The sequence below is a fragment of the Myodes glareolus genome, chromosome 18 (assembly GCF_982192425.1).
Source record: "Myodes glareolus chromosome 18, mMyoGla1.1, whole genome shotgun sequence".
NCBI lineage: Eukaryota > Metazoa > Chordata > Mammalia > Rodentia > Cricetidae > Myodes > Myodes glareolus.
This window is the reverse complement of record NC_142043.1, coordinates 7,588,435-7,836,493: the sequence shown is the minus strand read 5'-3', so window position 1 is coordinate 7,836,493 and position 248,059 is coordinate 7,588,435. Positions and strand designations below refer to the sequence as shown.

Sequence of the window (248,059 nt, the reverse complement as noted above, 5' to 3'; positions counted from 1 at the left end):
TGGCAGGTGGGTGGTGGAAGCCAACACCCAGCGTTTTCGCTCCTAAGTCCGGAGCTGGAAGGCAATCCCCAGAGTGGGACGGAAGATGATCACAGCCATCGCAGGGTTGTTCCCGTGAAAGTTCTGTCTGTCTTTCTTTAGAGCTGGAAACATACCGATCACGGGCTGACCAGAGGCAAGCAGTCTTGGGCCCACAGTGTTAGGGAACAAAGAACTGAGCAAGGACAGCCCAGTGCTGGACCCAGGAGGCACAGTTGAGAATTCTATTCTCAAGCTGGTGAGAGGAGGTAGGTTGCTCATTCTCTCTCTTGTTGTACACATTCCAGGGACTCTCAGGCCTAAACACAGTCTCTTCAGCAGGCCTGAATGAAGAGGGTCAGCTTCGCCGTGCAGCCACTGTCTTGCTTTGAGTTTTGTCAGGCTTTAAGAGGACTGTCCATGACTGATGACCCCTTGAGCTGTGTGCTGTTAGGTGACCAGTGTTGTGCAGACATTACAGAATGTACATCCACAAACAGAGGTGACTCTCATGTCACTGAGAGGTCACTGTTGCATGACCTGCCATTGACTAAAACATTGCTACACAATTGCATGACATTATTATATTCCAGATTCGGCATGAGCGAGGGGTCTGTGAGCCTGAGGGGTAGCACAGTGTTCATCCCAGGAAATGGTCACCTGCACTGAGGACAGAGGGTGAGAAGCCCTGAGCTCCAGGAGGAACCCTAGCTTATCATTGGCCCTTAGAGCCTTAGCTGAGGGTGGGGCTTTGGAGCTGGGAAGAGGCTCAGGAGCAGCACAGTGAGATGCAGGGCGGGGTCAGCAAGATGCTCTCTGTCAACCAGAAAAGCAGCCTAGCCCTAGCGTGGTGACAAGCGTGGCAGTGTCTGCGGACCTTTTCCAGAGCAGCATGGGATGGGAGCAGAGGAAAGGCCACCCTGTCATCAGCACCATGCTGTGTGCCTGCTGTTGCCAGAGAGCCACCTGCCTGGAGATCCCAGCTAAGACTGCCCCCTGCCCTGACTTACTGTCACCACTGTGAGCCTCTGATGTGGGCTAGGCCATGGCTTCTGCTTGGCTGCACTGTTATTCCTTTCAGCACTGGGTGCTGGAAAGCATTTTGTGATCTGCGGGGCAAGAACGCCCAGTTGCCCTTGCTGCCAGGCTGGTCCACATCTCCTCAGTTTTCAAACTGAGGAAACTTCAGCAAGGGTGAAGGAGGGGCAGCGGCTAGGAGAACCTTTGTGCTGAGCTCTCACGCTGTCTCCTAGGTACCTGATGTGCTCAAGCTGCTTGGGTGATTTTTGCTGTATGTAAAAGTTTACCCTTGTATCTAAATCTGAAGAGGCATGACTACCACTCGTGAGGCTGTAAGGAGATTAATGCGATCATATTAATAACACTGTGGGTGCGCTGTCACTACTCACTGCCATTCCTTGTCTTTCAGGACACGCAGTGGCGCTGACTCCACCCAACTCACTCCATTGTGTGGGCAGAGACCCTGTTCTTTCTTAGCACGGTGGTGTTTGCATAGACTCCATAAACATTTGCTATGTGAGGCTGTACCCAGAGCTGGAGCCCATTAAAGAATGCTGGGGAGGCTGGAGGGCTGGCTCAGGGGTTAAGAGCACGCACCCACTGCTCTCGCTGGAGACTGACTGGGGTTTCACTCCCAGCACCCACATGCTGGTTCACAACCATCCCTAACTCCAGGTCCAGGGGTTCCAATGTCCTTTTGTGACCTCAGGGGGCACGAGGCACACATGTGTTGCACAAACAGGAAGAGAAAACAAAACATAAAACGAAAGGGAATAAATCTAATTAATTTTTTTAAAAGAGACTCTTTCAGTCTTGAGAGTCTGTGAAAGTGTTCCTGACAAGACTAGGTCAGCAGGACAGATCCTAGAAAACAGTAAATGCTGGGCCTTGCGGGATAGTTTCCCGTCGAGGGGCTTTCTACACGCAGGAGCACTCTCTGCAGGCGGTAGTGGAGCCCTGAGGTAAGGACAGCCCCTAGGGCCCCAGTTCTAGCGGAAGGGTGGAGGGAGGGAAGAAGTGAATCTCAGGGAAATTCCATCTCTATGTCACAGTGGGAGACATTACAATAAATGCTGCTGCATGTCTGCGGTACTCTGTTTGGCTTTTCCATGATACCTATAAATTCTTACGTATGTATCTCTAACAGAGGAATCCCTTCACATAGCTAGTGCTGTCACACACAGAACAAAGTCACAGTGATTCTTAATATTGTCTAACACGCTCACATCCTGTGCGTCTCTGCAGCCCCAAGTCACGTCAGATTGAAGTCCCGTGTCTGTGTGTGTGTGTGTGTGTGTGTGTGTGTGTGTGTGTGTGTGTGTGTGCCGCGCATGCGTGCAGGTCCCTTCCCCAACTGCTGTCTGCCTTATTGCTCTGAACCAGGACTTCTCGCTAAGCCTAGAGCTCAGCATCTCAGTCAGATCCTCTGCCTCTGCTTCCCAGCACCAGGATTCCAGGCACGCAGCCACTCCACCCAGCTTTTCACATGGGTATTGAGGATCTGAACCCGGATCCTCAGGCCTGTACAACAGGAAGTTCATGTCTGGCTGGAGACACGCTGTTCTTGTAGCGGGCCCGAGTTCGATTCCTGCTAGATGGCTCACAACCGCCTGGAACTCCAGCTCTGGGAAGATGCAGAAGATTCTGCACACCATCCTCACGCAGACACGCATGCACACACTCACAATTAAAAATAGCAACATAAAGAAAGCAGACGTCTTTAAGTTTCTGCTAATAGGTGACATCCTGCCCCGCATACTCACACGCTTACGTCCTGCCAGATTCCCTTGTTGAAGATACTGTCTTTCTTGTGCAGATTCTGACATTTCAAACCCAATTTACTGTATCCACAAGGTGCTATTAACATGGCCCCTTACCCTCTGTGTTTCATGTAAACTGGCCATTAAATTAAATCTAGACCTTAGCATCAGAGCTGATTGTTTTTATTTTGCAAGAGTACATCACTATAAAGTGCACACACTTCCTTTTGTAGCACATGAGACATGGGCTGTCTCACTGTTAATGTCAGTCAGGAAGGAACAGTGGCCTAAATGTCTGTCCACCCGATCCACCTAGTATCAAGGTCTCCTAACATTTCACCTGATTATCTTGGCAGCCATTAATTACTAAGGATTAATGACCTGTTTATTGTACTTCCCGAACGCATTACCCCTGATTATCGGATAAAGAACTTTGCCCTCATGAACAATTACTTCAACTGAATCTGCAAAGGGCACAGGATTGGTGTTTCCTTGCCCTTATAAATTAACCAGTTTACCAATTAATATATCTTGAATTTATGCTTTAGCAACCATAAGGATGAACAATGAGATTTTTTTTGAACCTATGGCTTATTTTTCATGCTTTACAGTCGTGTGTGTGTGTGTGTGTGTGTGTGTGTGTGTGTGTGTGTTTCATCTTGTCTCAACTTGCCCCTGCCCTGTCAGTGGCTGTAAGTATCTAAGTCAAGGGTTGTTGAGGTCTGGAGCTCATAAGGGACACGGACAGTGCTCTAACCGACAGATAAGAGGCAAAAAATTTGTCACATAAAGAAAGTATTTTGATGATAGGCTGGTCAGCCCTGTTTCTGCTATGATGGTTCTACCAGAACCCGCTGACTTGGTAACTGGAAGTCTTGGTGACCTTGACAAATGGATAGTGGGAGTGAATACTGAGAGTAGGCTTAGAAACACTTGAGACATTACGGTCAATGTGGGTGACAGTTCCAAGAAATTTTACTGTAAATTGAAGTTCCTTACTCTTAGGGTATTGGAGCATATAACTCCCTTTAGGTTGAACTGGGTTTGTTCTATAAAATCCTGCTCTCTAATGAGGTTGCCCATAAGTGGGAATTGGTGATTTTTCTTGCAGGGTTTAGACATTTTTGCCTTGCAGTGTTAATGCGTGACTGTAACATTTGTTACGGGGAAGATCTTTTCTGATCATTTTCATTCAAGGGTTTCTACGGACCACAAATACATGGACGTCCCTGTGTTCTTTCTGTAAACATCCAATACATGGATGTCCCCGTGTCCTTTCTGTAAGCCTTGATACATGATGTCCCTGTGTTCCTTCTGTAAGCCTTGATACATGGACGGCCCTGTGTTCCTTCTGTAAGCCTTGATACATGGACGGCCCTGTGTTCCTTCTGTAAGCCTTGATACATGGATGTTCCTGTGTTCCTTCTGTAAGTCTTGATACATGGACATCATCTCTGTCCTTAAGGACATTTCTCTGACATTGTGTCACTAAACAGGTTTTAGGTTTCTTACATTTAGCTTTGTCCCTACTTTATCTTAGCTTTATCTCTACTCTTCAGAGTTGTGAGTAACATGGATATTTAATGATTATGAATTTTCTTTCTGAATATTTTAAGGTAATTTATTTTCTTGTTTTTGAAGGTATTTAGCTTTTAATTATGTGCGTGTATCTGTGCACATGAGTATGTGTGCCCATGGAGGCCAGAAGAGGGTACACGACCCCCTGGGGCTAGAGTTAGGTGGCTGTTGGCTACTCCACAGGCATGCAAGGGACTGAGCCAGCTCTCCTGCTAGAGCAGGACACCCCATGTTCTTTACCCCTGCCCCAATCTCTCCAGGCCTGCTCTGGTTTATGAAGTTTAAGGGACGTTTCAATGCTCACCTCGATAGGTGAGATACGGCAGCAGGAAACTCTAGAACCTTTCTGAACTTGATACCTAGTGGGCAACATCTCTAAATACAGAAGCACAGCCTTGGCTCTGTTAGTTACAGAGTGAGCGGTGTTTCTTTCAGCGGCCAGCAGACCCCATCTCTGGAGGAGCTCTTCTCTATTCCCTTCCCAGTACACAGTCCCACGGCTGACAGCCATGGGGCTCACCCCTAGTACCCCGCTGAGGGGGCAGCACCACCATTAGTAAGACCTGGGTGCAGAGCTCAGCTCTGGCTCTCACACCCAAGGCAGTTCTCCTTCCTGTGACCTGCACGCACCCTCGGTACCTTCTGTTTCTCAGTGACTCCTCCCTGGACACTTCAGTCACGTTAACTGGTCATCTGAGTCCTGAAAACAGATGCACACGGAGGGTCTAGAGAACGGCGAATAGCAAGGCCACTGTTTGTATCTGTAAGGAAATGCGCTGCTGATCTGATTCTAGCAGACTGGCAACTTCAGCGGCACCCTCGCTCCCCAGTCACAATCCCACCAATTTTCTACTAAATCCTCTCGGATCCCTGTCCAGCCTCTCCTGTTAAAGGCAGCAAGCGCCAGCCTTTTAGCTCCTTTGGCCACACCTACACGGGCCCTCTGCACATCACCATTACGGCAGCCCAGGGGCTCTTTCTTAAATGCAAATATGTTGTCATTTTTCTGCTTAAAACTGACCAGTGTGCCTCTGTCCCTGGCCAAAGTTATTAGCAGGATAAACAGGACCAGAATCCTTGCCACTATTTACAAAGTCCTTCTTAAGGTCTCCCCGGCACCCACCACCACAGAGCATGCTGAATGTCAGCACACAGGTCTCACGAAGGCCTCTACCTGCTGGAGGGCACGTGAAGGGTTTTGGCACAGGCAGTACTATGGAAGTAAGCACCCGCCAGATTCCCAGAGCCAGACTTTCCATGCTGAGCCTGGTTCTCCTTGTCTGGCCACAGAAACAAGTGCTATCAACAGGAACCTGTGACAAATATTGCTCTACTTCCTTCTCTGGCAACGTCCACCTCAACAACCCCAGCCAAAGGTCCAGTGAGTTCTGCCCTGAGATGTGACATCCGCATGCTTTCCTGTTCCAGGTACAGGAAACCCACGTTCTCTGGGGAAGCTGTGCAGTCAGCAGGTCGCCAAGGGGACAGAGAGCTAATCACAGGGGCCCACCCTGCTCTCCTCACGCAGCAGGGCCTCCGTGACCTTCCCACGGGGCTATGGAAGGAGGCCTTGTCACCCCAGCTGAGTCTGTAAGCTCCCGTTCACCCACGGGCATGCCATCCTTGCCCCTTCTCCTTCTTGCAGTCTGTTTTACCCCACATCCTAACTCTTGGGTGCCGTGAGCCCCACATGACGGAGTCTGGATCATGCTGCTGCCCTAACATGCTGGATACGAAATACCCACTGTGCTGTAAGAGTTTTGGGTCTGAAATCAGCATGGTCTTGTCGAGAAGCACTGCCAGCACTGAGAACTGCTCCTAGAAAGCATTTCCAGCATGAATCATCTGTGATTTATTTGATAAGACAACAGATGAATCCCACTTTATGAGACGTGCGTTCGAATTCAGGCTGCTAATGGTTTCTGGAGCTGCTCCACTGATGGTCAGCTACTCCAGTGAAGCTGTTCCACTGATGGTCAGCTACTTCAGTGAAACTGCTCCACTGATGGTCAGCTACTCCAGTGAAGCTGCTCCACTGATGGTCAGCTACTTCAGTGAAACATGTATGGTTTAGAGATGCAAAGGTCTGACAAGGAGCCAACAGGTATTTACCTTTGTCATTAACAATCACTACCATACAAATTAGGACATTATAAATACTGCTGTCGCATTTCTGTTAGCTAAAATGGGATGCACTAGACTTCAGTAAGGACCAGCCTCTCCATCACAGTGGCTTAGCTTAGCCAAGCCAAGGGTATCAACACCTCCCTTTCATGTTCCATCTTTAACCACTACACCAAGGGGGCTGGAACTGAAGAACTCGGGTCCCAAGCATATTTAAAGGTAAGGCCTGAAGTGGTTTACATCCCGTCTGTTTGTGGTTACACACTACCTGAGAGGCAGAAAGTCCTGAGGCCTACAGATGCCAGGTCAGATTAGTAGACTAGCAAGCGCTGTCACCACTTGCGAGCATCATGATCCATTTCTGCCCACAGACCAAACTCTTCACACGCACAGTATTAATGCTTACAAAACCAGGTAAAGTAAACTCCTTCAGCTCCCCTTTCATACTTCAAAGTGACAGAATTAACCCAAGCACTCAGGTGCAGACTACATGCAGACAACATTCCAACCAGCTCTGTCTAGATGAAATCCCACCCACATGCCCAGTATAGAGTGGTACCCCAATTCCTTCACATAGGTGTCCTCAAGCTTCCAAAATTCCAGCCTTGGTCTGTGGGTCCTGTGCTTCGGGAGCAACATGAGTGCTTTTCATTACCTGTATCTGATAAAAATTCATCTACTTTCTGTGATGGTTTGAATGAAGATGGCCCCCATGGGCTCATATTGGAGGTGTGGCCTTATTGGAGTAGGTGTGGCCTTGGAGGAAGGGTGTCACTGGGGTGGGCTTTGAGGTTTCAGAATGGTGCTCTTTCTTCCTGATGCCTGTGGATCCAGAGGTAGAACTCTCAGCTCCTTCTCCAGCACCATGTCTGCCTGCATGTTGCCACACGTCTCTCCATGACGATAATGGACTAAACCTCCGAAACTGTAAACAAGCCTCAATAAAATGTTTTCCTTCATAAGAGTTGCTGTGGTCATGGTGTCTCTTCACAGCAATAAGACAGTGACTAAAACATTTCCCCTTACTGACTTGTCAGTGACGCTATACTCCACTCTCCAACCCTACTGAACCTCTGAAAAGGTCAAGATTGAGTCTCAAACACACTTCCTAGGCCAGATGTGATGACACATGTTAGCAATGAAGCAGACCTTGGCCCCGCCCCTTGGGAAACTGGCACAGTGAATCATCAAGTCCTGTTCCCTGCATCCCGCCTGTGTGCATGGCAGACAGCACCCTATCCCTTTAAGAGAAGCCCCACCCACTCCCACTCTTTCTTTCTGCCATTTTCTCTGAGGAGGCAGCTTTTTGTCTCTGTCTCTCTTTTCTTTCTCCCCACTCCCCGCATCTCTCTCTCTCTCTCTCTCTCTCCCATTCTCTCTTCCCTTCCCCATCCCCTTTGTCTCAATAAACTCCGCACTCAAGCTGTCTGTATGGCATATTTGTCTCCTGCCCGCATTCTTCACCCACCTCGGGGCCCTGCTGGAGCCCAACTCATGCTAAAACCTAACAACACATATTATGATACTAGTGCTCACAGTGCAAGATGGGAGGACCCCAAATTTAAGCCCAGTCTGGGTCACAGAGGAGAATGTGTCTGAATACAAGTGCCTTCTGGTGAAAGACTCAGACTCAAGTGCCAGCTTCGGAGGGTGTGACATTTGGCATCTGCTGGCCTACAACCCCTCGTTCCTTAATGACTTCTGTGACAACCACAGCTGCAAAGACTACGCCGTGCCTAGTTAGGGCTTCTGTTCCTGTGCTAAAACACCATGATCAAAGGCAACGTGGGGAGGAGACGCTTGGTTTCGTCCTACAGCTTGTCCGTTGGTCATCATTCTGTGAAATTAGGTCAGGAACTCAAGGCAGGACCCACGAGGGAGGAGCTGTGCAGGGGTCCAGGAGGCGCACTGTTTACTGGCTTGCTCAATCTTTTTCCTATACACCCCAGGAACATGTGCTCAGGGGTGGCACCACCCACCATGGGCTGGGTCCTCCCACATCAATCACTAAGGAAAAGCATTATAGGCTAGCGCACAGGCCAATCTGGTGGGGGCCCTGTCTCAGTTATAGTCCCCCTACCCAAACGGCTCTAGCTTATGTGGAGCAGATATAAACAAAGCTAGCCATGTCATCTCAGCAGAGGCCGCACCAGAGCGAAGGCAGCTTCCCTTCAGAAATCTGCCCGAGAGACCCATGCGGGACCAGCGCCGGCTGGGGGGTTAGGCCCTAGTCCTAACCATCTGGAAAAGAGTTTCCCTTCACACACACCCACCTGGTGCTGTTTGTGGAGCCCTGTGCCAGCAGTTCTCAATCTTGGCCATGCTTCAGAACCACCCTACAATCTCCGAGGAGCTTAAAAAAAAATTTCCAAGTTGAGGTCATTCCCAGACCGTCCACTTACCGCACTGAGGGGATGCCGAGGTATGAGGGGTTGGTAAAACAGCTCCAATAGATGCAACATCCAGGCCCAGACCAGCTCTTGACATCTTGTACTGGGGTTGCCTGGTGAGTCTACCTGACCCTCCTCTCCCCATGCTTCCTAAGTCTAGCCTGGGTCCAGTAACGGATTGTCTCAGTCTAGATGGCCAGTCCTACCCCTGCCACCCCTATCCTTTAGACTTTGGACAGGATACATACCCTGTACACCAGTTGAAGCCCCCTTCTTAGCACCTGACTTCATCCCTATTCCACACCCAATGTGCAGGTTCAGCCCAGCCTTGGACATCTTGTGCTCAGGACTCTGCTGAGCCTACTCTCCACTGCCTTCCCAATCCCAGTCTACTCAAGGTCCCACATCCAGTGCCCAGCACAGTAATCTTAGCCACACCCATTCCGCACCCAACCTCCAAGCTTGGACCAAGTCATTTGTGCTCCAGTTCAGCCCCAAGTCATCTGACCTCATCCTATTCAAGGTCCGCATAGCCTGCTGGGTCCCTGTCAGACACAGCAGTGACCAAAGAAATCAACAGGCCCAGGTCTTGTTACAGAAATACAAGCATGCAAATGATCAACATAGTAGGCATCCCATCAGTCCTTTAGAAATGTTCTCTGATGAGAATTACCTAGGTGAACCCCAGAATGTAAAAACAAAACAAGGAAATCATGGAGTTCAGAGAAGAGAAAATACGTAGCTCAAGGAGCTTAAAGATAATGCCCGAGAAAATACAGAAATAAGGCTGAATAAGAAGATGAAATGACAATGACAGTCTGGGATATGAAAGCCAAGTTCAAGAAAGATTCAGAAATATTGAAGAAAATACAAGCAGAAATGAAGATGGAATCAATCACCCAATGAGAAGACAAGCCTTACGGCAGAGGGCATTAAGTCGTTAGGCCTGGGATAAAGGAGAGGAATTAGCCCACACAAGCAAAGAATAGGAAACTATTTAAAACCCAGGAAAGGAACAAACAGGAATACAGGACACTATGAAAAGCCCTAATCTGTGAATTCTAGACAGAGATGACAGAAGAACCCCAGGGCAATGGCGGAGACCAGACTTTCAACAAGATCGTAGAGGAAAGAAAAGACACCTACACAGATACAAGAAGCAAATATTAGACAAAAATCAGAAGAGAAATTCCCCCGCAGCGTATCACAGCTGAAAGAAGGAAGAGAGAGTATTGACAGCTGCAAGAGGAAAAGCATAAGTTACATTAAAACAAACAAAACCCAACAGAACGACAGCTGCTTTCTCAATGGAAACATTTATTTACTCATTTATTTGAGACAGGGTCTCACTATGTAGCCCTGGCTGGCCAGAAACTCACTATGTAGATCAGGCAGGCTGTGAACTCACAGAGTTCTACTTGCCTCTGCCCCCTGAGTGCTAGGATTAAAGGCGTGAGCCACAGCATTCAACTCAATAGAAAATTTGAAAGTCAATTGTATATACGGCAAAACTGTCTGCCATACTTGAAGAAAGAAAAACTTTGCACCATACAAACAGGCCAAAAGAATTCATGTTCACCAAAACAACCCTAAAGAGAATACTGAAAGCAATATTTTAGGAACTCAGGGAGGAATAAGCAGAGCCAGGAGACTCCAGAAGAAAAACAAATAAATGAAGCTATAATTACCAAAACACAAAGGAAAACAAACATCCCCAAAACGACTGCAATCACACACGCCTTTAAATGCTAACTTTCAGCATTAATTGCCTTCACTTTCCATTAAAAGACACAGGCTGTCTGATCGGAATTAAGAAACAAAGCCCATCTTTCTGTTGTCTGCGGGAAACTTGGCTTTACAGACAGGAACTCCTTAAAGTGAAAGGGGGGAAAACCATACTCCAATCAAACAGAACTAGAAAGCAAGCAGGCACGGCCACAGAACATCCGACAAAACAGACTTCAAACTCAGATTAATCAGGAGAGATGAAGGACACTTCATTCTAATCAAGGGGACAATTAACTGAGAAACACGCACTGAACGTTGGTGCACCCAGTTCCACAAAGAGTGCACTATGGAAATTAAAGATACAGATTAACATTAAAATATTAATAGTAGGTGATTTCAATGCCCCCTTTCTTCAATAGACAAGCATCTGAACAAGAAAAAAAATAGAGAAATGTCAGAATTAAATGACCTTATATTATCAAATGTACCTAACAAACTTCTACAGAGTATTCCACACGACACCAGAATACACCATCTCCTCAGTAACCCATGGAAGCATCTCCTGATTAGACCTCATCTATTCAAAACACAAAGCGAATCTTAGAGAGAGTCAGAGAAAGAATGGAAATGTCCATATAAACAACGGAATACTACATAACTATAAAGAAAAATAAAATCATGAAGTCTGCAAGTAAATGACAGAGCTAGGAAATGTTATAGTAAGGGAATCCAGGCCCAGAAAGACAAATGCTTTCTTTCATCTGTGGCTCCTGGCTTGGAATCTCCATAAGTGAGTCTATAACCTGAAGTAACCACAGAAACCAGGGAAGTAAAAGGGGACCATGGGGTGTGTGTGTGTGTGTGTGTGTGTGTGTGTGTGTGTGTGTGTGGTACTAGAAAGGAGACAGTGGAATGGGGAAAGTGGGCAAGACGAGGGGGATATTAATTGGGAATGAGGGAGGAAGGCCTGGACAGAAGGAGAGAGAGGGAAGAGGGAAAAATAGCTCTTGGGATGATTTAAAAAGCCAAGAGGAACTATATTCTTGCTTATTTAACTAAAATTACATACAATACATATAAGTCTATGTGCTTAAGTATTTTTAATGAAGTTATGCCATTCAGGCTGACAATACTGCTCACAAAAGTCATAGACAATCTAACAAACAACATAATTGCCAAACATGAAAGATACCCTTTCGAGCTATTGGTCAGGGGAGTCCAGGCGACTCCCGAAATAATCAGCTATTATTGCATTGCCTTCAGTTGCCTCCCAGGTGTTGAAGCAAGTCCCCATGGTTGAAGACACCATGCACTTTGGATATGGGACTCAGAAGATTCTAACGGGATCAGACCCAAAAACCTCATCACTGAGGACTAGCTTTAATGGTAGCAGAAGGTGCTACGTGAACTGCCAAGTGAGGGTGTGGGAGAATTGTCTGTATTCTGTCAATCATGTTTTAATAAAATGCTGATTGGCCAGGCAGGCAGTATAGGCAGGAAAACCTGATAGGAAGTAGAGGCGGAGTAATGAGAATAGGATAAGGCTAGGGAGGAGAAAGGTTCCTTAGCACTCCTACACAGACCACCGAAGAGGCAACATGTAAGCTGTCACACTGAGAAAGGTACTGAGCCCATGTGGCTAAAATAGATAAGGATAATGGGGTAATATATGTTATAAGAGCTAATAAGTAGCCAGAGCTAAGGGCCAATCAGTTTATAACCTTATGGAGTCCTGTGTGTGATTTCTCTTTGGGACTTGCCAACTTGTTGGGGTGCCGGGTGGGACAGAAACCCCAACAAGCCGGCCCCTCATGTTACATGAGGGGGCAACCAATAATCCTGTCTAGCTGTGACATCTATCAACCACAATGACCAGCCCTCCAGGGTGCTCCCGGAAGGTGTAGTAGTGGCACCTTTCTTGACAGTGACCAACAGCATTCTCAGGAGACTTGAGGTCCCCTCAACAGGAAGGAGCCTGCCTGGTGACAGAAACCAGCTAACTACCCAGGGCAGTGAGGTCATGGATCTGGGAGGAGAGCTACCACTTCCACTTAACTAGGGCAGCATAATTCCCAACTTCATTTTAATACTCACCCTCAGACCCACAGGAAAGCGTAGCTCTCAGTCTCCATCAAAGATGCCTCTCTTTGAAGTAGATGGAACCCATTACAGAAAACCACAACAGGTAAAAATGCAGAGAACAGTAATGGTGGGGTTCTCAGCCCTAGCGGACACCTCTCCAAGAGGTTCCTGCACCTAGCAGTCAGGGGACACAAAGGGAGAAAAGAGGGCAAGGCAGTGAGAGCCAGAGGGCTAGGCCACCTGCTGAGACGGGGTCTCCTGAAATGCCAGGGTAACTGCACAGATGCTACTGCAACGACATGGCTGCTGAAACAAGGCCTGAACGAGGACGCACCAATAGAGACACTAACTTGCAAGGGGAACTCTCATGATCCCATCCCTAAGCAAAGAGCTAGACACTAAGAACGGCTGAAAATGGGGGTTAGTCTTCCCCGGAGATGACCTCCCCGATTACTTACCCAGTACCAAGTGGCCAGCCCTGAAAGAATATACGCAATCATACAGCAAGCCGACTTAGCAGTTGTTTTTATGTATGTTGTCCGTGTGTGCATACATGGAACAATTTTACAAGGAGTGCATGGATTTGAGAAGGAGTGAGGTGGACACACGGGTAGGGCTGGCGAGAGAAAAGGGAAGACGGAGAATGATGCAATTGTATTTTAATTAAAAAGATTATGGAAGCACACTTGATAAATTAATTCTCACATGTGATTAAAGGTTTTAAAACTTTCTATAATTCTGAATTAATACACTTAGAAATGTTTTGTGCAGAGAAAATGAAGAAAGAAAAAGAACCCAGATGATTTTAATTACATTAGACACGGAGTCAACAGATGAGAAGGAACGATACCGTATCTCATTTTGTGACATAATCACATTTTAGTGGCCCCGGACTATGGAATGGTATTCATGTACAAAACACAATGCATTTATATGGCTTTTGTTAACTGTATAGGTACAGTTAGTTTGAGAACTTCCATGATACAGTGAATCCTGCCAGAACCAACAGGGAATGAAAGGAAAGGAAAGAAGACAGAAAACCCCCTAATAGACCAGGATCCTTTGTTAGCCCGATTTTGAAACAACATCCCCAAAGAATTCAAGAATCTCCCCACAGCAAATAAAACATAAATGTTACTTATTGAAACATGTACCAAAGCTGAGTGGCCAAAGCCCTCCAGGCTGGGAGGCTCCCAACCCTCTAGAACTGCTCCAGGGATCTGACACCCTTTCTGGGCTCAGCAGGTTGAGTACGCAACGGGTACACAGACATACACACATGCAAAACACCTGTACACATAAAATGAGAAAAAAAGATATGTCTGCACGAAGCTTTATAGGTTTTATTTTAATAAACTTGAAAATGAAAAAGATTTTCCTCATTAAACAGCCTACTTAAAACCTTAGAAACCACACTGCAGAATCACTGTTGATGGTAAAGAGTTTGCTCACAACCGGCTTGTGATCTCCTGCTCACCTGGTGGCGTCCGATTCACTCTCCACTTTTTGTTTGTTTGAAACAAAGCTTGAAACCCCAGTGTGCTTAGGTGGCTCTGCTTAGGTGGCTCTGCTGGCCACAGACTACCACACTGCCAGCAGGCAGAAACTGTGACCAGGGCCTGAGGGGCAGAGTCCTTCTACACCGGGCCAAACCTGTAGTGACAAGGTAAATACACCACGCACTGAGCTCGGACGATTTATTGCTTTAAGTAACTAAACAAGAAAGAGACAGGCTGTTTCTATCGAGACAATGGTGTTCTCTCTCCAAGGCTCGCCAGATGCGTCTACTTAAAGCCTTAACCACACTTTATGGACAGTAAAAACAAGTGACAGGCACAGCAAACAACTCAAGTCAATGACACATCAACAAAAACAGCACGCAAGGGCACCCAGTTACCATCCGCCCAAAATGACAGAACGTATTCAAAGATGTGTGGAATACAAAAATTCAAAACAACACTTTTTTTGGCATTAATATTAACACAGAATACTTTCTGAACACCCTGTAAGAGCAGGAGCACAGGGAATTACCTGTTTGTTTCCAGATCAGCAGTATCTATAGAACTACTCTGAGAAATGCAGGAGGTGTCTGTCTAAACACCTCCCCCGCCCCAACATCACCACCTTCCAACACAGCAGGGCCTCCAGGTTCACATGGAAGGGGGCAGTGTGCAGAGCTGCCGGGCTCAGGCGGAGAAGGGCAGCCTGAAAGAGCTGCGGGTTAAAGTTACTGAAGTACTGGCCCATAGCAGCAGCATGTAAGAGTGAGCGAAAAATCTTGGTTTGTAGCAAAGTAGTCCCAGAAGTTGACCCAGATGTGCCCTGGAGCCCCACGGGGCAGCGCAGGTGCTCTATGGTCCATGCCCTTCCTTAGGGGAAGTGGAGGAACCGGACCTCCAACTCTGAAGTCTAGGAGGAACAGCCCAACCTTGCACTCTACCGTAAGCGGATCATTAAGACAGCTTTCCAGTGGCGGTTCAGAAAACAATACTGCCAGAGCCCAGCCCTCACTGGGCCCGTTGAGCTAACAATAGGTCAAGCCAAAGGGTAACACAGAACGAACCAGCTGCTAGCAAGCTTCCCAAGGTTTGCCATCACATTGCAAGCCTAGCACAAATCATGGACTCAGTTTGCCTCTGCTGGAGTGGGCCCTGCAGCAAGCTCAGCTTCCACTCTGGGATTTGAGTGTCTGGCGGCCACCGAGTCCCTGTTGTGGCCAGCAGGACCATTCTGCACAGCCCTCAAGCCCTGCCGTTCCTCAGAGGCTCTGCCCCATTGCTGTGTCCCCAGCACACAGTTTCCCACATCTCCAGCCTTGGGGAACTGGTCTTCTAGATTCTTCTCATTCTCCTCTGCCTGCTGCTTGTCTCGCGTGCTGCGTTTCCCTTTGGTTTTCCTTGTCTGCCTGCTGTGGTTCTCTTCCCGGGAGAATCGCCACTGGAACTAGGAAGCAGAAAGGGTAGAGATGAACAAACAGTCTTTGGGAGCCTTCTAATCTCCTCTACTTCTTGTCTCCAACCCCAACAGTTCCCAGGTTCCCAGACACCACCACACCAGGATCGACTCCAACCATGTTTCCCACCCCCACGGCCTGTTTAACACTTCTGTGTGTCCATTCTAGATTTGTGGGTGCCGTGGAGGGAGAAGGGTACCATTGGCTCCGTGGCAAAGGAGGCAAGTTCTCTGGAAGAGGCATCATTTGGAGGTTTAAACAGAAGATGGGAAGCTGCCCTCTCTAGAACCCAGGCCTACAGTTATTCATTCCCATTGTGAGTTGGCCATGGGCCAGTAGATAATGGGCAGACATTGTCTTCCTGATTTTCACGAGTTAGCCAGGGCACAAGGCTAAGGGTGCTGTGTGCAGACTCCACACAGCCCTGCAGAACTTGTGGGCTCCTTCCCACAGCTTCAGGGGCCATGCCTACTATCAGCCCCCTCTGACAAGCTGAACGAGGTGCCTAGGCAACCCGCAAACCTATGCCTCTTCTGAGTGGCTCATAACAACCCAACCCCTCCAACTGTGAAAAGCTCCCCAGCTCACAGTACCCTGGAGATGGAGAGGCAGTCCCTCTCAGTTCAGCTTCTCCTCTACCCAGATCCACCTCCAGCCTGCTTCACAGAGGTACTGCACTAAGACTGGCTCATGTGAAAGGAGCCCTAAGGTCAAGCACCCAGTGACAGGGATGGATGCTGAGAAAGGTCCAGCTGGACCTCCTTGGCCAGATTTCTCAGTTTGTTTTGTGATTCCAGAGACAAACAGGGACTTTTGCCCGTAAGTTCTCACTAGTCTCCTCTTCCATTGCGGTTGCACCACAGCGGTTATGCCAAATATACACTTAGAGGAAATGAGCTAGCAGGGGTGTTCATGTCACCCCAGAGTTCAGGAGCCTAAGCCGTCTTACTTTTCTACTGTTGGGATGGCATGAGACACCATGATTAAGTCAACTTTTTTTTGAAAGGATCTAATGTGAGTTTAATTTGGGGCTCACAGGTCCAGAGGGTTAGCATCCATTAGCATCATGGGGGGGGGCAGCATGGCAGTGGCAGGCACAGCGCCGGAGCAGTAGCTGAGAGCTCACATCTGATCCAGGCACAAGGCAGAGAGAGCTAACTGGAAACAGCGTGGGCTTCTTAAACCTCAATTGCCATTCCAATGACACACTTTCTCCAGCAAAGCCACACCTCCTAATCCTCCTGGAATAGTGCCATCAATTAGGAAAAGGAAAAGGAAACAACCTTTAGTTTTCAGAATGTCCTGGACATTGTCTCTAAGCTCTGGACACCACATTTCTCTGGTTTGATCCCCCACGAAAGGGTGTCCCCAAACAGAACCTCCTGACGTTTTCCATAGTTTGTAAGAAGTTGCTTATGCTATCTTGCATTTTATCCGTGGCGCTGTCAGCAGTTGGGGGAGTCAGTGGAAGTCGTACTTTTGTCTCAGCTAAGAGGCTTGCCTGCGGACACAGCAAAGCACCTCGAGCTGCTGAGCCCACGTCCTGGCTCTGACGCTGGGTGGCTGTCATCTTCTGAGCAAACTCTTATCTCTGTGGTGCTCTCCTCTCTCACAGCTGCCCCTCACCCCACACACCACAGCTAATGGGAATAGTGTCTGCTGTGGATGCACGGTGTCCAATCTCAAGTTCTGCCAACCTGGAGATGTGCCTCTTTCTACCATGAACCCAGACAGTCACAGCTCCTGCCCATGCTAAACACACCAGAAAATGTCTACAGTCTTTCTGAAAGCCTGGCCTCAAAGTGTCCTGTAGATGGCCACTACGTTTTGTTGACCTGAAAAAGATAGGAGCTTCCAGATTGCGAGGCCCTTCCAGGGCCACCGGAGCATCTGGCCTGTCATGTGAGTAGATAAGCCTCTTTCCAAGCCACTTTCTAAACTGCTGGGCCATCACAGAGGGATCTACCCAAACAAATAGGGCCTTCTAGGACTATACTGCTTCCTGTGTCCTCAGCTCATGAGTTCTTGGTGTCCACTGGGAAGGGCTTCCTCAGCCTCTCGCCCCCGCTCTGCCACACTTGTCTCAGGCAGGCCTCGTTGTAGGACTGCGGCAGTCACCACATAACAAACTGCACCATGGCTTCAGACCCCAAGGCTCCAGAGGAAACACACAGAAGCCGGGCAAGGCCAGGAGCACAGCCTGCCCTCAGTCAGTCTCTGAGGCAGGGTGGGACACACCTCAGGAGCACGCCTCAGTTTGAGGACTGGCAGGGGTCTCTAAGCTCAACCAACAAAGGACTACAGGCCGCCCAGGGCCAGGGCTTTTGTTAGCCACCATGCCTGTGATACTGGGATGCTCAATCCAGCTAAACTACCCAGCTCAGAATCAGGGGCTGGGCCTGGTAGAACAAGCCTCTAATCCCAGCTACCAGGGAGGTGAAGGAACAAAGTCACAAGCTCAAGGCTACAGAGAAATTATGCCTAGGGACATAGGCATGAGTAGCTGTGCCAGCCTTGAACTGGTCTTTTTAAAAAGGTTTATTTTTATTTTCTGTGTGTGATTTTTTTTGTCTACATATAGGTTTACATACATAGATGTTTTTGCTACAAACATGTAAGAAAAGATGGAATGGGAGTTACAGACCATTGTCAGGCACCATGTGGGTGCTAGGAACTAAACTCAGGTCCTCTGCAAGAGCAGTAATACTCTTCCCTGCTGAGCCATCCCTTCAGTCCTAAACTGGCCTTTTGAATTGACCACTTTGTCTCTGAAGGGGAAGCCTGCTACCCGAACACTGGAGTAGTTGGGCCCACGATCCTGGAGAAATTCTAGAGTTTCTAGGGTTGATAGTGTAGAAGGAACGGTGGGCTGCGTTCCCACCTGGCTCCCGCACGGCTAGCTTTACACCCAAAATAACACACAAATTGTATTCTTTTAAACACTGCTTGGCCCGTTATCTGTAGCCTTTTATTGGCTAACTCTTACATATTGATCTAACTCATTTCTAATAATCTGTGTAGCACCACGAGGTGGTGGCTTACCAGGAGGATTCTAACCTGCGGCTGTCTCGGAGAGGAGAGTCATGGTGTCTGCCTCACTTCCCTTCTTCCCAGCATTCTGTTCTGTCTACTCCACCCACCTATGTTCTGACCTATTAGACCAAGCAGTTTCTTTATTAATTAGCCAACGAAAGCAACAGAAATACATAAGACTCTCCTACATTATGACTTCTAGGAGAACGGGGTGAGGATGGCCCCGTGGGGGTGCTGCCACTCTAGAAATGGGCAGGTGGACCAGAGAGCGGGAGGCAGGCAAGGCCACATGTGCACCTTAGATGGAGGAAGTGAAAGAAGAGATGGAGGAGGCTCGGGTCCGCAAGAGATGGTAAGCAAAGCCCTGGGAACGAAGGTTCTGGAAGAGACAGGAAAAATGAAGTGGGGCTGAGCCCTAAAGAACTGTCTGGAAAGTCAAGGATTGTGTTACAGTGTGAAATGTCCCTTACAGGCTCATGTGTTTGAACCTTGGTCCCCAGGTGATGGCGTTGTTTGGGAAGGTTGTGGGGCCTTTAGGAGTGTCATCTCACTGGAAGAAGTGGGTCTCTGGGGCAGGCCCGGAGATTTTCAAGCCTGGCCCCACTTCTTGTCCCTTTGTTTATTGACTGTGTACATGGTGAAACCAGTTGCCTCCTGTTCCTGCTGCCATGCCCTTCCACCACGATGGACCATAGCCGTCCTTAAACCATGAACCCGAAAACTCTCCCTTCCTGGAGTTACTCTTGCCATGGGTTTGATGACGGCAAAGAGAAAGCAACTAATACACATGGTGAGAGGGAACCAGGAGGCAAAGTACAGCCTAGCCTATAGGAGCCATATGAGGAGCACTGAATGCGTGGATATAGTTGCTGACAGGGTCAGGAAGGGACAGAGACCCAGGTGGAGTAGCTGAGGTGTGAACAACGGGGCCAGAAACTGAGACACCAAGTGCACACAGTTCTTTCTAGAAGCCTGTGCTCTTTCCCTGCAGGGTCTCATGGAGAGCTCTTATTGCTAGAACTCCATTGCTTAGCTCCACATTGCTAGTCTTGACATGAGTACAGCAGGACACAGAAAGGGAGGGCAGTCTGTCTGTCCTGATCCAGCCATTGGAGTTGGCTTACTGAGTGGGAAAAAAAAATGACTTCTACCTTTTCCCTGAGAAAAGTGAGTTCCATCTGCACTTAAAAAAATCTACCCTCAAATCAGGCTACCACTGCCACATCCCCTCTGTGGGAGACTGAAGTCTTCATATGACAGCCAAGGTGATCCACAAGGAGGACACCAGGCAAGGGCTCTCGAGCTATTTTCATTAAGGGGCCGAAGTCCAGCCTTTCCATGTCTAGTAGTGAATTTTGTATGTTGCTTATTGAATGTCACTTTCTGTGACTGGTGACATCCTGAGAGCCTGTGACTGAGCACTACCTGATTCTTCCAGGTGGTGACTGGCTGCTCCTGGTGGTTAATGGTAACTGCCAGCTGTTTCCGGTCCGCCTCTGCTGTCACCTGTCACTCCTATCTCGGAGCCTGGAGAGTGGCCTTCTTCCTTTGCACCCCAGCCCATCTGGCTTCTTGCCCTCACCACCTTGGCATTCCTTCAATGAGAGGGCAACCCACAGGGTTTGTTGGATGGTCACGGGCACTTCAATATGTTCAGTGACGAGACGCTCCTACCTGGGACTCTGGGTCTGAAGAGCACTAGGGACAAAGAGTGGGGACTGTGGAAGCGGTGCTGGCTGTGCAGAGCTAAACAGGTTGGCAACTTGGTTGTCATGGCCATCAAAACAGAGCACAGTAGGTCCAAGCTGTGACTAACTGGGTAGACTCAGTCAACATGCTGGCCTCACCCTGAGAAGCTAGAAGCACACCTATAGCATGATAACCCATATGGTTTTGCGGTAATAAAATAAGAAGGGCACCTTATAGCTCAGCACTTGATGCTCTTGCAGAGGACCCAGGTTCAATTCCCAGCACCCACACCAGGCAGCTCACAACCTCCTGATCTAAGGGATCCAAAGCCTTCTTCTGGCCTCCACAGGCACCACCAGGCAAGTGATATGTGTAGGCATACCCACATACACATGAACAAAAATAAATGAAGAACTTCAAGAGAAAGTCAACTTAAAAGAAGGAAGGTCTAGCTTGGCTGACTGTTTCAGAGGATTTGGTCTGTAGTCTGGTGGTTCTATTGCCTTTGTGGCTGTGGTGAGACAGCACATGAAGGTAAGGAGTGGGGGCTGGAGACTGCTCACCCACGGTAACAGGGAAACCAAAAGAGGAGAAGGGCAGGGGCTCCAGCATCCACTCAAGAGCATACTCTCCATGGACAGCTTTTTTCCACTGCCCCAGCTCGCAAACGTTTAACTACATCTCATAACGGCACTATCAGGTAGAGACCAAGCCATCAGCACCTGAACCTTTTGAGGACATTACAGAACCAAATTGTGCACACAGGAGAATTACCCAGCAGAAGCAGATGCATAGGGAGAGAACCCTGAGTACAGAAAGTGTCCCTCTGTGATGATGTGCCCAGGCTAGGCAAGAGCCCAGCAAGGAGGAAAGTGCCTGGCAAACCTCTGCACAGACTGGCCTGGGCACAAACTGCCACAGAACATGTTGGCATCTGTCTACACCACAAACTGCCAGTCAAAGACCTTTGACTCGGATCCTAGCAAGAAGAGATTAGCAGTTCCTCTACTTAGATTAATGAACTTCTGGCTTAGTTTTAAGACAAGGCCTCCTACATAGCAGAGGCTGGCCTTGAATTCATCTTCTTGTCTCCACATCCCCATTCAAGGACTACACACATACACTCGCTCACCAGGCCAAGATCAGCAAACTCCAATGTCCCAAGGGACACTGCAGGCCAGAGCTCAGGCCAGCTTGTTTGAGACCAGGAAGGGCATCTGACCATGAGCTCAAGTCACTGCGGGCCTCTGTCAAACTGTAGCTGACTTTGAGTCCTAATAATAGACTTGTGGGGTTCTCTAGCACCGTCTGGTGACAGTCTCTGTCATCTGCCCTGAAGGTCAGGCCAGCAGGAAGCCTCAACAATCCATCTCAACATCCTCTGCTGTGATTCATTGTGGACCAGTGTCTTCCCTTGTCCTTTGGAAATGGGAGAGGCCCAGCCGGCACAGAACCATCGGAAGCTGAGATGCTCAGAAGTAAAAACAGGAAACAGGGAGGGCGGGGTAGAAAAATCTTATGTCTCTTACCTTTGATTCCCTCTTCTTGGTTTTCTGAGGTAGACATGGTCTCTGAAGAAACACAATCTGCTTGGTGGACACGTTCCCTTCCCTACAACACAGGATCTGAGAATGAGTACAGGTCCCCTGGAGATACAGCCTTATCCCCACGGAGCAATCCTGAACTTCCTTGAAGTGAAAGAAGGTTGCTGCCAGACAGGGAAGTCAGAGTTCCCCTTCTCTACTTTCCCACCCCAAGCCAAGGGCTACCTTAGACACCAACCAATGCTGCCTGGCTATTCCTGACTCCTGGCTACAAATTCCCCTACCCTTGATGGACAGTGGCAGCTGGTGCCTTGGCTAAGTGAGGGTATATCAGTGCTTTAGGAATCCCAATAGGAACAGAGTGCCTTTCAAGTCTGTCCTCGGGACTTATGGTATGGCTCAGCGGGAGAATAGAGATGGGTAGTGAGCTTAGCCCTCCAGGGTGACATGAAGGGGGTAGAGGGAGAGAGAGCTGGTAAGCATGCTCAGCTACTGTGTAGCTCCTATAGGGGTGTTGATGTCAGGAGTGTCAGGCTAGCGTGGAGGTGGCACACGGTAGTCAAGTCTAACCCACACTGATGGAATGGGTACTAGATAGCTCAAATGCTGTCAGTCAGAGAAGGCAGGACATCATGCTGTCCCTTTGACAGAAATTCTAGGGTGACCACAGTTTTCTCCACCTCTTCCCTTTGTTCGCCTTATTTTATTTTATGTGCACTGGTGTTTAGCCTCCATGTATGTCTGTGCAAGGGTGTCAGGTCCCTGTAACTGGAGTTACAGACAGTTGTGAGCCTCCATGTGAGTCCTAAGAATTGAATTAGGTCCTCGGGAAGAGCAACCAGTGTTTTTAATCACGGAGTTATCTCTCTAGCCCCTTGTTTTCCTTCTCCCTCCCCGCCCCCATTTTTTAAGACAGGGTTTCTCTGTGTAACACTGGCTATCCTGGAACTTGCTCTTAGAGCAGGCTGGACTTGAACTCAGTTTGCCAGAGGTTGGTCTGGTGATTTCATGCCTAAGGGCTCACTTCGGACTCACCACCCTGCTGTGGGGCAGCCCACAATCACTCCGACAGACCAAAAGCTCAGCTCTGCTCAGCCCTGCTCATGAGCACCCTCAGACCCACACAGGGAAGGTCAGATAGACCTGCTCAGTTTGAGGAGCTGAGATCCACCAATACTGAGATGCTTAAGGACAGGGAAGAAAGTGCATGTGCATCTCTGAGACAGACAGCCCTGTGTACCCTGGGTTCACATCTCTCCAATCTCAGTCTTACCATGGCTGTGTCCTATGGAAAGTAGCTCAGATGAGCTGCAGGGCTTAACCAGGATGACAGAGGCAGAAAATGGCAAGCTTGGGATGCTTTCTGTTCTACTCTATCAGCCTGTGCCTGGAGAGGTTCTAGTCTTTAAAAGAGCACAGTGGTATCCAGTGAACAAACCCAAATGCTGTCACAGACAGGCAGGGATACTGAGGACCCAGAAGATCCAGAAGAGGGGCCCAGAAAGGCCATGGGCTATCATGTTCATTTCTCTACTGTCAACCAGCCCAGGCTATCAGCCTTGCCAGCAGCTGCTGCCCTGCAGTAGGAACTGTGCAGTGAGTTCAGTAAAGACAGCACCCCAAGGGCCACTGGGTAGTGAGATGAGAAAGGGGAAACAATGTAGGTCAACAGAGAGGAGCCAGCTGTGGGACAGTGGCCTGGCACTACATACTGAGGTTCTAGGCACTGTTGCTGCTACCTACTGCCAACTGGGCCTCAGATTCATGATTGATTGCTGAGAGCATCTGGCAGCAACAGCTTTACCAGAGGCCACTGAGAATATACAGTAGATAACAATCAATATCCATAAGGTTGACCCACTAGTCGAACAACTAGATCTGATGGAGAGAATCTCGTGAAGCCAGGCTTACAAGACCATTGCCTACGTATAACTTTGTCTCTGTCTGTAATTTTTCTCATGTGCCACTAAATCAAGCTCTGGGTATTTGTCCCACTGTTTGTGTGTTTATCTCATGCATATATTATATTCTATGGATGGGAACACACATAGCTGTGGGTGGTCAGGAAGATGCTTTCTGCTTAATCTGTTTAATTCTGATGAATAGAAATAATACTAGGATATTTTCATTACTCAGTCTGACATAGGAAAGTAACAGTATTCTCAGTCACGAAGACAGAAAATTTTAGAGTTCAGATCAAATTCAAAGCAAACTGGTTGCCCCTGGAGATGAATACACAAGGACAGTTTCCCAGGTGTTTATTGTTGATTCAAGGTCAGGCATGAAGCAACTTTAGTAGACATAACTTTCTCAGCAATGGACTTTCTGCACGTATTCCCAACCTCAAGGCTGAGCCAGCTAACTGTTCATTGTTCTAGTTCTGAGTTTCAGTGTCATTCTGTATCTGGGAACCCTGACTGCAGAGCTACGTGCTCACTTTACTCACCATGCCTGGTCAGCTCGACCTCCCCAGCCTGAGGGAAACTGTGTGATCGGTTTGGCTCTGTTTCTTATTGTTTACTCGAGAAGAGCTGTGTGACCCTGAGAATGTGATTCATACCTGTCCAGGGGCTTTGCTGTAGGGGAAGTAGGAGAGAGTGTGAGAGGGGTATGTGTGTGTGTGTGTGAGTGTGTGTGTGTGTGTACTGAAGGGGAGATGTACCTGAGTGTGCAGAAGGAGAAGTAGAGGAGAAATGTGAGAGGGGTATGTGTGTGTGTGTGTGTGTGTGTGTGTGTGTGTGTGTGTGTGTGTGTACTGAAGGGGAGATGTAGTTGAGTGTGCAGAAGGAGAAGTAGAGGAGAAATGTGAGAAGGGTGTGTGTGTGCACGTGTGTGCATGTATACTGAAGGGGAGATGTACCTGAGTGTGCAGAAGGAGACGTCTGAGAGACACAGAAAGAAGGGCTATGTAGCTGTATGTAAAGAGACATAGCTCTGTGGACAGAGGTTTTCAGAAAGGGATTTCTTCAGTTGAAGTAAAAGAGAAGGCTACCATCAGGAAAGTATGTGCTTGTTCCTTTCTTCTTAAGTTACCATCAGAAAGTGTGCATTTCTAGCCCTCAGATAGAGAAGAAATTCTCACTGCTCTGGAGACATTCTTTTTGTTGCTCTGGGTGCAGCCCTGGGACCTGAACTCCTGGGCTGTGGTAACGGACTTTACTGACCTTCACTTTTCACCCATGAAATGGGAACTGCAGCTATAATTAAATCCCCAAGGAAAGTCAGGAGGAGCCGAAAGATAGATGGGAGGTCTTTTAGGGTTTGTATGACAAGGCTCAAGGATAAGGGGAAAGCACCCATGAACCTGAACTTGTAAAGAATCCCATAAGCCAGGCCTAAGACTCTGGGGTTGCATATCCACCTCATGGGGGCATTGATCAGCATTGTGATCTTGGGCAAAGCCCTTATTATCCCAGGGTACACTTTCATTGACTGAAAATGGAATTAAAGTAATAATATTAAAAGACCAACTAGGTATGGTGGCTCATATCTATCATCTAGGAGGCTGGGACTGGAGGAGTATGGGGTCAACACCAGCCTGGGACAGAATAAGATCCTATCTCAAAGGTAAAAATCTACATTACAGGTCTTGATCTCAGTCTGTCAGATTCTCTCTCTCTTTCTCTATCCCTCTCTTTCCCTCCCTCTCTTCCTCTTTTCCCCTCTCCTTTTCTTTCTGATTTCTGACTCCTTCCCTCCCCTCTTATTTGAAGTTCTATATACAAAATACTACCAAGCCCAGAGCCAAGAGTATGCACTTAACTGCTTTTACATCTGTTGGTGCAGTGTCCTGCCAGCCCACGTGCCTAATCTCAGTCTCCCAGGGCAACCCTTAGTTACTGGCCAAGGCTCTTCCGTGTGAGCAAGGGGAAAGAGGGAGGTAAGGGAAACCCTGGAGGAGGAAGGCCAAGCCAGAGAGGTTCAGTGCCAGCCCACAGACATGCTGCAGAAGAGACGATCCACGTATCAGGGACAATGGCGGTAATCATCAGTCTCCGTTCTTGTTACCTTGTAGTCTTGAGTATGGGAGTTGGCAGCACACAGGTGAGCTGCCATCCGTAGGCCGCCAGTGAGTTCAGCAGGGGCATATAGTCTGTCTGCACCTCCGCACCCTGTTGGGGAAGAGCACCGTGAACACTGTTGTACCACCACAGGGATAGCTCCTCCCACTGATCCAACCAAACAAAGCAGAGTAGCGGTCTGTGAGGGCATGAGTCGAAGACTTGAGAACTTAGAGTCAAACAATTTCTTCCTAGGCCAACTTGGGCTATGCAGTTGGTACGAAATTGGAGCCCAAAGAGGAACTGGTTAATTTTGTCTTACTCTTGTCTGGACAGATAGTCTCCAGTGAGTTTCACTGAAGAAGCACAGTCACCATTCCCCATACCTAGCATATGCTAGCAGAGATGTTCTGGCGTCCTGGGGAATTAGATTTCATTTGACAACTGATCAAGTCATTTGCATCCATGCACCTCTGTGACACACAGAGCAGCCGTACTGGGTTCTGAGCCTTGTCTCTCAGGGGTAAACAAATTCCGGTTGTGCTTTGCTTCTGGTTGGGGCCTGGGGACAAGCATTTGCTTTACACTTTGAAAGTACAGCCTCCTGGCACATGGAGGTACCCCTAACATAAGGCAAAGGCACTGGGAATCATCTTAGGGACATCTTGACTTCACAGGTCTTGCTTCTAACTCTGGGCTCCGTACAAGAATGAGAGTATGGTCCCCAGCCCTGTCCTGGGTATACACTGGCCTCCCCCTCCCAATTAAGTGGCTTAGGAAAATGGCATCTATCCAGGCTCCTTCACCCTTAGTACTGTGAACAAAACCCCTGAAAGAAAGCGATGTCTGTGGGGGACATCTTGCCTATCAGAACTCTAGTACCGCAGACAGGTTGAGATGATGCAGGACTAATTACCGCATCTTAGGTTAGTTCTGGTTCTCGGCAACTGCCATTCCTTGCCCATCACTGTATCTGAAGTAACATCTAGGGATAAATACATAGAAACCTTTGCCATCTATTAACTCCATAGATCACTCACTTCTACCAGCCCAAGAGCTAAGGACATCATCAGATAGCATCTTAGGCTACAGAGCAGCTCCCTTATCTGCCCTGCCATCTCTCGTGTCCCTACCAATCGGTTCTAAACTTGCCTTGATTTATGACCTTTGTTCTGTGAAACTAAGACTTCATGAAACTACTCTCTACTGAAACCTGAAATTTAGGATAAACTAAATCTGTATTACAAGGTCATGGTCACTCAAAATGGCTCCAGAACAAATTATCCCTATTCCCTTTAAGATGAGAGTTATGATTTTTGAATCAGCAGGACCCACTTAGATCCATTCCCCTCATTACTTGGAAGCTGTGCACAGAGGAAGGTGAATTGAGGTTCATTCCTGCCTCTGGAGCTCATAGCACCCAACACACGTGCAAGCAAAGTGTGTACTGGCCTGCTGGTAGGCCATAGTAACTGAGTGTCAGAAGGAAAGCAAGGAACATGGGTCCGGGTCTATGCACGCCAGGACAGGTACACAATACCAATGTGGGCTTCACTTGGAGATGTGTTCTCTAAGATAGAGGAGAGCATGAAAGGCCTCCCTGTGGGAAGTTTAGGGGTCCTGCTGGTGGATCTGACTGCCTTGGACTAGAAACTGGGAGAGAGGCTGAGGAAATAAAATCATTTTGAAGGTTCCTTGAACTGGGCACCAGCCCCACCCTGGCCACCAAGACATCTGCGTCCCTGGTAATTGATCCATCTGTGATGTTCTAAACTGTAAAGTTTGGGCCATGCTGTGGCTCTCAGACATTGGTCAGTCAAATGTGGTACAGACCTCAGTTGTGAACTCGGTGGGGGTGGGGGAAGCTGCGGGTTCTCAGACCTAGCCCTGCTGACAGCTAGGACTTGGGGAGCATGCCAGAATTTATAAAGAGCCACCATAGTCCCTGTGTTAATGGGCCTGAGACTGCCACCTAGACAAACATTTAGGTCACTTCTGAAGAAAAAAAATAAGTGTCTATACTTTTGAAGCCAGAATCCATCAGCTTTTCCTTTCTTTCTTTTTTTTCCATTTTCAGTTCAACTTTTCTTATCATCCGCAGGAGAAGAAAGGTGGATGGCTTTGTAAGGGCCTGCTGGAGCTGAGAAGGCGGCCAGTGGCAGGAGACTGGCAGGAGGAAAAGACAAAGGGGAGGATGGAAGAACAGTACAGGAAGCCGAAAGGCATGGGACCAAGAAGACACGACCTAATTGATTACAGGACGGGCCAGGGAAGGGTATTTGCAGCCCCTCTCAAAGCCACAATCATGTCAGCCATGGCTTAGCGGGTGGCCAGCAGCATAACCCTCATTTCTGTTGGCCCTCAAGACATATGGACACCTTCCTTCCTGACTGGTACAAGCTTCCATTGCTGAAAGTAAAACCCCGTGGCTGCTGTAGATTCCCTAACCTCACCCCTGCGCTCCCAGCTTAAAGACAGGAGGGGGGAAAAGAACAATTTAAATCCGTATTCTCAAGCTTTGCAAGGTTCTGATTACTTGGGCCCATCATGGATAACCTTCCCACTTTATCAAGCACTGTGACAAGCTACCACAATCAGACAGTAACTATAGCAACCATGTCAAGCTTTGGCGCCTTCACAAAGCCCCGCATGGCTAAATGCAGTCTTTTCATTGGTGGCCGTAGCCAGGCCAGGTTTTTCTCTGCAGGAGCCCAGAACTGCAAGACAATGACCAAGCCCTGCCTGCAGCCTGACCGCCCGCTCAGACAGGCCCTGCCAGGACCACTCCGGCTTCACTCCATCTTATTTCATTTTGTCACTATCTTGAAGAGAAAAACAGCAGGAATTCTCGCAAACATGCCCTCCCTGGCCCCTGCGAAGGGAAGAAATGTCAGCCATGGGGCGCTGAATCACAATGACCAAAGGAACAGGGAGCACGCAGTACATCTACAGAGCTTGCGGCATTCATGCTCAAGTGCTAATTTCCGGCTGTCAATCAGAGCTGATGAATAAAATACAGATGGGAGGGGGAGGTGCACCTGCCAAGCTCTCCCACTTGGACCTTTTGGGCTGGTTGCTATTTAATTCTTATTAAATATGGCTTTCCATAAACACCTATGGAAAGGGCTTTATTTGTTACCAATACAGTAAGATGCCATTTCTGAAGTCACATGAGCCTCACACCCTAAGTGGAAGACACTTTTAACTCCATTAGTTGAGAAAGGTGGCAGGAAACAGATCCGGGAGAAGGTGCTTTGATCTGCCTTTCTGCGACAGTCCGATGCGGGAGAAGAAAGAAAGCACCTACAGTACTCAAAAGCCATCCCCTTATCAGATACAAAGATGCTTCTTTCTGTAAGCTAGAACAAAAACTTTGATTAACTCTCTAATGTGTTGGATACCTACTCTCTTATCACACCTGGGGTGTCAAAAAATAAACAACAACAACAACAAAAAAACAGAAAAAGTGGAACATCCTGTCCTATGTTTCTGTTTTTGTTTTGTTTTTCTCAACTTGTATAGAAGGAATTCATCTGTATTTATGGCCTTTCCTCCTTTGAGCCCTGGCAGTTTTTCCAGTGATTGTAAATCAACTAGTTAGAGAAACACATCTAACATAATCTTACCCTGCCCTCCAAAGAGTTTGACAACAGAATGGATAATTTACTAAGAAGTCCATTTGACTTTTGATCGTTTTTAAAGGTCTTCTCTGCAGGGAAAGAATGCAGAGACCACATACTGGTCCAGAAGGAGAACACGCAGCCTGAGTGTCAATGTGTTCTTCTTTATTTCTTGTTCGTAATTTTTATTATATTATTTTAATGAAATCAAAAGTCAGAGTGTGCTTGATTATAGCTTTGTAAACACTGCTCAGTGCTGGGCTTGCAATGGGCCTGGAAGAAATAAAAATACTCTAAGGAGACACATTTGTCTCTCAGTCTTAAAGGAAATCCACACCCCAAAACCAGAGCCTTAAGACAGGCCCAAGACTTCAAGAAACCTGCTCCCTGCCCATGCCCATGGAATTCTGGGACTTAGGCAACACCCATCACATAGCTTGGAGCCCTGAGGAAGAATGAGTGGGCAACTGACTCATCTCTGACCCCGCAATTTCCAAAAGCAGTTCATGGGCCTGATACCAAACCCTCTAGCTTCAAAAACTCCAAAAACTCCTCAGACCCTGCAGGGAGGGGTCTCTGTATCCTTGGGCACAGAGCATGAGCCACAGGGTTTGGGGACCAATAAACCCCGCTTCTGCTGTTTTGACATCCACCTGTCTGCTCTTCCACTTCACAACTCTGGTTTATACTACATTTGGTGCTGAGGACCAGGAAGAGCTTCCCCGTGGGTCCAGACAGATGGGGCCTTTTCTTCTCCAGGTGTCTTTCTCCACCTCCCATTCTCATCTTTTCTTAACCTTCCAAGGACCACAGCATCTTCCAAGTTCTCTATGTCTAAATCGCACCCAGAATGGGACCCAGAGACTTCACCCACAGTTTCAAACACTGGCCGAGCGAGCAGAGCGAGTTTGTCTTAACCCTACTGGCAGGAACGGTGACTCGCTCTTCTTAGCCTCTAAGCTAACCTCCAGCACTCAAGAGGGCCATGTTTGCCATTTCTGGAGCGCACAGACAGCACTGGGCACAGATAAGGACCATGTAGTCACCGGGGTTGCTCTGGGGCTTCAACTCTGTCCCATACCAGCCTCTGGGAAGTCTTTTGTTCGTCTATACAGTCTCCTCCAGGAAGCCTGCTTGGGAAACTTTTGGGAACTTGGCTTTGGTAACATTTCCAGACTGAAGGATGCTTCATGTAGGAAAATAGCCCCAGGCTGTTTAGATCTTTATTATGTACAGTAGACCCTCTGCTACCAAAAAAAAAAAAAAAAAAAAAAAAAAAAAAAGGACCTTGACAAGTTCCTGCAATGAAATGGCAATGGACCAGAAGCTCGGCATTCAAGGCCTTTCATCTCCACTCATGTTCTTGCTCTGTCCCTGCATTTCTGCACATCTGGTTCTATCAGCTTGAACTTCTAAACTCAATCCCCAGACTCAGGCTGGTTTTGACCTGTCTCATGAGCCCCTCCCCATCAAGCCTTTCTCCCACTCCGCCTCTCTTCACAGGCCTTCTCTTCTACTGCACCTCTGTCTGCACCACCTACTCACCACTGGGCCCTTTCTCTGCACGGGTCCCTGAGGTTTGCCCTCTCTATGCCTCAGGGATACACTGCTGATCTCTTCTTTGGCACAAAGGGCCAGTCGCGATCTGAGACCTCTTCCCTGCTGGGGACCCGTGAATTGTGCGCACAGGACAAAAAAAAAAAAAAAGAGAGTTCTGGTCCATATGCTTGCTGATGGTTTTTAACTATCTGAGGTGGGCCTCAAGGAAATCCTATCTACTATGGGGCCAATGGGAGCTGCTAAAGCAAAGGCCACTAATGACAACAGGGTCAGCACAGCCCCTATGTATAGACTGTGGTGGCAGAGACCGTCCTGTGCTGTGGATGCTCATTGAGAAGCTGGCTCTGGAGATGGGACTTGGCCCTCCCACTTCAGAATCAATCATGTCTGTCTCACAACATCCTCTGAAGCCTGTCCTGGGCCAGGCTGCCCCCCTCACTCTGTAACAAGCTAAGGGAGAACAAAATAGCCTAAGAGGAAAGGTCCTGTGCCCTTAAGGATGGTTAATGGAAAAACAATTTTCCAATATAGATTACTGTTATAAATATAGTAAAAACCAGCTAATGGGATGCTTGTCCACGCAGAGGCTTTCTGTCTATATGTCTGTCAGCAGCAATTCCAGCATAAGAGTTCTGAGGGCTCCTTGGTTGATTTCGAGGTGTGTTGTGAATGTTTCACTCTGTGTCTGCTGCCCCAGTTCTGCAACATACACCCGCTCAAAGCCCAAACACTGTAATGACAGCTGGCTCTATGGACAGATCAAGACTGTCTTCTTTCATTTTCTTCCACCGACTTACTTCCTACAAATCTCAGGTTACTGAGACAATGGACCCCAAAGAAAGGGAACTTCCTTAGGAAAGAGCAAGTCACAGCGGAACTTGTCTCCTAGAGAGTTCACAGAGTTATGACTTGTCAGGCTGCTTTGCAGTATGAGGTTATGAACGAATACTCCCCCACAAAGTAGCTGATACTTAGAAGTCAGTGAGATGGAGAGGATGGGATGTCATAGGTCCGGGGGTCAATTACTTTACCTTGGGCTAGCTTTGTCCTGCCTGCGTCTGCATCAGAGCTAATGTCCGGTCACAAAGAGTTACGAACTTTTTGGAATCCACTAACAGAGCAGACCAGTCTCTTCCACCACCCAAAGGCGGAGAACATCATCAGATGGCATTTGAGGCCTACAGGAAAGCTTTCCCATCTGCTGTAACTGCCTCTCCCTTGTTTCTACCAAGCTAGCTTTAAACCGATTCATGATTTTCCTTGTTCTGCTACAGTAAAACTTCATGAGACTGTCCACGTGGGGACACGGTGCTGTGGTAGCCCTGCTCTCTAGGTCATGGCCATTCAAATTTGGCCCCAGAACAAACCATCTCTCACTCTACTTGAAGCCCAGACAATGAGGGGTCAATGGTGGGCTGGTAACCAGGACTTCCTATTTTCACAGACCTTGGCCCTGCATTTAAACTTTAATCTCATTTCAAACCATAAAGAGGACTTAGGGGATTCACTGGATCTTTCTGAGCATCTTCCCAACACGAGCACATTGAATAACTTTCTCTTTTTCTGCTTTTGGCTATTTTAATTGGCTTATTGAAGATGGCCAAACATGGCTTGGAGACAGGTTGTGAACCCAAATCAGTAACAGGCTGAGTTATATTGTGACCATGCCTTCTTTTTTATGGCATCCTTTAATTTCCCCATCGTTTGACTATAACCATCCCACTTTCCTAAGAGTCACAAGAACTTGTAATTTATTCGGTGTGTTAACAATAAATTTATGCCTTCATTCATCATGTCTTTCGATTAGCGTCACCATTTCTGGAGCTCTCTAAGTCCTTGATCCGAGTCCTGTCTGGCTGCTTTGCCACCCTGTTTTCTGTGTAGAGTCTCGACCTGTATGTTCTTGCTTCTCATTTTGCTGGAGCATATCCTTCAGTGGGTCCTCGGGAAACAGTGCCTGGAAATCACTTGGGTCCCTACAAGTCTTTGTCTCCATCTTTAACTGACAATTTGGAAACAGAATCCAAGACTGACATCTATTTTCCATTTAAAAATTTGTAAGTATTGCTTCTAGATACCAGTTATTGCAATTGCTATGTGGGTCATCAAATCCTCACTCTGCGGTTATATGGACCTGTGAAAATGGAGGAGTCATAATACAGCGGTTTACAGAAAGCATTGCTATCACAGAGAAAAGGCAACAATGTCTCACTAGTTAATTTGGCAGGGACAGTAGTTTTTCACAGTTCCTGATCTGGAGAAATCCCTGCCTTCTTTCCCATGTAGGTCAGGACTTCAGAGACTCACAATCTAGACCTGCACTCTTCCTAAATCCACATCCTATTGGTTTAGGATGCAAGAGCTTGTCTAATGAATAACTCAGAACACGAGACAGCCCCTTTCTCTGATCATGGACTCAGTCACCTAGCAAACTGCCTCTAACTCTCCAACGCTCAGATTTCAGATACAAACGGGCCTCAGCCACCAGCAAGGACAGAGAGGGACCCAGAGACTCCTGTTCATCAGCAACTGTTAGGTGAACTCTGAGTACACCTCATGCTGAAAGGACCCATAACATTTTATTTCTTACAACTGAATATATATTATCAAATATTCTTTTCTCCTGAGTGTAGCCTGTTGCATGAGTTTGGAAATTTTTAGGATATTTGAACACCATGACATTTTGCTTTAACGTGAGCATTTTTATTCAAGACTGCATGCTCGACAGGCATGCACTTTGTGGTTCTCGTCCTTCTGTTCTGAGAAGTAATCTCTTCTTACAAAGTCATTGTTGGTGGTCTCCCTATTTGGTCTTCTTTCTTCCTGGGCCAACTGTTAGTCAAAAGTCATTGCTTCCATTTCATTACTTTTCTACGCCTAACTTCATAAATACCTTTTATTCTGCTTCCAAGGGATTTCTTCACTTCACCTTCCCGCCTTTACGCTTTGACTACTGCATCCCTACTTAGGACTAAGGCTCTTTTTTTAAAAAAATATTTATTTATTTATATTTTACATACATTGGTGTTTTGCCATGAGTGTTGAGTCTCCTGGAACTAGAATTACAGACAGTTGTGAGCTGCCATGTGGGTGCTGGGAATTGAACCCGGGTCCTCTGGAAGAGCAGTAGTGCTCTTAACTACTGAGCCATCTCCCTAGCCCCAGGACTAAGGCTCTTTATCATCCAAGTCTTCTTTTCTGTTTTATAGCAGCCTGGTTGTGTGTCATGGACAGATGGACATCATCTCTGACCCCTGAACCACCAACCACCATTACCAGAGACGTGAGAGAGACAGGTCTATGCAACGTATCACACAACAGTGGAACTTTATGCCATGTCCTGGGTTCAGCCTCCAGTTAGCTGCTCCTCCATCCCCTTATGTTTTTGTCTGAACACAGACTTTTTTCTTCTCATCTAAGCTCCAGCTTCTTCCACTTGACAGATAATTTGCATTCCTCCACTTATGAGTTTTACAAGCACTTATCTTATTTATTCTCTCTCTCTCTAGGACAGCCCTGGTTGTCCAAGAACTCACTATGTAGATAAATCTAGCCTAGTGCTAATATCTGTGGAGAATTCCACCATGCCATGCTCTCTTCTATTCTTAGTGTTCTTGAAAGCTTCTATCCACCCTCAATAACTCTCAGTAATTATGTTCTATAAAGACTTGAGCCGAGTTAGTGAAACTGAGCTAAGGGAAATGCAGAGTCGGGTTCTCAGTAGTTCCTGTATTTTTGTTACCCAACCAACATGTAACCTTGTTGTATTTGTTTTTGTTTAAAGTCACTCCATTTGCTGTGTCTTGCTGATTGCTGAACTTTCAGCCAGCAGCATGAGACTGAACAACCTAATCCAATCCTTGCATTTGCTCTGTAAAGCACGCCACAGGGCCCCATGCTTAGGAACCTCAGCCCTGCTCTTGGGGGCTGTTTTCAGTAATGAAATCACCACAGATGCCTGGCAGGGTGGCATACGCCTTTAATCCTAGCACTCATACGTAGATTTCTGTAACTTTATGGTCAGCCTGGTCTGTCTAGAGAGTTCCAGACCAGGCAAGGCCAAATGAGACAGGGTTTTTTTTTTTTTAAAAAAAATCACCATGGAAAAGGAGATTGTTAACCAAGCAGACCAAGAAAAAGATGCTTGCTTATGGCATAAGCACCAAACAAAGAGGCTGAACATGGCTTTGTTAGCCCTGGGTGGAACAGTCAATGCTCGGTGGTTCAAATGCTGGGCTATTTGCCATATATTTGCAAATGACCATGAGCTCAGATTTAGTAGGGAAGAGAATTCAGTGATACAGGATCTATGATGAGGAACGACCAACTTGACCTGTTCTTCATCCACATCAGTCCTTTAGTGTCTACAATTTTTCGAAAACATAAATGCCCATATCTAACTACTCCCATTTAAAACATTCTAATAATTTCATGTTTAAAAGACCGACCAGATGCTCCTTCTAAAGAACATATCCCAGATACGTAAAACAACACATTAGATTACATAAAAACCCACCTGCGGGGCAAAAGATACAATATGTAAATTCAAAATGGGCAAAACCTTTGCTCATGTCATGGAACTTTAAAAATTGACAAGAAAAAAATGATCTCAGTTTTAAAAGGGACAAGGATATGGCAATGAGGGAAAGAAAAAACATTAAATAGCCATTAAACACACCGGAAAACTAACCATCTCATAACAAAGTCAAGGCAGATTAAGCTACCCCGAGGCACTGTTCGCTACAGATCCAACCTTCACGTGTGACAGCCCACTCTTCTTACCTCCTGCCAGGAAACAAGCATCCTCTCACACTGCTGATGCGAGGGCAAACCGAGTCACCCTCTTAGAGAACAACTTGACAGTATCTCCCAGAGCTACAAGTACATCTTAGATTGACCAACAATCTAAGCTCTATGTCTAAAAACGGGGGCAGGGAGCACAAAGCTGTTCTGGAGAACCGTCCATAGAGCCGTCAGCAGTAGCGCAACCCCGGCATCGCCAAGCAGCTTCCTTCCTACAGTGCGAGGCTCAGGTGTTGAATCAGGGCAAACAGGGGGACACTGAGGCAGTACTCTACGCTAGGGCTGAATGTAAGGACCCTGAAGAAACACCCAGGGAGGTAGTAAATGAAAAGGTCTATGGTAGGAACCATAATGCACACCAAAAAATGTCTATATCCCAATGCCCAAAGCTTGTGAATAAGTTCCCTGACATGGTTATAACATTTGGCACAGATTATGAAGGATCCCAGAGTTGATGGTTTATCCTAAATTATTTGGGCGGGACCAGTATAATAAAAAGAACCCTTATAAGGAAGAGGCAGGCAAGGTTAAAAGTCAGAGAAGGGAAGGTGATATAGGGAGGGTCCCACAGCCAAAGGACTGAGGGGACCTTAGAGACCTGGAAGGCAAGGGCCAAACTAGCGTCTGCATTCTCCAGGAAGTGTGGTATGGAGCTAACACTTGGCTTTAGTCTCTTGATATCTGATACGGTTTGACTGTGAAATATATATGTTTTTATTTTGAGTGTTTAATCCCTAACTGGTAGCACTATTTAAAAAGGCTTGAAAGAATGGGCCTAGCTGGAGGAAGTAGGTTACTAGGAGTGAGCCTCTGTAGGTTACAGCCTAGCTCCTGGTTCTGCATAGTCTCTACTTGATTTTAACTACCCTCTGCTTCTGGGCCCCTGGGGTATGCACAGTCTGCGGCAAGTGCTGGCACCACCAGGCCTTGCCTGCTGTGACAGATTAAAACCTCCAGGACACAGGAGTTAATGCAAGCCTCTCCTCTCTAAGTCATTTCTATTGGAAATTGTGGTCACAGCAATGCACAGTTAACTAATACAATGGTCATTTCTGTCTTCTGAGAGTTCGGAGGTGTTGGCCAAGGCAGAGGGGAAATGCAGGAAGAAATACGGCTAGGGGAACAGAGGAGGACACGGGACAAATGGAGATCATGGTCTTAGATGAGAAAGCCCAAAGGTAAGGTAGGAGGAGGACACCACTATGGGAAAGGGAGCATTGCACCTCCACTATCAACAGGGACAGTCAGAAAATCCCAGTCTGCCTCTTAGTATCTCCGAGGGGAAGGCTGTGTCGGTACCACAGTTCTTTTATGAATCTCCAGTTAGTTAAACTGGCTCCCTCTGGGCTCTTGGAAGCAAAGCTGTAGAACTCAGACCACAGTGAGCAGACATTATGGGCTGGAAGCTCCTGGACCATGTGGGAAGCAGGAAAGAGGACTCTCCACCCTCTCTAAGGAGAGGGCAAGTCTCTGAGGCCAGCACAGAGTGGCCCTGCTACCTACTCCCCCTCAGGCATCTCGACACACACGACAGAGTGCCTGCCAACCAGAGGGAGGGACGGACAGGCTGGCTGGCTGGAGATGTTGTTTCCCTCTTTGTTTTATGCACAATGCCCCAGAAAAACACTTTGCTGCTATGTAATTAGGCTAAGGGAATAGAGCCTCAGAGAACAGTCACTTCACTTTAGACAACTTCAGCTCCAAGGCAGTAAGGGCGGTTTCCTTGTTTGTTTGTTTGTTTGATTTTGGGTTTTTTTTTTTTTTTTTGGTGGGGAGGGTGGTAGGAAAGGGGAACAAATGAAAATATCTGTAATGTGTGGAAACCTCCAGCTTTCTCCAGATCTGAGACTCTTCAGCTGCCAGGGCTGATGAATTCATTCTGCCTGATTGTCTCCACCATAAAGAATGGCAGCCAATAGCAGCGTTTCGGGAGTACAGTACAATAGCAGATAATAGATGGGGTTATTATGTGAAGCACATTGTTTACACAATGGTCTCCATTGTCACCTCCATGCCCAGGACCCTCACAACATGATTGCAGCTCCCCTACTTAGACGGAGCATCTATTTCCCACCTCCCGAATCCATCTGCTCTCAGAACCAACTCTGACCGACAGAACCTTGCAGCTGTGACCTCAGAATTCTGACCCGAGGCCTCAAAGGCCGTTCCTGCACCTCCCCTTTCTTCCAGCGCTTTGCCTGTTTGGGGAGGGCAAGCCTAGGCTTGCCTGTTGGATGATGACAGGCAAGCACTCCAGAAAACAGCAGACAGGTGCAAGATGTCATCTTGGACCAGCCAGGAGCCAGTTCATGCCTCAGAGCCTGCAGACTCTCCCAGCAGGGTTAGCGAGGGCCAGGAAGCAAAATTAAACATCCCTATTTTAATTCACTAAAGCTTTGGGGTGCTTTACCAAGTGGCAGAAACTAACGGATATATTATCATTATTCTATCTAGCAAGAGCACAAACATTCAAGCAAATCCCTAGCAGGAAAAAAAATCACAGTGAGAGTCACCTTGTTTGACTGGAGAGAAAGAACTGAAATTGCTAGTACTTGGGGTGGGGAGTGGGGTTCAGCGTTGCTCATTCTTCATCATCAAGGCTGGCATATGCAGCCCTCACATCCTTCATGCCAGGCACACTGTGACCTTGCATTTCCTCCGGAGCCATGATGTCTAATTTATGGTAACCTAGATGAAGCCAACAGCATCACAGCACACGCTGGGAGGGAGAGATAAAAACTCAGAATGAGGAAGAAGAGCTCAGCTCCCGCCGTTGCCTGGCATCTCCGACAGAACCATGTCTAGCTGGCAGGAAAGTCAAACCTGCATGTGTGAGATAACACTTCTCTGGGTTCTGGGTACCCAGCTTGCTGGCTGCTGTGTGTGCTTTCTCTGAAGTCACACACTCTGGAGTTGGGTGAGGGAACAGGTCTTAGGCTGAAGGGCAGGAGGCAGCCTGCTGTACTCATGTTCCTGGCTGCCTGCTCCTGCGCAGTTGAACTGACAGAATGAACGGCAGGCAGGAGTGTTCAGCACGCAGGGCTCCCACAGCACAGGAAAGCTAATGAGGCTAGACGAATGGAGGTCAAGAGCAGGATGGCTGGGGCAGAGCCTGCACATCAGTAGGGGCAATGCTCAAGTTCTCAGTACAAACGCTAGGCATCTCAAAGCCGCTCCACACTGTCAGCCAGCCCTGCAGAGGGGCCGCATGCTGTGACGGGGGACCGGGCTCAGAAGCTGACACCTCACACAGGCTGATGCAGAGGGCAAGTCTCCCCTCTGCACACTCAGAAGCAGGTTTGCTTGATAACAAGAAGAAACATTTTCTCTACCCAGGGACTTGCCAAGTTCCTACCACTTGCTTTGAAGGGTTGGAAGAAATGATATCTTCTGGGAATAAATGGAATCTATCAATTTGTTTCTCTTTAGACAGACTGGGGTATTCCTAATCACCTCTTCTCATTTCTTATTTTCTCTGTGAGGAAGGAGAAAGGACTGAAAAGGTTTTTTCCCCTAAAATACAGGGTTAATGAAAAGATATTTATTTTAGAGTGGAGGGGTTGGGGAAGGGAACCAGTTTATCTACAAACATTCTAAGACTTAATACTGTCACTTTTGCAGACTGGGTTTACCAATAATCACAAAAGCTAACCCAGAAGGCATTGACGAACAGCAATTATACAGTCTTAAGGGGAGAAGCAGCAGAAATCACAGGTCAGCCCACTGGGCAGCCCACAAGGACTGAACCACAGGGCACCTGTGATTTTCCTCACCCTGGCGGACTCTAGGTACTATTTTCCCTGTCAGTGTTGGAGTGATCAGTCAGTCAATACTCTCCTTTGTGGTGACCCAACTGTCAGTATCATGTTGCTATGGTTACCAGCATTTTAGCTCCACTCTCCCTTCTTTTCCAACTAAATTACACTGCTAATCCCCCAGCATGCCTTTCGGAGACCCAGCTCCTGGTACATTCACGTCTATTAGTGTTTCCGAGGTACCCAAAGCTCCAGATGAAATATCTGACTCCTGACAGCTCACGCTTAGACCCCCCCTCTTCAGAGAAAAATCCACCAGAGCCTACAACAGCAGATGTGCTATTGGGTTCCCATCAGCATCTGGACCGTCACCCACCCAAGAGTGAACTAATGAAGAAAAGACGACTAGAGTCAAGAAAGTTCAAATATTATCAGAGAGCCTAGCTAACTAGAAAATCTCCCCATACTCCTTTGTCCTGCCTCATCAGGCCAGCTTATGGACCACCGAGCACATCTTCAGGCCAGGTTATGGACCACCGAGCACATCTTCAGGCCAGGTTATGGACCACCGAGCACATCTTCAGGCCAGGTTATGGACCACCGAGCACATCATCAGGCTAGCTTATGGACCACCGAGCACATCTTCAGGCCAGGTTATGGACCACCGAGCACATCTGACTTTGCTTTCTGTGCCCTCCTGCATTAGAACATGGTTTCCATGGAGGCAGGGAGTTTAACTTGCTCCTGGGGAATCCAAGTCCTTTTGTAGGAAGTGTTACCTCTATGCATCACTGCTGAGTGAGCAGAAGAGTCTTAGCCACCTGGAGGGTGGCTTCTGCCACTGTGTCTTGTATTCTCAGAGTTTAATCAAATGACCATGGGTCACACGTGACAAGACATGAATCTGTCACAGACAAGGTGAATTGGAATTGGTCCACCAGGACCCCTCCCTCCATTTCTCCCGTTCTGGGCATTCTATATGCGGAAGTTGTATGTACACACACATATAAAAATCAAACATAGAGAGCCATGTTCTTCCTTTTCACAAAGCACTAAGACCTCTGGGCAGTTCTGTAAAACGACCGGGAACTGAACCTGCCACATGTAAATCTGCCCTTTTCCTGCTGAGTCACTGGGGAGTGTGCTGGTGAGTCACAAGAAGATACCCATGTGTTATTAGGAAAATGCAAATAAAAATGGGAACCTCCCACACATTAGGATTGTGAATTCTACAACACTAACCACCAAAGTCTAGGTTAGGAAATGAACCGACAGGAATTCTCAACCATTGCTGCTGGGGCTGCAGAATGGCGCATCCACTTTAGAATCCCTTACAAACTAAATATGACCCAGCAGACACATCCCTGTCTTTACAGGTGAGCTAAAAGCATCTGTCTACATAAAAACCTGCACGTGCATGTTTACAATGGCTTTACTCATAAAACCCAGTCCCAAGATGTTCTTCAGTAGAAAACGGATAAATAAACTAGTATCCCAGATAATTCAGCACTAAGGACAAATGAGCTGTCATTAATAACCAGGCAAAGTGCACACCTGGAAGGATCCTGTGAAACCCAGGAGCACTCCTATGCTGCAGACCCCAACGGCCATTCCAGACCTCTCACTATTTGTGATTTCAACAGAAGCACCCCAGGAAGCCATGAAACAGAGCAAGGCATGGAAGGACATCGTGGGGCCATGACTAAAGACCTCCTTCCTTCCATAATTACACTATGGCCTTGAGAATGCAGCAGGATGCCCCATCCAGTCGCCCTTACCTTTTCTTGTTTTTAATTAAGGGGTCCTGGGAACTGCACCTGGGGCACTGCACATGCCAGCTGAGTGCTCCACTGTTGAGCTACATCTCCAGTTTTACTAAAATTCTTGACTTGGGGTAGGTACATATGATCCCAATGTTTGGGAGGCAGAGGAAGGGGGATTACTGTGAGCTTGAGGCCTTGGCTACAGAATGAGACTGTTTCAAGGCAATACATTTTTTATTTTTATCTTCCAGGTGGTGACAAAGAGTAAACACTTGACTACGGGAATGCGTGCTCTGGGCCAATTCACCCAACATTCTTCAGGCCTCTTGGAAGAACTATTTGCCCTGCCTTCTCTGTGTGACTCAAACTGTTTATATGTTAGAAAGAAACTAGGCCAGTTTCTGTAGCCATGACAAAAATACTTGGGACTGGGTATTTATAAGAGAAATGGTTTATTATTTATTTATTATTCTTTTTAAATCAAAGGTAGTTAACCTGCAGGGACTTTTATTTCCCAAACCTCCTTCCTTCTTCTTTGTATTGAGTAGCCAATCATATCAGATTGTGAAATCAATTTTCACCAATGGAATGAGATAGTCACCAACCATATCCAAGATAAAAACAGAGGCTGTCCCATCCCCATGGTGCTTGCTAGCCTTGCTTGGGTTCCAGTGTACCCTTTCTGCAAGAAGAAACTGCCTTGCTGCATTGCCTTTGCACTGTTCAAGTTCCTTTGTGCAACGTGAAGATTATTCCTTGTTTCTAACAATTGAAAAGTAAGACATTTAAACTTTTTAATTTAATTATATGTCTATGAGTATTTTGCCTGCATGGACGTTTCTGCACTACATGTATGTCTGTGCATCATATGTATGCTTGGTGCCCAGAGAGACCAGAGAGGTCTTGGAACTAGAATTACAGCCAGTTGTGAGCTACTGTGGGTATTGGGAATGGAACTTGGGTCCCCTGGAAGAGCAGCCAGTGCTGCTAGCCACCATCAGACCAGCCTGAAGGTGATTTCTGGATTCTAACAGTCAAAGACTGGACAGCTTTAAGTTTCTAGTGAGGGCCACTCTGCAACCTGTCACACGTAGACGATGGCCATGAGTACGTGGAGTGAGCTCACTTAATAATAACCTCCTCCCACCAAGAACTGACTACCTCGGAGAGGCCACTGGTAATGCCCTGGAGTCAGGAAGACAGAGACAGACGGGAGTGACTCTGAGTCATAGATGGTTAGCTCGGACCCAGCTACCAACAAGGTCCCTTGGACTGCCCCTGACTATGCCAAGGATTGACACCTTTCCTACAACAGACAAAGAAAATCAGTGACCTAGGACAAAGAGAGATTCACCCTTTCAAGGAAACTCCCCCTTCTAGTTTGTAATAGAAAATCCCCTAGAACCGTCCTAAAAACCCAGGATCTCTCGAGTCACAGGCTTGCTGGAGCTCACACCCATTCTACAGAGGGCACTCAAGGTTCTCACTTCCCCTTTTAAATAAATACACACTTTACTCCTCTGAATCTTGCTCAGTTCTTTTCCCAAGACACAACCTAAGCATCACATTATGGTTAGACAGTCCCCCCCAGGAACATCTCCAAAGAATCAGAGGTGGTCTCCATTGTTAAGTAGCTAGTCAGACAGCATCACGCCTGGGGGTGTGGATGGACCCCTCCTCCATAATCAGCAGCTTGTAAAACCAGAACGGAAACTTCAGACTAATGGCTGCTCTAAAGAATGGGATCTCCAGTCTCCAGGCCTGGTGGAGACAATGTGTTGAACTGCCCAGAAGGTCATAAGATTATTATCTAGCAGGAGGAAGCTTTCTGGTAAAGAACAAAAACATGCATTGTGCCCCGCCCATAACAGAATCCAAACAGGCCTGTCAATCACCTAGACAAAAAAAAAAAAAAAAAAAAAAAAAAAAAAAAAAAAAAAAAAGCAAAACAAAAAGACTTTCAGGAAAAGCAGCCTAGTTTAGAAGCTAGAAATATAATATAAAACTTGCATAAGGTACATACTGGTTGTACTGATCTGTCTGTCTCTCCTTGTGGCTTATGCAGTCACTGGAGACATGCGCCAGTCCCTGCCTAGGACTGGCTACTCTCAGGACCCGCTGCCTGCTGCCACATGGCCTGCTGCCACTGCTCGGGGACCTGCAGCCACTTGGGGATCCGCAGCATTTTCTATTTAATCCATTACACTGGTACCATGGTCCCTTTGGCCACTGTCCATTCTCAAACTTTACAAGAGTGCCTCACTTTACTGCAAAGCAGTACCTATCACCTATAAGCCAGTGTCTCATTTAAATTCCTCCAGTAGACAGAAAAAGGGCTGGGGAACTGAGGGGAGACCAGAGAGAGAGAGAGAGAGAGAGAGAGAGAGAGAGAGAGAGAGAGAGAGAGAGATCTCAGTGACACATGGCTACCTAGCAGGACGCCCACTTCTAAATGGTGGAGTCATCTCTCAACATTGTCACTCTGGAGACCAAGCTCCCAGAACACGGCCCTTTGAAGGACGAGCTGCATCCAAACCACAGTACGGCCATATGACTAGCAAAGGACACATCCAAGCTGACAGCCAGTAAGGAAAGCGGCAACATTACGCACTGGGGACTGGTCCAACTCGGTGAGCTTCAACCTGGTGGAACCCGACTGTTGCCTTGCAAGGCCCTAAGTGGGGGACTCAGCTGTAGAAACTGTAAGAAAGTGTGTGTGTGTGTGTGTGTGTGTCTGTCTGTCTGTCTGTTTGTCTGTCTGTCTGTGTCGTATGTTTAAAGACCTTATAGAAGGCTGGTACGATAGCTCAGTGGGGACCAGTGCCTGCTGCTAAGCCTGCTAACCTGAGTTTGCTCCATGGAATTTGCAGAGAACTGACTCCTACAAGCTGTTCTCTGACTTCCATGGGTGTGCCACAAGATGTGCACACCGACATACACACACAAACATATGGGTGTACACACATACACATAAAATAAATGCTAAAACAATATCAATCAGGAGCTTACAGAATCATTTCCTATCTTTCTACTCCCACCCTAACACACCCTGTGTTGACAGGTAGTGAAGGTGGAATTCCTCCACCCGCCTACCTGAGCTACAGAATAGAACTCATCCTCTGCATCGACAGCTGTCGGCTCCTGAGGCCTGGGACCTGGACCACCTATCATCCTGGGGCTATGAAATTCACCACTGGCTCTCTGAAGCTCCATTCTCCAGACTACAGGATTTAAGTGTGTACACACTTGAGCCTTACAATAAATCTCCTGGTGTGTGTGGGTGCCTACAACATCCATTGTTAGTTCTAGTTCCCTGGAGAACCTGATAGCCCACATCCCTGTCACTCCACTCCAAACATAATAGGTTTTCTTTAAAGGTTTTATTTGTTTTTAAATGTATATGTTTGAATATATGTGGCAGGGGGATGTACAAGTACTGGTGGAGGCCAGAGGAGAATGCTGGGTCCCCTGGAGTTAGATTTAGAGTCACTTGTAAGCTGTCTGACATGGATGCTGAGGGCTGAACTTGAAGAGGGTCCTCTTCAACAGCAGTCTGTGCTCTTAACCACTGAGCCATTTCTCCAACCCCAAGTAATAGTTTTGAAAAGTATATTTGTGAGGCTGGAGAGATGACTCAGAAGGTAAATGTCGTTGCTGGGCAAGCGTGAAGACCAGAGTTTGGATCCCCAGCACCCACATAAAACCAGATACACAATACAAGTACCTGCCTACCCTAAGCTCCGACAAGGAGACAGGAAGCAGAGAAAGGCCAGTGTGCTGATGCATACGGTGGAGAAACAGAGCCCTTTCCCAAACAAAGTTCACTGTGGGGTCATCTCCTCAGGTTGTCCTCTGCCTCCCACAGAGGACTGCATTCTCACACCCAAACACACTTGGTCCACACTGGCCCTGCCACTGTGTTTGTTACAGGATTTGAATCACTTCTTTCATTGCACCTCCTCTGCAATGAGATTCTAAACTTGATGTGGGCTGTCTTCTGTATATGTGCTGCTTTTATTGGTTAGTGAATAAAGCTGCTTTGGCCTATGGCAGGGCAGAATATAGCCAGGCTGGAAGGGACAGAGAGAGAGTAGGCAGAGTCAGGGAATGCCACGTAGTTGCAAAGGAGCTAGATGCTGGAACCTTACCGGGTAAGTCACAGCCTTGTGGCAATACACAGAATAATAGAAACAGGTTAATTTAAGATGTAAAAGAGTTATTTAATAAGGATCCTGAGCTAATAAGCCAAGCAGTGTTGTAATTAATATAGTTTCTGTGTGATTATTTGGGTCTTGGTGGCCAGGAAATGAATGGGCAGTCTCCTTTTACACAAACTCACTTTGCCCCTTTCTCTACCACAGGGGCATGCCCACCTCTTTCTCCCATCAGTATTGAAATGTTCCTGTGATTTAGGGTCTTTGGCCCCACAGGAAGCTTGACAAGAATGAGAAATTATTGATTGATATAGAAAGGCCAGGAGATGGGAAGCCATTTTTACTGTCCACATTTCTCTTCAGTTAATGGGAACTAGTCCTTCCTGCCCTCATTACCCTCACCCACCACATTCTTATGGTTGCTGACACACAGTACTCATATCTGGAGTAAAACAGATACAACAAAATGAAGCTCATCAAAGAAATGTGTAGGCAGATGAAAAGTCACATCTTCCTTCTGGCTGTTGCCTTAGTCCTTTCTTCCTAAATACCTCCCTTAAGTCACCATGGCAGAACCATGTGCCTCTCCAGTGGCGAACAGTCCTGTGCCAGACAACTTTGACTCCTGAAAGTGATGTGAGTCTGTAACTCAGCTCAAACAGAAATGCCTAAGAGAAACTCAGCTGGGGCTTCTGAAAAAGGCTTGACTTGTAAGGACGGACAGAAGGAGGAGAGGAACTGCTCCTGTTGACCATAGGTGATGTAGGAGGGTCTTCTTTCTATGTGGTGCTTTCATTGGTTAAATAGAGACTGCATTGGCCTTTTGATAGGACAGTAGCTTAGATAGGCGGAGTAGACAGAACAGAATGCTGGGAGAAAGGAGGCAGACACAGAGAGCCGACATGGAGCCAGCCGCCAGGTCAGACATGCTGAATCTCTCCCGGTAAGCCACAGGTACATGGTGATACACAGATTATTAGATATGGGTTAAAGCAAGATGTGAGAGTTAGCCAATAATAGGCTAGAACTAATGAGCCAGGCAGTGTTTAAATGAATACAGTTTCTGTGTAATTATTTCAGGTGTAAACTAGCTGGGCGGCTGGGCGCCAGGAACATAGCCCACCGCTCCATTTACTACACATAGATACCAGGTTTGTATGTGACGCCTGGATCTGTGTAGTCACCCTGTGACTAGGACCATAAAGGGCGAGCTGGCAGACAGGTTCTCAACCCCGGCAAGATCCTCAACCTGTTGAAAAGACTGACTTTGCTATCCCTCCTTACCACACCCCAAGCTGTCAGCAGCAGGAGATATTCTAGAGGACACACAGAACATGGCTCTTGTTCTCATCTTGGAATTCTGGCCCAGGCTCTCTTCTCCCTATTCTAATCCATCACCCCCAGCTACATGATGTCAGGACCAACTCTTCTGAGATCAGACTCTGATGAAATCTCCAATCCCAGCTCCCCGCTCTTGTCTCAGCTATAAGGTTTCCCACGGACTCTTTCTATGTGAACACATTGATGATTTCATGCTACACAGCAGCCTTGGAGACACATCCTTGTATGATGTTCCTGTTTCCCTGGGCTGCTGAAAGGTAGAGCATGTGCCTGTTAGACGTGAAGCCTCCTACCTCACTGGCAGCCTCGCACTGCATGGAGTGGTAGTTCTCTTGAGAGTTGGCCAACAGAATGTCTCAGTTGCATCAGTATCTGCATTTACTGAGGTGTACAACTGGAGAACTGGATTCCATGGTTATGGAGGTCAGCAATTGCAAGATATGCAGAGTAGGCGGCAAACTCCAAGATACTGAAAGCTAGAATTTGAAGGCAGGAGTGGAAACAGAGCCTCTTCTGAAGAATTCAGAACTGATTAGGTGAGAACTGGCCAGGCTCTGAAGGCATCGTCCTTTCTAGTTCCCTGATGTGTGTGTAGCTAGATCTTAACCCCTTCGCAGAAGTATCTAGCAGTCTGGACGACAACCAGGTAGCGGAGCCTAACCCATCAACGCAGAATGTTAACAAGACAGCTTCTGCGACCTTGTCACTTCAACACTTCTGGGAACCCTTTGTTGTCAGTGTGTTTTGAGCAATACTAGGTTGTGACAGCAAGATCAGTGGGGCCATGGACACTGCGGCTACTGTGTCTCCCCTTTGCCCGTCATTAACTGCGGAGGCCACACCCTTTCTGTACCTTATGAACACACATATTTGTTTCTCTGGGAAAGATAAGTGTCAGAAAACATGGTTCACATCCTGTAAAGTTCCTCCATTCTGGTTGAACAATGGCAATCCCAACACTGGGATCACATGGCAGCCAAGTTACAGACGGTGAACCTCCAGATGGGGGTCACCATAGCCATGACTTGAAATGTCTCAACAGAAACCATGAGTCATGGTGCAGGTCTGTAATTCCAGCACCAGCATCACAAGTTCAAGGCCAGCCTGGACTACAAAGTTGAAAACTGAGGGCTGGGAATGAAGCTTTATGAGTTTTTACTTAGGCCCTGTTTCATCTTCTAAATCACTAGACAAATAAACTGATAAACTGTCAAAAATGTCTCTTTCAGAGAGCTAAGCTGAATCTTTTGAAGACTAAATGCCTTTCTCAGAAACTAAGTTACTTTTTTTTTGAAGATAAACAATTCTGAATATGAGCTTGAGGTCTAGAAGGAAATGGTGAAAATACAGAGGGCTGCCTTTCAGCGCTCTCTCTCTCTCTCTCTCTCTCTCTCTCTCTCTCTCTCTCTCTCTCTGTCTGCAGGAGCCAGCATTGTCCTACTCACACGCCTTACACATGGTGAGATCAGCTCTCTCTCTCTCTCTCTCTCTCTCTCTCTCTCTCTCACTCTCTCTCTCTGTCTGTCTGCAGGAGCCAGCATTGTCCTGCTCACACGCCTTACACACGGCGAGGTCAGCTCTCTCTCTAGTCTGCAGGAGCAGGATTGCCCTGCTCACACACCTTACACACGGTGAGGTGGGACTCCACCTGAGAGACCCCAGTTTAACAGCACTGACTAGCAGGTGTGCATGTGGTTTTCACTCCTTCACTTTAGCTGACCTTTCTAATAAACCTACTATGCGTTAGCCCAGCTCTTATCAACTCTAAGCACTTTTCCATGGTGCTGGTGCTAGACTTGGCTTCATGCACACCAACCAGGTGCTCCTCTGCCCCTGAGCTACATTCACGTCCACTCTTTTTCTTTTCGAGACAGGATTTAACTAAGTTACCTAGGCTGGCCTTCAACTCTGCAAACCAGGCAAGCCCCAGCCACCTGAGTAGCTGGGATTACACTGTAAGACTTGGCTTCAGCATGCTTTCTTCCCATCTTCCATTCACATCTAGCACCAGACGTCATGAAAGCACTGATGAACCCGAACATACTCTGGGGAGGGAGGCTGTGGTAGCATTTACTGATGCAAACAAGAACTTCTGGAAAGAAGCCGTCTGCAGAGACCGACTGACTGATTGAAACTGTAGTCCTATGGAGAGACTGGAATGCCATGGGTACGGAGGCTAATCACCTTATCTTTGCTTAGTTTCCTTGCCTACCTGTGTTGGAACTAACATCTCAAGACTCACAGACAAAAACTTCAAAATCTGTTAACTTGGAAGACCCCTTGCTCCCACCACGCCTAACCAAGGTAAGAACGCCATCCTACAGCATCGTAGGCCAATAGAAAAGCTCCCCATCTGTAGCCAACTCTCTGATGTCCTCACCAATGTGTTTTAGACTTGGCTTGATTTATGACTCTCTTTGTTCTGGAAAGCCATAAAACTTCTCAAAACTGCATCCACACTGGAATATGGAACTTGAGACAACGTAAATCTGTGTTCTCAGGCCATGGTCTCTCACAAAGGCTCCAGGATAAACTATCTCTTACTCCCTTTGATGAGAGCTGTGGTTTGTGTTGACAACGGCATCTAGATTCCTCTGGTCTGTCACGCTAGACACACAGACTCAAAGAGTTTCTTGGTCCATCCATCTGTCTCTTCCCTCTATCTTGCTTTGCACTGATCTTTCCAACCTGGTACCCTTTCTACTCAGATTCTAGACTGAAAACCCCCATACAAATGTCCCTTCCTCTTCCCAGGTACCAAGCACTTTAGGCTATGGATTTAAAATTAACGATAACACAACTATTTTCTTTCTTTTCAAATGATCTATCTATCTATCTATCTATCTATCTATCTATCTATCTATCTATCTATCTATCTATCTATCTATCTTATGTGTATTGGTGGTTTTGCTAGCATGTATGTCTACGTGAAGGTGTCAGATCCCCTGGAACTGGAGGTACAGAGAACTGTGAACTGCCACGTGGGTGTTGGGAATTGAACCCAGGTCTTCTGGAAGAGCAGCCAGTGCTCCTAACCACTGAGCCACATCTCTAGCTCCCCTCAACTGTTTTCTTTTTCTTTCTTTGAGATCTGGTTTTAATACATAACCTGGCCCCATCAGCCCTGGCAATCGCTGAATTTGTCCTCACACACACCCTAGCCAAAATTCCTTTTAGATGAAGACCAAAGCCGTAGGTGGAGAATTGTATCATGAGCAACAGCAGGCAACTGATGGACTACCATTTATAGAGGCTCTGTGTGCCAGGGCCTATGGTCACGGTTTTCAATTCACTTTCTCCTTAGGGTTGGAGATTGATATAGTATCTTGCTATGTAGCCCAGCCTGGCATTGAGCGCTGGACAATTCTCACATCTCACTCTCCAGAGCTGGGATTACAGGTCCAGAGCACCATATCAGACCAGTTTCTCCTTTCCTTTGTCCTGGTTTTGAGACATCCTTGCCAGTGTTCACTTACAACACTGCAAAACAGAGAGGGAGGGAGTGGGTTTCCTCTCTGCATTGAGAGGCTGGGCTGGGAATGGAGGGCCACGCCTGCACAGGTTCCTACTCAGCTTCCTGCTCTTAACAGGTTGCATTGTCTTAGGGCTGAGAAAACTGACTCCCTGGTGAAAGTGTGTGTGTGTAAAAAGGGGGGGCCAAGACATAGTGACAGAATTGGAACAGGGCTGAGAGCAGGGCCGGGAATAAAGGGGCAGGCCAGCTCTCACCAGTGAGAAAGGAGAAAACGCCAACAATAGCATCTCACACTCATGGAGCAGGCCTGGCAGAAACAAGGACTTTCTAAAGAAACCTTTGTCTCTCAATCAGACCACTGAAACAATGGACCCGAGAATGGCATGCTGGGAAGGAAAAGGCTCCAGCAGGAAAGGAGCCTGTCTCCCAAGAAGAGATTTCACACAGCTCTAGCTTATCACACCACCTTCCAGGACAAGACTGAAGGCCAGACAGTGATGGGCAAGGTGGGTGGGGCCACACCCTGACCAGGACTGAGGGGGTGGGGCCACACCCTGACCAGGACTGAGGGGGTGGGGCCACACCTTGACCAGGACTGAGGGGGGTGGGGCCACACCTTGACCAGGACTGAGGGGGTGGGGCCACACCCTGACTAGGACTGAGGGGGGTAGGGCCACACCTTGACCAGGACTGAGGGGGGTGGGGCCACACCCTGACTAGGACTGAGGGGGGGTGGGGCCACACCCTGACCAGGACTGGGGGGGGGTGGAGGTGGGGCCACACCCTGACCAGGACTGAGGGGGGGGGGGTGGGGCCACACCCTGACTAGTACTGATAAACTGCTGTCTTAGTTGGCTTCCTATTGCTGTGATAATGGCTGTGAGCAAAAGAGGGCTGGAGGAAAGGGTTTGCATTTACAGCTTACAGTCTTTCATTGGGGAAGTTGAGGCAGGAGCTGAAGCAGAGGCCATGAAGGAGGGCTGCTTATTGGCTTGTTACCCATGGCCTCCTCAGCTAGTTTCTTACACATCTTAGGACCAACATGCCCAGTGACGGCATTGCCCACAGCTGGCTGGGGCCCTTCCGCATCACCAGTGAAGACAGTGCCCCTCAGGCTTGCCGACAGGTCAATCTGACAAGGACAAATTGTCAGTTCCCTCTTCTCAGAGGACTCTAAGATCTGTCAACTTAACAAAACCTAAGCAACACAGATGTTAAACTTTAATCTCTCTTCAGGACCATAAAGATGGACTCACGGAGTCATTGAATCTTTGGGCCTCGCTCCAATGTGGCCACAATGAATAAATCTCTCTCTCTCTCTCTCTTTTTTCCCTGGATTACACTATGAATCTGACTCTTGTGGTTGGTTTATTGAAGACAGGTGGCCAGGTTGTGACCCCCAACTTTGATACTATCCAGAGCCCAGGAGGTTAGAAGCGAGTCTGGGAGGACAGTGCTTGTCATTAAAACATGACAAGCCCTTAGTTCCAGGGCCAACTGGAAGCTAAGAGGAATTGTATGTTGTGTGTGGGGTGGGGGGTGGGGGTCAGATCACGGCCACCTGCGGCAGCCTCTCCCAGAGCTTCAGTGAAGGAGATGTCAAGCCCCAGATGAGAGCCTATGTGAGGCTCTTAACCCTCTAACAGACTTCCGGTGCCAGGATTCTAGGAGAAATGGCACCCAATTCTCATTTCCCCAAGGAAGTTTACCAGCCCCAGCTACCTTTCGATGTCAAGATATCTGAAGGCTACCAGTGCTCGCACCCCGCACCACACACAAATAAAATGGGTACACCGTCAGTAAATGTGCCCCTCCTCCTAACTCTCTAAGTCACTCAGATACCTTCCTCTCTTCCCAGCAGAGCTACACTTCCCCCTCCTGCCCGACCAGAATTAGGGAAAGCCCGACCACAAGTACATACTGTAGTCTCCTGAACTGCCACCAGATGCCATGACGCCTCCCCCTTCTCAAACGGACCCCACTCTGTCTCATGGGCCTGAACTCTCCTCAGAGCCCCTGCCACACTGTCCACCTCTGGCACGTATGTCTGTGGTGTTACTGAACATCCAAGCTTTATTGGATGATCCAATAGGATGATCCAATAGGATGATCGGCCTCAGTGTGTCCCCTTGAACTCCAAACCCAGCACCATTCAGGTACCTGTCTGGCCTGAGGGGAAACAAGCCTTTTACAGGCCAAATGGCAGAAAGGAGAAGATGCAGCTGGACTGAATGGGTTCAAATATGCCCATATGTGCATGTCCCAGAGATAGGCTGCCTATGGGTTGGAGTGGGCGTTCAGTGGAGCCTCTTCAGGAGGCTAAGCCTTCTGCAATCCTGTCCCCAGCTGCACACCGTGCCAGGAACAGACTCACAGGTAGAGAGCCTAGAGTTGCGTCTTCCAACCATCGGCAGCAACTCACTTACCAGGGCATTATGAATACAAATACTTAGTGCTGGCCTCACTGCTTTTAGAGACTGAATGTTTTGTTCCTAACTGAATTTACCCTCAGTGCAGAGACAGGCCTCTAAGGAAGCAATTATAGTTAAATAAGGTTCCAAGAGTGGGTCCCTGACCCATTAGAATTAATGTCCTAAGAGACACCTGAGAGCTCATTGACTCTAGCCTGTATGCATCCTCTGATTGAGTGGCTGTCCACAAGCCAGGCCAGAGCCTGGAATGGAAACCAGGCGGGGAGAACAGAAACCAGCCGGGGTGGGGCAACCCTGACCTTGGATTTTCCCATCTTCCAAATGCTACAAAATCCTGTCTTTGGTGTTTTGTTATTAGTGATCTGGGCTGAAAGTACACTTCCAGGGTGGGTCCCCTATATCTACGCTCGAGAAACTCTCTCTGCATGTGACTTCCACAAAAGTCTTACACAAACGTCATTCTTCTTTTTCTTCCTCTTTTTTTTTTTTTTTTGTTTTTTTGAGACAGGATTTCTCTGTAGCCTTGGAGCTCTGTTCTGGAACTACCTCTGAAAACTAGGCTGGCCTGTCTGCCTCCTGAGTGCTGGGATTAAAGCACACACTACCCAGACACAAAAGTCACTCTTGAGAAATGGTGGTCTAGTTGAGTTGAGACTGGATTAAAGAATCCATGCTTCACAGCTGGAGAAAATCTGGAAAACCTTAGAGAGACGAGACGGCAATTATTCCGAAGACTTGGATTGCGAATTCTCCTCCCTAGAGCCACGAAGTGGCCTCATGGTTATCACTTCTCAAATATACCCTGCAGTGCTTGGTGTGAAACCTCAGACAAGAGCCCCTAATTGTGAAAACACATTTGCCTCATTTACTCACTGAGCAGAGGGCTCCTGTTCTTTTCTTCCAAGGACGGCTTTCAGGAGCTGGCCAGATTCTACCTCTGCAAACCACTGGCTCTCCCTATTACAATATTATGAGGAGCTCCACTTTATAACCCTTGTGTTTACAGTGATATGCAAATTAACCAAAGGCGACCCTCTTTTCACCCAGCCAGCTGACATATGCAAGAGAGAGTGGAGTCCACCCCAGCTTGGGGGCAGGGTATAAGAGAATCAAGAGGGTCCTTACAGGGTTTACTCAGGTGAACCCCCTTTCAGAAGAAAGGCACAGCTGGGCATGGAACAATCTCTCTCCAGACAAAAGCAGCAAGAGGCAGTACCGCACTTACTTCCAGGACCGTCCATTGTTCCACAACAATAGCGTCATAGCCCTGTGTGGTTTTGCTATCTTCTGTGGAAACAGCTTCAAAGATGAATACTCCATCTGTCAGGCCATAGAAGGAGTCTGGAAAGAACAACAACAAAAGCTGGTTTGGGGGGTGTCTGAGCTGTCTGTGGCAGAAGTCTTACAAACAGCGAGAATTTTCACTGCATTCATTAATAATCCCAATCAGAACATCTTTTCAGAATGCTAATTAAAGATGGCATACACAGCCGCAGAGTCTAGCCCCACCAGAATGAATGAGACTAAATTACCTCACGCTTTTGAATAATATCCTTGATTTTATGAGCCCAAATTTCATCGTCGGCAATCACCATCAGATTCACAGGCTTACCTTCCAGTTCATGCTCCGGGGTCAGGATGCACTGGGAAGAACTCATCCAGGGCAAATCACAGATTTTGGAGAAAAACTATATTTAAGTAAATGGGATTTTTTTTTTAAAAAAGGCTGGATAGACTCAATGTGCCAAATCTAAGCTTGTCAGTTGTGCTGTGGATGCGTTAATTCTGGGGCGTTGGGGGTGTCATGTAGTTGATGTACTAAGGATGCTTCTGGCAGCCCTTGTTAAGAGCTGCTTTGGGAGGTGCTTCCCAAATGATTCAGCCCTGAAAATGTGGTTCCTGCATACTCCACAGCTCAACAAGCCTACTTGGGATGGCCAGTGTCATTTGAGAATGCCTTAGAGATGGGGTCTGAAGGAACAGGGCAGAGCCTCTGCCCTGCGGAACACGTGTCTCTGCCTTCTTCTGGGTGTGGTGCGGTTCGTCCTGCATTCATTTAGACAAGACTATGAGTAAGAGGATCAGTTTAGGTGCTGGTGGCCCGACTCCAAGCAAGGGTCCCGTTTAGTGAGTTGTCTGTGAAACAATCTATTCTGCCAACATTGCTCAGTCTCAAGTGACCTGCTGAAGCCCTAACCCTAGCTCAGTCTCCACTGCTGAGTCTCAATGACCTGCTGAAGCCCTAACCCCAGCTCAGTCTCCACTGCTGAGTCTCAATGACCTGCTGAAGCCCTAACCCCAGCTCAGTCTCCACTGCTGAGTCTCAATGACCTGCTGAAGCCCTAACCCTAGCTCAGTCTCAGGAAGGGAAGAAGCCCCATGGTGCTTTACTTGTTCCTCCTACTCCCAGGTGGGAGAGCCATCCAGGAAGAGAGCTCCAACTGGAAACAGAACTTGCTGGCTCTTGGGTCATGGGCTTCTAGCCTCAATAAATGGGAGAGGGAACACAGATGTTTGCTTATTGAAGTCACCTATCCTGTGGGCTTACAAACATAACCCCCACCAGGCTTTTGTATACATTCTGGGAATCTGGACTTAGGACCTCATATTTGGTTAGCAAGAACTTAACCTACTAAATTTAGTTTTTTTGTATTATATTGTTTTTAAGTAATTTTGCAAATAATGTTTACAGAGAAATAGTCTTGAGAGCACCACTGATCACTGTCATGACAGCCTAAGAGAAATAAGATGGGGTGTCAGGATGACTCTTCTGGGGCGGTCACTTCAGACCTTGTTAAACTGCTCTCCAGGAAGTTGTGCAGCTAAAATTCTAAACAGATCAGTGTTCCTCTTTCCCCGCACCTCCGCGGGTTCTAAACATTTTCTTTTCAAAATCCGCCGGTCTGATCAACAAAAGAAATAGACATCTCAACATTTACCAGCCACAGAGCATTAATATCTAGTTTGTGCTCTTTGCTATTGGGGTCTTAGATTCTCTTAGATATTTATAAAATTTTTATAAATAAAAAATCTTAAGTGTAGCCTTTCATTTATTTTTACTAATGCAAATAAGTTGCTCCTATTGCTGTCTTTTTAATTTTATTTGTGGAAAACATGAAAGCTGGAGATTGCTATGTGTTGACAGTTTCGAGTGCTTTTCTTTGACTGCTGGAAAAACTGGCACTTCCACAAACGCTAGCGTGAGTCACAGCTTTCTGCTTTGTCCCTTCTCTCTCTGGGACAAAGAAAACTAACATTTTTATGATCTATCTTATTACAAAATTCCCTTTTCAATAGTCATTGAAAAGCGCAAGTGCCTTCAGGGTTTTGCTCGGAAGCCAGCCTAATCAAAATGGCAAGACTGGGTTCCTGAAGAAGCCCTGGTTCAAAAAATGGGGAGATGGATAGAAGCAGACAGTTGAAGTCAATCACCTGTACATACTCCCCACACACAGAGTCTCAGTCTCTCTCTCTCTCTCTCTCTCTCACGCACGCACACACACACACAACACACACACACACACACACACAAACAAGCAAAACAGTCATCATAGTAATTATTGAAATGGCTACATTCTCTATTATCCTAAAAATAGCAGGGAACTTAATCAGAGAATACTTAAGAAACAATATTGTGGAGAAAAACTGCAGATACAAAACTGCCATTTGGGCTAACTGGAAATGTTTAAAATTATTGGTGGGTCTGTGTGTGCATGTATGTGTGTCGGTGACCACAGAAGCCAAAAGAGTGTGGGCCTTTGGTGCTTGAGTTACAGGCATTTGTGAGTCAGCTGATATGAGCGCCCAGACCCCAACACAGGTCCTCATGATACATCAATGACTGCTCCTGGCTGCGGAACCCTCTCTCCAGTCCCAAAGTTATGAAATACATAAGATATCAAAGGTGGCCATGAGTGGTGGAATTAAGTACAACTTTATTTTCACACTCCCCCTTGTGAGACTAATAAAAGGCGTAAAATGAGTAAACAGATGATACAGAGGGAATAATTCCCCCTTTTCTCTTGCCTGTATGAATGGTCCTTGAAGGCAGAACTAGGCTCAGAAGTTTAGAAAGAATAGGGACACAGCACAACAGAGCTCAGCTTCCTGAGTGAAGCCTAGAAAGGAAAGACCGGACCTCAGGAGGGCAAGTGGAAAGCCAGGCTCACCACAAAGGACCTGCCCCTACTCTCTCCCTCATCCTGACATCTGTTCCCGGCACACCGGGGGCCTCATGGGCAGCAGAATACAGTCCCTGCAACCTTAGAGCTCACCATGTGGTGGGAAGACAGACAGCGACAGAATGTCAGAACTGAGACACAGAAATTTAAAGTGGAGCGAGGGAATGAAGGTGGCGGTCATGGGCGTGGCGGGTTAGACCAGGGCTCCCATCAGTCAGGGACCAGGTCAGCGGGTGGCTGTTAGACTGGAAGAGCGGCACATTGTGGGTGACATTACTCTCTAGGCGGGGAATCCTGCATGTGACAATGTAAACCGTGCTCTGAACATGCACTGTTCTTTGCTCGTACCTTAGATGCATGCTGAGTTCCTGCCATCCTGACTCCCTGGGATGGACTGTAAACTGGGACAGGAGTCAAATAAACCTTCGGATGCTTTCCCAGGTATCCGATTTCCTCAGCAGGAAAGGACACGAAGACAGACATGAACGCACTAAGCAAGCAGGCGGTGTGGATTTGTAGGGTTTTTGAGTTCCTGGCAGAAAGGGCACAGCCTGCAGGCAAACTCAGTGGGTTGGGGCAGCCAATGACAGATGCACTGCAGAATCCCTAAGAAGAGGCTTGAACTCAGGTGGCCAGTGGGGGAAATGACCAGTAAGGAGATGTCTCCAGGATGATAGCAGGTGAGATGTGGAGCCTGGACCCATATGTGGGGTTGAAATTGACCTCCTGTCTCCATTACCACTCTGAAAGGACATTCCCCCTATAGCTAACTGGATCCGGGAAAATGAAAGACACATGGAGCAGAGCTGCCCCAGTGGAGCCTGCGGGAACTGGCTCGTCAGAAGACTGGGAGTGAGCTTGGTGGGGATCACAACAGAGCTCCAGCCATCCAGAAAACCCGATGGGATAAACTGTTACTCTTAAACCAATGAGTTTGGGAATGCCTCGTTCCGTGGCATTACTGTGGCAATAACCGATGAACAGTGCTCAACCTAGATGAAGTAACATGAAACCGGTGTACTTTACAGCCTGGGGTTAGACCTATCATGGACGATAAAGATGCCCGGACAGCTGAATTAAACGACGGTTACAGGAGCGATTCCTGGGGCCTTGACAACACTCCACCTTCATTAAGTTCCCCAAGTGAGCCAACTGTACACTCGGACTTCCTATTTATTCCCCAGCCTGGGAATCGACCATGCAACAACCTCAAGCTTGGATCTCTCTGGTGCTTTATGAGAGCTGCCCCTGAGTGTTAGCTCACTGGTCTCCAAAGGACATGTAACACAGACGACCTACCAGGGAGAAGTGCCCTTTAGGTGAACAGCCTCATGTAAACCTTGGGGCCCAGGACAAGCGTGGTCCAAAGTCCGGCTCAGTTTTAAGTTCTACATAACACTCCCAGGGGAGAGCCCCTGCCACCGGAGAGCCACCTACCATGTTTAAAATAAAGCTTCCTCAGTCCCCATCTATGGGTGTTTAACACTGGCAGACACACAATAGTTCCTCAAAGGTCTTACAGCACAGTTCACAGTTCCTCTAGACCTCCAGAAAATGTCAGAAGTGACCCTCTGACTCTACAGGGTCCATTTCTATGGCGTCAACCAACAGCATACAGGAAAACATGAAATTCTGTGTTGGGCAGAACACCCCTTTTTGGAATTATTCTCTAAGCAATATGGCACAGCAAACCATTTACTCAGCATCTACACTGATTTAAATATTATAAGTCATCATGTGATGATTTAAAGTACACAGGAGGCTATATGCAATCAGTAGGCCATTTTAGACAAGGGCATGAGTGTCTGCAGATCTCAACACCCGAGGAATTTCCTGAGCTTTGGATATTGAGAGTACAGCCATCCAATATCCTTTGGATACTGAGGGATGACAGCCATTCAATGTCCAAAGCCTCTACCTACATCTTCTCAATGGAAAACCCTCTAAAAGGACCTGCTGAGCTGTAAGTATGAAAATGTCCATCGCAACGTAAACCATAAAATGGTCTTTATCTGCCAGGAGCGCAGCAAGACCGAGCTGAGACCTCAAGGTAGGGGGCATGAATATGGCCCCTCCAGATGTCCTTCCCACCCGTGTCTGGCTCCCGCCCCTTTTTCCCCAGCCACTGCCTGTCTCTACAACCTATGCCTGCTGCTCTGCTTTGCTATTCTGAGTATAGAAAGCTGAATTACCTACTTGCCTACAACAAAGCAATTTCAGAAGAGCTGTCAAAACCTGGTCATCTGTAACAGCAGACATCAAGGAAGGACAGACAGCCAGGCTTTTAAGGAGTTGTTGCTCTGATGGGCTTGTCCCCTCTCCTCATTTACCTCCACTGCTTAGCCTCCCTGAAGTGTGTGCCAATCTGAGTGTAAATAGGGTTCATTTCAGAGTGAAGACTCCTGATGTATAAAGGTTATACCGGCCTCCACCTATAGAAAACATTCTGTCATCACTGTGTTTTTTTTTTATTAAAGACGCTTCCCTATGGTGCACAAAAAGCTATGTGCCGGGGTATTACATAAATATTTGATGCTGGTCTTTTGGCAAAAGGCCACCTTAACATTCCAAGCTTGTGATTTACAAGAAGGACATGGGAAAAAATCGGCCACACCATTTTGAGAAATAAATTCTAGGCTTAATTCTCTTCTGTAGACATTAAATGTCAAGTTCACCACCAAGCTCAGACTGTGGTACTGGCTGTAAGCTATCTGGAATGCATACCAGCCAAGTGGTAAAGAAGCTTATCTAATCTTTGCAGGTTTATAAATAAATGTTATTTGATTGCTCTTTGAACAAACCAAGGCAGGACTCGACTTTCTACACTAAAGTGGACAGTCAAATTCTATCCATTTTCAGAGGGCCTCTAGTGTCCACGGGACGCTTTATTTTGACTCCAGGAATAGCCCCAGCTAACTCTATAGCTAACTCAGTAACCACAACTACATGGGTAGTCATGCCATCATGTGACCTGCTGGGAACATAATCACTGTTGAACAAAGCCCAGATCACCACTGCTGCATTCTCTGATATGCTGAGTCCCTCCTGCTGCTGTGGGCCTGCCCACCTTCCTGCACTCACTCTTCTTCTGACCTCTAGTGCAGGAATCAGCCCTCTTTTGTCAGCAGAGATTAGCCCGCAAGTTCAATGCCTTGCCGGCTAGGTGGGGAAGTGTTCTGATCACTGTCCTGCTATGATAAAACACACCAACAAGAGCAGCTTAGGGGAGAGGGCTTATTAAGGCTCAAGGCTCCATTCTACCCTGGGGGAAGTCATAGCAGTAGGAGCTCATGGCAGATGCGTGCACAGATGATTCACAGCCAACAAGCAATGAGCTATGGATGTCTGCTCAGCTCATTTCCTCTTCGTTTTATACAGTGTAGGAAGGACCCAAACCCAGTGAATGGTATTTTGGCCTCAGTTAAGTTAATTGTGGTGATCCCCCACAAGCATGCCCAGAGCCACTTCTCCCAAAGGATTCTAGAAAGAACTCAAGCTGGCAAGTGAAACACATGTGAGGCACCTGTTAGGCATGGGTCAGTTTCTCTCTAGATTCTCCCGAGGTCTGTGAGCCATCACACTTTCAGCACATAACCACGAAGGCCACAACAAATGGCCCCTAAATGAGGAGCTGAGATAGCTCAGTAGTTAAAAGCAATTCCTACTTTCCTAGGGGACCCAAGTTTGATTCCCAGCACCCACGCCACAACCACCTGCATCTCCAGCTCCATGGAATTCCATGCCTCTGGCCTCTATAAGCACCTGAGTTCATACATGTACACACACCTATTCTTAACTTAAAATAAATCTTGTTTTTTTAAAAATGATTTGTCTGTGTTTATGTATATTGGCAATACAAACTATATCTGAAATGTAGTTCACTTCCAACATAAAGAAATCTTCACTGAGCCACTACAATGCACCAAATGGTGTCTGAGGGAACATGATCATCCATGGGTTAGGCTCACAAGTTCCTTATGTTGTATCAGTGTGAAATGCACCATACTCTCTCTGCTTTGATGGTTCAGGGTGCAGGCCCTGTGTAAGGGTTTGCAAGACATCTGTTTGAAGTATTTATGACACACCGACATTTTCTTTGGACAACATATACTAAGTTTTGATGTGACATGTTCCCTAAAGACTCATTTGTTGAAGGCCTGATTGCTACCTGGTGGGGCTTCTGAAAGCAACTGGGTTCCAGAGGCTGAGGCTTTGTTGATGGATGGATCCACTGATTAAGTCGTAACATGAGCATCTCTGGGAGGTAGGGGAGGTTGAGGAGGTAGAGCCTAGTTGGAGGTAGGTGACTAGGGCCATGCCTATAATGCATATCTTGTCCCCATACGTTCCAAGCTGCAAGAGGGGAACAGTCTTAGGTCATGATCTACGTAATGAGCCTGACCTCACAAGCCCAGCAACCTCAGAGTGGTCAACCACACACTGAGACCTCTGAAAGTACAAGCTGTAACAAATCTTCCCTGTTCATGCTGCTTTACATAGCGGTGTGACAGTGATGGAGAGTATCTAAGGCGGTGTGCATATTTCTAATGTGTGTGGCCCGCCAGCCCCAGGTGACTGGATCAACTAGATATCTGAAAAGATGACTCAGAATTCACCATGGCTTTGAGTGGCTAATGTTTGTTTGTGACAGGGTTTCTTTGTGTAGCCCTGGCTGTTCTAGAACTGATTCTATAGTCCAGGCTGAGCTCAAACTCAGAGACCCACCTCCTGGGTGCTGGGCTAAAGGATGTGCGAAGTTATATGAGGGCTGAGACAATTCCTACTTTTCCAGAGGACTGAGTTTGGCTTTTTTATTTGTGCTGGCTGATCTTGGTCATCAACTTGACATCTGGAATCAGCTAAAACCCCTGCTATTGGGCACACCTGTGTGGCATTTTCTTCGTCAGATTATTTGGATCAGGAAGGCTGATCCTAAGTCCCAGCTACACCTCTTGGTGGCAGCCCGTCTGCCATGTGCCTGTTTGCCCTTATTCTTGCTGGCAAGTTTATCTATGCTATTGTTGTAGCCTGTGGTAAACTCAACTTCTTCGGAACTCCAGGGACTGAAAACTAGCAGCTCTCCAGAAGTCTCCCAGGACTCGAGCCGTAGATCAGGAAGGGGGAGACACCAGCCTCATAGACTGACAGATGGGAGACATCCAGCCAGCATACTGGACAGAACACGTAGTGACTTCTCTGTCTTCCTGCGGTGAAACAGCCATTGTTGAGCTAAACTGTCCAATTGACTGATTGTTGTAGGCGGGTCTTCTGTATTTCTGTTGCTTTCATTGGTTAAGTAATAAAAAAACTGCTTGGCCTGATAGGTCAGAACATAGGTGGGTGGAGTAGACAGAACAGAATGCTGGGAAGAAGGGAAGTGAGTTAGACGCCATAGCTCTCCTCTCTGAAATGGACACCGGTTAGACCCGTCCTGGTAAGCCACAGTCAAGTGGCAATACACATTACTAGAAATGAGTTGAATCAATATGTAAGAGCTAGCCAATAAGAGGCTACAGATAATGGGCCAGGCAGTGTTTAAATGAATAGTTTCCGTGTAATTATTTCGGGGGTTGGTTAGCTAGCCGGGCTCCGGGCGGAACGCAGCCCGCCACTCGTTTCTCAACAACCGATCAGTTCTTCAGAGAAACCTGGCTAACACAGACTGGGGTACAGCAAAGTTATCTAGGATCTCAAGATGATTTAATCTTTCAAAACCAGAAATGGGGGCTGGAAAGATGGCTCAGCTATGAGGAGTATTTGCTGTTCTTTCAGAGGAACTGAATTTGATTCCTAGCTCCCACGGTGGTTCACAGCCCTCTGTAACTCCAGTGTCAGGCGATCTTATGCCCTCTTCTAGCTTCCACAAGCACCAGGCATAGATGTGGTGGCCTCTATGCAGCAAAAACACTCATACATATAAAATAATATGTCATTTTTAAAAAGCAGGAGGGGTGAAGGAACAGAGACACACCAGTTCAAATGACCCTAGTCACTGGGCAGTGACTGGGCACATGCCTTTAATTCTAGCACTCAGGAGGCAGAAGCAGGCAGATCTCTGAGTTTGAGGTCAGCCTGGTCTACAGAGTGAGTTCTAGAACATCCAGGGCTACACAGAGAAACCCCATCTCCAACAACAACAACAACAACAACCCCAAAACAATCCCAAACCAGCAACAAAACAGATGACCCATGTGTGGACAGAACACATGACCTAGAATATATTCTAGTCAAGTCTTCATTTAACCAGCATGTAAATTACCTTCAAATTTATAGGAAACAGTAGCTAGAAAAACAGGCAAAAAAGAAGAGGCACCGTAGGCCCTTCCGTGGACATGAAACTGTGTTCCCTGCTAGCAGCAGGCAGGGGGATAAAGTTCTTCAGGCAAAAGTGCAGACGCAGTTGTCCTGGCCAGTGCATCGCTGGACTGAATTCTGGCTCCAATAATCAGCAAGTACGGCTATTTTTGAAACAAAGGGAGTAATGACTGCCAGGGCAGGAGAGGGCAAGGATAGGATGGGGTGGAAAGAACACAGGCCATGGAGGAGAAGAGGGGGGAGATGCAGAGAGAATGCCAGGGGTTACAAGAGGAAAGCACCAGAAACAAGCAAGAAATGCAGGGCTGTGAAGGCAAAGCGAGTTCCAAGAGTAGTGATGGCCCGGTGCCAGGGCCTACTGAGAGTGTCAGGGATACGGCAGGTCCAGAGCCATGGGGAAGGCAAAATGTTCAGCTAACCCCTGACCTTGCCCTTGGCTCCTAGAAACCACTCAACTCCCCAGGAAGCCAGCTCAGCACAAGGGTCTCTTTTCACCCTTCTAGAAACAGGTTCATTGGCTGGAGAGCCCCAGTGGCCTGTCTGCACTGCAAGGTAGCCCTGGGGTTCATACCTGCCATTCTCTCTGGTGACTTTGGGGCCCTCTTCTCTCCACCCCAAGTGCTATCCAAACTGCATTTGGAAGGACAGTTTCCCATCAAGATGCCTACCACTTCCCAGTCCTCTCCTGCTTCTTCCTCTCACTCCCTTGACACTTCCTAGTTGGAAGAACTCCCATTTCCCCAGCCAGTCCACAAAGACAACAGTCCCTAGCTCACAGGGCGGCTTCTAGAACCAGAAACTGTTGCAAAGAAAGGGCCATCACCCTTATGTTTCCTCCGGTGCCATGTGCCCATGGGCCTGGAGTTAGGCAGGTTCCTAACAGGCAGATAGGGACAGACTACAAATAATAATAATAAAGATAATAAAGATGGCAAATGTTCCTTTTCCCCACACTCCTGACCTCAGCCAAAGACCCAGCTTACCTCCCCAGCCTGACAAAGTCAAGGCCACATAAGGTCAGGCTTACCTGTAAGTTGTGGGCTCATCAGCATCCCTGTCTTTGTTTAAACTGATCAGCCTTAAGCAAGGGGACAAGGACATCTCAAAGACCATCAAAATCCCAGTCTTCAAGGGGTCTAGACTGGGTTCCTGCTCTGCAGAGGGTCTTCCCATGGGCTTTGCCCTGTGTGCTTCTTCCTCTGTCAGAAGAAGCTTCTCTCCCCCTGCTCTTTTCAAACTGTTAATTTTGTTGGTTACATGGGAGATTTTCCTTGCTATGTGTCTCCTTAAATTCCTACCTTTTAATTCTCTAAGTGGCCCAGAATATGAACCCAATCAAGATTCCTGGGTGGCATCATGCCCATTTGGATATTAATAAAAACCCGGACAGGAACCCAAATTTTGGCATTGAATGAAGCCTTCTATATCCTGAGAAGGTAAAAATAGATGCTGGAGTCACTGAGTGTCTCAGACTGAGGCCGTACCTTATTTGCCGGACAAAGCTTTTACTAATTTTATAGCTCTGTGGAAAATATTTTTGAACTGAAATGTAAATACCCATTTAGAAGTCATGACAGAGAGATTGGCTTTTCCCCCGCCAGGTTATTGGCAAGGATGCTCAGCATGTCTTTTCTTTTTAATTCTGGGAAAAGGTCGGGTGCCTATTTCTTCCCTGGCCAGTGGAGACTTTCATTCTTAGAGCAGAGCCAGCCTCGTCACTAAGCCACCAAGGCCACCCTACCCCCTGTGCACAGCAGAAAGACACAGGTGAAAGGCAGGTTTCAAGCCTGAGTTTCCTGCCGGTGAGTCCTGCCCCAGGCTTTCACAGTACTGCCTGGCAGCCTCCACTGCAGTGGGGTGGGTTGCAGGGACTGCGGCCACAGGGGACACTTCACAATTTGTCTTCAAAGATGGAAAACTCTTCTTTGATGCAACTAAAGCCAAGGGAGGCGGTGACAGTTTTGCACGTGTGAGGCCAACCTAAAGCCCCGGCAAATCCCGGTGCTCTGTGATGCAGGCTTGGTGAGCGAGCCGGGCGAGGGAAGAGCTAAGAGGCTGGCTCAGCTTTCATCTTTCAAGCCATCGTTATGACACCATCAGTAGCTCTGGGAGCCTGCACGGTGTTCTCTCTTGGGCTCAGATGATGCGGCCAAAGACAATCCTTTTGATACCCCAGGTTTGCTAAGAAGAGAAAAACAATTACCCGGCAGCTCCTAAGCAGCTGCTACCAGCTGTGCATCTTTCAGATGGTAGCACAGTCAGTCATAGGTTCGCTGAGGAGAAGTGTAAAGCTTGCCCGCTCGCCCAGGCAAGAGAGAAGAACAGCTACTGCGCCAGTCTAAGTGCCGGGGTCCCTACAAAAGCAGGAGTTGAGTGGTCCTCTCTGGCATCCCCAGGACTCATGAACTGGACTGGGAACACATCCTTCACGTACCTCCTGCCCCTGGTGTCCCAGTGCCCCTCCAAACAGCTGTGACAACCCCTGGCTTCAGTGGACACTGGAGCCACCAAAGGGGTTACTAGATCTGCTGCTGGGGAATGGAAGTTACCAACATGTGTCCTCAAAACTGCATTCTTAAATCACATAGCTATCCAAATTTAAATGAACGAAAGTGAAATAAACTGAAAAATTCAGTTTCTAGGTCACTGGTGCCCAAGATGTCTGGTGGCTACCATCACAGAAAGTTCTACTGGGCAGCATTTTCTAGATGCTTTCCCAGGTCACTCAGTCATTTAATGTCGTCCACCCGTCCACCATGCCTGCTGCTGCTATAATGACCTGTTGACAGTGTCACTGATAGTCACAAAGGAATGGCAGGGACCCTGCATCCAACATTAAGCCTTGCCTGAGCTTTACCAGCTTCCCAGTCCTTGACTCAACCGGAGCCCACACATTCAGAACAACACAATCTCTATCCTAAGAATGCTTGTTCGGCACTGAACAAATACTACAGGATCCAGACTCCACTCCTGGCCCTGCTAATGCCCGAGAAGCTACACGCCATCACATCTGCTGTCAGAACCCTGTCAGGCTCTGCGGGGATCTACAAGTTCTGTGCTCCATCTCACTTCCTTAAGAGTCCTGCTGACTCACAACCCTCAGGACGCGCCCATACTGGCATGCTAGCCCCACACTCCAAACTGCTTCCTTGTCTCTGAAGGTGACTCTGTTCACCACCATGTTAACCCCAAACCTTTCTTGGCTCAAAACCCTTTAGCGCTGTGGACAGACTTTCCCTCTGCCTTCAAAGTTGATATCACTAGTGCTATTTTACTCATAAAGCCCCAACGATGAGCCCACTTCTGGGGCAGAGTCCTGGGCACTTGAGATTCAGGAGGCTTGTGTCCCAGTGCAGCTCACTGGGGCCAGGTGCTGCCAGCCATCATTCCCTGCCGTCTGCTCCACGGTGCTGCTGTCGCTACTTCAGACTGTAATGGTGTCTACAGACAGTTGGCACTTCTGAAGTGCCATGATCTGAGGGGGGCAATTGACAGTTCCAGGCAGTCATCCGTTCAAAAGCCATGAAGATACACGTTACCATCATTGAGGCAAAGCCACCCACTTTCACCTGAGAGGACACCAGGTCACTTTATGAGATCTGCTTGAGATATGTTAATCAGAAATCAAATGCTTTTCTGATGGAAAGTGAGGGGAAGGGGAGGGTCACAGGACTAGGAGGTGCTGTGGGGCAGTCCGTACCGTTGGCCATGCCAAGGTGGAAGACGGCATTCACCAGCACACCGCCTTTCCGGAAGTGATCACTCATGTGCTCCAGCCAGCTGGCATCCAGACTGCTCACTGTCCGGCCGTTCCTGGAGACCTGGAGGGGGATGGTGACAGGATAATACTGCCGACACTTCTGCTGGTCCTTCGGTCTGTTGAAAAAGGCGAAGATCTCCATTTCTGTGGGGATTTGTAAGAAGGATGGAGAGAGAAAAAGTTAGCCCGCAGAACGAAACTGCTAAACTGGGTTCAGTGGCATCATCATCCCTGGAGCCTGGGAAATGGCAGCAGTTGTGAATCCCTGGTGCCACACTCCTGCCAGATAATAAAACTCCATTCCTAGCAGCAACTGAAGTTGCTCCAAGGGACAGGGACTCAAAAGTGCGCTTGGATGGAGGCTGTGGTGTGCTTTGTTTTTGAGATGGGGTTTCATTCGGCCCAGGCTGGACTCAAACTGAATCTAGAATTCTCCTGCCTCTACTTACCAGGTGCTTGAATTATGCTATACTCAGTTTCGGTGGTTCTGGAGACTGAACCCACCTGTGCATGTGAGGAAAAACTCTACATCCCTGGTGGGACTAGGCTCTGAACGCGGGATATAATAGATGATTGTTACTTGGAATTAATTTGCATTGTTAAGCATCTGTAAGAAGTATATTTCTAGAAATGCGTATGTAAGTGTTTGCAAAGTAAATGTAATAGTCGTAAAAACAAAAACAAACAAATAAAAAAGGAGATTCACAAAAAGAAAACCACTTCTCTAATTCCAGGAAGCTTTTTACATCCCTGAACTTGGTATTTATAAACTGCAGAAGAGCTTCCTGGGGCCAAACTCATAATACTCAATCAAGTACATCAAGTACATTGATATGTAAAAATAAACATGTTCCTGTAAAAGGGGGTTCCCATCTAGAGTAGCAGGTCAGCTCAATCAGCCAGGCAGGCCCTGGATGTGAAGCTAGGAGCTCTCTGCTCTTTCATTTATAGCCCAGAAATCAATAATCACCACCACCACCCCCGGCCACTGATTTGCTCCGGCTGTTCACGCTGCCAGCCACGGTTAGCAGGAACCGCTGCCAGGAGCAAATACCTGGAATTTCAATCTCCGCTGGAGAGCCAATTTTTGTACCTTTCATTTACTCAGGCTATCAGAGCTGGCCCAGCTTAGAAAGCTTCACTTCCACAGGCTGGCTGGGAATATGCACTGGCTGCCAAAAACATCATTTGAGGTGATAGGAAAAGCCCGCCACCTCTCAAACACAAGGCATAAAGGTCACAAAGAAAGGTTGGCATTAGGGAGGACAAATCATGTGTGTGCTCCGGATAGGGAACGCCTGCACTATTTTAGGATATAGGCTCCCACACTACAGGATTGTGACATTTGGGTGGTATCTAAGTACTAGCTTGTGTGTGTGTGTGTGTGTGTGTGTGTGTGTGTGTGTGTCTGTGTCTGTGTCCTTTGCTACTTTGCCTTGAGATGCTGTCACTTACTAAGCTTGTCAGTTGGGTTAGACTGCATGACCAGCAAACTCCCAGACTATGCCGACTCGACCCTGAATGGTGCTTTACATGCATGCCTAGCCATACCTGGCTTTTTACTTGGGTTCTTGGGTTCTAGGGACCAAACTCAAGTTGCATGCTTGTACAGCAGGGGTCCAACTCCACATACGCTGATTATTTTTTAAAACTGGCTAACTTGCCTTTATTTAAATGACAGGATTTAAAAAGAGAGTTTTCTTCTCGACCACAGAGGTAAACCACTCCTGCTTGCTCTAGTGCCATGCAGGGCCAGGAGGTAACAGCAGCAAACACATTCATCCCTGTGACCCCAAAAAGTTTATCATGTAGGAGATGCATTCTAGAACAAAGGAAATCGCCCAGCCCATCTAGTCAAGCACTTGTAAGGTCCCCAAGTCCTGAAACTGCTGTTGTAAACAGTTGAGCTATTCCATCCAACAGAGGTGTGCCTAGCTTTGGAAACCGCCATCTGGATTGCATGCAACAAACACAAGCCCCAAGCCAACTACCTTTTCAGTCTACCTGCCTGACTCAAGATGCCATAACTGTACCAGAAATTAGGTCCCAGTGCATGCAAATCCAATCACTAGACTATGTCATGATGACGGAAGGCAGTTGGAGATGTGAGGAAATGACCAGGGATTAGGTTAGGACAGGAATAAACTGGGTGACTAGGTGTCTTCTGACCCTATGTATCCGAAGTTCAATAATGGCTGCTAAGAAGAACCCCATCTGTTGGGTCTAGCTTTCCCCATCTGAACCTTTGATATTATTGTAATATATCTCACATGTATTTTCATATATCATGTATTTTCACGGGTTGTTTGAATTTACAGAGAAGCTAGCTCTTGAGGTCGGTCTGCCTGTCCCTGTTTCAAACCAAAGCAAGCCTGTGTCAAGTGTCTGCCAAGAACTCTTGTCTGGGAATGGGCTCTCCTCCCAACTTAGTGACAGAGAGGAAAGAACAGCGTACGCTCAAGAGTAAAAACACTGTGCTGGAGAGAAGCCAGAACACAAACTTATCAGATGTAATGTTGTTTATCCCAAGACAGGAAAATGCCCGCAGCAGGAATGAGGGCCAGTTCAGCAATGGGGAAGAAGCTCGGTTGGGACTCTGGCTGCGTGCCTCAACTTCCTCCACCGATTTCTGCTGGATGTTGTAAGCATCTGGTCTAATGGTCTAAAGGTGTTTTGTTGTCTGTCTGTCTGTCTGTCTGTCTACCTACCTACCACCTATTTGCAGTTTATTGTTTTATTTTGGTTTGTTGCATACTTAATAATTCACTCATTCAAAAAAAATTGGCTATCATTGCACATTCTGCACACCCTACAGAACAAGGAGTAGAGAGAGAGAGAGAGAGAGAGAGAGAGAGGATGGAAAGTAGATGTATAAATAAATTTAGGCCATATTAAAAAGCAGGTTCGCACATGGCAGCTGGAGCCTCATCAGGGACCCAGGGTCCCTGGCAGACCTCACCTCAGATGTGTCCATTAGGGACAAAACAACTGAGGCACCCATCTGCTTAGATTGAAAGTCACTCCTGAAATACTACTGGCCAGAACTGCCTGCAGGTTTGGTCCACAAAACAGGCCCTGTAGGTGGTTACAGCCAAGCACAAATGCAATGTGAGCAAGAACTCAGAGCTGCTGTATTGCGAGAAGTGAGAATTTGGTTGAGGCCACACCTGGTAGTTCTTGAACACACAGAAGGACCATCCCCACTCACATGGTGCAATAAACACCTCACTTCCCAATGCATAACGAAACAGAAAAGGAGCAAGGCTGAAATGAGAAGAGAGAAGGCTGGGGTGGTGGAGGAGAGAGGGAGGACTGCTAGACAAGGTGGCATCTAATCTCTCCAGGCTCTGTTCCCCCCAGGGGGCCCTATTCCCACCCACAGGTGTCTCCATCCTCCCCCAGGAGGCTCCATTCCTCCCCCCAGGAGGCTCCATCCCCTCCAGAAGGCTCCATCCCCCCCCAGGAGGCTCCATCCTCCCCAGGAGGCTCCACCCCCGCCCCAGGAAGCTCCATCGCCCCAGAAGGCAGGACTGAAGCTAGAAACAGATACATTTTTTTTCCAGGAAGGAAAGGGAGATGCTGCGTGAGGAGCCCCAGAAGTGCAGTGATGATACCTGATCTCAGACACACAACCCTTTCAGTCAGCTCCTCCATTCACATGGAAACCAACCTAGAGAAACTGTTCAAAATGATGTGCTGTCAAGTTCTCATGTCCCCCCAACCTCCAGTCCACGTCTTATGTGAGCAGGGACTGGATTCTGAAGAGGAGTCCCGGGTCGGTTTAAATTTCCTTATCTGCTCTCTAAGTCTACCCCGACCCCAGATGGAGTGTTTTCCAGATGTGGGAGAGTCCCAAAGGAAGGCCTGTTTCTGAGAATGGCCAAAGGGCCAGGCTAGCAGAGAGCCCGGAGAGCATCAGACTGTCTATCCTCCTTTCCTGGGGGGCCTCGCCACACTTCACTTAAGATTCTTGCGCTCACCAAAGTCCCTGTGCCATGGTTGTTGCCTCACATGGTTGTGATTGACCTGAGCAGGACAAACAGAGGACATGGAGCCCAGGCTGGGACTGGCCAGGCACAGCTGGCCGGATGGTCCTTGCCAGGCTGTAGGAAGCAAAGGAAAGGCTTGCAGTTCTGAGTCCCATCTGGGGCTTGAGTGCTGAACTCTATAGTTCAGAAGGAAACCTGCAGCTTGCTAGTCTGCAGTTATGGAACCAGAGAGCTGGAATATGTCAATGAGCCACAGGGGCTGGTTGGATTTCACTTTCCAAGGAGAGTTCCAGTTTGGAAGAAACAGAATTGAGAACTGAATCTGAATTGTGGTCATCAAAAGCCAGACTTGGGGGAGCCAGCGGAACTGGCAGAATCAGTCTTAGCTAGGTGGGAACTGCAGGTGGCTCAGGTCATGGGCGGAGGGGGGCGGGGACTGAGATGAAAGCCTTCTCTTCCAGTAAGGCTCTTGGTGCTGTGGTGGGAACATGCCAGCAAGGCTGCTACTCAGGCATGGGGGCCAGCACAGGAGCCTCTCGGCCAGCGAGGCCACCTGACATGACAGCAAAGGGCAGAGACCAGTGCTTGCAGAGGCACAGCTGACAGTAGTGAAGTCGACGTGCTGAAGGAGACCCAGACACAGGTGCCACCAAGGGGTGACCTCCCAGCACAGCTAACTCTTAACTTCCACAGGAAGTTCTATGCCTGGCAGAATCAGGTGCATCGCTCAGAATCCCAGCCAATGAGTGGCAGAGCCCAGAGGCGTTCAAACCGCTCAAGCCTTGGGCTCTTGCCCAAATCTAGTAAGAGGTTAATTTACTAGAACACAAAGTAGAAGCTGGCGACCACAGTTGGGGACATCAGGCAGGAGGAGTGCCTAGAAGGCCACTGAAAAGAGCCCTCTCGGTCAGAAAGGTGACTCATCCGCGCTCTGACTGGCACCTCACTCCCAGTCTGCCTGGCACACCCAGATGGTTATTGCTTCTTGAGCAAAGGTGTTGCTAGGGGTACTGGGGCTGTATTGCACAGGGATCTCATATCAACAGGGAGTTCCCAGATGAGAAATACAAGTCAGTGAGCAAGAAGAACAAGAAGTGTATGACTCCTGGACCACACTGCAGGGATGGGGTCAGCCTACCTGCTCTCCCTATGATTCCTGGACCACACTGCAGGGATGGAGTCAGCCTTCCTGCTCTCCATATAACTCCTGGACCACACTGCAGGGATGGAGTCAGCCTACCTGCTCTCCCTATGACTCCTAGACCACAAAGCAGGAATGGAGTCAGCCTACCTGCTCTCCCTATGACTCCTAGACCACAAAGCAGGGATGGGTCAGTTCAACAGTTTGCCCTATAACTCATGGACCATGATTATGGATGGGTCAGTTCACCTACTCTTTCTACAGCTCCTGAAAGTCCTCTGTGAACTGTCCCTGACTGGATCCACTCCTAACTGCCTCCTACATAGGAAACAATTAACAGAGGAGGGGGAGGGGTTAGGAGGGGGCATCTGAATTCTTTTTGAATTGTCTTGCTGTAGTTGCCCACCTGGCAGAAACATTTCAACTTCCTTAGTGGGTGGGGGTGGACTGACAGAAGGCAAAAGGAAAGCTGAGGAGGGCATGGGATGGCAGGCTGGCGGCATTGGGTGCTGCATGGATGTTCCCGAGACAGAATAGAGAACATAGGCCTCAGGGAAGAAATCAGCTAAACTCCATAGGAAAATGCTCAGGGGAGAAGCTGGGGTCAGGCAAGGACTATGACCTTTGGAGAAAGGGTCCTCGGTGTCCAGCCTTCAGGAAGGGAACTTGCCTTATCTATGGCATGGGCGTCACAGTAGCCATCTCCTGTCACAGTTGTGGTGAGGAGCAATTGAGATAACACCTGGGAAAATTGGACCAGTGCCCTCCGCTACTAACTTGTGTTTATCAACTAACAGAATAAGCCAGCGATAGGACGAGATAGTCTGTGAGACGCTTGCAAGGCAGGGCGAGGGCTGTATGTGCAGAGGGAGGTAGCTGCCTATCTGGGGACTAAAATGGTCTTTGAGGCCCAAGCTTTTGCCTCTCATCAGCAGGAAATCCCACTCCCACTCACAGTTGGGCTGAGGCCTCCGTGATGCATTAACCTGCCACTTCCCAAAGGGTCTGAGGCTGCAGGAGAGGACATGGTCCTGAGGATGCAGGAGAGGAAATGGCCCTGAGGATGCAGGAGAGGAAATGGCCCTGAGGATGCAGGAGAGGACACGGTCCTGAGGATGCAGGAGAGGACACGGTCCTGAGGATGCAGGAGAGGAAATGGCCCTGAGGATGCAGGAGAGGAAATGGCCCTGAGGATGCAGGAGAGGACATGATCCTGAGGATGCAGAAGAGGACATGGTCCTGAGGATGCAGGAGAGGACATGGTCCTGGGACTGCAGGAGAGGACACGGTCCTGAGGATGTAGGAGAGGACATGGTCCTGAGGATGCAGGAGAGGACACGGCCCTGAGGATGCAGGAGAGGACACGGTCCTGAGGATGTAGGAGAGGACATGGTCCTGAGGATGCAGGAGAGGACATGGTCCTGAGGATGCAGGAGAGGAAACGGCCCTGAGGATGCAGGAGAGGACATGGTCCTGAGGATGCAGGAGAGGACATGGTCCTGAGGATGCAGGAGAGGAAACGGCCCTGAGGATGCAGGAGAGGACACGGCCCTGAGGATGCAGGAGAGGACATGGTCCTGAGGATGTAGGAGAGGACATGGTCCTGAGGATGCAGGAGAGGACACGGTCCTGAGGATGCAGGAGAGGACACGGTCCTGAGGATGCAGGAGAGGAAACGGCCCTGAGGATGCAGGAGAGGACACGGCCCTGAGGATGCAGGCCATGAGATCTGGGTGTTAGAGAGAGGTTCCCATACTCAGCCATAGGAAATCCTGGACCCAGAGGGAGGCAAGGAGCCACAGGATGGAATCAGGGTACTGGACATCTCAGAAGGTCTTAGGAGAGGCCTCCCAGGGTCAAGGATTGACCTTAAAAGCAAAGAGACTTTGGGTCTAGGATAAAGGTGGATTCCATGACACAGGGATTTCTGCACTCCTGACAGACTCTCAGGATCCATGGCCTCCTTTCTCCTTAAAGTCAGATTCTGTGAGGGTGACACCATGGAGCTAGGGCCCTGAAATAGCAGCTCAGACAGGGAAGTCCTTAGCACCAAGCACACATTGAGCCTTTAAAGGAAGCTACAGTCCCTTTATAGAACAAGGTAAGACATGTGTCTGGACCTAGACAGAAGGTGTGCACAGTCACTGGCTTCTTACCCATGGGGCTGCTTGCCTCACATGGCTTCCATCCCTTGCTCCTGGGGTTCATGCCTGACCTGTGCCCTCATGTTCCTCATGGTTCCATAGACACCCTTCCTCCTTCTCAGAATTCAGCTTGCACAGACCCCAGCCCCATGAAGTTTCTCAGGAGCCTTGCATGGGATCTAAATCTGAGCTACCATCAGGGTGAAATGAAAAATCGTATGAACAGCTCTATCCAGGAGCAAGGTCTTGTCTGAATGACAGCTCCACTGCATCTCAGAATTGAGGCGCCCCAGTCCCTCCTTTGGAGTGACCCTGCAATTAGATCTCAGAACTGACTGGACAGTAATTTTCTTCTCAAGAAGTTCTGATGTGGTCAAAGAAACCATTTCCCTACTCTTCAAGCACCCTTAGCGCTCGCAAGAGGCCAACTTCAAGCACTAGTCAGTACAGCAGCAACTGTCACTGGAGACTCAATACAGAGAGGTCTAAGCTGATGCCCTCATGAGGCTCTATGTGTATTCTATTGTCAGACAACTCATGGTCATCTTCCAAAAGCCAAAGATTCCCCATCGCTAGCATAAGGACCTCATTCAATGGATGTGGCTTCCAACCAAAAGTAGAGAACCGAGACTATGTAAACCACAGAAGGCTTCAGGAAATCTTACCGTCCTATACTATTACACAGGGAAGACCCAGCAGAGAGGTGTCATGGATGCTGTCAACCCCGTCTGCGGTTTCATGCTAGGTGTGCCATCTCCCAGTTGCAAGTGGTAAGTCCTGAATCATAAGACCAGCACAGGAAGTACTAATAAATGTTGGCTATTAGAGCTGTGCTGTTATGTGACGCCATCAATGCGACGGCCATTACCACTGACAAAGAAATCCCATACTGGTAGCCTCTGTCTGGTGGAGCATTTTCTCCATGGTGTCCATCTGTCAACTGCACACACTCCCTGCAATCAGGATGTTTGCACCCTAGCAAGCCGCATACCACTCTTGCATGGTGTGCCCTCCACAGCTTCCATGCACTCTTAGGCAGACATTCAGAAGCGGAATGTCTGAGCTCATTGGAGAGTGGCCCACAAATGCTGCCTCTGTGAGGGAAGAGAAGTACCTGGCACATGGTATTTCATCTAAACCACTTTGGGAGTCCCTGGAAGCCACTCTCACTGGGCTCTGTTCCTCCCACGACCCACAACTGCTGCAGGGAGATAAGCAGGGAGATAAGCAGCTATGCAGCCCAGATAGACTTTCTCTTTTCAACGGACTGCTGTGTCTACACAGTAGCTCAACTTCCCTCTCCCTGGGCCCAGCAAGTACTAAAAAGCCGTTAGTCTCTCTTTCAGCAGGTCAGACCTCCTGGTGCTGACACTTACTCCTTGAGAGCAGCTCTTCATGCCCATTTGAGGGGTCACCGTCTGGTCCATCCAGGGCTGGGCTCAACTCCCGCAGAGGAATCTCATCAGCCTCTGTCTCTTCTGAGGGAGTGGGTATGCCAGGCTGGGCACTAGGCACCTCCCCTGTGGAGCCTGGTCTTTGGTTCACTCTGGCAGTGGCAGCATCCATATCCGCAGCCTTTGGGGCATCATTTCCCAAGGATGCATGGTCCCCAAAGGTGTGTTTCCCATCCCTGGCATCCACAGCACTGTTGGCAACGGGAACTGATCGGCTACTGCCTGCCGAGTTCACAGAAGACTGGTACTGAGGCACCGCACCAACGAACTTCAGGCCCCGACTTGCAGCTTCCTGTACCTGGGGGACAAAGGAAAAGAAAGTGTTGTAAATAGGACATGGGCATGGCCAGGCACTAGGCCTCTTTGCATTCTTAGTGTAAACACCAGGACCACCAGGCTGCAGAGGCCTGGACAGGTAAATCAGGCTGGTGGGTTCACTGTTGGAAAACTTAAGCATTTGTTGGGTTCTTTGTTTTGTTTCTCAAGATAGGGTTTCTCTGTGTAGCTTTGGAATTCGCTCTGTAGAACAGTCTGGTCTTGAGCTCACAGAGATCCGCCTGCCTCTGCCTCTTGAGTGCTGGGATTAAAAATGTGCACCACCACCACCTGGCAAGCATTTGGTTATGGAAGCGTGTGCTGTGTGTGTGTGTGTGTGTGTGTGTGTGTGTGTGTGTGTGTGTGCGTGTGTGAGCTGCCTGACATAGACAGATGCTGGTGGTCTTTCTGCTCAGCCATCTCTACCCTTATGTTTTTATTTTTGGGACAGCATGCCACTATGTAGTATTGGCTGGCCTGGACTAAGTTCCTCCTGAGCATGCTTCCCCAGAGCTGGCATTATAGGAGGGAGTCACCGATTCCTTTTCCCCTTTTTTGGTGTATTTGTATGACATATGAGTACACATGTGTGCAAGTGAGTATAGAGGCCAGAGGTCAGTATCAGGAGTCTTTCCTTAGCTGCTCTCCATATTTATTTTTTGAAACTCATCTGCTTGTCTAGGCTGACTGATCAATGAGCTCCAGGGATCCACAGCTCCAGACACCCCCTGTCTCTCCCCAGGGCCCTGGCAATAGAACTGCAACATGAGTTGCCATTTTCAGTTTTTAACCCGAGTTCTGTGGATCCAAACCCAGGTCCTCATGTTTTTGTGGAAGGCACTTTATGGGTTGATCAGCTCCCGAAACCTTTTATTTTCATTTTGTACGAGGCTGGGGAGGGGGTTTGAAAGAATGAGCTCAGACAAAGAGAACTGGAAAGAGGAAGTTCCTGGCAGTTCATATTTTCCACTCCATCACCGGCTACCCGCCCACCAGGCTAGAGGACAAACTGCAGAGCCTCACTGCATTCTCTCGCTGCCTGGGGACGGCACGTGCTCCAAAGAGCCTCCTTTCGTAGACAGTAGTTTAGGCAGAGGACCAAGGTGGGGGATCTCATGGGGCCTGAAGGAAGCGACGACGGCACTCCCATACCATCTCTGACCCACAGCTAGAAGCAGGCCATTGATTCATTGATTCCCCAAGCCCTGGTATACACCAGCTCATGTAAGGAACCGGAAGTTGTTCCCCTAACTCCCAGAGCCCAAAGGTGGAGTCTGAAGATCCACCTACAAGGTGTCTTGTGACACATGACCTCTTCAGGGAAATGGCCCCAAGCAGGTGAATTTAGTAGGAAGAACACTGAAAGAAAAACTGAAAGTAACCGTATAATGAAATCAGGCAAATCAGGCCAAACTAGGAGGGGGACTTCCAGAGAGCTCCCCAGCATGGATGCTCAGTGAGCCAGAAGGATGGCCTGGGAGCCGCTGAGGTGGTGCTAGTCTATGACCGCTAAGGTTCTGCAGGTTCTGCAGCCATCAGCTATCATGAGCAATCAGAAATAAGCTCCAGCAGGGGCTACTGGAAGAGTGACCTCTGAGCCCTCCTCAGCCCAACTCTCCTGGGTTACGTGAGGTCATCTTGTTCTACACAGAAAAGTCTAGAAAAACTTCTCAAGAAGTTGCAGGTATACACTCCATTTTTCTGGGTTTTGTTTTGATTAAACTGTAGCCTGTGCCAGACTGAACAGTAACAGTACTAGGCCTACTGTGGGCCTGCTGTGTGCTGGGCACTGCAGCGGCAATTACATGGCTGTTTTGTTTAATCGTTGTCCCCACTTAAACGAGAAAAGCGAGGCTGAGGGGTGGAGAGTCGTAAGTGTGCAGTGGGGAGCCAGAGTTCAAAGCCAGGCCTGGGTCAAAGCAGACATGAGGCCAAGCTGGGCCCTCTCAGGCTTGACTCCATGCACACCTGTGCTGAGTGAATCGGCCTTGCTACCATAAACAAAAACCTGAGGCAGACAACTTTAGGAAGACAGGCTGAAGATCCTGGCTGATGAAGTCGGAGGTTTTAGTCCCTTGTAACAGGTAGGGCAGCTCACATCACAATGGCTAGGAAGTGGGGGAAGGGCGCCTGACTCACTAGCTTTCTTTAACTCCCTTTTCCTACCAGGCCCCAGGCTATACAGTGTTAGCTGTTCCAGAAGGACAACCTTGCGTGCGCACGTGGACACACACACACACACACACACACACACACACACACACACACTACCATCAGTTGGGTAGTCCTCAGTTCAACCAAGAACACCATCACTGCTTTGTATGTGTTCACCCACAGGCCTCGGCGGGCTCAAATCACTCTTCAAAGGCCATGAGGAAACAGGAGGGGGGAAACCCAAAAGTCCCTCTTTTCAATCATTAATCCGTGATATTCACCTAGTTTTGAAATTATTCTGGCAAGCTTCTGAAAGATAACACAGACAGCAAGCTTTCAAAAGAAAAGAATGGGTGGTAATTTTAAGAATGAACAGGGCTTCAGCTAAGGACAGCAATTGCTCACAAACCGTAGCTCTGAGCTTCCCGACAAAATGGGCAAAGCTGGGCCTACTGCTCTGCCAGAGAAAACAGCCTTTCTGAAGACAAGTCCACACAGGAGCCATGGCAACGGCAGGGCTTGAAGACTTTTAGAAAGACTGAGCAGGGAGCCCCAGACCTGTTCCTCGATGGGACAGGAAATCGTGGGCGGTGCAGATTTTCAGTGCCTCAGTGGTGTTTACAAACGGGAGAACCGGGAGCTGCTCCTAGCAGACCACGTCCGGAGCGTGCACAGATCAGGGCACAGCAGAGGTTCTAGGGTCCATCATGACTGCCGGGCTCTCCTGCTAGTCTGGGGCTCTGGGTTCTGCACTCATTCCCTGCTAACCCCAGACTCTTGTGCCCTGAACTACTCTGGACTGAATTTATCCTCTCAGCCTGTGTTCTCAGAGTCAAGTTCGCCGACACCAGTATGTCCCGGTGATGTGTGAGCAGTGTGAATTCTCAGATACTACAGACCTACTGAGTCAGCCATTTGGAGGTGAGCCCTGCAGCCCAGCGTGTGGCCCAGGACAGCCTTGCTTCTGTGCTGGAAGGCTCTCTGCACTAGCCTGGGGTATTCTGTCCTGTTACGCTTGCAGTAATGGAGAGTCCAGTGTGGAGCCATGTTCAATGCGTATGAGTATACCCTTCCTCCCAGAGTGAGCTCTCTGAGAGTGAGATGGTGGTGGACTACACTTCCTGTTCTGGAATTCTCTCTACTGGCCCAGATGAGCACACTGTGATCAGCACTAGGAAAGCTGAGGCAGGAGGATTACAAGTTTGGGGGCTAACCTGGGTTACACAAAGTTTCCAAGGCTAGCCTAGGATACATAGTGAAACATCATCTCCAACACACACACACACACACACACACACACACACACACACACACTGGGGGACGTGGGAGGCAGGCAGGGAGGGAAGGAGAAGGGAGATCAGGACTGTGAGCATTGAGCTGTCATTATTTAATAGAATGGGACCAAGGTATGGATAGTGGGAGAACTGAAGAAGCCATTCCTGAAATCATTAAAGACTGGTTTAATTTTTACAATATTATGCTTCATATAACCTACTCTGAAACTAAATCTGCGAAAGGCTTTGAAGAATAAATAGAAGTTTACCACATATTTGAGGGAAAAAAAGTAGAAAAAAATCTACATCAAAGGCAAGAAAAAAAATTACCCACAGCAGAGGTCTGATGATGGGTAACAGCCTGATGTGCTGTAGAAACTTATAAAAAATTTTCTGAAATATGACATGAGCAGCCAGGAGCATCCAGCAGGCACAAGGCTGGAACACCCCACATGCCTCAGTAGAGGCTCACTCTACATCCTCAGTAGAGGCTCACCCCACACCTCAGTAGAGGCTCACCCCACATTCCCTCAGTAGAGGCTCACCCCACATCCTGTCAGTAGAGGCTCACCCCACACCTCAGTAGAGGCTCACCCCACATTCCCTCAGTAGAGGCTCACCCCACATGCCCTCAGTAGAGGCTCACCCCACATCCTGTCAGTAGAGGCTCACCCCACACCTCAGTAGAGGCTCACCCCACATGCCTCAGTAGAGGCTCACCCCACACCTCAGTAGAGGCTCACTCCATGTGCTGTCAGTAGAGGCTCTCCCCACATGCCCTCAGTAGAGGCTCACCCCACATGCCCTCAGTAGAGGCTCACCCCACATCCTGTCAGTAGAGGCTCACCCCACACCTCAGTAGAGGCTCACCCCACATGCCTCAGTAGAGGCTCACCCCACACCTCAGTAGAGGCTCACTCCATGTGCTGTCAGTAGAGGCTCTCCCCACATGCCCTCAGTAGAGGCTCACCCCACATGCCCTCAGTAGAGGCTCACCCCACATCCTGTCAGTAGAGGCTCACCCCACACCTCAGTAGAGGCTCACCCCACACCTCAGTAGAGGCTCACCCCACACCTCAGTAGAGGCTCACCCCACACCTCAGTAGAGGCTCACATCCACACACTGGCAGCACATCCCTGACACTCCCACTTTGGTAACTGTGGAAGCAAAGGGTAGAGTCTAGGGGGAAGGCACAAGGTTTCTTCAAATCATCTTTTATCTCAAACACCAGTATGAGTTTAATGTGTCATGTACTGCAAACACACTCCATGTCACGGTACTGCAAGCACATGCCCTGACACACACCCTGACACGGTACTGCAAGCACACGCCCTGACACGGTACTACAAGCACATGTCCTGACACGGTACTGAAGCACGCGCCCCTTTCAAGGGTTGCTGGAGTGAAACGCACCCTCCATCTGAAGCCCCCTAGGAATCCACCTCCTGAGACAATGAAGCATCTCCGTGTGTCACTGCAGTCCGGGCATCCATCCACAGGCTCCTGTGGAATGATGAGGCAGTGGGATACTTCCCAAGGGCTCAGCACAGGCTGCCCAGAGAAGACTGCATTTCCTTTTCATAAGGATCAATATCTGGGACCAGAGAATGGGTCCGTGGTTAAGAACATGTACTGCTCTTGTAGGACCCAGGCTCAGTCCCCAGCACCCAAGCCTGAGGATTTAAACCATCTATAACTCCAGTTTCGGGAATTAGATGTCCTCTTTTGGCCTCCACAGGTACCTGCACTCATCCACACATACCCATAGACATGACACATAATTAAAAATAAAATGAAATACTCTTTAAAAAAAAAAAGTTGGTATTTGTCTAGGTCCTAGGAACCCGGATCTCCTGGTGTCTCTCCTCCCCTAGTGCAGACGTTTTCATTTCTCTTTCTCAGAAAATCATCTTGACTGTGGCTAATCAGAGTCCTGTGTTTCTCAGTATTTGATTATTCAACACCTTTATAGAACGAGTCTCAAGGGCATACTAATGACAAGCATTGTTGCTATTGATCGCGGTTTATCCGGGGCCACCAGCTCTCATCAGCCTCACTGTCTCTGGGGTGACTCTCGTCCTGTGTTTGCAGCATTGATCATGTTAATTATCCCACGTTTGTGTCTTTAGTTCTGACTGTCCTTGCAATCTGCGCAGTGGCGCTGGTAACCACAGCCGCTGGACCACCGCCCACTGTGCTCTGAATCTAGAGACATGGGTCTCTCCTTCCTCAGTTCCTCCCTTTCCTGGCTACCTACACATCCATTCTGCCAGACCTACACATCCTGCCAGACTCATCCCTCCCCTGCTGCATACAGCCAAGGTCACCTTCCTCCAACTACAGCTGGACATCATGAGGACTTCATGCCTTGCTACAGTCTCCAGGCACCTGAGAGCAAATCAGTATGAAATCGTCAGTAACCTGGTCACCTCGGCTGCGGAGTTCCAGACTATCACATGCACAATCACAACCATAATGAGGCAAAACAGCAATTAACACTGTATAACTCGTCTACGAAGTGCATCTGCATGCATTCTATTAGGCCTCCAAACAAGTCCTTATGGCAGAGGAAGCCCGACAGACTTCCCAGAGCTCAGAAGCAATGCGAACTCACCATGAACACCTGGAGCCTGGACTGGAAGTCTTCCTCTCACACTACGCAGCCTCTGCTGAGATGCCCATGTGACTGATATCAGTGTGAGTCCATGTACACTCGCACCAGCCCTATCCTTGCCTCTGCTGCCTTCAGGGAACACTAGAAACTTCTGGGTAGGTATCAAGAGCAAAGTACTACCGTTTAGACTGAGTCGAGTGTTGAACTTAATCCAACACTTTCTATCATGTTAGAATAAACTCCATGATAATTGAATCAGGGCGTCTGACACAAGGTGTCTTCTGAAATTTCATTATAATTTGTAAGAGTCTTAACTCATTACAAAAGCAAGATCAACTTTGGTTATACTACCAAGGAATCACTTTTATTACACACACACACACACACACACACACACACACACACACACACACACAGAGGCATACACACCATTCCCAGAACATCTAAGATGGACTAGTGGTTACTTCTGTTTTAGACTGGGTATCTGTATTTGAGTACATGGGTCAGGCTTACTTCCTCAGTCCTAACAGCTGTGCGTAACGTGGGAGAGAGACACAAAGCCTCTGCTCTCACGAGACAGATGGGTACAAGCTACCAGGTGCTATAGACAAAAGTCAGAGACAGTTTCAAAGTTGCCATCTGAACCCAACAAGGGAGGTGCCATAGTTAATTTTGTGTTACCCTGTCTATACTATGGTGATCAGTTGGTTGCAAAGTATTACACTAACCTAAATACTGACTTTCCCTAAAGTAGGTCAGTTCCACAATGCAATGGGCCTCAACTAAATTAGCTGAAAGATTGATGGATGAGTCTTATACACTGACTTCAGGACCTAGAGGCCAGAGGGCTTTGGTGCTTGCTTCCACCCAGCTAACAAACTTGCCACCATGTGTTGAGAAGAGCTCCATCTTATCAAGGGAAGTTACAGCTAGAGTTGGTGGACTTATTTCAAACAAATTATAAGAGTGTCTATCTGTATGACAAGCTTGATGAATGTCAACAGCTGATTAACAAAGAAAATCAACACTCACTGTTAAAAAAAATTAAAAGAGATGTCGTATCTAATGTGATAGCTCCTAGCCATATGTGGCTATAAAATTAACTCAAATAAGAACATTCACTAATGACTGGAAGATTTCTGTGGTGACTGAAAGTGCTACCTGGCACAGTTGCTATGGAGAATGGCTTGTCATAGAAAACGGCAAATGATGGGGGCTGGAGGTATGGCTCGGAGGGTAAGGGTGCACCCCTCTTACAGATGACTGGAGTATGGCTCCCAGCACCCACACCTGAAACTATAGCTCCATGTGATCCAATGTGCTCTTCCGGCTTCATCAGGTACCTACACTCATGTTCATACCCACACACAGACACATATCCAGACACAGGATTTTAAAATTTAGAAGTACAAAATGATGGGAAGTGTCCAAGATATAAGATACATCCCAAATACTCTTTAGGCCAGACTACAGTCCACTCTAACCCTCCTCAAAATCATGGCTCCTGTTGGGGACCATGACGCACACCAGAAATCTGCAAACAGAGCTACAAACTGTGTATGTCAGGAATGGCAGAAAAACTGCTGTTCTGGGTGGCACAGTTTACATGAGTCTTTACGGTGAATATTTTATCACGTACACATAGCCCTTCCCATTTTTGTCACCTCAACTGACGCGGCTTTCTGAAAAGGCAGCCTCAAAATAACACACACTTGTGCTCACATGTGAAGCCTGCCTATAGGGGTGTATTAACACTTAGCTTCTGGAACAGGGTGCTCTGCCAGGCATTACTGCATGCGTACGAGCAGGCCACGAGGGAGAACCCAGAGATGGGTGCTGCTGGTGCTGGTGTTTTCTATAGTGACCCAAACTTTCAGAAGTGAATCTCGGGCAAGCAGCCTGAAGACCTAACACTTTGGGCCCAGCTCTGCATCTTGCTCCTTCCTTTACGCATTTAAGCATCATCTATAACATGGGGATATAATTCTCATTTAATTAATCATCTATTAGTACCTGTTATAATGGATGGGACTAGGTCCTGGGAAAACAGAAAAATGGCATTACTCTACCATCCTGGATGCCATATCATCTGAGAAACACTAAAGAGTCTACTTTTTCATTTGTCTTAACTGCCCATACCCAACTGGACGTGCCTGTTGCTAGTTCTGAGGTCGCCAGCGGGCTGCAGATGAGGGGAGGTGGTGCTTTTGATTCTCTGCTATTCAGAGTGAGTTGGGAGAAAGCAGGAGATAGCAGGTCAGCAAAACAAATCAACTTAAACAACAGGAGGAGACTAGAGAGATTGTTTAGTAGTTTCTAAGAGAACCTAGGTTTGGTTTGCAAAGCCCACATGGCAGCTCATAACTGTCTGTAACTACAGTTACAGGGGATCCAGTATCATCTTCCAGACTTCACAGGCACTAAACAAGTGTGTGGTGCACATACACACATGCAGGCAAAACATTCACATATATGAATGTATGCATGTGTGTACGCATGCACACACATGCACACACAAAATAAAGTACAGGTAAGACCCAGAGCATCCCTGTGTATGAGGAAGGGATTCACCTCGGGAAAGCTCTCTTGAGGGCAGGCATTCTCAGCAAGGGGAAGTCTGTGTATCTGCAGTGTCTGGGTAGTTGCCCTTAGATGTGCCTGTAGTTACACACCACAGAGAGTGGGGTGTATGTGGGGCTACAAGTCAGTATGAGCTGAGGGGCAGTACTGAACTCCCAACCATCAAGATTTTCAATCAGCTTTTGGGGTCTCCCTGAACCAAACCCACTGAAGATAGCAGCTCCATTTCAGAAGTTTAAATGAAAACGAAAAGCAGGACGGAGACAACAGGGGATTCCTGAGGAGTGACTGATGACTTCAGAGCTCCGGCACCATGTGGTGGGCAAGGCGAGAGCTGGACTTGCCCTGGGACTGGCACCTCCGGCCGTGCCAGGCAACGTCCTCCACCCCACCCCGCCCCCCACTTCTGTCTGCTGCATCATTCTTCTCTGCGGCAAGTTTCCTTCATACAGCAAAGCCATGACTTTGCCAACTTACCCCTTTTCCTGCCAATAGCTTAGACACCGGAGACAAAATCTGTAAACTTCCTGGTATCCACAGGAAATATTTCAGGGGCTGGGCCTACTCAGTGCAGCTACAACACAACTCCTACCTACGCCTTAGGCTCTGACACGCAAGGGCCCGACGATCAGGACACCTGCTGCTCTAGTGCCTTCCAGCTATGACAGAGACGCCACACACAAACCCAACAACACGGATGCCTACACATGACCAACACCAGCTGACATGCAAGACAGATGGGGACGAAGAGTTGCTGAGAGAAGAAGACTCCTGCACACTGTGACTGCCAAGAATTACTGGCTTAAGGCAGACAAAATAAGCCTGAATACTGTCACATGTCCGTCACGTGGTGGGAAGCAAAGCTCGTGTTCTGTTCATGCCTCTTCCATGAACAGGAACTTATGAGACTACAAGGCAAATGCTACAAAAGAGAAGAAATATTTAGGGCAAACAGCCAAGAAGCTACATTTGCATCCAGCTCACTGATGTATTTTCAGTCAAAACTGTTTCTGTTCCCTTGTTCTAGGCATAGGCACAGCATGTGACTGCTTCCCAGAGAAAGCACGGCCTCCACCAGGTCTGCTCAAGACTGTCCACTGAAACACTTTCTGGAACCAATCTCCTCCCAGCCTATTCGGCAACCACCTCTGACACACCTGGAGCACACACCTGAGCACACATGAGGGTGTAAATGTTCAGACCAGGAACTTGAAGCAAAGCAAAGGCCCCAACTCAAGAAAACTTCTATTCTTCAGGTCAGAGCTCATAGGAGAATACTGGGCAGGGGGAAAGCCTCCCCCAACTGAAGGAAGACCCCTGACTTTATGACATCCTGGTACATGTCAGAAAAAGAGGCTGGGGGCCAGAAGTCACAGCTCAGTGCCTTATTCTAAGAACCATGCTCACCAAGGAAGGGAGCAGCTACAAGAAATACGTGGATGACCAGGAGGAGAGGCAGGCATCCATTCACCAGCCCTAGCTCTGGACTCTGATACGGTAAACAGTTGCTCATCATTGCCTAAAGCAACTAATGATGCCAGGATCGAGACTGAAGAGATGACTCGGGAGTTAAGAGCATTCATTGCTCTGCAGAGGACCTGGGGTCAGTTCCCAGAGCCCACATGATGGTTTACAACCATCCTTAATTCCAGTCTTAGGGGCCTTCTTCTGACCACACTGGGCACTAGACACACATATGCTGCAAATGTGTGCGCGTGCGCACGCATGCGTGCATATGTGTGTAAGTATATATGTATATGTATGTTTGTGTATACACACACACATATATATTAAGGCAAAACACTCTAAAAATTTCTTTTAAATGATGCTAGGATGACAGGAATGTGCTGGAAAAAGCCAAGCAAAATGCCATGGGGATAACCACCACCAGGGAGGAAGCCCCAGGAAGCTGTTTTGAAAGGGACACAGATGATGGAGTTTCTCATCCTTGCCTGGCACACCACCCTCTTCTTCCACCACATTCCTGCTATGGCATCCTTTTCTCTCTTCCTTGGGTCCCTCCCACAAGGGTCACATCCTTTCCACCCATCCAGGGCCATAAGGAAGGCAAGGACTTCCATCTATGATTTGGACATATCTGTAGACAGGCACTGGACTTCCCCTTAGGATCTATTTCCCTTTCCTCAATACCTCTTCCATCCCCATCGCTAGAGATGATATCAAAGCCAGCCAAGGTGATGTAGTCATCCCTAAGGACTTCCCTTTTCTCTGTCTCCTGCATCAGTGTGTCCTAGCCTAGGCTAACCCTTGGCCACTTTTCTCGTTCATATACTAGCTCTTTCCACCTAATATCCAGTTAAGCTCAGACTACCACTACAAGTGTATGGATCGAATGACAAACACTTTCCTCACAGTGGTGAGGTCCCAGGCTCCATACTTAAAACAGGAACAAAACAGCTGAGAGAAGAAACCAACCAACTCCCACCCCTCACTCAGTGTCCCTTGGATGCTTGACTGGGCTAGCTTCAGAACCTACCCACAACCATCCTGTGACCTCCACATTGCAAAGGCCCAGAGGCCCACCTACCACCTCTCTGACACGTACTTCCGTAAAGCGCTCCCCCAGCTCCACAGACCTCTGCTGTTTTATTATTCTGTAACCCTGTTCACAGTACTCATGCCAGCTACGTTGGTCTGTGTGTGCTTGTGTGTGTGTGTGTTTGTGTGAGTGTGTGTGTGGCTTGCTTTTATTCTCAGCAGACTCCATTCCTGACTTCACTCTGCAGACCCCAGCCCCATGACCCTCCTAACCTGGGACTTGTCCCATCTCAGGCAGGGTCCCAGCCCTATCTTCTCCCTACCATCTTCATGAACCCTGGTTTTTCTGCCTCTCAGAGCCTGTTCCTCCTGGAGTGGGCTGAGCATTTACAGATCCCTCCATCTTGAATGCTGTTCCCCACAAGGTTCCAATGGCTTGTTTCTCCAACTGAACAAAATCCCTGCGGGGACAGAGACTTGCTCTGTTCTATGTTATGTTCCCACAATTGGTCTTGCATGCACATGTAATAAGTATGTGTACATTTGTGTAAGGAATAGAGGGAAAGTTCTGTCTCACTGCTGTGGGACAGTGGTCTGTAGTCTGTCAATTATATTTTAAATAAACATTGATTGGTCAGTATCTAGGCAGGAAGTATTGGTAGGACAATCAGACAGGAAGTAGAGGCAGGTCAATGAGAACAGGAGAATTCTGGGAAGGAGGAAGCCCATTTCTCTGCAGTCCTGACCAGTCATAGAAGAAGCAAGATGTGACTGCCCCGCTGGAAAAGGTACCGAGCCATGTGGCTAACACAGACAAGAATAATGGGTTAATATAAGTTATAAGAGTTAATAAGAAGCCCGAGCTAATGGGCCAATCAGTTTATAGTTAATGTAGACCTCTGTGTGATTTATTTGGGACTTAATGATTGTGGGAACCAGGCAGGACAGAAAACCCCCGTCAACATCTCACAATTCCTGGGTACAGCCCATCATTACGGGAAAGTCAAGGCAAGAACTTAAGCAGCCAGTCACACCACAGCCATGGTCAAGTGCAGAGAGAATACTGCATGCAGGTCTACCTGCTCACTTGCTCTAAGCTGGCTTTCTTCTCTCTTAGAGTGTTCATGGGCCCCTTCCGGGGACTCGAACCACTGACAGTAGGCTGGGTCTTCAATTAACACTCAAGAAAACCCTCTAGAGATAAGATCAGAAACCAACCTGGTCTGAGGAAGAGGTCCTTCCTGAGGAAGAAAGGACCTCTGTCAACAAAGGACCTCTTCCTAGGAGTTCCAGGCTGCGCCAAGTTGACAATTAAAGGCAACTATCATAGGGATTGGTTGGTTAGATTTTTGTCAACTTGACACAGCTAGAGCTACCTGGGAAGAAAAAAAAATCTCAACTAAGAAAATATCTTCCACCATAAGGCCTGTAGGCAAGTCTTTGGGGGCATTTTCTTGATTAATGATTGGAATGGGTGGTGGCATCCCTGGTCAGGTTGGTCCTGGTCTGCATGAAAACACAAGCTGAGTGAGACACGGAGGGTAAGCAGTGTTCTTCCATGGCCTCTGTTTCAGTTCCTGCCCTGATAGTTCTTCATGATGGACTGGGATTGGGACATGTAAGCCAAACAGACCCTTTACTCCCCTACACTGGTCCGAGTCAACATTCATCACAGCAATAGAAAGCAACCTAGAATATGCCCAGGCATTTTGAAAATATGTTCACTTGATATTTTGAAACCCTACATACTATTGGTTATTCCTAGCATCTTTGTTTCTGTTCTTGTTTTGTAAACAAAGTCTTTCTCTGTAGGGCAAACTGGCCTAGACCTTCCTAAGTGGTCCAGGCTAGATTTGAACTCAAAATCCCCCCCACCTCTGCTTCCTCAGTGCTGGGGTTACAGTGTGTACCACCATCCCAGGCTCTCCCTATCATCTTCATAGCAAAGAAAACTCAGACCTAGAGTAACTGAAGAAGCCCCAAGGCTCAGGGTGCAGCTCAGGAAAGCATTACTACGACTATGAAGAATCATGTGGGTTTCTAATCGCCTTTTACCAACTCAGGTCAGCTTCCCCTTCAAGAAGAAGAAAGTGGCAGCAGGGTGAGCCATTCCCTCAAATACCGCCCCAAACAGCCATCCAGCCAGCCTTAGACGGTGCTGAGTTGACAACCCCAATTTTATACTTTAGTAACAGCAGTGACCCGGAAATGACAAGCTGGGGGGCTCTGAACATCAGGGGCTTATCATAACTCCTGGGAGTTTTCTAGAAATCTATCTTTAAAGTCTTCATGGAACTCAAACCTCAGCAGTATACGTTAAATAATGAGGCAAGGAAACATAAGATTTAAGAGTATAACCAGAAGCAGATGTTTGCTTTGCACCTCGCTGCTTTAATACCCAGCATTTCCCCACCATTCCCTGATTTACATAGGCAGGCGTCCATGATGTAATGCTGAGACGCTGCAACTGGGCACCACTAGGCTTGGTTTAACCCTTGGTTTAAAAGCCTATTAAAAAAAAAATCCCTGAGTCCAAACTAACAAGTATACAACCTGGCTTAATTGTGCTTCCAAGTTCCTGGGCAAATGTCACTGTTTATAACTAGGAACTTGGAGTTGGTTTCTATTCCAATGTGCTGAAAAAAAAAAAGATGCTTTATTATTCCTCTGTAAATCCCCTGGGGAACATGGGGATGGTTTGTGTGAGATGGAAATGACTTGAGAGAGTTTTATAAACCATGAAGAGAGATCCCTTTGTGTAACAACAGGTTATTTGGGAAGGAGGGGAGATCTGGGTATGTACACGATTAAAAGTTACTGGTGATATCCAAAAATGCTTACATTTAATACTCAACTTCTTTTTAAATATACATATATATTCAAATTGAAATATAATTACATCATTTCCTCCCATTCCCTTCCCCCTCCCACTTTTCCATGTTACCCTCTCCTGCTCCTTTTTCCTTTAACTGCCATCATCACATATTTGGATGAATGACAGATACATACATATGACTTGTTGAACCCACTCAGCATTGCTGGTATGTAAACAACCCCAAGGATGACCACCTGAAATTGGACAATCTGGGGATCATCCATGGGGTGTCTATTTCCCCCTTGCTCAGAAGTTCTTAGAATGCTCAATTTCTTAACTTTATTTTTGGTTTTGGATACATTCTATTTCACCCTGCATGGTCTCAGAATTCTCTCCTAGTAGAATGTTCTGAATACGAGCTCACTACATCTGAACCACTGTGAGTGACAAGCTGTATTCTCCAAGATGCACTTCTCTCAGCCCATGGGGTGAGCCAGAACCCTGCCACTCCCACACCAAGAGACAGAGTCTGTAGAAGTGTCCTGTCCTTGAGTCAGTGTGGGTGCTTGTGATACTTCTACCGGTGAGTGAGGTGGAGGATCACGTGACAGCTGGAGCGGACTGTTTTCCAAGAACTCCCACCTCGTTATCTTAGAGTCTGGCTGTCAGGGTTTAAGGAAGTCCAAGTAGGCAGAGACCACAGCTAGTGTGGAACTTCCAGTCATGAGAGTACATAGCCCTGAAGGGAGTCCCCAGCCGCCAACCACCCTGTGGGAGCACATGGGGCTACCTCTGCTGAGTTCTGCCCCACACACCCCAGCCACCACCCCTCGGGAGCACATAGCTACCTTTGCTGAGTTCTGCCCTGCTTGACAACATGGGGCAGAACAAATGGTTATTATTGTTGTAAGCCAATACCCTTAGGTGGCAGATGCATAGTAACAGACTTCTCTGTGTCTCTCTTACTTCCTCTCTGACACCTGCAGCCCTCACTCCTTGGGTTTTCTGAGGCAGTTTCTCACTTGGTAGGCCAGCCTCCTGAGTGGTGGGATCTCAGGCACGAGTCACCACACCTCACTCAACATCTTACAACAAGCCTCTCTAATACAGCTCCAGAAATGATTCCAGACTGCAATGACATCTTTGATTAAACACCCGAATCCTCCATAAAAGATTGTGCCAGCAGTACCTTCAAATATGCAGAAATGTAAATGAAAAGAATGTAAATGTCCCTTAGGAGTGGGCCTGCAGGGCTTGGTTAGCCTCTCAGTTCTCGATGGTGTATCCAAACCACAGATGTAGGTAGATACTGCCCTGCGCTAAAGCTTACACTATGAATGGTTTCGGGAAACTTGTAGGCAAACTCAGGCTTGTTTTTTGTTTATCCCAAGTTACAAATGTGCAGAGCATGAATTACTGATGATCTGTACTATTCAAGAGTGACAGGAGGTCAGAACTATACCTACACTTCCAGGCACACAGGAAAGGAAAGGATCACAGAGCCCTCCAGCTCAAGGCTTAGGCAGCACAAGGAGAAGCTCCCAGCACCCTCTGGGGAGAGTCTCAGAAGTTAGAGTCACTACTACCTCGTAGTCAGAATGGGAAGTCACTGAAAAGGTTTCTTCTACACTAACCAACCAGAGGATATTCCAGCAAAACACTGTGCCCGCCAGGAATATATTTAAAATTTTTCTCCTCAAGTTTTCCTTATGCTTTTACATAGTTTAATTACAACTTCTACATCCCATATCCTGCATCACAACCTCGGTTACTCCTAGAATCAGATCCCTGTTATCTAAGCCACCCTTTTGCCCACCTCCTGGCACCAGCCGCTCGCTGCCACTCAGGTGAGAAGGGAGTCACATGGAACTTGAACCTGTTTTCTTATTCCTCAGCTACATGTATAATAATGGGTGATGTGGATTCTTTGGCCGTCTACACATCCCTGTGCCACCCCCACAGTGACAATCTTTCCCAGATTTTATTCCTTCAAACACGGAAGACAAAAGCGATTCCCAACAGATCGGTGGCACTATAGCAACAGAAGGAAGTGCTTATTTTTAACCTTAAATTTAAAGAAAAGAAAAAATTGTGAAAATACGATTAAAAATCCAAGTATTGAATTCTGATAATTTCTGTAGTTAAGGAGGGGATGAAGAAAAAAATAAGTTAAAAAAAATCAATCAACAAATATTGGTGGGCATTGGTGGGCTGTAGAAAGAGCACAAAGAATGTAAGACTGTGCAGATGAGCAGCTATGGCCCTGAGACCCAGCCGGCCGTCAGGCCACCATTCCAATCCCCACCACTGAGACCCGGCTGGCAACCACCTCAATCCCCCACCTCCCTAATAACAGGAGGGATAATTTAAAAACGAGATAGACTACAGCATCACAGAAGTAGCACGATCAGCCATCTTAGGGAGTGTCTGTAACGGATTTGCAGTGAGTCCCCAGCCATGCAGTGGCTGGCTTCCCCGGTGGCGAGCAGTGTGGGAGGCACAGAGAGAGGAACACCGTACTGAATGAATTGGACATTTATTAGGTGATTAGGTGGGTTATGGAGGGGAAGGAAAAACTGGAGGGGGGAGGGGGGAGAGACAGAAAAGAGAGACAGAAGCAGGGTAAGGAGAGAAGCAGGGAGAGAGGCAGAAGAGGAAGATAGAAAAAATAGAGCTCAGGCCAGAAGCTGAAGACAGCCTGCCTCAGCGGATGGGGGGGGGGGGGAGTGGGCGTGGCTTGTCTCTTAAAGAGACAGAACAATCATTACAGTATCACCTCAGAGACCAATCAGGGCTTTATCCCAGTGGCGCCATGGAAGTTACTAGTGGAGCCATCTCCTCTACAAGAATCAAGATAAAATTCTAAAACTGAGTTTTCAAAAATTCTAGCTTTCCTCTGGAGAAGGCTGGCTGGCTTAAGAAAACATGTCTCCTGATCTTACTTTTTCTCGACACCCATGTGGGCCCTCTGGCCATCTTCAGTGCCACCAGACTGCATCCTAATGGGATCCTCTCCTCATGATAGAAACTAGGAAGTAAGGAAGGAAGGAAGGGGATAACTATAGGATAACTATAGGAGCTGAAATTCCATTTGCTCAAAACCCCCAGAGTCAACAGCAACAAGAGCGCATGCTTGGGGTGGGGGAAACAGCAGCAGGAGCCCAAGTCCCACCAGGCTCAAATCACCAGGAAGAGAGGGTGGACAACCCAGCCTACAGAACTCATGTTTCCTGCTTACCTCTTGCATGGCAAGTGCATGGCAGATGGGAGCTTTACAGAATGGGTGTCGGCACCACTGTAGACCCTCAAACCCACATGTATTCCCTGGCGGTGCCTAATTAGCACTCAACATACAACCTGTCTTATCTAAAGCCCACATCTGTACTGACATAAGTGATGTGTGTCTGTCACTTCCCCGCTCCCAGTGGTGGCAACAGCAAACTCCCAGCAATACCCAGCTTGCTAAAGTAGCGAGTGGAGGCCTATTAACCCTCAGTCACTTCCAGGGAGGGCCCACAGACAAGCACCCCAAACACTGGCCAGAGAGGCTGTGGATTACAGACAAAGATGCTAACTGTCCTCACTTTCTGCCTCCTGCACCTTCTCTGTGTCACCTTTCAAATCAGTTGCTACCCCCTGAGGAGCCTCTGCCAGCCTGGGAAATGTCAGACTGTCTTTTTTTGCCCTTCCCTGACTCGCTGAGTTTCTTGCTGTCAGAGAAGAGAGACACAGGCAATGAGCCCAGTGAGCAAAAATAGCAAAATGTCTGCAGAACTGACAGGGAAACAGGAGCTACACAGAGCCATGTCTACACCTGTGGTCCCAGCACGTGGGAGGCTGAGGCAGGGGGATCACTGCAAATTCAAAGCCAGTCTGGTCTGCAGAGCAAGTTCCAGGGAGGCCTGAACCACAAACGGAGACCCTATCTGACTTACTGACTGAATGGATGGGACACAAGAAGTTAAAAGTAATCAGAGACACTAGAGTAAACAGAGGTAGGAAAAACCACTCTCTAAGAGATGAGTGGGGGTGGTACCCCACCAGTCCTGTGGAGGGAACCCCAGTAGTTTGTTCAGAGACACTAAGAATGAAGCTGGGGTGGCCATCTTAAGAAACAGAATCATCTACCCACACTCCTGCCTTTTCTGGGCAATTCAGAGTGTTATTGTCTATGGATTGTTTTGTAAATTTGGGTTTTTAATAGCTTTAGAGACTTTTTTTTTCAAAGAGGGAAATTTTACCCTCATTCCCTTTTTAAAAACGTGAGAATGTTTTCTTTAAGGAAGTGAAATCATTCATTCTTTCATTTCTTTCATAAGCAGAAAACAGTGAACCACTGAATTGTGGTGGGTAGTGACTCCAATGTTCCACAGCGGGCGGCTGGTTTTCATACAGGCATGATGTAGCACTTTGAAAGAGATCCCCAGTCTGTGGAGCTGTTTGGGCAGGTTTAGGAGAGGTGGCTTCAACTGAGGAAGTAAGTCAGTGGGGACAGACTTTGTGGCTCCAAAAGCCAGGAGACATACCAAGTTCTCTCTCTGCGCACTGCTTGCGGCTTGAGATGCAAGCTCTCAGCTGTCCCAGAGAGCATCCTGCCATCTGCCACACCTCCTCATTGTGACACTGATAGACTTCTTCCCCCTGGAGTTGTAGGCCCAAGTAAACCCTTCCTTCTATAGCTGGCCTTGGTAAGGCCAGAAGGGTAACTGATACACATACTAAGCGGCACTGGAAAGTTAGAACGCTCACCTAATCTGTCTTTAATATTTTAATTTACTTCTAGCCCATGTTGTTTTTACTGGAACTGTTTCCTAAACAAAATGTCTCCTTGATCCCTGTCTCTCAGAACTGTTACCCCAAACACCTCTGCTTACAGTGGTTCAGTTCCCCTAATAATTCTACTAATGTTCGGTGAGAGACTTAAAACAGTGCTCGGAGCCAGGGTTCAGCAGGTAAGAGCACTTGAGGACCTGAGTTCAAATTTCCAGCACCCATGGAATAACTGGGCACAGCACTGCACATCTATAACCCCAGGGATTGGCGGGGAGCAGAGATGGAATCTTTGGAGATGGCTGGTCCAGCGGGAGACCCTGTCTGAAGTCCTGCTGAGGCAGAAAGTGACAGAGAACAACACTCAATGTCCTCCTCGAGGCTCCACACATGCAGACACACATTACACAACTGCCGCACTCCCCCCCCCCAAGGAATTGTCATCTCATCGAAGACACTGATACATGAGATCCTCTTCAGGAAAATCTGACTCAATCAGAGCCATTGGAATGAGTCTTTAATAAACACAACACGTGACCTTTTAAATTTCTGATATGTGTTTCAAATTATTATGGACAAGTTAAAATGTCTGTGCACCGATTCCTGGTGCAACCAATTACAATCTTAGTAATGTGAAAAGACACACACACACACACACACACACACACACACACACACACACACACTTATAACCCTACACATGGAAGGCAGGGATAGGTGGACTGACTTCAAGATCAGCCTAAGACCCTGGCTAAATATGTAAACAAAGAGGGCAAGGTGAGTTTGAGTAAAGATTTGAAAGAAATGCAAATGTCAGTCAAGTAAGTTTTGGAGAAGGGCCATAAAAATGACCTCCACTGCCAAGAGTTAGACCAGTAGTATGTAACTCTCATAGGTTGGCACAACTGACCATGAGCAAGAAGGCAATACATACAGTTCTTACACACACACACGAGAGAGAGAAAGAGAGAGAAAGAGAGAGAGAGAGAGAGAGAGAGAGAGAGAGAGAGAGAGAGAGAGAGACACTACAGAGCCTGCACAGACCTGGCTGGTTTTAACTGCAAGACCAAAATCTGACCTCTCTGAGAGAGGCGTAGGCTTCCCAACCAGACTTCCCAGCATCTCTCATAGCACAAGGGCTCCGAGCTACCTGAACTAGAACCTCAAATCACTTGTTGGGAAGAACAGGGTAATCAAAGAAAGCTTGAGTTAATTTAATTTAATGAGCAGCCTGAGAGACAACACATATGAGAATACATTTAATAAAATTAAAAATTCCTACAGCATAAAATCCATAAAGCATTAAGGGGAGGCTTGCTAGGCAGTTCTCTTCAGCTAGCTTTACAAAGGCAGCGAAGGGTTCTTTACATAAAATCAGAGGAACCACTGTGACCTGGACGACCACAGTCATGACATGTCCATGGAGGCAGGCTAGAGGCTGCCTGGGAAGGAGAGGCTGGTGCTGGTGGTCCTGCTGGTGGTCCTGTTCTGGTGTGTTCTTTCTCCTTCTTTGCTTTGTAGTGTTTTGTTTGTTTTTGAACACAGCCTCCTGGCCTAAGAGGATTCTGCAGCCACAGGCTTCCGAGAGCTAGAATTATAGGTGCATACCATGGCAAGCTCAGCTCATGTGTGCTAAACTTCACATTTATATCAGCTTCAATAAAAGGGACTTCTCCTTCCCCCTTTCTTTCTTATAAAGATCAACACAGAGCACATGGTTCCTTATGGAGATTTTGGATTCATGTAAGAGCAGGCTAGGACACGTATCAGGTATCAAATGGACGAGCACATGTGACGTAGCCTGTCCCTGCTGCTGCCATCACGTGTGGATGGTAGAAATGCAGATCCCAGTGATCTGGACGACAGTCAGGTGGCAGACGTGAAGCCGGCACTAGATGTCCCTGAAATCTCTGGGACTACAAAGTCACAAAACACAGTGACTAAAGAGGCCCACGATAAAACTGCCTTGTGAAGTGCAAACATGCAAAAAAAAACCAGGTCCAAGTTCGGAACATTGTGTGTAACTAGACTAACAACTAAATTAAGCAGCAATGTAGTGGCTGGAAATGCATTCCTAAAAGGCTGTCTGTTAAGTGGGGTGTGCTGGCACACAACCTGTAATCTAGCATTTAGGGGTATGAAGCAGGAGCATCGAGAGTTTGGGACCAGCTGAAACTACACACCAAGACCTTGTCTCCAAAACAGTATGGGTGTGGGGGGGGACTCCATGGCTTGCTGCACAGGGATGATGACCCGAGCTCAGTTCTTCACAAGCTATATAAAAACTTGGTATGGCGGCGTGAGCCTGTAACGCTGGTGCTGGTTGGTGTCTTAGCTAGGATTCTATTGCTGTGAAGAGACATCATGACCACGACAACTCTTATAAAGGAAACTTTTAATTGGGGTGGCTCGCTTACAGTTAGAGGTTTGGCCTATTATTATCATGGTGGGAGAAGTAGCTCAGAATCCTATACCTTATAGGCAACAGGAAGTGGTCAGAGACACTGGGCGGTATCTTGAGCATATATGAGACCTCAAATCCCAGCTCCACAGTGACATACTCTCTCCAACAAGGCCACAGCTCCTAATAGTACCATTGCCTTTTGAGGCCATTTTCTTTCAAACCACCAGAGCTGGGAAAAATGGAGACAGGCAGATCACAGGGCTTGCTGGGCAGCCATTCTGGATGGAACGGTGAGCTCCAGGTTGAGAGAGCAGCCTGTGGGAGAAGTTAGATGGAGAGCCATAGAGGAAGGCTTCTGATGCCCACCTCTGGTGCCCACAGTGCACACCCAGACACCTGCACCCACACCCTCGAGTTACAAGTTAAAGGTGACTCAAAACCTTTTTTTTTTTTTCATGAGGAAAACAGAGAACTTTCTGCCTTCTTTCTCTATCTGGCCATACGTGATCTGCTTTGCTCTATGTTTCCCTCGTGTGTGACAGACACTCAAAGTCACAAATAGTTCATTTTAACTTAAAGAGCAATGACGGATTGACCATGAGTACAAGGAGCTAAACTCTTAATACTACTTAGTTTTAATTTATTAATTTAATTTAGGTGAAACAAATAAAATATATTTCTGCCAAACACAGTATTTTGTGAGATATACAAAATTTCATTTTTACTAAAAATTTAGCATCTAAATGGACATGAAATACACATGATATCAGATTGTGAAGAGTTCATTTACTTAAAACAAAAGAATGTACAAGATCTCATTATTTATTGGAAAGATAACACTGTTACATGATACACTGAGAGACTTTCATTTTTAACATGAATTGTGCAGGCGAGTGTGTGCACACGTGCTCACACCATGGCCTGAGTGTGAATGCCAGGTAGTTCGACTGTCATTTCTATTAGGCAGACTAGTGAGGAAGCAAATGCGAGTGGTGGGCATCAACACTGGAAGGGCTGGCATAGCTGAAGATGTGATTGGCAGCAATGGCTTGTTCTGGGCACCTGTTGCTCTTGACTGTTCAGCGAGGGTGTATGGATCTGTGGTACTATAGATGGCATCTGTTTGTTGTCTGGGTTAGTCTTGGTGAACCCGACCATTTCTCCTCTCCCCTTGCCCTGCTATGTTCTCACCCCCACACTCTTTCTGCCACTGTGTCCCCAGCTAGGCTGGAGATTTTGTGGGATGGGAGAGAGCTAAGGGCTGCCTAAAATCTCCTTGATTCTGTATCCAGCAGGCCCTCAGACCTGCTCTAGGAGACAGGTGAACTCTGACTCACCAATACAGCACCACACAGCGGAAGAGGGTCAGATGAGGAATGGTTCCCCTTTGGGAGCAATGAGCAAGTTCACGACCTCTACACCCCCACCCCCCACTGTGGGTGCCAAGGAACTTCAGTGACCTCTGGACAGCAGAACAGGGAGGTCACAGCCAATAAAAACAGCAGGAGGCCAGAGTCGCAGGGGATTCCATTCTGAGATTCTATCTCTTTTTCTTCTCTCCCAAACTGCAAAGTCTCACCTTTTTCACCTTTTGAAAATGCCAGGGTCCTCATGGTTGGGGAACAAAAGGGAGTGCAGCCAGGGCAGGGAGGCTGCTCTAACAGAATCTGCTCTTCACTCTGCCGCTGGTGCCAGTGAAGTCAGACTTGGGTCTGGAGAGAAGGCTGGGTGAGGCTGGGTACTCGCAGCTCTTTACCAAGACTGGAGTTTTATTTTTGTTTTGTTTACTTTCTGTTGCTGTGATACACACCACGACCACAGACACCTTGGGGAGGTGCGGGATTATTTGGCCTCATGTCCTGATTACCGTCCATTATTGAAGGATGTCAAAGCAGAACTCAACCATGAGCAGACACAGGAACCACAGGAGAAATCTGCTTCCTGGCTTGCATCCTCTGACTTGTTCAATCCATCTGATATAGCACTGGGCCACCTGCCCCGGGATGGCACTCCTAATCATGGGCTGGGACTCCTACATCAGTTAACAACTAAGAAAATGTCCCATAGACATGACCACTGGCGAACCTGATCTAGAAGATTCTTCAGCTGAGGTTCCCTCTTCCTCAAAGACTTAAAGGAAGTCTTCCTTTAAGACTCTTCCTCAAAACTTAAGGGAAGAAGTTTTGGTCTTCAACTTAACCGGTTCCCAGGTCTCACATCTGGCAGCTCACAACTACCTGAAACTCTAGTTCCGAGAGACCAGACACCTTCTCTCAGGTCACTGAGGGTAGTAGCACAGACACACTGTGCCTAGACACCCTTTCTTTAAGAAAATAAAATTAGACTCTGACTTTGCTAGAAGGACACTCTGCACAACCAATAAGCTCCTAGGGCTGAAATGCTGAGTCATCTCTGTGCCACACGAAAGCATCAGCCCGAGGGTTCTGTTCAGTTTTCACTCAGATCTTCAGAACTATCAGGTTTTCCCCTTGAAGGACCCCTCGTTTTAACCACAGTTATACAGTTTTGCAAAGGTTCACAGATAACTAGCTCGGGACCTCCGGAATGCTGAGCAAATAACAGGCTTAATTAAGGGCCTCCGGAATTCAGGGCCTCCGGAATGCTGAGCAAAGATACCTGAGGTTAGAGCAAGGACAGCCTTATCTGGCTGCAAGACAGGAGATTTATGGATTGGTCATAGAAACAAAGAAAGAGAGGATTGCGAGGCCTGAGTCACGTATAAAGCGGGGCTCGTCACGAGTCAGGGGCTGTGCAATCAGACATCTGGTCGCCAGCCAGGAAAGGGGGAGGCAGGATAAGAGGAACAGTAAACCGCTGAGTAGTCCCCTCATTGTTATTTAGGTTAAGAATTTACCACCTTGCATCTTGCTTCTGTAAACATTGCTTTTTGCTCTCCTATAAAAACCCCTCACCCCCAACCTGCAGGCGCGCAAGTCCTCCGAGAGACTTGGTCGCCCCAGGTACCTGCGTATCCAATAAACCTCTTGCTGTTTGCATCCGGCTGCGTGTTTTCAACTGATCTTTGGGCACGGGGTCTCTCCCGAGGGAAGACGCCCACGGGAGTCTTTCACCCTTAGAAGACATCAGCAGTGTTGTTTGTCAAACATCGTCCAATGAATGTCTGATCATGTGTTCTCTTCCACTGGGCAACACCCGGGCTGCCCTGGTCTCCCCACAGTTTTTCTTACTCAGTGTAACACATGCGTAGTTCATAAATGACCCTGTAGTCTCAGGCTCCATCGTCGGGGAAGAAATCTGAGGGCAAAGGTCACCTGGATAGGGCAGACAGAATGAGGGAAGCTGGGCACGATGACCACACCTGACTACCTCTCAAAGCTATCGAGCCACAAAATTGGACTGTGAGAAAGGAAAGGAGAGAGAAGGGAGGGGGCACTGACCTTTCTTTCTCTTCTTGTGGAGCAGGGAACTGGGGTCAGAGTCTTATTCGTGCTAGGCTCTACCACTGACAGTCTCACAGTGTAGACAAGGCTATCCGGATGCTCCTGCCTTAGCCTCCTGGGTGCTGGCGTTACAAATCTGCCATGACTCACCAGTGCCATCCTGCTGTCTGTGAATTCCTGCTCTGAGGCTCCCTCACATCCCAGCATCCTCACTGGAAACTTAGCTGAACTGGCTATGGCAAGACTCTTCCATGTGATCATAACAGCCCTGCCCCACAAGGAAGAGACCCCGCTCCCTGTGCATCTGCCCCACACTGAGACAGAACCTGGCCGTGGATCTTTTCACACTCTTCCCCACAGGAATGGCACTATCTATCTCCCACTCCTGTCTCTTTACAGAGCTATTATTTCACCTGAAGCCTGTCAAGACCCTTCCCAAGTTCACTTGGCTTCTCTGTAACCCCCAGGGGCCTTTTTTCCTCTGGAAGGAAAGATCCAGGCCCCATTTTTCAGCAGTCGCAGATCTAGGCAAGGCCTTCACCCTGCCAGCTCAGGGTCTTCTCCGAAGCTCTGTTAGAAGTAGGTATCAGGTGCCCCTGACAGCTTCAAAGCGCTTTCCACACTCAATTCTTGTTTACACATGTGTGCCAGTGCCACCTGTGTGCTACTTGTGAACCAGGTCACCTAGGATAAGAGGAAGCTGTGGCATTGACTCCAGCCTCCTGCATCATCACGCTAAAGCTGGGCCTAGATTCTGGGTGCCAATCATGGCTTCTGCTCTTCCGCTTTTCCCAAAACGTCCAGAGAGGGCGAAGAGGCCTGAACAATACTATGAATTCAGGTCCTTCATGTTGGCCTCCTCCACTCTCCTATGGGAACAGGATGTGCTCAAGGGCTTCACAGACAGCCGGATTTGCCCCTGGGACAACAGCTGAGGCCTTGCCCCAAGGGAATTCAGAGGACACTGCTGCTCCCCCATCCCCTTTGCCCACTTGGCTCCGGGCCTTGGAAAGAGTCTTGCTGAGCTGTCCCATACTCGGCAATTGAGCTGCTCTGTGGTCCACAGTTAATCATTTGCATACCGACCAGTTGGCTGCTGTGCTGCAGGATGTGAGAGGGAACCAGAATGCAATGACCCAGATTTCACCACACCAGAAGAGCAGTCAGAGCTTCAGGGGCCTAGGGAAGGGAGGTTCACCTCTGCACAGCCTCCTAGCCCTGAATGAGGATCACTATGGGGTGGTAAATTACAGCATCTTCGGCAAATCTCCATGACACAGAGAATAGGACTTTATTTTCTAACTGTCCAGAACCCCTTCTAGTCACACTTTCCAGCCAAAGGTTCCACTAATTTAAAACATTTGGTGGGAAAATAATGTTGGGACATTATTCTTCAGGGAGAAAATCTGCTTGGTTTGAATTCAGCTCTAATATACAGAGAAGAATATGAGCTACATCACATGACAGGACAATGACAAATGGGCTAATTACCATCTTATCTGAAGACAAATCTACTTGACCTAAGAGCAGGAGCCATTATTTCACTGAAATAATGACCCAGATACAAAGTAAAGACAGCAAGCCATGGGAGCCAGGGTATGCCTTCAGCTCCGCCTACCTGAATGGCACAGAACAAGAAAATCCACTCCCCTTCCCCTAGCAGTAATTAATTATTTATCATTAGCATATATTCTCTATGTTTGTTAAACACAGAATGAGCAGGTGTCAATTATAACTATTTACTGACTTCTCAGACAGTGGTGCCTATACTATATACATGTCATATAGATAATGGAGGGAAAAAGAATTCTGGGATAAGAAGAGAAGTTAAAAGTTAAATAAAGTATGGCCAGTGTCCTCCAGGGCTTAGACACTCTACAGATGTTACAGATTTGCACTGAGGAAGCACAGCTGCCAATCAGCCCACATCTGATGCAATGGGCCTACCACACAATGGTCTGGTCTGGTCAGGGCCAAGGCACCTACAACTAGTTTTCAGATGAGCATGCTGGAGACAGAGCATAGAGACTCTATCTCACTGCTTCCCAGACAGCCCTCAGCTACCCCAAGCAACAGAGCTGTCATCATATGTCCGCCATGCTTCAGGTCATCACATGATTTCAGTCTCTAGGATATCCTTATCCAACTTTATTAGAGCATTATTTGCAAAGAAGATGGCCCTACTGATATATGCACTTACATGATTTAGAAAAACACTGCTCTTGCATTTATACATGTGTAAACACAGACCAAGCCACCTCCATTTCTAAATAATCACCTACCTTCTACTAGAGTAGAAAAAAAAAACCCATCATGTTAGTAAAATTAGCAGGATCTGAATCTCAAAGTTCATCTGACTTCTGGTCTATAGGGCTCCCAGCTCCTTCTATCATTGAGTGGTTCACGCCAGAGTCTGGGAGACTGAATGTTCAGCAAACGTTGAAGGCAAAGGGAATGAAGAAAACAAACACCCACTAAAGGACAATCTCATTACTCTACAAAATTCCTCACAATGTTCCCTGCAGCTGTCTCTGCTGAGGGCTGGCTCTCTCTGGCCTGTTCTGTGCCCCGCCCCACTTCATATGGCCTCTATGTAGGATGCTTTGGTCTCCGCTGCTCCCACAGACTCTCACAGATGCTAGTCCCTGTGCTTGGAGACTCCTCAACCTGGACCAGCAGAGTCCTGACCCCTCCCATCTCAGCTTTAGCACCTCCCCTACCCTGGTACCACCCGGCAGCCTCTACGCGCCCCGCGGGTCAGCTCAGTGGCTCCCTCCTGGCAGTGTTCATCCGCTGTGCCCACCTGCCACCACCACAGTGAGTTTGTTCTCTGCGGCCCAGAAACTAGTTCTAGACAGTCAGCAAGATTTACTAGTGCGCACACACACACACACACACACACCACAATTTAATATAAAACATATGACAGTGAGATATCTGTAACTCAGTTTGGCAAAATGCTTGCCTAAAATGATCAAGTTTCACAGTTCAACCCCCACTGCCACAGAAACCAGACATGGTGATGCACACCTGGAAACCCAGCACTCTGGAAACAAAGGCAAAGAGGATCAGAAGCTCAGGGCCATTCTTGGCTACATAGTGACTTTGAAGCCAGCTTAGACCACACAAACCAAGCCAGCACCAAGCCAGCCACAGTGCATAGGAATATTGTATGATGGCCTGTGCGTGTACGTCAGTATCCGTACTCTCCGGACACTGCCTAGGGCTCTTGGCAGCACGTGGAAGACTACATACAAGAGAGCATACGTGGGAGACTACCATATAAGAGAACATGATGCACATGTCTGGAATGCAAACATCCCTTCTGCTGCAAATGCCAAGTAGAATTCAAATAGAGCCTGAAAATTGGATGGAAACTGCCTATGACCACTTCTAACCCAGAACAAGCTCAACACTAAGCATGATTCTTGGTGGTAGGCAGTCCCTGCAGACAGGCAATGTTGCCTGGTGCAATAGTATGCCTGTGGCCTCAGGACTCTGGCCAGGAAAGAAAGGGGCTGTATCAACAAAGTCCTCCCAGAACAAGGGAGAGGTGGCATCTGGGGGCCTGTGGGCTGGGATCCCACTTGAGCCCTACAAGACAAGACATGAGGTCGCCTCAACCTGGGCGGTAGAGCCACCTTGCTCCAGAGCCACCCCAAGCTGTCGTCTGTAAGGTGGCTGACCCTGCTACCTGCTCTCCAGCCGTCCACTCAGGCCCCACTCATGCTTTGTGAGCCTGCTTCTCTCAACACATTGTGGTGCTCACCTTCTTAATAAACTCTGGGACGAGCTTCTGATTTTCCAGGTGGTCTAAGGAGGCGCAGTAATCCAATTCCAAGATGTAGCCTTCATTGTGAAGCTCAGTCTTCTGAGACCTGAAGGAAGAAAAAAAAGAGTGAAATTCTACAGTCTTCTTTTATAGAAAGAATCACAGGTTAATGAAGCCCCTAAATCATTCATGAATGTAATTGACAAAAAGCATTGTTGAAAAATAACTTACGGTAAATGACTACATATGCACATACACACACACACACACACACACACACACACACACACACAGTCACTGCATACACATGTGTATGTATCTCCATGTCACTGAAAGAGCTCCAAGAAGGTTATGCATGTTCTCAGCTCTTGGGAAGCTAACCCAGGAGCACTGAGGTTTTGCAGCCAGCCTGGGATCTCAAAGAAAAGACAGAGGGAGAAAGTGGGACAAGAAAAAAGGAAAGGAAGAATGAGGAGATACGGGGGGCAAGAGGGAGAGTTGGTCTCCGAATAAGACTTTATAGAATGTTGGTATAGGCAATGTGGCTTATACAGTAGACAATACGAGGACGTCTGGGAGGAGGGGCTCTCAGGTAACTTCCACTGGCCTCACCTACTAGGAAGAGTTAGCAAGAGATGTACACAGGCAATCACAGCAGCAGCCTCTGGAAGGAGAGGCCTCTGGGGCACAGGGATTTGGGGCAGCAGGGTGAGGGTGACTACAAGTGATTTGAGCTGTAGCTCTGGAGTCTTCTTTTGTTAGCGAAGGAAACAATATTCATAGATCACTTAGAAAATTAATTTGGAAGGTGTTTAAAGGGCACGAGCCCTACAGAGGAGAAGCTGGAAAAAAATCTACCAAAATGAAAGATTAAAGCAAAGACAGTCTGTGTTGGGCCAGTGAGGTGCCTCAGAGGCCAGAATCATTGCTGCCACGCCTGATGGCCTGGGTGCAATCCCTGAGAACCCGTATGGTGGAAAGAAGAAAACAGGCTCCCACAAGTTGTCTTTTGACTTCCACATATGTGTGTATGTGGAGGTACACGTATAAACACACACACACACACACACACACACACACACACACAATGAAAAGGTAGACTACGAGGCATGCCTGGTTCACCCCACCTCCTGACGGCTGAGTCGGCTTCCCTCGACCCCCTACCGACCCACCCTGACTCTGTATGCCGCGGGGCCATCATGAGTAACGTGAGCCACCAGAGAGAGACGCCACTCATTCACAGGCATCCCTCTGAGGACTTCTGTGTGGCAAGAGCATGGGCCTGGGGAACCCAGGAAGCTGCATGGTGTCAGAAGTGGAAGGAGCTTCCTAGGCAGCAGACCTGAGGTGCCATGAGGTATAATGAAAGATCAACTCAGGATGCTGTCTCTCCTAGGTGGCTGGTCACAGGGCTCCCTACCACATGCCCAGATGCTCTGCACAAGCTGAGGAGTGAACTGGGCCTTCTGGGCACAATGAGCCTTCTCTACCAGAGGCCTATCCACAAAATAAGTGCACTCTTTACACATACACACACATGTGCGCGCACACACACATACATGTGCGCACACACTCACATTACATACCATATATACACAAACTTACACACACACACATATATATATATATCACACACACTCACATACATATACCACACACACTCAAACACAACACTTATAACACACACACTCACAAACACATCCCACAACCACACAGGCACACACATACCATACAGTACAGTACACGTAAATATATATTTGTTATGATAGTTTAAAATGAATCGCCAAGGTTTTCATGTACAGTGAAAGGCAATTTATTCCTCTATTAACCATCTGGGTGTGATTTACATAAAATTTGAAAGAGAAATAATTAAAGAGGAGTTGGTGCTCCCCAGGTGTTAGACTGTGGTTGAGTAAGCGACTTCAACGGGTTATTTTTACTGTTCTGCTTCCTGCACCATATCCTTTCTGGGGCAGCGTAATGTCTGAAACATAAGAGAATAGGCTGACTTCAAACCAGTCCATCTGGAACAAACCAATTCTACCAGTGAACAGGCTCAGCAGCCAGCTATCTTGTTTCAGTGCTTGGGCAGAGATTTAGTCACGCTCTTTCTCCTTCCCCTAGGAACACTACAACAGGAGACTCCAGACCTTTGAAAGAGTTTGGTCATGACAGACTGTCCTAAGTGACGTCTCAAATGGTGAAGACCACGATGGGGGAGGGGAGCTATAGACATTTAGTCCTTACACAGCTTGCCACGTAAGCCTGAGAAATAACCCTGAGCTCAATCCCAAAACCCTCATAAAAATCCAGGCCTGGCAGGGTTTATAATCCCAGCACAGGGGGGCAGAGACAGGTGAATCCCTGAGAATCCCTGGCCAGCCATACTGCATAGTCTAATTGGTGAACCCCAGGTCCCAGTGAGAGACCTATCCCAAAAAAGCAAGACAAACAGTACTTTGAACAATACCTAATGTTGATCTAATGTATGTACATAAACATGCAAGAAAACACACAAACATCCCAGGTCTTGCTCACATGGGCATTAAGGTCAGTTACATTCAGTTATTTATAATAGCCATTAAGAAAACCAGCCCAGAAATCACAATCCCAGAGAACCTAAACAACGAGGACCCTAAGAGAGACATACATAGATCTAATATACATGCGTAGTAGAAAAAGACAAGATCTCCTGAGTAAATTGTGAGCATGGGGACCTTGGGAGAGGGTTGAAGGGGAGGGGAGAGGCAGGGAGGGGAGCAGAGAAAAATGTAGAGCTCAACAAAAATCATTTTAAAAAGTTAATAAAAGAAAAAAAGATTATCATTTCAGGTCATAGTCCATCACTGAGGGGAAGTCAAGGCAGGAACTTAAGCAGCCAATCGCATCATATCCACAGTCAAGGGCAGAGAGACACACATACAAACAGGCCTTCTCGTGTACTTGCACTCAGCTAGCTTGCTCCTCTCTTACAGTGCTCAGCAGGTTGAGTCTTTCTGTATCAGTTAACAGTCAAGGACCCTGAGCTAGGCAATTGCCAGTTGAGGATCTCTTCCCATGTGAGCTTAGGCTGGGTCACTATGGCGTGCCTCTATTATCCTTCAGCACAAGCTTCACACATGGTCCTGTAGCTCAGAAGCTGACAGATGCAGAGCTAGCTAGAAGGGTGTCCTACCTGCCGTAAGCCTTGAGACAGCATCTCCAAACTTTCTAGGCTTCAGTTGCTCTTATGGTAGGTAGGACAGTGGCGAGTAACTCTCTATTAGAGAACGCAGGGGGACAGGACAACACAGAACTCCCGGGACACAGCGCAAACAGAGCCTTAATCAATAGCACAGAGGAATCCTTGGAGGGCATCGAACACAGATGTGACCTGACTTGATCGTTCTAAAAGGATTTTTCCCTTCCAGCTGTGGTCCAGACAGATGCTAGCACTCCAAGTGGGATGGTAATGGTGAGAAGCAATAGGTTCTGTTTTCAAGGCAGAATCTTCATGATAACCTTCTGGTGGTAGAGTGTAAAAGGAAGAAAGCAGACGAGATGACTCCAAGAATTAGTGTCTTTGCAGTTGGGGGAATGGGTGAAATTGCCAGAATCATGATGGAGAATAGTTCAGTTGGCACAGGTTTGGCAGGGTAAGAGAGAATTGACAATTCAGTTTCATCTGTTAAATGTGACATACCCAGTTGAAATCTATGTAGAAATGTCTACTACACAGTTGAAAATATATTCAAATCTGAGGTGGGGCTGCAACTCAGTTGGTAGATTATTCACCTACTATTTGCAAAGTCCTAGTAAACCTAGGACTGTGCAATCCCCACTGATGCATGAGCCAGGCATGATACACATGAAATGCCAGCACTCAGGAGGTGAAGGCAGGAAAACCAGATGTTCAAGGCCATAATTCAACTATAGTACATGTTCAAGGCCACTGTGGGCAAAACAAGACTCTGTCTCAAAAAGAAAGGAAGGAAGGGAGGGACACAGGAAGGGAGGAAGGGAGGAAGGATACACACCAAGACTCTCAAGTCATGTGGCTGAAGACATCAGCATCCACAAGGAGTTTAAAGCTGGGACCAGCTTAGATCCCCACAACCTCAGGACCCCTCACTCTCTAAGAGCTCAGGGAAGCAAGGAAGCCACTGGAGTAATTCTCCTGCGGCAGCTATGTGACGGGACTTGTTTCTGGAAGTCTATTAAAGAAGCTCATCACTGAAGATGGGAGAAGTTACCCTGCCAACTGTTTGCATGAACAAGCCCATCCTCCTCTCTCTAGCTGTATATTCTTTTGAAATTCCAAGATGGATCCATTCTAGGACACAGGTCTGAAGGTATCCGTGTGGCCTTTAATATCTGTGTATTCTGTTAAGTTGGCAGACTATCAAGTTGCTCTGCTGGCTTGGTTCAGGATATCTGGGCTCCTCTGGAGAAAAATATCAAGCTTCTGGGCTGTTTCCCAGAAGCAACCTGGGGGAAATTTAAGGGAGCTCTCTGGTCTCCCACTGCACGAGCGTCTCCTGTGTCTGCGGTCCTAGAGAGGACAGAATGTCTGAACTCAGCCATGCCAAGGAGTCATCGTGGCCTGGGAATTACCCTCTCTCGGCCATTAAAAATTCACACTTCTAAGTCAATCCTGTTTCCACATGTTTCATTAAACATCTGCAGTGATTTCAGGCAAAATAGTAAATCCTTGAATTCTTCCTACAAAGTAAGAATAACGTGTGAGCTGAGCTGGGTCTTCTGGGGCAGATCTAATCTAAAGCTGCTTTTAAAAATCTTTAAAAATTATCCAGCTCTCCTGCTACGCCATCCCAGCTTTTGGCCTGGAACCCCTCCCGTCCACTCTCCCTTTTTCGGGGCTTAAATTCCTCCATCTCAGCCGGGGTGGGCACCGCGGCCCGGGGCAGGCGGTGAGTGCAAAGGGACGGGAGTCCCTTTGTTCGGATAGCCGGCCTGCAGCAAGCTAAGACCGCAGGCAGCGAGTCTTCTGACCAGCGAGGGGCTCTGATCCTGTGGAGGGGTGAGTGTGTTGACCGCCATACAACTCCAGTTAGGTACACACGGTATTCCCGCCATCCTTATCTCCCTGGCTGCTCCACAGGGGCAGCTTCCCCCAGCTAATCCCTCTCTCCTGCTACGCCATCCCAGCTTTCGGCCTGGAACCCCTCCCGTCCTCTCTCCCTTTTTCGGGGCTTAAATTCCTCCATCTCAGCCTGGGTGGGCACCGCGGGTCGGGACAGGTGGTGAGTGCAAAGGGAAGGAAGTCCCTTTGTTCTAATAGCCTGCCTGCAGCGAGCTAAGACTGCAGGCAAAGTGATTCCTGGTTAGCAAGGGACACTAATCCAGTAGAAGAAGACCCAGCGGAGGGAAGAGCCATTGGAGGGCATCTGAAGGAAGAGATGGGCAGGCGCCAAGGCAAAAATTCCTCCAACAATCTGAAAAACAACATGAAAACACCAGATCCCAGCGATCTTATGACAGAAGGACTTGAACGCCCTATTCCGGAAGAAGTGGAAAACAGTGTCATTATGAAAGCAATAGAGTCTCTTAAACAGGGTATGAATAACTCACTCAAAGAAATAGAAGACAAATATAACAAAAAGATGGAAGAAATGAGTAAAGAAATGGAAGACAAATATAACAAAAAGGTTGAAGAAATGAGTAAATTCGTAAATGATACCCTGGGAAACCAAGAAAAAGCAATCAAACAAGTAATGGAATCAGTTCAAGAATTGAAAACTGAAATGGAGGCAGTGAGGAAAACACAATCCGAGGGCGGGCTGGATATGGAAAACCTAGGTAAACGAACGGAGACTACAGAATCAAGCTTAACCAATAGAATACAAGAGATAGAAGAACGAATCTCAGATTATGAAGACACCATAGAGAAAATAAACGCCCTGACCAAAGAAAACAGCAAATCCAACAAATTCTCATCACAAAACATTCAGGAAATATGGGACATAATAAAAAAACCAAATCTAAGAATAATAGGAGTAGAAGAAGGAGAAGAATTGCAGATCAAAGGTCCAGAAGATATATTCAACAAAATTATAGAAGAAAACTTTCCCATCCTAAAGAGGGATATTCCTATGAAGGTGCAAGAAGCATACAGAACACCGAATAGATTGGATCAGAAAAAAACATCCCCTCGCCATATAATAATCAAAACACAAAGCAGTCAGATTAAAGAAAGGATATTAAGAGCTGCAAAGGAAAAAGGTCAAGTAACCTATAAAGGTAAACCTATCAGACTTACACCAGACTTCTCTATAGAAACCATGAAAGCCAGAAGGTCCTGGATAGAGGTACTTCAGAAATTAAGGGACCATGGATGCAAGCCCAGACTACTTTACCCAGCTAAGCTTTCGTTCACTATCAATGGAGAAAACAAAATATTTCAGGATAAAAACAAATTTAAACAATACGTAACTACTAATCCAGCCTTACAGAGAATACTAGAAGGAAAATTACATCCCATGGAATCCAACATTGCCAACACTGACTACAACAATTCAGACATCTAGCGACCCTTCACTAGCACAATTCAAAGAAGGAAAACACATACACTCTATTACACCCCCCCCCAAAATGACTGGAGTCAACAACCAATGGTCATTAATATCTCTTAATATCAATGGACTCAATTCACCTATAAAGAGGCACAGACTTAGAGATTGGTTATGAAAACAGGATCCAACATTCTGCTGTTTACAAGAAACACACCTCAACCACAAAGACAGACACCTACTCAGAGTAAAGGGTTGGGAAAAGGTTTTCCAAGCAAATGGACCTAAGAAACAAGCGGGTGTGGCCATTCTAATATCTAACAAAATCGACTTCAAACTAAAATCAATCAGAAGAGATGGAGATGGACATTTCATACTCATAACAGGAACAACTCATCAGGAAGAAGTCTCAATCCTGAATATCTATGCCCCTAATGTAAAGGCACACACATATGTAAAAGAAACTCTTCTAGAACTCAAGGCAGTCATCAAACCACACACGCTAATAGTAGGAGACTTCAACACTCCTCTCTCACCAATGGACAGGTCAATCAGACAGAAACCAAACAGAGAATTAAGAGATTTATTGGAGGTATTGAATCAAATGGACTTAACAGACATCTATAGAACACTCCACCCAAATAGGAAAGAATATACCTTCTTCTCTGCAGTTCATGGAACCTTCTCGAAGATTGACCACATACTTGGTAACAAAGCAAACTCCCACAGATACAAAAAAATATTAGTAACCACCTATGTCTTGTCAGACCACCATGGATTAAAATTAGAATTCAACAACAACGCTACCCCCAGGAAGTCAACAAACTCATGGAAGTTGAACAGTCAACTACTAAATCACCCCTGGGTCAGGGACAAAATTAAGAAAGAAATTAAAGTCTTCCTTGAATTTAATGAAAACAAAGACACAACATACTCAAACCTATGGGACACTATGAAAGCAGTGCTAAGAGGAAAGTTCATAGCAATAGGTGCCCAATTAAAGAAAACGGAGAAAGCACACATTGGAGACCTAACAGCACACTTGAAAGCTCTAGAAAAAAAAGAAGCTGATTCACCCAGGAGGAGTAGAAGACTGGAAATAATCAAACTGAGGGCTGAAATCAACAAAATAGAAACACAGAAAACAATCCAAAGAATCAATGAATCAAAAAGCTGGTTCTTGGAGAAAATCAACAAGATTGACAAACCCCTATCCAAACTAATCAAACGGCAGAGAGAGAACTTGCAAATTAATAGGATCAGAAATGAAAAGGGGGATATAACCACAGACACAGAGGAAATTCAGAGAATCATTAGATCTTACTACGAAAGTTTATATGCCACAAAGTTGGAAAATGTAAAAGAAATGGACATTTTTTTAGATAAGTACCATACCAAAGTTGAACCAAGAACAGGTGAACAATCTAAATAGACCTGTTAGTCGCGAAGAATTAGAAGCTGTTATCAGAAATCTCCCTGCCAAAAAAAGCCCAGGACCAGATGGTTTCAATGCAGAATTCTACCAGAACTTCCAGGAAGAGCTAATTCCTATACTCCTTAATGTATTCCATAATATAGAAACAGAAGAGTCATTGCCAAACTCCTTTTATGAAGCTACAGTTACCTTAATACCAAAACCACATAAAGACACAACCAAGAAAGAGAATTACAGGCCAATCTCACTCATGAACATCGACGCAAAAATTCTCAATAAAATCCTGGCAAACCGAATCCAGGAACACATTAGAAAAATTATTCATTATGATCAAGTAGGCTTCATCCCAGAGATGCAGGGTTGGTTCAACATACGCAAATCTATCAATGTAATCCATCATATAAATAAACTGAAAGAAAAAAAACCATATGATCATTTCATTGGATGCTGAAAAAGCATTTGACAAAATCCAACACCCATTTATGATAAAGGTGTTGGAGAGACTGGGGATACAAGGATCATACCTAAATATAATAAAAGCAATATACAGCAAGCCGACAGCTAACATCAAATTGAATGGAGAGAAACTCAAACCCTTTCCACTAAAATCAGGAACACGACAAGGCTGTCCACTCTCTCCATACCTCTTCAATATAGTGCTTGAAGTTCTAGCAATAGCAATAAGACAACATAAGGAGATCAAGGGGATTCGAATTGGAAAGGATGAAGTTAAACTTTCGTTATTTGCTGACGATATGATAGTGTACATAAGTGACCCCAAAAACTCTACCAAAGAACTCCTACAGCTGATAAACACCTTTAGTAACGTTGCAGGATACAAGATCAACTCCAAAAAATCAGTGGCCCTCCTATACACAAAGGATAAAGAAGCTGAGAGGGAAATCAGAGAAACATCACCTTTCACGATAGCCACAAATAGCATAAAATATCTTGGGGTTACTCTAACCAAGGAAGTGAAAGACCTATTTGACAAGAACTTTAAGTCTTTGAAGAAAGAAATTGAGGAGGATACCAGAAAATGGAAAGATCTCCCTTGTTCTTGGATTGGGAGGATCAACATAGTAAAAATGGCAATTCTACCAAAAGCAATCTATAGATTCAATGCAATCCCCATCAAAATTCCAGCAAGCTTCTTCACAGACCTTGAGAAAACAATAATCAAGTTTATATGGCAAAACAAAAAACCCAGGATAGCCAAAACAATCTTATACAATAAAGGAACTTCAGGAGGCATTACCATCCCTGACTTCAAACTCTATTACAGAGCTACAGTATTGAAAACAGCTTGGTATTGGCATAAGAACAGAGAAATCAACCTTTGGAATCGAATAGAAGACCCGGATATTAACCCACAAACCTATGAGCACCTAATTTTTGACAAGGGAGCTAAAGGTATACAATGGAAGAAGGAAAGCATCTTTAACAAATGGTGCTGGCATAACTGGATGTCAACCTGTAGAAGGATGAAAGTAGATCCATACCTATCACCATGCACAAAACTCAGGTCCAAATGGATTAAAGACATCAACATTAATCCGTCCACTTTGAACCTGATAGAAGAGAAAGTGGGAAGTAGTCTACAAGATATAGGCACGGGAGGCCTCTTCCTAAGCAGGACCCCAGCTGCACAGACAATAAGAGAAACAATGAATAAATGGGATTTACTGAAACTGAGAAGCTTCTGTAAAGCAAAGGACACTGTCAGTAAAACAAAAAGGCTGCCTTCTGACTGGGAGAAGATCTTCACCAACCCCTCATCAGACAAAGGTCTGATCTCCAAAATATACAAAGAACTCAAGAAACTAGGCACTAAAACTCTTATTAACCCAATTAAAAAATGGGGTACTGAATTGAACAGAGAATTCACAACAGATGAACTTTGAATGGTCAGAAGACACTTAAGGTCATGCTCAACCTCCTTAGCGATCAGGGAAATGCAAATTAAAACCACTTTGAGATACCATCTTACACCTGTCAGAATAGCTAAAGTCAAAAACACCAATGATAGCCTATGCTGGAGAGGATGTGGGGTGAGAGGAACACTCATCCATTGTTGGTGGGAATGCAAACTTGTGCAGCCACTGTGGAAATCAGTGTGGCGGTTTCTCAGGAAACTGGGAATCAATCTCCCTCAGGACCCAGCAATTCCACTCTTGGGAATATACCCTAGAGATTCCCTAGCACACTACAAAAGCATTTGTTCAACTATGTTCATAGCACCACTATTTGTAATAGCCAGAACCTGGAAGCAGCCTAGGTGCCCCTCAATAGAAGAATAGTTAAAAAAGGTGTGGAACATATACACATTAGAGTTTTACTCAGCGGTAAAAAACAATGACATCTTGAATTTTGCATGCAAATGGATGGAAATAGAAAACGCTTTACTGAGTGAGGTAAGCCAGACCCAAAAAGAGGAACACGGTATGTATTCACTCATAAGTGGATTCTAACCATAATTAAAGGTCTTTGAGCCTATTATTCGTGATCCTAGAGAAGCTAAATAAGAAGATGAACCTGATGAAGATTATTTAGCTATCCACCAGGAGGTAGGAAATAGACAAAAGTTCCAGGTAACCTTAGGTGCATGGGGGGGTGGGAGGGTTGATGGAAGGGGAGAGGGTTAGAGAGAAGGGAGTAGGGGAGGAATGGGGAAAGCTCGGTGGCCTGGGATGGGGGGGGGGAGGGAGGAAGGATGAATATGGGATCAGGGAAGAATATATTTCAACTAAGGGAGTCATTTTAGGGTTTACAGGAGACTTGATTATATATGGGATCCCAGGTCCAAGGAGAGATCCCCCAGATTGTTCTCTGGACAGAGGAGAGGGTGCCTGAATCGGCCGTGGCCCATAACCATACTGATGTATATTTTGCTTATCACCATAGATCCTTCATCTGGCGAAGGACGGCGATAAAGTCGGAGACCCACATTGGAGCACCGGACTGAGCCCCCCGAGGTCCAAATGAGGAGCAGAAGGAGGAAGAACATGTAAAACGAAATCAGTACTGCGAGGGATGCTATCACCCACTGATACAAGGAAACGGATCTAATGAGAGTTTACCAAGGCCAGTTGGACTGGGACTGAACGAGGAGGTGATCTAACCAGATTCTCTGAATGTCGCCGGATTTTCTGAATGTGGCTGGCCCGGAGTCTTTCTGAGAAGCCATTGACAATGTCACTGGGACTAGTTTCCTCTGCATATACTGGATTTTTGGGATCCAGTCTGTTTGGATACTCACCTTCCTGGACCTGGAGGGAGGGGGGACGATCTTTAACTTCCCACAGGGCTTGAAACCCTGACTGACCTTAGGGACAAAGAGGGAGGAGGAGGGGGGGGAGTGGGAGGGTGTTGGGAAGAGGGGCGTAAATGGAAACTTTTATAATTTAATAAAATTACTAAAAAAAAAATTATCCACTATTCCTTTAGGTAAAAGGCACATGACAGAAAGTTAGGATATAATGATGTTTAACAATAAACATGTAACAGATCTCACTTCAGTATCTAAGTAATAGATGTCATACCCTAAGTCATTTCACAGTTTAAATGATTCCCCTTTCCTAAGCCAGGAGGCAGAACTTGAACTTCAGTCACAAAAAGAAGAGAGAGACAGGCATGGTGTAGCTCATCAGCAGGGCCGTTTCTGCTCTTTTTAGAAACAATGATAAGAAACCGAGACAGGAACCAACTCAGGAACCAACTCAGATTGGGGCGCTTCTCTAGCCAGATAAAAAGTTACTAAATGTCAGTTGTCAAAACAAATTTGTTACCTCTGGGAAACAGGAAGAGAGGTTAAGACTCACCCAGCCGAGCCAATCCTTTCTCTTTCCTCCTCCAAAACAACACCAGGTTCAGTTAGAATGACCAGAACAGCTATTTTTGTCTTAAAGAAATGGTGGAGGAAGAAAGGAGCCAGTTTGTATGCTGCTGGCCTTTTGTCAACTTGATACAAGCTAGGATCATCTGAAAGGAGGGAACCTCAGCTGAGAAAACACCTTCATCAGGTTGGCCTGCAGGCAGCTTAGCTAGGGCATTTTCGTGATTAATGACTGATGTGGGAGGGCCCAGCCCACTGTGGATAGTGCCACCCAGGGGTTTGTGTGCCAGGGTTGTGTAAGAGGCAGGCTGATTAAGCAAGGAGAGCAAGCCACGTGTGACTGCCGACACCAAGTCTGATACCGCCCTTAAAGAAAGTCTCAGGGGTGGAGGGATGGCTCAGCAGTTGATAGCATTTCCTGCTCCTGCAGAAGACCTGGGTTTGGTTCCTAGCACCCAGATCTGATAGTCACAGCTGCCAGTAACTCCAGCTCCAGGGGATCTGATGCCTCTGGTCTCTGCAGGCATCTGCACATGCAGAACAGGTATATGCTCATATGTGTGTGCACACATTTATAACATAAAAGTATTAAAAGAAAAAAAAACTTCCTACAGACAGAAGTTATTAGACTTATTTCTACTGCTTAGGATCAGGAAGTATTGCTTAATTAAGGAGCAGATGAGCGGAGTCCTTGAGGCTGCGTAGAAATTAGTCGCAGGACCACAGGCAATGGGAATTAGTGAAATTCTGGCTAGAGGACAGGCACATGGGAACAAGACAGAAACACAAGCCAGTGTGGCAAAGCTCCATGAACATGGAGGGTGCTTGCTACTCAATAGTCATCAGGACCTAGCAGATGCTTGGTTAGAACGAACCTGAGGGAAGGCTGTCTCTTCGGTGGCTAAAGTAAAAGGGAGCAAGGCTGCAAAGAAAACTAGAACTTGCCTTCATCCTGACAGGAAGTTTAAAGACAGTGGCACAGTGTGTGGTGTAGGAAGAATAGTAAGATTTCCAAGGAGAGAGTGGTTAGTGAGAGAGAAATTTTAGGCACATCTTGGCCCTGTCTTCAGTAGGTACAATGTGGGAGGAGAATAAACCATGATGTTCCTATGATGCTTCCAGAATAATCAGAAAAAAAAGATATTCTATGATTCGTATGCTCTATTTTTGCAAAACAGACAAATCTGCAACCATGAAATGAGAGTGCAGGAGTTCAGCTTCCCCAGTACTGAAGGTTTAAAAATTCTTGAGAAGAAAAAAAATGACAAAAAAGGGGAGAAATCCCCATGGATCTTTACTTATCACTATATAGCACAGGGCTTCAGGGCTCAGGGGGAAGGGAGAAGAGAATGAGCCCCCAGGCTGCTGCCTCCTCTGATTCCTCCTGTCTCTGTCAGCGCCTTTGTCAAAAAGGGCTTGGTATCTATAGGAACATTCTGGAAATGATGGCATTGTCACCACACATTCTCAAGAAGCTGTGTGCTGCCAAGTGGGTGCCTGTCACAGGGGAACATCAACACACTACAGTGAGAAAATCTTGCCACACCCTGCCTCAGTCCTTACAGTCAGTGCCGGCTCTGTTAGGTAAGCCACCCAACATCTAACACAAGGCCTTTGCTGTTTGCCTGGAAAGGCCAAATGTAAATGAAAATCCTTCCTCTCAGTGCTCTGGGCTACAGGAAGAAAGGGAACAGCCATAGGAAGAGTCCTGTTCTCTTGGACTCCTACAGGATCTTATGAAACACACACACACACACACACACACACACACACACACACACACACACATGCACACCAATCAGAGAGAGCTAATAGTCATAATAATGCATAATTAACAACATTATCAGGAACAGAACATTGAGTAAAATAAAATATTCCTGATTCGGAAAAAGTTCCACATCTGCACACAGAAATAACAAGGACAGCTACCCATTAGTGATCCTCAAGAGTTTTATGGGCTACAGTCAGTTGAGTGACAGGAAGTCTTGGTTTGCACACAATTACAGCTTCCAAGTTCAAGTCTGCTGCTATTTCTGCTTTTCAAGTTCTTCCCTCCACCTGCCCCACCTAGGACGGGCACAGGACCGCCATGCTCTACATCTATAGCATCCAATGTGGTCACTGCAGAAATGTGTCCCGGGCAACTCAAGAGAGTGGAGTTTTCATTGGAAAGTTTCATCAGCTCCAGGGCTGGAGAAACGGCTCAGGTGTTAAGAGCACTTGCTGCTCTTGCAGGGGTCTGGGCTCCGAGTTCCCAGCACCTATTGGCAGCTTTCAGCCTTCCATAACCCCAGTTCCAGGGGATCTGGCACCCTCTTCTGGACTTCACAGGCCCTACACATAAATGCAGTACACATACACACATGTAGGCTAAACATAAAATAGAGGCAAATTGTTTTCAAAAATTGATTCAAATGTATATTCATGTTAGAAAGACACAGCCTAGCTCCATCCTTAACTTAAATGATGCAGAGCCCATCTGGAGTCTACTGAAATGCAGATTCTCATCCACATCAGTGTAGGCTCTGAGAACCTGGAGTTTCTCAGGAACTCCCAGGAGATGCTGACACTACTGGTCCATGGACCTCACTGAGCAGCAAACCTCCCTCCGGAACCACGAGTCTGACCGTGGGGCTTCCTTTGGGTTCACTGTCTCTACGTGATTTCAACCATACCTCCCTTTCAGGAAAAGCTTGTGTGACCAATGTGTCACTAATGTCCCACATATGCCACAAAGCACACAAGCAAGTTGTTAATCATCGGGAAGATGAGAAACAAGTGGAATGAGCACCATTCTTCGATGACCGTTGGAAGTCTGTATTATCAAGAGCTGACACCTCAAGGCAGGAAAGTCCTCTTGAAGTGAGGCTCCTTGTTAGTACAGTGGAAGGCTGTGTATGCTTCAAACTATCTTTTGGGTAATTCCAAATTTCTTCAAGCTATATCTATCCCAATAGGTCTGGTACTTTAACCTACTCTGTGCCCAACAAAGTTCTTCTGTGGGAGCTGAGGCAGCCGTTTCTATGGTGTCTGGGGATGGGTGATGAGAGCAGCACTGTTATCCTAGTCTGCAACCACCGCACAGGATTTCCAAAGCCATGCGCATATCGTATGAGTCATCTGACATTCTTATATGCATGAATCACTTTGTTCATATTTATCCTATACTCCTTCCCCCAACTATTTTCCACTTCCTGCTGGTCTCTTTCCTCCTTTAATGTTATGTATGTGTATACACATGTATGTGTATATATATGACCAACATGCATAGAAGTGCACATATATGTACATACATAGAATGCATACACACACATTCTGTAACAAGAGAAAACACAAAGGGGTTGGGCATATAACTCAGTGGTTAATCATGTGTACTGCTCTTGGAGAGGATCCTAGTTCAGTTCTCAGTGTCCACATCAGCTGGTTCACAGCTGCCTGTAACTCCGTTTCCAGGGTCTCGTTACCTCTATCCAACACAGGTACCCACACCTTCGCACCCATACACAAATACAGATACATGCAGGTACCCGCACCTACACACCATACACAAATGCAAATACACACAGGTACCCACACCTACGCACCATACACAAATGCAGATACACGCAAGTACCCACTTCTATGCACCATACACAAATACAGATACACGCAGGTACCCACACCTACGCACCATACACAAATGCAAATACACGCAGGTAGCCACACTTACATACCCATACACAAATACAGATACACGCAGGTACCCACAACGATGCACCATACACAAATGCAAATACACGCAGGTATCCACTCCTATGCACCCATATACAAATACAGATACACGCAGGTACCCGCTCCTACGCACCATACACAAATATAGACACATGTATCAGTTAAACTGCTGTGATTAATTATTGATTTTAAGAATAAATATTTTTAAAAAGAGAAAATGAGATATTTTGTCTGTCCTCTCTCACTTTACCATAAAAGGTTATTTTAGTTAAAATATAAATAATTCACAAATAAATTCTGCTGAGGTCTTAGCTGATCTCCTCCTAGACATTTCCAGAGACCCTGTATGGACAGGATGAGCAGGTAGCCTCTGACATCCATACCAAGTCAGGCCTCCTTCAATCTAAACATCACCCAAGTGAGTGACCAGGACTCCGGCTCTCTCCTGACTTTCCCTGAAAAGGACTACCATGGTCTCTGCTCTCCCGTGGTTCTCCATGTGTGTCTTCCACACGTCACTAACTACTGACCCAGCACAGTACACAGACTTCTCAAAATGACTTCAAAGCTCCAAGTAATTTACTTCTAACAACAATATTGAACCCTGTGTTCCTGAAAATATAGGGTGAAAATTAATCTCAAATTACTATGTTAATGTAATTACAGTTTCAAGAGGTTTTATGGTGAACTGTAGAAAATTATTTTAGGTTTCATACAGAAAAATAATGTGCAAAAGTGACCATGATCATGAAGAATAGTTTTTTTATTACAATACATGCTACAAATTAATTGTAGTAATTTATATGATATAGGGGTTGGGGATATAAGCCAGCTGGTAGAGGATGTGTTTAGCAAGTGTGAGGCCCTCAGTCTGATCCCCAACAAGGGAAAAAGATAATGCAAAACCAATAAATTAAGCAAAGAAACAAAGAATCATGGCTCAGGAGGTATGAGCAGTTGCTGCTCTTCCAGAGGACATAAGTTCAGTTCCCAGCACTTATATTATGAGTTCACACCACTGTAACCAGCTCCAAGGGCTCTGATGCTATCTTCTGGCGTCCACAGGCACCTGTACTCACACACATGTACACACACACACACACACATGTACACACACACGAACACACTTAAACATAAATCTTTTTTAAAAAATCAAGAACAAATTAAGGCATATATAAAAAGCCTAATCATAATGAACATGCCATTTCATTTGGTGGCAAAATTAGGTTAGTATAATAAACTTTTCTGGCAAAGATGGCTTCCTGGGAAAGAGGGAAGTTAGAGGCTTGCCTTGCACACTAATTCTAATTTAGGCATTCTCAACAGGAAGCAGTTTTCTCATCGGCAGGTGTCTGGCCATGTCTGGAGGCACTTGTGACTGCTACAGACATGGGATGGGAAGAGTCACATATGTAAATGCCAAGAATGCACAGTGAGGCAGTCTTCATGGTCTATGTGCACCAAGATGCAATGCGCAAGGACTGCATAGTAAGCAAACCGCTATGATGATTATTGCCAAAGATGGTTAAGTCATATTAAGAAACTCCTGCAAACACACCAATCTTCTTTACTAGGCAAATAGGTTATTCTTCTCCAGTAAGATATAGGTTAATGTGCATAGCAATTTGTGGACTTAAGCAACAACTGGCTTAAGAAGGAACATGCCAAGAACACAGGTATGTTTATAAACTTCCCTCTTTAGAGATGATCTCACCTTCTCTCTAAAAGAAAGCTACCGATTCAGAAGTCACAGAAGGCCCCTCACCAACACATTTCATTCTGAGAGAGTGGAGAGAAAACGGTGTACTTGTGGCCACAGAACAGCCAGAAAAAGAGCACCCTGGAGCTCCAAAGTTCTGCGTGCATACCAGCCTGGGGAGGGGCGTGGCCTCTGCTCTCATACTCCCTCTGCAGAGACAGCGATGCTACAGACCCAGGGGGATCCCTGCGATGCTGACACCCCCGTGAGCTCCAGGGCCTGTGAGGCCAAAGCTGCTGTATTTCTACACCAGGAGTCTTGGTACTCTCCCCACAAGACCCCCACCCAAGCCTCTCCACTTCTGCAAAGGCGTTAATAAGTGCTGCTTCGCTTTTCTGGAATATAAAGTGGGAGGTTGGTAATTAGAGAAAATAATAGTGTCTTTCTGCTACAGATGGACTAAGTCCGAAACCTCAGCTGAACACATAACAATGTCTTCAACCAATACTATAACAAAAACAACCATCATGGGGACATAGTGAGAATTAATTATGATACTTAATACATACAGCAGCACCGTAGCAGAGGACTCTCAGAAACAGGTGTTGTATGAATACAAGTTTCTAAATTGGAATTTGAAGTCTTTGTAGTGTTGTTAAGTTCCAGCTCATGCTGGATGAATAGGAAGCAAATGGAATGATGAACCTCACTAGATCATATTTATAGCATTTATGTCTATGTAAAAATGGTTTTATCTTTCAGCCATTTAAAGTATTATAGAAAACACGTGCACAGATTAGAGAGATAATCATTACATCAAGATCTACAGAACATGGAGACACTAATAATGTCCTCTGATGCGTCTAAAAGTTATTTCTCATCTGTGTCTTACTGTATTCTTATTGAAAATGTAAAATTTAATTAGTACTGGTGTGTTCCATGTCCTACTGCTGGTAACGTCCATCCAACTGGCAAAAATATGCCAGAAAGATTTAAAGTAAGACTACCTGAATTTTTAAATTTAGTACAGATAAAACATATAAATCCAAAAATCTAACACTTTAATAAAATTATATGCAACTGAGTTACCTGTTCTGTATGCTTATAGCCTTAGAAACTGTGTCTCGGTGTCCCCTCTGGGACCCTTACTATGCCATAGAATAAATTTCCCTCCTAAAGAATGCATTGTTTGAAGAGTGCATGCCTGTGTAGGAGGACGGGGCCTTATTTTATTTAAAAACAAACACAGACACTTCGGGGTACCGTAGTATTCATATATATTTTAACATCAACAGGAAACTTGAAGAAATGCATCTCTCATCTTTGTGGAAGCTACCTGCCTACTCTTCTTTGCCATTCCGGAATACCTGTGGGGAAAGACTGTAAACCACGCGAATGCTAATTTGAAAAAAAATAAAAATAAGAACTATTGGAAGGACACAGGCAATCATAGCCAGCTCTGAGACCGGGGGAAATGAATCCCCACACAAACAAAGCACGTCTCTTCTATTTTCTCCACTTTGGAGGAAGAGAATGAAAAAGTGAGGAAGACGTTTAGGAGTGTGGATTGGAAAGAACTCTCCCCCGGAGAGCATGGCTTGATACTGGCGTATTAGGGAAAGTGCAAACACAATAATTAACAAGGAATCCTGAGACTTCAGCACACCAGAAAGGGTGTTGGCTCCTGAAGGAACCGGGAAATAAGAAGAATAAATTAGAGCAGGCTGGGTGACACCGAGCAGCTCCCGAGGGTCGTGCAGGGCAATGGGGAGTTAATCAGCTTTGACACATACCTTGGGAAGCAAGGGAACCAGTGGGCACCCTTCCTATTTCTGAATCCACATAATGAACTCCACACTGAGCAGACAGCTGCTTATTTATTCTCTGCTCAGATTCAAGAACCAAGCTTCTAGCCTCTCTTCCTGGGTTTCTCTGCTCTCTGGAAGCAAGCCTGCTGCTGTGGCTCCCCGTCACAGTAACATGTGTCAATCACCCGCAGGCCCACTGTGTGGGATTCCAGCAACCAGCTAGCTCCAGGCTGATGCCCAGTATGAACATTTCCTAGGGTACGCTATTATAGGTGCTTTCACCCTCTGTGTATTCTCCTGAATTATGAACCCTCTTTCTAGAAGCCCTAGAATTCTCCCAAGAGTTAAAGTAAGAATTCTCCCAAGAGTTAAAGTAATTGGTAAAAAATTAGAGACGAAGAGAGATGAGCCCACTTACAGGGGACACTTGCAACTGTAATTTTTAAAAGCATTTTCCTTATAACTCCAATATAATTCTGCACTTTTCCAACTTTGCCCTTTCCAAATGCCAAAGAAAATGTTCCTGTTATCTTGCGGGCCATAGAAAAGGCAACACAATGCATTCATGCTTCCCTTAAGGTCCACAAAGAGTTCCCTCCCGTTGAAAGGCACCCTTTAGATGGCTCCTTACAGAGTGAAAAATAACACACGAACGCTCTGTGGAAAATCACTGTTATTTCTGTCCATGAAAGGTAGGGTGTGTGTGTGTGTGTGTGTGTGTGTGTGTGTCTGTGTGTCTGTGAGCATGCGCGTGTGTCCATGCTGTGTGGCTTTATTATCAAGATGTCCTCCACTATTGGAAAATTAGTAAGCCAAGCTTAGAGCCATTTGCAATGAACGTAGGAATCTTCGGTGAATAACTGTAGACAAAATCCAAGGTATGATTTTAATAATTGAATCTTTTTTTTTTTCTTTTTTTTTTTTTTTTTTGTGGACAAGGTTTCTCTGTAGCTTTGGTGCCTGTCCTAGAATTAGCTCTTGTAGACCAGGCTGGCCTCGAACTCACAGAGATCCACCTGACTCTGCCTCCCGTGTGCTGGGATTAAAGGTGTGCACCACCACCGCCCAGCAATATTTGAATCTTTTTAAAATTAATTATTGCATATTTTTATTTTATGTAGATGAGCATTTTCCTTGCATGTATGTAAGTCTGATGGCAAAAGAGGGTGCTGGATGCCCTGGAACTGAAGTTTAAGGTGGTTTCCAGTTGATACAGGGAAGCTGGGAACCAAATCTGGGCTTCCTACAGGAGCAGCAAGTGCTTTTAGCTGCGGAGTCACCTTACCAGCCTTGGTTGTTCTTTAAACAACAATAAGAAAAAGATTCATTTATAAATTTTTACTTAAGTGTATGCCACTTGTATGCAGGTACCACTGAAAGTCAGAAGAGGACATGGGATCCCCTAGAACTCGTGTTACAAGTGGCTGTAGGTCACTCAGTAAGGGTGCTGGGAACCTTCTTCTGGAAGGACAGTCAGTCAGTGCTCTTAACCACTGAGCCACCTCACTAGTCCTGTGGGCAGAGTTTTATTTGACTCTATTTAATGAAAACTAAGGGGCAATGCTTGCTAGCACTCAAAGAAATGAAGAGACTGCAAAGATGGGGGAGATTCAGCAAGGAGAAAGGGAGGCAGCCAACACGTAAAAGACAGACATCTGAGAAACCCAAAGTCCACAACCCACGAAAGAGAGAGCAGGCCCCAGCAGGTACATGATCAACACACCACAGTAACACAGCACACATACCTCCGTGGACCCAGGAGAGCAGCCAGAAGAGCGGGTTAAAGGCCACATTTGAAAGAGAAAAGTTTTCATGTAAAACCCCAAACTTCTGGCTTTTCTTGGAAAAAAGTATGTATCCAAGAAACGGCAATGAGAACCCGGAGCACGGCACCAGGTCGCTGGTTCCCCCAGTCCTCACCCTGAGGAGCTGCACCCTAGAGACAACTGCATAGGCAAGCCTTGTCTTAGACGGAAGGAAGAGCTGCCAGAATTTTAGACTCTGGCCCAAGAAGAGAAACTACGAGTGAGGCCCAAATGTTGACTGAGATTTGCTTTTCCTGGAAACTACACAGCAAAAAGCCAAAAGGAAGGCGTTTCTCAGTATCACTTGACATGGGGTGGCTGCAGTTGACTGGTTCAGGAATCTGCATGACTTGTTAAGTACTTGGAAGGACAGACAGCTTGTTGATGGGGTCTGTCTTAGTTAGGGTTTCTATTGCTGCAATGAAACACCATGAGTAAAAAGCAAGTTGAGGAGGAAAGGGTTTATTTGGCTCACACTTCCACACTGCTCTTCATTACTGAAGGAAGTCAGGACGGGAACTCAAACAGGGCAGGATTCTGGAAGCAGGAGTTCATGCAAAAGCCATGAAGTGTTGCTGCTTGCTGGCTTGCTCAACTTGCTTACTTACAGAACCCAAGAGGACCCAGGACCCAGAGGTGGCCCCACCCACAATGGGCTGGGCCCTCCCTCACTGATCACTAGTTGAGAACACTCCTTCCAGCTGGATCTATCTCATGGAGGCATTTCCTCAGCTGAGGCTCCTTCTTCTCTGATGACTCTAGTTTGTGTCAGGTTGACACAAAACCAGCCAGAGCAGGATCTGAGAGGAAAAATGTCTCAGATTCCATTATGTGAAATCACTTACTAGAGATTTCAACAACCAACTGCACCTTTAAAAAGGATTATTAGAGCAGCCTGGTAGAGGGAGAGCATGGCAGTCTTGGCTGAACCAGCAGATGGAACAGTAGCCAATCCTTATGGATGCTAGGCATAGCTTCTAGAGGCCTCCCCCAGCCTTGCTCCAGCTCCGGGTCTCCAGACTTCCATCTTTGCTCCATGGGCCAAACTATGCATTCCCAGGCTTCAGGCTGTCCTGGGCCAGACTCCATGCCTGGAAGGCCCTAACCACTAGGACTCTCTCTATTCAAATCCACCCATCTCTCCAGATACAGAGCTAATGAAGAGTGCTCGACCTCCATTTCAAAGACTCTCCCATTGACACACTTCCGTCAAAGATGCAAACCAAGCCCTAAGTGCTAGTTTGACATGACTATCACTGTATGTACAGTTCACAGCCCACGAAAGGGAGGCTTCTGAAGGCCTAGAGGGAGTCTCTTTAGGTCATCTGTGTCCAGTAAAATTACCCAACACACATTTATCTTAGAAATGTCATTGCTAAGGACATTCGTTCCATAAAACAAGGTCGATTATCTTAGTCAACAGGCAGGTGGGCCACAGAAAGCCTCCAAAAGGAAGAAGGGAGCTGCTGGTCCCAGCCTTAGTTCCCACAGATGCCTTCCTACTGACAAGCACCTCGCCATCCTAGAAAGGACTGCACTGTAAAACCAACCAGCTCAGGTTTGATAAGGGCTTCCCAGCAGGGAAACAGTAGTCCAATCTCGGCAGAACTGCATTTCGTGGGGACCCACAAAGGTTGCCAAGGGCAATTTTGACTAGGTGCATGTTGTGTTGTTTGTAGCTGCTTTAGTTCTTCTGTGAGTCTCATTCCCTAGGCCATAGGGCACCTACCCACCATGACCAGGTCCTGTGCCAGATTAGGCCTTACTCTAGCAAACCTAGGTCCAACCCATAAGTGACAGAAACCCCATTGGCACGGTGAACTAGCTCAAAACTAGCTCTGCTGTGAAGAACAATCCGGCGTCTGGGAACTGGAGCATCAGAGTGCCTTTCCCCATCTACAACTGCAAAACCACCTGGAACTAACTCCACACTCATAAAACAAAGACATGACATTTTAATAACCTATTTTCCTCAGCCTCCAAGTTATAAGATTTTTGGCAATTCATTCTAATGAAAACTGCACAGAAAAAAAAAAAAAAGAGTAACTTATCTACATCCAGACGCCAGGCAAAGTGAACTATATTGCACATTAAAACCAACTAAGTGGGACTGAAGAGGGCAGGGGAGAGGCAGGGGGGGAGGGGAGCAGAGAAAAATGTAGAGCTCAATATATATATATATATATATATATATATAACCACTAAGTGGTCTTCAGAAAGAACTAAGGAAGGAAGGCACAAAGTCTTTTCACATATTCAAGATTACATGTTCAGCTATTTATGCCGGAGTCACTTTCCCAAGCAACTGACTTTGATTGAATTCAACAAACTCAGCTGAAGGATGATCAGCACAGGGATGCAGTTTGACACGATTTCCAGAAGGAAAGATCCGACAGTGTTTTGTGGATTTCGGTGAAATCTGTCACACTACCGGTAGGGTTCAGAGGCACTGTCACTGCTGACGGCTGCCTTTTGTGGAACTCGCTAACAATTTCAGTTCGTCAAGATGTTTTCCAGTTACCCAAACGGCACGGCGGAGTTTTCCTTCTGAGACTTCCACAAGCGATGCCCACCTCATGCTCAGTATTCCTGCGCGGCTCAGCAAGATGGCTCAGAAGGGAAGGCTGCCAAGCCTGACAGCGTGAGTCCTGAGACCCACACGGTGGAAGACAGGATTGACTCCTTCAAGCGGTCTTCTGGCCTCCACGCGCACACAAAATATAAACACACAATTTTAAAATGTCTAAGGAAATAAGGCCTAGGTTAAAATAAAATTTCTCTTTCAGTAGTAACATGACAGATATGCCATGAGTAATTTCTCAACCAGACAGTTGGTCCCCGGAAAGCACGTGCTGTATCTACCGGAGCCCTCTACCTTCCCCAGGTACAGTTCCTGGGACAATGTGTTAAGGAGAACATGGGGCTCCTGTTTTATCATGCTTTGCAGCTAATCTGTGTTTTACAAATCCAGAGGTTTGTCGCAACTGTACTGAGCCTGTCTACTGGCATCGTCTTCTTAAAAGCTTATATGATCATTAGCATTGTTTATCAATAAACTACTTTTTAAATTAAGGTGTGTGCATTTTTTTTAAAAAACATAACGCTACCACATACTTAATAAGAATATAATACAAGGTAGAGACAGCTGCTATATGCACTAGGAAACAAAGAAAAACTGTGATTTGCTTTATTTATAATGTCTGTTTGTTATGATGGCCTAGAAATAAACAAACAATACCTATGATATTCTTACAACCTTAATAGATGTTTGTAGATGGATGGGGAGCTGGCTAGATGGATGGATGGATGGATGGGGGACGGATAGATGGGGATGGACATAAGCTTGAATCAAGCTGGGTTTCTGCTTGTTTGTTTGCTTGTTTATAATGGTGTATACCCCAAAGTCTGGCTAGTTGCCAAAAACTTTGTGTGCATGGCTCAAATGCTGCAGATTTACCAAGCTTCAAGTAGTGGCTCTGTGGGGTTTTTTGCCAGTACACTTCATTTGGATGCAGAGTAGAGCAGGCAGTTTTCCTAAATCTGTCATTGTGCCCTACTTGAGAAATATTAGCTAGGACTCATTCACTCCCTTTTCCAGAGCTAAATAATTTCACTTAACAGTATTTATGGCTGTCAGACATTGGCAGTCTTTGCTAAAAGTGTGGCTTTATCTGTTCATGTTAAAAATTAATCATGTAAGCTTTCTTCTGTTTTTCTTTCTTCAATTACCTGCTGATACAGAGCTTCGAAAATTTTTCGTTTGCTTGCCTGCTTGTTTGCTTGTGTGTGTGTGTGTGTGTGTGTGTGTGTGTGTGTGTGTGTGTGTGGTGGGGGGAGGGTCCCTGATGCAGAAACACAGTAATTGCACAGGAGACAAAAGCACCTTTAAGAGTGTTACTTATGACCCTGCTTCAGCCTTCACCTCTTCCTGTCCAATACTGCTCAGGATGGAAACAGGGATCCACTGGCCATGCCTCCTCCCGCCCAATACCACTCAGGATGGAAATAGGGATCCACTGGCCATGCTTCCTTTATTTCACTTGGTGCATTGTCAGATTCTTTGGTAGCTTTCTTAAAAGAAAAACAGTTCCAAAGACTCATCACAAAGGTTTCTGGTCCTCAGTTGACCCAGAAGATGGAGTGTGCGTTAGACCCAATGGGACCGTGGACTGGGCATGCTGGGGCAGAGAATGAACGCCAGCCACAGTCACTGTCACCTTCTCCTCTGGAAGATGCTCCCAAACACCAGTGTCTTGATCTTCAGAACTTTAGTTTCTTCTTCCCTTTCTAACCCTCTGGCTGTCTTGGCTGGCTTATAAGGGACAAAATAGGGATCCGGTTTGCTCTTAAACTGTGGCATCATCACCCAGTTCATCTGATCATGTGACTAAATATGCCTTGCAAGTCATCAATTACAACTCTCTCATTGTGTCAAGTATACAATGGAAGGCTCAGAAAGTTCCACTGATGCTCCCCGGCACTGTAGCCCTTCCCAGAGACCACATGCAACTCGGAACATGGGCCCTCCACCCAGGAGCCTTGGGCCCTGCCCCAGACAGAAGAACAGTAAACCCTAACTGTGTGGGTGATATATAAGGATGAATCAGGACCTTTCCACCCTTGCTACTCAAAGTGTGGTCCACGGAGCAATGGTGTCAGCATCATTTGGGACCACACTGGAGATGCAGCATCTCAGGCCTGACTTCAGACATGCTGAACCAGAATGTTCTTTGGAGACCTGCAGACAAATTAGCTTGGGAGTGCTACTCCGGTTGTAAGAAGAGGAAGAGGCATATCTTCGTATTTGCTCTAGTGCATTTGTAAACACACACTTCATCCAGGCCCTGTGCTAGCATCACTGCCCACAGCAGAACACACAGAGGCCACCCTACAACTTGACCCCAGTGCAGGCAGAAGTTTCTGTCCCACAGCGGATCAGTCCCAAAGAAACACACAGAGGCGTATATTAATTATAAACTGCTTGGCCTATAAGCTCTAGCTTATTATTAACTAGGTCTTACAACTTACAACTTAAAATAGCCCATAGTTCTTGCCTATGTTTAACCACATGGCTTGGTACCTTTTCTCCGTGCAGCATTTTCATCTTGCTTCCTCTGCTTCTGGCTGGTGACTGACTCTCTGCCTTTCCTCTTCCCAGAATTTTCCTAGTCTGATCACCCCGCCTATACTTCCTGCCTAGCTAGTGGCCAGTAAGCATTTTATTAAACTAATATGCGTGGCAAATCTTTACAGTGTACAAGAGCATTCTCCCACAGCATCCCAGATGCACGTCTCCTCTAAACACCAAGACTGGACCAGCCTGATAAGAAGCGTCGCTGAAGCTTGGCTATGCTTATGCAACATGTGGTGAATTTGCTTTGTTTATTCCCTACCAAAATTTTGTTTTCCCTGAAGGCTGGTGGCTAAAATGGGAGGATAGTGGAGAATGAAAGCCCTTCCCCTGAGAGCATCTAGAGCTAAGGAAGGCATGGGAGTTGGTGTCCTACTGTGAAAGGGTAAAGGTTGCTCTGGTCTCAGCTGGAATCCATCTTTGATTTCACCTGAAACTGAGCCTTCCTTTTTCGACCCCACCCCACCTGCTGTGAAAAGTCCCAACTTTCCCTACCCTTGCCTTGAAAGTGACTAACCCTGTTCTAGAAACTCTGAGTCAAAATAACCAAGCTAACTGCTTGTTCTTGATTTCTGTTAAGCTGCTTGCTTGCTTTACTCCCTGCTGCAACTGCCAAGTAGGATGCAGTTTTTCTGTGTTTTTTGTTTGTTTGTTGTTTTTTTTTTTTGTCTTTAGAAGCTTGTTGTAAAACGCATTTGAGGCTGCTGTGTGGAAGAGTTTCTCTCCAGGCAGTTGCTGGAAGCTTAATACAGACTCTCAGTTTGGACTGTGGTCGTGCCGCATGTCTCTGGGTCTCTACCCTGCAAAACTAGGAGGAAGTCAGGGTTCCTATTTCATGAGCCGATGATGTAGACAAAATTATAGTTATCATATGTGGCACACAAAGCTGTTGACATTGTATGAATATCTTGTGTGTCTGTGTAAATTAAAACCACCATGGTCCCCAGAATAATTTCCTCAAGTGATTACACCAGATATTGATCCACAGCCAATGGACAAAAAGAAGCAAGTATGAAAACATAGACAGACACTGCATGGTGTTCCCTTACAAAGCACACAGGGACCCCAGGACCATCACACAAACAAGCTCCACCTTAGGGCCCAGAGCCTGAGAACCTGCTATGAAATAAAGAGAAGTCCATCTTGGCATGTCACCTCATGCCCACAGGTGTCCCTTGTGACTATGTTAGGTCAATGCAGAGTCACCACAAAGTGACTTTTAAAAGGCGAGCATGACTTGTCTACTCCCTTTACTTTAAAACATGAGTCTTGCTGCCCATTCCTTCCAAGACTGCTGGCCAGAGGCTAAATCCAATTTCCTTTCTCAAACTTCAATTTATTTATGTATGTATTCACTAAGCTGAAGTCTCTTATAACAGAGATTGGCCTGTAACAGAGATTGGGACTCACTGTGTAGCTGAGGCTAGACTTTAACTCCTGACCTTCCTGCTTTCACCTTCCAAGAGAGGGAATCACAGCATCCACCACCATACCTAGCTTCAAATTTTAGTATTATAAAAGTAACTATACCTATTGTACTTTCTGCTTTTATCATTTTTAAAAGGATTTTAAATGAGTAAGTATTGCTCCTTTTGAAAAACTAAGTCTATCTCTTTTCCCACTTAGGCAGAAGTCAAAATGTAAAAGTAATACTCAGCTGGACAAACTAGCCTGAACTCATCCTCCAGGCATCTACAAAGTTAAAACCACCACCAGTCCATGACAGTACGGAATGTGGGGCGGGAGGTGGGGGGTGTGGGGCGGGAGGTGGGGTGTGGGGTGGGAGGTGGGGAGTATGGGGTGGGAGGTGGGGGGTGTGGGGCGGGAGGTGGGGGGTGTGGGGCAGGAGGTGGGGGGTGTGAAGTGGGAGTGTGTGGGGTGGGAGGTGGGGTGTGGGGTGGGAGGTGGGGTGGGAGGTGGGGAGTATGGGGTGGGAGGTGGGGGATGTGGGGAGGGAGGTGGGGGATGAGAGGTGGAAGCTGGGGGATGTGGGGAGGGAGGTGTGGGGTATGGGGTGGGAGATGAAGGATGTGGGGAGAAAGGTGGGGATGTGAAGCGGGAGGTGGGGGGTGTGGGGTGGGAGATATGGGGTGTGGGGTGGGAGATATGGGGTGTGGGGTGGGAGGTGGGGAGTGTGTGGGGTGGGAGGTAAGGGATGTGGGGAGGGAGGTGGGGTGTGGAGTGGGAGTGTGTGGGGTGGGAGGTGGGCAATGTGGGGTGGGCGATGGGGAATGTAGGGTTTGGAGTGTAGGATAGTTAGTGTGGGTGTTGGGTGGGAGGTGAGGGGTGTGGGGTGGGAGTGTGGGGTTGCAGTGTGGAGTGGGAAGTGTGGGGTGTGGAGTGGGAGATGGGGGTGTGGGGCAGAAGGTATGGGGTGGGAGGTATGGGGTAGGAGTGGGGTTGAGGGCAGGAAGTGTGGGGTTTGGGGCGGGAGGTGGGGTGGGAGACATGTTTTCTTCAGAGGTGATGGACAAAACTTCTTGTGAATTCAAAATTTTGAAGTATTTCTAAACTTTGGTGGGAAACATTGAGCCTGTATAAAGCCTTTAATAAAATGTTGTTTCTAACCCTGGCTTTTCAGATTAATGTTTTTATTATGTTTTTACTGGCTGTGTGATTCTGGGAGCATGCTTCTTCCGAGAAGACACTGTTCTAGCTGAGTTTCACCCATGAACTAAAGGAGAGGATAAGAACTTGAACTCTGCTTGCAGCTGGACATGGCATTTGTTTCTTGCCATGGAACATCTCTCTGGTTGTCCCTTTTGGCAAGGCCCTAGTGGTGACACACAAACCCACCCCGTCCTCCCTCCATACAGCATGGTGCCGACATTGCTGGCTCCTTACCTGCTGGTTTTCTTGACCAGGATGGCCCTAAAGATGTGCTCAAGGAATCTCTTCTCTTGCCTGTTCGTCGGCTGCACAAAGGGGTGCAGGGCAGCCAGGGAGAAGCCTTGCTGGTACAGTTCCAGGAGCTGGGCTGGCAGGTCCCGCAGAGAGGCTAGCCTCACAGCCGAGGACCGCGGCAGCTCCGCTACAGTGGGGAAAGAGAGGGAGAGGCTGATCAGAGACCAGTCACCACTGTCATCCAAACCCTGGGAAGAACCTTCTGGGTCACTTCTTCCCACATAAGCCTTCCACAGACTTTATAAACAGCCATCTTCTCCCACTTCATCCAAAGACATCAGTAGAAGAAAGCTCTCTAAACTGCTGAGCCTTCTCTCCAGTTAATATGAGCAGGGCAGACAAGGTCTAAAAGTCATTGGTGCGAACTTGTATGCAGCGGGAAGTCTACATCCAAGCACTCTGCCTCACTCTTTCCCTAGAGGCAATGGCTATGATCTATTTTTGGATATGTAATGACAACTGCTAATCCATCCATGGTAGGCCTGCCTATCTATCCCTTTTATACAAACATCAGAACAACCTTATACACCGTCATACACCTGTTCTGTGCGCTACAAAGTGATCCATAAGGAAAGTACCTTGATAGGTGGGCACGGTGTTCACAATTGGTTTCATTTGTTTCAGTGACATGAGGCTCACTCTGTAGACCAGGCTGGCCTCAAAATCTAAGGGATCTTCCTGCCTCAGGCTCCCAGGTGCACAGAGCACTTCCTGGTTTATTTCTTATAGATCAACTTATATGTTACATCATTGATTATAAAAGCTTTTGTTTCTATATGGCTTTAACAAAAACATCATTCCTACAAGATTTCACATGCATACACATATAGAAAGTACATTTCTAAAGCTGGGTTACAGTGCATGCTTGTAATCTCTGAACTCTGGAAGCCAAGGCAGTGGGGTTGGGAATTCAAGGCCAGAATGGGGGACACAGTGAGACCATATCTCAAAATATACAAGCAAAAGACATGAAAGTACTGAGTAACAGACTATAACATGTTCAGACATTGCCAGATCTTTTATAAAGAATTATGGATTTGCTTCTCATTGGTAATATATAAAAGTTTCTTTCCCATGTCCTGGAAAATCTCATAATAAGAAAAGGAGAAGGGAAAAACTTCCTGTGTGGTGGCAATCTATACCTTCTGTGCAATTTGTAGCTTCTCTTACTAAACACTCCATCACTTGTACAACTAGGACTGGACACACAGGAGCAGATGAATCACAGCCACACAGCGGGGCCAAGACAGTCACTTAGTCATCCCAGTAGTGAGGAGCACAGAGCCACCCTCACTGAAGGGGCCTCTCACTGTAGAGGTATCTACATGGGATCTGACATGACTATCCCATGAAATCCTGTTGCATGTAGAGGGTTCTGACATGGCTATCCAGTGAGACACTGTCACGTGTAGAGGGTTCTGACATGGCTATCCAGTGAGACACTGTCATGTGTAGAGGGTTCTGAAATGACTATCCCATGAGATCCTGTCACATGTAGAGGGTTCTGACACGGCTATCCTGTGAGACACTGTCTTTGAGTTTGTAGATTCCTCCTCATGGACATCCTGCACATCTTGGCTTTCTCCTCCCTCTGCACGGCACCTTCAGGGCATGGCACTTGGACAACACGGACCCACCAACAGCCCCTACTGCATCCCTGCTACAGAAACGGACCTCCCTTGGCTTATTTCCTCGATTCCTAATCTGTCATGACACATTTGAGCAGCCCACAATGGTCAGGGGCTTCGTCTCATACCCTGCTACTTAACAAGACCCCGATTTCAAACTGAAATAAGCAATTCAGAATATCAGTAGGCAGCCTGGAAGATGACAAAGACCCAATACTTGTGAGTGCAGACCACAAGCAATGATGATGTAGAAAACAAATACTCCCACCGTGGGAAATACATACCGAGACACGCACAAAGAAAGTGTGGTGTCTTACAGTTACTTTAAAATTCACAAACAGAAGTCCAGCTAAACCTACTGGACCTGGCGATGGAACTATGTATGATAGCCCCCATGTCATGCTTTCTTTGTTTTTATAAAAGATCAACATTTTTTAAAATAAAATGAGAAATAGTGTAGAAAATTAATGATTTAAAAGAGGATTTATGGGCAAAGCTATTTCCAACAATGTCATTTGAAAAGCAAGAACGTGGAACCAAAGAGTTCTTCATAAACTAGTTGAAGACTAGTTAATGCTGGGCTCAAGTGGTGAAGCCCCAGAAGAGTAAAAGGTGAAGGCAAGAGTGTCAGATGCTGACGGGAAAGTGTCCACGGTGCACCACTGTATTTAAAACGGAGGTGCCTGTCAGTGTGCGGTTGCTCTTCTATTAAAAACATAGATGAGGGACAGTAATATTTCTCTAGACACTGACAGTGGAGCAGAGTACAATGGAGAGCCGGGCAGAAGGGCTGGGTATTTACTACACTTTCAGAACTACTATGATCTGCACAGACTATTTCAGAAAAGGATTTATAAGCCATTTGCACTGTTCTCTTTACCCATAAATGAAATACTACTTTAAAGTTTTAATGACTTTTTAAGTTAATGTTTTATGTTGCCCAGGATTAGAACCCAGTGCCTGTGCACACTAGGTAAGTGCTTTTAGCTGAGTGCAGTTTTTAGCACTTTTTTTTTTAAACAGCCACAGTCCTCTAATTTATTACTTTAAAAACAAGGTTTACAACAAGACCTAGGGTCCTTAGGAATACCACACAGCACCAGAGCTCTCCCTTCCGTACACCACGGGAAAAACGTGGAGGGAAACTCATCCCTAACCGACTGCCGTGAGCCTCCAGGCTCCTGGCAAAAACTCGAGTCTCCAGCCTCGGGCTGGAACTATGGTATCTGCAACTACCCGTGTAAATCACCACTCCCTGCTCAATGACAGAGTCCCATGGTCCTCACTAGCAGTTCACCACAGCCATGTGACTATAATAAAGTTCTGTCTCCCGTCAAATAGTGGTTATAAAATTCAGATGGGGTGGCAATGGTGTGTGCATGTAATCAACGAAGCCCAAGCAGTCACGTTCAGAATGGGTGGAGGCCTGGCAGGGGGAGCTGGCAGATGGGATAATGATGACACTAAGGGACTCGGGCCATTAGATTCTTCTCCATCCCCACCTAACTCCTGACCCTTCACATTCCCAAATCAGTGCACTAAAAATATTAGTCTTAGAGCTGAAAGCTTCCTGAATAAAATATAACACCCTTAAAATTTTTCTTAAAATCTAACACGTCTATCTGTCAAAAGTCAATAATTTTATGACTTTAATTTTGGTAAGTCAGAATGAGTTTAGCTTTGTGGTTAAAAAAAATGAGTCTCAACAATCACAGAGCAATACAAAAGGTTTACACTATACATAAGATTAAACATCTTAATTTTGTGTTTCCATTTGAACCTTAACCTACAAATACAAAAGCAAAATGCTTGGTTCTCATGGCTGGAGAGATGGCTTATTGGTGAAGAGCACACTATTGCTCTTACAGAAGACTGGAGTTCAATTTCCACGTCACGAGGCTCACAAGCTCCTATAGCTCAAGCTCCAGAGGATCTGATGCCCTCTTACGGTTGTTGTGGGAACCTGTGCTGAAGGGCACATACCCCCCACCACCCTACACACATATACATATTCAAAATAATAAAATCAATTTTTAAAACGCCTAGTTTTTATAAAACTGTCAGTACTCCAGTGCTATTATAGGAAAAGTAGGCTTTATAACTATTAAACATGGTTAGAGAAATAAGGAGTGGCTGATCTGTTCAGACGGACAGACAGACTGCAGCTGCTGTTCTGTTCTACCCTGCCAATGAGAATAATCTCTCTAGTATTCTGTTTTGTAACAATCATCTGGTTTTATTGCTGATTATGTAAATCTTGGATAAAAGACAGAACTCCCTCCCCTCTCATGGGTCCTTTCCTATGAAATGAAGATCTCAGATAAGCATTTGGGGAAGGAATTTATAACTCTAGTGAAGCAATTTAATTATCTCCAGCTGAAAACAAAGGAATCTATTTTCTAACTAAAAAGTAGCAATGGATAGTACAACAAATGCTTTCAAAGCGAATGGAAAGGGTGTGCCAGAGCCAGAGCCAACGCGGGAATAAGGGCTGACTCCACGCAGTGGGTAGAACTGGCAGAGGGGCAAGGCTGTGCCCACCGCTGCTCACCTGGCCACATCCGGCCTATGGGATGGTCCTGTGAAGGACAAACTCTGACATTCCCGCTGTCACACAGGAGCACAGGAGACTTCAGGGGAGAGCAGAACATAGGAGGATCCCTGGATGACAAATCCCAGATGTGTGAGGCTGCCCTGTGTTACCACTTTGGATCAGGATCCCAACTCTGGAACTGGACACAGGAGCCACTACATTGTAAGGTGGCACTTCTTGGTATGCTGAGGACAAGAGGGCTGCTAACACTGTGCCAACCACTGCTTCTCTCCAGTAAGAGGCAATGCCACCTGCACAGGGAGGGCAGCACCCTGAGGAGGATCATGTCCTCACTAACACATCCCCTCTCATCTGGGCTACCCTGTGTACCACAAAGCTGACTCTTGCTGGCTTCTCAGGCACGGGATCTTAACATGCAATACAAAAATCTTGCACTGTGTGATCCAAGCTGGCCTCAAATTTACTACTAAGTGCATATAAAGCCCAGGCTAATGGTGAATTATGGGGATTCTCTCGCCTCAGTTTCCCGAGTGCTGGGTTGCAGAAGGGAGCTACCAGTACACAGGTGGTCTGCTACCACTACACAGGGGGGCCTCAGGTTCCAGACAGAGAAGTAACAAAAGACACAGGTCAGGAGAAGAGTGATAAGAACCAAAGTCCACTGAACCCAGGGAACTGTGCCTTGTCCTTTGGGCCTGGGCATTCCTGATGGGCATGTAGGCACAATGACACACAACTTTTAAAGTAAATGTATTGATTATGATACAAAGCAATGTGTTTCACTGTGACATCTTCATATATGTTCATCACTACACTTGGTTCTTACTCACATACACTGCCCTCCTTCATCCCCCATCCCTGGTCCTCTTCCGTTTCCCAAACACTTCCTTCTATGTACCCCTCTTGCTCCCTCTACTCCCTTCCTTTAGACCTCTTCCTCTTCCTCTGGTCCCTTTCCTATTCCATGTACACACACACACACACACACACACACACACACACACACACTCTTCCAGATTCCACTTCCGAGGCAAAGCATGCTTGTCTTTCTGAGTCTTGGTGGGTTTCACTTTTAATATAATGATGCCTGATTTCCAGTTGTATCCATTTCCTCAGAATGTCTAATTCTTTCAAATCAGAAATCAGAACACTAATCTTTGACTTTTCAACCCCCATGAATAAAAACCAAGAACTGGTAGGGTTCAGAGACTGCCTGGGACATTTGTCGATGTAGAATATGGATCCCCCCCATTCTTGTCTCTAATCTCACCCTGCTGGAAATGGGCACCATCACGGCAAGGATGCTGAGCGGTAAGTCCTCCTGGCTAATCTACTGAGCATCAAGGATGGATACCCATGGCTTTAAGGCCACTGCTGTAGAACTGATGACATCTGTCTCCCGATTCCGTCCTCTCTTGCATCAGTAGGAAGAAAGTCTAGAAACACATAATTATATTTGAATCCCTTTAGAAATCCAGAGCTTCCCTAATTTACCAACAGTAGTCTTTTCTACCATCATGTCTTTGTCAAGAATTATTTGGGGTTGTTCACTGGAGCACCATTTTCCTTATAAATAAATTTACCATTGTTCCAAGAGTTAAAAGAAAGATAAAGAACAAAAATATGTAGAATCCTAACCCACAAAGCCACATATTTCTCAATACTCCTGGGACATGGTTGACTCTGGTTTTGTTATGACTATGTTTTTGTTTAGCCAAACATTCTGCAGACCATTTCCCCCTGGAAATGAAACTCTTCAGGCATTTTCAGAGGAACTTAAGCAATGCCCTGGCTGTTCTGAACTTGATTCTGGATAACCACTAATCTCCCCAACACAGAAAAGAAATCTCGGCACACAGCCCCATCATGCAGCGGCAGTAACAACACTTATTATTCTGTCCAGCAATCATTTGTGACTTTAACCTAATTATTCCAAGTCCGATTTTGCTTTTCTAATTATACCCGCTAATGGATCTGTCAATACCAAAGAGCCTGGTGTGAGGGAGACGCCACCTCCCCGGGTAATTTCTCTCACAGGTGAAGCTGATAATCACACTGTTCACCCAAAGCTTTTTTAAATACGTAAGTTCCTTTAAGACTGCCGTTTCTATAACATCAATCTGCCTGAGCTTTGTACTAGATCCAATTTAGTGAAACACGAAAATCAATCACTTTTCAATGTGAAACTTTTCAATGTACACGGAAGGAATAAGAATTCGATTTTTAAACATTGTTTGCAGCCCTTGGCTGCAATGGGTGTCATTCCAAAATTCCTAGAGCAAGTGAAAACTTAGATTAGAGGGTTTTCAAGACTCAGGTTTCCATTATCTTACCATTCAAAAACTCAAGCTTCTAAAAATGAAGAGAAGGAAGGATGGAGGGAGGAAGGGAGGGAGGGAGGAAGGGAGGAAAGGGGGAAGGGAGGGAAGAGGGGAGGAAGAGAGGGAGTTAGGGAAGGAGGGAGGGAGGGAAGGAGGAAGGAAGGGAGGGAGGAAGGGAGAAAAGGGGGAAGGGAGGGAACAGAGGAGGAAGGGTGGGAGTTGTTGAAGAAGGGAGGGAGGGAGGGAAGAAAGGGGAAAGGGAGGGAGTTAGGAAGGGAGTTAGGGAGGGAGGGAGGGAGGGAGGGAGGGAGGGAGGGAGGGAGGAAGGAGGGAAAGCATGGCACACTAGTCAAGTCTGAACTACCCAGGTGTCCTTTCCATTCTCATCCTCACAGTACCGGGACCGTCAACACGAGAAAGGCTGGAGTCAGAGAGGCTCTTTATGTAACAGATGAACAGTTAAAAAAAAAGTTTGAGAAGTTGGATCCATAGCTCTGACTGGAATGACATCTAATAAGGACTGAGAAAGTCGTAACTTAGAGTGACAGGTGCCCAGTTCTGTAAACCCTTACTGGTGCATCTGTGCCCTATGGGCCTAGAGATGATACAGAAGACCAGAGTGAGCCAGGCTTGGTGGGGGACTGGGCAGAGAGATGGTATGGAAGACCCTGAGTGAGTCAGAGTGAGCCAAAAGAGGCGCCTTCTGCTTTGCCTCAATAGTCACCTGCAGATTTGCCTGGTGCACGGAAATAGCAGACCATGCGGTCACACATAGGTTCACCTGGTGCACGGAAACAGCAGACCATGCGGTCACACACAGATTCACCTGGTGCACGAAAACAGCAGACCATGCGGTCACACACAGATTCACCTGGTGCACGGAAACAGCAGACCATGCGGTCACACACAGATTCACCTGGTGCACCTGGTGCACGGAAACAGCAGACTGTACACCGGAGTGGCTTAGGTTCCCCTAAGGGAAGAACTGTCATGAGCATACATGCACCCAGGCAAAGACGGCATCTCTGAAGGCATCGGCCTCAGCCTATCAGTCATTTTAACCTCACTGTGAAAGGCGGCCCTTAAGCCTCTAGCTCCCGCCCTGCTGACCTGACCTGAGTAAAAAAGAAGAAACCTTGAGGTGAGCTCAAGTAGGCCCTGTGGTGAGGCGGAAGGGTCCGAGAGACGCTTTCAGAATAGGACAAGGAACCTGGTGAAAATAATTTTTGTAAAAAAAAATTTGAGGCTTTAACAAAAAAGGTTTTTAAAACTGCTTTATTTCTGTGAATGCATCAGTGTCTGTGTGAGTATAAGATATGTGTAGAGGCCCCATGGGAGCCAGAAGAGGACCCTGTCTCCTCTGCAGCTGGTATTGTTGTAGTCATTGGTGAGCTTCCCAATGCTGGGGCTGGGAATTCAACTTGGGTCCTCTACAAGAGCAGCAGAGCGAGGAATCATGGCTCAGACACTTACACCTGCTGAAAAACATCCAAAGATGCACCCCAAATGCAACCGCTCAACACCTGACCCAGAAGGGGAACCTGCATTGTTGCCAGGCAGGAGAAAGGAGCCTGCTAGCCACCTGGTGGCACCTCCACCTTGTGAGGTGTTCTTCCTTAGAGACGCCAGCGGCCAGCCCCCAGGGGAGGCATGTCTGCTTCTGAGGGATCCTGAGGTCTTCCTCAGCGTTGCCTCCCCTAGATCCTAGTGCTCACGTGTGGCTATTGTGAACGGTGAGATACCAAAATCACAAAACACAAACAGCAGTTCAGAGCTCAGTATGAAAAAAAATTGCAGTCTGATGCCACAGCGAAAGGACAGGCTTTAATGCTCTGTTAGCTAATGCACGCCGCCAATTTGTGTGTCTTCCATTTTAAAGCTAAGGTCTGCTGTAACTCAGGCTAGCTTTGCATTTTCCCTGTAGCCAAGGCTAGCCTTGAATTTCTGTTTCTCCTTGCTCTGAGTATAGAGTGCTGGAATTGTTAGTGTGTGTTACCGTATGTGGCATATTTCCTTTTTTAATATTGCTACCAGAATATGTGGACTGCCATTCATGAGCCACCAGAATATGTGGACTGCCATTTCTGGGCCACTAGAATATGTGGACTGCCATTCTTGGGCCACTAGGATATGTGGACTGTCATTCCTAGGCCACTAGAATATGTGGACTGTCATCATGGGCCACTAGCATATGTGGACTGTCATTCCTAGGCCACTAGAATATGTGGACTGTCATTCCTAGGCCACTAGAATATGTGGACTGCCATTCATGGGCCACTAGAATATGTGGACTGCCATTCATGGGCCACTAGAATATGTGGACTGCCATTCTTGGGCCACTAGGATATGTGGACTGTCATTCCTAGGCCACTAGAATATGTGGACTGTCATTCATGGGCCACTAGAATATGTGGACTGCCATCATGGGCCACTAGCATATGTGGACTGTCATTCCTAGGCCACTAGAATATGTGGACTGTCATTCATGGGCCACTAGAATATGTGGACTGCCATTCATGGGCCACTAGAATATGTGGACTGCCATTCATGGGCCACTAGAATATGTGGACTGCCATTCATGGGCCACTAGAATATGTGGACTGCCATCATGGGCCACTAGAATATGTGGACTGCCATCATGGGCCACTAGAATATGTGGACTGCCATCATGGGCCACTAGAATATGTGGACTGCCATTCATGGGCCACTAGAATATGTGGACTGCCATCATGGACCATGTTCACAGATTAGGTCTCTTCTGGATCCTGTTTTCTGTTTATTTTTAAATGGATGCATTTAATCACGATCTGAGAAAACACTATTCCTTTTTAACTTTTTTTATGGTGCCAGTTTAATTCCTTATTAAGCATCCTTTAGCTACAGTTTTAAGGAAGGTCATGGTCATTTTTCCCAAAATAAACCCACAATACCATGGAATGGGGGAGAGCTGCCAAAATCTTCACCGGATGGGCCAGAAGCAGAAACTCCCAAGTGTATTCAGTCTCGTTTTTCACTGGCATTCCTATCCCAAAGTCAGGGAGAAAAGCAAAACCTCACAAGGGACTCTCATTGTTTTGCATATGGACCCCATGAGTACCTGTTCTTCAAGAGCTTCCCTTCCCAGCCTTGAGAAGCAGCCTCCTGGTGCAGACCAAGGGCCCCCTAGTTCTTCCTTGATGCCTTCCTCAGCCGTACCCCCAAGCCATCCCTAGTCCTTTATGACTTCCCACATACAAAGAACTGCTCTCTACCAGGGACCCCACAGCACCACCTTTCAGTGGAACCCAGAGAGGCTACCTATGCCTCCTTCCCCTCCTTTGTTCTGCTCGAGGAAAGGAGTAGAATGAACGCCCAAGTCCAGCTGTGGCTACACACCTCAGCTCACCCTTCCAACCTCTCTCCATTCCCTTGGGCCTCACCACTTGTAAAGGCTAATCTTGACTGTCACCTTGACCACATCTGGTCATGGTGGTCATGGCTATGAGGGATTAGTATTGACTGGGCCAACTGAGCTGAGGTTCGAAAACCTGCCCTAACCCCAGATCATCTGAGGTTGGAAGACCCTAAATCTGGATCATGTGATGTTAGAAGACCCACCTTAAATCTAGGCCACACCTTCTGATGGCAGCCGACATAAAAGGACTTTTTCTTTTGCCTGTTTGCCTTCATTCTCAATGGCAAGTTTATCTACCCTGTTTCTGAGGTATTTCTTTATTGGCATTAGAACCTACTTATTGGGATTCCAATGCATACTGAAGACCAGTCTGAGACATCCAGTCCTGTGGAATGAACAACTCTTGGATTCTTGGTCTTTTCACTGGGAGACAGCCATTGTTGGACTAGCTGGACCACAGCTTGTAAGCCATTCTAACACACACTGTTTACTATATATAGATTCATTCTCTCAGTATGGTTCCTCTAGAGAACACTGACTAATTCACCAGTAGCCATGGCCAGACAAGGGCACCCCTAATTCTTCCCCTTGTCACCTCATGGAGTTGGAATGAGTACTACTTAAGAGATCTTCAAAGTCATTCCCTTTATTGCCTGCTAGATTATCTCAAACCCTACTACCTTCAACAGTCTGGGACTTGGGACCCAGAATTCCAACCAGACTTCAATTTGAGACCAGTCAGGGTCTGAATCCTAAAACCTACAGTGGTTACAAGACTGAGAACCATAACTCATTCTCTTTATCCACAATCTATCAGATTGAGGCAGCAACAACCAAAGAAGCAAATACCCACTCAGCAGAGATAGTTACTCCAAGAAACACCACAAATGCTGTTAATTCCAGATAACTAGTCTCATCAAAAAATACAAATATAAACAACCAATATGCCTTCTCCAGAAGCCAGAAATCCCTATTGCAACAAACCCTGAGAAAAGCAATTTAGCTGAAGCACAAGACAAGGACTTCAAAATAGCAATTATGAAATATTTCAAGAACCTTAAGGAGGATGTGAATAAATGTCTTAATGAAGGCTTTGAAAACACAAACAGTCAACTGGAATAATGCAAACATTTCAAGACAAGAAAGGAGAATTTAGTTTAGAAACAGAATCACTAAAGAAAAGCCACGCTGAAAGAAGCCCGGGAATGAGACTCTGAAGAGGTTGAACCAAAGCTCAGAGGAGGCCTTCTCAGCAGATGGGAGTAGAAGAGAGATTCTCAAGTTCTGAGACAAGGTACAAGAAATGGATAGTTCAGTAAAAAAAATATACAATATTAAATTTAAGTAAAATTCATGCACAAAACATCCAAGAAAGCTGAGACATTATGAAAAGACTGCTCCTATGAACAACAGATATAGAGGAAGAAGAAACCTAGTTCCAAATCATAGAAAATATTTTAAACAAAATCTTAGAGGAAAATTTCCCCAATCTAAAGAAAGAGATGTTTAATGACTAACGAGCTATAAGAGGCATATAGAGTAGACACTTCAAAATACATACCAATCAAAACACTAAATTACAGGACAAAGAAAGGATATTAACAGCTGCAAGGAAGAAAGACCAAGTCACATATAAGGGTAGACCCATTAGACTAACACCTGACTTCTCAGCAGGGACGGAAAGCCAGAAGGTCCCAAAAGAACACACATTCTAGCCTAGACTACTGTATCCAGTAAAACTATCGCTCACAAAAACAAAGGAAAAAAAATAAACATCTCATGACAAAAAGAAAGCTAAGCAGTTTGTGTTCACCAACCCAGCTCTATAGAAGGTCCTGGAAGAAAGCGTTCAGGTTGAAGAAAATGGTAACTACCCGTAGGAAGAACCAATTCTGGAACAGTAAATCAGAAGTAGTTGGCCAATCCAGAAAGAGCCCTATTCGTTGTGGTTTTGCATGAGCAGTGATTCTATTATTTTAATATGCAAGTGCAAATATTTCCAATGCAGATCTGATGGCATGAGGAATGGAAATCTAGGAGGGATCCGCTTGTCTGCTTCGGTCTGTCACATAGATAAACATGACTCCTGTCTCTCTAGAGTCAAGTGAGGTCCCGGCAACACAGGGGCAGGGCCTGAATCCCAGTCTGCTCTCTATGTGGAAGCCACTAAAGTCATCAGTGTCGTTGCTATTAATAGCCCCAGCTGCCTCACAAGTTATCACCAGGTCAGACAGAGTCCCTGTGTCCACGGCTGTTCCCTCTGATTTCAGTCCAGAGCTAATCAGCATGTTCAGCTCAAACACAGGTCTTTTGGTCCTCAGTTGAGGCCATGGGCCATCTGTTCTGAGACTCTTTTTTGAATGCTGGAGCAAAGCAATGAGAGACTCAGCAGGTCCAGCAGCTTGCTGCCCAGAATGACCACCTGAGTTCAAGCCCACATGGTGGAAGAAGAAAACTAACTCCTTCAAGTTGTCTTCTGGCTTCCACACAAGTACCATGACATAAACGTGCACATACAAATAAATAAATGTAATTAAAATGCTTTGAACGTTAGATTAATTTCCTCTCTAAGACGAGCCAAAAACGGGACTGAATAACAACTTGGATAAGGCAGGTTGAGGGACAGTGGCTCCTTTGCCAGGTACCAGAGTCTGCTAACTTGGGTCTTTGGCAACACTTAAGGCAGGGGTGTGAGGAGGAAGCTGACCGGTCCCTCTACAAGCAGAATGCAGCAGAGAGTGGGATGGATCCAGAAAAAGGGTACTGTCTCCTAAGAGAAAACAAAGCAGCAGCAGCCAGAGGCAGTGCATAGAGCCATGATGAAGATACGCCCAGGACCCCCGGATAGGAACGAAGCGGGAGAGATGGGGAGGCGAGGACAGGGTGTCAGGCAGATGCACCAGGAGGCTGACTACACTGCCATGTCTCACACTCAGCCCAAATGTGTAAAAAGAGGAAATGTCAAGCCTGTCTTGTTTTCTCCCATTCCTCTACTGACCACCCAGGAGAGCTCACATCCTAAATTCTCCTCTCACCTCAGGCAGCATCTCCTTATGCAAGACATTTTAAGTAAACAAATAAGCCTGTCTTGAGCTGTGGAGAAAGGGGAAGCTTAACTAATGCATCTGGTCACACACAGCATGGGGACCTAGGCCTCCATTTCCCAGGAGGCAGGGTGTCACCCCTCCCTGAGCGTACCCACTGCACCATAACACATCCTGACATCTTCCATGTGTGTTGCCTCGGTGGCTTCCTCCATCTGACTAAGTTCATTAAATGTTAAACAATACCAGGTGGGGATTAAGTTGTGTTAAGCTGATTCTGGGACAGGACAAGCACCATGACCAGAGTAAAGAAGCCTGCTCAACAAACTAAGCAGTTACCCCACCCCTGCTGTTCACTGCCTTGCCAAGTCCTTTCTGCAGAAAACAGACAAGGAAATGGCGGGCAGCAAAGGACAGCAAATCAGTGCTGAGGTCTTGGTCTGCATAGTGGCAGCTGTGGCTGTGTGGTTCTGGTCTGTGGCACAGTGGCTCCGTGGTTCTGGTCTGTGGCACAGTGGCTGCGTGGTTCTGGTTTGTGGCACAGTGGCTGCGTGGTTCTGGTCTGTGGCACAGTGGCTGCGTGGTTCTGGTCTATGGCACAGTAGCGAAGACTGTCACAGCACCAGTGGGAGCTCTGGCTAGAGAGAAGAGTCTGAGAATAAACCACCTCCACGGGCACACAAGTCTGAGCCACAAGCCTGGAGATGTTCTTGTTGTTTGCTGTTGAGCAGAGATGAACTAAGCAACAAGCCAGCAGAGAACAAGAAAGAAGTCAGAAAATGAGTGTTAGAGACCAGCTGCTCCCCAACCTGCCTCAGTGGCAGTGGCTACATCACCACCAGCCATTTCACAAGGCACATACCCTTTAGAAGATTCCTGCCATTGCAGACCATTCTCTCATTCTGTCTTTCTCTGTCTGTGTCTCTTGCCCCCACTCCAAGATGGCCTTTTGCTCCCCCTCCCATAAATCTCTTGCATGAGATCCGTTGTGTGGTGTGATCTTTGCAGCATTCCTTGTGAGATCCATTATGTGGTGTGATCTCTGCAGCGTTCCTTGTGAGATCTGTTGTGTGGTGTGATCTCTGCAGCATTCCTTGTGAGATTCATTGTGTGGTGTGATCTCTGCAGCATTCCTTGTGAGATCTGTTGTGTGGTGTGATCTCTGCAGCATTCCTTGTGAGATCCATTATGTGGTGTGATCTCTGCAGCATTCCTTGTGAGATTCATTGTGTGGTGTGATCTCTGCAGCATTCCTTGTGAGATCCGTTGTGTGGTGTGATCTCTGCAGCATTCCTTGTGAGATCCGTTGTGTGGTATGATCTCTGCAGCATTCCTTGTGAGATTCATTGTGTGGTGTGATCTCTGCAGCATTCCTTGTGAGATTCATTGTGTGGTGTGATCTCTGCAGCATTCCTTGGGATACCCGTTGTGTGGTGTGATCTCTGCAGCATTCCTTGTGAGATCCGTTGTGTGGTGTGATCTCTGTAGCATTCTTTGTGAGATCCGTTGTGTGGTGTGATCTCTGCAGCATTCCTTGTGAGATCTGTTGTGTGGTGTGATCTCTGCAGCATTCCTTGTGAGATCCATTGTGTGGTGTGATCTCTGCAGCATTCCTTGTGAGATCTGTTGTGTGGTGTGATCTCTGCAGCATTCCTTGTGAGATCTGTTGTGTGGTGTGATCTCTGCAGCATTCTTTGGCTCCTACTCACCAAGGTTCTAAAGCCTTGAGACAGATGGCTCAGTGGTTATTGTGCTTGCCCCCAAGTGTGAGGACCTGAATTTGAAAACCCAGAAGCCATGCAAAAGCCAGGCAGAATAGACATCTGTAGTGTCAGCATTCCTACGGCAAGATGGGAGGCAGATACAGAAGAATCCCTGTAGGCTAACAGGCCAGATGGCCTGGCAGTGAAGAAGTGACCCTGTCTCAGACAGGAGCGAATCTAAGGACTGATATCTGAGGTTATCATCTGACCTCTACACACACACACACACACACACACACACACACATAGAGGCATGCGCGCGCGCACACACACACACACATGTGCAGATGCGCACACACACACACACACACACAGAGGGGGAAGAGACAGAAAGAGAAATGGGGGAGAGACAGAAAAAGGAAGGAGGGTTGAATGGGAATGTCCCCCACAGGCTCTCACACTGGAGTAGCTGGTCGCCAGTTGGTGACATCACTGGTAGACTGTGAAAGGTAAAATCCTCTCACCCCTTCCAGTTCAACCTCTCTGCTCCACGGTTGCAGCTAAAATGTGAGCGCTCAACTTCCTGCTCCTAAATGTCAGCCATTTACTGTCATGATATCCTTGATTACAGACCCTTACCTTCTGGAACCAGAAATCAAAATAACCCCTTTTCTTTTATAAGTTGCTGCTTTGGTCATGGCATTTTATCCCATCAACATAAAAGTACTTAATGCATACACCATGGCACATGTGGGCCCACACCATACACATACCACATAAACACATTAAAAGGAAAAGAAAGACAAAAACCCAAGGCAGTGAGGGACAGGAGCCACGGGACAGTCTCCCCTGCCCATCTCTGCTCAGCACACACACAAATACACACTGTGGCATGTCCCTACCCACAGCTCACAGCACAATAATAAATATGTGATTTTTTCTTTCAAGGATAGAAGCCCGATGTTTCCATGCCAGCAGAGGATCTGTCCTAGCATCTGATGGAGACTTCCAGGTCATGAAAGGAGTCAGACACTATTGGGAGCAGCAAGCAGGTGAGTGACAGCTGCCTATGACCCTCCCAGTTCAATTAGTGGCATGTGTTTTCCAGAATATCTTGTTCAGTGGTGTTTTTCTTTAATTCTTACTTGGAAAAATGACGTTGGGAGGAGGCAGGTACCAAGGACTTAACATGGCAAGTGAACCCAATCTAATCCCCTCTACTTTGCAAAAGTGTGTGAAAAATCTTCACTCTAGGTACCCAGCATTCTCAAACCCACTGGGAAGAGACGCCACGAACATATTGGGGACAGAAAAAGAAAAGACCACAGGATGACAAGCATACAAATTAACCCTGGAAGCAGGAAAGGAAGAAATAGTAACAGACAGGAAACAACGAAGCTAGCCATATGTAGAGATTAGGGATACTGTGAAAATTGGCACACCTCCCCAAAAGGCTTTGTAGCAGACAACATGAAATCCCAGCATTTTCAGTCCTCGAAGCCCAGGAGGTTAGCCCTGGGGAGGCGCCCACTACAGGCAAACAACACCTAAAATTCAAAACCCACAGAGGACCCTCCTCCTCTTAAATCTGCACTCCAGCTCTCCGATGATCAACTAAGCAAGTTAAGATAATCTCATCCTGGAGGAATGAATGCCCATGGCAAGAACACTCTGGCTCAACAGAATTAGGCAGCAACTATTCTGTTAAGACGATAATGAAACAATCTGTGAGACCGCTATGCCAAGAAGGAGTACTACGATCTGGGCTTCATCCCTCCTGGAAACAAGATTCTAATCAATTAGTCCCCCACTCCCAGCCCCCCTACCCCATCTCTGCATTATCTGCCCTCTTCACAAAAGTTCCTGGGAAGCCACTTACCATTCTGCGCTCACAGGCAGGAAATGGAAAATCAAGTCCTCTGTGGAACGCGGCAGAAACTTCACATTGTAATTCAAGCCAGCCTGATTAAGGACTCTTAATCTACACACAGCTAATTCTTCAGACTGAGAGCGGAGTGGATGTGATGCAAGGAGAGTGCTCAGTTCTAATCACACAGAAATGGATCCCGCACTCACTCCTAGGCAGACTCATTAACAATTACTGGGGACCTGGCTGCTCTTTTCAAATGGATGCTCCAGGGGCTAGTTACAGGGAGACTCTCTGGGAAGAGTTAAGGCCCCTGAGCACAGGGTTTGGGGAACATCATGAAGATGCCAAAAAAGGAATAGTTTGCCTTCTGTATTAGTTACTGGAATCCTCTGCTGTGACAGATATCCTACCAAAGCAACTGCAGAAAGGAAGGGTTTCTTCCTTGGCATCCTGTGCCCATCATGGGGGAAGCCACAGGGGCAGGAGTTGAGGCAGCCCTGCAGCCACTGTTGGAAGCTGAGCAGCTCAAGGGCAAGGGTGCCTACTGTAACCCCAGCACTTAGGAGGTGGAGGCAGGAGGATTAGAAGTTCAAAGTCATCCTCAGCTAACAGGGAGTTGGAGAACAGCCTGCAATATACGACAACTTATCTAAGAACAAACAAAAAACAAAGGATTGGCAATTCCCCAAGAGTTTGTTTCTGTGGGTTAGAACCCACGGTATTTATATTACAGAAACTGAAAAAGTGAAACTTTTCAAACAAGAAGATTCCAAGCAAGAAATATCAGTGGCAAAGCTGTCACATATCATGGATCCTCTGGAAAAGTCCAGAGTAAGAGTATTAGGGAAACAAAAATTTTAGTATTATTTTTTAAAACAATTTGGACCGTAAGCGCTTCTGACTGTCCCCCACACCACAAAAAGAACCCCAGGTCTAAAGATGGGGCTGGTGACCACAGGGGTGAGTCTGGCTGGTCTGGTTCTTAGGGAGAATTTTGTTTTATAGCTCAGGTTGTCCTCACACCCACAATCCTGCTTCCAACTGCTGGCATTACAGCCACTATACCTGCCTCTGAAAACCACTGCTGTTATAAAAGCACCCGGGAACTGGAGAGTGACTAAGAACACGTGCTGTCCTTGCAGAGGACTGAGTCTCTGGTTCCCAACATTACATGGTGGCTCACAACCATTTGTGACTCCAGTTCCATGGGATCCAACACCCTCTTCTGGCCTTCATGGGATCCAGCCCACATATGGTACACATGCACGTGTGGGGGCCGTGCCTATTAATATACTAGGTCCAGAGTTGTCAATTAATTTAAGTAGTCCCATGCGTCCTTAAAACCAGGGGCAAGCAGGACCCAAGATTGGGTCCTGTCATTGGTGCTTGTGAAGGGGGAAATGTGGGGGCACCCATGATAAGCTAAGTATGGGCAGGTCACCCCCCAACCAAAGGAAGTTCTTTATTTCCAACCATTATCACCTGCCAGAGTAGAACTCAGCCATCCATAAATTTAATAAGAGGCCTGAGTCTCAGTAGTTTGCCCTGAGGCAATACCTGGTTGGAGGAGAAACCACAAGACCACCGCCCAAGAACAGACCATTCAAAGGAAAGGCCTAACATTCCAACTGCTGTAGATAGACTCACCTACCACTGCACATTCACCAGGACACCCCTAGACAAATGTCAGCCAATCAGGGGTCCTGAACCTCAGAAATCCCTCACCCCCACCTTTACTACTATAAAAACCCAATTCTAATTGAGCTCGGGGCTCTCCGGTTATTTCCAGTACATTGGACATGCGGAGAGACCGAGTTTGCAAACTTGATTAAAATAAAAGCTCTTTGTTTTTACATATGGGACTCAGTCTCCTTTTGGCTTTTGCAGGGAATTCACGGATTTGGGCATAACACACATGAAGACAAATACTACCACACATAGAATACAAATAAACAAGTCTAAAAGAACTCTGCATGCATTACTTGTTGATAAAAAACTGAAAATGGTAGGGGCTCACTCTAAGAATTTCAACAAGCGTATGTGAACTTTCTAGGAGCTAACCAGAAAGCAGCTCTGGCCTCTATGTCTCACCACCCTTGTTTCACAGATGTGCTCAGAGTACATACATATTCCAAGGACAGATGTGTTCCCTGTTCCCTTCCACAGCTGCTGCAGGCCACCTATGAGAGGCAGCTTAACTCAGTGGCTCAGGATCCTGGATGATCACTAGCTCACTGGCCTTGGGTAGGCGGCCTAATCTCTCACAGGCTTGCTTCCCCCAGTTCATCAGAAGAGAATAACAGTACTTTCCCCGGCAGCACCTCTGTAAGCCTCAAGGACAGATGCCTGTGGATGCCGAGTCCCCAGGAAGGGCAGTTGTCACTGTATTCTGCTTCAAGTGTATGATGTAGTCTCAAAATCTCAACAGTTTTACGTTCAGACTTCAGAAGAATAATCATTATCATCGTACTTAGGAAACCTCTTACTTAGTCTGATGAACTTTTATTTAACTTTAAATTTTATCTCCTTACTTTTTTCAGTGAATATGCGTACATGCCTGTCTGCCTGTTCACATGTGGTGTGTATATGCACACACACACACACCTGTCCGACTATTCACACATGGCGTGCATATGCACACATGCCTGTCTCCCTGTTCATACGTGGTGTGCATATGCACACATGCCTGTCTGCCTGTTCATACGTGATGTGTATAGAAATACATGTCTGTCTGTCTGTTCACTCAGGGGTGGGGGTGGGGACATCAATGGTCTTCTTTCAGCATTCTCCACTGTGTTTATTGAAGTAATGGCTCTTCCTGAATCCAAGCCCAACAATTCAGCTATTGTAGCTAGCCAGCTTGCCCAGGAGATCCCTGCCTCTGTCACCTGTGCGGTGGGACAACATGGTTACTCTACCAACCTCGGCCAGTTCTCCAGTGGGCTTTAGAGATCTAAACTGCAGCCCATACACTTGTGAAGCAAACACTTTATCTCTGGTGCTGTTTCCCCAGCCCCTAGTTCAGTGAATCTGAACACACCCATGCATCATTTAATGACAAATTTGCATTCCAAGAAGTGTGCCACCAGGTAGCCCTGCCTTGTGTGGACATCGGAGTGTGCCTACACAAAGCAAGAGACCTACTATGACACCCAGCAAGTGCAGCTCACACCACTGTCCTCTATCTAGTACACTGCTGACCAAATCATTAATGTGTAGCACACGGCTATAGTAAAGCGTTAGTTCTGGTCATGCTCTCTGAGGAAAACGAGTCAGCAATCAGTCTCACAACAAGGTGTGTGTGAGTGTGACATCTTACTGTAAACCTGGCTGGATTTTGGACTGCCATGGAAACATACCTATGGGTGTATTTATAAAAGTATTTTTAGAAAGGTTTCCTGAAAATGGAAAATGCGACCTGAGTGTGGGCAGTATCATTCCATCTGCTGGACCTGAGTAAAAGAAGAAAGCTAGTGGAATGCTGGCATCCATCTCTCTGCGGTCTGACTACGGATTCAGTGCCACCGGCTACCTCACACACCCGCTGCCATGGACTTAAGAGACTACATTCTCAGACTGAGCCAAGTAAACGCTCCTTTCTCAAGGGGCTCCTGCCAAGTGTTCTATCCCAGCAACAGGGACAGTGACCGATGTAATGAGCCTACAAAAAAATGCTTACACAGAAAAACACTTGCTGCCAGTAAGACTTAATTTAATAAGTGAGGTCATGGTCCAAATCTGGGTCCCAACATTCGTGCACTGGAAACTCAACCCTACATGTGACAGTGTTGGGAGGCCGAGTCTTTTTAGAAGTGATTAAGTCACGAGGGCTCGGCCTTCATGAGTGAGTTAATGTCACTATGAAAGGGGCTTGACGGAGAGCTGGGACGCTGTTTACCCTTCTGCCTCTGTCATGTGAGGATGCAGCGTCTCTTCCCTGTGGAGATCGCAACTGGACACCATCATGCAATTGCAGACTAGACACAGATGGTGATCAGACATCCAATCTCAGGTGCTTTTGTCCTGGACTGTCCAGTCGCAGAACCCATGAGGCAAATCTCTGCTATTGGTAAACTGGCTGCCTCTGTTACTTTCTATAGCGTCACAAGGCAGAAAGACATGTATGTATTGGCATCTTAGTAGATGTGCCAAGCTAGTACCAGGTTGTAGGATAATAAAAAGCAAACAGAGATGGTAACGAGCGAAGAATCTCAGGGGCAGACATGAATTAGACTGACCTAGCATGCGCCTGGTTGAGGCATGCCCGGATCCTAAGGCCTCAGGCAGCCTGGACCTTCCCATAGGCTCTAGCAGGTGGGAAGGAGAAAACAGTGCACTTGTTGTCTTGTGAAAAGGGTTCTCCCTCATAGCACAGCCAATTTTTCTTTCCCTTCCACTAACTGTAGTCCCCCACAAGAAGTCTGCTTCTCTGCTTTTTCCTGGCATTCTCAGCATGGGTTCTTCACTGAGCTCCCCTGTCTCTGAAAGTCCTAATTGTCCTCTCAACCACAACGACAAGCACGTCGACCAACGCACTCTGTGTGCACATCCAGCAGCCGCTCTTAATTGTATGTCTAATTCCAGAAACTGTGATCTCAGATCTGCATAGGACAAGACGCCAAAAGAATTCTCAAAACCCAAATACTTTCTATAAACTTCAGACCTCTTCCAAGAGTTCCTCAGGCCAGAGCTGTCCTGTTAGGGACACATATAGACACATGAGTTGTTTTGTCTGTTTCTCCAGCAGATTAGAAGTATAATAATCAGAAAGAAACTTTGAAAATACAAGCTTTGGCTCCACGAGGTCCTTTAAAATCAGAAACCACAACTCCTGGGTTTTCTCAGTGAAATTATTCTTATGAGAACCAGAGAGGAATAAGTAAATATAGAAAATATTTCTAACACTGTAACTCTTACATGAAGAGACTTTTCTTTAAAAACACATTTGTTATTATTTATTTTTTGTGTGTGTTCATGTGTGTGTGCACAAGCACATGTATGTGTGTGGGGGTGTATGGCATGGACATGTAGAGAGGTCAAAGGACAAGTTCTCTCTTTTTACCGTGTGGGTCCTGGGGAATGAACTTGGGCAGCCAGGTTGGTGGCCAATGCTCTGGTCTGCTCGCTCAGTTCTCTCCAGCCCTCATTTCCTTCTATCGCAAAAGACTGACCATAAATTCCAATTCACCTTAATACTCGAAATTTACTTCAAATTTCCTTCTTCAAAGTTTGGGTCACAGCGTTCACTGCTCCTGTGGTAGTCATGTCTAGCAATGGTCTAGTCCCGCATGGGGTAAAGTGATCAGCAACCGTCCCAGTACTGCTCCCGTGATTAACTGGTGATACGGAGGGAAAACAACCCTCCAGCGTTACCTGCAATGGGTTCGAAGAATGGCTAATGGTTTGGTTTCCATAACTTTTGGCTATCTGACTATAGACTCAAAAGAGAAACGAGGTAAAAAAAAATTTTTTTTTCTCAAATGAATAAAGCAAGAGGCTTTTGAGAACATCAACTTTTCAGGTGCCTGACTTAGTTCCATAGTTTTGGTGGACATGCTTTGATGAGTTTTCAGGAAGGTCTGAGAGTGACATGTGAACATGATGTAAGATCAGATCATTCAGACAGAACAAAATGCCACGGAAGGAGTTAATTCTGTGGATAAACCAGGCCTGTAAAATGTCCACGGTGTCTCCTCCTCTCTTTTCCAGGGCGCCTTTATTTATTGTGTTTTTCTGATGTTTGTACACTTAGGAGGGCTGGCAGAATGAGCTGCCAGTGGGGAGGCTTTTCTATTAGCTGAATTAGGCTTTCATTTGAAGAACAAATTCCTCTTTCCCTCCTTCCTTCCTTCCCCTGAGGCCCAAGAGACTTATAAAGAAAGCCTGGGCCTGGAGAGAAGGTTGAGGAAAGTGCAAGTAGATGTGGCATCTGAGTTTCCCAGCCTGGCTTTATCTGAACATCCTTCATTCTCCCTGGACCACATCTGGATGGTGAGGGAAGTGGGGATGGGAGTGACCACATGAGTAATGTCAATCCTCTCTCCCATGGTCCACGACCAAGCTCTGCACTGGAACCAGGGCCTGGCTTGGAAGGATATTTTCTTAACCCGAATTGCCTTCTCAGTTTTCTTCCTTTTGGCTGGGGGAGAAATGGAAGAGCCTGTTACACAGATAACTAACATGAGAGACATGTGAGAAGGCATCTCTTGAGCCTCATTTTCCAACCCCAAATTCAGGATTTAAAGTCTAAAACCCACAGAGAACATTTTGGAGCCAGGTGGTTCCAGAAAATCTGAGACATGTGTCTGGCGGCCACAGCTCTCCCAGTACTCACCTGGCTTTTGATCTATCCCAGGTAACAGTGCAAGCTTGGCCCCAGAAGTGCAAGGCCACAGGCCCTCAGGCAGCATTGCTGCAGGGGACAAGGCCACCAGAAGGGAACACTGTGGTTTTCTGCATTTAAAAATATGCACAGACGCAAACAAATTCTCACGTAAATATGCATTCCCTCTATAAAGCCAAGCTGGACACCCAGAATCTGAGTGATAATCTATCATTCTGCCACACTGTCACCCCACAGCCAGGCCCGAGATACATGAGAGGCTTGAAGAGAGGACAGCACCCTTCCAACCAATTATACAATGATACAATATGGCCGTGTTTACATTATCAAAGGCAGGCAGACCAAATTATCTAGCTACTTCAAGTTAATAACCCCATTTATGTCAATTACCTGGCAGGCAGGGTCCAAACAATCTGGGTAATTACCTCACTCTTTCAGACAGTCTGGATCTGGCCCTCATGTCCTGTTGTTTTTCCTTCCACAGTACTTCTACAATCATCAACTACCAAGACCCACCTCAGCAGGGTGACATCGTCTCCTCTACAGCAGTCTAACCAAACTCTCTCCATTGCCTGGCAGATTAAGATGCATCAGAAGCTCAGTAAGCCAGGTTTAAAGTTAGGGCTTTGTTTTGCTTGTTTCAGAGCCCAAGTGCTGAAAGCCCACAGACCAAGCAAAGTCCCGCCTACAGGGACCACGGAGATGACTTCTGGGTAAAGGGCCTGCGTGGAAGCGCACAGTTTTCACTCTGCAGCACCCACACTGAAAGAGTGGGTACAGCAAGCACTGCAGGTAATCCCAATGCTGGGGAGGCAGACACGCGGGTCCCTGGAGCACACTGGTCAGACAGCCTTGCCAAACTGGTGAGCTCCAGATTCACTGAGAGACAGAGACATTGACTCAAAAAGACAGTGTGATGAGGAATAGAGGAAAACACTGGCCTCTACACCCACATCTGTAATGTATACATGAGTGCACACACACCTGAAATCCTATTTCCTGTGCACTAGGTACACTCAGGTTCAAAGCTCAGCTCTAGCATGTTCTGGTCGAATGGACTCCAATTCACAGGTTCAAAGAAGGCTCAAATGAGGCAGTGTGCCTTATCCTTCCGCCCAGGCCTGGCACACACTGTTGTGCTGAAGCCTTGACTTGTGCTATTAAAGCAACACTACCCTTTATCGCCCCTGTTTTAGTTAATTTTCTGTTTCTGTGGTAAATACAACTGATTGGAAGGGCCATCTCAAGCCCCGCCCCCTTCAAGCCCCGCCCCCTGGGAGTTGCCTTGGTCTGGACTCCACCTCCAGAAAAGTCCACCAAGCGCTGACCCCCCCTCCCCTACCCCAGGGAGGGTCAGGACCATTCCCCTTACCCCTCTCCCCTCCATATTTTCCTGAGTACCCAGGAGCACTGCAGTAAACATAGGCATTGATTTGGTCTGATTGGAATTATTTGTGTCGGCAGAGAGGCTCGTCTTAAGAATATTCCTAACAACAACCAGAAGCGATTTGGAGAGGAAAGGCTTTGTTTCATCTTATAGCTATCAACCCTGGAAGTCAGGGCAGGGATATGGATGCAGAAGTGAAAGCAGAGGCCACGGAGGAATGTTGTTGACAAGCTTGGGCCTCATGGCTTGCTCAGCCTGCTTTCTTGCAGCACCCTGAACCACCAGCCCAGGGTTGGCACCACCCACAGTGGGCTGGGTCCTCCCACATCAACCGCCAATCAAGAAATATACCACAGTTTTACACCAGGCCAATCTGGTAAGAGGGAGTTTTCTTCACTGAAAGTTCACTTCGCAGACAGCTCTAGCTTCTGTCAAGTTGACAAAAACAAAACAAACAAAAATACTAACCAACTCTCAAAACATGTAGGTCCATGTCCTGATCCGCAGAACCTGTGAAACAGCCTTACACTACAAAAAAAATGTAGATAAACTAAGGGTCTTAGGAAGGAGAAAACAGCCCCCAGCAACAATCACACATTTTCATAAGAGACCAGCTAAAGCAGTTGAGAGACAGACACACAGGACAGACAACCCACACCCAAGCCTGATGCTGGAAGAAGCAGAGCTGATTCATCTCCTTGAAGCCACAGAAGATTCCAGACTCTGGCATCCAGAGCAGTGAGGCAACACAGCTGTTGCTTTATCTGCTGCTACTTGCTTTGCTCTTTGAAAGTGTCTCGTGTAGCCCAGGATGACCTCTAAGATGATTTCTTGCTCTGAATGTAGCTGAGGAAGACCTTGAACTTGTGATTCTTTTGCCTTCACCCCCCCAAGTACTGCATTATGGTCATGCCCTAGCATACCTGTTAGGTGGTGCTGGGCATTGAACCCAGGACCTCCTGCACACCAGACAAGCACTCCATCACCGGGGCTACATCATGCCTGTTGGCCTCAGACCGTCCTTAAACTTGAAACTCTGTCCTGATGACATCAACACAGTAATAATTAGATTCAAAGAGAAGGTGTCTGGAAATAGTGACACCAAAGCCTGGTGTTACAACCTCAACTTGAAAAATTCAAGAGGCAGAAATGGAAGTGACAAGGAGCAGACCGTTTAGTTAGGAGGAAACTCCATGGGAGACAGCCCTCAGAGCTGGAGGCTGGAAGCTCACCTTGAAATGGCTCACGGCCAGCAGCTACAGGGACCTACAGTATCTTCTTTCGAATAGCGCTGTCTATTCAGCACATCGTGGTTCTTTGTACTCTACAGCTCACACAGCTTCTTCTATGTGTAGGTTAATGTTCCTGTAAGGTCTGGGAAATTCTTAGCCATTTTGAGTTCCTACCGCTTTCCTGATACTGACATTAAATCAAAGCATTCACAGGGCTGTTCATCTCTTACAGTCCTTTCTGTGTGCCATAGTCCTCCAGAACATCAGTGTGAAAGGTCTCCCCATTCACAGCCATGATCCCCACAGAACATCAGCATGAAAGGTTTCCCCATTCACAGCCATGATCCCCACAGAACATCAGCGTGAAAGGTCTCCCCATTCACAGCCATGATCCCCACAGAACATCAGCATGAAAGGTCTCCCCATTCACAGCCATGATCCCCACAGAACATCAGCGTGAAAGGTCTCCCCATTCACAGCCATGATCCCCACAGAGTATCAGCATGAAAGGTCTCCCCATTCACAGCCATGGTCCCCCCAGAACATCAGCATGAAAGGTCTCCCTATTCACAGCCATGGCCCCCCCAAAACTTCAGAGTGAAAGGTCTCCCCATTCACAGCCATGGTCCCCACAGAACTTCAGTGTGAAAGGTCTCCCCATTCACAGCCATGGTCCCCCAAAACTTCAGCGTGAAAAGTCTCCCCATTCACAGCCATGGTCCCCCAAAACTTCAGCATGAAAGATCTCCCCATTCACAGCCATGGTTCCCCCAGAACATCAGCATGAAAGGTCTCCCCATTCACAGCCATGGTCCCCCCAGAACATCAGCATGAAAGGTCTCGCCATTCACAGCCATGGTCCCCCCAGAACATCAGCGTGAAAGGTCTCCCCATTCACAGCCATGGTCCCCCCAGAACATCAGCATGAAAGGTCTCCCCATTCACAGTCATGGTCCCCCCAGAACATCAGCGTGAAAGGTCTCCCCATTCACAGCCATGGTTCCTCCAGAACATCAGCGTGAAAGGTCTCCCCACTCACAGCCATGGAATCCTTCACTTCAGATTCTGTTTCTTAGAAATAGGATTCTCATTAGAATTTTCTGATGAAATTTCTCATATTTGCATCTGGTTTCTCTGCTTCTAAGTTTTATTCTTAAAAATATTAGTTATTGCTATTTTAGGTGTCCCCTCCTTTTTTTTCCTAAATCCATTTTTTCCTAGCTGGAACACCTATGAGTCTGCTTATATTTTTGCTTTTATCATTGAAGGGGGTTCCTCTGCCATACCTAGTAATTTTTGATTGAGTAACTGACATATTAAAAAAACTAGAGAAATTCCTGATGTTACTTCAAGAAATGGCTTTCCTTTTCTTCTTCCTACCAGATGGAGTTGGGGTTGGGAACAGGACTGTACCCACTGGGCACTGACTCAGGACGAACTCCTGGTATACCTACAGTTAGGACTTGTCCCTGTGGGACTTTAGGCAGTCTGGTGTGGTCACCAAGCCCTAGCCACTCCCTGCCTGCCTCCCGGAAAGACCCTAAATTTGAATCTTTATTATTCTAGCAAGTTAGACCCCCTGAAAAGCTTGCTCCATTTTCTAGGCTTCCCCTAAAATTCAGAATCTTCTGTCTTGTGCAGCCTCAGATGTTAGTAGCAACTTGGGTATTTGTATCTCTTAGTGTGTCTCTAATACATCCCTGTGAGGCCAACAAAAGCATTGCTGGTTTCCTTACTCAGAACAGCAGTGATCTATCTGGCCACAACTGGCCAAGGTGCCCAGGCTGTGCCCACACTCTTGGAATGAAACAGCTGAGACCACCAATCTACCTCTCTCCAGTCTCCCCCCATTCAGGATCTCAGCCGTCTACCAACTCATCATACCCTGCCCCAGAATCTGATCCTTCAATCCCTCATTCCTTCAGCATTTCCCAGGTGCTTTTGAATTTTGTGTATGTATGTTTTGTACTGTCTCAATTTTTGAGGGAAATCATTAGTTTACTTTAAACTATGGAATCCTAACCCCAAACCAAAATTTCTCCCTCATATTTTTTTAAAGCACTTTTCCTAAAGGAAAAACAAACAAAAATAAAAAAAAACACATAGCCATGGGCCTATACACAGATTAATAGAAATTGGTTAATCAAACATATAAGAGCTAGCTAGCAATACGCTTAACTGATTGACCAAGCCGTGATTTAAATAATATAGTTTCTGCGCGGTTATTTCAAGTCTGGGTAGCTGGGAACAAACAAGCGACTCCCACTACAGATTGGCACCAACGTGGCCAACTAAATCCACTTAAAATCTGAGAGAGTTTGGGAAGGAATTCTAGACACACACACACACACACACACACACACAAAACCAGAGTTTAACACGTCTTTTTGCTCTGTTTGCTGGAAGCGGCAGCATGCCACAGCTCTTTAAAAGAGGTCTTCCTAATTCAGCAGAAGTAGCAAAAGAAAAAAAAACACACAGTTTCTAAATGTCAGCTTCCTGGGCCATGCTGCCAGCATGAACTCTGCCTCTTTCAGGAGGACAAGCACTTGAATGGGGTTTGTGAGCAGCGTGTTATAATCTGCTCAATGGCGTGACATAGACCCATTGTACATCTGGAATTAAGGCAGTGTGCACGGTTCACAAGCTCACAGAGGTGGAGAACATGCCTCTGCCATGTTGGATTGGGTGGAACCAAAAGGCAGCAGCCTTAGTCCTAGTAAGACCATTTAGCATTTTAAGAAGCACTCCTGAACAGAAAAGGATTTCAGATATGCAATAGGTCAGATTCAGACATAAAAGACCTCTAAATGAGACACAGTGTGTTAAAAAAATGTACGTAGGTTTGGGAGAAAGAAGAAAAAGAGTGAAGAGAGTAAATACAATATAAAAGAGCACATACAGTCAAAAAAGTAATAGCATAAGAAAACTATGTCATGTAAAGATGAAATATACACAGAGAGTCTGTATTATGCATATTATTGTGTTTGAATTTTTGACTGCAGAGAGACATTTGATTCTGGGGACTGCTAAGCTAAATCAATAGATATGTTTTAAAGGTTTTTTGACTTCAAAATTTGGGTCTAAGGATATGTTCCTTTGGAAAAGAGGTTCTTCTTTTGTTTCCACAGAGGATGAAAACCTGTGGATTCCTTCCAGACTAATGTGGTTTGATTGACCAAGACTCCCTGAAAGGTCTCTGTGAACCCCCCAAAAGAAAATATTTTGCCCAAGAAAAAGCAGGAAGCAGTATGGAGAGAACTATGCCCAAATTCCCTAAATGATTGTTTATAAATGTTTCTTCACATTATGCTAAAGAGATTTGCACTGGTAGGGGTCTTGGTTTATTGATACAAATTTAAGATCAATTCTGTTATGTGTATATCTTTGCTCTTGATTAAGGTATTGTGTTTGTGTAATGAATTTAAAAATGTAACGTATAATTAAGAAATATAGGTTAATAGATATTCATCTATAATAGTCAAGCTTGCAGTTGTGTTAGTTATTAGGTTTTTTTAGATATACAGAGATATATTTCAGTTACATAATCTTCAAACCTTTCAAAGACCTACAGAATACGGCATTTAGAATGTTTTAAGAACTTAGGGCTTTTCATGAAAGTGAGACACATCTGCTCCTGGTAGCACCAATCTACTTCAAGAGGATATTGGCATCAAAGAGGCTCCTTGTGGAGTTTGTCAGTCATCTGGGCAAGAATGCCTTGGCTGGACTGCTTGATGAACTGGCCATGCAGGACCCACAGAGAAATGTCTGCTGAACTTGTCTAAAGGTGAGACAGTCCTTCAGGGTTCCTGCCTCATGAAAGCGTCTGCCAGACACTCTGCAGGACACAGAAAAAGCAACTGATGGACTTTGCCATTGCAAGGCAGAACAGATCTTCAAATTTCCTGCTTCATAGAAATGTCTGCTGGATCCTATGGACCTGTGGGTTGAAGATGGATGCCCCAATGATACAGAAGAACTTTGGGTGACTGTCCAGGCAGCGAGATGTCTCTGTTAATTCTAGAGTTTTGGAAGTTGTTTACAATGCACTTCCTGTTTATTTAGGTAATAGTATATCCTTCTGGGGTCTTTGATGGAGTTGAAGAATAAATAGTTATAATTATAGTTTTTCTTAGTTGATGTGGGACAATGGTCTTTTATCCTGTCACTTGTATTATTTTAATAAAATGCTGATTGGCCAGTAGTCAGACAAGAAGTAGAGGTGGGGCGACAAGAAAAAGAGAATTCTAGAAAGAGGAAAGACACAGTCTGCAGTTGTCACCCAGACACAGAGGAAGTAAGATGAGAATGCCTCGCTAATGAAAGGTAATAAGCCACAAGGCTAAAACAGACAAGAATAATGGGTTAATGTAAGATGTAAGAATTAGTTAATAGGAAACCTGGGCTAATAGGCCAACCCTCTTATGATTAATGTAGACCTCTGTGTGTTTCTTTGGGACTGAATAACTGTAGGATCGGGTGGGACAGAAACCTCAGTCAACACTTAGGTATGATAAAAGATATAGTAGATATAAACGTTGTAACTATAATTCGTGCTTGATAACTTTTGATATATTTAATTTTACTATGTTAAAGTTAAAACCTTCCTTTTTTTTAAAAAAACAGAAAAGGGAAAATGGTGTAGGAAGTACCTCTGTATAGGTGTTTCTTTCATTGGTTAACGAATAAAGAAGCTGCTTCCAGTCAATGGCTTAACATAGTATAGTCAGACTGGAATATATGAGAGAGAGAGTAGGTGGTGTCAAGAAGAAACTATATGGCCCCACTGGAGCCAGGTGATTGATGTGGATGGAATTTTACCTGGTAAGCCACAGCCACATGGTGGTACACAGATTAATAGAAATTGGTTAACCAAAGATGTAAGAGCTAGCTAGCAATACGCTTAAATGGTTGGCCAAGCAGTGATTTAAATAATATAGCTTCTGAGTGGTTATTTTGAGTCTGGGCAGCAGGGAGCAAATAAGCAGCTCCTACAACATAGCACTCTTTTTTACTCTGATAATTTAGACAGGGGTGGCCAGTCCAGCCCATTGTTGTATTTATAAATAAAGTTTTATTAGAACATATTTGCTCATTTATATATTGACATGGCTGCATTGGCACTAGGGAAGTTTTTATACAGCAGTTGTTACAGAGATTATATTGCCCACAAAGCCCACAGCTTTCATTTTCTTTCTCTCTATAGGAACAACTCAGCCGATCAGCTAATCATCACACAAACTAAAGCTGGGACACAGTCAGCGAGCTGTGCAGTAACTTTAGGAAGATGGCAGCATCCAAGAGCCCCTGATTCTTAGCTCCCACTTTTAATTTTCTTATCACAATGATTTATTATAATCATTTTTAAAAATCAGCACAGCAGCAAGAGGGAGGTGAACTGAAGCAGACAGCCTTGGTAGCAGAAGAGAAGGCACGCCAGGCCAGAGCTAAAGGCCTTTCATTGTGTTTGGGGATTTTATTTTCCTTTTACAGAAGGATTAGGGAGAATTTTGACATTCACCTTGAAAATCTGCTAAAACAGTAACAGACTATTCAAGGATACATTCTAGGCTTAGAAAGTCCTAATATGTCACAGGGGGCTTTGTTGCTGTTGTTCAAAAAAATGAGCGTGTAAGGAAAAACAATGAAAAGAATCCTAAGAACGTGTTTAATTTTCATCCATCTGACTGCCAAAAGCCTTCATTAAGACAATTCTCCAAGCTGGAGGGAAAACAGCCACCACAAAGGGGACAATAGTAGCTCGGGGGCTGCACGTGCGCACGTACACACACATGCATGTCCTCTATGCCTGATTAATTAAACAAAACATTTTTAATCAGATACAGTTCCAAAGTTAATAATGACTTAAAAGAAAGGCCAGTTGTTCCCTCTTCTGCCTGAGACAAGGGCATGATAACTGGCTTCGTTCAGTAAGACCGGTCTACCTGAGGAGCGCAACTCAGTATTCACGCCAAATGATGGATGTAAATGTTCAGAATCACCACAACTACTCCATGCACTTAAACACAGATACACACATGTACACGGAGGGGGGGGGCACTGGAACCCCAACCTTCTTGGAGGCCAAGGCAAGTTACAAAGACCACGTTATAAAGTAGAGGAGTCATAACCTAATGAAGCAAATTCCCTAGGAGAAGGCATAGGCAAGGTTCTCAAGGCCTCCAGGACAAGAGCCCATGGTTGTTTGAGGACAGAAAGTCAGAAGCATAGTCTGACGCCAAACACTTTCTGTCAAGTTGGGAGCGTAGGCCCCAGTCCCTCGCATCTTATCCCAGCCCCCAGGCCTGGTCTGGACTCCAAATTCCAGCAGGCAGGTCCTGACCCCACTCCCCAGGGTATTTAAGTGATTCCCCCAAAAGAGAAACACGCGGTCTCCTTTTCTTCCTCCTGGAGGTCGAGTCTTTGCAGCTTCCCAGTTTCCCCTCAGGGCCACTCGAGAGCGCAGATCTCCCATTAAACCTGGATACTTTTTAATTTGGCTTGTTTTGATTTGGCTTGACTGGGAATTTTTGCGTCAGCAGGGAGCTAATATTAAGAAATATTGCTAACACTCTCTGAGTTCTTCAGTGGCTCCCTGGTACCCAGTCCTGAAATCCAGGACCCTAGTCACCACACACATACTGTTCCACGTCTTGTTCTTCTGATTGCTCTCTGCTCAGCCACTCTCCACCCTGCATGGCCTGGCCCACGATGACTGACATTTTCAAAGGATGTTCTGCTTGCAAAGGAATAAGGCTGCACTAACGACACGTGTGCTTCGGAATTCTGCACTGAGCAACGCGACTGGCTGCTCTCCCAGAAAGATTCCCAGCACCTACAAGAGGCTTACGACTATCTGTAACTCCCCCACTCAGGTGCCCTCTTCTGCTGCCTCCAAAATACTCATGTACATTTACCAAATAAATTAGATAAATAAATAAAAGTTATTCCTTTCCTAAAACAAAGGTTGTCGAGGGGCTGACTAGATGGCTGAGTGGATGGAGTGGTTTCAGTGCAAGCAGGAGGACCCGAGTTCAGATTCCGGCAGCCACAGAATGAACTGGGAGGGGCAGCCATCTGTGTGTAATCTTAGCACTGAGAGGTAGTAGGCCAGTATTCCCGGGCTCACCGAGTAGCTGGTCTAGTCAATCAGTCACTTTCAGTTTTCATGAAAGACTTTATCTCAGAAAATAAGAGCAATAAAGGGAGACACCAAAAATCAACCTCTGGTCTGCACACACATGCACATTCATGCAGGCATACCCACACTCCCACACAAACAAAACTATCAGAAATAACATTTTAAAACACTGAAGTTTAACCTTGCTATTTAACAGAGAAATGCTCCCCTGGGGAGGATATGGCTCAGGGAAACAGGGACTTCCGTGGCCTATTGAGGGAAGATTAATATCTACAAGCCCAATTTTGCAAAAGATAGCTCAGAAAAGGGCTTATCCTCCTACTTTGCATGGGTTTTACTGGAACACAGTAACATCCATCAAAACTCTAGTAAGATGTATTAAAACAATCTCTATTTCTGTAGCAACCATTAGTTAGTATTGTTGGACATTACTGTCTGCAAAATTAGGCAACAGAATCTGGAATCCTGTGTGCTCCTCCCATCTGGGATCCTGGGTGTTCCCCCATCTGGGATCCTAGATGCTCCTCTTATCTGGAAACCTGAGTGCTCCTCCCATCTGGAATCCTGGGTGTTCCTTTAATATGGGATTCTGTGTACTCCTCCCATCTGGGATCCTGGGTGCTCCCCCCATCTGGAATTCTGGGTGCTCCTTCCATCTGGGATCCTGGGTGTGCCCCACCATCTGGGATCCTAGGTGCTCCTCTTATCTGGAAACCTGGATGCTCCTCACATCTGGATTCCCGTGTGCTCCTTCTATCTGGGATCCTGTGTGCCCCCCCCCCCCCATCTGGAAGTAGGTCTGTGTCCCTTCTGTTAACTCTGGGCTGAGACTTTCCTTGACCAACTGAATGTGGCCAAAGAGACGTTGCTTTATTTCCAGGCATGGCAGCATCTACTTCTACTGTTTGGGACCTGACTCAGGACAAACTATGAGATGTGAAACAAGGGAAGAGGTTGTCTGGAGGAGCACTGGTCAGCACTCAGCACCAGTCGCATGTCCACTGCAGCCTCATGAGTGGTCAGGACTGAAACCACATGAACTGTCCTGCTGAGCCCAGCCAACAGAACCATGGCAAGGCATTGTTTCAAGCCACCAACTTCAGGGTGGTTTGTGACATAGAAAGGTAACTGAAGCATATGTCAAGTTCTTCCTAGATACTAATAAAGTGTCTGATAAAGTAAAGACACAGAAATCAAGGGGGAGGGGTTTAGAGAACACAAAGAGAAGTCATATATGGAGAGGGTATTTTAATAGGACAAAAAGGCTAGGCAGAGCAAAGCTAAGTGACAGACTTGAAGGTCAACTCCGACTTCTGATGATGTGGGGAAGAACACACTGCTAGAGGATTTGCTAGAACAGTGTGTGTGGGATGAAGAAAGCAAGCAAGGGGACGAGACTGAAGCAGAAGGCAGTTCCTGTACAGCCCTGGAGGCTCACAGCTGGAGCAGGAAGTCCCTGTACAACCCTGGAGGCTCACAGCTGGAGACAGGAAGTGACTGGTACAACCCAGGAGGCTCACAGCTGGAGTAGGAAGTGACTGGTACAACCCAGAAGGCTCACAGTTGGAGACAGGAAGTCACTGTACAGCCCAGGAGGCTCACAGCTGGAGCAAGAAGTCACTGGTACAACCCAGGAGGCTCACAGCTGGAGACAGGAAGTGACTGGTACAACCCAGAAGGCTCACAGCTGGAGCAAGAAGTCACTGTACAACCCAGGAGGCTCACAGCTGGAGTAGGAAGTCACTGTACAACCCAGGAAGCTCACAACTGGAGTAGGAAGTGACTGGTACAACCCAGGAGGCTCACAGCTGGAGTAGGAAGTCACTGTACAACCCAGGAGGCTCACAGCTGGAGCAGGAAGTCACTGCACAAACCAGGAGGCTCACAGCTGGAGACAGGAAGTCACTGGTACAACCCAGGAGGCTCACAGCTAGAGACAGGAAGTGACTGGCACAACCCAGGAGGCTCACAGTTGGAGCAAGAAGTCACTGTACAACCCAGGAGGCTCACAGCTGGAGCAGGAAGTCACTGTACAACCCTGGAGGCTCACAGCTGGAGTAGGAAGTCACTGTACAACCCAGGAGGCTCACAGCTGGAGCAAGAAGTCACTGCACAAACCAGGAGGCTCACAGCTGGAGACAGGAAGTCACTGGTACAACCCAGGAGGCTCACAGCTGGAGACAGGAAGTGACTGGTACAACCCAGGAGGCTCACAGCTGGAGTAGGAAGTCACTGTATAACCCAGGAGGCTCACAGCTGGAGCAGGAAGTCACTGTACAACCCAGGAAGCTCACAACTGGAGTAGGAAGTGACTGGTACAACCCAGGAGGCTCACTGCTGGAGTCAGGAAGATAAACGACAATGGGGAACAGAAAGACCCGACAAAGAAAGAACCTGGTGGATATGACAGCATTGGAAGCAGTGAAGGGGAGACAGAATAGAAATGCTTTCTCAGCTTGTAGAAACAAAAAGACAATAGGTCCACAGCAGCTCCCCAATGGCTATGCAGTTCATAGACCCAGAATATGGCTGTCCCCTCTGTCACTCAATATAAAGCCACAGTCCTATAGACTCTGACTGTACACACTGTATGGAGTCTGTTTCCTCTGACCTCAGGGCCACCACTACTGCCCTTGTGTACCTGATTCAGATGCTTGACTCCTTAATCCCCACTTTGGGAAGCACACTCACAACCCAGGATGAGCTTTTCTCAGGCAGGCCCTAAGTCTCAGCAGCACCCAGCACTACAGGCATGGCCAAGAAACCTCCCAAGATGAGTCAATCACTAAGAGACAGGGGACACGGCACCAAAGAAGGAAAGATGCACACACAAGAGGACCTCAGCTAGGTCAGAGTAAATGAAAACTGAGGTCAGGTGAAGTCAGGAGGGGGAACCTGCAGGGGAAGGAGGGCCAGCTTGTCTCTCACCCTGACCTGTGGCATCTCAGTCACTCCATGGCACAGCACACTTGGAGGAAAGAGGCTGGGAACACGGGCTGGCTCCCATGACCAACCCCAATTAACATCTGAGCAGACCTTTCCCTACTCACTAGCGCTATCTTCTCCATAAACCAAATCTTCCCAGATCAAGAACTGGAGCATCCACAAAATGCTGACTCAGAACACCAGCATCAATATGGAGAAAAAGGACCATCCTGGGGTGATGTGTATTTATTTATTACAGTTGGTGACACCTCCCCACAGTCTGCACATTCCCGAAATCCTGACAGCTTGATTTACATAGCTCACAGCTCATTCCCTCCTAGATGGCAGGCTTTTTGTCTTCTTCATTTGGAAACGTATCTTTAGGACTGTCCAAATCCTCACTGGTGTTAATTTCTTACACCCCCCCCCACTCCATCCTGACACCTCACATGTGAGAGAGCTTCCTTGGTGCTGACTCTATCAGACGTGCCCTCACCCTGTGACCAGCACATCTCAGGCTGTGACCGACAGGACAAGTGGGTGGAGGTTTTTCTCCCAAGGCCCTGAACGGGAGGATGTTTTTCCACGTCTTCCTATCTTTAGAAAAGTCAGTAGAATGAAGGGTATTTCCTCATGCACAAGTCAGAATTGGAGTTTTTAAATAAAATAAAAATAGGAAAACTTCATTTAGAAAAAAGTTAAGGTAAAATCAAATCGCAGATTAAAAGTGCTGAGGAAATTGTGACTGGCTGGAGCCAACTAAACGAAGTCAATTATCGCCAATCATAAAGCAGGACTTAGAAGAGGCCCTGTGCCCCAGTACAATGGTGCAATTAAATCTTTACAACTGCAACAAGATATGGTACATAATTAGGTGAAGCCACAAAAGGGTCCACACATTTCCCCTTCCTGTGGTTGACCCATGAGGGCAGGCGTGCAGCCATCTCTGGGCTGGCGGCAGGCCTCATCCGGCCCCCAGCACTCAGCGTGCCTGAACCATGTCCGGCACCAGGCCGCTGAGGTGGAGTTTCCTTTGGCAAGAAGCCACCGACAATCCTTGAGTTCCTCATCAACCTTGGGCCCAAACAAGTACAAGAACCCCAGTACTCTGTCCCACAGACCCTATCTAATGAAACAGCTACAGCTGCCTAACAAGGCAGTCAAGGCAGAGCTTCTGGAGAGTGCCCCAGGCTGGGCTATGCGCCTATGCACCAGCAGTGTTCACATCTAGAACATGTGTCTGAGCAGTGCATGTGAATCCTGCGCCCACAGTCTCGGGGACTTGAAGTGTTATGAGTATAAAACACATTAATGTAAGTGACAGATTATGAAACTGTGGCTGAGCACAACAAACACTAAGTCAGTTGTTGTTGATAGTGATTTTTAAAATTTGAATTATTTGTTTATTTATTTATTCTGTGTTATGTATGTGTACACTCACGAGAGGGAGAGGGCATGTGTGTTTATGTCTGTGTATGTGTGTCTGTTTCTGTGTAGCATCTCTGTGTGTTCATTTCTGTATTTGTGTGTCTGTGTGTATCTATGTGTCTGTGTCTGTATGTATATGTGTTTGTTTCTCTGTGTGTGTCCATATGTGTGTGCAATATATAAAGTCAAAAGACAACCTATGAGATCCAGTTCTCTCCTTCTACCATGTGGGTTTTGAGGGTCAAACTTAGGTTGCTAGGCCTAGTAACTCCTTCACTGGGTGGCCATCTTGCTCAGCTTTAAAAGACACTATTATTACTTATTTTTCTATACTGTCATTATTTTTAAAGTCTGCACAATAGTATGCATTGCCATCAGTAGCCAGTTAGACTTACTGTCATTACTATCACTTTTTAAATTATTGGTAGTTATATTTTCTCTTCAGTATTAAGTTTATACTTACAAGAGTCACTATCAGTAGACTACTATAAAACTGTAATATTTATCTAGCAGGACAAATCTAGGGCACTGGCATTGAAATGAGAGGAAAATTCCAGTTCCCAGACCCACTGCAAACAGGTGTGTGGCTTTGAACAAGAGCCTCTGCAGGAGCTAAGAATCAGAGATGTGCCATGGAACTGGAGATGCCAGTGTAAGTCAAACAGGAAGGTGAGTTCTTCGGGGAGAACGAGAAAGACAGAAGATGCCCAGGTCTAAGGTCTCGGGAGGATATCCATGGCCCTGCAGATACTTGCCCACCATGAATATGAAGATTTTTCTATCTTCCCTCCTCCAATTTACAAAATACAACCAAGGTCATGGGAAGAGAGGACAAGGACCAAAGCAAAGACATCCTGGGGATTTTCTGTTGACGCAGAGCTGGTCCCACCTAGTTACCTCACTTTTGTCCTGGGACATAGGGGCCCAGGAAGGTCAAATATTTCACTGAAAACCATGGGTTGTTTTGCAATAAGCAGACGCTGGACCTTGACCTGGCATACTAATTCAGGAGGGCAGGAGCCTCAGGTGCCTCATTAGCTATCTTAGAATGGAAGGAACGTTCCCCTGGACACTACTGATGGTGACCTGCAGGAGAGGGAGGCAGATGGGCAGCAACAGTGATGGACACAAGCAAGAACCGGGCTACAAAGCAGGGACCTGGGTTCTGTCATCACTAACAGCTCAGAGACACTATTCTCGAACATCCACCTGGAACATGACTTCATCAGGGGCCGAGAAGACAGGGAGTGAGTGAGTGCTGGCCACACGAGTGTGAGCACATGACTCTGATTCCCTCAGAGGAGCCAGGCATGGTATAAGTTCTGGCAAAGGCGGTCAGGTTCACTGGCCTAGCCTACTCAGCAAGCTCCAGTCTGGTGAACTGTGTCTCTAAAAGGTGGACAGAATCCCTGGAACACTAACAAAGGCTACCACTTTGATTCCACATTCACACGTGTGGACACACATGTACGGTAATGATGGTATTTTTGTTTCTAGATCTTTCCTTTGTCAAATGACTAAGGATGCTCCCCTCAGATCAACTCTCTTACAGATAAAAATATAACTGGAGGAAATAATATTTAAAGAATTTCCTGAGCGGCCAGAGTAAGGAGGCAAGGCAGAGGGGCAGAGGGCATGGGAGGGAAGCGAAAACTGCTCTAGCTGAGATCTGGAAGTGGCTTTAGCCTAAGATGGACCTCAATTTGTTTATCACATAGCCAAGCAAAAATTCAGACAAACCTACAGTTTCACTGGTTTCAAAAACATTGGGAGAATGCAGCTCTGGCTGTTTCAGCCTGAAACATCGACCAGGGGTCTGAGGAAACAGGAACCCAGAGAAGGGCAAGTCCTAACTTCTGTGTGGAACCCTGCTCAAAGTTCTGGCAATCCCTAAACCACACACATGAGGCACTATCTGAGCAGTCCAGCCAAGGCACAGAGAACACACAGGCTGCTGCTGCCTTTCAAGAGCAGAATTTGCAGTGGGGATTCGGCTGCTTCTTGGCAAAAACAAAACCAGCACTCATGAGAAGAATATAACAGAAGCCAGACTGTCCACAATGTAAGAGCCATAATGTCCACTGTACAATCCAGATTATTACAAAAACTGAGGCTGTCTCTTGAGAAAAATGGCGACCCATGAGGATGTATCCCAAGTCTCCTGGGTTGTACAAGAATGCAAACAGAACAGGCCAGGAAGCAGGGCCCACCATGGCCTCTGAATCCTGCCCTGAACTCTCAGGGTGGGAAATATGACCTCAGAGTGGTAAGGGTATTAAGCCTTTCCCTCCTCACATTTATTCTGATCATGATGCTTCACTGCGGCAACAGAAAGCTAACAAAAACAGAAGTTTGTGCCTGAAGTTAAGCTTGCTTTATGAACCCGACCAAGTAATTGGGGGCAGAGGGGAGGAGCATTGTGGGAGCATTCGTAAGTTTGGTCTGAAAATGCTCAGAGCTTAGAGCACTATTAATAGGAAAGCGCGGAGGACAGGAGTGTTGAGAGACAGGCAGACAACAGAGACCTGTGAAACGTCAGAGGAAAGTGAATTAAAAATCTGTGGTTGCTGATCACCTGGGACTGAAGAACGTGCTGTGATTAACACAGCACCAGCAGCACTGAGGTGAAACCTCTACTGGAACAATCGAGGCCAGTTAGCTGGGGCTAAGTGCGGGATGTGGCTAGTAAGAGGCCAGCAGTATGAGAGGGGGAATCCTTTGGAAAGCATTTCCTTAGTCAGCACACAGCAGCTGTTGTCTAGGGCGGGGCTAAGGCCACATCGCTAGGAGGGAGGCAAATGGTGTCCTGTGTCAGACACTCCCAAGGGATACTGCTTTTGAAAGCATTGAAGGGATGGATTCCAGGGAGCGGCCGAGTCCTGGCACTATGTGGTAGGGTCTGTCTTTGTTTAGACAGGCCCCTAACGGAAGTGCATCTTCAACTGCATTGGGAACCCCAAGATTTAAGGGGTCATGGAGAGAAACTGAGGCGGGGTACCATGAGGGAGAATGAGAGTTCCTAAAGAGAAGCCAAGAGGTCATTGGCAAAGGGGTAGCCTCAGCTACAGTGGAGACAAGAGGAGATGTAAGGCCATAGGACAGCCCTAGGACAGCAGCAGGTATGGTGTGAGCCAGTCTGGGCCGGCTAGACAGCTGTGTGTGCCATGGAGGGCAGAGCTGGAAAGGTGAAGCTGCCCTGAAAGTCCCGAGTGAGGGCACAGCTGCGAATTACAGGATTTGATTAAAATAGCTGGATGTTGGCTTTGCTTTGATTTAATGGCAAGTGTGTCATGGTTCTTCCCTATTGGAATGAGAAGTAACTAACCTAATTTTATTTTACAGATCACAGTTGGGAGACTTTTAACTTTTAACGAGATATTAGATATTTTAAAGAGAATCGGAAATTTTAAAATGTGTGTATTTTAAAGACTGGAACTTACAAAGTCATAGTATGTTTAATACTATGATATTAATATGAGATCTTGGAGATAAATAAAAAGGAGAGGTTGTGGTTTAACAGTGGTATATTTGTGTGTCACATTACAAATGGTCAATCATGCATATTTTGTCAACTTGACACAAGTTAGAGTCATTTGGGAAGAGGGAACCTCAGTTCGGGAATTGACTCTGGAAGACTGGTTTGTAGGTGAGTCTGTGAGGATGTTTCCTTGATAAACAATGAACGTGGGAGGGCCCAGCACACTGTGGGCAGTGCCCGCCTTGGGCAGGTGGCCTGGCTGTATAAGAAAGCAGGCTGAGCAAGCTGTGGAGCACAAGCCAATAAGCAGAGTTCCGTCGTGATTTCTGCTTCTGCTTCTGCCTTAGCTTCCATCAAAGATGGATATAATTTGCAAGCTGAAATAAACCTTTACCTCTCCAAGACATCTTTGGTCAATGTCTTAACACAGAACTCAAACTACGATAGTGTTCATTCAACATGTAGCATGAAGTTATTCAAAGCTAAAATACGCCCGAGCAAGCGAAAAGAGCTTTGCAAAGTCTCACATATACCCCACTTGCTGAATTAAAATATGAGTGGGAGTCTGTAGACAAGGTCCAGCAGTGAGGAGCACCTGTGGGGGCCGGAGATGTGGCCCGGCAGTGAAGAGCACCCACGGGCGCTGGGGACACGACCTGGCAGGGAGGAGCACCTGTGGGGGCCGGAGACACAGACCAGTAGTTAAGAGCACCTGTGGGGGCTGGAGATGTGGTCCGGCAGTGAAGAGCACCCACGGGTGCTGGGGACACAGCCCGGCAGTGAGGAGTACCTGTGGGTGCTGGGGACACAGACCAGGAATAAGGAACACCTGTGGGGGATGGAGACACGGCCCGGCAGGGAGGAGCACCCGTGGGGTTGGAGATGTGGCCGGGCAGCAAAGAGCACCCATGGGTGCTGGGGACATGGCCTGGCAGTGGGGGGCAACCTGTGGGTGCTGGGGACACGGTCCAGCAATGAGGAGCACCTGTGGGTGCTGGGGACACAGACCAGCAATGAGGAGCACCTATGGGGGATGAAGACACGATCCGGCAGGGAGGAGCACCCGTGGAGTTGGAGATGTGGCCGGGCAGGGAGGAGCACCCGTGGGGTTGGAGATGTGGCCGGGCAGGGAGGAGCACCCGTGGGGTTGGAGATGTGGCCGGGCAGGGAGGAGCACCCGTGGGGCTGGAGATGTGGCTGGGCAGCAAAGAGCATCCATGGGTACTGGGGACAGGGCCCGGCAGTGGGGAGCTCCTGCTGCTCATGCCGAGGATCTGGAGTCAGTACCCAGCTCCCTCACGGTGGCTCACAGCCACCTGTTCCAGCTCCAGGGGCTCTAACACCTTCTGAACTCCACAAGCACAAGGTTTGCACACAGTACATATACAAGCATGCAGGCACTCACACACATAAGGTAAAAATGAATAAAGGATTTTTGAAATGTAAATGGTCCCTACTTTCTACATGTTCTGAGAAGTTGCTCAATACAGTAGCTTATTTTAATATGTATGTCTTCTTCTAGGAAGAAGTGACACTCATGGGCCAAGTTTCTGATCAAAATTCTATGTTTAAAAAAGTCGCAAAGATGCATAATAGCGTGCTATTGCAAATCAAAGCGGCTAATGCTGATGTATCAGACAATACTTAGGAACAGATGAGCCACAGGGCGGAATCAGGTCTACGCACTGGGAAGGGAAAGTGTCAACATGCATACCATCACAGGCCCTGACGTCTGGCAGCCGAGGTTCAAATCCCAGTGAGTTCTTCTGCCCCTCTGCATCTCGGCTGCCATACAGAAAATTACAAGAGGCACTGACCTCTTCCTCAGGACTGCTGTGACAGTTCACACAGGTCTGGGAAGCAGCTTGGTTCTTGTGCAAGCAAAACAGAAGCTACTAGCAAGGAGGTATGCGAGAGGAGGGAGCCAACAACAGAGCCTGGTCCGTTCTCCTTTTGAAGTTACTGGCAGGGTAAGAGCGCCTGCCTAGGAAGCACCGGCACCACCACATCGTCATTGTCATCAACTTTCCGGGCACCCACATAGGGCCTTGAAACTTACTTCCCATGTAAACTTCATGTCCACAGAGCTCACTGTAGTGTTTGTGGGGACAGTGCCATGAGCCTCCTGAACAAGATTCCCACATCTCCTGGTCTTCCTTTTTCTACCAACAGATATGGCACTAATAAGTTTAAGGTACAGATTAAAATTTAAAACCTGTCTGAGAAATATAGGAGGGAAGGTCACACTGTGAGCACGGGTGAGCAGGGGTGTCACTGTTTAGAAAACTTGGGACTTTGCCTTACAAAAACAACAACAACAACAACAAAAAAAAAACAGATGTTGTGACGGGAAGCCATAGAGAGAAGCAACGTGTCCTTCCTCACATAGCTCTTCCTCCCTGAAACTGGGCCCAAGGGATGTAACATAACTGCTAATTAAGCACTGAATCTGAGGAAGTAGGAGAAATGTCTAAATAAGCGAGTACGAGTCAGAGCCAGGAGCCTCCGGTCCAGTCATCTTCTGGAAAGAACTAAGCGCCTTCAAAACGCCTCCTCGGAAGGAGACCCCATTTCAACATTGAGCCATGAAGCAGAGAGAAACGGAGAAACCGCCAGCATTCCTGGGATTTCTGGCAAGCATGTGCTGGTCTGGAGACACTTGAGAAAACAGCTGGAATGTTCTGGAACATGAGAGATGTGGAAACACCAGAGAATGTGGCTTCCTGTGTGATTACAGGTGGGCTTTGCCCTAACCCATGATGACTTACACAGGCCTACACTCTGATCTCCTCACATAGGCATGACAGCTCTGGAAACTGAGGCGGGCCACCCCAGCCTAAGTGATCAAAATCTGAGGAGACGGCCAGCACGGGGCATGAGATCTAGATTCTTCCAGCAGTCCGGCCAGTTAGACCTCTACCAATGGCCTCAGTTTCTTCACTGGCACAGTGTCAAGCATCAGACTTGGCTGGGAGGAGGGGTTACAAGGTCCTTTCCTGAAAATCACTCTTATCCATGAATGTCCTCGTCAAGAACAGCCCATCTTCCATCGGGATTTCCTGAGGACGTGCCTGTGAACACCCATCAGACATCCACGTGTGCACACACATGACAATCCCAGACTGCGTTCCCTGCCACCCTCTTTAGAACACCCATCAGACATCCACGTGTGCACACACATGACAATCCCAGACTGCGTTCCCTGCCACCCTCTTTAGAACACCCATCAGACACCCACGTGTGCACACACATGACAATCCCAGACTGCGTTCCCTGCCACTTTCTTTAGCACAATGCAATACAGCTGGCCAAAGTGTACAACCTCCATCCCCACGTCTGGCAAGACACCATGATACTAGGTCCTTTGGGAATGCCATTCAGAGCCAAACTCCCCAAACTCATCCAATTCTTATATATGCTGACAAATTTGCATGATTAAATGAGGTGAGGCTGGCCAGAGTACTCTGGATCCTTGAACACTCTCTGACAAAGTACTCCTATGGCTTTTCCCTTAAACAGTGAGTTTCTCCCCAAACTGTTCCGCCCAGCTCCCTGGTAGGCACCTCTCAGCCATTCTTTACTAACCAGGTTTTAGTAGCTTCCTCGGAGACAGAAACGTTTCATCCTGTGGGGAAGCTCGTTAAGAAGAAAGGTGAACAACTCAACATAGCTTCAGGAAATCCCCGAAACTGACCAGGTCCACTAGGCCTCTCCTTGCCAGAATAAGCAGTGAAAGCTGAGAGTTCTTCTCAGGAAAGTGAAGTTAAGCTACAGAGAAGACTCTCAGACCAGACCAGCCGCCGGGAAGAAGCATAACCCAGTGGAGCTCCCTGGAAGAGGTTTAGACCAACAGTCATCTAGAAAGGACACTCTCCAACCTTTCGGCTGTGCAATGTGCTTCGAATTTCCAGCTCTGTGAGTTGTCACCCATGTTGGGGTCAACCCTGGCAATGCAGCTCCTGTAAATAAGCCCTCGCCCATACACTTGTAGGTAAACCAAATAAAATTCACTGATCCACCGAACTGGCCTTTGGTGGTTATCTGTACTTTGGCCAGTCGTGGCGATGGGTTGCGTCTTCCCAGGACAAGTTTTGCCACACAACATAACTGGCTCCTGACAGAACATAACTTGGGGAGGAGTAAAAACATGGTCCTGGCTATGGGTAGCAAGGCAAAGAAGCCTGGAGGAGGGGAGGGGTCCAAGGAGGAAATTCTGGTAAAAGCTGTCCTTTCCTGTATGGTGTGTGTTAGCAAGCCTTTGTGCTCTGACAGAGGCGGAGTGGTTCTTGCTATGGTAGTGTGACATGCAACTAAGGCTGACGCTGGGGTTAGGAGTGTCTGTGGGAGGAATCCCAGAACAGCAGTCTTTGTCTGTGTGGTATAGGGTACGTGCCTTCTTGATGACTGGGCTCCACCACTTGAATATAGAGATGATTTGAAAAGAGTTCCAGGTTTAGAGGAAATTTTGCAGTCTTGACATTAGTGCACAAGAGCCAAAACTGTTGGCAAGCAGCGGCAAAGGTTGCTTGGCCTCTACTGAGTGTGGTTAGAAATCTATCTGAGGCCAAGATGGCAGCCAAGCAGGAGCTGGTTTGTGTAGAGGAGGAACGATTGCAACAAGACAGGCAGACACAGTAGCATCCTCCATGCTAGCCTCTGACTTGGCTACTAAGCTAGATAAAAGAGGATGAGAGAAAGACAGGAAAAGAGGAAAAATCTAACAGTACATGCAGATGGGGTCCTTAACCGTGGTCCTGTGCAAGGAACTAGAGGAATGAGGAGACACTTGGTGGCATCTGAGCTGCAGGGATTGGGGAACACTTCTAAAGAAGCAGAGAAAGAGCCTGGATCAGCCTGACTTGTGAGGCTGTGGAATATGGGAGGGGACGGGATCAGTAAAGCAAGGAAGTTTGTTGGGGTTACCTGAAGACAGATGTGGCAAGACTTTTGTCTTGCTAGAGTTCCTAAGGAATAAATTGATAGATGTCAAACCATGTGCAAAGAAAGTTCTTGGAGGCTGCAAAGCCCAAGGAACAGTTCACAGAGGATACCCCATAGAACAATACAGGTGACGATAATCAAGCCTGTCCTGGGCTGGGTAATTATCTCCCAAGACTAAGTAAGGTGTATTTCCCTCCACCAAAAGGTTATGCTTGGGGTGGAGGTCATTTGCTTAGCCAGAACTCCCAACATCCAGGTACAGTGGGTAGAGAGGCAACAGCCACAGTGCAAACCCAGGGCCCCCCTGACCCCAGGATCCATCAGGTGTAGCAGGGGAGAGCAGGGCCACATCCCCTTTGGCCTTGAGTCAATCTGAGCAGATTAAGTCAGGCCCTCTGAGTTCAAGGGAGACTCCAGGTATGTAAACATAACGGCTCAGAGAGAACGACTGAGGATTATGGGAGCTAATTAAGTTAGTGCCACCTGTCCATGCTTTGTAACAACCTTGATTTTTAGAGGAAGGAACTGATACAAATGGCTGGAACCTTTTCATGCTGTCTTAGACCCTGCTTATGTTTGACTTTAGCATCTTTTTAGTTGTCAACTTCTGGGGTCACCTGCCACTGCTGGACGCAGATGACCACAGACTTCCCGAGTACTTCAGCATGGTTCTCTTTATTATGGGATGGCTTTAAGATGCTGCTATGTTCTGTCCATGCTCTGGAGAAGGTTTTGTTGTACAGGTAACACAGTCCTAACCTCTGAGTGTTTTTCAGATTTGGAAAGCCTTTAGAGAGACAACCAGGCACAATGGCACTCCCACCTACCTTACAACCCTACTGGGGCTGAGCTAATTAAAAAGAAAAAGTCCAAAAGGTAGACTACATTGGTGGAGAAGGACATTCCCAGAGGCTACAAGGTTATTGGAAGAAAATTGGCCTTCCTCTCTGTGAGTTGTTGGCCAGGGAAGCACCGAGGCCCCACACACCATGAAGGAGATTGCTACTGCTGCTGGCTGTATGTCAGGACATGGCAAGCGTCGATGGCAGAAGACACTGCACAGGCACGTTTTGACTACAGGACAAGGAGAAACTAAAGTGGGATTGAAACAGAAACTCCCTTTCCATTGCTGGCTTTTACAGAGAGGCATGCAGGCTACTGGTGGAGCCCTGTCACCAGAATTCTTGCTTGGTGATGTACCCTACCTGCTAAAATATCAATATACCAAGCAGAGTATTTTGCCACTTGTGCAATAGTGGCTTGGATATCGTTGGGAGACCAACAGACTTTGGATTACAAACGCCATTAGAAAAGTCTGTGGCTGGAAAGGCCGTAAGTCCCAATGGGCAAACAATATCTATGTTTTTACTAGATGGATGCGGTGCGCCTTTTAAATGTGTGTTTACAACAATAGATCACCAATGTTGTCAGCCTCAACTCATAACCACTGGTAATACTCTGGAAAATAAAAGACTGCTTACGCACAGCGGGCAAATTATTAGATATAGATGAAGAGTAATAACTCCTACCCCACCCCCAGGTTCAGGGATAATTGCAGAAATGTAAACACTGCAGAAAGAGGTGGAGTGTTGTACAACAGTTTTCTCTGAGGTTGCAACATTCTAACCCGCAGGAACAGAAGGCAAACAACTCAAATCGCTTCAGGAAGTCCCTGAAACTGACCAGATTACACTACAGCTCTCCCTGCCAGAGTAAGTTATAAAATCTGAACATCCCTGTCGGAGAAGTGAAAACAAGCTACAGAGAAGAGTCTGAGGCCAGACCAGCTGCCTGGGAAATGCAGAAACCAGCGGTCAAGCTGCCTGGAAGATGTTTTAGACCGAAGTCACGTGGAAAGGACACTCTTCCGCATGTTGAGATGCTGCAGACTGTTCAGTGTGCTCCAGGTTCTCAGCTTTTGTGGGCTGTTAGCCATGCTGGGGGAGGTCTCGGTAATGCAGCTGCCTTTGAGTCATTTCTGCTCACTTCCCTCACCCCTGTCCCAATACCACTCACTGTTCACAAAGCTGAAACTTGGTGGTATCTATACTTTGGTCTGTCGTGAGGTCCCTGTCTGGGATGAGCAGATGTTAGGGTTCTGTCACACACACCTGGTAAATTCTGTCTTCTGTTTGCCAGTGCCCATCCCCCCCACACTCCACACTGCCTTGCTGCAGTGTCAGCTGTCCCAAATGCTGCCACACCATCCTAAAGGTAAACGGGGCCCCAAAGAGAGCAGAGTCAGACAGAAAACCTTGCTTTGCAAAGGAAGGAAGAACGGGCTAGAGAACCATTTCAACTGTGTCTGTTTATGGCGGGAAATTGTGTCTTCAATGCTGCATGTCTCTAAATCTGAGATAATAAAACAGCACCATTCAGTGAGCATCACCTCTGGGGTTAGGCTAAACCTTTTCAGATTACTCCACCAAATGGTAACACCAGCAGTAATTTGACTTAAAAGAACACAGGGGAGTCAAGTAACTCACCAAAAGGAATGTCACAGCAAAGATGAGCCAGGACCTCACGAGGCCACAACAAGCTATGGCTTCAGTTATTATACCAGCCCTACTCTGACACAGCATGAGGGACTGATAACTTGCTAATCAGTCAAGGCTGCTGTCTACCTCCCTCCCATGGGAGAAGCACAGACTGACTCTGCCCAGCCTCTGGGGTAATGTGGTGCTGCGAACAAGGGGCTGCAGTCTAGGGGAGTCTAGGAACCACTTCTAAGTACTCAAGGAGAGGCAAGTGAAAGACAACACCAGGCTTTCACCAATGCCCTTTAAGCTGCTTCATCATGCAGTGTGGTGCTAAAGTCAAAAGCCACCACTATGCTATAAAAATCCTGCATGTCTGTTGTTGTTTACTAAAAAAGCCAAGTATTGACAGGTGGTGGTGGCGCACACCTTTAATTCCAGCAATCGGGAGGCAGAGGTAGGCAGATCTCTGTCAGTTTGAGGTCAGCCTGGTCTACAAGAGATAGTTCCAGGATAAGGACCACAGCTACACAGAGAAACCCTGTATGAAAAAACCAAAGCCAAAGCCACCACCACCAACAAAAACCAACCAACCAACCAAACAAATAAACAATCAAAAAACTAAGTATCAATGCAATATTGCCTGGGAAACCAGCTACGCAGTCACATCTCAAGAAGGGAAGGTGCACACATTCAGGATAGGAACATAAACCACAATGACTCTATTTCTCTCACAGCCAAAATATGAAAGTCAACACCTCAAGGGGCAGATGGGGTCAGCTCAGTTCCTACCTCCTAGCACTGGAACACTTAAGGTGCTGCTTCTTGACCCCAAGAGTTTGGAATCTGTTAGTCTGGAGGCATTGGTCTATTGTGCTGTGTCATGTCGTGTGTGTGTGTGTGTGTGTGTGTGTGTGTGTGTGTGTGTGCCAGATATAGCAATGACTTTAAGGTCCTGGGTGTGCTGTGTATATGAGTGTGTGTACCAGACATAGCAATGGCTTTAAGGTCCTGTGTGTATGTGTGTGTACCAGACATAGCAATGGCTTTAAGGTTTTGTGTGTGTGTGTGTGTGTGTGTGTGTGTGTGTGTGTGTGTGTGTGCGCACCAGGCCTACCAATGGCTTTAAGGTCGTGTGTGTGTGCGCGCACACACATCAGACCTACCAATGGCTTTAAGGTCCAGGAGACGGAGACTGAACTGCGGCCACAGAAACAGGAAGCAAAGAGAGTGGCTGTCATTATTGTTAAGAAGAAGAAACTGATCCCAGTGTCCAAGGGGAAACTGGATTCCTGTCATGGGTTAGGGAGCAAGGAAAGGCCTGCCTGCCTCAGGACCCTGAGTATTTCCTTCTTTTGTATCTAAAGGGGAAAGACTGAGAGAGCTATAGTCCAGATAAGCCAAATCCATCTCTGAGCAAGGCCAGTCATCCTGTCACCTACCAATTCACCTGAAACCTGTAACCTTCAGACTAAGCCAGGAAGATGATCCAGGCCACCCAGGGACAGCCACAGCATTTGCTGGGACTTTTTTTTTAATCACTTATGTGAATGGCAGTGTTTAGAGTATCTTGTCTGCAGAAGGGAGGGTGGCAGATGGGAGTCTGGGGGCTGGCTGGGCAGGCCAAGCTCCGGCCCCAGTGCCACTCCTGGCTTTGATGCACAGATGGGTGAGGGCTGTGCCACCTGCATCTGTCCTTTGCCAGCTGAGTCCTGAGGCAGGCTCTTACAACTGGGAAAGCGGAGACAGAAGACTTCACCCTGGGGTTCACAGGTCCTCTCTACAGCCTCATCCAGCTCTGTGATATAGATGCTGAAGATGCAGCACTCAGTGAAACAGAGAAGGTTCCATGTTCTAGATACTTCGAGTCCAACAAGGGAAATTATGTTGAGCACATAAGGAACTGTTCATCCTGGGCTGGGGGCTCAATCCAAAGCCCCAGTCTGGGACTCAAGTCAGTGGGGTGCTTTCCACCTGAGACCCCTGACCACTGGCACAGACACATTAGGATAATGTCACCAAACAACAGTTAGGGGATCAGATGAGACTTGACACTAACATACTTTCAAAGAAGGCTTTAAAATTAATCGCCATTATGGATATTTTGTATTAATTACTCATTCAGTCACTCAAAAAAGTCTCAACACCAAGGCTCTAAGGACTTTGGCAGTGACTTTGGCAGTCATGGAGCTTGTATTATGGATGGGAGACCCCATAAATAACAGCTGAAAGCTACGACAGTAAGACTGAAGATGACAACGTTCCACGCAACAAAGCAGAGTAGAAGCTGAGTGAGGGCACTGAGCATGCTCGAAGCAGATGGGAAGCCTGGGGCAGCCCAGAGACCTTAGCTCTAAGCAGACTCTGAGGCTGGGCAGGGGAGGGCCCTGGGAAGGCCTGGGACAGGGGTTTCCAGGCAAACAGCTGTGCAGAGAGGCACCCTGGGGACCGGGGCAGTGCCAGTCAGAGGTGATCCCATCGCAGGGACGCTGTACTTATTTCCAGAAATCCTCCAGTTAGCCTTGCCCTCGCTGCTCCGCCACAAGGTTATTTTTCTTTACTTCCAATTTGCATTGCAAGCTGGAGAGAAATGAATTACATCCCCCCGGGTTCTTCTGTTCCATACAATTAAGAAAAGCTATTTCTTAGTCACAAGGCAGACGAGGACAGGAAGATGTCCCATTTTCTCTCAGCAGGGAGGCTGTCGTCACTCAATATTAATTGATCCTACTTTTCATCCATAAAGCAGGGCTTGAAACAAATTTTTGGTCACAAAAATGGCAACTATTACACTATTAAGATGAGTTATTAATGGCACCCCCATTAACGCACACTTGTGTTCATGCAGGGCTGGCTGCCTCAACGTGTGCAATGTTGCTTTAATAGGGAAAAATGAGTAAGTTATTACAGTCCTTGCTGATACTAGATGAATCACCAGCACCTATCTTGTTCGAGGCTTGCTGGGGGTCTTCCACCACCTCATCAGAAGCAGCACAGAAAGTGTGTAATATGGCTTGGCACCCAGCAGGACGGCATGTCAATCGAATGCAATCTTATTTTTCTGCTGGAGAGCTGCTAAAGCGAAGACAGCCAGACCGAGTGCCTGGAAAGCTGAGGGACCAGATGTTGCTTTGGGGAGGGTGTTTATTTTATCAGGGGCAAAAAATTAATGCTTTCTTTAGAGCAGAAGCAAATAGTGGAACCTAGGGGATGGAAGGGGAAGGGAGGAGAGGGAAACAGACGGGAGACAGAACGGGGGAAGGGAAAAGGGGAAAAGGCGTAGTTGTATGTGAGACATAAAAACGGTTCACAACAAGCTGAGCTGAGGACAAGAAGAGCCACATCCATTCCTGGTGCCCAGACATCCAGGCTGGCACCCGTGAAAAGTGGTTCTCGGGGGGACTCTGTTGCCCAACACAGCCAACTCCTTAGTCTTTTTTTTTTTTTAAATGCTGAGTCTTAGAAAGCTAACCCAGGAGCAAGGCATTTGCATTTTGTCAATAAGTTTAAATGTCACAAGTCTTGACTCCTCTGGCTAGAAATCAGTCATAGCAACTTACTGTTGTGAAAGCCACAACCCAAGCAGAAAACTTTTCTTAAACATGTCTGATTCTGGAGGAGAGATGAACTCTGCTCTCCAAGCCCGTGAGATGAGTTACATACACAGATGCAGTGGGTGTGGTGCCGGGGAAAGACAAAGATGGAAAACGCACACATGATCGTTTGCTTCTGGGCTAGCACACAACACTGTTGACATCACTCTGGCTAACGGCCTTGAAGAATTCAGGCAGGCCCCCTCCCCAGTTTGGGAGGCCACACAGTTGCCCCTCCAGCTGGACACCTGCCCTCAAACATACAGAAGCCACTTGGTGGGGTGTCTAAGTAGCTCATCAGCGCCCCAAAAGAATAGTGACGACGCTCCTTCTCTCTGCTCACTGTGGCGGACTGTGTGGACTATGGCAATCACAATTCACACGCTCCCTTTCAGCTAGGCTTCCCAGAACACAGAAGCTGAAGGCTGACAACTCTATTTCCCACCCACAGGAGAAGACACTGGGGCACACAGAAGGTAACTGACTAGTTTGCAACTAGTAAGTTGCAAAGAGAATTCTGAAGCCAGAAAGTCTTGGTTCAAGACCGTGTATTCTCACTACTTCATAAGCAGCCTCTTCCAGGGAGAGAGAGAGAGATAGATATTCACTGCGTTTAACTAAACTGCACATATTACATACATCAAAATACAATGAGTTATTGCCAAGCTTACTTCTGAGGCCTGTCAGGAGCCCAGCTGCAGCTTAGCTAGGAACCTTGGGCTCACTCCCTTGGGAGGCTGCCTCAGGAGGCCGCCATGTCTCAAGTCACCGTAAGGATCCACCAAAGAAAGATCACTTCCCGAATCACACACACTACACCTGCTCAAGCTCCCAATAAAAGGTATGGCATTTTAGTTATGAAAGCATGCTGGTGTTGGAGTTCAATAGTTTAGGTGGGTGAATGGTTTATGGTGGTGATGGTTGGTGGCGGGAGTCAGCTGCCACACATAGCTTATCTACAGACCCACTTCCTCATTTGCTGTTCTCAAAGGACTCCCTCAGGTCCTTGCCTTGAGTCTTTCCATAGGACAGTTCGTGCATGGCTTCCCTTAGAGGGAATATATGAGAGAGTTCCAGACAGCAGCCACAGACATTTTATAACTCGATCTCAGAAGCAAAGCCATCATCCTCCCATAGCCTATTTACAAGAAGCAGCCCAGCAGGTGCCACCCATATCCCAGGGAAAGGAATTGGAGAGGGACATGCCTCTCAACAGACACCCACTAAGGTCACACAATAATAAAAGAGACGCTAACTTTAAAGCTATCTTTTCCTCAGCTTCTTTGTGTCCCATGTCCAAATGCAGTCTGGTCCTGAACATTCTTCCCAGTTAAGAGGGTAAAACATGGTGGGCTCCCTTCTCTGGGATACTGGCTTCTAGCACCTCAAAGATAAGTTTTCTTGGACTTGAGTTATTTTGATCTAACTTATTGAATTTATTGAATTCCACAGTAAAAAAAAACCAAACAAACATGGTAAGACATTCCATAGACCCCCAAACATTACAGATGACTGCCATTACTCTTTGTTACCTGCCAGAGCTTCATGATAAGATCACACTGCTGAGAAAACTCATGTACATGAGTTCCAGGACATGGAAAAATCAAGATGGCACCACTGGAAGCCTCATCCCTTCTTAATAGTTTTCATAGACCTAGAAGGTTCTATGTACAGTATCAAGAGAGAAAGACTCAACAGTCATACACAGGTGTGTACCCTGGAAGCTGTGACAACAACCAGTGGGCAATATGTGCACCGGTGCAACAGCGGCACAAATGCTAGAGGAATCACCACCCACTTCCTGTAACTCACCCCTGGTACTAAGCCCCTGCCCTCCCCCATCCCCCATCCCCCATCTGACTGGGTTGGCTGTAGGTGCTAAGATGGAGCCCAATACTATCATCCCATTTAAAGGACACAGTGGTAAGCTGCCCTGGAATCTAATCTTCTGTAAACACACTGATCAATGTATATGGAAATTAGTACAAAGATCAACAAGTAATTAACATACAGAGATGATACTCTACATGAGACATCTATATCACAGCTCAGGGATTGTTGTGGAAAGAGGGAAAGAAAAACTATAAGAGCCAGAGGAAAGGAAGTGTCTGTAGAGGAATATTATTTGCTAAGGCACAACAAGGCTATTGCACACATCAACTTACAGCAGTTGTGACTGTAGGTACCCGCATAAAGCCAGGACAGGCAAACCCCAGGATGGATGGGGAAAGGGCTCATGAAGTACCACTCCTAACTGAAGGCAATGGGGCTCCTGAAGGACTGCCAGTTTCTTCAGGGATGTGGGACCCTGAGAGGTTGCCCACGCTTCAGGTGATGGTACCAATTCCATGCACATATAAGCTCTAAATAGACTCAGGATTTTTTTAAGAGCACATAAAGTTTGGAGGGAAAATGGTCAGGGCAGAGGGAAGGATTGGAGGGAAATGAGTGTGGGTAGGTGGTCTCAAAACACTTTATACACATTATGAAATTCCTAAAACAATAAAATTATCACTAAAAAAGAAACCATAGTGAAATAAGTATAAAACTTTGTCGATATTTAAAGATTAGCAAGAATTGGTAATAAGAAGGGAAGCAACCTGGAAAGCTATTTGGAGAATAAAGCAAAGTAGCCAGGAAGTCCCTCTCCTTCCCCTAACTCCCAGCATCCTTCTGGCCTTCTTAGCCACCCAAGCTAGTAGATGTAGCAGCAATCACTTTTCTTTCACAAGCTTCATCTTGCTATGGCTAACCAGATTTTTTCTCACCAGAAAGCCCTAACAGACTGAAGACCCAGAAGTATGTCCCCAGAGTGCATTCTGTACACCCATTAAACTCATCTTAGAAGCATAGCTCACTGGCTTGATTGACGCCTTGGGGTATTCTAAGCTGTAGTAGAATGGGCCCAAAGATTCCACTTGGTGTGGGATTGCCAGGGTCTTTTTGTACCCACCAACAGCAAGCAAATATCCAAGCAAGCAGTAGTTGAGCAGGTCGTAGTAAGTAAAGACTGGTACTCCTCCAAAATGGCATTGGCAGCTTCTCTCTTTAAGGAATGCCTCCACCCCTAGCCTTACCCAACACACAGAAACAGATGACCAGTTTTGTGTCACAAGGCATCCATTCCTCAAGCCTCATAAAGTTCCATACTTCTAGACTAATGCCAAATTTATACCCACAAGATTCTCCCAGTCCCCTTCTCTTAACATGGTGACGAACCTGTCAACAGCTGACCCCGTCTGCTCCCCATGAATCCATGTGTGCCCCTAAGACCATGCTTCTACCACAAGATGGGAGAATCTAGCCTATGAATAAGCTCAGGAAGCATGTCTGCTTACATCACTTTACTTAGCAGGACATCTGACCTAGGACCCAAGGGCAGGTGTCTGAAACACACTGCAAGGAAAGTGATACTCTAGGCTGAGTCACAGGGACGTGAACCTGTAAGTCACTAGGTCACTTTCTTATGCCAGTGAAGAAGATCTACAGATAAAAGGTCTCTTTTCCTCCAGAAGTCAACAGTCAGCGAAATCTGATTAAACTTAGGATAACACTGAGATGGGGGATGAACAGGGTGGAAAGACATGGCCTACCTGTATGACAATGTCACAGTCGAAACCATCATTTTGCTCAATTAATGTACACTATGAAAATGAGACAGGACAACAGTAAAACTGAGTAATGTCTGATAAAATCCTTTAAAGTCATTGATAAAAATTAGTAGGTGTGGTGTTTTAAATGGGAATGACCCCATAGACTCATGTGTTTGAATGTTTGGCGCATAGGGAGTGGCACTGTTAGGAGGTGTGGCCTTGCTGGAGTAGACGTGGAGGAAGTGTGTCACTAGGGGGTGGGCTCTGAGATCTCTTCTGTTCATTCAAGCTATGCCCAGGGTGACACCCAGTCTCCTTCTATTGCCTGTGGATCAAGAGGAGAACTCTCAGCTCCTTCCAGCACCATGTCTGCCTGCATGCCGCCATGCCTCTCACCGTGATGAGAAAGGACTAAACCTCTGAACTATAAACCAGTCCAAATTAGATGTTTTCCTTTATAAGAGTTGCTGTGGTCACAGTGTCTCTTCACAGCAATAGAAACTTAAACTAAGACAGGAAGCTACATAAACCATTAACTTGTTTTCTGTTGCATTTTATTTTCAAAATTACTTTATAATGTATATATACATATATACAATTTATTAATTTTTTACATTTATTTATCTATTTACTTTTGATGTGTGGGTACATGCATGCCATGGCATACACACAGAGGTCAGAGGACAACTTGCAAGGGTAGGCTCTCTCCTACCAATATACAGGTACTGGGGATTGAACTTCTGTCATAATGCTTAGCAGCAAATGTCTCTACCAACTGAGGCATCTTGCTGGTCCTTCTGTTCCATTTTAATTAAAATATTTAAAACTATTATGACAGGCTTCCATTATTATAAATCCTTATGGAAAAATAACGATTTGGTTTTGCTTTGACAGATAACAGTCAACACCAAGGAATCCTGTCCTACTGAAGAAAGCCTTCAGTTCCTGAATTTGACTGCTTGGGTCACAAACACTCACCCTAGAGTCCATCTACGCTCGAGACTGCATGTTGTTTCTTGATCTAGATTTAGAGTGGCTGGGACCACAGCACCTCGAGTTTGCTTTAAGAAACAAATGTTGAGAATGTCCAGCCCCCACTAGTGAGCGTAGAACAACTTTAGTACCGAGAACTACATTAAAAGCCACTGCACAGAAGCTACATACAGGAGCTTTGCTCTGCAGGCTTAAAGCCATTTCACACGCATTACCTCATCCATCTCTGAAATCTGCAAACTATGAGGTGTTTTATGGGAACCCAGTATCCTTCTGGGAACCATACTTCTGTTTAGAAACATATTGTGTTTAAAAACAGGCTGTGTTTCTAGCACACGTACTAGCTGGGACCTGTGCTTGCTGGTCATGCCACTGACCTCCTCCTCACGTGAGTCTTCAAAACAGAAGAAAACACTAAGCAACTGTAGAAACCAGACCAGAACCAAAACCAGGTAGGAATAAATACCATTACAACGTCCAACAGTTGCTTTTATTCAAATTGAGATTAAATGTTTATACACTCTCCTCCTTACCCCTTGTCAATCAAACAGAACCTAAAAATTGGTCATAAAATTAATTGAATAGTCTGAAAATTACAGTGGCAGAAGCAGATGGTTTCATAGAGGCTGATGCTCCTTAGGATGGCACAGCAGATCTCTAGGAAAGGAAAATGTCTCTCTAGGCTCCCGTGTATACTCTCTGCAAAAGAGGAATCTATTTTCAATGAGCTTGGTGTGCTTGCAAAGCTGAGGTGATGAGGTGATATCACACTCACCCAAGCACATGCCTGGACTCCTGAAGCTGGGCTAGAGGTCAAAACGTAGGTGGACTTTTCTTTCCCGCTAGCCAGCTCCCAAATAACCACACAGAGATTTCTTATTAATTATTAAAACTCGGGCAGTAGCATAAGCTTGTCTCTAACTAACTAGCTCTTATAACTTAAACTAATCCATTTCTATTAATTTTCTTCCTGGTTCATGGCTTTATTACCTCTATCCCATTTAGTGTCTGACTCTTTCCATGTCTAGCTGGCTTCTCCTTGTGTCTCCTGATGGAGACTTTGCCCTCCTTCAACCTAGAGCTCTTTCCCTGTCCATATGTCCCGCCTAACCTCTTCCTGCCTAGCTATTGGCCATTTAGCTCTTTATTAAACCAATGGGAGCAAGACATCTTCACAGTCTTCTACAACATCAAACTTAGCCCTACTTTAAAACAAGTAGCAAAGGAAAGTCAGAGATCCACTCCAAGGGCTCTTAGCTGACATTCACATTCTCAGTAAGAAAAGTAGTCTCCCAAAGCAGAGAGTGGTATATGGCTGTAATCCTGGCCTTGGGGAGGCAGAACACACAGATCTGGGCTCAATGGTCAACCCTCAAGTCCCAGGCCAGTAAGAGACCTTGTCAAAAAAAAAAAAAGCCAACAATTCCTGAGGAATACCACCAGAGACTGTTGTCTTATATACACACACATACACACACACACACACACACACACACACACACACACACACGTCTCTAACAGGGGATGAGCAGTGTGTGTTAAAGTGTGTTCCAGTCCTAAGAGACCATCAGTGTACAGTGAACCAGCCTCTCTGCAGCTGCAGAGATGAACTAACCTCTGCATGTGAACCCTCTGTAACACAACCTAAGACAACCCTCAGTAGCTACTCACGCCCCACTAGATGTGATTTGCCAGAGCACGTGAGGAGTTTTCCATAGACCAGGGTGTAATAAACGGATGGTTGCCTGCACTGGTCTTCAGTGCCAGACCTGAGCCACCCCAAACCTCAAGGCTATACCTAGAAACACTTTCATTCCACGCACAGTGCTTAAAATTCCCAGGGCATGCTGGGTAACTTCACTGATCCTTCTCAAGAGGATTAAATCCACATAAAGTAGGGTGTGTGGTGCTTTGTCTGTCATCACTGTTAATATCATCATCATTGTCCTTGTCACTCAAGCCTGTGACTCTTATCACAATGGGTGCTCTACAAAGATTCCCCAGTAAAGACAAAATGCAGAGGACCTAACAGCTGTGTGCCATTTTGTACTGTAAACAAGAGAATCAGCTCTAAGTCTGGACCATGTAAAAAAGTAAAACCCTAGCTCAGATACCAGGCTCCAATTTTTCTTCTCAAGCTTTCCTCCGGCCTCCTGTTATCAGCCCATCTTCCCTGACCCATGGCCCACCTTCCCGGATCCACAGCCCACCTTCCTGGATCCACATCACCTTCCACTACTCATAGTCCACCTTCCCTGATCCATGGCAACCTTCCCCCACTCACAGTCCACCTTCCCCAATCCACGGTTCACCTTTTCCGATCCATGACCCACCTTCTCTCATCCACGGCCACTGATTTTTTTGTTTCAAGGTTTTTTTTTATCTGCAAAAATGTGCATTAGTGACTTGCTCATTTCCTCTGAAAAGTGAGAGTGTCAGGAGTCTGCTCCCTTACAAGGCTGCATGTATCATGCTTAGAGAGCTGTAAATGCCTCACTAATGGCTGTCAAAACAAACACTTCAGGGTCCTCCAGGCTCCAGCTAAAGGAACCCCATGGTGAAATTCTTTCTCACCAATAATCTTCTTGCAATGCACATAAGCCTTACCCACAGGTGCCCTTCCTTTCCACTGTTTCCAGGTCAGGGGCGCCACCCTGTACGTCCTGCCAGAAGTTAACCCCAGAAATACCTGACACAACATGTCAAGTCTATTAATACACATGCTAATTGGGGATCACAGGTAGCTTCTGTGGGTCTTGGTCAGCCTGGCAGGGAACAAGGAAGGAAGTAGAGGGAACAGAGGCAGTAGATGCCTATCAAGGCAAAGGCTCCCAGAGATGATTCGAGGTCATGGCCCCAAGGATGCCCCTCAATGGGCAGTTAGTTTGAAATGTGAAAGCCACAGGACTGGAAATGAGGAGTCTAGGTGCTAGGTGTGACTGGGCAGGAGGCTGTGCCTGCTGAGCAGGGCTCTGAGAACTGGGCCCCAGCCCTAGATGAGGGTGATGGTTCTAATATTCACTTTTTCCAAAGCTCCTGAGTCAAGAGCAAGAAGACCTGGTGCACTGGCTAAAACATCAGCAGAAGCCTGTTCCCTGCATATCTCATGCTCTGCCTTCAGGGGGACCTCATCGCCTCCTTGCAAATCCAAAGTCTCATCCACCCTGGTGCACACAACCAAACCCCCCTTTCTGTCCAGTTCCTCAGGGCACCCCTCCACTACAGCTGAAAGAACTCCTGGCCCAGTTCTTCTCAAACTTAGGAAACTTCAGAAGCATCTGATGAATTATCATATAGGGACGATTTTATCTTTTGCAGTATCCGGACTGAGGGCCAAGATTTTGTGTTTCTACAAGATGGGGATCATACCTGGAAAAATGCTGGGTTCCCAACCTAGGTGCACATGAAACCCAGCTGTTCCCTGTGCACATCCCATCTCCACAAGGCACCTTAGGGCCTTAAGTGGCCTTGGCAACAGAAAAACCAGTGCCCACTTGCTTCAATCACCCTCTTATCCCAACAGCATCCCAGGACCAGAAAACAGTTCTTCCTGACTATTTACACCACTGCCCCCACCCCAGCACGGTACCACCCCTGCATGCCACATGAAGGCAGATCTGGGTCCACTCTCTCCTTCAACTCAGCAAAACCTTCCTCCTTTCTAGTGGGGGGGGGGGCTTCCCGAACGCCCAGCCCTGAGGGAGGCTCCTTGTAATGGACAGGAACTTCTACTTTCATAGCACTGTTTCCTAGAAAGTCCAAGCTTAGGCTACAAAGAGTAGCCTTAAGGAAAGACTGAGAACAGAGACAGCTGCAGGAGGATCAAACAGCCCTAGGGGTCAAGGAAAGAAAGACTTTGTGCTTTGTCACTCACTGGAGCATTATCGGTTAGGATGTCCACACATACCACAATGCATGCCTTCCGGTTCAACTCCAGCCTCAGCTGCATCCCTTGCAGCCTCAACACTATCAAGGCCTGGGCCCTTTCCAGGATGAACTGAGTAGATCCGGCACACAGCAGAGGTGTGGTAAGTTTGTAAACAAAGTTCAAAAAATAATTGCACTGGACTGAGCATGGTGTTGCAAGCCTTAATACCAACACTCAAGAGGCAGAGGCAGATAGATTTCTAGAAGCCAGCCTTGTATAAACAGTGTATTACAGATCAGCCAGGACTACATCATGTGGCCTAGTCTCAAAAAAGAAAGAAAGGAAGAAATAAATTAATTAGGGACAATGACTCAGCAGATAAGGATGCTTGCTGACAAGCCCAGTGACTCAGTGACCCAAAGACAAGCCCTGGGACCCATGTGAGAGGAGAACATAACCAATTCTCACAAGTTGTCCTTTGATTTCCAACACACACACCACGGCATGTGCACACCCATACACATATACTCACTAGGAAATGTAATAAAAACATTTTTCTTAAAAAAATGACTGCATTAATGAATGGATCTAGAAAACATTATATTGAGTGTGGTAACTCAGACCCAGAAAGACAAACATCATATGTACTCACTCATAAGTGGCTTTTAGACAAAAAGCAAAGAAAACCAGCCTACCATTCACAATCCCAGAGAACCTAAACAACAGTGAGGACTCTAAGAGAGACATATATGGGTCTAATCTACATGGGAAGTAGAAAAATACAAGATCTCCTGAGTAAATTGGCATCATGAGGACCATGGGAGAGGGTTAAAGTGGGGGGAGAGGAAGAGGGGAGCAGAGAAAAATATATAGCTCAATAAAATCAGTTTAAAAAATGACTGCATTGACTTGTCTTATGTCCTCCCAAATATAAGCCACTTACAGAAATAAAGTATATGATTGTAGGTACCCAGGTCTTTTTCCCTTTTCTTCCTTGGCATTTTGCAGGGCTGTTTGACCTCTGGCCCCTGGAGATTCTGCACTGGCACTGGCTTCAGGGTAGCTTAGAAAGAACAAGGCTGTTTTTGTTATGGTAATTTCACCTGTAAACAAGGTTGCAGCTGCGGGCCCTACAAGCCTCCCATGCCTGCCTCCCCCATAGCTGATCCTGCCTGAGGCTCTGGGAATGTATCAATCTATTCTACTGCTCCTGATGGGAGGGGGCCATGCCCTTTTGAACCCTCTTGCCTCCTGGTATATATACCCGACCTGAGTCTAATAAACAGCGGCTTTTTTACTCTCTGGCAAGCAAGCAGGTCTCTTGTGTCTTTGTCTGCTTAAATCCTTAGGACAGTCATCCATTCTCGTGGCCCTGGTTCAGGAAAGCGCGCTCCTGGATTAGGCCTGGGTATCCACAGAAAAGTGCGGAAGTTAACAGTATGCCTAGGCAGATTTGTAATTATTGAGCAAACAAGCTCACACCAACACTGTCAATGACTGGCACCACCTCTACTTGGGTGGTTCTAACTCAGAATGTTCTAAACTGCATCCTTCCTTAGTAGCCTTTCCACATCTGAAACTCATTACAAATGAAGGTTCCTCAGACCTACTGAGTCAGAGACCCCAAGGTAGAACCTGGGGACCTGGGGTCCAACAAGCCCTGGACAGTTCACATGCAGCGGTGTTGGCAGAGCAGGGCTGTGAGCTCAGAACTGACTTTGTGATTGTTTCTGTACTGGTCCCTACACCTACCAACCACGTTCACTGCCACCCCAGGAAATAGCACCAGGGTTTTTAAACTCACCAGTCAACACGCAAATTCAGGGCCAAGCAATAACAATAATAACGATAAATCAATTTTCAGAGTGTGCTAAAAACCGTGGCCCATCCTCCTGTCTCCCAGCTGTGAGGGGAACACAGTCTGGCAAGAGGACAAATTCCAGACTGACTGGGCGGCTTCTGCAGCGGTGTTTAGGGCTGAAGCTGCCCACATTGGAAGCGAAATGATAGAGGTCTCGTCTCTGACTCACTGCACAGCATGCATGTTTGGAACAAAAACGTCCCCTATGCTCTTATCACAACTAAACAAATTTCACACACAGCATTTAAGGATAGGGGCTGGCAGCAAACATCAAGTATAAGTCTGCTCAGCATAATGTCAGAGAAAAATCCCAAAAGTCAGCTCTTACAGAGCCCTTGGCAGGAAAACCGCAGGCAGGGGAATTTTTCAATGTGGTCATGGAGTCTGCTGTGGGAACTGCGCTGTGTGTCATGGGAGTAGCTTACAAGAACAGAAGGGAAAGACGACAAGGTTGAAGGTGCAGGCGACGGGGCAGAAAGAACGGCAGAGCCTTTGCGTCGGAGATCTTGAATTTATTTTCCACTTCCCATAGAAGGCCAGAGAATCAGGGATCCGGGAAGCCCAGAGTGGGGTGGGGCATTTTGGGCATTCAGAACACAGGGAACATTCTCCCAACCTTCCTCAACTTGGGGCCCAACAACTAATTACTTTCATTGCCTCTGCTAGTTCCGTTTATGTCTATTTTTCTGTTTTATGAAAGAAGCTAAGCCTGACTTACAAGGGTGCTGTTTCTCTGTGCAAAAGAGTCATAGTAATAATAAAAACATGAACTAGAAGTCATCCCTTTCCCAGCGCTTGGTGCTCCAGGTGATGGTGACCTAAGGCAGAGTCAGAGCAACCACTGTGTGGCCTCACGCTGTTGCCCAGGAGACTGGTAATCCCCAGGACTATTCCGGATTTCTTATACACACAGACACCCTGCACCCCAATTCTCTTGTCCCCACTGCTACTGTCCTGGCTGAGGCCACCTGCTCTTTGTCTGATAACTGCAATGATTTCAAGTAGTTTTCTCTCCCTTCTTCTATTGCTGCCCTCCCATCCTTCCATCTACACTTAGAAAAGTCTTCACAAAATCCAACTTTGCTCATAACGCTCACCCTTTCCCCACCTTACAAGCTTTCAGGCCTCCTGAGAGAGCCTGAATTCACCAGCTCAACAACTAAGCTTGTGTGTGTGTGTGTGTGTACACGTTCACGTCTGCATGCAGGTGCCTGGACATATGAGGTTGTGAGTGCACACAGCGGCCAGCGGTCAATCTTGGGTGTTCCCTCGGTGTCTCTCCACTTTGATTTTTGACCCAAGGTTTCTCATTTTTACCTGGAGCTCACCAATTCATCTAGGATAGTTAGCCAGAGAACACCAAAGGCTTCCCAGTACCACTACGTCTGGTTCTAGAGATCAAACCCAGACCCTGAGCTTACACATCACTTTAGCGACTGAGCCGTCTCACCATGCAATTGCCACTTGCTGTTCCGGAAGGCCATGCTCCAACCCAACTGGACCCACAAAGACATGGGTCTCTCTGGGTTCTGTCCACGGATTCTGTCCTCCCTTCTTCTGAGGACAGTGCCTCCCTACCCTCTTTGGACTACCTTCTGCCACACCTGCAGGGACAGAGTAAACCCAGGTGACTCGGACTTCTGCCAGGGCAGAATGTCAAGAAGACGCAGAAAGAGGAATGTTCAGAGGAACCTCGCCTGTAAGAGACAGAAACTGGACTGAAGAACATCCACCACAGGTGAATGAGAAGCAGCCTACTGTCGGCCACGCATGGGCTGCCACACACTGGCACGACGGGCAAGCTCAAGGACACAAAGAAACCTCCTGGGCAGGAGGGACCAGGGGGAAAAGAGGTCTGATGATTCCAAATAGGTAAACTCTAGGAAAACACAGGAAGAAAGTAAATTAGTGGTTGTCTGGGATGCAGGGTTGGAGCAACAGCAGGACACAGGAAGCTGTGGGCAAGGACATTCTACAGCTTGCTATGGTGACATCTCCTGAGGCCTGAGGCACAATCAGTGCAGTGGAGACAAGCAAAAAGATGAGATCAGGAAGGAGTCCCCACCTAGGACTCAGCATATAGTAGGCCTTCAAAAAACATTAGCTTGTGCCTGAGCGTGGAGAGGGCCTCATGGCACGCGGGAGATACTAGCAAGGACAAGTGGGAATCGTCCTGACTTACACGTTTACCAGCCAACTTCTAGGCTGACAAACCAACTTCCAGGTTAACCAGGGCCCCAGGGCCTGAGCCCTGCGGACAAGTCCCTCTCAGTGAATAAGATGGTAGAGCAACAGCTGATCCTCACCCAGAAGGAAACACAGCAGACTCACGTGCTGAAGAACAACTGTTTAGGGTGGACGGACAGACGCTGAGGCTGCAGAAGAGGCGGGCTCTGAAGGGAGGCTGGGGAAGCAATGGTTCTAGCTTGGCAGGAACTTGGTAGCAGGAAGGGTGAGGCCTACACAGGATGGCTGGAAAAGGAGGGTCCTAAGAGAACACAGTGCACCGCTGTAGACATAGTCCTTCATCAGAGACAAGGGGGCGGGCGGTGGTGGTGCACACTTTTAATCCCAGAACTCAGGAGGCAGAAGCAGGCAGATCTCCATGAGTTCAAGGCCAGCCTGGTCTACAGGGATAGTTCCAGGACAGCTAGGGCTACACAGATAAACCTTGTCTCAGAAACCAGAATTAATCAATTAATTAAAAAAAAAACCAGGAGAGAGTTCACAAAGGCGGTGCTAACAGACAGCCCAGAATATGCTCAGCCTTCACTTCATCTGTCCAGAGAAACGTGCCACGGAGTGGAGTCTGCTCAGATGTGTGTCTTACACAAATAGGTCCTACCCAGAGGGCAAGTTGGCAACTTCTCAGTCCTGAGATCTGTATCCTTCACCTGGCAATTCCTGAGGAACTCATCAGAAATGCACACAAAACTTGGTGTGCAACAGTGCTTACCACAGCATTATTTATAGCCCAGATCCCAAAGTAACTTAAAAGTCCAGTAAAAGGGACTGCACTGAGTGATTAAATCATACCAAGCCATTAAATCATACTTTCAGATCACTTGGAGGGCAGGGTGCATATCTAACTCTGCACTCTGTTAAGTTGCAGAAGGGCAGGATTCAAAAATACATATGGTTGACCCTTTGCTTTTCAATTATTAGCATCTATTAAGTGCCAGGCTCTGTCCTACATACTAAGTACTTCAGAAAACAGGCACAGTCTAGACTTGGGATGTGGAATTCTGTGCTTTGAAGATGAAGGAAGGCAAACAGCAAAGAACTGATGTCATGTAAAATACACAGCACCTGAGGCAGCAGAGGCCACTGAAGCAGGTTCCACAAATTTGAGCACTTCCTCCTGGAGGGAGGACCAGGCGTGAGACTGGGAGGTAAACCAATATGGTCTGGGAAGCTTCATAAGGATGAGGAGGGATGGGAATGGGAACTGTGGGTGAGAAGAAGCCATGGGCACAGGCCACCAAAGTTGGTCTACCGGTGCGAGATGGTGGTAACAACACTAGTTTAAAGGGCATGAGAAAAAAGCAGTGGGGAGCAGGAGACACCGAGTTTGGTTCTGGTGATGTGGAAGGGGTATGAAGAAGCCTAGCTGTCTATGTCCCTTGGAGAGCCAGAAAACTGGGCCTTAGACTAGGGAGCGGCAGCAAGAAGAGGTGTGAGGAGGAAGCGAAGACAAGGAGGATATCAAACAGTCCTAGCTGTGAACCAAAGCTTATGATGAATACTCCAAACACCTCTTTCTAATCATCACACTGCCCTGTGAGGGATGCATAGCCCAGCCCTGTGACAGGGACATACTGCCCAGCCCTGTGACAGGGACACACTGCCCAGCCCTGTGACAGGAACACACAGCCAGCCCTGTGACAGGGACACACTGCCCAGCCCTGTGACAGGGACACACCGCCCTGGGACAGGGACACACCACCCTGGGACAGGACACACTGCCCACCCCTGTGACAGGAACACACTGCCCAGCCCTGTGACAGGGACACACTGCCCAGCCCTGTGACAGGGACACACTGCCCAGCCCTGTGACAGGGACACACTGCCCAGCCCTGGGATAGGACACACTGCCCAGCCCTGGGACAGGGACACACTGCCCAGCCCTGGGACAGGGACACACCGCCCTGGGACAGAACACACTGCCCACCCCTGTGACAGGGACACACTGCCCAGCACTGTGACAGGAACACACTGCCCAGCCCTGGGACAGGGACACACTGCCCAGCCCTGGGACAGGAACACACTGCCCAAGGAACACACCACCCTGTGAAGTTCATTTTATGAACTGGGACTGATCCTGCAGCCCAAGAGCCTGGGGATTTACCACCCTAAGCAGTTGGACCAGCCTTTCTGGGGAGGGCTCTTCCCTGTCTCCTTCACATGTACAGAAGCTTAAAGTATTCCTCAGGCACGCAAGGGAGCAGTATCTTAAGATACACTCAGGAAGAGTATTGGTCCATGCTCTTAATTTTCTGATATCCCAAAGGAAGAGCAAGTCTCTTTCATTTTACACAGCATTCAATTCATGAGTGGAACCTACCATGCTCTTTTATACAAGTCAAAGACCTTCCTCCAGCTACCAGAATAACCTCCGGTACTCCCAGCCTTAGCCCGACTGCACAAAGTAGGAGCTCTGAACACTAAGTAGCTCAGGACGTACTCTACCATGGGAATTTGAGCATCCTTTATCGGCCATCCCAGGGCCATATCCTGTCCTCTCAGACCTGGGGCACTGTTTGTGGGAGATAACCCCTCATCCTGTCATACTGGGCAAGGCTTAGCCCAGACTGACTAGAAGGAAACACTGGTCATGTGAACATGGAGGAGGCGGGACAGACATATTAACGCTGGGGAAACTTATAGCTTTACTTTGCAGTTGACGACTGACCATGTCCATGACCATGGACTGACCATGACCATGGGTCATGTCTTGCCATGTGGTCCAGATCCTTCTGTCTCCGACTCCTGAATGCTAAAACGACTGAGTGAACCACCTGACTAGGTGTTGTTACTTTAGCCAGCCCAGATCTCTCAACTGTCCTCCTTTAAGCCGTGGGCTAGGCCTTATCCGACACTGTGTCCCAGCCAGCCACCCTCCTGGGCCTTGGACTCACCAGCAGTCAGCGTGGTGAACTCCAGGAAGCGGTATTCGTAGGTCACATCTACCTTTGTCTCCACCTGAGGTCTCTTCAGAGTTGAGTAAATGTTCCCAGGTCGCTTCTCTTCCTGCTTCTCCACCTTGTTCAGACTGCAACCCATTTCGACAGCTGACCAAAAGGAAACAAACGGGGAGATGGAGATGTTTTGAGCGATAATTTTGAAACACAATAGCATAAAAGACCCCCAATTTTCTGGAGGACTACATCAAAGTCCTCAGTGCCCAGCTGATTTAATATAGCTCCAAATACAGGGGACTAGGCCACCTCTCTTCCTATGAGGAAGCCATTACCAGCCATCTTTAGAGATCTGAGTGACCCCCAAAATGGCCCTGCTTTGTATCTTGTCTCCTCTCTTTGAGGAAAATAATACCTCTGAGTAGCTCCCTCCACTGCCATCTGTACACATGATTAAAAAAGCAGGGCCTAAAAAGCAACAGTGTGCATTATGCTGTCAGCCCATCTGCAGAAACGCAAGACGCGTGTCACCTTCCACTCAGTTGCTAAGGGGGGATAATAAGTTGTTGTTATCGTCTCTAAACTCTGGCATCCCTTCTCCCCTCAACATTAATTATTTAGACAGGAATTGATATTCAAACATCTCAAAAAGTAGACACTGGTATTTTTATGGATCTTGTCTAATAGCCCCCCTTCTCTTCTTTTTCAGACCAAACGGCAGGAAATAGCTGCAGGCTCCCCCACCTCCAGCCATTTCAGATTAACATGAAAGGTGACAGAGTATAATGGGGCCAGCGAGACATCAGCCGCATCCGCACGTGTTGGAAAAGCAGTGGCCTCGGCTCACAAAGGAAGTGGAGATGGGGAAGCAGTAAGCAGAGATGGATGGGATTCCCTTGTTCTCTGACTGAAGTCAGCGAAGGTTTTCTGTTTATTTGGAGAGAATGACACTCACACGGTGACTTTTTATGGGAAGGTTAGGTTCCTTCTACACCCTGGGCACTAACTGCTCTTCCTCTCTGGACACTGCCCTACCAGAGAAAATGTTTGCCTAAAATACAAACTGAACTGGCTGAGAGTCTCTCTCTCTCTCTCTCTCTCTCTCTCTCTCTCTCTCTCTCTCTCTCACACACACACACACACACACACACACACACACACACACACACACACACGAACCGCTTCCTCCAAAGACAAGGATTTCCTTCACCAATCCATTCACAGGGTTCCTAGCTTCCTAAAGCAATTTGGTAAATTCCAGAAAAACAAACTGAACTTCAGAAAAGCAGTAAGGGCATGGGACGGGAGACTGAGTGGAAGACTGGAAGGAAAGACTGGCACAGCCATGAGCAGCCTCTACTCTGCAGTAATTAAAAAAGAAGTCAGAGAGAATTGATGGAGGCCGGAAGCCTGCCTTATGCCTTAATAAGGGAACATTAGTGTCCAAGAACCAGAGCACACATGATTTATGTGCGGATATGCGGTCTGTGTGAACTGATAACTTGGAAACTACTTGGTCATTCTGCACACGCAACAACTGAGCTGGCGTGTGCGAAGACTGCTGGAGAACTGTGCAACACAAGTTCCTGTCATGTGCGGGGTGGGGGGGGCGAGGGAGGAGGGGGGAGGAGGTTCCCGAGTGCTGGGACCAGTGCACCTGGCAAGGTGGCTACTGGGAGCACCCGAACAGGAATCCAAAGAGTCCAGAGGTACAGTGTCCTTCAGTGCTGCCCATGGGAAAGGGCGGGCTCTGGAATCACAGCACAAGGTTGGTGGGAGCCTGGGAAAGTTGAAGTGGGCTCTGCCACACAGATTTGGGCATGCAGAGACGAAAGAGAACCTGCAAGAGTAAAGGGATGAAGTAGAAGAGATAAAGGAACGGCAGGCTGTGGAGTCTGTCATCCTGGCCTACCAGGTCAGAAGGCGAGAGTCACCACTTCCCAAAGTGCCTTTGTGAGATGGGCAAGCCTTGTCCTATGAGAAACACAGCCCTGCCCCAGCTGCGGCTTGGAGAGCAGAGTGGAGGCTAGACCCAAGCCCTTTACTTAACCCCTGTGACAGCCTTCACAGCTGGGCATGGTGGAGCTGTATCACCAGAGAAAAGACAAGCCAAGGGGACGATATCTCAACTGGCCAGGACTGACTTACAGAGTCCTGCAGAGAAGCGTGGGGAGGGACAAGCAAGGGGAGATCTAAGCGCAGAAGGAGTCAGGAGAGAGAGAGACACAGACTCTGGTTAAATCTGTCTGTTCTTCAGAGCACAGTCAGGGCGTGGAGGGATCCAGGGACTGGCTGAGCTACCTGAAGAGCACCTGTACACCTGCAGGCCAGCCAGCTTCGACACTCAGACTGCACTCGAGAGAGCTCACGCGCAGCCGTCCTCACCAGAGTTGGGAAGGAATACCGCTCTCATCTCCCTCCAACTGATGGGAGCGGATTCTCACACCACCGTGCTCTGCAGAGGGAATTCATCCAAACCCCATCGAGGACTACCTCAGGTGAGCAAGGAAAAACAGAAAAACACAGCAGCCATCTTGGTACACCCTCAACGAGCATGGGACAGGATGGACACATACAGATGATCAAGGAATAGACAGGGAACTCAAGTCTCCCGCTCATCAGGAGAACAGCGGCAGGGCCACGGGGAGAGAGTGGAGGCTAGACCAGCCACTTACACAGGTTAGTCATCTCCAAAGCTTGAAACCTTTTGAGAGATGATATTGAAAAAGTTTGGATTCTGGAGCATTTAAGACCTTGGAGTTTCAGACGAGGGAGCTCAAATGGGAAAGTCTGTGCAAATAGCTCCCGGTCTAAGAGTCTGAAATCTGCAATGCTTCTGTCTGAGCATCAGAGATCTTCAGTCCGTGCCAAGGGCTGGGGAGGGTACAGAGCTGCTCAAGATTTGATTTAAGCTTTCTGTTCACTTTAAATATTTACTTTATTTTGAATTTTCTGTGTGTAAGCATTTGTCTACATGCATGTCTGTGCACCATGTGCATTCTTGGTCCCATGGAGGCCAGAAGAGGGGCTGAGAGCCCTGGGAACTAGTATTCCAAGCAGTAGTGACCTGCCATGTGGGTGCTGAGAACCAAACCTGGGTCCTTTACAAGAGTTGTGAGCACTTTTAATTTGTGAACCATCTCTCCAGTCCCCAATTTCATTTTTAATTATCTGACTTGTAATTGAGAATATGCTAGTTTTTGCATAAAATTTCCCTAATAAATATCTCATATGAATAAATGCTACCAAATCAGGTCACTAATATTTTTACATCTTCAAGTTGTAAAAATAAAAGCAGAACAAACAGAATTCTCCTGCTTATCCCAAGGGTGACAGTCTGGAGAAACGGCCATGTGTGGGGAGGCTGCAGGCACACACGTCTGGTGATTCAATCCTCTCTAGATCTGTACCAACAAAAGTGTGTCACAAGGCACGAGAATGCCCACGGCCCCACTACTCAGAACCACGTGATGACCTTGCAGGGGGTTCAGTACAGTGGAATACACACATGCATTGGAGAATCAGAAAGCAAGAGAAATGCAGATACTGGAGTGCAGGTTACAGCATGGTGACTGTCTTAGTCAGTGTTCTGTTGCTGTGAGCAGACACCCATGGCGACTGTCTTAGTCAGTGTTGTGTTGCTGTATGACCAGACACCCATGGCGACTGTCTTAGTCAGTGTTCTGTTGCTGTGAGCAGACACCCATGGCGACTGTCTTAGTCAGTGTTGTGTTGCTGTATGACCAGACACCCATGGCGACTGTCTTAGTCAGTGTTCTGTTGCTGTGAGGAGACACCCATGGCAACTGTCTTAGTCAGTGTTGTGTTGCTGTGAGCAGACACCACAGCCACAGCAGCTCTTATAAAAAGAAAGCAAGAACAGCTCCTCTGGGAAGAACTCACAAGAAGGCATGCCCAGCACCGCTGGGGAGCTCTCCAGAAATGCATCACCGCATCACGGCAAGCCTCACCCAAGGCCTGTGACCAGAGCTACAGTGACATTTGTGAAGCTCCAGCTTCACACTCAAGAGGAAGCTGTTAAATGCTGGTGCCTGGGGCCTGAGAGTGGTTCCATCTCCAGACCCCAAGAAAAAAAACAACAAAGAGAAGTAGGCTAGGCAAGAAGGCAATTGTGGACTGTCTCAGTTAGGGTTTCCATTGTTGTGATCAAATACCAAGACCAAAAAGCAAGTCAGGTTCATTTGGCTTACACTTCAGCATTGCTGTTCTTCACTGAAGGAAGTTGGGGCAGGAACTCAAACAGGGAAGGAACCTGGAGGCAGGAGCTGATTAGAGTCCATGGAGAGGAGCTGCTTACTGGCTTGCTCCTCGTGGCTTGCCTTCTTATAGAACCCAGGACCACCTATCCAGGGATGGTACCTCCACCATGGGCTGGGTCCTCTCCATCAGTCACTAACTGAGAAAACGTCTTACAGTTGGATCTCATGGAGGCTTTTCCTCAGCTGAGGCTCCTTTCTCTCTGATGGCTCCAGCCTGTGTCAAGCTGACACAAACCAGTCAGTATATGTCCCGAAAGAGACTCTGTCTCTACAGGAGGGATGCTGATGCTGCTTACATGGAGGGGTCTCTCAGTTCCCTGCCATGAGGACATGCTACAGACTGAGGATGTGTCTTTATTGCATGACCACTGGTTGCACTCAGGGTGAATGACTTGAGAGCAAAGTAGACCCCAGTGGAGCCCACAGCCCAGCCTCACGATGCACGTGCTGCAATTTCTGCAGTGCCCCATGGACTCCAAGGGTCAGCTGTGGATTTAGCATGCATTCAACACTGTGGGGGCAAAGAGGGTCCTGCTCTACCTTGCGACCTGCTCTAACTCCCGAACAGCAGGACCCAGGAGGCCCAGATCTCTCCTGAGCCTTCCGCCCAGGCCTGAGAAGCAGCTCTCGCTTTCTGCTTCCAACCTTGAACTTATTTCTGTGTCAGAGCCTCCCGGGCTCTTCTGCCATCCTCATCCTCCCAAGTGCACTCACACCCATCCAGGAACTGCTTCTCTGGGTCCGCCTCCTGGTTCTGTCTCCCCAGGCTAGTCTAAGGCTCCACTCGAAACATAGGGAAAGCAAGGCGACACCCCCGTGCCCCCACCTGGGCTCAACAAGGGCAGACCTTTCGCCTTATTTAATCCCCACATTTAATGTTTTGCAGAAAGCGGACATTTGGGGCACAGCCTCTAAGCCCTTGTCCTCTCTCTTCCTGTGACCCCTGCCTTTGCTTTCACCCTACCTGTGATATCCACAGCAGCAGACAGCAGAGATCTGCCCTTTTCAGTGCAGGGTGGGGGAGCAGCCCTTAGTGTTTCTCTATGTTTTGAACGGCAGCCCCAGGCTACAGGCATTCCTAACAGTACCATTTGCTAACTTCTAGAAACGCAACAACTTAATGTGTTTAGCCTCATAACTAGACCCTTTGGGAAGTTAGTACAACTGTACGGGGAGAAAACAATCTGTCCCTTCCTCAGTAACAGTCTGACTCTTCCTGAAAGCTGGATGCCTCCCAGCTTCCCAAACATCGAAGTCTCAGCTTCCTAATTTTCGGTTCCACAGTGATTTCCTTAGCAACCACCCCAGAGTTTAATGTGAATGTGATCTCAAGTGAACTGTCTCAAGCCAGGAAGGGTATCTCACAGATATTGCTGGGTTCCCTTAAAAATGTAAACTATCCTTGTCTCCCTACCCTGTGAGGGATTTCAGTGTTTCTGGGGCATATACTCTAGAATCCCAATATATGGTATTGTTGCATGTGATAAAAAAATATACATGCCACCATCTCCCTTCTTAGCAACCATACCCCTTCTTGCCATAAATGAACCTGCTTGGTAAAGGCTCCCCTCTTTATGTGACTCCCCAGACAGTGTCTCCAGTTCCAGAGATGTTCTGTGACATGGAGTATTCCTACCACTATAGAATACACTCCAAAGGGGAAAAACAGCTTGCCTAGTAGGCCTGCCCTTCCTTGGCATCTGCGGTGGCCACATTTTCCTGGGAGCATCCAGGTTCAACCCACAGGGCCCATCTGTCTTACTGAACACTCAATCACATCTGATCTTGGGGCTAGAACTGGAAGATGCTTCAACTCCTCAACTCACTAGCCAAGCCACTTGCGTTCTACGAGCAGCCAAAACTTTCTGGGAACTGGCCTTCTCAGCCTTCTGACGTCCATCCCCAGCCTCTGTAGACTGCGCTCCAGTACCAAAGAGAAACTCAGAGAGTGATCAGATCCAGCCTAGGGGCCTGGCTGCCTCCCCTCTCCAGTCCTGTCTCTCATTATAAACTATGACCTCAAGTTAAGTGAGAAGAGGCCATGGCTTGCTTACACACCCACAGTCCTCCCACCGCAGACTCTTTTAACCCACTGAGACCTTCAGATACAGCCAGCTTTCTCAGGGGGGACATCAGTAGGTTATGTGATGTGGAGGGGCATGCATGTGTGTATGTGTGTGTGAGAGAAAGAGAGAGAGACAGAGACAGAGAGAGACAGAGAGTGAGAGAGAGGGAGAGACATAGAGTGAGAGAGAGACAGAGAGACAGGGACAGAGACAGAGAGACAGAGAGAGACAGAAAGTTGAGAGAGGGGGAGGGAGATTCATTTTAAGGAGTTGGCTCATTGGTTTCTGGGAGTCGACAAGTCTAAACATCCCAGGATAAGGAGGCCAGAGCTCCAAGAAGAGCTAGTGTTGTATCCTCCATCCCCAACACAAGCCACCCAGCAAACATCCCCAGGCGAGTGAGACAGGCTCTCACTGACAAGCCACCCAGCAAAGCATTTCTCCTAGAGCAACACGAACCTCTCTGTCCTTCTGAGACACAACACTAACAACAGACTCAAGTCACCACTCCACCCATGTCTAGCTTGGTGAAACAATGAGCTCACTGAGCCTACTTAGAGGAAGTAAGGGTGACCCCCAAACTGCTGCAATTCTGAAGAATCACTCCAGCGTTAACGATAACTCTCCCAGAGCTCTAGGGACAGCATGCCCGCCCAGCTAACATTTCACACTCCATATATTTTAACATACCCAGAGGCCACATGCAGTCAGGGCAAAATTACACACAGCTGGGAATGGGGAGGGAGACAAAGGAGGGAGTGGTTGGAATCTCAAGTGAAGGTCTCATGGTGACATCTCCAATAAAGAAATGTCAACAGGGTGTCCAAGGGCCGTGTAGCCACCAGGGCCACGCCAATCTGAGTGGCCTGGCTAGGGCCATGGTGTCGTCTGGTCCAGGGCTGCTGCTGAGGACCATGCTGCTGAGTATGTGGCTCTACCATAGCCAGGGTCTGAGTTGATGTCTGTGGCTCCTGATAGCATTGAAGGCCATGCCAATGTCAGGGGTCTGTGCTGCCACCTGGGGGCATGTTGGTGTCTGAGGACTACACTCACCAGGGGGCCATGACAATCTGTGTGGCCTGTGCAGTCACATGGGGCCTGAGATTACAGGCCTAAGTCTCCAGGCACACCAGTGTTGCAGTCTCAAGCCAAAGACTGTACAAATACAGAATTCCTTCCTGCTGGGAACCCTTGATATTTTCTCTAAATTCTTCAGCTGATGACTGAAGCCCACCCTCAGGCATACTATGAAGGGCAAACTGCTGTACTCAGAAGCCTGCCAATCTCAACATCAATCCTGTTTGGAAATCCCCTGAAGCAAGACTGGTGTTGGAACAAAAACAGGCACCACACTCTGGCCAAAGGGACAGAAAACAAACCATCACTCTTACTGTAAGGCCAGCAGGTCTGCCTCTGTACTGTTCCTTTACCAAATAGACTGAGCTTCACTGTAGACTTGAGCTTCTTCCTCAGTGCTGGCCATGCCAAAATAAAACCAGAGTCAAATTCTGAGAATGCTGTCCTCCAAGTTAAGAGCCACTGTCCTCTACAGAGCAGCTGCGACTGCTTACAAGTGACTCTCAGGGTGTTGGTGACTCTCAGAAGAGGGAGAATGGTCATTAGAGCCTCCCAAGAGTCAGCCACACCCTCTTACAATTATGCCCCAACTGGTCATGTGTCAGTTAACTGAAACAGAGACTCCATATTGGCAGTCACGGAGTAGGTGTCATCCATGCTGGGGTGAGTCTCTCCAGTGGTATGGATCTTTAAAGGCCACGCACCCTTGTAAGTAACCCCTTCCCCATGCTCTGTAAGTAAGCACAACAGAATAATTAGTGAATAAAGCTATCCTTGGGTAGAAGGATACTCTGTCTGTCATTGGTGCCACATCTGGAGTGAGCAGATGCTTGCAACTCCCCAGGAAACATTCACACAACACTTTCTTTCATGAACTGTATCTTCCAGAGCACAAAAATAGACAACAGATATATAAAGAAAAATAATGAAATTTCATCTTCAAAGCACGTCAAGTGGAGAAGGAACACAGAGGGGAGAGTAATTACCAAGGGAAAAAGGTGGCACTGCCAGGGAAGGTGTCACCCTGAAGTAACATTTAAGCAACATCACAAAGGAGGTGGCAGCGCAGTCCTTGGGATAAGGAGGGGTGACCCAGGGCAGTCACACTGTAAACAAGTTGAAGTTTGGCCAGGACAGTGCCTGTGGGAGGCCAGGCATGGGGTAAACTGGAAGACCTCCCACCTGGGGACTGAAGCTGAGAAGATGCAAATCCCTGACTGTCATATCAGGAATGGAGAGACCAGATGACTCGGAAGGGACAATGCAAAGGCTGAGGTCTGGGTCTGTTCTAAAGGCAGGAATGTGGATCTAAGGATAGTACGGGCCAGTGGTCTGAAGAAGGCTGGAGCATCTAGTCCCAACAGGTGAGAGGAAAGTTAACCGCTTCTGTGGGACGTGCAAAGTGCCCAGTTGCTGTACCAGCCTGGAGCTTTGGTGGCACCCACTCCTCTCTGACAGTGGCCGCACAGGCAGTTGGCGATTCATCATCCATCCAAGGCCAACCCCAAAAGAGCACAGTTAACAGCAGCTCAGCCACCATAAGAAAACTCCAGAGCTACCAAAGGACAGAAAGGGACCTCTGAAATATGGCCCTGTGGCCTTCAAATTCACTTTACCTTTTACATTATCATCATCATTATTATTGCTATATTATTGTTATTGCTGTTCTGTTTTATTCACTGAAGGGAAGCATATGCTACAGTAAACATGTGGAGGTCAGAGCATAATTGCAGGACTCAGTTCTCTCTTTCCACCAAGTGGGTCCGGTGCTGTCACTCTGAGAGCACCAATGAAGTCAGACCTTGGATTGGAGGGCAGAATTCACGGTCAGTTGGCTGGAACGGACCATAGAGTTTTCTGGCCGACTCAGAGGAAGATAGGAAGAAGGAAGGGCTTGGAGGCTGCAGGCTTTTCAACCTGGAAATGTCGCTCGTAGGGTCAGCCATTCTTTCCTCCACTGTTCCTTGGACTTACCAGATTCTTACCTCAATTTCTGAGTCCTGCGTTTTTATTAAGACGTAAACAATTAAGGCAAAAGCTTTAGTCCTGGGGTCTAACTCAGGTCGTCAGGCTTACTGACAGGTGTTTCTACCCACTGAGCCATCTCTGCAGCCCAAGTTCAGCTTCTTAAAGTGCAGTCCAGGGTTTGGATTGCAGGCACAGGAGTCAGAGAGCCTGCTTCAAACCTTGGTGACCTACTTCCTAGGCGTGACTTCAAGAAAGCCCTGGGTCAGTTTTTAAAGCTGTGACAGAGACAAGGGCGACTTCTTCTTGGTCAGTGACAGCTACATAAAGACGGTCAATGCTGAACATAGGATAAGATACCCCAGGCATGCAGAATGAGGATCAGAAACGTTACCCAGGACACCTGGCTTAGTGGTAGAACACCTTCCTCTCATACCCAAGGCCTTGAATCCCATCTCCAACACCATGCGGTAGACAGGGAAGTGTTAAACATCCAGCACCACTGTTATCCGTTATATAGAGTCCTTGTAACCTGGCATGGGTTGCTACATCACACTGAAAGGGTACCTATAGGAGTCAGAAGATACACGCACACACATAACCCACAACCTTTTCTTTTCGAGGACAGAGCTTTTCTGTGTAGCCTTGGATGTCCTGGAATTCGCTCTGTAAACCAGGTTGGCCTTGAACTCAGAAATCCGTCTGCCCCTGCCTTCCCAAGTGCTAGGATTAAAGCCCTGCGCCACAACTGCCTGGCAACAAAAACATTTTCTAAATTGAGAAAGGATTCAAACAAGTGGGCCTGTACTTTATATTTCTGAAATTTGAAAATATGTAGAATGGACTCATCCCATTAGTAGTTCTGTGACCACCCAAATCTCTTCCCCCAACTTCAAGGACAGCAGCGATCACAGCACCTCAAATCCGAACTCGGAGAGCAGGCCCACAAAGCGGTTCCAGTTCCTCAGCACAGGTGAGGTGGGAAGTAGGTGCTTTCCATATAAGAACACAACAACTGAAGGTGATCACACTGGGCAAAGCTCTCACTCTGAGGAGATACAGGGCAACAAAATGGGGCATTTCCTGTGGAGAAGCCAGGGAAAGTCGTCAGCGCCTGACTGAAAGTGTGGAAGCCTTTGATCTAGGATTATGAAGCAGATGAGCTCCTCAGATTCCCACAGTGAAGGGCACAGTTTGTCTGAATCTGGCCATGAACAGTGGGGACCATCTTCCCTTCTTCTTTGATCCCCACATAAAGGTAAGAGCCACTGAATAAGGGGGACAGCTAGAGCTTCTTACCCTCTCCATCATCTCTGCTCCCCCCTCGCAGATAACATCTCTGCCTCAGCCCTGGCAAATAGCCATCCCTAGAGAACATGAGCTGAGTGTCTATCTCTCTGATTCTGGCCCACTGAGAACACTTTTCCCTTCTGAATTCAGCCCAGGTAGGGTGTAATTCCCACAAATGCATATTTAAATGCTGGACTAGATTCTTATTTCGAGAGCAAGGAATTAAGAGGACTCAAGCAGGGACTCTGAACTGCCTGCTGTACTGATCCTTCATGAAAATATATCTTGATAAAATATGCAATGATAATAATGAAAAGCCCCTTTGGGGGCCCAGGAGAAAAGAGAAACTCGAATCTATGTCAAAATCTGTGACTGGAAGGAAAGCTATCACACACACCCCCAGAACCTGGGAGGAAATCTCTCTCTCTCTCTCTCTCTCTCTCTCTCTCTCTCTCTCTCACACACACACACACACACACACACACACACACACACACACACCCATTCCTCCAATCCTCCGAAGGTTAAACATAAAAAGAACGCCTGCCAAAGTGCATCTGTCTGTGAAGAGGAAGCGCCCGAGCCGTTGCCACCCTGGAGCCAACTCTCAAGCAAAGGGTAAGGCAATGTGCACAGCACAAAGCAATTGTCCCCCAGGGCTAGCAGCAATGGCAGACACAGCGTCAGTGCACATGCTCTAGGCTCTAGACATCAGAACTGATGCTAGCACTCACCCCGTACAACTGCAGTCTGGTTTTAGCAGACTCGGCTCATTTAAATCCACCTGCTGCCTGCTACATATGGCTAGAGACCACTGTGCTCCAGGCACTCAATGACATCACATCCCAATTGACCGATACCTTTCACTTTTTAAAAACAAAAGCCAGCTGTGTAGGCATACACCTTTAACTACAGCACGCAGGAGAGTACAAGGCCAGCCTGGTCTAAAGAGAAAGTTATCCTGACTCCAAAAAAACAAATCAACAACAAAAAGTGCAAACGCATGCACGTGGGTGTGGGTGTGTGCACGCGCGCGCACACACATACACACACACACACATTATAGCCACACGTGCACTTGGGCCAAGGTATGCTCACGAAGGTCAGAGGACAATTTTCACCCTGAGCTCTGGGGACTGAACAAGGGCCATCGGGCTTCCCAGATAAGCATCTCTGCCTGCTGAGCCATTTTGCTGGCCCTTATTTTACTTTGTGAGTCAGGGGCTCTTTTTGATAGCCCAGGCTAGTCTTGAAATCTCCTCCTTCCTGCCTACAACTCCTGAATGCTCAGATCACAGGTTTGTGGCACCAATCAACCTTCAAAGTCAGAGCTCTACAAGCCCCAACTGTGCCAAAACTCTGTGCCTGGGGACAAAGATACACAAGACACCAAAGGAAGTGACTGCTGAGTGCCATTTCCTGCCCTTCTTTCTGGCTGCCCCAGGGACACTTCTATTATGCTAACTCTAGAAGATGCCACACTTGCACTCCTTAGACTTGAGTGCCACAGTCTCCTCTACAGGTTTCAGAAACGCTGGCAGGTAAAAGCAAGGCTTGTGGAATACTGACCTCTTCCCTCCAGTCTGAAAAGCAAATGGCATCAGCTCTCATCTCTCCTGAAGACAACTTAGGTGACACAAACAAGGTGCCAAGCAGCACCGAGAAATTAGTGTAACTCCTAATATTTGGTAATGATGATGGAAATCTGTTATGAAACAGAACGATGCTACTACCCTGAAGTTCTGTCGGAAAAGTGGTTCTGGGTATGAATAATTAGCACCTTCCACCCCCCCCCCCCCCGGGGGATGAACCATCTGCTGAGAGCCTGGACCACAACCTCTCCGCACCCACTGTCAACCTCCAAAGACACAACCACCCAGATCGCTGCTCAGTCCTCCCGGGGATGTTTGCCGTGCTCTTTCCTTGTGGCCTGCACTGCACAGTGTTTACTGGAGTTCCATAAACGACACAGCCCAAGACCCTGTCCAGTGTCTCGAGACTGCAGGAGTCCCCCGAGACACGCGGTCAGAACTGAGACACCTTGAGGATGTGGAAATATTTCACCCTGTGTTCCTCCAGAGAACCACACTTCCTGACTCCTGGATCACACCAGGTCAGGCCCTGCTTTGGGTCCCACAGAGAGGGACTACAGTGGGAGGGCCTCTCAGAGGCCACACCCTTTTCTCAGTAATAAGAGTTTGGGAGCACCTGACTATTTTTCTCACAAAAATAGGCAAATCACATTCTCAGCAAAGTTGCTCCATACTTACCCACTCCAACTCTGCCCTGCATCCCGAAGAAAATGCCCACCCTGGTGAAAGCCAAAGGGCATCTCCACCAAGTTCACATCAGCACAACAATGGCCCAGAATTCCCCAGGAGTTTCTAGGGAGAAGTTCAGTGGGGTTCTGTGGAACCCGAGTTTTTTTGTTTTTCTTCTTATAGCAATCATCCAACTTTTCAGGATCTAGGTCTATTCCTCTATGGAGATCCCCTCTGTGATGCTCTCTGAAGAGAGACAGCATCCATCTTAGCAGCTGCAATAATTTTAGTCTAAATCGACTTAAGTGTTGGGGAAATGGTTCAGTGAGTAAAGCTTTTGCTAGGCAAGAGCGAGGACCTGAGTTCAGATCCCCAGGACACACCAGAGCTGGGCAGTACATCTATAATCCCAGGACTCTTGGGGCAGGTGGGAGCTGAAGGCAAGAGAGAGACCTTGTGCCTCAAACTAGGCAGAAAGTGAGTGCAGATCCCAAACTTATCTTCTGACCTTCCAAACACATCTGTGGTATGAACACACACACATACACACACACACACACACACACACACACACACACACTACAATAAAGACTAAACCCGGTAACTGACACAGTCAAGGTCTGCTTCTCATAGGCTCTTCTACCTATGAAAACACTGTCCTCTACCCCCAGGAGAATGATAATCTAACTAATCATCCTGATTTAGAGCTAGGAAACTGGAATTGTTATGTGATCTTCAGTACATCTGTACTTCTTCTATGAGTTTAAAATGAACTCTCCACACTAGACAAAGGCCTAGCAATTTCCTCTCTACACTATACACACCTCTTCTGTGACACGGGTGTCATCTATAAGAATGGGAGCTGTGTCCCTAGGAACTTGTGCACAAATGCACAAATATTCACAGCACTGTTTTTCATAATAACCAGCAACTAACAAAACTTGCCCATAACCCATGTGTCCAGGAACAGGGGCTATACAAATAAACCATAGCGCACACACCTCCTGGACATAACTCATCAGTAACAAAATGAATTGCTAAATGAAAACGAAACTATTCAGAACTACAGAAATCTGTATATACGACGTTCAGAAAACAGAGCAGTGGTTGCCACTGGGAAGTTGGGGACTGGAACTGACTACTGGTGGCCAGGAAGAATCCCAGGTTGATGGTACATCATTCTTCTTTACAAGGACTGTTACACGGTGCACGCATATATCAAAACAATATACAGACCTATTTCTCCGGTCTCCTCTACCTTCTGAATTCTGAGATTACAGGAGTATGCCACTGTGCCTAGCTATGTATTTATATGGTCCCTGTTGCAATTTTACTAAATGGTAATTTTTGTTTGCTTGTCTGTCTGTTTTAGTGGGCGCTGGCTGGGTGTGATGGTGCAGATCATTATTCCAGCACTTGGAAGAAGGATCACTGGAAGTTTGAGGCCAGCCTGATCTACATAGTGAGTGATTCTGACTAGCCAGGGCTACAAAAGGAAACATTGGAGAGGCAGCCATGGCCACCAAGCCATGGGGACACACAGTGTCAGCTCTGGTGTAGGCAAAGCCCGGAGGAACCCAGTGGCTTTACAGGAACCCCCACCACGCAGGCCTGCTTCCCTACAGACAAAGCAATTACTTAAAATGAAATCAAAATTTCCTATTCCAGAGGGAGGGGAAGAATTCAATGACTTGTACCCTCAATTTATTCTATTTCAATTCCTGCACCAAATCCATGAGCTGACTGCACTATCCACTTCATTTGCCCCTTGTCCATGATGCCAGAAAGACAAACGCAAGACAAGCCCGTGTCCTGGCCCACAAATGTGGGTACAGGGAGGCTCCCAGCTCAGGGTTGGGATTGCTCAGGCTTCATGAAACCCCTACAGATGGTAGAAGAGTATGCAAGCTCACTCTAGGGTTACACCGATTCACTGATGTTAGAGCAAATACACCATACAGCTCGTTGCTTAAGCTTTGAGGGTGGCTGATGACATGTCTGTCACTTGAACTTCCCCTGAATTCAACTAATCCGAAGGTAAAATTAGGAATCCTGGCAGCCAGGGGTATACTGGGTTCAGCGGCTCTACCCACAGACTTGTAGGTCACTCGTATTACACCCGGGCTTCCTTCCTGGAAAAGGTTTATCCTGAGATGACACTCCATGGCAAGGGTTGGGAGACACCTGTTCTAACCGCTTCCCCGGCATCTGAAAACGGCTGTATGGACAAGAAGGGGTTGCTGCTGGGCAGCCACTCACATATAAAGATCTGTGCCAGACTCTTTAAAATAAAAACAAATAGTTTTTGTTTGTAAGCCCTAAACAAACTCACTAACACCACCCACCGTCCACAGGGGGCAGCTGAGAGCCGACAGCCAAGAGGCAGTAGGGAGCAGGCATGGCGCTAACCCTGCCCTTTGCGATTCCGGCCTCAGAAGATAGAGGTGCAGGAACCGAACTGGATCACTTGCCTGGCAATACACAGACCTCCTCCCGGCCCAGAACCCATGCCTATACGGACGAGCCCCGTGCCTAGGAAAGTGTGATAAGATGAGGCAAGAAAAATCCCTTTGGGAAGAGATGGGGGGTGGCCGTTTCTGGTGCCAGGGACTCGGCTCCCAGAATCTCCACAGAGTCTCCACGCCTGCCCCTTCTGCTTTCAAGAGTCGCGCACCTCTGCACTGGGTCGAGCCCACCTCTCCGGAAGCACGAGGGTGGTGGCAGCTCCCATCTGCCCCGGGCCAGGCCGGGTGACCACTAGTAACTGGTCTTAACCCACCTGTAGCCTCTGAGCTTCAGTCCGCGTCCTTCTAGTAGTTACTGCGCCTGCGGAGCCCATGAATCCCCCCGCAACCCCAGCAGGCGACAGACCCTCGGTCTCCCCAACCCACTTGAGTGTTGTTTTTTTTTTTTCTTTATCCTAAAAAAAAAAAAAAGTTGGCCCAGAACCTGGCGTCCCATCGATCAATCCCCATCCCCATGCAACCTGGACCAGGGGGTTCGCCTGGCAGCTCGGGAGTCCTGAGGTGCCATGAGGAGCTGTAGCCCTGCTCACCGAGATCAGGAGCCGCGGAACCAGCGGCCGAGGCCGCTGCGCGCCACCTCGCCGCACGCCCACCTACCTCTGGGGACCTATGACGGCGACCGTGGCGCGGGTTCCCAGAGACAGCGTGCAGCGTCCCGGGATGAAAGTTTGTGCCATGCAGAGCAGGGCGGCGCGCGGACGACGGGGCCCCGGGGGTGGGGGTAGAGCACGGGGCGCGGCCGCTCGCGTGTCCGTAGGTCCCTCGGGCGCTGGCCGCGCGGGTACCTTCCAGAAGCCAGTGGCCGCCGCGCTCCCGCTCGCTGTGCCTTGCGCCCTGCGCGCTCCGACTCCAGCCCTGCTGCCCCCACCCCACCCACCCCGCTCCGCCGCTGCCGCGCGTCCGCCCGCTACACTTCCTCTTCCTCTGAACTCATGTGCAAAATATGCTGCGCTGTATCTTCTGGGGGAAGCCTAGCGGCCCCTGGCAATTGGAAGCGAGAGACCCATCGGCCCCGTGCGCCGCCAGCGCTCAGCCACCACGACCCTCCCCCAATCCCCCTTCCCCAGTGCCGGGCTCTGGAACCCGCTTAGGGGAGCACCAAGATGCTGGAAAGGCCATCGCCATTAACATGCTGATGGCCAGGGTGGGGAGGAAAGCTAGAAAGAGGTACATGCTGGACCCATTCCACAGGTGGAAACGCCCCCAAGCAGCACGCCTGCCCCCTGGTTTACTATCTCTTGACAAATAGTGCCAGGGAGAGAAACAGTGCAGCTGGCCTCAGCCCCTCCTCCCTCACCTTATACAGGTATCCAATGGTTTAAGATCTTGGAGGGATCAGGTCATTTTAACCTAGCAAGATGGGTTCCTCAAGGAGAATATTCCACAAACCAACCAAAGTGAAGATGTGAAGTAGTGTCTCCTTGGGGCCAGTGAAACAAAACAGAACTGCTTTGAGAGCAGGAACCCTAGAGACAAATGGTCGGGATGGATTCCTGCCTTCTGTCCTTACTCCTTTGTGACTGGAATGACTTTGGGCCTGTTCATATGCCAAGCTCACTTCCCCGTGTATTATTAAGTGGGAAATGCTTGGAAGCATTCTATAACTCGGCTATTATCGTTATTATCATCATTACCATAAGGGGCTGAGATCTAATTGATTACCTTGTTCTGGTTGGGCAAAGAAGAGTCCTTAGGCAGTGGAGCTACTCTGTGAGGGGTTGATCTAGGCCCCGTGTTTTAATGAGGTCCATCTGGTACTAATAACACCCACCAGGGGGAGGAAGTACTGTCTTGTTTGCAGGGACTACTCTTGTGAGAGACTCTCTGGGATTTTCTTTCCTGTAGCCATCTGTCTTCTACTTCTCCCCACCATTCCACCCGATTTCTGTTGTTTTCCACCTTTGCCTCTCCACCCACCACTTCCTGGCATGTCTCTCCACCTGTCCACATTTTCCCATCCCAGCTTCTCATTCCCAGCTGCCCCACTGGGAGAAAATAGCAAGCCGGTCAAGGGTCCAGGGCACCCCTAGAATTGAAAGCTTATTTGTGAAGTTAAAGGGAGATCTTTCTGCTAAAGATCTTGCTGAGACCTGAGAGTCAGGACCCTAGCTGTGCAGAGCCCTGGGTGCCCAGAGCATGCGGAAAGCAGCACCCGCAGGTAGCAGCCGGTGGTCCCCAAGGACTCACAGGGCATTGGAAAGGGGGGGGGGGAGAAAAGATTATTTTTAAGCAAATTCTTTCTGATTATACATTTTGTGCGTGTGTGTGTAGTTTTATATTTGTATGTGGTTTGGGGTTTGGGGTTTTTTGTTTTGTAAACACTGGGTCTTTGGGGTTAGTAAGATACTTTGACATTTTTCTGTTTTCCTCCACTCACTATTGTCCTTATTGCCAACACTGTGTATTTAATTGTCTTCAATAAATTTTCCCTGCCTGGTTCTTCATGTTTCAGCTTAGTTTTGCTTTGTTTGTCCTGGAACTCTTGACCTGTCTTTCTGCACATCATGCTGCTTCCTGCCTGGTACACGGTATTTGATAAACATGTATGCAATGGATTGAGTTCTCCGCATCCAGCGCATTGAGAGCTCTGTGTGGCCTACATTCAACAATTATTGACAGTGTTCTCATTTGCTTTCCCCTTTAATGCCTGATAAGTAGCCCAGCCTTGGGTTCCCTTATGTCCTACAGAAAACAGCCTGGACTGCTATGGGCCGGATAGTTAGGGGACAGACCCTGGGCAGCTGGGCCTTACCTCTAACTGACCTCATCTACCCAGCCTCAATCCCAGAGACACTGGAGCTGTAGCCTGGTGGGTTACCTTGGCAACCTTGCAGTGTAGTCTGTTAGAATGTCCTAGGGCGGCAGCTTTAATTCTCTCACAGCAGCTCCTCAGGGGGCGTGTGTAATAGTCCTGTTTTTCTCCTGCTCACACTTCCTTCCCCTATGATTTCACACTAAGTACTTGTGAAGGGAGCCGAACACGAGAAAAATCAAGCTATTATTGCACAACAGGTCACAGATGCTCCCTGAACTGGGATGCGGCCTGTTGGAAGCTGATAAAACACAGGCCTGAGTTAATGGGGAAGCTGGTTCTCCTCATACCCTCTGGGAAAGAAGGGAAGGCCTGTGTAAACCCACCTCAGCTCACGGGACGGTGTGTCCTAGCTCTAGCGATTTCACCCTGGACTTGATACACCCCTCATCTGGTGATAATCACAGCCACAGCGGGTTTTAATGCCCTCTAGCTATGCTGATCCCAAGATGACAGCATCCTACCCTGCCCACCTTTTCCCACACAGACCTCAAACCATAATTCCACCTGAATCAGGCACACCGTGATTCTAATTTATCCTCCACTAACTGTCTTCCCATGTCTCTGAAGACAGAAGTAACAACCTGGGACAGAAGGTAGGCCTGGCAAAAGCATGGGACATGAAGGACTCCTGCCTCAATTGTTCCTTTGTGAGACATGAAAACCCAGAGCGATGGGCAACACGGGCCATCTATGACCTGTGAGATAGTCGTCATTATGGTAAATGCCAGATGTAGCTTTGCAACCACAGTGAGGCAACCTTCAGAAGTGCTCCATCGTCCATGGTTATGGGAAGTCGGCTCCAAGCATGGTGGCTGTGACTCCCGTCTTAGGCAATGTGGTAGAAGCCGCAGGGTTGTGGTTTCTGAGTAGCCCCTACCCCTTGTTCCCTGTAATGGAGTAACTCTGGCGAATTGGTTCCTCCTAGTCACACTGGAACAGAGCACACTTTGGTCAGTGTGACAAGCCTCTGATTATGTCTTGCGGTGCAGTAGGAGAATGTGAATTGGGTGAAGGCAGGGAGTTTGTAATTTTGCATACGTATTGATCAGCATGGGCAAGCAACTTCTGTCTGAAGTAGTCAAACCACTATTATTGAAAAGGCCATTCAAAGACATCACCAACTGGAGAAGTGTTGGATGAAAGCCAAATTTCCCATTCACCCCATTCAGAAGACAAATATTACTGTTATTCTCTCCTGAGTCTGCTCCTCGGTTTATCTCTGAATTCCCAGTCTGTGAGACAGTAAGTTCAGGGGACAGAGGCCCTCCTGTGGCTGAGACAGAATTTGCTCTCTGGAGCAAAGCGTCCTTAGAGACTGGATCTCAGGAATCAGGGTGAAACACTCTGCTCTCTGCTTCTTGTCTCCCTGTGTAGCCTGAGCAACGGCCTGGCTTTGCCAGTAGCCTGCACCCCCAGGGACGGGAGCAGAAACGTCGACTCCCTTCAGGCCTCCTCTGTTAGTGGGACATGGTTGTTGTTTATATCAGTGAAGAAGTCGTACTGCCAGAGATTCAATATACATACACAATGGCCAGTATGTCTATGTGAGTGTTTTGAACAACGAATTCCTGTATGTAAGTCCTCATATTCCCCAGATATAAAGAGGGTGTGGGGTACCAGCACCGGCGCCTGTACCAGGTCCTCTCACCACTGGAATGGAGAACCTGAAGGTGGCTACTTAAGGGAAGGAGGATGTAGAACAATGCTTCAGGAGGTACCATCCATCAGCGTGGGGAAGTCATGGTGAGGGAAGCTTCTGCACAGCCTTAGCTGACAGGAAGCAGAGAGAAGTAGTGAATCAGGAGCAGATCATGAATGTCAAGGTTCACCCCATGCCCTACTTTTTTCACATGAACCCAACCCCTAAAGTTCCACCACCCCAAAAAATATGTTACTATCAAGAGGAGATCAAAAGGCATGAGTCTGTGGGGGACATTTTACAGTGAAACATAACAGTATGTGGACAATAAGAAATGACCTGTATATATTAATAAACATGAATTTCCTTCTATCACATTCCCACTTCATCCCACTGTTTTTAGCTACATGGAACATACCCTCTTTCTGTCAGTTTAGACATAAAGAAAAACATAGTTTTTACAAGGGAGAGTTAGCACAATAATAACAAAAAATTCTTAATTTTTGAGTTTAAAAGACAAGGTCTAAATATAAAATGAAGCAGTGTAAGAAACAGAAAATCAAACAGCAAAATCTACCAGTGTCTAATCTTCATTCATACACTATTGTTATTGCCTGGGAGTTTCAGTCAGAGTTGTTTTTCTCTGCCAGTTAAAGAATTAAAGGCAAGAAAAATCCGAGTAAAAGGTAGCAGCAGCAGGGAGAAACCTCAGACGCAGTAGACAGAAGCAACAGACCGAAGAAAGATGTTCATTAAGGGCGAGGAAACATGCAGCAAGGTGCACAGAAGCATCCACAGGAAGGAGAATCCTGCCTTCCCTGAAGGGTTGACATAGTCAGGGAGTTTTGAGGGGGTTTCATTCCCTATTTTAGGGTTGGCCAGTTTGCACAAAGAAGGGGAAACTATTAGACCCAAGATGCGAGGTAAATGTGTCCTGACCTTGAACTTGTCAGGACAAGCCTACCTACTGTATTGGCTGTAGAAAAAGCTGGGCCTTTGTTTCAAGCTGCCAGGCCTTTGTCTCTGGTCAGGAGCGGAAGAAAGCAGGCAGGAATTTTCTGTCATTAATATCTAGCTGAGGACCCTCTCCTCACTTGCCTGCCTAACCCAGATCCTTCTTAGGTTCAGCCTGGTCTCACTGTCCATGTCCTAGGGGAATTAGGAGAGGAAAGGGGGAATGTCAGGACGGTGTGGGGACAGCTCCAGGTCCCACTGGAGGCAGGATTCCCCTTGCACAGCCTGATGGCCACTCCTGGGGAGCATGCTCCTAGGGAGCACACCCCTTGGGAGCACTGCGCTGCTGTTCTGCTTCTGTAAACTTCTCTTGGGGTTCCTGTTGCTGTGATAAAATAAATAAATAAATAAATAAATAAAACTGTGACCAAAGGCAACTCAGGGAACAAAGGGTTTTTATCTGCTTACAGCTGTAGTCCAGCACAAAGGGGAGTCTGGAGAGAAACTCAAGGTAGGAACCTGGAGACAGGAGCTGATGCAAAATATCAAGGAGGGACACTGCTTACTGGCTGGCTCAGCCTGCTTTCCTATCCACCTCAGAACCACCTGTGCTGAAGCAATAGCTGAGAGACTATATCACAATCCACAAACACAAGGTAGAGAAAGGTGTCTGGGATAGTGAGGGGTTCTGGAGACCCCAAAGCTTTCCCTCTGGCAAGGCCACACTTCCCAATTCCTTCCCAACAGCTCCACCACCTGGAGACCCACGAGTCCAACAGTCTGAGCCTAGAAGGCCATCCTCATTCAAACCACAGGCCACACCAGCTGTGTCAGGTCAGTGTCAAGTTGATGAACCAGCTCAACCTGATCACAGCACCTCAGGGAAGGGGGAGTCTGCACTGGCTGTAAACAGAGGCACTGTGGCAGGGAAGGCAGGTGTCAAGAACACCTCCAGCGGTGGCAGGAGCGGGAGGCAGCTGGTCACACTATGTTCCAGGTCCAAAAGTAGGAGGGAGGAATGCTAGGCTCAGTCTTCTTTCCTTTTCTGCTTGTTTCCTCCTTTCATGTCTCCTTTTCTTCAATCCAGGACTCCAGCTCACAGCATGGGTCTTCCCTCCTCAGGGAAGCCTCACTGGAAACATCCAGAGGTGTCTCCCAGATGCTTCCAAGTCCAGTCACCTTGAGATGAGGATGGACCATCACAGTCCTCATTTAGCCTGTGGTGGGAAAAGACCTTGAAGAAGAGAGTAAGGTGTGATCTCCTAGCAGCCTCGGGAAAGTTCCTAACATCTCTGTCCTCAGTCTACACCTAGAAGAGCCTTCAATGACCACCTCAGAGTCGCTGTTACAAAGCAGCTCTGTTTCTTTCATGTTTCTGCTTGTCACACTCTGGTCCACAGTGTTGGGAGTGAGCATCGTGGATTAGGAGTACACGTCGGATTAGTGTTATGGTAAAACCCTCTTGTGCTGAAGCAAGGTCACTGGTGACAGTTTAAACAATGGCTGATGGTCCATCCTAGAGTTCCTCACTGACTGGGGAGCTGTCCTTAAATGGCCTGTACTGGTTATAACTAAGGGAAGTCTTGCCAGCCAGCAGGTGAGACTTGGCTGCAGTGCCACAGTCGCCACCCATGGATTCTGTCCCCTCAACACCCGCTTGCCGCCAACACCACCCTGTGGCCTGCTCTGCCAGCAGCTCCAGCTGATTACATAGACACAGGCACAGCCCACACCAGTAGGAAGAACGGACTCCATAGGCACAGGTACAGCCCACACCAGTAGGAAGAATGGATTCCATAGGCACAGGTACAGCCCACACCAGTAGGAAGAACGGACTCCATAGGCACAGGCACAGCCCACACCAGTAGGAAGAACGGACTCCATAGGCACAGGCACAGCCCACACCAGTAGGAAGAACGGACTCCATAGGCACAGGCACAGCCCACACCAGTAGGAAGAACAGACTCCATAGGCACAGGCACACCGCACACCAGTAGGAAGAACGGACTCCAGAGGCACAGGTACACTGCACACCAGTAGGAAGAAGAGGAGCATATACTGAATCTAGCCACCTAAACCCCTACAAACCACAGTTGAGGCAACCCTACTGGACCTAAAGATCTGCCAATCACCAGAATTCTTAGCCATTTGGGCCAAAAGACAATGAAGGAAAAAGATAATTGATAGGAGAGTTCAGCCAATCACATTCTATTTTGGGGGCGTGCCTCCCTCAGGCTAAAGCCTGCCTATAAATGTTAGCTCTCTCTTTCGCCTGACTCCTGCGCATGGATGGATCCTTTGAATTCTGGTGTAAACTGTTGTAAGTCTTACTTCTGTTTATTAAAGCTGTATATTTTGTATTAAGATAGTCTGGGGATTTTTCATTACCAATTGCCCTGAGGCATCATCTGGCGCCCGAACATGGGCCTTTTTCCCCCTCATGGCGTGGGCCTAGAGGCCTGAGTGCACACCACACCTGGGGTCTAGCTAGCTTTTAGCGGCATTCGCGGGGCCGCGCAACTAACTTCCTTGGCTTTCGCTACCTCCATTGGGCACTGTCTTCCCCCAGCGCTTGATCTGTGAATTTAACCTCTGGATTTGAAAGTACACATTTTAGAATTTGCTTTCTGGGTCGGCGCCATTGCCACGTGGATTCAGGTGTACCCCTGCCACTTACTGGCAGGCAAAGGTCATTACAGGTAAGATTTTTCTTTTCAGTTGAAAACAAAAAAAAAATAAATAAATAAATACAATTTCTTTTGATTGAACATGTCAGAAACTATTACTATCCAAAAGTTCAATGGCCTTTTTAATTGCACCATGGAGGATATCCTCCATGAGGTTTCTGATATTCCTCTTACTAGGTTATTTCTGGAACTTGTCGCTTTTCTGGTGTTTGGATATTTTATAAGGATGATTCAGCCCTTACAGATTGAATATACAATGCTGAGGGCAGAGATTAAAACCTTAAGGACAATTCAGACTGACACCAACCTCCTCATAAAAGAGTTTGGAGTTTTCAAAGAGGAGACTAGATCAGAGTTTGGAGTTCTCAAAGAGGGGACAACCAAAATGACTCGTAACCTCCAGTCTGTGACTGTAAGTGCTGAAACATTAGCTGAGAAGATTAAAACCACTGAATGTGAAAATTGGACTTTATCAAAAGGGTATGATAGATTAATTGACAGGCTTTCCATACAAGAAGGCACAGTACATGCCATGAGGATTATGTCCAAGGAGGATATGGTATCTCTAACGGACAAGCTCCACACCTTAGAATTATCAACAAAGGCGATAGTGTCCAGGGAGGAAATGGTGTCTCTGACGGACAAGCTCCATGCCTTAGAATTGTTAATGAAGGCTTTGGAGCATAATACTGGACAGGAGATTCAGGACTTACAGAAGGCAATGGTGAGCAGATTTAATAAGATTGAGGAAATCATAGATTCTGATGAACAGGAGCAAAAGTTAGAAAGGCAACATTTACCTCTGAAAACTGAGTTTACACAGAGTTATACCTGCCTTTCCAGTAATAACATCAGAAAAGATAACTGGCTCCTGTAACATGAAAAGGCCGGGCCTGCTTGTTCGGATTTCTGTCATGCCCGGCCCCCCAGCTGCTTAGTCCCAGAGAAAAATCAATCACACAGGAGATCTCTATAAGTTATAATGCTGATTGGCCCATTAGGTCAGGCTACTTATTAGCTAACTCTCACATCTTGATTAACCCATTTTTCTGATCTATGTTAGCCATATCGCTCAGTACCTTTTTCAGTGGGGCAGATCACATCCTGCTGCTTTGGTGATCTGGGCAGGAATGGGAGAATCATCTTCCTCCTCCCCAGAATTCTCCTGCTCTCCTTGCATCATTTCCACTTCCTGTCTGGTTTTCCCACCTACACCTCCTGCCTGGCCAATCAGCATTTATTTAAAACATGATTGACAGAATACAGACAATTCTCCCGCACCACTTCCCCCTCTTTTTTTGAAAAAAACAAAGGAAAATATCCATAGTCCATTTTTTGGGAATGTGGGCATAGTATTCCAGGCTACTTCCTGCTGGTTGGGGGCGCTGATAATCTTATGGGGACCTAAAGAAAATTTAGAGTGATGATCAAGTCCTGACTGAAGTATCCTGTGAGTCTTGATCATCTCAGGCAGCAGTCTTGAACCTGTTCTGGATGAAGAACTCAGACATCTGGGCCATCTGTTCCAAACGGAGATTGCTCAGGTGGTCTCCCTTGGTCAAAGATGATTTTTCTTAACTCTGAATAAATCCACAGCCTCTCATTTTCTGTGGAAACAAAAGCAAAATCTCTTCTCCAAAGTAACATACATTTTGACTTCAATTTTGAAGCCAAGGTATTTTCAAAATACCTATCGTGGATTAATTCTGCAGCATTTATAAGCAAATATCTTTTAGCAGCTGTTGCTCCTTCCTCAGCATTTAAACAATTCAAAGAGAGCATAATAGCATACAGTATCAAGATTCTCTGTGTATTTTCCATCTTTATGTGGCTTTATTTTAACCTCTTTTTCTTTATTTTTACTTTTAACTTTTGGATTTTTGAGACAGCTTCTCTGCATATCTTTGTCGTGGAACTCCCTCTGTAGACCAGGCTATCTTTGAACTCCCAGAGATGCTTTTGTTTCTGCCTCCCAGGCTACTCTTTCTTTCTTTCTTTTTCTCTCTCTTTCTTTCTTTCTTTCTCTCTTTTTTTTTACTTTGAGACCTTTAACCTTTAGCCTGTATATATTTTTAACAGAAAGTAAACCATTTAGAAGTTTTCTTACTCTTTGAATCTCTCTTTACCGTATATCTCTCTTTTTCTGACCACATGGGTCTTTAATTTGCTAAGGAATATGGAGAAGACAACACTCAAAAGATCTTAAGGCATTTCAAGGTCCTTGCCAGGAAGCAAGCTGCAACAGTGTTTCCAGAGTCGGGACTGCCTGCTTGAAAGAGTCAGAGTTTTCCCTGGCAGGACCGCCCAGAAAGCCAGCATTTTAAAACAGCACAGCTGAAAACTGAAATGCTTTACTCTAGTCTTTCCCAAGCTTTCTCAGACTTTCTGTGGATGCAGTTATCCACATGGGTGCCATTCTGTAACATGAGGGGGCCTACTTGTTTATGTTTTCTGTGCCTCCCAGTACCCCACAGCTGTTTAGTCCCAGAGAAAAATCAATCACACAGGAGATTTCTATAAGTTATAATGCTGATTGACCCATTAGGTCAGGCTACTTATTAGCTAACTCTCACATCTTGATTAACCCATTTTTCTGATCTATGTTAGCCATGTGGCTCAGTACCTTTTTCAGTGGGGCAGATCACATCCTGCTGCTTTGGTGATCTGGGCAGGAATGGGAGAGTCAACTTCCTCCTCCCCAGAATTCTCCTGCTCTCCTTGCATCATTTCCACTTCCTGTCTGGTTTTCCCACCTACACCTCCTGCCTGGCCAATCAGCATTTATTTAAAATATGATTGACAGAATACAGACAATTCTCCCACACCAGGCTCCAAAAACCCTAAGGTCAATAAAGAACATACATGGGAGCCTATAAATATGAAAGATCTGAAAGAATTTAAACAAGCAATTATGAATTATGGATTACATTCATCCTTTGTTAGAGAGATGTTAAAATCCTGGGCTCTGAGCAGCAGAGCCACCCCTCAAGATTGGAACCATCTCACGTCAGCTGTCCTTGAGAACGGACCTTTATGGCATTTCAAATGCCTATTCAAGCAAGAGGCCAGACTTTTACAACAACAAGAATCAGCAAAAGGAATTGAGGTTTCTCTAGATCAAATTCTAGGTGAAGGACTTTACTCTGATCCTCAGGAACAAGCTCTTTATGATGAAAACATTTTACCCATATGTGCCACAGCAGCTCTAAGGGCCTGGGACAGGGTTCAAGACTCAGGTCAGAGAGTAGAATCGTATATCAGGGTAAAACAGGGTCAGAGAGAACCCTTCACTGACTTTTTACAAAGACTAACTAAGGCTGTACAAATAGGGATACCTGATCCAAAAGCAAGAAATATAGTAATTGAGTCTTTGGCTTAAGAGAATGCCAACATAGAATGCAAAAGGATCCTGGGGCCTTTAAAGATCAGATCAGCACCTTTGGATGAATGGATTTTACATACAATGAATGTTGATACATTTGATTATGGCAGTGAAACATGGGTGAAAGAAGCAATTTCCAAAGGTAAAAGGAGACATCAGATTACAAAATGCTTTCATTGTGGCAAAACGGGACACATGAAAAGGGACTGCAGACAATGGAATTCCAGGAATAATGCCTCTTCTAGAAATAACAGGAATAGGAGGACTCAGCCTTCAGGTTTATATAGGAGATGTGGAAAGGGCAGGCATTGGACAAATGAGTGTAGGTCAACAAGAGATAAACAGGGCAACCCGTTACCATCGGGAAACTCAATAAGTGGCCTCTCAAAGGCCCCCATGGCAAATGTGGTCCAGTCATTTCTGATCACTGCAGAGAACATGCCTCTTCAGGGAAATTAGAATGCCCCATGCCTGCTGTTAAAAGCAATAACGGCCTGAAGGATGAGTTAAATGTGGTGAATGAACCAAGAAATCTAAGAGGACAAAGTAAACGGATATTCTGCCAGACTTCTATAAATGAACAAAGACCAAAGCTAGGAGTGTGTGTAAATGGCAAATTTATTACTGGCTTCCTGAACACAGGTGCGGATGTAAGTATCATTACCCCAGAATCTTGGCATCTGCATTGGCCTCTTCAGGAGGTAGATATTCAGTTCCTAGGAATTGGAACTCTATCTCGAGTAAGACAAAGCACGAGATGGGTCAATTGTATAGGTCCAGACGGACAAATAGGAAAACTAAGGCCATATGTAGCCAATATTGCAGTGAATTTATGGGGCCGTGACCTATTGCAGCAATGGAATACCCAAATTAACATTCCCGCTGCTTCTAGAGCCTATATTCCTGAGGAAAATATTACAAGATATTACAGGTGGCAGAAACTGGCCATTAGAACTATATAAGAACACAACACAATTGATGGCCCTTCAGAGGTACCAACAGCCATGCCTCTAAAATGGTTGACTGAGAAACCCATATGGAGCAAACAATGGCCTTTAGCTGAGGAAAAGTTACAGGCTTTAGAACAGCTGGTACAAGAGCAATTAGATGCTCAACATATAGAAGAATCTACCAGCCCTTGGAATTCTCCTGCATTTGTTGTTAAGAAAAAAATCTGGTAGATGGAGAATGGTGACAGATCTTAGAGCTATCAACAAGGTTATTCAACCAATGGGCCCTCTGCAATCTGGAATTCCTCTGCCCTTCCTGCTACCAAAGGGATGGCCTCTTATAGTTATTTATCTGAAAGATTGTTTCTTCACTATACCTTTACAAGAAAAAGATAGAGAAAAGTTTGCCTTCACAGTGCCTACTTATAATAACTCTCAGCCTGCAAGGAGGTACCAGTGGACCGTCCTCCCACAGGGAATGTTAAACTGTCCCACCCTGTGCCAATATTTTGTAAGCCAACCATTAAAAATTATATGCAAACAATTTCCTAAGTCCATAATATTCCATTATATGGATGATATCCTGATCTCTGATCAAAACAAAGATACCTTAGAAAGGCTGTTTGAAGAAGTAAAAATAGTGTTACCTAAATGGGGATTGCAAATTGCTCCTGAAAAAATTCAGAGAGGAGATTCTGTTAATTATTTAGGTTATAAAATAGGTTTACAAAGAATTAAGACACAAAAGGCACAAATAAGGAGAGAGTGGTTACGAACTCTTAATGACCTTTAATGATTATTAGGAGACATCTCCAGCCTATGACCGGCTGTTGGGATAACACCTGATCTAACAATTCATTTAAACAAAACCTTGGATAGTGATAAAGACTTAAGCAGTCCCAGAGAATTAACAGCTGAAGCGGAAAAAGAACTGACAATGGTTGAAGAAAAATTACAGGAGGCTCATGTGGACAGGGTAAATCCAAAGCTCAGTTGTATTCTTGTTATATTGCCTTCCAGAATTTCTCCTACAGGAATCTTGATGCAAAGAGACGATATTATCTTGGAATGGATCTTTTTGCCACACAAACCAAGTAAAAAATTAAAACCTTATGTGGAAAAAGTCTCTGAACTGATTATAAAAGGAAAATTGAGACTTCGTCAATAAGCAGGTATAGACCCAGCAGAAATTATCGTGCCATTCACTGCTGATGAGGTAAAAAAGTTGTGTGAAGACAATGAACCATGGCAAAGAGCTTGTGTTAATTTTTTTTGGAGAAATCAATAACAGTTACCTAAAAAGCAAGAAACTTAATTTTATAAAGAGAACTTCTTGGTCCTTCCTCAAATTGTCCATGATGCTCCAATAACCGGAGCCCATACATTTTATACTGATGCTAATAAATCAGGGAAAGCAGGTTACAAATCAGAAGAATTGAGTAAAGAGGAACAAAGTCCTTATTATTCTGTTCTGAAGGCAGAATTATATGCCATTTTTATGGTGCTTAGGGATTTTAAAGAACCTCTTAATATAATTACTGACTCACAATATGCAGAAAGAGTTATCTTGCATATTGAAACTGCTGAATTTATACCTGATGATACAGAATTGACCTCATTGTTTATCCAGGTACAAGACATGATTAGGAATAGGCTTTGCCCTATGTATATAAAACACATCCGGTCCCATATGGATCTGCCAGGTCCTCTAGCACAAGGTAATGCAAATATTGATCAATTATTAATTGGTAGTGTGCTGCAGGCATCTGAATTTCATAAAAAAATCATGTAAATAGCAAAAGCTTGAAAAAAGAGTTTTCTATTACATGGCAACAAGCTAAGGAGATTGTAAAGAAATGCCCTACTTGCTCTTTTTATAACCAAACACCATTGCCTGCAGGAACTAATCCAAAGGGTATTAAAAGGAATGAAATTTGGCAGATGGATGTGTTTCACTTTCCAGAATTTGGCAAATTAAAATATGTACATCACACCATTGACACGTACTCAGGTTTCCAATGGGCAACTGCTTTAAGCTCAGAAAAAGCTTATTCAGTAATCACTCATTTATTAGAATTTATGGCCATCATGGGTATACCTACACAGATAAAGACGGATAATGGTCCAGCTTATGTTTCTAGGAAAATGACACGATTTTTTGCTTATTATAATATTAAGCATGTTATAGGTAAACCATACAATCCTACAGGTCAAGCAGTTATAGAAAGATCAAATCGAACTATAAAAGATATGTTAAACAAACAGAAAGGGGTGGAAAATATCCCTGGGAATAAGTTACATAATGCTTTATTAATCTTGAATTTTCTCAGTGCTAATGAGAAGGGGACAACGGCTACAGAAAGACAATGGATATTGGAAAAGTTTGCAGAATTAAATCAACCAATTTATTTCAAGGATGTGCTGACCTCACAGTGGAAGCCAGGAGATGTGCTGCGTTGGGGAAGGGGTTTTGCTCTTGTTTCACAGGAGAGGAAAAATTGTGGATACCATCAAAATTAATAAATGTTCGGTTTTAAGAGGAGAAGCCTCTTGAAAGAGATAAATGATAGCTCACTTACAAGGATAATAATCACACCAAAGGTAAGAGAAATATAAAGCTTGGGGGCAGGGTTCTCTTCTTGTCTCCACAGGAGAAGACTCATTTTCAAAGGATCCAAGGGACCCTGGATAATTTAATATAGAAACTGCCTATGACCAAAAGAGGATCAACAATGAATCCAAATAGTTTAGGTAAGTATTACTATTTTTTTAATATGTACTAATGAGTATTTATTTATAAATATGTAGAGCTGGTTTTGGAGTTGGACAATGTCTCAGTCCATCTTCATTTCCAAGCCTGTTGATAAGAGATATCCCAGAGTTTCTGTCTCATGTCAAGAGCCAAGATATGAAACAGAATAACTATAATTGATAAATTCTCTTTGCCTTTCCCCACATCTGTTTCTTTCTTTCTATCTATCTATCTATCTATCTATCTATCTATCTATCTATCTATCTATCTATCTATCTACATATATGTCTGTATATGTCTTCGTAGATAATGTTTAACTTTCCCATGACAAACAATGAATTTTCCTGCAGTAATCTTTAAAGCTTCTAGGATGAAGATGGGGTCCCACAACATCAACTCCACCTGGTTACTATGACGTCATAATGTTGATAGCACTCTTTTTTTAGACCTGTTTTTTGGTACCAGCTACACAAAACAGTTATGGATGATGCTACACAATATTTGACAACACTCTGGCCAGACCTCCTCAACTTATTCAGAGACTATTTACAACTCTCTCACACCAAATGTTTATATGGGAATTTTATCATCAATTATTTTCACAGGACCCCCTAAGAGAAACTTTGCCCCCGTGACAGCTGGAAGCAATTTTAGAGGACGACATCCCCTCTCCCAGTAGAATTTGCCCTCAGGTTTAGGGACATCATTTAGGGGTTGGTTATAGTTGATATAGGGATGTGGGAATGGGGGAGGTAATTTGTAAGCTCAGGGGTGTTTATCAAAAAAAGAAGTTATAGATTGAGATAATAATATATTGGTATTTGTGAGTTATTGTTTTTAGAAAATTGTAATGGTGTTGATTTTTGTACATTGATATATTGAATATTGTATGTGAGTGTGCTTCTACCTCTATTTGTATTAATATATATATACATATATTTACATTCCTACCTCTGATTAAGATATTTGTGTACATTGTTTACATTTGGAGGTCATTGTCCTCACTCATTGCACAGTTGTTCATTCTCTTAGTCTTCAAGTTAGATAGATAGAAATCCATAGTCATATATGTTTATTATATTTATATTTAGGCTAATCAGGTTATTTAAATGCATAGAGATCATACTTAATATAGATAATATAATCTTCAACCTCTTTGAAGAGCTGTGGAAAATGGCCTTTAATCTAACTCATACTTCTATAGTAGTGAGACACAATCGCTCCTGGCACCACCGCTCTACTCCCGAGATAACATTGAGCACCAAAGACACTCCACATGGAGCTTGTCTTCTTCCTGGCAGAACTGGACTTTGGTCAAAGAAAAAGCCCATACTTCAACCACTGACAGAATTACAGAATATCCTAAATGGATAAAAGCAGGATTGTCTTATCTTGACAAGACAGGGTGAGAGAGTCCTAAAAGGTTTCTTGCCTTTGAAAAATGGCATGTCAGTTACAGCAGGCCTTAGTCAAAGTTGGTTAACTCAACATTGCATACAAGACTTTGGGTGATTGCCCAGGTATTCAGTTGTCTCTTCCATTCGTTGCACATTTCGGAAATTTCCCGCTTGTACTTCCGGGCTGCTTGAGTAAAATTATTTCCCTTCTCAGATCTTTGATGGGGTTGAAGATTAGATAGTTGTAGTTACCATCTTCATTATTTAGACTCCCTGAGATAGAATGTTTAGCAGAACTTTTGTTATATGTTTCTTGCTTAACATTGTTTGTTGTTTGTAACTTTATATTTATTATTTGCTTCTATTGTATATAGTTGTATTTGGTTTGGTTCTGTCTTATTTGAGAAAAAAGGGGGAGATGATAGGAGAGTTCAGCCAATCACATTCTGTTTTGGGGGCGTGACGCCCTCAGGCTAAAGCCTGCCTATAAACCTAGCAAGCGCACTCCACTAGCTCTCTCTTTTGCCTGGCTTCTGCGCCTGGACGGATCATTTGAATTCTGGTGTAAGCTGTTGTAAGTCTTACTTCTGTTTATTAAAGCTGTATATTTTGTATTAAGATAGTCTGGGGATTTTTCATTACCAATCACCCTGCGGCATCAGATAATAAAAGAACAAAACACCCATCTGAAAAGACAACACAAAAATCAACACTCAATACTATAATCATCTCAAACAGATTTGTAAATGCCAACAGGAAGGGCAATGTGGCACCTCTAGAACCTGAATATTCCAACACAACTGAAGTACAAGAAAACGGCTGAAAAATAAATTTATGATGATGATAGAGGCTCTTAAGGAGGAAATGGAAAACTCCCTTAAAGAAATCGAGGAAAAGACAAAAAAAATGGAAGAAATCAATAACTCCCTTAATGAGACATTTGTAAAAGAAACTTTACTAAAACTGAAATTACTCATCAAACCCCACACACAGACAATGGGATACTTCAACACCTCACTCTCACCAATGGACAGGTCTGCCAGACAGAAAGTTAATAGAGAAATAAGAGAACTAACAGATGTTTTAACTCAAATGGACTCAATGGACATCTACAGAACATTTCACCCAGACACAGAGGAGACCGGCCTCTCAGGAAACCAAAAATGGGAGTCAGCACCAGTATGCTATGATCTAAGATATACAAAAGGTTTTGTTCATTCAGGCAAAAAAGTAAGATACACAGTAAGGACAGATTCAGACTAAAGTAGCCTCAAAATGGGTCACAGCATGTTTAAAAAGGATGTGGTGGCTTGGGAAAGAGAAGTAAAATAATCTATATGGTTTTAGATTGAAAATATATAGTTTTAAAATAATAAAGTCCTTCCAAAAAATAGAATAATAAAATTATTTCATTTCATAACATGTAAAGATGGGAAGTGGACAGTCTGGGTCATGTATGTTATTATGTTGCTTTTGAATTTTTTGGCTGCTAAGAGATATTGGATTATGGAAATTGCTTAAATAATCTAACCTATATATTAAAAAAAGCATCTTGACATCAAATTTTAACTAAAAACATATGCTACTTTGAGGGAGAAGTTATGCTTTTGTTTCCAGAGGAAATGAAAGGTTACGGATTTATTTGGGGTTAAGGAAAATCAGGTTTGATTAAGGAAGAAACTCTGAAAATCCTGGCTACAAACATTTAAAAAAAACCTAAAAGAGGTATAAGACAGGAGATGTATGTTTTACCTCTTTAACATATAACAAATAAAATCTTTAACTGACTTGTGTATGATGCACAATCTACACTTGATCTAATATAGATATGAGTGTTATCTTTAAATGTTTATATTTTGGAACAAGGCTATCAGATACCAAGCAAAATGATGGTTCAGGTGATCCGCATCAGAAGAGCTTCCAGGTTGATGATTGATGATCCAGGCCCACAGGATACTACAGCAAATATGTAACTGCTATCCTGATTTCTTTCAAGATTCCATCAAAGATTCCCAGTGCCCCCAATCAACAGGAAGTAGTCTAGGTAACTATGTGCAAATTCCCAAAAAATAGGTTATGGAAATTTATTATCACTTTAGGGGGATTGGCTGCAAGTTGCTATTGGTGAAGTTAAAAAAAAAAAGGCAGAACAAAGGAGATTAGATTGAAGGAACTCTTTCTGAAAAGAAAAGGGTGGGTATAAAAATGATAGGATAAAAGGACTTTAAACAAAGGTCACAGTGTGTTTTAAAAACAGTATGTGATGGCTTGGGAGAGAGAAGAAAAATAATATATACAGTCTAAGTTGGAAAATGTAGTTTTAAAATAATAAAGTCTTTTAAAAAAGAAATAGAGTCATAAAAATATTTAAGCCACATAAAGATAGGAAATAAGCAGACTATAGAATCTACTTTAATCTATAAAAATTATTAATCATAAATGTCTTACATTGGTATAAATTTTGGCTTACTGATTTAAAGTTAATTTTTATACTGTATGTATATTTCTATTCATCTACGGGATATTGTGTTTAACCACCTCATGTAAAATGTAATGTATATTTAAAAATAAAGATCAATAGTCATTGCAATAGGAACACTTATATTCATGTTAGGCATGTTTTCAAGGTCATATAGAGATATAGTTAAATAACTGGTCTTTAAACACTTCAAGGAACTACAAAATATGGCTTTTAATATGTTTATTTCCTATGACCTTTCAGATAGTAAGACACATGTCTGCTGCTGGCAGCACCAATCTACTTCAGAGTAGATATTAGGCATTTAAAAACTCGATATGGAGTTTGTTTTCTTATGGTAAGAGCAAGTCATATCAGTCAAAAAACTGACCTTGTCTTAATTGTTAGCAATATACTGTACAAACTGGACCAACAGGAAAGAAGAGAGGTGACTGCCATACTTTGCCAAGACAAGATAGTGCAGTCCATCATAATTCTCTGCATCATAGGAAAGTCTGTCACATGTGCTAGGCTTGTAGGATCAAGTAGGATGCCTGATGTTACAGAGAACCGTTGAGTAACTTTCCAGGCAGTGAAATGCCTTCTGGGGACTTTGATGGAGGTGAATCTGAGATAGTTATGACTATGATTCCTTAGTGATGATGAAAGGTAAATTAGATAGAAAACATTGGACTCAGAAAGATAAGGCAGATGATAATATATTTTCTGTAATTTTGACAAATACAAATAGACTGAATATTGTAACTCTAATTCTTAAGAATTGTTTTGATATATATATATTATAATATATATACTATATTATATATATATAATTATACTATGCTAAAAAACCTTTCTTTTTAATTAGACAAAAAAGGGGTAAATGCTGTGGAATAATCCTTCTGTATACTATGAATATGTATTACTTTCATTTGTAAATAAAAAGCTGACAGGCTGATAGCTAGGCAGGAAATATAGGTGGGACAGCCAAACACAGAGGACACTGGGAAGAGAAAAGACAAAGTCAGGTGAGACAACAACCAGCCACTGAGGAAGCAAGATGTAAAAAATGAGGTAACAAGTCATGAGCCACCTGGCAAAACATACATAAGCAATAAGGCTTAAATTAAGTGTAAGAGTTAGCTAGTAACAGTCTTGAGCTATGAACTGAGCACTACCAAGCAATATGAAGTCTCTGAATGGTTATTTAGGTTATTTACAGAAGCATCCAACTACACTGAGATACCATCTTATACCTCACAGAATGGCTCCGAACAAAAACACTAATGACAGCTTGTTTCTGTTCTGCCTGATCCTAAACTGTTCAAACTCAAAGAAACAAGCAGAAGCTTATGTTAAATATAGACTGTTTGTTCTATTAGTTCAGGCTTATTATTAACTAACTTTTACAACTTAAATTAACCCATAATTCTTATCTATATTTAGCCATGTGTCTCAGCACTTTTTCTCAGTAAGGCATTCTCATCTTGTTTCCTCTGTATCTTGCTGGTGACTGTGTCTTTTTGCCTTTCCTCTTCTCACCTTTACTCCCTGCCTGGACAATAGGCATTTTATTAAACCAGTATGAGTGATAATCATTGGCAGTGTACAAGAGCATTATTCCACAGCAACAGATTATGTTAGAGAAAATGTGAAGAAAGGGAAACACTCCTCCACTGAAGATGGAAATACAAACTGTACAGGAACTTTGAAAATCAATAGGGCAGATTTTTCAGAATATTGGGAATAAATCTATCTCAAGAACCAGCTATGCCCATCTTGGGCATATACCCAATGGATGTTCAATAATCTCATAATGATACTTGCTCAACTATGCATTATTCATAATAGCAGCATTATTCATAATACCCAGGACCTGGTGACAATCTAGATGCCCCTCAACTGAATAATGGTTAAAGAAAATGTGGTACTTTTGCACAATGGATTACTACTCAGCAAAAACAAAACAAAACAAAAACAAACAAAAAAAACCAACAAGGACCACATGAAATTTGCAGGCAAACATGAAAAAAGATCAAATCATTCTGAGGGAGATAACTCAGACCCAGAAAGACAAATTTGATATGTACTCAACCTTAAGTGGATATTAGGTGTAAAATAAAAACAATGGCTTCAATCCACAGTCCCAAAGAGACTAGATGGCAAGGAAGGTCTTAAGAGAGGCAGGGACTTCCCTGGGAATGGGGATTATAAGAGATCTCCTGGGTAGACTGGTGGGGGATGGGTGGGGCAAAGCATGAGGGATTGGTTTGGGCAGGCTTTAGGTGGGGTGGAGGATGAGAATAATGAAATAGATGTCTTAATGCGATGGGGGAGGCATTTCATGGTTAGGGACAAACCTGGTACCAGGGAAACTCCCAAGAATCCATAAGGATGGCCCCAGTTAAGACTCCTAGCAATAGTGGACAGGAGGCGTGAACTGGCTTTCCCTGTAATCAGATTGGTGACTACCCTGATGGTCATCAGAGAGCCTCTTCCAGTACCTGATGGAAGCAGATGCAGAGATGCACAGCCAAGCACTGGGTCAAGTTCAGGAGTTCAGCTGAATGAAGGAAGAGGGATTGTCTGAGTCAAGGAGGGCCAAGGTCATGGTTGAGGAACCTACAGAGACAGCTGACCTTAGCTCCTGGGAGCTCATGGACCCTGGATGGATAACTAGGAAGCCTGCATGGGCCTGACCTAGGAATTCGGCATGATTGTGACATTTATGTAGCTTGGTCTGTATCAGGACTTGGCTCTGGCCCTTAAACTGGCTTTTGGGAGCCTCTTCTCCATGCTGGTTGTCACACCAAGCCTTGATGCAGGAGAAGAATTTGATCATGCCTCTATTTGGTATGTGGCTTTTTGTTGACACCTATGGGAGGCCTGCCCCTTTAAGAACTGAGGAGAAGTGGATGAGGATGTAGATGGGAGGTGGGGAGGGAACTAACAAGAGGAAGGAGGGTAAACTCTGGTCAGCATCAAATAAATGAAAAAAAATAATTAACAAATAAAAAAGAAATGGATTGCTCTGAAGACACTGAGACTAAATGGTACAGGTTTCTCAAACCTCGCCCATCCCACCCAAACCAACCCAGTTTAGAAACTGACCTCATTTGCACAGAGGAGAGCAAAGAAATGACAGACACAAATCCAGAAAAGGTGAGATGAGAGACCATGCACTATGATGGAGATGCAGCAGCAGCCTGCAAACACAGAGCATTTGATACAGACAGCACCTATAAGGAAGAGGAGCTGTGTTGGCCAATCTCAGAGGCGTGTCTCTGTAGGAGAGCTGCCTCAGTCTCAGGCTGCAGTCATTCAGGAGGAGGCATTTGGCTTGGGAGTTTCTGAACACATAGGTCCCAGTTAAAGATCAGCCTGGTGCCACATCAATACTCTGATCAGGGGAAAGACTTTCCATACTGGTGCGCCTGACCTGAGGAAGGCCTTGGCACTCCAATGGTCCTGAAGCACCACGGTCTTTCACATAGCCATGCTCACATCAACAGTACACATTCACACAGGACTTCATCCGCCCCCACATTATCCTGACCGATAGTAAAAACATCACATGTTATGGAGGTGGTCTAGTTTCATTTCCTGTTGTAATAATAATATATACAAAAAAACTTAGATAAGAGATTTGTTTTAGCTTACAGTTCCAGAGGGATGGAGTCCTCCACAAAGAGGACAGCAACAGGCTGGAAAGGCATGGTAGCATGATGGCAGGAGAGAGTTGGCAGGACATGCTGCATCTGCACTCAGGTATTAGAGGGGAGGGTGTGGACACACATAGAGGCAGGGATCAGCCACTGGGACAATAAGATCACAAAGCCCAGTACCAGTGACTTCAGCAAGATTCCATCTCTCAAAAGATCCACAACCTCCCAAACAGAACCACCAGCTGGGAACCAAGTGTTCACACACAGGCACCTGGAGTGGCTTCATCACCAACCACAAAAGGCATCATGGACTTACATGAGCGCTGGAAAACTGAAGGCAGAGGTCTGAGAAGAACATCTCCCACATGAACCTGGGATCCACATCATCCTCCGTTCTTCTCAGTCTCCCACAACCTGCAACAGAGTAGGAACATCAGAGGTGCACTGAGTGGTTCATGGGGCAGAGTGATATTAGGAGCAGTGGGGACCACGAGGTACTATCCCTGTGCTCAGACAGCAGTCAGTACAGCATATGTCATGGCTATCTGCTCGCTACAAATGAAATATGTCCTAGAGACAGACTCACCCAAAGTGACATTTAATAAATTGTCTGTTGTGGGAGTATCTTCCGCTGCCTCAGTCAATAGTCGCTGAAGCATGAGCCCACAGTGCAACGGGGAGCGCCTTCCACTCCGTCAGCCAATAGCCAGTGAAATACCAGCCCACTGGGGCGTGGTATATTTCTCTTTTAAAAAGAGCCACAGATCCCGGATCAGGCTGTCTTGGTTCCGGAGCTTGGTCCCGGCTCCTGCTCCAGCGACTAGGCTCCCTTCCTGACGGTTTATGTTGTATGTAAGTTTTACCCCCCAAAATAAATAACCCCTTAAAACGTAACTGGTGTGGGATTGATTCGCTGATAATTGTCAGATGAGACTGAAGACTAAGCTTCCTTCATTCTCCATTCCACCTTGAAGCAGCAGAATCTGTGTGACTCCAAGTTTAACTAGTAGTTGCAATGTCATTCCAGACTGCCTTGCCTCCTTCCTTCATGCTTGCTTAATGTTGCCATCCCATAATTAGTACCCAGAACAAGCCTGACAGTGACAGGCACTCTCTAAACATTTGTTGAATGAGAACATAAAAGCATGAAAAAATTCAGCCACGACTATTGCCTCAAATGGCAGAGATACTCAAACTCACTCATTGAAACCACCACCACTGCAGGGCTGTGGACAAACCCCAGTGGGCTCACCAGCACAGCATGCATGAGGCCCTGGGTTCCATGCACAGGACAAAACAGAAATCACTAAATGTACATGTTATGGCTGATGTAAACAACTTGTGAAATAGGAACTGCTACTGTGCAGTTGGTATTTCCTGTCACTTCCTGGTCTCCCTTCACCCTCCCCAGCTAAAACTACTTGGCATCTGTTCCAGGAGTTACTTTCCTAGTAGAGAGGTCAAGAAAGGTCATGCAGGCCAATAAAACTTGCATCCCTGATTTTCAAATACCTCACAGTGTGCAGCAACACATTCTAGACCACAGGGAGAAAAGAAAGACTAGAGGGACACAAGCAGAAGGAGTCCCTGAGAAAGGTGAACCACCATTGTCTTTGTGGTTTATTCAAAAGGAAAGGCAGAAGCTGGCACAGTGGTGCAGGCCTATAATCCCTGCGCCCAAAAATAGTGCTCTGTTCATTTGTTACACTCTGTGCAGTTCTCGGGCTCTCCCTTAGCACTGAACCAGAACACTAGCTGCAGTTTTCTCTCCACTGCTGTTCACACCTCCTCTGGATCCCTCAGACCATCTTGCCTCAGCCTCTAACACCAGCAAGCATCCCCCAAACCTCCTTCCAAAACTTTGAACACACCAGCCAAGCACACAAGTAAAATAGACAATACCCACCCACCACACTTTAAAAAATACAGAAGAGAAACCAAGAAACAAAGCACCCAATCATCCAAGCAAAACCAAGAAATCAGCCCTAGATCTATAAACACTCCAAACCCAGATGCCTATGTGCCAGAATAAGAACAGAATCAATAATATCTGTGGCATTAGGTCTCTACTAGAGCCCAGCTATCCTATTACAGTAAGCTCAGATAGTCCAACCTAGCTGAAGCACAAGAAAAAGACCATTAACTCAGCATTATGAAGATGATAGAAGTCCTTAAAGAGGAAATGAATAAATACCTCAAATCAGTCAGGAAAAGACAAACAATTAAAGCAAAAAATAATCATTCAAGAGCTGAAAATAAAAACAGAAACAATGCAGAAAACACAAACTGAGGGAATCCTGGAAATGACAAATTCAGAAACTAGAAAAGGAACGAAGGCCAAGTTTCGTCTTATTTCAGTAGTAGATTACAGATTACATGAGATGGAAGGGAGAATCTCAGGCACTGAAGACACAATAGAAGAAATGGATACATCTGTCAAAGGAAATGTTAAATCTAAGAAATTCCTGACCCAAAATATCCGGGAAATCTGGACACTATGAAAGGTCAAACCAAAAATATTAGGAATGAAGCAATGAGAAGAATACCAACACAAATTCTAGAAAGTATTTTCAACAAAATAATACAAGAAAAATTTCAGAACATGAAGGATGAGTATAAAAATGGTATAAGAAGTATATAAAACACCAAATAGATTTTGCCAGAAAAGAAAGTCCCCTCACAACATAATAATTAAAGTAATAGACATACAGAATAAAGAATATTAAAAGCTGCAAAGGAAAAGGACCAAGTATCATTTAAAGTCAGTCCTATTAGAATTACACATGACTTCTCAAAGGAGACTCTAAATGCTAGAAGGGCCTGGAAAGATCATTGCAGACTATGGGTGACCACAGATGCCGGCCCAGAGTACTATACCCAAAAGAACTTACTCTCACCATAGGTGGAGAAACTAAGATTTTCCACGACAAAGCCAAATTTAAGCCATATGTTATCTACAAATTCCGCCCTCCAAAAATACTAGAAAAAAATGTAATTGTAACCCACAAGGTCAACTATACACATGACAACACAGGGAATAAAAAATCTCACACTAGGAATACCAAAAGTAAGGAAACACACACACACAAACACGAACAATCTCCACCACTACCAACAAAACAACAAAACAGGAATAACAATAATTTCTCATTGATTTCTCTCAGTATGAATGCCTTCTATTCCCCAATTTAAAAATCTGAGATTAATAGAATAAAAATGGTAACAGGACTAATTATTTTGGTACAGGTAAGAAACACACATCCACATCAAGGATAGATATTGCCTCATGTTAAAAGGGTTGGGAAAAGATATTTCAAGCAAGTGCCTATAAGAAGAAAGATGGTATAGTAATTTTAATAGTTAAGAGAATGGACTTCAAAGCCAAAATTAATCAAAAGAGATGGTGAAGGACACTATATATTTATCAAGTAAAAAAATCTAGCAAGATGGCATTTCAATTCTTAACATCCATGCCCAAAACACAAGGGCACCCACCTTTGTTAGAGGAGACACTACTACAGCTTAAATCACACATGCACTAAAGTGGGAGACTTTGATACTTGGCTCTCAACAATGGAGAGATCACCCAGACAAAAACTATATAGAGAAATATGGAGCAAACAGGCAATATCAACCAAATAACTCTAAGAGATATTTACAGAATAGTCCACCCTAACAAAAACAATATAACTTCCTCTCAGCACATAGGGGACTTTTTCCAAAACTGACAATATACTTGGACAAAACACAAGTCTCTCCAGATACAAGAAAATGGAAATACCTCCCTGCATCCTATCAGAGCACAGTGTGCAGCTGCTCCCACAAAGACCTGAAACAACAAAAGTCTTACAAAGTCAGGGAAACTGAAAAGCTACATACTCAGTAAAAAAATGAATCAAGATAGAAATAAAAGAAAATTCAGACTATGTAGAATTCAAGGAAAAGGGATGTACAACCTATAAAAAAGTATGTTACCCAAGAAAAGCGGTCCTAAGGGAAAATTTCATGGCTCTCTGTGCCTACATAAACAGTAGCACAGATCTAACACTAGCAGCTTAGCAGCACCCCTGAAAGCTCTAGAACAAAACGAAGCAGAAGGAGGAGGTGGCAAGAAATTATCACTGTCAGGGTTGAAGTCAATAAAATGAAAACAAAGAGAACCTAAAATCAATGAACCAAAACCTTTGAGAATACAAAGATAGACAAATCCTCGTGCAAACTATCTAAATACAATGAGTGGATTTGCAAAGTAGTGAATTCAAAAGCAAAAAAGAGACACAACAAGTGACCCTGAGGAAATTCAGAGAATCATAAAGACATACAAAATACAAACTGTAAATAAAGAGAAGCAGGTATTATAAAAGCCTCTGCTGCAAAAATCTCCAGGCCAGATCGGTTTAGCAAAAATTCTACCCAATGTTCAAAGAAGTCTTAACACCAATACTCCTCAGATATCAACAAACAGAAAGATATGAAATATTGGCCAATTCATTTTATGAGTCCACATACCCTGGTGCTCAACTCAACAAAGGAAGAGAACTATAGATCAGTTTCCCTCATGAATATAGATGTAAAATTACTCAATAAAACACTCTCAAGCTGAATCCAAGAACATATAAAAAGATTTTCCACTGCAATCAAGCAAGTTTCATCCAGAAACCGAGGGATGGTTCAACATACAAAAATCAGCCAATTTAATCCACTATACAGATAAGCTGGAAGAAAACAAAACACATGATCATCTCATTAGATGCTGCCAAAGCTTTTGACAAAATTTAACCACCCTTCTTGATAAAAGTCCTGGAGAGATTAGAGAAACTGTGAAACATACATAGTCATAACAAAGGAAACTTACAGAAAGCCTATAGCCAACATCAAATTAAATGGAGAGAAAATCAAAGTGATTCCACTAAAGTGGGGAACAAGACAAAGTTGCCCACTCTCTCCCTCTTTGTTCAATATAGGATTTGAAGTTTTAGCTAAAGCAAGAAGACAACCGAAGGAGATACAAAATGGAAAAAAGTCAAAGTATCTTTACTTGCAGGTGAAATGACAGCATCCATAAGTGACTCAAAATATTCTACTAGGGAAAGTGTTGAGAAACACTTTCAATAAAGTGGCTGGATACAGGATTAACTCAAAAATCTCAGTATCCTTCCCATACAAAAATGACAGAAGAACTGAGGAAGGAATCAGAGACACATCACCCTTCACAAGAACTCAAATGATATTATATAAATTTGGGTAACTCTAACCAAGAAAGTGAAAGGCTTGTATGATAAACATGTCAAGTCTTTGAGGAAAGAAATTAAAGAAAGTATCAGAAGATTGAAAGATCTCCCACAATCATGAAAGAATAGTATTAACCTGGTAAAAAATAGCCATTTGACCAAAAGCAATCTGCAGATCCAACGCAATCCCCGTCAAAATTCCAACACAATTCTTCACAGACCTCATAAGAACAATACTCAACTTCATATGAAAAAACAAAAATCCAGTATAGACAAAACAATCCTGCGCAAGAAAAGAATGCCCGAGGTATCACACTCCAGATCACAAGATCTACTATAGAGAAGTAGCAACAAGAAAGATCAGGTGATGACATAAAAAACAGGCAGGTTGAAGCATTTAATGCAATTGAAGACCCAGACATAAATCCACACACCTCTGGACACCTGATGTTTAATAAAGAAGACAGAAATACATGGTGGAAAAAAGAAAGCCCCTTCAGCAAATGGTGCTTTTCTAAGTAGATGGAGATATTTAGACAAACGCAAAGAGATCCCGATTTACCACAATGCACAAACTACAAATCAATCTAAATCAATCAAAAGATCTCACCATTATACCAGACATAGTGAACCTAACAGAAGAGAAAAGTGGGAGTGACCTTGAACACATGGTCAAAGGAGACATTGTCCTGAACAGAACACTGATAGCACAGGAACTAAGATCAAGAATTCATAAATGAGACCTCATGAAACTGAGAAGTGTCTAGAAGGCAAAGGACAGTGTCAATAGGACAAAACAGGAGCCTACAAAGAGGGAAAATATTTCACCAACCTCAAATCTAACAGAGGGCAAGTATATAAAATATAAAAGATCTTAAGAAATTAGGCATCAACAAACCAAACATTCCAATTTCAAAATCGGGTATGGATCAAAACTGAGAATTCTCAACAGAGAAATCTTAAATGGCAGAGAAATATATCAAAAAAAATGTTCAACATTCTCACCCATCAGAAAAACGCAAATCTAAAAAACTCAGATATTAACTTATAACTACCAGGATGGCTAACATCAATAAATCAAGTGACAGCTAAAGCTGGCTAAAATGTGGAGCAAGAGAAACACTCCTCCTTTGCTGGTGGGAATGCAAACTTGTACAGCAATATAGAAATCAATATGGTAGTTCCTCATAAACTGGAAACTGACCTATTCAAGACCACGTTATGCTGCTCTTGGTCATATACACGGAGGACACTCGAACCAACCACAAAGACACTTACTCACCTCTGATCACTGCAGCTATATTCGTAATAGCAGGAAAATGGAACCAACCAAGATGTTACTCAACTAAAGACTGAATAAAGAATGTGGGGTACACTTCAACAATGGAGAACTACACAGAGGATTAGAAAGTAAGGAAAGAAGGGAGGGAGGGAGGGAGGGAGGGAGGGAGGGAGGGAGGAAGGAAGGAAGGAAGAGACCTCCTCATATTCTCAGGCAAATGAATAGAACTAGAAGAAAATCATCCCAAGGCCAGTAATTCAGACCCAGAAAGAGAGATATGGTATGTATTCACTTAGAAGTGGATATTAGCTGTTGTGGTAATGATAATCAATCTACAACTCAGAGACCCAGAGAGGTTAGGTAAAGAGGAGATCTACAGGGGGAAGCATGTATCTCCCTGGGAAGAGGAAATAGAATAAATTCTGTAGGTAGAGTTGAGTTGGTTGGGATGGGGTCAGGATGTTGGGGGAATAAAGGGAGAGTTTGGAAAGACATACCTGGGATTGATAGACATCTGGGGTTGGTGTGGAATCCTAGTGGTTTGGAAACTCCCTGGAATCTAGGGAGGTGACCCTAGTGAGAACACCAGTAATAGAGGATACAGAGTCTGAACTGGCCATCTTTTTAGTCAGGCAATGACTCCAATGGTGGCATTGGGTTACATTCGATTGAGTTGTTGTCCATGGGTATCCCTAAATGACCCAGGCTGATGCTAGGACCCAGGTCACCCTCTGAAAACTGACTGTGGTGCCCTATTGCCAAGGGCAATTTCCATACAGTTCACTGGATGTAGACATGTTGAGCTGGTGAGCATTTGGACTCTTCAGCTTCACATTCTAGTGGTTTTGGCACAAATGGTACCCTGCAGGTTATAAAAAGAGAAACCTGGACACCAACCCATTTACAAAACCCTCAAGCTAAAAACTGACCTGCTGGCAAGATGTACCTGAGCAATGGTGGCACAGAGCTTATGGGAGTGACCAACCAATGATTAGTTTTTTTTGAGGTCCACACCACAAGAGGGAGCCCATGTAGGGACACTGCCTGGATGGCCAGAAGCCAGAGCCTGGCTATCTCAGAAATCTAGGGTATGACCAAACACACCTGGCAAAAAAAGAGAAATCAATGATATGATTTCTAATTCCTAATATTGTGCTATACTCATAGATCAGTGTCTTGACCAATTGTTATCAAAGAGGATTCCTTCTGCAGAAGATGGCAGTGGATGGAGAGACCCACAACAAGACACTATTGGAAGGGTGAGTCTAAACTAGAGGTCTCTATCAGGTTCTTCCCTTCAGAAAACCCATACAAGATAGAAAGGAAAGACCAGAAGACAGAGGGGATGGAGGACACCAAGAAAACAGGGCCAACTGAGTCAATTAAGCAGGGCTCACAGGGATTCACAGAGACTGAAGTAGCAAACATGGAGCCTGCAATGGTCTGCACCAGGTCCTCTATGTATGTTATGGCTATTAGTTTGGGTTTTTTCTTGGACTCCTAATAGTAGGAGAGGGTGCATCTGTGACTTATAATCCTGCAGTATGGACTCTTTTCCTCCTATTGGGTTGCCTTCTCCAGCCTTGATATGGGGGTTTTTGCCTTGTCTTGTGGTACTTGTGGTATCATGTTTTGTAGTGTTTGGCTGTCATCTCATAAGGCCTGCTCATTTCTGAAGAGAAAACAGAGGGAGAGTGGATAGGTGGGAGAGGGCAGGATATGTGGGGTAGCTATAAGAAGTGGAGGGAGGGGAAACTGTGGTTAGGATGGATTGTATGAGAGTAGAATCTACTTTCGGCTAAAAGAGAGAGAAAGAGAGAATAGTGGGTTGTTCAAATAGAACTTTCTTGCTTCCTTGCTTACGTCCTCTATTCAATCACACACACACACACATATAGACACACACACACACACACACACATAGACACATACACACAGAGAGACACATACCGAGACACAAACACACACAGAGGCACACACATATGCACACACTTACACAGAGAGACAAACACACACACTGTTTCCTGCATTTGTTTCTGAAAAAACGCATAGGAGCTGTAACATCTGAACTATCAGAATGGCTCCCAGCAAGCATGCTCTCTACAAGGTAATGTTCATCATCTAAAACTAAAATTTCCTGAAGCAATATCCCCCTTCTGCCACTCTACTTGCCACACCATGAACCAAACTAAGACAAAGACATCCCTGATGTAAGAAGTCCTTCTGTGTATGTGTTGAACCATAGCAGAGCAGAGCAGATATAGGTGGAGAAAACTAAACTGAATGCTGGGAGAAAGAAGGCAGAGTCAGAGACACCACACAGTTTCAAATGGCAGCACAAAATGCTCTGGGTTTTTCAGGAGATCGAGCACTTGAATGGGGTTTGTCAAAAATGTGCTGTAAGTTAATTAGTGGCAGCATGGGCCAGTTGGTTACCAGCATGAGCCTTGTTCTCACCCAGAGTTTGAGAGGCACTGCAAGGACCTCTGCCATGTCAGACTGGGCAGAGCCAAAAGGCAGAGCAGTCTCAGTTCTAGTAAAGTTGCTTAGCAATTTTAGAAGTGCTTCTAGACAGGAAAGGATTTCAGATACACAATAGGACAGATTCAGACACAAAAGACTTCTAAATGAGAAACTGTGTGTTTAAAAAATGTACATAGGCTTTGGAGAGAGAAGAAAAATAGTAAAGAGACAGTAAATGTAATATAAAAGGGTAAAGACAGCCATGGATTAAAGGTGTAAAGATAATAAATATTAAACTTGTAGGAAAAGTAATAGAGTAAGAAAAGTAAGCACTGTAAAGATGGAATATACACTGAGAGTCTGGATTATATATAATATTGTGTTTTCTTTGAAAATTTTGACTGTGAAGGACCTTAGTACAGAGAAACATTTCATTGTATGGGCTGTTAAGCTAAACCAACTTATATGTTTCAAAAGTATCCTTTTTTCAAAAGTATCTTGATTCTAAAATTTGAGTCTAAGGATGTATTGCTTTGGACAAGAGGTTCTGCTTTTGTTTTCACAGAAGATGAGAACCTCTGGATTTCTTCCAGACTAATGTGGTTTGATGGACCAAGACCCCCCCCCCAGAGAAGTTGCTGTGAACACCCCAAAACGTACTTTACCCAACAGAAAGCAGGAAAGAGTTTGGATAGAACTGAACTATGACCAAATTCCCAAAGAATGTTTATTAATGTTTGT

General features: G+C 46.4%; 1 protein-coding gene across 1 annotated transcript; it reads right to left on the bottom strand.

Annotated features, from left to right (window-relative positions):
* Positions 1 to 14,017: 14,017 nt before the first annotated feature.
* Positions 14,018 to 216,481, bottom strand: Rftn1 (raftlin, lipid raft linker 1). Its single transcript, XM_048445475.3, has 10 exons — positions 216,241 to 216,481; positions 200,180 to 200,332; positions 133,205 to 133,391; positions 104,425 to 104,533; positions 75,730 to 76,105; positions 67,020 to 67,223; positions 54,049 to 54,164; positions 25,928 to 26,031; positions 21,905 to 21,986; positions 14,018 to 15,643 (listed from the first exon to the last, which is right to left on the bottom strand). Exons 2-10 carry the CDS (start codon positions 200,322 to 200,324, stop codon positions 15,326 to 15,328), a joined length of 1,641 nt encoding a protein of 546 aa, XP_048301432.3. The 5' UTR covers positions 200,325 to 200,332; positions 216,241 to 216,481; the 3' UTR covers positions 14,018 to 15,325.
* Positions 216,482 to 248,059: the final 31,578 nt, after the last annotated feature.

What these genes read in the sequence shown, in the direction of transcription:
- Rftn1 (XM_048445475.3), bottom strand. Translation starts at nt 200,324, where the DNA reads ATGGGTTGCAGTCTGAACAAGGTGGAGAAGCAGGAAGAGAAGCGACCT. An exon ending in CCACCTTGGCATGGCCAACG is followed by an intron (nt 54,165 to 67,019) that starts GTACGGACTGCC and finishes TGTTCTTTCCAG; the next exon opens with ACTCCTTCTATGGCCTGACA. An exon ending in CCAAGAAGAGGGAATCAAAG is followed by an intron (nt 15,644 to 21,904) that starts GTAAGAGACATA and finishes TCTGCTTCCTAG; the next exon opens with TTCCAGTGGCGATTCTCCCG.